This window comes from Cheilinus undulatus, linkage group 9 (genome assembly GCF_018320785.1).
Source record: "Cheilinus undulatus linkage group 9, ASM1832078v1, whole genome shotgun sequence".
Lineage (NCBI taxonomy): Eukaryota > Metazoa > Chordata > Actinopteri > Labriformes > Labridae > Cheilinus > Cheilinus undulatus.
This window is the reverse complement of record NC_054873.1, coordinates 10,395,131-10,675,006: the sequence shown is the minus strand read 5'-3', so window position 1 is coordinate 10,675,006 and position 279,876 is coordinate 10,395,131. Positions and strand designations below refer to the sequence as shown.

Below are 279,876 nucleotides of genomic sequence, written 5' to 3'. Positions count from 1 at the left end.
ACACAGGAGGCTCATGGATGCTAGCAAAAACACAGTCACTTCTGACGTAAACCTTTTTTTTTGGTAGTGTTAATGATGTTGGACAAGCCCATTGAACTCAACAGTTTGACTAATAATGACTTCATAGCTAAGCCATGGCCTGCACAAATCCCAAGAAAACAGAAAAGAAAGTTGAAGCAACAGGACATTTTCTAGGGAATATTTGAGCCCAAATATTTGTCCAAATTTGACATACCTTTCAGTTCCAAAAGGGGAGAATGTCATCCAGGAGGCAAGCACTAAAGCTACTTATCCAGCATACGCTGTGGTGTATTCAAATCCATGTACTTTGATATGAAGTTGACCCCCCTTTTGCAGGTACACAAAGGGGGCAGGGGCAGGTCAATAAAAGAAGCTTAATGTAACAGGGGGATGTTGTTATAGTAAAAGGCAGAAATTTAACTCCTTGTTCTGACTGATTTTATGAACGAAGCTGAGCAGACCTGCACGCTCACTGACCAATCTCCCTGTGTCAGAGGTGCTGTCAAGTGTTTACAAGCATCTGTGTGCTGGGATGGTTTGAATCATTATCATATAAGAGTAGTTATCAACTGAAGCTGGTGTATCTGCTAAAGATATGTTTGAACAGATGACTTGCTTAAGTAATTAAACAAAGCCTGAATTTTGGTGTGAGACTGCAGAAACTGCACACACAAAATCAAATACTAGATAGTCTCGTCATAATGCAGGAAAACGCCTATGAATGTACAGTGCCTCTGTAGGAAGCACAGCAAACATTTTCATGGTCAAATACAGGACAAATTGGATGAAACACCAGGTTTTAAATGAGTGACAGTTTCGATAATGTCTGCACCAACTGTCTCTCTTTTTAAATAGCCTTTAACTTGAATACTATAAGCCGTGATCATTATATTACAGCTTGTTAAGTAATGCTGCTTGTCAAAAATAGAGTGGCTGGTAAAAGTGTGGTAGGTGGTAGATTTTTGGATCCACCAGCAACAGTGACAGAAAGAAGACAAAGTTAAATTTCAACCCTGAACACCATTCTGATATGTACACAAATGACTGGGGAGTGTTAAGTGGTCCAACTTGATTGGTCAAGACATCACACAGTGGTATATTAACGCATTGAGTTGTGTTCAGATTTGAACACAACTCAATGAAAAAACTAATGAAAAATCCAGGTCTATTATAACCTTGGATAGAACAGTGCAATCAGGCAGGTAATGTTCTCCGTACATCCGCCAGACCCAGACTCACCCATCTGACTACCAGACAGAGAATTGTTATTTATCACTCCTCAGAGCATGTTTCCACTGCTCTACAGTCTATGGTAACCCATTCCGTGTAGCTACTGCAGGACAGTTTTTGTGCTTACATTAATGCACATGGACGTTCAGAACTCTCCCGCGATGGAATCAGTTGGCGACTTTTACACACCATGCACCTTAGCAGTGGTTGATCCCAATCCATGATTTTATGTGGTCTTCTGCTTCATGGCTGAGTTGCTGTTGTTCCTAAACACTTCCACTTTCAAGTGAAACCCCTTACAGTTGACTCTGGAATATCCAGCAGGGATGATTTTTCATGAACCATCTTATTGCAAAGGTGGCATCCATCACGGTACAACACAGGAATTCACTGAGCTCTTCAGAACGACCCATTTAGTATCACAAATGTTTAAAAATGGAGACTGCATGGCTAGATGCTTGATTTTATACTCCTGTGGTAACAGATCTGATGGAAACACCTGGACTCAAATATGGCCGAATACTTTTGTTAATAAAGTGGAAGTGGAAATGAGGATTTTTTTCCTACCCATTATAATTTGATTAGGATATTTGTGATGATACGGTGAGACAGTCTGTCCTGAATATAAGCAAAACAAGCTCATCCAGGAGCCACAGTCCAGATTCATATTGACATGTAAACACACTGACTCAGTGATTTTACAGCAAAATAAATAAGACTAGGAAATGTGTGCACGTCAGTCCAGATGTGTGATTTTCAAAGTTTGGGTAGCAGCAGACAATCTGTTAGATCTATTATCTTAATATTTTGACCAGACAAAGTATTCTACTGTGTTTTTCACCATGGTAATGCTGTGGCAGACGTTAGTCTGTGGATCCAGACTGAAATATGTTAACACTTAATGGATGGATTGCTATGAAATTTGGTAAGGACATTTGTGTCTCCCACTAGACACCGAAGGCTGTGATCCTTTTACTTTTACTCCGTCGCCATAATAGAGGTTAACAGTTGTGGTTGGTGAGTAATTCAGAAAATCACCGCACCAACTTTTAATCCATCTCCATGGAGGAGGAATTCTTTGATAACCTTCAGATTTGTATCGTATTACTAAAGCTTCAGAACATTTTTAAAGTTTCTGCTTACCATATGGTGCTTTCACACACTCACAAACAGTAGATAATTTCTCCAGATTTTGTGGGCAAGTCAGATGTATGAATTCCAACATTTTCCCCAAATGTTATTCAGTATTTTTCCAGTTGGCCCCTCAGTAAAATTTCCACTTGAGGTCAGATTGAGTCAGTGGGTATATGCAGAAACTAATTTTGGAAAAGTCAAGCAAATTGGTAGTTTATGAGACGTGCCATAGTCATGCACACGAACAAGCTGCTTTGCACTGTTTCCCTGATATGTTGATTCTGTAAATAGATCAGGTTTCATGAAGATTTCACAGAAAGGCTGGCTAAAATTTGTGATAATTTTCAGAGTGCATGTTTGAAAAACATTACTTTTCATTTTGCCACCATCAAATAGAAATGTGTTAGCTTAATGGCAGCTTAATGTGGTGAAGAACAGTGGTTCTCAACTGGTTGAGTCATGGGACCCACGATCAAAACCTCAAGGAGAATTGCGACCCAAATTTTGGAGATTTTTTAGTCAATCAGATATATTTAATAAAAAATAGTAGCGCTTGGGCCTAAGAAAGTCCAAAAGGTGTACAAAATAATGAAACAGGACAAAACATGCATGCTTTATAAAGTCTCATTTACAATTTGGAGCAGTTTTTTTTCTCCAAGAAGACATCGGTGGCCCACTGAAAAGGGCTTCGCGACCCACTTTTGGGTCCCGACCCACCAGTTGAGAACCACTGGTGTAGCACTTGCGGGACATGACTTTTCTTTTCCAAGCCACATGGCTTCCATAATTTCTGAAACATCAACAGTTGGATATTAGTGACTTTTAGTTGTGCCTTTAAAGGTGCAGTGCTCAGAATTTTACTATTATAATCTAAGATTTGCTGAGATGCTTTTTCACCTTGATTGGAGTCTACCTGTGGAAAATTAAATTGATTGGACATGATTTGGAAGGGAAAATGCTTTCCTTTAGAGGGTCTCACAGTTGACAACACATATCAGAGCAAAAACCAAGCCGTGAGGTCAAAGGTCATGAGGCCAGCAGAGCTCAGAGACAGGATAGTTTCATGGCACTGAAGGTTTCTAAGAGCACAGTGGCCTCCATAATACTCACATAAAAGAAGTTTAGCACAACCAGGACTTCCAAGAGCTGGTCATCTAGCCAAACTGACCAATCACGGGAGCAGGTCCTTATTAAGACAGTTGGTCAATGGTCATCCTAAATAAGCTCCAGAGATCCTGTGTGGAGATGGGACAAAGTTCCAGCAGGACAACCATCACTGCAGCACCTCCCCCCAATCTGGGTTTTATGGCAGAGTGGCCAGATGGAAGCCTCTCTTCAGTGCACCTGGAGTTTGTAAAAATGCACTTGAAGGACTCTTGGACTGTGAGAAACAAGAGTCTCGAGTCTGATGAAACCAAGTCTGAACTATTTGGCCTCAATTCTGAATGTTATGTCTTTAGGATCCCAGGCACCGCTCATCACCAGCCCAATACCATCCCAACAGCGAAGCATAGTGGTGGCAGCATCATGCTGTTGGGGTGTCTTTCAGCAGCAGGGACTATGAGACAGGTCAGGGTTGAGGTATGCCTGAATGGAGCTAAGTACAGAGATAGCCTTAACAAAAACCTGCTCCACAGCGCTCAGGGCCTCAGACTGGGCTGAAGATTCACCTTCCAACATGACAGTGACCCTCAGCACACAGCCAAGACAACACAAGAGCGTCTCTGTGAATGTATAGAGTGGCCAAGCCATAGGCCTGACTTGAACCCTGTTGAACACCTCTGGAGAGACCTGAAATGGCTGTGCAAGATCTGGAAGAAAACTCTGAAACAATCAGTTTGTCTGAGGTGTTTTTACATCATATCTGATTTAACTTTTTGGTCTCAGAAAATTGTATTGACAGTTAGCTGGTATGAGCTTGGCAGGATAAATTCTTTAAGACAGCTCATGAATTCTGAACATGTGCACTGATCTTAATGAAACAAACACCTTGTCTTTAACACGTTCCAGATGTTTCGGAAGCAAACACTTCATTTGCAAAGCTCAAATCAACAGCTTTGTTGTTAAAAGTGAATGAGGTGTTGGAATTGAGATTATGAATACTTCGCTCTCTGTGCTGTTTCCTTCCAGACTACAGGTGTTTTAACAATCAGATTTGGTTCCTTTTAGTTACAATTCCTTTGTGTTGACATGTCTCTATGCTAAAGGATCGCAGCCTTTCCACTGTCTGTCAGGGATAAAATATCAGTCTACGTTACAGATGCACTTGATGACTTGCAACTTTAAAAGAGAAGAGAATCCAGATGTTTCTATTTGAACTCACTGCCTGTTAATACTCGAGACTCACTCAGGTTCTGGTATGCAACCGGAGCGTTTAGGTGATGTCACCGTCATGATATGTGCCAGGAGGAGACATCAAGAAACCCAAGACTGACGGAGAAGTGAAAGTCTAAATTTGAGGCATAAATCACCATGTTAATTTGAGTGTTGAAAGCAAGTTTAAAGAGTTATTTCAGATGAATTAAGTCTCTGTGGCACACTTCTACAAAGCACACCACAGAGTATTAAAGGAGCTCTCAATGGCAGTAAAATGACACCTTGGAAAAAGCTCCAAATCCTTGCCAAAGTAATGCCAACAGTGCACTTTTAGCAGCAAGCTGATTTGTGAGTGAGGAAGTAGAAAAAAATGGTCAACTTTGCCTTCTTTTAGTCTTTTTCCATCCGACACAGCTGAAGCCTGCAGAAGCTCACTACCTCTTTTTAAAGAGAACAGTGGTTGAAAAGGCTCCAGAGTTGTACAAAAAATGCATGCTATACCATAAAAAACCTCCAAATGTCTGCAGGCAGAGCTGTGCTGCAATTATCACACGTAATGTACCTGTTGCTACGAGTTCAGTCATGCTTCGAGAGTCACATTTACATTACTTTGCACATTCTTAACTCCTTTTCATGCTTTCAAGCTTGGCTCGTCTGAGGGGAAGAGCGTGGACTGCTTTCGAGCTGCTGCAGGGGCACATGGTAAAAGCGTTATGGCTTAAAGTGCCAGCAGATGTCTATAAAAGAAGAAGAAGAAAAAAAAACAAGATGCGGAGAGGAGGAAAAGGAGGGGTTTCCATGGTAGAAAACTGCACTTCCAGGCCCTCGACAGGATACCTCAGAGGACACAGCGTACCCAGAGTCCTCATTTGTTTCCCTTAATGAAAAATCAGTCTGATCTCCTGAGGACAGTGGCTAATGTGTTTAGCTCCCTACAACAGCACATCTGTCTGCACAAACAGTAAGAAGTTTTCAATCTCAAATTTCCCCTTCGTTTGTATTAATCATTGGTATCATTTTTTATGAGCAGGCAGACATGGTGTCTCACTCCTCGACCGGCTCGTTTGACATGGACTTGACCTCCACGGTGCGGAGGATTACAGCGTCCTCCACCCCTTGGATCAGAGGAACACAAAGGCAACAGATGGTTGAATCAACACACATGGTAGGTTTGGTATTCCCTCCTCCTCCTCCTCCTCTTCCTCCTCCTCCTCCTCCTCCTCCTGCTGTTTGCTGCTGGGGAAAACGCCACAGCAGGGCCAAAAGCCAACTTCCAAACCAGACCTGTGGCTCCACTGAGTTTATTTGGGTGAAGAAGTCAAGCACTGCTGGGTTTTGAGGGTGATAATTGTCTCTTCACTGACAAAAAACACATACCAATCCCCAAAAAGCTGGGATGTTGTGGAAAATTTGTATAAAAGCAGAATGCACTGATTTGAAAATCCTTCATATTCAAATAAACCCAGCACAATAAGAAAATATTGAAACCGATGAACTCTTGATATTTATTTTCAAATACACATATTCTGAACTTGTTGATTGCAACAAAAAGTTAAGACATGCAAGAAAAGACTGAGAGAGTTGTGGAATGCTCAAAAACACCTGGAAAATTCCTCAGGTAAGCAGGTTAATCAGTAACGTAATAAAGACATGATTGGGAATAAAAGGAGCCGTCCGTCCGTCCTTCCATCCATTTGTCCGTCCGGCCGTCCATTGATCCATCCACTGTGGGGGCAGCAGGCTGAGCAACTCAACCATCACATCCTTCTCCCAAGCAACATTTTTCAACTCCTTCTGGGAGATTCCCAGACCAGACAGGATATATAATCCCTCCAGTGCATTCTAGGTCTTCCTTGAGGTCTCCACCCAACTGGACATGCCCAGAGGACCTCCTAAGGGAGGCACCCTGGAGGAATCCTGATCGGATGCCAGAGCCACTTCAACGGGCTCCTTCAGATGCAAGTTCTCTCTGAATGTCTGAACTCCTCACCCCATCTCTTAGGCTGAGCCTAGCCAACCTCCAGAGATAACTCGTTTTGGCCGCTTGTATCCACATCATCAACCTTTTGGTCATTACTCAGAGTTCATGACTGTAGGTTAGGGTTGGTATATCGACTGGTAATTTGAAAGCTTTGCTTTCCAGCTCAGCTGATCTGCTCAGCTGATCATTTTCAACATTAAATATCTTGTCTTTGTGATGTATGTATTTCATTATAGGTTGAACAGGATTCGTAAATCACTCCTTGTATTCACATTTTGCCATGTCCCAGCTTTTTTGAAATTGGGTTGGTAATTCAAGCTATGCATAACCATTTTCAAATCTTGCTTTCACTCTTTCAGAAAGGTTATCCTAGGTGTTCCCTTTTCTTTAAGTTTCACCCATAAAACTGAGGGACCATCCAGATTCTTGATACATAAGTCCCTAACCTCCTCCACTTCTGACCTCATTAAACAATAATGTTTAACTGTGACCATTAATCACTTTTTCTTTTCTGTCTTTAGAGAATTAAGAGGATAATTTTTCTTCTCCAAGTAAATTGTCAAAAGGATTTTGATGGCATAAAAATGGTACAAACATTTCAAAAGAGTAAAGAACCCTCAATAGAGATAAAAACTTTATTGTCTCTCTATTCAGGGAGAGAATTGGTCCATCAGCTTTCCTAATAAAAGCTTGGATGTTGGTTTGACAAGCAAATTTGAAACTGATCCATATAACAGCCTTATTTTTTCATAAACTGACATTTGAAGCCACCTAAGTATCTCAGTAAATGATTCTTCATGTTCATTGTTGAGCTGAATCAAAGCCATCAGAGAACAAACAGTAGGCCAGACAGATGTACTCACTCAAACTTTGGTTCCTGAAAATCCGGTCAGTGTTTGAGATGTCAGCTAATAGTTTAATTTACAGATGCCAACAACAAGCACACAGAGGCTAAATGAAGATGGAGCTGATGAAAACATGGACACAGTCATGCTAACGTGTCTTTACAACATGTGGTCATCGTTTCTCAAACACTTTGATGTTTTCATGAGTAAACGAGCCCGGTTCCTGTGAAATAACTAAGAAAAAACAATAAAACCACAAGTGTTAGATTGATGCTTAACATCAGCATGCTGGCATAGTCACGATGACTGTACAAACTCGGAGTCCGGTTCTGCTCGAGGTTTCCGTCTAAAAGAGGTGTATCTTTGCCACTGTTTTCCTTGATGCTGCCAAGTGTGTGGCTCATGGTAAAGGTGATAAGGCTTTATGGCAGAGTCTCTGCAATGACATTTTTGAACAGAGAAGAAATCAATTATCTGATATCTGCTTTAGATGTGTGTCACTTTGGACAAAAGCGTCTGCTAAATGACATTGTAGCTTGTAGCTAATTGTTACCCTGTCATTACAGCCTGCTTGTTCATACATAAATGATTGTGGTTTGTCTTTATGTAAGTTGTCTAAACAAACTTCATGAAAACTGTGAGCTTTTTCTTCCACACATGCAATCACTTGCACAAAATACGCCTACATTTAAAGTTTAATGACAACAGTACTTTGCTTCACATTAGCTGCTACCATAACCTAGCAGCTAACAACAGCCAAGTAATATCTTCCACTAACAACACAAACAAATTGTCTCAACAAATAAGTCACCACTGCTCCTTTAACCAAACTGATGAACTCAACTGTAACCTCCGCTAAAATGGTAAAATCTCATTATTGTGGTTTATTTGGAGTAGTCTGGAAAAAAGACAAATGCATAATCTGTGGACAGTTCAGTACAGTCCTCTTCTTATCAATGTCCTGTCCAGGCCTTTCTGCATCCTGTGATTCTGTTTAAATACAGTTCATCAGAGAAGGTAGATTTAGATTTTGGTCATAGGTAGATTTAACCACTCATCAAAGTCCACTATAACTCTCATCCCGTCCACGTCCCAGCTGCTGCATTGATGTTTAAGTCACTCAGCTATCTACAGTTCCCTTTTTTTCAGCTCCCTTATTACCTGCAGCGATCACTAATTCGAAACCCTTCTATACTGCTGATTTCTCTGTATAGTTTTCAGTAGCACTAGACTTCCCTGGCTTTGTTTGACACCATCTACAATAGCCATGTGCTATTTTACGTAAAGTTAGTTTGAGTCAAAATACTCTGAGTTATATTAAAGGATTCTCAAAACATATCTTCTAGGCTTCACAATATGTATTATTCAATTATTCACTATTTACTTATTTGGTGATTGGCATGTTTTTCAGCTGAACATTTTGGGTGCTAATATTCTTATCTTCCAGACATCCGCCCGTAACATTTACAAACACATTGATACAAAAATGAGATTTTCACCTACACAACTTGAACCATTTTGCATGTGTCACCAAAATGATCATGACATAGTCAAGGGAAAAACAATGTTTGTAACCAACATTACCCTTAGCATCTCTGTGTGAAAGTGGAGTGAATGGGTGTGTACAGGTAAGCGCGACCTGAGGTGTAAAAAGCACTCTGAGTAGTCAGGTGACTAGTAAAGCACTCTATCAGCTCAGATCCATTTACTGTTTGTTTAAGTGGCATTCTCCAGTGTTTAAAGCACTGCAGTTCCTTGAGTGTCTGCTTTAGACTGTCTGCAGCATAACATCATGTTACAATGCACACTTTTACAGCAGAAATACTCACATTTACAGCCTGGTTCTATAAATACTGTGGTAGGAATGGTAACGGGTACACACTGTACAGAGACCATCCTGTCCACCCATCTTAGTTTAAAGAAATATATGAGTAATGCATAATTAGGTGCATGTCTCTGGTTTTGTGTCTGCCCCCCTTCACCTCCCGGTCTCACTAGCCTCAGCATGCATGCTGATAAAGGGGGTTGACCCAGACTTCAGACTGACTGGTTCCAGATGCATCTTGTTGCCCAGACGCATCAGAAAAAATGCTTTTCAGGACAGGGACTCTTAAAAAAATGGAATAAATGAATCCTAACTAGACAAGCATCACTACTTAGTATCTGTTGTGTGTAGACAAAAGGTGCAAACAGACTCTGGTTGAATGGTACATCTTCTCTGGTACTTTTTTGACTTATATTTCACTATATTGTCTGAATTCAGATTGAATAATGCCATCCTTTCTGATGGCCTTTCATGACAGAAACCAAAACACTCAAAGCCAGGCCAGTACAGTATATTACAAAGTAACACCGAAACTGTTTTAACCTTGACTTAACAACCTGGATTATAAATCTATAAATAGAAACAACAGCTTAAAAATGAGGTATAATTGATGCTTCAATCCATCTGCTTTGTTTGACAGGTCTGAAGTGAGAATGGGCTGCGACCCAGCCTGAACACCGTAGTCCAAAGAGGAGAGAATGGACTTTCTTTTATCCGTGTTGCATGATAAAAACAGACAGTGGTTCTTTGGGCAGACTTAGCATTCATCTTTATGAACAAATCTTTGGCAGAAAAGAAAAATCAAAGCGCCAAGTCGTCAAACTGATGTACAGCCTGGATAAGAAAAGCAGGCGATAGATAGGAAACTGATTTTAGGGTCTTATCTACCAAAGTCATGAGCCAGGATCACTTTTTCTTCATTCTAATGGTCCTAAACCACGCTTCAGTTTCTATAGAGCATGGGAGTAGGGAGGAATGTTAATGTGGCTTCAGAATTCAGGGTGTGACAAACTCCTCTGACTGGTTTTTGGCCTCAGAAGACATTTGGAAATACCTATTTACTCTGGTTCCACAGTGCTGTCACATTTAAGTGGATTTAAAGTGCTGAGAACATACTATAAACCCTGCATGCTTCAGATTTGCACTTTATAGCTGGAAGGAGAACATGTGAATCCTGCTATTTTAAACAGGCCTAATTATGCCGTGGATATAAGCGTATGCCTGTGTTTAAAATGATTAAATCATTCCTCATGACAGGCCCAGGCAGGTAAAGCATGTGTTTTGTTTAAGCTGTATCTCTGCTAAACGTTTGTCACATGGCCTAAGACTTGTTCCACCGGTGGTTTAGGAGATTGTGAAATCCACAGATCTTAAGACAGCATGAGTCACACATTAAGGTAGCTGTGGAGATTGCAGGGGGAAACTAAAGAAAGAGGACATGCTTAGATCAGACATACACAAAGGCTGTTAACTATTAAACCAGGACACAAAATGCTGTCGTTACATCCGGACTGCAGTCTTTAATTGAGCAAGACAAAAGCCCCGTCTCAGCACTGCTATGTCATCACATGGAAACTGCAGCGCTGGTCATTCTAATTTGAACTCTTCTGGATCTATTTTAAGTGTGGTGATGCAGTCCTATTGTGGAGGTCTGTGTTTTCTAACAGCAAATTTTACATTCAGAACTCAAACAATTTCAGAAATCAAACATAATCATTATGACTGCAGCTGAGTAACACTGAATGCTATTTTATTGCTAATTTGTGGTTCATGTTGCCTTTATGGCACCTGTTTTCTTTTTGCCATAGAGGTTCCTCGCAGTTGACATCGTATAATAGTGAAGAACTCCTGAAGAAGACAGGAAGTGATTTCTACATATAGAAGTGCCAAAGTTCTGTTCTCCTACAGCTGTGCCAACTATTCAAATTGGGGGAAAAACAATCTTGAACTACTTTTGAGTCCCAAAAGTACTGACACGTTCCAGCAAGAAATTTTGGAAAATGTAAGAAGACATGGATTTAAAGAATCCGTCTCAAGTCTGGACAATCACAGTCACACAGCAGTTACGTTAAGTCCGTTTCCACAAAGTACGGTTCGGTTAAGTACAAGTTTGTCACAAATTGTTATGGTAAACTCTGATCTTGCTTTCTGTCCAGCTTTGTCTAGTAATATTAATCTTGAAAAGCAGATGGACTGGCCAGATCTGGTCTGTCATGTTGAAATGCTCCAGTCCACATTGTTTTTGCCAAACCAAAAACAGTTCTGACCAATCAGTGTGGTTTGCGGTAGCCAAGGGTGGGGTTTAGTTGTTTTCTGAGCTAACAGCAAAGACTGGTTTTCATGTGGGAAATAAAGAATTGGTTTGAGCCTTGTTGAAATGTCTCGTCATGAGACTTAGATGAATGGCTGCCACTGAAAGGACAAGCCAGCTAGCAGAAATGACTGGACTTGACAGCTGACCCCCACCCATGAATTTGAATGAAACTTAACTCGTCACAAAAAGTAAGGAAGTTTGTGTTTGTTTTAACAATGCTTCTTGGCAATAAATCTTATTTCTTGCTGCCAGACTGGTGCAAAATCTCATCTCTATCTCGCTGTGTTGAGATTGCTTCCAACGATGACAGGCCTCGTTTTTCCAGTGAGGGAGGTGCATTACTCTGCCTCCACCAAAAGAGGTTATTTTGTTGGTGCAGCGATCAGCATAGTGCTCTCTGTGTCCTCTACACATTGTGACCCAATAATCCAACTGCCATAGGCAGAATCTGGGCTCATTGCAAATAGGCCTGATGGTGAAGGGCAGTCATGGCGGGCCTATGAGACCGGAGACCGGCTGTGTGCAACCTGTTCTGGATTGTCTGGGCAGAAAGCCGTCAGCCATATCATCCTGTAAACCTTGACTACAACTCTGTAGAAGAGCGACTACACTTCCTGAGAGCAGACATGGTGAGGAAATCGTCCCCTTGGACCACCCACTTTGCGGCCTGTTTTTGCCATTCCCCGTCATATGAAACTTGGCCTTCAGATTGGAGGTAGTTCTAGGCTAACTCCAAATAGTGCTGCAACTTGGTTTTGTGGAACACCAGCTTGAAGTTGCCCTATAGCACAAGCCCTATCCAGATCAGCCTGTAACAGTCAGGCACCTGACTGTCAGCACCTGGGGATACCAGGAGCTCAAAACAAGAGTCAATGGCAGAATAAGCTGTTTGGCATTAGCAGAGAAGATTTGGCAAATTTTGGCAAGCACTAAGAAATAATCTACCAAACACAAATTTCAATACTTTATAGGCAAACTTTAGCCAGTGCTAAACCAGGGCTCAATACTCACCACATTGTTGTACAAAAAACAAGAGGTTCAGCTTTTTGGTTCTTTGAAACAAACACTGGTGCACATTGTTGTATAGCTAGTTTGGGTTGGTTTGAATTCTAAAATGATCTCTGATGTTGAACAAAGAACCAAAGTCTGCTCCACCCTAAAACAAGGGCCTCAGTTCTCCTCTTCCTAACTTCAGGGGGCTGAGTACTAATTTTTCTGTTGGATCAAATCTGGTATAAAGCACCATTAATGGTAAGTTGGCCTTGTTTATGTACAAATGTTTGTCAGAAAGAGTCAATGCCAGATGGAAGGAGGCACTAAAAGGTTGTAGTTTTAAGCTTTGTTGTTAGAACTGTGTACAGAAAGAGCTTTGAGCTTAAGGAAACCTCACTCACATCGTCTGAACAGCTGTCAGCAAAACTGCTGAAATGATGAAGTGTTACAAGATCAAACTTACTGCCAGCCTACGTTTACAGTGGTGTCTCATCCAGAAGTTTTACTGTGGTGTGATGATACTCCTGTGACCATAGATGACTGGGCATGAAAAAATGATGGAAAAAACATGGCAAGACAAAGAAGACCAAGAGACAATATTTGAAAAGATTGGAGCGAGCACAGAGGAAAAATATTAAATGAATCTCCCACAGTGTCTTCCTGCAGAAATGTACAGTCAGGAGTTTTGATGTCCGATGAAGGATCATTTCATCATTTTTGAGCCAAGAGATGGTTTGTTATGTTTTATGCTTCTTATGAACATCTTGGAATGAGTTGATGGATTCAAAAGAACATGCTGTAGTTTACAGCATATTAAAACAAGGTCAAGATGGAAAATCTTGAGAGTCGTAGTACTGAAGACCATTTTGGGACTGATAAAATAAAGTTTCAGTGGCCTACCATTCAGACTGACGATTTTCAAACATACTGCTCAAATAGAGTAATAAAAGAGCTTCGTCATAAAGGTTTGGTGTTTGGGGCTGGGCTAGTTCTTTCTCTAAAGACATAAAATTTTAGTTTGGTTGGGGCATCTTTAGAGTCTTTGAGGTCACTTACTGCTCATTAGCAGGAGATTTCTAACCACCTATTATGGTCTTCAGTCCACTAAAGACGTTCATGACCACCCTGGTTTAATCAAATGCTTTAGCCTTTAAAGCAACTGCTCTGGACAGTTCATCAAGTGGAGCTTGAGTGCAAATGTAAAACCACAGAAGATGCTGGAAAACCCAACATGTAAGGGTTCATCTAGCTAAGTGGCGGACTAAGGATATTTAAGGGGCAGGGGCGAATATAATGCAATGAGGCAACAACATGCAAAAGCTGGCATACATTTATTTGGAAATAGTTAAAACCCAGGTTAAAATTAAACATTTTTTTAGTGCTACACTTTTGTAATCATCCATAGACTGTAGAAAGAATTGGACAAAACCTGTGTGAGTCATTCGTCTGCTTACAATAGGCAGACTCAAATGGCTCTTGAAGCCAATCCGCGGAGGCTTCCATATTGAAATAGTGGTTTCAACCGAACTTTGGATGAACCTAACGGCCCGCCCACTAAGCGTGACTTCCTGTCAGCTGGCTTGCTAGCATTCTGGTTGACAGAGCTCGACAGTTGCCTGTCGAACTATCTGTCAATCAAATGAAACACGCCAATCAGCGCGAAGTGAGGTTTTTCCTAAATAAAATCTGAATGATCATGATATGAAAAAATTTACCCCCTGTACAGTGAGAGCACGCGAGGACACTAGCTGATGAGACACATTTGGTATTTGAACCAGGCTGTCAACCAGTTTATTTCTAGTGTAAGAACCGGTTGTTTAAGGTGTCCAGACGGGACTTCTGGTGTTCCTGCAGCCAGCCTCAAGTGGACACTTAAAGTATTGCACTTTTTTGCACTTCCGCATTGGCTTCATTTTTCTGGACCGGAGGTTGCTGCTTGAATCAAACTGATAAGGAATTATGAACTATTTCTTTGTTTTGTCCACTGGAAATTCACCCTTGAGGGCACTTTTACCATGCTTTCTCCACTGAAAGGGCATCAAAACACTTGTAATTCAACCAAAAACTAGGGCTGCAAGCAGTACTGAAGGGCCCTCGCACCCCTGCACATTTAATGAAATCTGGGAATAATTGGGTGTAAGCCACCTGTGCTGTGTGCTGCAGCAGAGCACTAGAAATCATGTCCATCCTCCTGGGACTGTTACATAGGACTGTTCTTATGTGAAATGCCCCTTCATGAGTCCACCAGTGGATTTGCTAATGCAACTCTTGGGTTGAAAAATCTGTTGGATGACATTTTTTGGGCTTCAAGAGTCAAATATGACAGAGTCACGGAGAACTTTAGTAATTTAAAAGGCATTGTGTGTGTGGCCTCTTATGTCACTTATTACTCATTATTGTAGGACTTCTAACCATGCTTTATTGTCTCCAATCCACAAAAGACATTTACAACTGAAGACTCATGCTTACAACCGAACCTACAGCTTTTATTTTCCGAACCATTAACTCATCATCATTCCTCACAACCCTGACAGATGCTGGACAGCTGCCCTAAAGTTTGAGGAGGGGATTTACACACAAGATAACCAGGTCAAATTTGAGTCAAATTTGATTGTTTTACAATTCATGTCAGCAGGTTAAAAATGCAGGTGTACTATTTGATTCAGGGCTGAGATTTGAACCACGTTTGGGTGGATGCACAAAATGTGATCTTTTAAAGAACTCGGCATTGGCTTGAGAGAGACGGTCACACTCAGGCAGAGACATTAATTTATGCTTTAATGAGTTGTATGATTGATTACTGTGATGCTCTTCTTTCCATCTCCCTCAAAAGAATATTTGAGGGCTGCAACTGTTTCAAAACTCAGCTAGTGGTTTTGAAAAATTTTAAATTTTGACCACAGAACAGTTTTCCATTTTGCCTTAATTCATTTTCAATGGGCGTTGGGCCCAGAGAAGACATGGGTGTGTCTGGATTCACTTATGGCTTCTTCTTGGCATGGTACAGCGATAACTTGTGGATGGTATCGGACATGATTTCTGAGCCCGTGCAGTGATTTCCAGAGTCATGCCTGCTTTTGATGCAGTGCCGTCTGAGGGCCTGAAGATCACAAGCATCCATTACTTTCCATTGTCCCTGTAGTGCACAGAGATTTCTTTAGATTCCCTGAATTTATTGATGATATGATGATCTATAGCTGGTGGGATATTCAAAGTCCTCACAATTTTACACTGAGAAACTTCTTCTGAACTGTTCCACAATTTTCAGCTGCAGCTTTCGCAGATTAGCAAACCTTGGCCCATCTTTACTTCTGAGAGACCCTGCCTCTCCATAATGTTCCTTTTATACCCAGCCATGTTACTGACCCACTCCCACTAGTTGCAAAATGCTCCTCTGGTTGTTTTTCATTATTACCACTTTATTTTCCAGCCTTCTGCTGCTGCGTCCCTCCTTTTTTGAGATGTACCACTGCTATCAAATTCAAAATTTTAACTGAAGGGTAAAATGTCTCATTTTGATGTTTATGTTCTATTGTGAATACAAATGTGGGTGTTTGAAATTTGCAAACCATTGCATTCTGTTTTTATCCACATTATACACCGCACCCCAACTTTTTGGACTTGGGGTTGTAGATGAGTGTGCATATATTTTACTGAATAACTCACTGTAATCAAACTGCCACATAGTTTCTTTAAAGTCATGTTTTCCCAGGAAAAATGAAGTGAGATGTCCAGTTTTTGGTTGTTTGTGAATGAATCTGCTTGTGTGTGGTTTGCTGTTTCAGCAATTGAATTTTCCTCCACACACTATTGGAACAAATCTGTTTAATTCATCATTGCTTGTCATCATGTGTGGGGTCTCTCACTCACATTTTAAACATCTGTTAAGAATTGAAACGCTCTTAGTGCAGCCAGGCTGAGCGTCACTTCAAATCAGGTGAACTACTCGTGATCAGTAGTTACTCTCTTCACCTACAAATGCATAAAAACGACTGGTTCACATAAAAGCTGGATCACACCAAGTGTTAGGTAGTCCACCTGAATCAGTCCCTCCATAAATCTGACGTCAGATTTGGGTCATAAAGTTGCAGACTCACGGTTAATCTTTCTTGATGATGTTTGGATGGTTTGCTGGTTTCATAATGAAAGCTGAGCTCATATTGTTGAGGCTCCAGACACGTGAGTTTATTGTATCATCACATTGTCTGTTAAAGTGAAAGGAGAGCTGTTCAACACATAGAGACTGTCCATGTCAAACTCTCCCCTTCCAGTCTGTAGCCAAGTCCCCTCTTGAGACAACAACCATTTCCTTAGAACAGTCTGCATTCCTGAGACGCTGTCCCATCCCTGTAAACAACATTCCTGCTTTGGGAAACAAAAGCCACAAAAATAATCATCTCAGTGCCCCGTCGGGAAAAAGACTCCTCTTATCACTTCGTCTCTTACTCTAACGAGTGACCCTGGGCTTCTCTTTCCTGGTGTTTCCAACATTATATGTCAAACTGTCAGGCCTGTTCCTTCACTCTATCCTTTCAGAGCTTGTAAAAACAATAAAACTGCACTATCACGACAGAGACAAATTTAGCTTGGAGGGCAATTCCAGCATTAGTCAAACTGTTTGAGGAAGTAGTCCTCTGTGTTTCCTTGAAGCTGTTCGGGGATTTTATCACAGCAGGAGTCTTCATTTATCATGTGGTGATTCTTTATGTTAATGACAGCTCAGTCAGACAGCTCACGTTGTAATGGTTAAAACATTTAGAACCAAATTTGTGTTTGGCGTCTAGGCTCTGACCTCATCACTCCATGCAGATTTAACATGCAGGATGTGAGTAGAGATGAGGTACCGTCTAAAGATGGATGCAGACACTAATGCTGAAATATTGAAGGTGGAATTCTTTCCCATTCTGGCTAGACCCCTCACCTCTGAGCTACATTGTACACAGTTCAAAGCTCAAATGATGTAGCTTAAAGGTGAAGGGTTTCAGTAAGGAGAGTCTGTGCTTCATTAAGCTCCTCACATTTTTAACAGGAGACAGGTCTGGACTTTATGCAGCCCAGTCTAGAGCCTGCACTCTTTTATTGTGAAGCCATGATGTTGTAACTTTAGTAGAATGTGGCTTGGCATTGTCTTGAATGAAAAACCTGAAAAAGAGACCGCATGGATGGAGGCAAATGTTGTTGAAGAACGAAACATCTTTTCCATCACAGAAAGCTTTCAGTGTTGTTCTTTGCTCTTTATTTCATAGAGAAGCCATTGGCAGCCATTGCTTTCACCTCAGTAGGGGAAAATGGGGTTGGTTGTCACACATTAACTTGAGTGTGAATTGTTCATTATGAAAATATCCATCAGTAGTCATCCCTACATTATATTGAAGTGTAAGGTGTTATGCATCCCTCTCATTTTCCAACTTATTGAAACAAAGAGGTAATTAACAATAAAAGACACTCTGACACATTGTGACAACCGACCCCATCACAGGGATGGTTGTCACACTAACTATGGGGTTGTCTGTCACAATGTTATCTTAATGGAAAACATCTTAAAAAGAAGGCAAGATGGCAGAACTAAATTTGAAATTTTAATTCCACTGACAAGTTGACAAATACATAACTTAATGCATCTTAACACAAAATGAGCATGAAACAGGAACATCTTCAGGCCAGCCTATGGGCCTATAGCAACATAAAGAACAAAACAAATAGGCTTTACAGTAAGAGCCTACTCAACTAGGCTACACACATTCACTATGCAGAGCTTGTGTGCCCACTGGTTGCACATCCAACACTTCTCACACTGAGCAGCTGTGACAACCAACCCCAAACAGAATGTGACGACCGACCCCAAATGGAAATTGTTGCTAGCATCAAGACTAACAACCGTCTTACAACAAGTTAGCTGACAACAATCTAAACTAAAGCTTTCCCATCACAAATTTTTAAGGGCAAGAATTGTTTCGTTTTAGACCCAATGTGTATGACCTAGAGGAAAATACAAAGGAGCTGAAAATTTACAATTTGACATGAAAACATAATCCAGAGAGGACTATGTTAGTGAGCTTTGGTCCCAATTCTCAAAAGTTACATACCAAATTTTGAGAGACAGTGCCATCTGATGGCAAGATATGATGAGTGTGACAACCAAACCTTGTGACAACCAACCCTGCTGTCCCCTACAACTACACCCTGCCCATAGCTAACACTTTATTCTCCTTAAATAGCGTTGTTTAGCCAGAACTGACTTCAGTCCAGCACAAATGAAATCTGAAGATTGGAACGACAACGATTGGATGACAGAGATGGAGTCTGGCAAAATCCTTCTGCTTTGCAAGGTTAGGTTATAGACAGACAGCAGTGTTTTAAAGAAGACAGCAGTTTTCCAAAGTGTTTCTGAACCCACATAGTAATATCATTACAGAATGATGCTGATTTTTACTGCTGAGGGATCAAAGGTCATGGGCATTCAATGTTGTTTTTGGGCCTTTCCCATATTCTTTGAATCTTTTGAGGATATTGTGGACTGTAGATGATTAAATCTCTTTTTTTGTTACTGCATGTTAAAGTACATTGTTCATAAAATGTTAGACAAAGAAGAGAAGGTTGCACAATCTTTGACTGGGTGTGATTGAGCCTTTTGGGGAATGCTCCTTTTAGTCCCGGTGATGGTACTGTCACCTGCTACCAATTTACATGGAATGTTCCGGGTGTTTATTGAACATTCCAAAAGCATCTTGCATCTTTGTGATATATTCAACTGTATAAATGTTGAAGATGATATGCAAATCACTGTATTCTGTCTTCAGAAGATTTTTGAAATAGGGGATTGTATTTGTTAATATGTTAGAACGACTGAAATCTGTCAGAGTCCTACTTCATTCAAAGTTGAACTATCATATGCATGTTTGCAACTCAATCCAACCCATTTCTTGCCTTGTTTTTCTGCAGCTAAAGGAGCTAAGAATGGGAAGAAACTGCAGAATGGCCACGAATAGTAACTAAATGAAATGGTGAATATTGCCTTCATAACCTAGTTGAGCTTTAACTGCAGATCTACATAACTGTGCATTTTAACACTGAACACCCCTAGTGATGGACTGACTGTATTAAGACTGTGTGCAGAAATGTCTTTCGATAAAAAAAAAAAAGTTGCAGTGTGTTGCTGATGTAACTGGTGACACCCATTAAACTGAGTGAGAGTTTGGTGACCGTGACCCAGGGATGTTTTGGAACTGGCTGATGATTATGACCGGATGGGCAGGGAGTGCAAAACAGGAAAGGACGGCATATGGACTGAAACACAAAGCAATGTATAGTGAAGCTGTCGTTATGACTGCATCAGAACAATGTGCTAAAAATATAAAACATGCTATTTCTGGGATGACATGCCTTTTAAACTGTGAGCTGTAATTTTACATCCAACCAGTGAAAGAAATATCTTGTTTGAACAAAGTAGGCCAAAAAAGTACAAAATCAAAGCCAGCAGAGAATAATCATGCTGATAAACAAACCCTCGAAGATCTATTAAAGACGACAGAGGAATGACCGGGGTGAGTTCGTCAGAATCTACCATCCACCCACAGATTTCAGATTGTTTGGTACCAAACTTCCTCCTCCTCCATCTCCCCTGGGTCGCTCTAATCTGGACAGATCAAACATCAACACTGGAAAACTAACATCAGACTGTAGAAAGTATACAGCCAAGCGTGATTAAAAGGTTTTATTCCAACAACACAGACGTCCATGCACAGTGACTCACTGCTCCCTGATGTACATTTATGTGTTGCTTCATATTTCCAGACACTAATTTCATACAGTTTAACATCACTCATGTTTACAGAGTTTTGCTTTCATTGCTTTCCATGTTTTTCCAGGAAAAACGCCGGAAATCTCATGTTTTAAAAAAAAACATCCATCACTCAACATGAGCAAGTGTTGGGAGAATAAAGCCCAAGATTTGTTCATGTAAGAAGCCATTTGATCAAAACACATTAAACAAAAACTTCTACTTAAAATGTACAGTTCTTTAGAATGCAACAAAAAAAAAAGGAGGATCTGTAGGTGTTACGTTATGAAGTAGTGCTAAAACTGAAAACCTAAAGGGCAGAAGCTTTAAAAAAATTGGAATTGGGGGGGAATTGGACAAATGGTCACATTCATTTGAGCCAATCAGAGCAGCAGCACATATGGCATAAACAGTGCCTATAAAAAGAATTCAACACCTTGGATGTTTTACTCTTTCATTGATTTTATAAATCAATCATGGTCAATATAATTTGGCTATTTAGAAAAAAATAATTTCAATTAAATAAAAAAATATGAAATGTAAAAAGTGACTTCATAGTCATAGAAATAATGTACTGATGCATGGAAAACTCTGTCCTTGTCCGTCCATAATGCCTGTTTCCTTCTCAAAGTTGTCCCATTATTCTGAACCAGGTCTGATCCAAACTGCCGGTGTTTGCGGAGGGTTAAAAAACAGCAGTGAGCTGTGATGTCCAGTCAGGTGTCTCTTTATTTCAACACAATAGTAGAGCAAAGGTGTTTGTGCAAGCATGGACTAAGCTGTGTAGCGGGTCCAGTTAGCACAACTTTGGCTGTGTCCAACATTGCTATGGAAACAAAAGTAACATCAGAAACACGTGACATCAAACTGAGGAGAAACTGACACACAGAGTGATGTTTCAGGCCAAATTCTCAGTTTTCCCCTCCTACATGGAAATGCAGTACACAGATTTCCCAAAAATCTTTACCCTGGAAAGAGTTTCAAAAATGTGCATTTTCTGTGACCTTTCGGTGTAGACAGGACCGAATTCTCGACAAGAGTTTGCCACAAAGCACGTGGGAGACTCCATGGTCAAGTGGAAGAAAGTTTGCTGGCCTGATGAGACCAAAAAGGTGCTTTTAAGCCACCAGGTAAGACACTATGTTTGGCTGACACCAAACACTGCACATCACCACAAACACACCCTCCCCAATGTGAAGCAAGTGGTGGCAGCATCATGCTGTGGGGATGCTCCTCAGCAGTAGGCCCTGGGAGGCTTGTAAAGGTAGAGGGTAAAATGAATGCTGCAAGATGGAGGACAAGAATTACTGCCACTTTTATCAGCCACTTCTCATCACTTTTGCACACTCTTACCCATTTTTTTCTCCGTTAGGCCACTTTTTAACCTATTTTCACCACGTTTTCTGACGTTTTTGCTACTTTTTATCCACTGTGCCTCTCTTAACTCATTTTGGCCACTTTCTACCTTTTATGTGCCTGGTAATCTTTTTCCACTTTAACCAATTTTTGCTAATTAAACCAGTTTTTTGCCTATGCAAACCAGTGCCATTTTTTGCTGATTTCTTTTTTTTTTTTTAACCACAATTCACTATTTCTTGAACTCATTTTACCTCTTGTAACTCCTTTTCACCAACATTTAACTCATTTGTGCCACTTCAAACAGATTTCTGCCACTTTTAACCATTTTTTTCTGTTTTAAGAAAATGGATTTACATTTTGAAGAAGGCTGTATACAAAAAAGAAGTGATAAATCATTTGTTGCTTTGATAAGAGTGGTTGTTATCACAGCTTAACTTTACAATGGACCATGGTTTTGCTGACCTCCATGGGCTCATACTTTGGCTACATGGGCCTCGGACAGCTCTCCCCTTTCCCCTCCCCTATTTGTGGCCTTGCCCACACTTAAGGCCCTCCCCTCACGTAATATCTTTAAAATGGAAATGATACATGAAATCAAAAGATCAGCAAAGCAAATGCTCACTAATTGGATTTACTCTGACACAGATTTTCCAACCACTGCTAGATGAGAGCAAAGTTAAAACAAGTAAACAAACAGATAATAAAGTAGGAAGTTACGCTGGAGCTCATCCCAGAAGTAAACACTTCTCTATCATTTTACTGAAGCAGACGGAAGCCTTTTAGAGACGCTGATACAATGAAGAAATAATCCAGTCAAAGAAATGTCAGCTGTGAGGGCTCAGCCTTAACTGGCTAATCTGTCAACATCATGCCGTGTGCAAATGCCAAAGCTCAAACCCAGAGTGACGGGAACATGATAAGAAGAAGAAAACTTTCCTCCATGGTTATTTTGCTGTGGAGACATGCCAACATTTTTCCCCTCTGTGATTCTTTCTTCCCCACACTCCCTCTGACTGTGGTTTTTAAAACATTCCTGGGTGGTTGGAGACTAAACTGTGAATAAATCCTACCAGCAATTAGACAGATCCCAGTGAGTTCTGCATACAGGCGAAGAAGTCGATCAACATTGTGAATCATTTACACCAGTTATTTCTAGAGAACTCTAAAAAAAAGTGCAACTGCATATTGTCTGCAGACTCATAACTTCTCTGGAAGAAGTCATGCAAAACAGATGTTACAGTTACATCAGGCTAGAAACAAACATGGCTTTTTAACAGCTGTGTCGTCCACCAGGCTGTACAGGCAACAGCTTTCAAACAGGCTAGTAACGTTTCTGTGCCTCAGCGGTGGCAGTAGTCATGGGAAGAAGGCAAAATGTTTTTGAAATGTCAGTGACAATATTTCACAAACCCTTTGAGGGACATTCATCAAATTATGCAAGAATTATGATTATTTTTTGGAGGTCATAGGTCAGGGTCAATGAGCCGCATGTTCATCCCTTGATTATGAACACAATATCTAAAAGGTAATTTAAGAATTTTTTCAGACTTTTCATAAATATCCACTCTGACTCAACAAACTAATCAGATTTTTAGTCAGTGGGCCTCATACTCATCCCTTGCTTGCGATCCTTCTATCTTAAGATCAATTTTAAGGGTGGCAGCATCATGCTGTGGGGATGCTCCTGAGCAGCCAGCCTAGGAAGGCTCTTAAAGCCAGAGTGTAAAATGAATGCAGCAAAATGTGGGAAAATCCTGGAGGACAATCTTATTCAGTCTGCAAGAGAACTACAGCTTGGGAGAAGATATATTTTTTCCCAGCAAGTCAATGACTTGAGCATTTTTAGCCAATTTTACCAACAGAATTTTAAGGGTTTTCTTTAAACTTTGCAAGAATGTCTACTCTGACTCAAGGATAAATTGAGTAGCTTTTGGAGGTACAAAAAAACATCCTGGTACTTCTTCTTGACCCACCAAAGTCCCTCAGTATTCTAAAGCATTTAGTAGCAATCTGCAGCTGTTGTGGCAGCATCATGCTGAGGGGGTGCTTCTTGGCAACTGGCCTGGAAAGCTTGTAAAGGTTAAGAATACTATGAAAGTGGCAACATATTGGAAAATCCTGGAGGACAGTCTAAAGCCTGATTTATTCTTCTGCTTTTGAAGTTCTGTGTTGAGGGAACGCAAAACTCTGCAATTCACTGCCATGCAGCTAGGGGGATGTGGCTGTGTGGGTGGGTGGGTGTGTGTGTGTGTGGGGGTGTGTGTGTGTGTGTGTGTGTTTTCAGAGGGGTCACATCCTAAACCTTGTTTATCTTCTGGTCACAGTAAACAATGGTGACCGAGGTGGAGTGGTATCGATGAACAAATTCTTTTGTTGCAAATGTGTGCAGAGGACAGGGAAGACGTTTGTGGAGGAGGTCTGTACGACCACTAAAAAGGTCAAGGCTGAGAATGGATGAATTTCTCCACAATGCGTAGTTAGGATTTTTTGGAGGTGCGCGTCAGGCTACAGCGTAGGGGTCCGCGTCAGCGCAGAAGGCTGCATGTGGCTACGCCATTGACGCGACGCAGAAGCATAAATCAGGCTTAATTCAGTCTGCAAGAGAACTACAGCTTTTTTTTGCCAATGACCTGAAGCATACGGTGGAAGCTGTACAGAAATGGTTTATGGACAAGAAGGTGAATGTTCTGAAGTGGCTGAGTCAAAGCCCAGACCTCAATCCAATAGAGAATTTGTGGCTGGACTTGAAAAGGGCTGTTCACACTCAATCCCTGTGCAGCCTGACAGCCTGAGCAGTTTAAAACAGTGTGATTGAGATCTATCTACACAGACTCAGTGCTGTGATTGCAGCCAAAGGTGCATCTACTAAATACTGAGTTGAAGGGGGTGAATATTTATGCAGTCACTTATTTTACATCATACATTTTTATTTAGAGGACATTACTTTGGAGAGAGGGTAAATACTTTTTATAGGCACTGTAAACATCTGAAATACCTAATTGTGGTCTAGGCTGATACTATGTCCATGTTTTGTCCAGTTATAATGAACTAACTTTGCAGATTATTATGAATTCAGCTTAAGTCTAGTGATATTTTCAGCATAGCTCTATTTCTTTTCCTCAAGCTAGTAGAACCAAACAGTGGTGACAACCACAAAGTCAGTCATGGCTTCTCTACAGTCAATAATGGTAGATCTTTCAGTCGACTAACGTAATAATGATTATTGCAGTTGATTCCATGCTAATGTCTGATTTCTCTAGTGATCACTTGAGCTGAACTCTGTAATTTGGTAATGAATGATCAAACATATTTTAATGCATTGAAGAACATGACCGACTTGTAACAGGAATCGGCTGTCAGCTGAGATGAAAAGCAAAGATCAACAAGATCTGCTTCAAATCTGACAGATTAAGGAAATATTATTTCTTTCTATATTATTATTTCTTTCTTTACTGTCATGTTTTGAAAATTGGAATCAGTGCATCCCATTTTATTTGGACGGTAACGTGCAGGAACGTCATGATGAAAAGCAGCGGAGTCAGAGTGATTTTCCAGATGGACTTCTCCTTAAAATAACTTCCTCATCATGTCCCACATACCACGTCCCCCTGCCCTGATGTGACCACCACCTCACCCTGCTTGTGCACCATCAGGACCACCTCAGGCACACACTTCCTCTGCTTGTATTACAGCTCGATGCCTTCATTCTCCAAAAGCAACAGGGAGGACTTGCACAACTTTTCACCTTGATCCAAAAAACCCTCCTCTGTGAAAATAAAGCCTGAACTTTCTGTAATACTGTGAAAACAGCAGCCTGTGTGAAGTATTTGTCATATTCTCCAAAGACAAAAAGAATCCAGAGCCTTCAGTTTGTTTCCCTGCTTTAATAAGTGACACAATAAACCCTGGAAAAAGAGCTCCACCCGATCAGCTGGACGAAGCAACAACATAAACCAGATCTGAAGGTCTGACCCCCCCCCCCCCCTTCCAGCTGCTAGGCAGGGGTATATCAGGGTCCACCCATGTGATTTCCTGCTCTGTCCGCAGTCTCTGCCTTTATTTGTGGTTTTGGAGGGCAATAGGTCGGATGAAGCGATGGTGAAGACGAAGGGTGGGTGGTGAAGGAGAGGGGAAAGATGAGGTGCAATGGAGGGAACTATGAAAGGAGGGCGGGCGGCAGCATTAAACCAGCGCCGTGTTGTTCTTGGCTCAATCTGTGGTCTGTCCCACCCCGCTGCACGGTATTACACACACATGCACACAAGGGAAACACAACAGAGATTTCCATGACAATAGTGCTCCAGCCTGTGGGAGTAACAAAGCAGGGTGACCGCAGAGAGTTTCTCACAGGGGAGGAGAGGGTGAAAGTCGCTGTGTCTCTGAGCTGGAATCATCTGCTCCGCTGGTCAGGACACAAAAAACACAAATAAACCACATGAAGACTTCAGGGCTGAGCTGGTGTCAGAGCGTCAGGGGAAACACATCGTTAGAGAAGGGCGAGAAGCTGACGAATGGACTGTGTAAAGCCTGGCGCACACCAGCGGATTCTAAAACCTTAACCACTTTGGAAAATGTGAGAGACGCCATGCTTTACAGCTAATGACAGATTTGACAGTCTTAATGTGTATCATGCCTGCTGATACGAGCAACAAAACACACTATAGAGATTCATCCACCAATACTGTTTCTTGTAGCACATTACTTTAGCAGGCCCTAATTATGAACCCCAACCATAAAAATTACTAAAAAATATTAGGAAGGACCAACTTTGATTCAGTGGGCCAAAATTATAATATTTTCTTTGAATTATCAAGCAACTTAAGAAAATTATCATCTTATTTCTTGGCAATTACTTGCTAAAATACCCCTGTATTACAGAGAATATCCAGGACATTATGAGTGTTCAGGTTACTGTAGGTTAGGGTAAATAGGGCGTGGGATCTCAGAGACTGTGAGTATCAAAAAATACTAAAAACTTCTCCTTGAAAAGACCCAGACGGTGAGTAAAAGCCTCATTAGAAATGTATTATAGTTTGGTTAAAAAAATAGGGATTACTGGTCAACTGAACAGGAGAGACAGCTGGAACTGTATTTTATTATTAAGGAGCTCCAGTCTCTCAAGAAGTTGCCCAAGAACAGTTCCTGTAAGATTAATAAATAAATAAAAAAACATTTAAATCAGTAATTCAAATTATAGATGATGTTTGATAAAAGGGCTCTTATTTTAGATGCTTTGAATTATAGTGTGAATCTGAAAATATAAAAAAAATGTATTCATATAATATATTAATAAAAGGGTGAGTGCTAAAATATCCAAACACACATGAGTAGGGGTTAGGTTAGGAGATCTCGTCTCTCATCAATCTCCCCATGATGCCTGACTACACCGTAGTTGTGGTTAGGTTGAAATACCACCTAATTACCAGAGAGTTGGCACGATGTTATTAGGGTTTAACCTGACACGCCAGATGGATGTGTTTCACACATCCATCTGGAAATCCTTCAATACAAAGCATTTGGGAAAGGGCAGAGGATTTGAAAAAAACTCGGAGTGTGATTGGATGAACACTCTGTCTGTCGCATCTTTACGGGCCAATCAGAGCAACAAAACACGTGACGTAACCGTGACCAAGGTGCACGTGCGCAGCTACCAAGGAATAACGTGAACCATTGTGACTGTAGACATGTCAGTACAAGACTTTTGTCATTTTTGAAAAGAAAGCATCTTGCTGCTGTTCTTTGCTCTTCTTTAAACAAGGAAATGTCATCAAGTTCTGATAAAACTGGCACTTTAGCAGCATCCACGCTGAGCGCTTCCGCCATAATTGCACCGGCCTCTTGTTGCTGCTTGCTTACGTCACGACTTCGACGTGCCTGAAAGCACTGCCCCTTGTCACTGATTGCTCCTGTCACTTTCTAACCTGGCCCAATTGGTTCAGACAGGAGCTTTGCAAGATGGATTCACCAGTGTGAAACACACAAACGGGCGTATACATCTGCTTTGCAAGGTTAATGAGGGTTAGGGTTAGGGTAGAATACCAGCTAATTACCAATGAGTTGGCACAATATTATAAGGGTTAGGGTAAAATCCCATTTAATCCTTGGTTGTTCCTCCAAAAGTGAAAAAGGCTGAAAGATATAAATAAAAGCCTTTTTTGCTCTTACCTGCTTCTGGAAACCTGTTTATTGGAAAGCACTGGGTGCAGCTTGAGTCTTGGCCAGATTTTGCTTCATATATTTTTAGTGAAAGCTTTTGAGTGAATGATCTGTTTCTATCTTGAAAAATATTTGTATATGTTTTCATTCGAATAGGAAAGTGAAGAAGTGAAGATCCAGAAACTGTGGAGAGATTGTTGAATGACATGCATGAATGGAGCTACGGGCCTGATATGAATGATCTGCTCACAGAGTGGACAACACACTGACATTACCATAAGTCCACCAGCATTCAAGATTGTCTATAACAGACTATTGTAGAAAACCATTTTAATTATTATTATTATTTTTAAAGATTTATTTTTGGGCCTTTTCATGCCTTTATTTGATAGAGGAAGGACAGTGGATAGATTTGGAAACAGGGAAGAGAGCGGGGAGAGACATGCGGTAAAGGGCCACAGGCCGGATTTGAACCTGGGCCACCCGCGTATATGGGTAGCGCCTTAAACCACTTGACCATCTGCGCTCCAAACATTTTAATTATTTTAACATACTGTATGAGTTGTATGAATCATGGACATATCATGTTACGTACTTTTATGCTAAATCTATTCATAAAGAAGGGGAAAATAAACTTTATGGTTTAAACATACCCTCTAGTTTAGGCCATCATTGCCTAAATGCCTCTCTGGAATAGTATAGTCAGTCTTTAGGAATTCACAGCACATGGCCCAGAAATAGTTCCCACACTCTGAAACCACAAACTGTCAACTTCACATCACCTTCTGCTCACCTGGGTGCAGTGGAAACAAGCTGTAAACACAAAATTGACATATTATCACCTGGTAAATAGATTAGGTAAACTGTGCTATTAAAACATTTAGCAGACAGCAGTTTGGTCTTGTGACTGAGTCAGCCTGAAAGTACGCCCATATTTACTTTTCTTTTAGGTCTGTTTGTTCAGTACAGTACTGACCCTAAGTCATGGTTTAAAAATCATCATAAAACTGAACTTTTCTGTGAGGACGAGAGATTTGAAGAAACAGACACAAAGAGGAGTTAGCAGGTGCTTCCCTCCAGTAAATTCACCATTTTAGTTGTGAGGTCTGATGTTTAAAATGAAGCATCTTATGCCTTCATTTGAAACATTCAGCAGCTTTGAGTGCTGGGGGAACAGTCATGTTGGAATAGAAAAGGTCTTTTACCAAACTGTTGCCACACAGCTGGAAACATAGCATTGTCTAAAATGTCTAAATGAGGCATTATGAATATCCTTCACTGCAGATAAGGGGCCCTAGTCCAAACCTAAAAAAAAAAGCCCTATACCACTGTGTCTTCTCCACCAAACTCCCTAGTTGGCATGATGCATTCAGGCAGGTAACATTCTTCTGGCATCTGCCAAACCCCGACTTGCCCGTCTGACTGCAAAACTGAGATTTGTGATTTTTTCCCTCCACAGAACATGTTTCCACTGCTCCACAGTCCAGTATCGGTGCACTCTACACCACACCATCAGATGTTTTGAATTGGACTTGGTGATGTAAGGCGTCCATGTAGCTGCGCAGCAATAGAAACCCATTCCATAAAGCTTTCACCACACAGTTTATGTGCCATAATTAATGCTAGTGAAAGTGCAGAACTCTTTGCAGTCATCAACCCTGCTCTGTTATTTTACATGGTCTTCTGCTTAGTGGCTGAGTTGCTGTTGTTCCTAAATGCTTCCAATTTTTAATAATATCACTTACAATTGACTCTGGAATATCCAGCAGGGATTAAATTTCATGATTGCAAAGGTGGCATCCATCACAGTACCACACTTGAAGTCACTGAGCTCTTCAGAATGACCCATTTCTATCACAAATGTTTACAAATAGAGACCGTATGGCTAGGTGTTTGATTTCACTCGTCTGTGGCAACCACTGAGATTGAAACACCTGAATTTATGATTGAAAGGTGTCCAAATACTTTAGTCCATTTAATGCATCTAAAATGATTTATACACTGAACCTCCAAATCTAACCCTTACCCCAGCTGTACCTCTCTACTAATGACCATGACATAATAAGTAGTAAATAATGACAATTCCTTTCTGATGTTTAGTAGTGTGTAGTCATTCTAATTTTTTTTTTCTGTTTTAACCTGATGAATAGTCAGGTTTGTGTGTAGGATCCTCCCTATGAAGAGTTAATGTAATGACATGGTAAAGCAGCCCACTGTGAATGGAATGCAGCCTGGAGACATCATGAATAGATCAGCTGAGGTTTACAGTAGACAGTTCAGTGTGTTTAGCCTATATCAGCAGGTCTAATTAGCTCTAATACAGGGGCTATGTCATCCTTGTTTTCCTTAACTGGATAACTGGGAATTAGTCATTTACTTCACTGTGTGTGTGTGTCTGTGTGTGTGTGTGTGTGTGTGGGGGGGGGGGGGTTGTCCCACTCTTTGCAGAACTGTTTTAATTCAGCAACACTGGAGGGGTTTCAGGCATGGATGGCCTGTTTAAGGTCACGTCACAGGATCTTAATCAGATTTAAGTCTGGACTTTGACTAGGCCACTCCAGAACCTTTTTTTATAATCATTCAGAGGTGAGCTCGCTGGTTTGTTAAGATCATTATCCTGCTGTATAACCCAACTGTGCTTGAGATTAAGGTCACTGGAAGAGAGCAGAATTCATGGTTCCATCAATTACAGCAAGTCATCCAGATTAGTTTACCCCCGATGTACTAGGATGCATACCATCCGACAAGTTCAACTTTTGTCTCGTCAGTCCACGGAACATTTTCCCAAAAGATTTGGGGGTTATCAAGATGTCTTTAGTCAAATGTGAGAGGAATCTTTGTGTTCTTCGGGTCAGCAGTGGTTTTGGCCTTGAAACTCTCATAATGCCATTTTTGCCCAGTCTCTTTTATTGCTAAATAATGAACACTGAGCCTAACTGAGTCAAGTGAGGCCTTCAGGTCTTTGGATGTTGTTCTGGGTTCTTTTGAGCCCTCCCAGATGAGTCATCAGTATGGCCTTGGAGTAATTTTGGTAGGCCAGCCCCTCCTCTGTTTTAAGTTTTCTCCATTTGTGGATAATGGCTCTCAATAAAGTTAACTTGAGTCCCACAGCCTAGAAATGTCTTTGTAACTCTTTCCAGACTGATCGATGCCAATGCTGTCTTCACAAAAATCCTTACTATGAACTCATAGATTGAAGTTAATGCTCACAAAGAAACCCAGGACGTCACTAAAGCATTCTTATGAAAGTCAGTCAAATTATCTACACCTATTTTTTATTATTAGTTTACCAGTTATACCTAGTTAAACTATTAGTTTAGTTACAATGTAACTGTTGTATTTTTGTGTATAGGTATTTTTAAATGTAGACAAAGTGGCCGCTGATAAATCTTCAATAATTGACCCTTTAATGGCTCAAAAGACATTACTCCAAATCATAACTCAAATATTAACAAATGAAGAAAGACGGCTCATCCCGTTGGTTTTGAAGACTTGCCCTACCTCCTACCAGGAAAGTAGACAATTCGGGTTTTAGGGTAGCATTAGTCGTGACCAATCAAATTTAAGTCTATGTAAACCCTAGAAACACCCTTGAATGTGAGACATCATCAAAACTACTATAAGGTGTTTGAAAACAATCTAATATCCAGACTCAGGGATGACTATCAGATTAACTGACTACATAAGTGGTAATCCTGCTTTCAGGTACTGAACAGGCTGAAACTGGATTTTTGATCCAAGATGTGATCACATGTCGCCCTTCCAGTTTCACAACACTTGTTCACTGACACAGAGAGATTTGAACAAGAAAGTTCTAGATTTTGAGTCTCAGATTCTCCCTCCCTGCAGGCTTGGGAGTTTGCTGAGACTCAAAATAAGACCAAGTGTGCAGCTGGAGCCATATGGGATTATGTCAGACCTATATGACATGATAGTGACAAGTTTCCCCAGTGCAACAGAGAGGAAACCTCTCAAATGTCTAAACAGTCCCTCAGTATGATTTATGTCCTGTCACACTGCCAAGGCAAACAATGAGACATAAGGCTGCAATGCTTACATCAATCATATTCAAAACACTGAAACAAAAAGTGTGAAAATACGCTGGATATGGGAGTCAGATAGGTGTGGTGCAGATGAGTGACATGGGAGGAATTTGGATTGCACAAATCATAGTGAAACCAAACACAGCATGAGCGAGGTTGAGAGGTAAAGGATTGGCAGTATTCATAAGCAAGAGGGATGACGACTCTGCCAACTCATTAACTGAAAGATCACTCAACTAATACAGGCACACCCAAGCAGACCAAACACACCACGTTTCTTGTCATTTTTATACTTCTATCTAAAGAAAGCAGCGAAGAGCATATCACATTTGTAAGAGTTGAGAATCATGCAGGAAAGGAGCCACAGGTTGGACTCGAACTAAGGCTGTGTGCTTGAAATGCTAGCTTCTGTATATGGGACGTGACCTAACTGAGAGACCATTGGTGCCCTTCATTGAAACATAAAGGACTTTTTGCTATTAAGAGCCAGCTCAAACAACCACATTGTACCAGTATGGATGAATGGTATAAATTAAGAGCTGATCATAGAAAAGAAGAAAGCAAGTAACCGTGTTAAAGAGTACTGCAGTGTTAGGCTAAAGATATTTCAGTCACTACACCACACCCAGCAGCATTCCAGATGATCGTAGCAGACTGTTGTCAGATGTTTGCTCTGTGCCACCTTCTTTCTAAAACAGCCTGGAGGATTTTTTCATCACTGCAGGAAGGTGAGAAGTTGAACAGATCAGCAACAAGATTTTTGGTCACCGTTTAGGTCCTATAGGCCCAGAGGTATTGTAACAGCGACAAACTTTTTATCAATTTGCCTCTATCCATCACAAAATGGATCTGAAATAAACAATCAAGATCTGATGAAGTTTAGAGAAGTTTCACAAAAATATTGCATTTACTATTTAGGAATTACAGCCGTTATCTCCATTACCCTTTACGAAGCTGGTTGTGTAATTCTTTACATTTTTTCAATATTAGTTTGTGACATATATTTCCTAAACGTACTCTGGTTGCCTCTCTTGACAAGGCCACAGGAGAAGGCTTTGTGACACCCAGCATGTGAAGGATGGCGAAGGTGAGTTATTTGTTTTATTCATTCTGCTGTATCAAGGAGTGCCATTTACACCACTGGAATGATTTGCTTTAAAAAGAGGGTCGAAGTAATCCCAGTCTGAGCTGTCTTTGGAGGTAGGAGCAAGCTATGCGTTTGTGGAGCTCTCGCAGTGCCCTGCTCTCTTGTGCTTCTGCAACACTGTAATGTAATGTGAATGAACAAACATGGACAGCAGTTTTACATTGTTGTTGACAAAGCTGCCCTCAGAAAAGTCTGTCCTTAAAGACCCTGTAAAGTGAAATCCAAAGTTTTTGTCTTAACACACTGGATATGTTGGAATCTGGTTGCTGTAAACGTGAAAACACTGAGACCTACACGTGACTGAATTCTGGATTGAGACCGTTGGAAAGTTTTTCACCTCTTTCCTGGCTTGGTTTAATTTGGTTGGGGCCAATATGTGGACTCATGATGGCATGAGCCCACAGTGGGGCATGACCCCGCCCCTCTAACACAAAATCAACGAGCAGTTCATCTCAGTATAGTCTGTTGTTAGCTGATTTCACTGTCTTTATTGAAAGTTAACAGTTAATTAAATGCTGGGGTTTTGTGTTCATTGTGAGGTAAATTTTCCAAATCTATCAGCCACAGTGGTCTATGGATCATTTAAAGTATCATAACAGAGATTTGAGCCAGAAAATGGACTTTGTCTCTTCTTCTAAGGTCAACAAAAGGTCAACAGGCTGGCGAATGGCATGAGCGCTTTCCTCCATTCAGATTGTAGCATTTTTTAAATTTGAGAGGATTGTGTTTCTCCTGAGTGGGTGTGGCTTCGTCTAATTTAACAGACACGCCCACACCATCCTGGAGCAGACTTTACTGCCTCATTTTTCATGAGTTTGAAGCTTAATTTTTTAAATTTAGAGATGTTTGATTTTACTGAAATTTGACCTGGGGGTTCATAACACAGTGACCTATCATACAACAAACCTAAAAATGGATCTATTTTCACTTTACAGGGTCTTTAAACAGCTCAGTGAATGACCTTCTCATGTCATAATTTATCAGTGTCAGTCTATGTGTTGCATCACCAGGTGCTAGCCTTCTGACATAAACTTTTAGTGCTAAAAAAGTATTCTCAGGCCGGCCACAGACTAGACAACTTTTAAATCTGAAACGATTTTAAAAACGTGGGAGACCACAGGCATGAGGACTGTTTTAAATGATTTGTCATCTGTAATCGTCTGAACGCACACACTAGACAAGTCAGCCAGACTGTCAGATCACTGGAGACCACACACCTGCCGACCAGCCAGCGACTTTGCATGATCACGAGTTCAGAAAAAAAAAAAAAAAAAAGACAGATGTCTGTCCCTCCACAACAGGCTGTCCTGGCATGCATTACAGGTGCAGCAAAAATCATAAAACAAGGGAAAAACTCAGGATGAAAATCCTGGCTGGAATGAAGCTACAGTTTTGTTTATGGTCGTGAGCGGTGAAATTACACATAGTGCTGACGCTGCTCGCTGTCATTGGTTGTTGTGGGTACTCCATCAGAGAGCACTACAACCTAGAATCTGGGTCTGGGAGGATATGATGTGATATGGAGTGGTAAAATAATTGTGCTGACACCAAACACATGCAGATTATTTCGAAAATAATCGTTTGCAACAGGCGCCACTCAGGCTACGCCTCCACAGTCGTCGCAAATCTTGCCTCGAATCAGGCTTAAAATCCTGTCGTATGTGGCTGGCCTAGCTGGGGAGGGTGGCCGGAGTCAAGCTCAACGCATGTGTGTTGCATGGCAATCAAGGTCATGCACGATGGCATCTTATTAGTCTGGGCTTTTTTACCACTGGTAATATAACTGGAGACTGCTGGTGATTTCTGGGCATTGGCTGGGACATCCACAGCATGACCAGGGGTTCATAGCAACCCTACTACCCACTGGACAGTACCCTCGTTCATGTTTCCTCACCACATCCACCTCTTACTCCACCCTGAAGGTGTGGACTTTGTTATTTTTTCAACAGATTTTTTCCTCAAGCCCCTTACCACAAGCATGGGAAATAATCTGGATACAAGGATATCCAGAGCATAACCTGGGTGTGTCAGTCGTCCTTTCTACCCTGGTGCCCTCAGGCAGGCTTACTTGGCCTTCCAAGCCTACTTTATCCTAAACTTTTGGCTCAAACATACCTTAAAGTTCTGCACAGTTTAATGACAGATTCTGGTGTTTAGTTTGTATGATGTGTGGTGTGGAACCAGTTCACTAACTCAGTACACCACACTCAAATAGATTCTGTTTCACTAGCAGAGTCATGGCCTGGTGTAGACTCAAAACTCAAAATCTCATGGAGTCAAATGTGACTTTAAAGTAAATAAGGTAATAACACTAGCTGTTAGCTACCTTGGATCCCCCTGCCCTTCCATGAACCAATGTTTTAAAGCATTAAGCAGGATCAGTGACAACAGAATGATATTGATTCAGTCAGAAGCAGAATGAAGGAGGAGCTGGGGTGGAGGAGTGTTTGCAAGAGCAGCTTGCAGAGAGCGGAAGAGCACAGCCAGGCAAAAGCAATTTAAACAAGCAAGCCTGAGTATGGTTCAGGGCAAATCAGCTGTCTGTCAGCTGATGAGGGCTTGCGTGAGATCAGCTGATCTCAGTTATGGCAGCACTTAACTCTGTGGCCAGCTTGAGCTAACGATATATGCTCGATTTTTCCACAGCTTAACTTCACAATGGACTGTTTTTGCTGACCGCCATAAGTCTGGACCTCAAAGCTCTCCCATTTTTCTACCTTTATGGGTGGCCTTGGTTGTAGTAAATAAAAAAATCACTTTTTTTAGTGAGGATTAAAACTTAAAAGGAAAAGCAGACTCACACTGTACAGAGGTTAACAGGCTGTTCACACAGCAACAAAAACCTCCTCTCGTCTGTCCCTCTTCCAGCTGTCAGTGTGTGTCACTCTGACTGAAAGGCCTTTCTTCTCTCTGCAGTGACACGGCTGTGTTTGACTCTCAGCCTGGCCCCGACCCAACACATTACACTGCACTCCTGACCCCAACATATGGCCCCGGGGACCCACCTCCAACCTTCTCTGACAGCTGTGTGAGACCACATACTGGAACATGTGTTTGATACGAATCTTTAAGTAAATTTGAGAAAACAGATGTTATCATGAGGATAAGATTTACAGTCTGCTATGCAGGGAATTTGACACAGTTTTTGTTTAATTTCTTGTACTTTATATCAATCTTAAGGATGGGAATAAGCAAAACTAACAAAAAGGTTAGGATGACCGGCAACATAAGGAAAAAAAATCTTTTTTAAATGATGTTTTGTGTAAACAAATAGACAATACAAAACTAAAAAATGGCAAACACCTGAATGTCAATCTGCAGGGACAGCAAGTATGGAGTGAAGGAACTGAAATATATCCAATTTAGGCCCAGATACTTTCTATATTTTTTTCCTTTAAAAGGTCACATATTTTACCGCTTTAAAAGAAGTTTATGTTGGTCTCAGGCCCCGTCCACACGGAAACTAATTCAGGTGTATATGCAAAAGTTTTTTGTCCTATCTGTGTTTCATCCACACGGAAACGGTGTTTTGGGTGACTGTAAACGATACTTTTTGAAAACGGGTCCCAGGGTGCATAAACCCGTATACGACTACCGTTTCATCTCTATGTGGATGGCTAACCTCATCTTTCTTGAAACAAATACGTCACACAGTGTAGCTCTCTTAAGGCACGTGTGCGGGTCCGGTCAAAACAATAATGGCGGACTACAGGGTTGTGTTTGTGCTGCAGAAGCTATTGAGCTTGTTATGGCTTTTACAACAAAATCTGATGCTCCTTTACCACCACCACGAAACGCGTACACCATATGTTCTTAAATCCAACGTGGAGAACAACCAGAAGGGCAACTAGAAGAAAGTTTGTCAGTTTTCTGTGATCATCTTCTTCTCCTTTGGTGCATTTCCGTGGCAGCGTTACAGTGCCACATACAGGCTTGGCATACGCACTACAGTGTTTTCAGTGGTTCCATGTTTAAGGGGATATTCCCTGAAACGATTCTGTCTTTACGGAAAACTTTTTCAAAACGAAACGGCAATATATTGTTTTCATCTCCATGTGGACAGGGCCTCAGAGGTCCCCAAAACATGCCTGTGAAGTTTGTTACTGAAAAAACACTCCAGTATTGGATATTTGCATGTCTAAAAGCCCCGCAGAGTGTGCTGTTTCTGTTTCTTTAAATGTTATTGAGCTGTCTGAAACTGCCCTTCACAAGAAATAGATGTGCTTTAATGGACGTGGCTCTCCTGATCCTCCTCTCAGCTGGTTGGAGGATAAGGAGAGGAGGGTGCTGGCTAACTCCCCACATGACGTCATCGGGGGAAAATCTGAGAATGGCTTGTTTCAGCACACATTTTCTGAAAGGTGGTGGAAGAGCGGGGGGAAGGGAATGGATTTTCTGAAGCTTTGAGGGATTGTGGACTAGCCAGGGGCACATATTTTGTTAGGAAAGTCTGGAAAAGTGTATTTTGTACAATATGTGGTCTTTAAACAAATATTTGTGGCTTGAGCTGTTCAAAACCAATACTTTAAACTAATTCCCCAACCCTTTTAGAAAAACAGGGAGCACTGGGAGCCTCCAGTGAAACAATGACCTCAGTAAACCCTTGTTAATTCATACCTGTCACAAATATCATGTGACTATACATGTACATGATATACATGTGACTGAACTCTTGATTTAGACTGTAAAAAAGTTTTTCATCGCTTTCCTGGCTTGGTTTAATATGGACGGGGCCAATATGTGGGCTCATGATACCACAAGGGGAATGACCCCGCCCCTCTAACACTACAATATAAAATCACGGAGCAGTTCATCTCAGTACAGTCTGTTGTTAGCTGATGTCACTGCCTTCATTGAAAGTTAACAGTCAGTTAAATGCTGTTTTATGTTCATTTTGTTTTATGTTCATATCTGCCATAGTGGTCTATGAATCATTAAAAGTATCATAACAGAGAATTGATCTAGAAAATTGACTTTTTCTCTTTTTCTGAGGTCAAGAAAAGGTCAAGAGGCAGGCTGTTGGTGTGAGTGTTTTCCTCAATTCAGATTGTGGCATTGTGAACTTTGAATTTCTCCTGAGTGGGTGTGGCTTCAGCTAATTTCAGCAGATTTTACTGCCTCATTTTTCATGATTTTAAAGCTTAATTTTTAAACTTAGAGATGTTTCATTTGACTGATTTTTGACCTGGGGGACCATTACACAGTGACCTATCATACAACAAACCTAAATATGGATTTATTTTCACTTTACAGGGTCTTTAATGAACCTTAAAGCTCCCATTCCTACTAACACTGAGATCAAGGGAAGCTCTACCAGTGTCACCATGCAGCTAAAACACTGAGAAATCCCTCCTTTAAAGAACACAAAGGCCACCAGACTGGTGTTAGAAGAGAACCAAGTAGAACTAGCTCCAACAAACATTTATCTTTGAACAACTGTAAAACCTGGGAAATCACACAGAATCCTTCAGGACATGCTTGAGCAGACGTTCACATTTAAAACCCACAAAGAAACAACAGGGAGATGCTCCCACTTTCTCTGATGGTGAGGCAATGAGTCAGCAGACTGCAGCAACCCAGGAGTCTATGTAAGCTGAGCACACCTGGTAATAATCAGGGCCAATCAGCTTCATGCACCTGGCACAACACTCCACCAGTGTGATCTACTTTAGATTTTAGGGCCTTTTTTGAGCAGAAGTTCCTGCTGTGTTTTAGTTAATTTTATGCATTTACCCTTTATTCTTGTTTAAGTACAATTTCTTGAATGTACATTATGTAAATCGAACTGTCAGGGCTCTCAATCAAACAATGACTAAAGATAATGACTTGAGAGGTGCTGCTTACTTCCTGTTTAAACTGAGGAGTCTATAAAACAATCCATGCTAACATCTGTCAGTGGAAGGTGGAGTCCCCAATAAGTGCCTGAACATATAAAACAGGAGCTTTAGGAAGGATGTCATAGTGACTTCTCTGCTTTGACCACTAATTAGGCGGAGTGATGTTTTTCAGGTTGTGACTTCTGCACTGACATGAGAGAATGTTGAGTTGAGGTGGGAATCACAAGCACATAACATCTTATGTTTTGAAGCTCCCTCTTTGTGCATGCTCCTCGCTGCACGTCTTCAGCTGATGGAGTGTTTAGATAAAGTATCAAAGAGAAGTCCAAAGCTAACATGCAGGTCTCTTTTCACTCAGGATGCCTCTAAGAGCTAAATCCAATGTCAACACAAGTCAGCTCAGGGTTATATGAAAGGTTAACAAGCAGATTGATGTTCTGAGACTCACACAGGCTGTAGTAATGCTCTCTTGATTGCTGGATGCTTTGCTTTAAAAGTCACTCAGGTTAACATTAACTGCATGTAGGTTTGTAGAAAATGTGACGCTGAAACTGAAATGTCATGTTACATGTGAGCCGTAACTATCAAGTAAGACACTGCATTAAGTCATTCATTTTTACAGTTAAAATCCGTGAACAAGTAAGTACCTATTATTGTCACTGATAAAGATATTAAATAAAAAATAAATAACTAATCACAAAGTCATGGCTGAAGTTTTACTCTCATAATTAATGAAAAAGCAGCTTCAGCAACCATTAGCTAAATCTTTGGAGCCAAGAAGACCACTAAAGACAGCCCAAGTTTGAGTATTGACTTTTTTGGGGGGTCAAATTAAGGTTAAAGAACCAACTAGATTTAGTCCAGAAATGTGTAAAAGTGATATAATGTTTGTTTGGAATAAAGCAAATATGGATCAAGAATTCCCTTATAAAATCACAGAAACTGATCCCATCAGTCCCCAGATGCTTACAGGGTGTTGTTAAAAGAAGTGAGGCCACAGAAAGGCAAACATGATCCTGTCTCAGCTTTTTTGAAAACATGTCGTCGGCAAACTAATTCAATTTGGGAATTTTTTTTTTCCATGAAACTTCTCAGTTTCAGCAGTGGGTACACTGCTTTTCCATGAATTACTAAAATGCCCAAGGCCCAGAAAACATCAGACTCCCCCTCCACAGTGTAAGCACATGAGTGGGAGTGGGCAGTGGGAAATGTCAAATACCTATTAGACAGAAAAGATATCCTCCCTGAACATATGCACAACATTTCTACAACTCCACAAACACTCCTCTAATGTCAGAACAAGAAGGAATAAAATACAACTCCTCTCAATGTTGCATCTGACAGTGTAAACATGGACCATTTTAACATTGGGCCTGTTTTTTCGGACTCTCAGATCCTCTGATCAGTGTCTTCTGACTGTCCCGAGGTCAAGGTTGAAGCTCAGGGGTGACCGAGCTTTTTCACTAGCTGCGCCAAACCTCTGCTCTTCCCTTTCTGTTTCTATTAATCCATCTGTGTCCTCCATTTTTTACTTTGGCCCTGCATCTGTTTTTTTATTGTTTTTTTATTTTTTTATTTTTTTAAACTGTACAGCACTTTGGTCAGCATTTTGTTGTTTTTAAATGTTCTTTATAAATAAATTGGATTGGATGTGCATAAAATAAGAAGGTGAAAATCAAAAAATATTGTAGTATTATAGGTGAGAAAAGTCACACAGTCACAGACTCACTCACTGTTTGTAAGTTTATATGACTTTGTTATTATGATTACTTAAGGTTACAGTTATGAAGCATTATAAATAGTTGTGAGTACCTATAACTACGGTTTTACAGAATAACACATTTTCCATATAACATGTTTAAAAGCCTTGTAGTGGAGGCATAGATGCTATGAATCTATAGAAATATCAAACTTATTAAATAATGAATAACTGAGAGGTAAAATGGCACAAAATGAAGAAAGGATCATGAAGAGCACCACTACTTGTGTATTTCTTATAGTTATGCTGTTGTGTGGCTCCGCTAATGGAAAAGAGATGCTTTATAACATTTTTCTTCACTAGCCATGATTGCTTTAAGCAATCTGAATCCTTCGAATGACTAAAGCAGCATCAACTGTAATTAACTTGTTTTTTAGGTCAGGCATTTAGGTCAGTCAAAAAAAATCTTGCATGAAAATTTCCTTTGAGTATGCTTGACTTCAGGTAAAGAAAAGAAGGTGCATCTGGCTTTAACATATTTATTCTACTTTGCCTTTATAAACCTTTGTATGAACAAATTCTTTCATATGTATCCCTGTTGTGTATGTGCAGGAAAATGCTTCAGCATGCATCATGTTTTGATGGTTTATAGGAAGATAAAGTCCCTTTTTTCCAGCATGTGAACAATTTATAATAATAATAATTAATATGATTTTCTTTTGCTTTTTAAATGATTGAAAAACCTTGAGTTACTCAGTTTTCATCCTCTCATCGTTCAGCTTTAGTAGAGCAGCAGTTTCAATGTTTGTTGAGAAATGACTTTTTTATAACAAACATCAGTGAGTTAAAGTTTCTTTTGCGTTCTTGGAACATTTCCTTTTTGGTTTTATTCGGTACAGTACAGGCAAACATTTCACAGCGCAGTCAAATACAGTCTCCGTGCTGTTTTAACCCTCGCAGCCTAAGCCATGACATCCACAGCACAGTGACTGCTAAGATACCATGACATAAGCAGACACATGTGGAGAAACAGCTGTGCCAAGCAGCTTATGAAACCTGCAGCGTGAGCGTTCAGAGAGGAGAGGAAGCAGAACCACGGCGGGGCAGTGACACCGAGAGGAGGGAAGAGAGCGAGAAAATGTGCACATGTGAGAGAAGCACTGAAGGCAAAGGCCATTCACTGGAAAGAATGACGGATGGAGAGAGCCTTGTTAAGTGCTGACGAATGGCTGCAAGGACTAGTTCTGCTTTCTTCAAGGGTTAGTGTGCACCCTAACGCCACCTGGTGGTCAAACATATGTATAGCATCAACACAAGAGACACCGAAGGTAAGAAAAAAAAAAAAAGAAGATGTTCCTGGAATATGTAGAATTTTCTTCAGGCTTCACTTTAAATCTTTTGACACTGTGTTTTATTCATTCTTTTTGAGAAAATCAAGGTCAATGAAGTAACCATCTCTGGAAATCTATAAAGCATATGCATATTCAAACGTTAATCATGGAAAAATAAACACAGGTAGAGTCTAATGAGTATTTATTTACACACTAAAGAGTACTTGAATACATAAACAAGCATTTAAAGTGTGAAAATAAAAAAATTCTTAATTCATAAGACACTTCTGTGTCCTGAAAATAGTAAAATATTCAGGAAAAAAAATTTAAAGAGGTTCTGCCACAGTTTAACACATTAAACTCTGATGCTGCCCTTGTTTTTGTGATTTAGAGATCATTTGACTCAGCTCAGCAGAGTTTGGCTGTCAAACAGCTCTTCATTTTTTTTTACCTTTAATATGTGGATTACATAAAAACAAAGGATGAAGGGAAGCTAGCTAGCCAGTGGCTCACATAAAAGAGCTCATTTGTGAACAGAATATCATTACACAGTCGCTCCCCTCACAAGATTTTATTCAGTTGATAGTAGCCTTCATCACCATTTAAATTAAAAGCATGTTTGCTGTAAACTTAGGATTTTTTTGTATATGTTCAAAGGGCTCAGCTAGCCGCTTAGCCTAATACTAGACTCCTCGAGACTCTGCCTTCATGTGCCTAGAAAACACTAGATGCTAGGTCTACAGGTTTGACTAATTTGTGATATTAATCGCCTCCGTGCCAGGTAAGTCAGTGAAACTGTGGAAAAAAATCCCTTTTAGTGAAGTTTAGGGATTGTACACAATGTACTTAGAAATACTCTGATGATAACTGACCCTATGCTAAGCCCCTTACTAAAACAGTTAGCAGTTAGCAACCGTAACTAGGCCTGTTAGTGTTGAATTTTCACTTTCGCAAAGCCAAAAAACCAAGATGAGAGATGCCGAATACGAATAAAACAGTGTGGAATACTGAGACTGCATAACCTTGCAAAGCAGAGTATACGTTTCCGCGTTTCTCACTGGCGAATCCATCTTGCAAAGCTCCCGTCTGAACCGTTTGGGCCTGGTTAGAAAGAGACAGGACCAATCAGTGGACGAGGGGCAATTCTCAGGCGCAACGGAGTCGTGATGTATGCAAGCAGCAACAAGAGGCCGGTGCAATTATGATGGAAGACATTAGTGCGGATGCTGCTAGAGCGCCTGTTTTATCAGAACTTGACAGCATTTCTTCGTTAAAAGAAGAACAAAGAACAGCAGTGAGTCGTTTTCTTTTCAAAAACGACAAAAGTGGTGTACTGACATGTTTAGAGTCACCATTGTTTGTGTTTTGCAGTTCTCTATAGAGTTTAGTCCTGCGGTAGGGGGTTGAGGCTACGTTACGTGTTTTTTTGCTCTGATTGGCCCGTAAAGATGTGGCAGAACGTTCATCCAATCACCCTCCCAGTTTTTTTTCAAAGGCTCTGCCCTTTCCCAAACGCTGTCTATGAGTGTTTTAAAATCTGGCGTGCCAGGTTAGAGACTGCATGAACAGCAGCAACTTTTTATTTTAGTTAGCAAATGGCGAATATTAACATGAAGCCTATATGAAAAGCTAACTCTACATATGTGTAAAATTGAATCATGTCTTAAGTTACTCTGATGTAAAGACGAATGCTGTTTTACTAAGTTTATCCTGATGGGTCACATGTTTCTGCCCGAGTTCCGACCCGAGTCACAGATCGTAAAAACCGAGCCTGATAGTAAACCTGAGCTGTTAGAGTCTGCCTGTTTACACAGATTACACATGATCAGACTGCGAACTAGTAAAAGTCATAATTTCATAGCTGTGTTTTTAGTTATTTAAACAAACATAATGAAAACAGGATCAGCGTTTTCTTACATTTATTCAGTCTGGTACAACATACATGCTGCTACGTTTAACGCAACACCAGCAATTAGCTTCACATTAGCCCATTAGCTGCTACCATACAAAAGCCAAAGTGCTGTCCTGATGGATTGGCTGAAGCAGAAGTTCAGCTCATGGCTGCTTCTTCATGCTAATCTGTTTGCTGTCCTTCAAGTTTCTAGCTTTGCTTTATCCTCTATCCGTGGTTCTACTGTGGATGTTTCTGTCTCCTCTAAAATTTTCAAACATATTTTGCTTCAAAATTGATTATTTCCTTCAGAATACCTTCTACTTGCACAGTGGAAAACTACGTATTCAGCACGGCAGATGTGAAAGCTTGCCAGACGTAGCAACAGTAACCAAGGGAGGGCGGGGCTTATTAAAGAGGAAGAGTCAATTGCAGTGCACAGGTCCTGACTGTAAAGTAATCATGAGAGTCAGAAACAGTAGAAAACAAAATCAGTGACATTAAAAAATGAACACAGACTGTGTTGCATGAGCTCTTTTTATTTCCATTAGTGCCGAGAACAGGAGTCTAAACGTTGCTTTGTATAATCATTATTTTTTTTAAAGGCACCTGCAGTGAACATATTTCCTTTTCGATCTCTGACAAGGCAAGAAAAAAAAACATGGCATATGAATTGATGTTTTTGGGGATGACAGAAATAATAAATAATGAATAATGAGGGGTGGTGATGAAATCTATTAAATTTAGCCCTCAGGAAGCAAAAAACGGACAGGAGTGTTGGATATCTGCACAAACACACTCAGACACAATCAAGCATGGTTTCTAATGCAGTTAACATGTTCATGTTTCTTTCATGAAGCACGGTATATATAGATTTCAAGATGTTAATCATGAGCAAAAACCACACTTAAAACAATATTTACACATTTAACCAGTAGATGTGGTAATGCTATCCTGAAAGAGTAACTGTTACTTTTAATTTTTTTAGATATTGTTAGAAATACACAGCATCAGGAAATATACCATCTCCAACTCTCCACATAAAAGAATATAACCTCTATAGAAAATGAGTACTGTGAAGGAATCAATAATCAGTACATGACAAAGAGAGAATAAGGTGTCATCTGCGTACAGAGTGAGTAAAGGAAATGTACAGCAAATGGACGAACATGTATGAACAAAAATAGTTGATGACATCTTTTTTTGAATGTATTGGTATCAAAAATATTAGAAAGAAAAATCTCTATTCCTCATTCAAAAACCAGATAATGAGGAGTTTGATTTACAGCAAGGCTATTCTTCGTTACAACATACAAAACAAATATTGAGTCAAAGAAAAACAAATATAGGTTTTCAATATATGACAGTTCATTCATTCAGCTTACAAATGGAATGATTAAAACAGAAATAGCTTTGTTAATGTCTCCAATTTAACCAGCCAACTAGTGGAGCATTTTATGTTTTTATCCCCCAGCACCGACATGTTTTTATGAATTCTTCATTGCAGACTTGGAAACTGGAACCATCCCAGTTTGAGATGCTGCCTGTCAGCTAATATGGATGCGTTAAGACCTTTAGGACCTCAGTAACGCCCTGCCTGTGGTCTACTGTAAAGTTTTGTGGTCAGTGCTGTGCCAGTCCAGTGAATATTTACAAGTGAATTGGAAGCATGCAGAATAACATATGATGAATGATGACATGACTCTGAGCTAAATTCAATTTCCTGCTGCAAGTATTTCCTAAATAACCATTTTCAGTAATTAATCCTCCTCTTTCTGCAGTAAAGTCAAAGAGTGTAGTGACAATAAAACATTTAGAGAACTCAGCTTATTAGCTCTTTTTAGAAGAGTAAGATTAGATAATTGATATCTCTCTTAAAGGTGTAATATGCAACATAATATCCCAACTAAATACAATCAAACTCCCTCATGGTTTGTTCTTCTCAGCTCTTTGATCACACTGATAGGACACTGTTCCATTCACTTTGTTTCTTTAATACTCAGTGGGTCATTCATATTTTATACATGTTCATGTAGGCTCTTCCCTCTTAGCCCTGCCATCATCTGGGTGAGGAATGACAGCCTTTCTTACTAGAGGAAAGTGTCAGTAGATTGGAAAGTCTCTTGAGTGAAGACTATGTTTTGTGTAAGAATAATTAAAAGAAAACAGGAACTGTTGCCTGCATATTAGAATAGAAATCAACCGGTTAATTGGGACCCTTTCCAACTTTTGATAATGGACACTTCAAAAAACGCATACCATGCCATACCAAACTATAACTGACTAGGGAGCAGTCCAGGGTGTACCCCGTCTCTTGCCAATGACAGCTTGGATGGGCTCCAGCCCCCAGCGACCCTGAATGGGCTAAGCAATGTAGCTTATTTTATAATGACAGATCCACCAATTAACAGGACTGATTTGACTCATCCCACACTGTAACTTCAAACATAATACTGCCAAGATGGCATGAAAATAGTCAATTGTGGTGAAGTGAAAATAATTCTGCAGGTCAATCAGTAAATTAAGACTTTCAGGTCACATTGCTATCTCTCTCCTCTGCTCTCTATCTGTAACGTACACTAACATTTACATGGGCGTTTTAATGAGATGTTAAAAGGACTAACAGAAATGCATTTCCCAACACGTAAGTAAAATACCTTCATACAAACAAAATCCTGCACCCTACTTGACGTATTTCCAAGTACTATAAAGTGCAACCGCTAGTAAACAATCAGAAAACAAAGTTTAATTTCTCTCTATTAGTGCCTCTTAAGCAACTACTGGCTTTTTCTCCTTTTCCTACAACTTTATTGTTCACCACAGCACATTCTTTCTGTCTTGCTAACTCAGTCTCCCTGTGATTGTCAGACCAAACAAGATTTTGGCCAGATGCACAATGTCCGACCAATCAACCAATTGACTGGAGGGTGTCAGCACTTGTAATACTTAGGAAGGGGTTAGGGAAGAGGGGTACAGGTACCCAGAGGTACAGTTTTGGTCGGATAGAATGGTGCTAAAGTGGGACTTCTACTGTTTCAGATGCTGCATATTACACCTTTACACATAAAGTCATTAGCTTAGCATTGAATAGCTGAATACAAGGGAAACAGTCAGCTTGTTTTAGTGGGATAGTTAAAGGAAACAAATGCACACTGAAAAAAAAAAACAGGCTTGTCCATAAGGCCCCCCCCCTAAAACCACAAATATACAAATATAAATAATGTATAAATCAGTGAGCTTCATGGGATATTTTTCATATTAAGACAAACCCAATTAAGGTGTTTCCTCTTGTCAAATATCTAGTTAAGCCAAGCTAAACAAAGCTAACGTCTTCATGTGAGTGGTATCAATCTTCTAAGCAGTATTTGAGGCAACTTAATTAGTTTGTTTTCCAAAAATGTTGTACTAATCATTTTAACTGAATTTAGCCCTGAGGAACACAATACAATGGCACCTTAAAAACAACAGTAAAAAGTAAAGAAGTTTCAGTCTTTTCGATAATACAGCATACACTTAACCCATTCATCTATGTACAAGGCTTAACAACTATCCTGATGAACAAAAAATCAAATTAACTATCACAAAGACTTTAAATTATCTATCCAATGAGCTGAATAATATGGGCCTATGATATAAGGAATACAATGACAGGGCACATCAAAAAATACTTGTTGCAAACACGTGGCATGTTTATGTCTTCATTTGTGCCCGTTGACAAAGAGGAATGATAAAACTAAAATAAATAGACACGGCACAAGACTCCTAAGAAAAGAAACTACCTCTTTCTTTGCCATTAAGTATTCAGTGTTTCATTGCCTGAGAATTTGTCCACAGTTAAGTTGAGATAAGTAAATAACCAATGGTGTCAAAGAAGAATTTTCTTTTTAACTAGCGTGGCAAGAGGTCTTTAATACTGAGAGGAATGATGTGAGGAGGACTGCAAACACTGGAGGATCCACCTCCCTCTGTGTCCACACGTCAAAGTGTCTCAGACCCAGTACTGGTTCTTTTTCAAGGCCGGATTCGTTGTCCGACAGTGCTGCAACAACTCCGGGTCAGCATCTTTGGAGTCCATGTTAGACATGGGGATGTTATTAGCTGGGTCAGTTTTACGGAAAGTCTCTGTGCCGGCCACCTCTCCGTTTTTCGGCTTTGACACTGCTGCCTGGACGTCATGCTTGCCGGTCTTGTTTTTACGGATTAGGTAGTAGGCCAAGACGGCTGCCAGCAGCAGGAGGAGGAGGATTACAAGGATTGGAATTAGAATAGACCAGAAGTTACTGCGCCGGGAAACATGTGGTCTCCCGTGGGAGCCGGAGCCAGAGGATGTTGTCGTGCCCGGAGTGGTTACAGGAGATCTACCGACTGCGAGGTCATTATCCTTTGACGGGCCTGTTGATGGAATCCTGAGCAGGGTGGCAGGGTAGATACCAGAGGCATTGTAGGGGCCTGTTTGGAAGGAAAGGACACATTCTGCTGGAGGAACTCCGTGGGCTTTAAGCAAGAAGCGAGCCTCATCCGGAGAGACACCACCTTGTGATCCTGAAGAGCTGTCTAGGATTTCCATAGCTACCCGCCCATCGTCTAGGTCTTTCTGGCTGAATGTACCAACTGGCTGACCTGCACCAGGACCTCCAGACCTAACAAAACGAGCTCCCCTAGGCTGTTGGATGACGGTGAATGTTGGGGAGGTTTTGGTCTTATTCGCAAGAGGAGATGCATCTAGAAGCTTCCTGTCCAGTTGGACAAGAGCCCCCTGGGGTAGAAGGGGATCCTGGGCAATATTAGCCAGAGGCTGAACTGTGATGTTCAGCACAGAAGAGACGTTAGCAGCACGACTGCGGGCAACAAATGCAACACTGTCTCGAGGTGAAGTGGACTTGACAAATCGGACACTGACTCTGCCTTCTTTGATTTGTTTCTGGGTGAAGGCAGATGTAGGCTGCCGGTCCACCATGACAGCTGCGTACTTGGGAATACTTGTGATCTTGTAAAGGATGTCCTCCTCAACTGGTCCTCCGGTAGTCGCTTTCAACATCTCCTCAGTTACCAGGGTCTCATCATTACCTTGATTCACCTTGATCTCAGGGGCTTTGTCCAAAAACAGGGTGCGAGCAAGAACTCCAATGTGGAGCGTGTGCGGCTTTGTTTGGTGCTCTCCATCTGACACGATGAACTCTAAAAATCCATCTGACAGAGTGCCATCGCTGTAGAAACCCACTTGACCCTGATTGACCATCTCCTGTGTGAACTCAGAGATTGGGTTCATTGTGAAAGAGTCAACTAGTTGACCGTTTTTGGGTACTTTTGTCACCTTGAAGTGCACCTCATCTGGTGGACTGTCCTCATCTTGAGTGTTGAGATGCTTCTTCGTCAGGATCATCATCGAGCCTTGAAGAACCTCCAAAAGCATTTCTGTAGTGACCAGTTCAGGAGGGTCTGAACCCCGACGTTTAACTGAAATGTTAAAGATCTCCTCAAGGACCACGGACTCTGCAGGTGAAGGCACTGTACCACTCTCAGACTTCAGACGAGCCCTGAAGGCAAAGCTGTCAAAGGAAGCGCCTGAGTCATCATGGAGATACTCAATGTTTCCTTGAATAACATCCTCCTGCATGAAGGTGGGGTCATTACGGGGCAGGTCCTGACCACCCAGGGTGATACGACCATGGTCAGGGAAGCGCTTAATCTCGAAAACCACATCCACATCACCACGCTGATCTTCAGGCAGGCTTGCCAAAAGGTTGGAGGCATCAAGAATTGAATCATCGATGACTTTCCTCTGGCCTTGCACCATATCCAGACCTGGGAGGAGACAAAAACAGAGGAAAGGTTTGGATTTTTAATGATGCTTCTCAGTCAATTAAGACTTGAGAGACAGAAAGAGCAAGAGGCTTCTTGTTAGGCTTGTTGCTGAATTAGAAATCTCATCAGTCCTATTCTGACTAAAATGGACATGTTTTAACAGAAGACATTGTGGTAAAACATGTCAGTTTAAGAAATGGCCCTTTTAAGAAATCTTTAAAAGGACAAAAAACATGTGTCCATCTGTTTTTACTGACACCAGTACTGTCGTGTACAAGTCGTGTTTTAGGCAAGGCAACTTGCAACAGTAAAAGATACATCCAACAAAACATGGACCATGGAATGCAGTCAGACTAAGTTGAGCTGATAGATCGATGAACTTTGTCTTATGTCCAAAAAGGTTTCATTCTGTCTCCACAAAAATATTTTCCCCTGTGTTTTCTTGGTGACAGGCAAGGAGAGATTTTTTTTATGACTTTGACATGTTTCAACAGCTAATTTCTGGAAGTTTTCCTCAGAAGTGTCACGCACAGTTAATGATAAGACATGTCACAGCAACATCACAGGACTCTTCTGAGGAAAACTGCCAGAAGAAAACTGTCTAAAGATGTCAACGGTATAAAAAAAAAAAAACAACAACAAAAAAAGACCCTCTTCTTATCAAAGACAACACAGTGAGAGAACTACATCTATTGATGTATCCCAAAAAGGGGGGAGCATTATTGTAAACTTTTTTATAAAAGTTGTCAAGTGCTATCATTTCAAATCTCACAATTATTAAGTTAACCATACCTGATTTCCCTGTTTGTCACATTTAGACATTCTTCTATTTTGCATTTAAAAGTGTTTTTTTTTCTTTTGTCTTAAACTAAAGGTAAATGACTTCCTGTTGATAGAGACCTGCTTTTATTTGAAGGAACTTCAGGTAGATCAAAAATTATGGCATTGAATTCACAGGAAAAAGGAACTTGATATTGGATTGAAAATGAAATAAAGGAAGAGCAAAAATGTTTGACTTAAGTTGTAGAAGACTTTTGCATGTTCACTTAGCATTAAGGAGACATTAAGGAGCAGTAAAAGCCTTATTTCACATCACTGTGTCTGCAGGAAAACTTTGCAAGTGGCTTAACCAAATACGCAAAAAGGAACAATTAAATATACGATCAATGCAATTTCTACAAAATGAATGCACTACTTTTTAATGGCATCCTAATTCATCCATTAATAGTGTTTTTATTTTAATAATCTCAAGTACAGAAGCGTGTCAGCTTTGGGGGTGAAGTTATGGAACAGACTAAATGATGAACTGAAGATGTGTAATTCTATGTTAGTATTCAAAAAGACTTTAAGATCAAAGGTTACAATGTGAATTTAAACTTGATCTAATTTCCAATTTAAACTATCATGTATTTAGTACTGACATACTAGTGCTGATGTTGTATCCTGATTTACTCAATTAATCCTATGATGTTACAGGATAGGTAAAAATAAGCCACTGGGCTTTAGCCTATTCCTTTTCCGGTTGCTGTCTGATAAATTATTATGTATAAAATTATTTTATTTTTGTTTTTAAACCAAAATAAAACATTCATTCATATTTTTTCTTAGTAATCAGTGTCATAATGGGGGGGGGGGGGTCCTTCCTTAGAAATTTACAAATGGTGTAGTCCAATGCTGAAAAATAATGTAAATATATATAATTAGTGCTCATTAACGTGGAAATTATGGTTCCAAAATACATTAAAATGTAACGATAGTTGTAAAAATGATGCAGCCATTGTTGCTTGGCTAGCCAGTTAAGGTTGGCCCAGTGTAATATTCTTTCAGGCGGCCCTAAATCCCTAGCTACGCCCCTGCTGATGGCCCTTATAAAAAAAATCTTTTCTACTTTACCAATATGAATAAATTCACACCTACAGATGGTAAATGCAACATTACCAAACTTTGCGATGATGAAAAGCATATTTTGGTTGGATTTTTCAAGATCTTGACTTATTATTGTGATTGTGTAACGGTGCTTGTTTTGCTGTGATAAAATAATTTCAGTTGTTTCCTTGGTATGGACTCTTATTTCAGGGAAATCACTACTGTTATCCTGACATAACTAAATTCAGTGCGTTCAGAAAGTATTCAGACCAGCTTCACTTTTTAAAATTTTATTTTGCAGCCTGATGCTACAATCATTTATTTTTTTCTCATAAATGTAAACTTAGTTCCCCGGAATGACAAAGTAAAGCAAAATTTTAAAAATCAAATAGGTTGAATCATGAGAAAACAATTATATTTTTAATACTAACTTGTTGTAACAGGAAGGTTTAGTAGTATATAAATGAATTGTTGTCCACTTAGGGCTTCCGTACAAATCTGTTAATTGAATCTTATTTATTCAAAAGAAAATCTACAAGGGTGTTTTTTAAACTTGTAATTCATTCATATGGTTAGTAAGTCAGCCCTCAGGGTGTCATTTACCTTTGTTCTTCCACAGCTGTGAGGAGATGTTGCTGTGAGCAGCGTAATATGAGACGGTGATGGGCAGGATGTGACGAACATCTGGGGCTGGCTGGGATTTCAGAGTGAGCTCTATGGAGTCCCGAACAACCCAGAAAGGCTCCTCAGGTATCTGGTGCTCGTAGTAAACTGCTCCTGACTCCAGCTGTGGATCAGGGAGGACAAGATGAGAGGTTATACATTTTCAGATCTGTCAGATTTTCCCTCTTCATCCTTCAATATCTTTCATTACGACCCATTATCACTCATGTGACATCCTATCTAAAGGAACACGCTACAGCTGGCCTGTGTTTTAGCATTTAACAGACTTGTTAGTTTACAAAATCTTTCTTTCCTTTGCCCTTTTATAATCCACACAGTAAATTAGGAGCTCGAATAGCTGCGGCAGTGGTTTGGCTCAGCTGGACCACGATCAGGGTTTGTGAACTGGAATGAAATGTCTTGTGCTGACTCGCTTAGGTCACTGTGTCCTAAACTCAACTCTTCTCTCTCTTTCCCTCTTTCTTGCAAGACCAAGTGAGACTTAAGCAGGCATGAACAAACATACATACAGCTGAATATATCAAATAATCAAACTCTGTTTAAATGAAAGTTAGGCTTTCTATCACCTTACATGAAGCAGCTTTCAGAGGCTTGTTCTTATCTAAGCACATGCATGTGTCATGTCATGTGTCAGGAAGAAATAAAGGAGAACAGAATGAAGATATAAAACATTGTGAAGCATTGTGGTACTTCATTGCACATTATTAACCCGATGTAAAAATATATAATGATTATTATGCCATCAGTTTAGTTGTGCTAAACATATTTTATTAATATATTTATATTCTAAAGCTATATTTTTTGGATTAAAAGGAGCAGAAAACTTTTGCTGACGTTGATCCTACACTGTACAGCATATTCAATGGTGCCCTCTGCTGGTGAAAAAGAGGAACATACAATGTAGCATAAGAAAACCACCACAACAAACTACAAATTAGACTGCATACACTGTTAACAGGTCTGATGATGTATGATGGAAACTTACATTTGACATTATTATAATGTACATTAAACAGTATTTGACAGTGAGGCACTGAAGAAAATGTTAATTTATTGAGACTGAAAATTTTAAGCACATTGCCATTCACTACATAACAGTATTTAATTCTCTTTCAGAAACAAACTTTAATATTCTGCATGGTCTGAACTGACTTCACAGCAAATCTGGGAGATGGTAGAATCTTTAGTGAAAAATCTCATCTATAGAAATGTAAATATTAACACCTCTGTCCACTCTACACCTACATACAGTGCCTATAAAAAGTATTCACCCCCTTTAGATGTTTCACCCTTTTACTGATTTTATAAGACCAGCCACAAATCCTCTATTGGATTGAGGTCTGGGCTTTGACTCGCAACTCCAGAACAATTCACCTTGTTGTCTTGAAACCATGTCTGTATAGCTTTCGCTGTAAGCTTCAGGTCATTGTCTTTATTAGGGTAAGGCACAAGAGATGCGTTTCAACTCATAGTCTTCTTCAGCGTTGTGAACAATAAGTGGAAGAGCACCTTAAATATAGGAAGTATGTCAAGCGTTACAGGTAAATTTTTCAAAATAAGACTCTTAAGGTTCTCTTGGTAAAGACACAACCGCTCAGTAATACCTTGTACAAAGACATATATTTACACATAATAAAAATAATTATAGAATAAATGAAATATATACATCTACATAAACACATGTCTAAGGACCCTGGGCATGACTCCCCAAAAACACATGTCTAAGGACCCTGGGCATGACTCCCCAAACAAAGATATCATTTAAAATGCAAAACTGCATACCAAAGGTTAAAGCAAATACATTGAAAATACATAGTTACTCCAGGAAAGGATCTAGTTATCCAAGAGAAGAAAAATGATCAAATTTAAGTCTTGAATACATGTTGCTCCATCTAGTGGCCAAAAACAGAAACTGATAATATAGAAACGGTTCTATTAACGGAAAGAAACGGTCCTCAGAATCCATGAGTCATATCAGATATCTTTCTTAACTGGAGGGTCGTATACCAGATAGTCTATTCCTAAAAGCCTTATAAATACATTGTACACTTAACGAAACAGTGTACTTTACCAAAAGAACCTTAAGAGTCTTATTTTGAAAAATGTACCTGTAATGCTTGACATACTTCCTGTATATATGGTGCTCTTCCGCTCATTGTTCACAATGCTGAAGAAAACCACAAGTTGAAATGCATCCATTGTACCTTACCCTAAAAAAACTGCTTAAAGGGGCATTTTTAAGTGCTGACATTCTCAGTTTTAGTTCATCTTTTTGTTGTGCACCAGTAAGAAGTTTATTGTTGGGAGAGTGCTTTTTTTCCCCTCTTCTGTGAAATGTTGGTGTCCGCCAAACTTGTTTTTTCCTGATGGCCAAAAAGGACCATTTTGGTCTCATCAGACCAAAGAACTTTCTTCCACTTGACCGTGGAGTCTCCTACATGCCTCTTGGCGAACTGTAGTTGAGATTTAATCTGAGTTTTCTTCAACAGTGGCTTTCTCTGTGCCACTCTCTCATAAAGCTTTGACTGGTGAAGAACCTGGGCAACAGTTATTGTATGCAGAGTGTCTCCATAATAACATTACCAAGCTGTAGTTCTCTTGCAGACTGAGTAAGATTTTCCTCCAGGATTGTCTACCCTCTACCTTTACAAACCTTCCAGAGTCAGCTGCCGAGAAGCATCCCAACAGCATGATGCTGCCACCGCCATCTCAGCTGTTGAAGCTTGTAACTTCTTCAGAGTAGTCATAGGTGTCTTGGGAGCCTCTCTCACTAGTCTCCTTGCATGGTCACTCAGTTTGTGATGACGGCTTGATCTAGGCAGATTTACTCATGTTCCACATACATTCCATGTCTTGATGATGGATTTAACGGAACTCCGTGGATGTTCAGTGCCTTGAATTTTTTTTTTTGTATGCATCCCCTGACTTCTACTTTTCAATAACCTTTTCCTGGTGTTGCTTGTAGTGTTCTTTTGTCTTCATGGTGTAATGGTAGCCATGAATACAGATTAACCAGTGTTACCAAAGTTTATTATACTTTGTTTTGGTCAAAAAAAGTCAAATTATATTGACTGTGATTTATTTATAAAATCTATTAAAGGGTAAAACATCCAAGGGGGTGAAAACTTTTTATCAGAACTGTATAGGGCCACAGGCCACTGTTCTTCATTGTACTGTGATTGTACTGGACTTCTTTAGACAGCATTTTTTAGTTCTCTTATTTTTCCAATCAAGATACCTAACAGCTACCACATTTTTGGTCATCAATGAACAGAGTCAGAGCTGATTGCATTTAGATTAAGTGAGCTTTACTTAGAGCCTAAACACATTGCCTCCTCATTAGCTGCAGCTGCTACCATGACTTAACTTCCCTGGAAAAACTCACTTCTACACAGTCTGAGTAAAAAAAAAAGATTAGCAGCGTTTTTAGGCATGAAAGGGCATTATGTCGTCTTATGTCTCAGAGTCTATCATCAGATGTCTGGAGCTGCTTTAACACCTCTGGCTGCTAAGTAACACAAACCCGCTATTAATAGGAGTGTGAAACCTGTGAGGAGAGGATTTATTTGAAAAGAGGAAACTTATAATAGATGAACTTACAGCACCCTCTGAATGTGACAGATTATGCAAGAAATTTTCAGTCAAAAGATGCTTTTTTTTTACCTCAGATTTCCTGCTACATGCTTTTTTAAAATATTTGAACATTTTCTGTTTCAAGGTGTTACAAAATATTCAGTTTTATCTCTTTTTATTAAACTGGAACATTAGATGTGAAGTGATTTAAATGTCTCCAAATAGAAACACGCATTTAGCCTCCTTACACACAGAAAAGTAATTACCTGTGTTTGAGTGAAGCTGGTTATTTCCTCATACTGGTTCCTGTCATTGGCCAGGATGAGTCTCCCCAAACGAGGTGGGCGTCTGAGTGAGTAGCTTATCTCATTTCCATCCTCATTGGTTACGGCCCCCAGATTGGCACTGGTGATGGGCTGCCTGGTTCCTGTGAGCATACAAAGGTCCTGTAAGTGCTTTGTGGAGAAATGGCCTCTAGGAAGTGGAGTTAGGTTTGTGACTGAATACAGCTCATCTGTGGTGTCATGCAGTAATGCAAAGTGTATTTTCAGTACAGCTCAGGTTACTGCCAGTGCTGACATGAAATATTTTTACTTCTCAAGAATTTTTCATGGCCCTAACATTCATATACAGACTTTAAAAATAGTCAGCTTTTTGCTGTAATCAGGCATTTTAAATTAATTTTTGATTGTATATACTAAAAACTGGTTTAAAGAAGAATGATGCAACATTTCAGGGAGAAGAAAATTCAATGTTCAATACCTCTGTACTTATTTATAATGTTGAATACAAGATAAATACCTTTGTTTTCAATGCTTTTAAGCTAACATAACTATTCTAGCTAAATAATTAATGTTACAGTATAAGCCAATGTAGATAAGTTAGCTTTAGCCAATGTAGCTAAAGCTAGCGTACCCTATGTAGAGTAACTAGAGAATGTAGATATGTAGCTTACATAGATGCTTTGTGAGCTTAGCTTGAGCTATGTTATCTATGTAACTTAGACAGCTAATGCAGCTACCTAGGCTACGTTTGCTGTGTCAGACTGATTTCATGGAGGATAAGCTTTTTCCTGTTAGCAGCCTCTTTACCGCATTAAAAGTTTTGTAATCAGGTTTTGCAGATATCCTAACCATTACCTTAACCTTTAACCAAACCAGAAGTTTAATCTGATTTTCTTTTGAAAGTTTTAGCATGTATTTCTGTTCTGAAAGAGACGTAACTCACACGAACTGTGAGAGTGGTTGTCAGTGTTGCAGCCAGACCCCTCTTGATTATTTACCTCCCGTGTGGATAAACTTTACTCTTATTTTAAAGAAGAGTATGAACTTCATGTGTGTTACAATATTTCAGTCAGTCGACTTGTGTTTGTAATTGCTAAAGCGTCAGGCTCCGAGATGATTTATTTTGCATGCAAAAGCTGAAGAGTGATGAGATAGCATCTTAGATCTCTTACAGATGGATGCTGGGGTGGAGGTGGGTTAAAAGTGAGAGCATGGTACTGATTCAGGACAGAACTGGCAATTGCAGAGAAGAGGCAAGGAGTAGAAATGCATCTTAAATAGGAAGGATTTGTGTCATGTGATTTAATTATGATGCGTGTCAGGTGTTAAATCAGTGTTCTTCAGTTGCCTGCCTGAACTAGGTTGCAAACATTGCTCCATAAGCTTAACTGGGGGTGGGAGATGTAATATGAATGGAAAATTAAATGAAAATAGCAACAGAGAATGTTACAAAGTGAAAGGTTTGATACATACAAAATACTTTGACTTGTTCAAGTGAAACGAGCCATTCAGAGGAACACCTTTGACCTTATTTTCCATCACTATGAGCTTCATTTATCTATGCAACTTAGATACTGTGACAAAAAGATGGTGAATTATGCTAATTTAGAAAAAGAAGAGTTTAAAGTTATCAACATACATGAAAATATGGAAAATCCAGTGAATTTTAAATGACTTTGGAACAATGCAGTTCCTGAGTAGTAGTGATATTAACAAATACAAAATCAGAAATATCTATATTTATACTACAGTAGGGCCTGGGATGAACATGTGACCCCTTGCCTTTCACTGTTGTGATCCTTTCATCACTGCAGGTTTACGGCTTAAAACCTGAAGGATTTGGCCATCTTACCTGGAAATACCATGAGCTCCTCCTGAGTTACCATGGTGATGGTGAGAGGCCTGGCGGTAACGACAAATCTGTAGAGAGGAGTCGTGTGCTCGCCGTCTGTCACGGTGAAACTGAAACCTCCGGAGTCCTCACCTGGAGGGACAAAGGAAAAGTACCGCTTATTCACACAACTCATTAGATAAGTTCTTGGTTTAACATTTGTTATGTTATCAATCATGTTGAAATACAAATTTAAAAACATTTTTTATTGATAATTGCAGAAAAAGAACACTCTTTGACTGTTTGGTATAATAATAAGGCCAATAAAGATGATTACAAAGTGCTATTTTTACTCTATTTTGACACAAAATAGCCAAAATATTTAACTGTAAGACTTAAAGAAGGCTGTTGATCTGTGGCAGCAACATTTTCAAAATTAAACTCAAGAAAACCTCGAAGGCTATCTCTTTTTGGACAAATGCCTTAAAGGGATACTTAAACATTTTGGCAAATTCGCCCATTGCCATAACTCCTGTAGTCTTAGTAGTAGGTTTGTTTCCTTTAGTTGTCAGTGCAAGCTGTTTCTAGATCTGGGGGGACCGTTAAACCAGCTGCACAGCTAACGCTATGTAAGCAGACGAAATTTTTTGCTTTCCCTCATCAAACTCATCAAATACACAATCCAACAACTCCACAACGCTCTCGTGGACTAGTTGTGACCTGTGCATTCACCACGCTATAAAATAATAACGTATAATTATGTAACATTACGACACATGAAGCAAATACTCTGAACTGTTTCTTGAGTAAACCCCTGGGCGGAGTGACACAGGTTAGCAGCCATGTCTGGTGTGGTTCTGGCTTTGCATTAAACTTTAAAACATCTCTGTCTCGTAATGTTCCATGATTATTTCATAGCGTGGCGAATGTGCAGGTCACAACTTGTCCATGAGAGCGTTTTGGAGTTGTTGGATTGTGTATTTGATGATCCCCCAGATCTAGAAACAGCTTACACTGACAACTAAAGGAATTATGGCAATGGGTGAATTTGCCAAAATGTTGAAGTATCCCTTTAACAAAGTCATTAAAGCATGGCGTACTCATAAGTCTACATGACAATAGAAGTAAAGACTTTTTAATCCTTTACACAGAGAGTGCTTTCTTGTCTTCTATGACTGTATATATCCTAATTCAACACACACCTTACATCTGCATAGGCCTCTAATGTCAAAGTGAAAACAGATTTTAACAAAGAAATGACAATAAAATAAAAATATGCAATGTAAACTAAGCCTGGAAATATTTACCCCCTTCAAATCAGTATTTGGTAGAGACACCTTTGGCTGCAATCACAGCACTGAATCTGTGTGGATAGATCTCAATCAGGCTCGCACATCTGAACACTGCAATTCTACTCCATTCTTTACAAACTGTATGAGCTCTATTGGGTTGCGTTGGGATCGAGCACAAACTTCCCTTTTCAAGTCCATCCACAAATTCTTTATTGGATTGAGGTCTTGGCTTGAACTTGGCCACTCATAAACATTCATCTTGTTGTCTGAAATTTTTCTGTGTAGCTTTTGCTGTATGCTTCAAGTCATTGTCATTCTGGAAAATAGATCTCCCAAGTAGTTCTTCTTTTGCAGACTGAATAGTTTGTCCTCCAGGATTTCCCTCTATTTTGCTGCATTCATTTTACGCTTACAAGCCTCCCAGGGCCGGCTGCTGAGAAAGCATTCCTACAGCATGATGCTGCTGCCACTGTGCTTCACAGTGGGGGTGGTGTGTTTGTGGTGATGTGCAGTGTTTGGTGTTTGCAAAACAGTGTTTTTTTTTCTGATGGCCAAAAGGATAATTTTGGTCTCATCAGACCAAAGAACTTTCTTCCACATGACCATTGAGTCTCCCACATGTCTTTTGGCAAACTCGAGTGGAGATTTAATGAGTTTTCCTCAACAGTGGCTTTCTCTCTGCCACTCTCCCATAAAGCTTTGACTTCCAGCTGCTGAAGCTTGTCTTGGTGGCCTCTCTCACTAGTTTCCTTCTTGCACGGTCGCTCAGTTTGCGAGGATGGCCTGATCTAGACGGATCAACATATATGCCATATTCCTGTCATTTCTTGATGATGGATTCAACCGAACTCTGGGGATTATTGGTGTCTCTGATTTCTTTTTCTATCCCTCCCCTGACTTAAACTCTACATAACCTTTTTCCTAAGTTGTTTGGAGAGTTCTTTCTGGCTTCAAGGTGTAATGGTAGCCAGGAATCCTGGTTAACCAGTGACTGGACCTTCCAGACACAGGTGTCTTTATACTACAATCACTTGAGACACATTCACTGCACTCAGGTGATTCCCATTTCACTAAACTTGAGACTACTAGCACCAATTGGCTGGACCTCTGATGAATTAGGCCAGTCACTTTAAAGGGGATGAATATCTATGCAGTCACTTATATTACCTTTCATGTTTAGCCAAATTGTGTTGACTATGATTAATTTATAACATTTATAAAAGGGTGAATAGCTTAGCCCTTTGAAGGACGCTACCCCTGAATTGGGACACAACCAAAGATATTCTTTGACTAAATAAAGTACTCAATGTGTTTCACTCACCCTCATGAATGAAAATGACTTCTCCTTTGTTGACCTGAGCCTGTGTGAAGTTCATGATATCCTCATCAGGCGCCTCTTTCAACGCCACCCTCCCACTGGTCGGAACCTCGACGTGGTAGACCACCTCTTCTACAGGCGTATCAGCGTCTTCTGTGTTCAGCATGCTGGAGGTGATATCAGCTTCCTCCCCGGCTAGGACCTGTGAAATATGAAAGATGGACAGGCAGACAGAAAGGGATGAAAAGATGGCATGGATTATTCATACAGAGTTATGTTATATCAGCCAAGCCAGTCAAGAGGAAGGAGTGGGTCTTTTTAATCTCAAAAAGTGGAGCTTTTTGCAGATTCTCCCCCCACTTTTTGGAATGTATATTGACGCTTAGCTTCACAATATGTTGTGTTAGATGCACAAGTTTTTAACATAGTCATTAATAAGAGGAGAATCACAAAAATTGTGCTTTTTAACAAGATAAGGGCTCATGCTAAGTTAAGATGTTTTGATTGTTAGATCCATTCTCTCAAACCTTCCAAACGTACCCTGACTATAGGCTTGTATATAGAGTATAACTTAAGCCAAAGATTGCATAATTTAAAGAAAATAATACGGACTAAAAAAATGTTTTAAGAAGGTAATGTGTTGATGCCTGAAGTTCTTTAAAGGATCAGACTAAATCCTGATAAACAGGGACCCAAAAGAGCCAAACTGACCAAGTGGAACAAACGAAATAAACAAATCCTGCAAACATCCACCTCCAAAGTAACAATTTAGAAGGTTAATTATGTCTCTGTGGCAGTCCAGACGCTCCTGTTATCAGAAGATGGAGCGCAGCAGCCTGGGCTGAATGACTCTCCCCGGGTTGAGGGGCTTTAATGGACTTCTAATGGTCGGCTGGCTGAAAGCAGCATTAATTGAAAGAAATGGGCCAGATCTCCAGAAAGGCATTCTTAAATCGCTGGAATCAGTTGGGAGAGTGAGCCGAGAGTGCCCCGCAGTAAGAGGTACGTATTGATCTTCAAAAGCCATTCTGATACCTCGCTCGTTCTCCTCTTTCTTAAGACTCAGGATGGAGGGAGATACTTCCTTTGACAGGAGGAAGAGGAGGGAGGATGACTGGGGGATAAAGCAGCTTTAGACGCCACTCACTGACAATAAGTAGCTTAGAAGTACAGGTTCATGAAAAGTGGAAAATACAAGAATAAAAGACGTATAACACATAGGGTGAGAATTGTTTTCTAGTTAAAGCAACATAAGTAGTGTTTTTGAGAAGTTCAGTGTCTCTTAATTTCTTGAGATCAGAGCTTTCATTTGTCATGCATTTTTGGTATCTCTTACTTAATTGGGATTAGAAGATCCTGATAAGTATAATATCCAAATACAAGTAGTTAAAAAAAAAAACAGTAGCTATATCCTCATATGAGGACAGTGGGTCTATTTTAGTGTATAACACAGAAAAATACACTATTAGTTAAACAATATTAGGATTATTTAGTTTTTAATGATTAAATCCTTATTATTTCTGATAGACAATGCCATGGTAGTGACAGCACTCGTTCATTGTTGACAGAAGCTTGAATGAGACACACTATTGAAACATTTACAGTGTGAGAAATCCAACACCTTCGCTGTCTGTTTTTTAATAAGATATCAACCACTGTACTGAGGCTTAATGAAGCTCTGATGTTTATTATTAAGATGTACATTGCACCTCATTGGTGCTGTTCTCTTCTGCTATACAAACCTTCTGTAGGATGTTACATTATACATACGCACAAGTTTCCATGGGAGTTTAATAATGGCCTGCTATTTACTGCTGCACATATGAAGGAGCTGGTATAACCAGTGTTAGGCGCTTAAGTGAGTTTTGTTTAATTGTATGTAATAGGGCTCCTTAACTCTTAATTTAGTGTGGTAGTTCATGCTGCAGGCTACGTGACCTAAACACAGACATAGACACTTTTAAGTCAATATTAATGTACTATAGCAGCCATCAGCAAAGGCTTTGATTGCAAATATTAACTGTGACACAACAACATGATGCTGTAAGACTGAATTTAGAGACAGCTGTCCTGGAGTTCATTCCTTTTAACAATAGTTCAGACTGAGCAGTCTTGGACAACTGGTGCTGTCCAAGGAATTCTGATAAGGAATTCTAACTTTGCAAAGCAGATGGATACACACGTTTCTGTATTTCTTACAATCTTGCAAAGCTCCCATCTTAGCCATTTGGGCCTGGTTAGAAAGTGACAGGACCAATCAGCGTCGAGGGGCAGTGCTTTAGTCAAGCAGCGAGAAGAGGCCGGTGCAATTATGGCTGAAGAGATCAGTGTGGATGCTCCTATAGTGTCAGTTTTATCAGAACTTGACTACATTTCTTCGTTAAAAGAAGAACAATGAACAGCATTGTGTTGTTTTCTTTTCAAAAACTACAAAAGTCGTGTACTGACATGTCTACAGTCGTCATGGTTCGTGTTTTTCAGTTCTGGATGGAGTTTACTCCTCGGTAGCAGCTACGACGTCACGTTTTGTTGCTCTGATAGGCCTGTAAAGATGTAATCATCCAGTCACCCTCTGAAGTTTTTTTCAATGGCTCTGCCCTTTCCAAAACGCTGTCTATGGGAGGTTTACCAGATAGATGTGTAAAACAAATCCATCTGGCGTGCCGGGTTAGTAAGAATACAGAATCATGAATCATATTCACAAGAGAGCATTATCATGCTGCAGATGTATGCTGAGCTATGGTTAAAAACTGTTGATCCAACTCTTGAGCAAACTGGTGGACTAAATTATAGACCGACACTTTCATCCACCATCAATTAGCTGCTGTGGCAAAAAATCATTTGCTCTTTTCCCCCCCTTAATGTACTATATCACTGTACTTAAGTGGGTAATACTTCTTCATGTTTTGGAGCTGCTGTTGAACTAAGAAAATTGCATCTCTCTTATTTCTGTCATTTCTGGTATTTCAGACCCATCTCGACCAGTTCAATATAACAAATGTGTTGTGAAGTGTATAATTTAGTTGCTTTACAGCTCACTGCTCTCAACAGCCCATTCAGTTTGACACTCTGTCAAACCTCTATCACGAGGACTCACAGCATCAACACTTCAAAGCCCTAATCCATCATCACACACTTTGTGCTCTCCGAGCTGCAAGATAACGTCTTTGTTCCTCTCAAACGATAACTCTCATACCCGCTGATGACGTCGCAGACAAGCAGGCTTTAATTTGAAATGAAATGAAGTGCTTTTCATGGTTATGGCACAATTTCTGCCGCTATACATTTGATTTCTACAGTGATGTATGGTGACAGCAGAGGTCAGTGAAAGGAGGCTCTTTACTGTCTGAATGCACTGCCTCAGTTTTTAACTGCAGAACCCTTAAACTTTTAGATGAATTAGCAAAAGTTCTGTAGTTTTTGTGTCTTGAGTTGACACCTAGGCTGCTTTCACACCTACCCTAAACAAACTTGAGTGTATTTGTCAAGCTGATAGTTTGTTTGTACTGGCATTGGCATCAGAAGCTTTAAAAATACCCTAGAATCTGCAGTGAAAATACCAATGTGCCAGCCTGCAGGCGAACCTCACTCATATAGGAAATGAAAGCTGGCACTTTGGCTTGAGTGGTGTTTCTCCCAGAATGCACCTATGTATAGCAAAGCAGCATAATGAGCAGGGGTGTGCAACCCTAACCCTAAAGTTTCAGTAAACTTTTCTGAAAAAGCCTAGCGTTATATACATGACATTTTCATTAAATTTTCTGTGAAATTTTCTGGCAAATTCCCAAAAACTTTCAAAGCAAATTTCCAGTAAGATTTCTTATCAAATTCCCCCACGTGCATGTTTTTGTAACAGACAATTATAGAAGGCGGTCTGGCTCTACATGCCACAACCTGGGCTGGAGAGAAGACGGCCTGAGTCAAGACTGACACATGTCGTCACACATCTGTTGCTATGCAGCCAAGCTCTAGTTCAACAACATTTCTTCTTCATCCCAGGTGATATGCCTGGAGACCACTAGCATTTTTCAGGCCCCTGGAACATCCGGAGCACAACCAGGGACCATGGGCAACCCTACTACTGGCCTGGACAGTACCCTAGGCCATTGGTTCCCAACCTGGGAACCAATATATTTTGAATCATGATTAGAGACAAAATGAATGATTGCACATAAAGGGCCAACCTAAAGATGAAAAAAAAGGAGAATCCATTCATTTCTGAGCAAAAATGTCAACATTTGTGGGGAAAAAATGAATTTTGATTTTATAAAGCTGTATATTTATAAGACAGCAAACTCTGAATTTCAGAGTCTAAAAATTGTACAATTACAAGAAAACTTGAAATTTACAAGTTTAAAAGTCTTAAATTTTGACGTCTGAAACTTAAATTTATCAAGTTTTTTAAATCATAAATTTAGAGCAGTGTAAATGTCAAAATTTTACAAGAGACCAATTGAAACCAATTACTGGGTTTTTGACTTTATGGCTTTATAATCTCAAAAATTCAAAGTTTTAGTTCACGTAGACGGTTTACTACTTTAAAATGTAAAAAATCTACCTTTTCTTCTCAGAAATGTAACTTTTTAAACCTCACAATAGTTTAAAAAGTGTCTTATTTTCTTGAAAATGATCAGAACCTCTTTATTATTGCTGTTTCTTGAGTGGCTCTAATAGACTCTCGGAATAACAGATAGTTTATAAAAAGATCTTTGCCAAGAACAAGTGTATGTACGTCTATTATGTGTGGATTTGTCAGTGAAAATAATTAAAAATGATGTTTAATTTTTTCAAGTGGGTCCTGGGGGAGGGGCTTAGCTTTTCCTAGATAGTAGTAGGGGGGCCCTGAGGAAAAAGTGTGGGAACCACTGCCCTAGGCCATGAACACTCACCACATTCACACCAAACACCACCCTAAAGGTGTAGACTTAGCATATTATTTTTCCATGCCCCCTGGTAATATGCAAGGACGTCCAGAGCACGGCCAGGGTTATCAGGTGATTTACTCACCACATCTAAGTCTTACAACAGCCTCTCGTTTTGGTCCTCACTTTCCCAAAATTAATGCACAGTACTGTGTATCACTGTACTTTAAATGAGATATATGGTTTAACAGAATTGTTTATAACAATAGAGTTTATGTCAAGGTTGCTATGAAAAGGAGTTTGTAATTTATTTCCAGCAAAAGAGGCTATACTGCAGCATTTTTTTTTTGAAGATGACTTTTTATGAGTTGAGATAAATCAAAAAGTTATTTTGTGGATTTCTATGGTTAAATTTGTTTGCTATGGTGTGATAAAGGCTTGAATTTCAGTATACTGTTGTTCAGCATTCAAAATTATTTTGTTCCCTGGCCTCAAAGAGGGAGTTAAAAATCACAAAAAACAGTTAATGAAAAATACATCAATGTCAGCATTGGCCCTGATTTTCACAATCAGTGCATTGCTTAGTAGAGATTAAAAGATTAATTGGTGCTATCCAGCTATGTGTGTGCACACAAACTTCATGTAACACCGACATACGCCAGTGCAACAGTCCAGCAACTCGGTCAAAAAAAGCCTTGATCTGGCCTGATTTGCTGCAGAAAAATGATGGAAGAGTCTTTTTTTTACTGATGGTTTTGGGTCAAATACATTTAGAAATTTAGTTAAAAACTGGAACTGTTAGGAGTCTTATTAAGCGTTGTTTTCTCTTAATTCAAATGACTGTTTTCAGGATTCCACTTTTAGCTGTTTCCTACTGAATATAGCCGTCTATCAGCTCACATGGAGCGCCATCTTTGGAAGTCATAATATGGTTAATTTTTAGATTATACAATACAATACAATACAATGCAAGAACTTTATTTATCCCTGGAGGAAAATTCAATTGTCTGGGATTCTCATCTGTTTACTGTAGAATTATAAAAAAATATAAAATACGTGGAACGTCAACCTGCAGCACACCTAATACAGCCATATAGCCCCCTTAATCTTCAGAGCTATGCTGGAATTTGTGAAGTAGGAATTTCCAGTTGAAGTCAGTAGCCTACCCTGTGGTCCCACCAGGACTTGTACACACGAGACACCTGCAGAGACTGTTTACCACATAGTGACTGGGTCAGGTGATCATCTAGCCATGAGGGACTCAGACTGGGACTCCTTCTGTCTGAAGGATTATCTTTTCTTTCATATGTCAGATTGCTGAGTGACAGAATGGGGGTAACCTGTCTGGATGAGCTCAGCAGGTGGCATGTCACCTTCACAGGAAGAATGTCACATCATCCCACTGGAAATGATTTTTCTGCATCACCTAAAGCCACCGATAGGTAGAGCAGACAACTGCATCATATCAGGAAACACCATAAGAGAAGCCCTGATATCAGGCCTTGGGGAATCTTCCCCTCGTCTGAGCCGTTTACATCTCAGGCCTGCAGAAAGATAGTTTGTCCAAGAGCACATCCCTTTTTTAGATGTGCCGGCTAAGCCCAAAAATTGGAGCCAAATATGGACTCTGCTAGGAGCGGTGAAAGTGTATTTGCTTGCCTGAAGGCAGAACACCCACTATCCCCCATGCATGCACCGGGGATGAGGCAGATGCTCTCTGCTTTCCCTCCTCTCTGTTTTATCCCTCCTTTTATCACTGAATAAGAGGCTCTTAGCCCTTCTGGACATTATGCAGAGATGACTTAGCTGATAATAGCACCACCCACCTGGCCAGATTCTGAGCATTAGAGGAGGACTGTTGTTTGCAGAATCCAAGAAAACATCTCACTTTAGTTTACACTGCTAACAAAGCTGATGCTGTCAAACATCTGTTTTCAAGGAGGATTTGGGAATCTTGTGACAACAAGTGACAGATTTTGAGGCCAATCCCTAAAAATACTCTATCCATCTGTTTGATTTGGTTTGTCTTAATGTATAAAAGCCAGCTGTATGTTTCATTATAGGCTGCTCAAAACTTCATTTATAGTGCTGTGAGAAAGTACTTGCCCTCTCCTGATTTATTCTGGAGTAAATACAAAACAAAGTTCATAAATAATGAGTTCATTCATAAAGGGGGAAAAATCCACACCTATCTGGACCTATGTTAAAAAGTAGTTGCCCCAAAACCTAAAACTAGTTGTTCCACCCTTGGCGGCAACAACTGCAACGAGCATTTGCCACAACTGGCAATGAGACTTTCACATTACTGTGGAGGAATTTTGGTCAGCTCTTTGCAGAATCGTTTCAATTCAGCCACACTGGAGGGTTTTCCAGCATGAACGACCTGTTTCAGGTCGTGCCACAGCATCTCAACCAGACTTATTCCAGACTTTGACAAGGTCATTCCAAAAAATTTTTAAGCTTTTCAGGGGTGGACTTGCTGGTGTGCTGCGGATCATTGTCTTGCTACATAACCCAAGTGTTCTTGAGCTTGAGGTCATCAACTAATGGTTGGACATTCTCCTTCAGGATTTTCTGGTAGACTGTAGAATACATGGTTCCATCAATTATGACAAGCCGTTCAAGTCCTGAAGTAGCAAAGCTTCAGTCCATCACACTGCCACTGAGTGTTAGTATGATGTTCTTTTGATGAAATGCTGTGTTAGTTTTACACTAGATATAACGGGACACACACCTCAGTCAGTCAGTCCACAGAATAAGTGTTGGGGATCATCAGGATATTTTTAGTCAAATGTGAGATGAGCCTTTGTGTTCTTTTTGCCCAGCAGTGGTTTTGACCTTGGAACTCTCCCTTGGACACCATTTTGCCCAGTCTCTTTCTTATTGTTGAATCACAAACACTGACCTTAACAGAGTCAGGTGAGGTCTGAAGGTCTTCGGATGTAGTTCTGGGTCCTTTTGTGACCTCCTGGATATGTCATTGATTCACTCTAGGAGTAATTTTGGTGGGCTGGCCACTCCTGGGAAGGTTCTCTGTTGTTCCAAGTTTTCTCCATTTGTGGATAATGGCTCTAACCATAGTTTGCTGGTCCCAATCCTTAGAAACGGCTTTGTCACCCTCTCCAGACGAACAGCTGTCACTGACTTTGTTCCTCATCTGTTCTTGAATTTCTTTACATGGTGTCATGACGTGTTGCTTTTTGAGATCTTTCTGCCTGCTTCACTTTCTCAGATAGACTCTATTTAAAGGATTTCTTGATTCAAAGGGTCTGGCAGTAATCAGGCCTGGGTGTGGCTAGTGAAACTGAACACAGCTTCACAAAAAGTGTGGTAAATAACATTTAATCTATGATCTTCATGATGGTGGGTTTGGATGGCTTTTTTCCTTTGATAAATGAAATTATCAATTGAATTCACTCTGGTTATTTTTGTTTAATATTAAAATTTGTTTGATGATGTAAAACAGTTAAGTGTGATGGATATGATGAAGATAAGAAATCAGGAAGGGGGCAAATACTTTTCCACAGCAGCTGCATGCAGCAATCTCATACTCAGCCTGAAACAGTTGCAAGTGTGACCTGTAGCGTAAAAAGCACTTTGAGATGTCAGACAAGAAAAGTGCGATGCAAGCTTGAGTCCATTTCCCAAATCTTTGTACTTAAATCCCTGAAATCATGAGATCCTGGGGTACACCAGTGCTTGGCTACATGAGGATAAATGAGCTAACTGTGGGAGATTATTGAAAAACATTTACAAAATAAATGATTTCATTGGATTAGTTCATATGACATTATTTAAGACCTCTTGTCTTAAACCTTGGACCAATCATATGAATAATGGTTTTGACATTATGTGTCCAAAAATGAATGGAGTAAATGTAAAGTCAAGCTGAAACTGATTAATAAACATTGCACAAAAAGTGCTGATTAAAAGCTATCTCTCCACTAGAATACCTGAGGTTTGATCAGGGGAATACTGTCTGAAATATTAAAGTGAAAGTCTGTGATTTTGACGCTGTAGAGTAGCTTGTATACCAAAAAAGTGTGCCAATAATCCAAATCAGGTCACATCACCCATTCAAAGTAGTGTCACTACATTCACTGTGCTTCGACCCGCTTCAGACACTAGATGGCCACATCAGCCCACTGTACACTCCACCATCACACCAGGCAATCTAGGGCAGGTAATCTGAAAATGGGCTCTCAAATTGATGGTTTATATAACAATCAATGCATTTAGCACCTAAGAGGATGGGCTGCAAATTTAATTTGGAAGGACACAATGGCTGATATTTCATTTGAGGCAGTAATGAAGGAGCTGCCAAAGGCAAATGACTTAGTTTGCTGATGACTCAACAGGATACCACCATCTCCAGAGTGTTTGGGATTCTGAGGGATGCCAGACGTCTGAGGCTGTATCCCAAACTGAAATCTTGGACACAGGAATGTGTTTCTGGCTAAGTGCTGGGGACTGAGGAAGCGAAGGTGCACAAACTATTGGAAAACAACAGCCTGGAGATTATAGATCACTGTGAGCACCTACACCATGGTAAACAGCCACGAATAAAGGAGACAGTGGTGGTCTGTTTTAAATCACAGGTCCCTGTCTGCAGTGTCTTGTCTCTCTATCTATCTATCTATCTATCTATCTATCTATCTATCTATCTATCTATCTATCTATCTATCTATCTATCTATCTATCTATCTATCTATCTATCTATCTATCTATCTATCTATCTATCCATCCATCCATCCATCCATCCATCCATCCATCCATCCATCCATCCATCCATCCATCTAGTTCTACAGTTTACTAAGCTTTGTAGTGTGCCAAGACCTCCTACAGGTGCCAGCGTAACCTGCAGCATAACAGTATGTGTTAAAATGTGTTAATTAATACAAATTTAGTAACAAAAACACTTCCAGGCTAAAAATATTAGGACAATAGAGTGCAAATAGTAGAGGTTCCCAAACTTCACAGCCCACAGCGCCCCAAAATAATAGTGCCAGAGACTGCACAGGCGATGTTTATGTGTGTTTTTTGAGTATGTTTAAAGATCACCAGACTACTACATTGTAGCTAGGTTGCATTGCAACTAATGTCCTTATTTTATATGGCGAAGAAAAATAATTTAATCTCCAGACAGTCTTCATTTTCCAACATTTGTGATACTAAATGGGTTGTTCTGAAGAGCTCAGTGACTTCAAGCATGGTGCTGTGATGTCTTGGTTCCCAACCTGAGGTCTGGGAACCCCTTAGGAGGGTGCCAGAGCTCTCGGGGGGGGCACGAGTCTGCTCTGAGGTTGTTACAATTTGATTTCCACATGTAACAGAAACCATGGAATAACACTTATAAGTAATTCTTAAAATGGTTTTGGGGTAAAGGAATTTATCTTTAGGGTTACTTTGTTTGGATTTACACTAAACTAAATTTATGTTATTTTTGGCCACAAAGTATCACTATTTTTTTGTGTCAGTCTTAGGGGGGCTCAGATTTTCTTAGATAAAAGTAGGGGAGGCTCAAAGGAGAAAAGGTTGGGAACCACTGCTGTGATGGATGCCACCCTTGCAATAAGCAATTTGTGAACCTTAATCCCTGCTGGATATTCTGACATCAACTTTAAGTGACAGGATAAGAAAGTGGAAGCGTTTTGGAACAACAGCAACTCAGCCACGAAGAAGACGACCACGTAAACTTCAGTGACTACACAAAAGTCACCAACGCTCTGTTGATTCTGTAGCTGAAGAGTTCAGACCTTCCACTGGCATTAATGTATGCACAAAAACTGTACAGCAGAAGCTTCAGGGAACGTGTTTCAACACCTGAGCCGCTGCATGCAAGCCTCACATCACCAAATCCAATGCAAAGCGTCGGACGGAGTGGTGTAAAGCACACTGAAACTGGACTGTGGAGCAGTGGAAACATGTTTTGAGGAGTCTGGGTTTGGCGAATACCGGAAGGTTACCTGCCTGACTGCGCTGTGCTAACTGTGAAGATTAATGGAGGAGGGATAATGGTATGGGGCTGTTTTTCGTAGTCTGGGCTAGACCCCTTATCTCCAGTGAAGGCCAATCTTAATGCCTCAGCATACCAAAAAGACATTTTGGACAATGCTATGCTTCCGACTTTGTGGCAACAGTTTGGGGAAGGCCCTTTTCTATTCCAACATGACAGTGCCCCACAAAGAAAGGACTATAAAGACATGGTTTGATGAGCTTGGAGTGGAAAAACTTGACCGGCTCACAAAGCCCTGTCTTCAACCCAATGGAGCACCACTGGGATGAATTGAAACAGAGATTGCAAGCCAGGCCTTCTGGTTCAGCATCAGTGCCTGACCTCATAGAGGCTCTACAGAATGAATTGGCATGTAAACCATGTGGAGAGCCTTCCAAAAAGAGTGGAGACTGTTACAGATGCAAAAGGAGGCCAACTCCATATTACAGTTTTTCTCAGTTGCTTTGGTACATTTCTCAGATCAGAATTGAAATTGTCAAAACTACTTGTTCAATCTTCACATCATTGTGTCACTTGTGCACATCAGAAAAGCAGTTTCTCATTTCTTTGAACAAGTTGCAAATGCTTTGGTACATCCATGCAAATGATTCTGTACAATTCTCTGCTGTTTCCTACATTAACAATTGCTTCTGTCATATTGATCAAAATGTATTATAATGAGTCTCTGTTGAATAGTCTCACCCTCCACAACATTTAGGCATTAGTTCATCGCATAAGTCTTTACATGCAAAATGGCTGAACATCTTGTCATAATATGTCAAGCATATTTCTATACATTTCCATAAGACTTTTTTCCTAAATCTGTCCTGAATTGGTAAATTGCTCCCAGGTGAATCTTGACTTTCTCTAACAAAGGGAAATGAAGCATTAGATCAACCAACAATCAAGGAATTTGATTGAGGAGAATTTGATGATTGAGGAATTTTCTCAGCATGGAGATGGAAAGTAAGTATATGATCGCCAGCCACATACACGGATGACCCTTTTGGCTGCCATGGAGGCACCGTGTGATGACATCACAGCAGATACCAGCAGAGGCTGGATAAGACACTCTAAAAGATTCTTTCCACGCTGCATCGCAAGAGAAGATATTTGTTGTGATGTGGATGAGAATTTGTGGCCCAACAGACAGGAACGTCAGGAGGTGTAGGAAGACTGCACTGTAATTCCTACAGCACTGCATGTACAGAAGATTGTCCTACGTTCACATTTCTACTTTTGTTTTTTTGTTTTTTTTCTTTGTGCTATGCAGTGCTGTCTTTTCCTTTCTGTATCACAATGACATTGTCAACAAATTACAGTACAAACAGTAAAAGCAGAAATGTGAATCTTGTCCAGTCTCTTGCAATCAACCTCCCACATACACTAAGGTGTAACTTACAATTTACAATAACTGTCATCAAAACTTTAGCCATAGTTTACATCAGAACATCCCTCCAGAGTACACTGTTATATTGACAACATGACTAAGCGATCTGACTGTCTTATCTGTACACAATGACACAAGGACTTGTCATTCTGATGGCACTGACATGCTTATTGACACAGATATTTACTGTTGAGAGATGAACTAAGGGTTTTGAGCAAGAGACTGGCTTTTGCATGGTGTTTTGCTATTTGTATGAATCGTTTGAGAAATGCACTTACTGTTTTGCAAATGTTGAGGATGATTTGAGAAATGTACCAAAGCGACTGAGAAAAACTGTAAAGTACATGTATTTAAATACTGCGTCATCACAGTCCTTGTTGGTATAATGGTCAGGCGGCTGAATACTTTTGTCCATAAGGTTTATGTGAATGATCAGAAACAAAACTGATTGTAATGCAACATTATCACCACATATAATTACCCTGCTAGTTTCAACAGGGACTTCAAAACTGGATCAATATCTCCAGGTACCAGGATGCACATCAAAGTTTGGGAAATCTTACCACAAATCTTACTAAACTGTCAAAAAAGTGGTATGACATAGAGAGACAAATATATAGAGGAACAACAAAGAGAAGCAGACAGTCAGACTGAGAGTAAAAACACTAATCGAGACCAGCTGTGTCCTATGGAACAGGGTAAATGGGATCAGCAGTGAGCTTGAGCAGAGCAGAGCAGAGCAGAGCCTCGTCGAGGCCATGTTAGTCATCATGTCTGATCATCTGCTGCAGAGGTCACTACACACATGCACACTTCCTGCCTTAAATCAATCCCAGTGCAGCTGGGTCAGGCCCAGCTCAGTGTGCGTGGAGACATCCACATATCATTATGTTACATTCTGCAGCCGCAGCAGAGGAGGCACAGGGACTGGATGCCGCCCTCACTCTGCCAGAAAGCCGCGGTCTCGTCAACCATCTTGGTTTTCCAAAAATACGGGTTGCCAGGGAGACGCGGAGCCGCAGGCAGAGCAGGGAGGGCTGAATGACACAGTTGGTTTCCAGTTCTGTGAGCTGATTACTGCTGCCTTTTTTTTCCCTGCATGCTACTCTAACAGTAGGATCTACTTTATTGATTGTTTCAAACTTTTCTTTCAAGACTGACGTAAATCAGTTTGAGAAAAAAACATGCTGGAAACCTGCTGTAGATCCAATTATATCAAGTGCTATTGAATCAACACCTTTCTTTTGACAACAAACAATTATGATGATGAAATTATTTTATAACAGGAAAAAGTGAGCTGAATTCACAATGTAGGAAATGTAGCAGGCAGCAGCACACAAAGCTAAAATGAGCACATGTGCACATCATATATAAAGTAGATGAGGTCAGCAGTTTTTTTTGACTATTCTGTTATTTACAAAATAACTGTTCATAAGTATAACACATGCCATACATCACCTGAAAGCTCTGATTCTTACAATTCTGAAAATGTGAACCGCTCCAGGATAAAAACACCACAGCAGCCACAATTAATGCAACTGTCAGACTACAAACAAACAAATCATAATAAAAGTGACTTGACTCACCATGCCTGCTGCATCAGAAAGAGTCTTCACAATCTAAATCCAGTCAAATATGTAGTCTAGAAACAGGATTACATGCATAACATTCATTGACAGGTTTTGTGTAGTTTGTTGTTCTCAATAGCCTGCTGTATTTGCTGTAATAATGTAATTTTTCCAGGCTATTATTAGCATCACTATGTCGCAACATCGCTGCAGACCTCTGACCTTTAGATTGACACCTCCTTTGACCAGTTGGGGTCTTCCTTACTCTTTCCAGAGCCTACGATAGCCAATGAGGGCCTTGGTTGAAGGAAGGTGCCCGCCTCTCTTTTGATGTCACCAACCACAGCCAAATAAAGACTGGCATGCTGCTAGTAACATGAATGTAGTGACATTTGAAAATACTAGCCGTGTCCGAAACCACTCACTCATTCCCTACTCTTTAGCCACAATTTGGTGAGCTGCATATATTGGAATACTGTAAATAGTGGACTATAGTAGACCATGGGGTCATCGCCATTGCAACTAGGCTACATGTAGCAACAAGGCTTATAGATATCCATGACAATCGCCAAGGGTGGAAAGACCTCGAAAAGATTTGCAAAGATGCAAGGAGTAGATTCCAGCCAGGCCAAAAGACTTGTAACCCTCTGAGCCCTCAGCTATTTTTAATCATTGAGTCTTGCCTGGACTTATTGTCTTTAAAAGCTTGTATAACATCAACCCTGTGGTGCACAGTCACGCTCTGAACACCCTTTTTTCAGGACAACCTGAGTTAGGTTACGGGTTAGACTTTAAGACTATGTGCGCTGTCACTTGAATTAAAAAGAAAAAAAAAAGTTATGGGACTATAAAGACAAAAGAGAAACAAAATGTAAATTAAAAGTCAAAAATATTCACGTGTAACACAGTAAACAACAATGACAAGGGTGTTTCTAGCACAAACTTGTTCACCCACCTCTTTGGAACAAAACGTTAAAAAATAATCATTCTGTGGCAAAAAGTCTTCAAAATATTCACATTTTAACAAAAGCAGTCCTCGTGCTTTTGGGAATTTGATTAATTATTCAAAGCAGTTCCTGTCTGCAGTGACTGAGGGATAAATTACAGCCTCTCTGTGTCTCTTTCTCTCCATTATGAGTCATTCAGACTCTCTTCTACAGTTTCTGAGTGTCTGCACATGAGCTGTTTGGCAAAGCATGTCGTGACGACGGATCAGCCTGCCATTGGTTGTCACAGCCCATCACAATGCATTCTGGGATACAAATAGACAATATGGTGACAGCATTAGCTGCTAACTGCAGGACGATAAAAAAATGGATTATAAATGGATAAAAAAGCTGTTCAATATCATAATAACTGGTGGGGATTTTATCTTTGAAGATCCTGGAAAGTCAGCCAAGTTTCACGCTTGCTAGAAAACACACTGTAAGAGCTACGAAAGCGTGGATAGCATCATTAGAACGGGCTTTCAGAGGAAGTGGCTACGATTTATGGTTGATTTATGATGTTTAACAAGATTTTACAGACAAAAATTCCAAGTGAAACACAAAAGTTCACAATGGAGCTCTAAGGGTTAAATACTGTGCTGTGGAGTTGTTCCTCAGGTATTACTAGACCATGAGATTTTTATACCGTTACATCCCTACCATAAAGTAAATATGGATTTTAAGTCATCCCCAGACACCCCTCTGCCACTGCGTTTATTCTTTAAATGAAGTCAATTTTCTAAAAGAATTAAATCATTTAAATGTAATTAAAAGTTAATTAGTGGAGTTGTTTTGAATGAGAAGAAGTCTGACAACAGGAGATTTTGTCCAACCTATTAAAACTAACCAAGGAGGGTGGGGCTTGACAAAGGGTCAGTTACAGTGTCATACATATTGCTTAGAAAATGCAGAATTTTTTGATGTCATCATTACATGTAAATTGACTGTTTCTGCTGAGGTTTTATATGTACAGCAAGATGAAATATGAGGGATAAGTGTAAGCCCTGTGATAATAATCCCATGTCCCCTTATTCCCTCTTCTAGACTAAAGTGAAATATCAGCAAATTTGAGGTCTTATTAAAATGCACAGAGTTACAGTATACCTGAAATTCTGCTTGGCACTGCACTGAGCGAATACAGTAGTGAATCACTGCCCATGCTTATGTAGCGCACATGATTCACATTTTGTGAGCAGTCAGGCTAAGAATATGCTAATTCACTTCTATTTTATGGCTCTTTGTTTTAACAAAAGTGCTGTGGAGGCCACTGCTGTACTGATTCAGCATGCGTCATCGCCTGAGAGGTCAGCATCCCTCTGTGTCCAAGTAAAAATTCTCCGCATTTATTGTACTTACTGCATGAAGTGAATCTAATTCTCAGTTCATACAGGATTCATGAAAGCAGACTGCAGCTCAAACTTTCCAGTATAGATGTGAGAAATCACTGCTGAGTTCATTCAGAGTTCATTAATTCTTCAAGCTAGGATTTTAACTAAAACCTTTAGGATTTCTAACTTCAGGCTCCAATTTGGTTGGTTTCTCCTGCTTTATATAAGCACCCAAAAACAACTTGATTCAGAGACCGTCTTGTCAGAAAATCAAACTGTATCAAAGCAAAGCATTAAAAGTTTAAAGGTTCAATATGTAGAATATTTGCACTGAAATGTCTCCATTGATTCAGAGTGATTCATCTGTTCTAATAGGTTTTTTGTTTTCAACCGTACCTCAAATACTTTTAAAAGATGGACACTTGAGCCTGTGGTTATGCTACTGTAGCTCATACATGTTTAGTGCTGCCTATTTGTGATGATTATTCTCTGCCATTGGCTGCACGTTCTGTTACCTGACACGTAACTCCTTCCCTTAACCCCACTACTAGATATGTCCAAGTTAAGTAGAGACATACAGTTAACGTTACTATGTTAGCCAAAGCTAAAGCTAGCCACCATTTGCATTCCTACTTCTAAAATGGGTCTAGCTTTAGCAAATGCAGTATAAGCTTATGTAGCTAACATAGCTTTGTTAGCTTAAGCTTGGCTTTATTAGCTACATAACTATGTTACCTATTTAGCTTAAGTAGCTAACATAGCTTTGTTAGCTCTAGCCTTAACATTTTAGCAATGTTAGCGTGATTTTATAGTGCCAAGTTTTCTTTCTGCTAGCAGACTGTTAACCTTACTTTTTAAAATGTTTTATTAGTGGGTTTTGCAGGGCATGTTTTATGACTTTTACCTTTTGGTTTCATTTACCCCTACCTTCACCCAGACCTAAACAAAGCCAAAGTTTTATCCGTTTCTATAAGTTTTAGCAATTTCATAAGTTTTAGCATGTATTTCTGATCTGACAGAGGCCGTGTCTCACAGTAGTGGTCTGCAAGGGGAGGGGCAATTGAGATCTACGGTCTGCAGCCAGACTATCTTAAACATTACTGGCCAAAGACCATTGGGTCAGCCCACTAAATTAACTTTAGCAAAAAAGTCCCATCCCAATTTAAAGGCCCACTAGGGTGATTAAAAAAAAAATCAGTATTTTACATTTGTTTTATGACAGGCCTTTGTGTTATGAGCCACCAGGCCAAATTTCAGTCATGAAAAAACATTTCAGAGCGTATAAAAAAGCTTCACAATCATGAAAAATGAGGCAGTAATATTGGCCCTAGGATGTTGTTGGCAAGTCTGTTGAATGTGCTAAAGCCACGCTCAGTCACGAGAAATACGATACTCTCAAATTATAAACAATGCCAGAACCTGACTGGAGGAATCATTTGTCTGCTATGTTGCTATGATGCAACTCTTTTTAAGCCAGCAGAGAAACAATTAAATGTATGTCATGACAGATGTAATTTAGAGCTAGAAAGTCTCTGTTTCATTTTCTCATCCTGCATTGACACCTTGGGTATTCCTAATATGTCATTTTCTGAGTAAGGCTAAATCCATCTCCAGTTTATGAGACATCTTTGTTTTTAAATTGCTGCTAAAAGACTCCATTCCCTGACATTGCTTACTGAAATAAAAGGCTTCAAAGATGATTAGCATTGGATGCTTTTATTGTGACAGACTAAGGCCCCGTCCACATGGAAACGAAAACGATATATTGCCGTTTTGAAAAAGTTTTCTGCAAAGACAGGGTCTTTTCAGGAATTATCCAAGTAAACACAGAACCACTGAAATGACTGAAAACGCTGTAGTGTGTATGCGAAGCCTGTAAGTGGCGCTGTATTGCTGCCATGGAAATGGACCAAAGGAGAGAAGAAGATCTCTACAGTCTATGCAGAAAACTGACACAAACTTTCTTTTAGGTGCCCTTCTGGTCGTTCTTTGTGTTGGATTTAAGAACATATGGTTTATGCGTTTCATGGTGGTGGTAAAGGAGCTTCAGATTTTGCTGTAAAAGCCATAACAAGCTCAGTAGCTTCTGCAGCAACCCTGTATTCAGCCATGTTGTTTTGGTTGGATCTGCACAGGTGTCGTAAGAGAGCTAGGCTATGTGTGACGTAATTGTTTCAAGAAAGATGCAGTTGGCTGTCCACATGGAGACGAAACGGCAGCCGTTTACGGATTAATGCATTCTGGCACCCGTTTTCAAAAAGTATCGTTTACAGCCAACCAAAACGCTGTTTCCTGTGGATGAAACGCAGATACGACAGATACGATTGATTTAAATAACATTTTTACTCAAGCAAGAGTAAATAAAAACAGTTTTGCTGCTCTAACCAATGGTGACCATTTGGGTTAAGAATTACATTTGCTTATTATTGCTTCAAAGTAGGATGTCCCATATTTTTTTGCCCCTCTAAAGGACTGGGCCCCAGCAGAACTTCCCCTTTTTCTTATGGGCAAGCTTGCAGTAATGCCTTCAGCCTGTCAGCAATATGCACAAGTTGAAAAACTTCTTCAAACTGCAGGAGAGAAAGTAAATAATTGCAAAAAGCTGCTTCAAACGGTACTGATAGAAAACTGCAGGGAAGCAAATTATTCTGTCCATAGCTCCATCTTTTTATGATAAAACAACTCATTTCCTTATTTCAATAATAAGTTATTTTCCTGTGACAAAAACAGCTGAGTTTGACTCAACAGAAGAAATAAGACAACAAAAACAAAGTTTTTCACAGGCCTAAAAGAGCGTCTCATAGCTAACTTTTGTTTCTTTCCATTGAGAGCATATGGGAAGAAAGTCAGAGCAAAGGCACACTTAAAGAGAGATACATTACCTCCAGTCCCGTGTTGCGTGTCAGTCTGGGTGGCTCATCGTTGACTGGTATGACAGTCACTGAGATGGTGACGGGGAGGCTCCGCCGCTCGATCTCATAAATGGAGGCAGAGAGTGTAAAGCTGTCCTCGGTGCTCTCGGTGCTGTCATGCATGTAGTAGATGTGCCCAAGTTTCACCTGAAGGAGACAGAAAGGATCTAGTTGTCACTCAGTTCAGAATCAGACATGAGTGGTAGAAAACATGATATGGGCAGAGGCAGGGTGAGACCAAAGGCTGGAACAAAATATACAGTGTGACGACATCTCCCATAACACTATTATCCAAAAACAGAGTCTTTAGTCAAGATTCTAATTTCTTTATTTTATTCACAGATTTTTGCTTTTAGTGTTATTTTGCCAATTACTCTGGGTGCTACTCAGCCTGTGAAAACAGCTGCATAATGTTGACTCTTGCTCTGTTATCCAAGCTTTGTTTTTGAGACTACTAATTAATAACAAACAGTCTGCATTACAAAGTGCAGTTTGAATCCTCTAAAGACTGTTAAAGTGTCTCTAAAAAAGATGCTGTCGGTTTGGACCTTGACCCACACTAAGGACTAAAAAACAAGAATGCCTCTTCCTCTGCTGCCTCCACTGTCCCAACGCGTTTTAAAAGTCTGACTCTTTTTAGTCCACCAACTTTATGAAAGCAGTAAATCTCTAGAGGTCCCATTTAAATCCCCTTTAATCCAATACCATCTTTGTTTGAAGTATATGACATGGATGTGATAAAGGCAAAAAATCAGTTCAGTCAAATTTCTAATTTGTTTGATCTTCACAGGCCAAGGGTTTTCAAAAGTGGGAGGGACTAATACATATTTGATCTTGGAAGGTTCTGTTGACCACAGAATTATCTCATATTATCATGAATAATGTGGATATCAAGCTATAACAATGCTCTACTAAATGCTTGGATTTTATACAATTATCAGAATGTTTTTACACATCATTTTGTTGCATTGATTTAGGAGTGCAGCCCAAAAAGCAGTTTGACACAGTGGAAAATATCTTTTAGTCTTCTTGTAGAGAGTTCGTGAAATGCCTTGATGCAGTGTTAATTTTGGCAGCCCATTTTAGATTCAGTCTTAAGACAAAAACTGTTTTAGTTTCAGTCACATTTTAGTCCTGTTCACCCTTCATACTTGAGTTGATGAAAACTCTGCAAACGTTTTGGCCCATTTTTTATAATTTTTTTTTTCCTGAATTTATTTTTGGGCCTTTTTGTGCCTTTATTAGATAGAGGAAGACAGTGGATAGACTTGGAAACAGGGATGACAGTGGGGAGAGACATGCGGCAATAGGCCACAGGCTGGATTGGAACCTGGCCCACCCACGTTCATGGTGTGTGCCTTAAACCACTCAACCATCAGCACATCCCAGTTTGGTCCAGTTTTAGTTGCCAAAAAGTCCTTACATTTTAGTCTTTACTTTTAGTCACATCATATTTTCTCTCTTAAAAAAATAGCCAAATTGTACAAAGAACAAACGCTCATTTTATACAATCAATAGCCTACATAAAGTAATTAGAAATAAACTGATGAAAATACAAACATTGGATAACATTTTAATTCATAATGGTACTCAAACTAATGCCCCTTAATGATCAAACTCTTTATTGATAATATTAGTAATATTAATAGGAATATTGGTGCATTTGGGGTGGAAAAATGAGACAATATGTTTTCAACAGAACGGATGCTTTATATCTATTTTATATTACTAATTAAAAAAAAAATTCTTCTTTAAAGGACAAAATTTATTCAGATCTCTTGAAACAAAAATTCCAATTCTGCCATGTGACTTTGAACACTTCATAATAAACTATTTTATTCTGCTTGAATTGCCAAAATCTGAGCCTCTTTAAACACATCAAAATGTAACCAACATTGCTGTTTAATTTTCATTAAATTAGCATTTTTCTTGCAGATTTTAAGGCAGCTTTTAATTTTGGATGAATATTTTTAACTAATGGGGCCTAGTACAAGGTTTTGGAGTTTTTTATCACTACAACTCTGACCAAGATTGAGGAGGATTACTGTACAGCAGCAACAGAAGCTAATATTAGGAGTCTATGCCACTAAACAGCTGATGGAGTTTTTCAATGATTCAAAGGTAGGCTGGCTGCATTTTAGTGTAATGTCTTGTAAAGATTACCACTAGAATACAGAGAAGAGCGACATGTTTAACTCTTTATATGCTGTAGTGCTGTTTGTTTGAGTATTTGAATTGGCTGTACATCAATACAACCTTAGAACCCAAATTCTAATGATATGTATGTGACGAGTCCATAGTAACAAATTAAATTGCTCAAAAGTGCAAAAAAACACAAGAAAAATGAAAAGTGTTTTTTACATACTTTCTTAAATACAGAGACGTCATAGCTGTATCCCTCAAAATTGTGATTGTAAAAAAGTTGCACAAGATCATTTCAAACCACAAAAATTTATTTTGAGTATGTTCATAACTTCATTTTTGATGTACACTCATCTTTATAAACTGTGGCAAAAACAAAATAAAATGAAATCTTGTTTAATTTGCAAAAAGACAGCATCTTTTAAAAAGATAAACTATCTACAGTCACTGCAGAAGTGTTGTTTATCATTGCATTTTAAATTACGTTAGATTGTCTTGAATCGTATGGTATGGTATCGTGTGACTCAGATTAATACGTGCTATGAATCTTAAAGTATTGCTATCTATTGATTAACTGCAGAATTGTTGTTTTTTTGTGATATAAATGTCATCACAGGCCATGTATGACATTGCATGGTATGAGATCATAGTATAAAACTGTGTTTTGGATTTTATAGTCTTTAACTGTAACATATTGTATGGTATTGCATTGTATCACATCGTATGATACCATATTGCTCTGTATTGTGAGTTAAGTTTCTAGAAGAGGGCTATAATTCTTCAAGTGTGGGAGTAGCACATGGCGGACTTGAAAGCAAGAATGCCTTTGCTGTTGCCGCCCCTTTTGTCCCACATTGTCCACAAAATTCGTCTACCAACTTAAAAAGCCATAAATCTCTGAAGATGGTATGATATGGTACGACTTATCTTGGGATACCCAACCCTTTCACACACTCTGCCTTCTTTATTTAAACAGATAACAATGTATAAAAAGCTTTAACACAGGGGTTATAATCAGGTCTTAAAGTCTTGGAGCAGCACTTGAACATGGAGAATCCCCTGTGTGGGATTAAACCTTGAGGGAAACCAGATGCACAAAGGAATAAGTCATGTTGTGTGTCAACTAAGCTAGATGGAAAACAGCACCTGCAGCAAACTCTGTTGACTCTCTGCAAACAGAAGAGGAATCTCAGCACCCAGCATCCTCTGCTCTTGTTTCACACCGAGGTACTCATATCTGGATCAAATCATCTGCCTATCTAACTTTTTCCTCTGGTACTTTTTGACAAATTTACAGAGTTTCAGGGTCGTTCTCTGCAGAGAGGACAGTTGGGACTTTGTTTAGTCATAATCCAGTAAGCTGCTGTGATGAGAGGACGTGGCTCAGGGAGCAGGAAGTGCCAAATGGATCCCATATGACTGGCATCCTTCTGGAGTAACAACCCCCATCATCATTACCGATCGGGGAAAGTCAGGGAGATGGATGGTCTGCTGGCCGGGACAATAAACAGTCTGTGGTTTTGAGAGTAAAGACTCATGCTTTAGTCAGTGTTTGATAGTAGCTGAGTGTTTATTTCATTTTCACTTTTGATTGATGTCAAGTTTATAAATGCCTACTGGATTATGGGAAACCAGAAATATAACAAAAGGAGCTTGTGCTTTTTGTTCCTAAAACATTCTGTACTAAAAAAGATGCCTAAAAAAGACAAACCCAAATTCCAAGAATGTTGGGAGGTTGTGTATAAAATGTGGAAAAAAACAACAACAGAATATAGAGATGTGAAAGTCTTTTTCAGCCTACATTTAACCTCCTGAGACCCAGCATGTACATATCCGTTCATTTTGGATTTCCTACGACAAAGGGAATTTTTAAGATTTTGGTAAGGAATGCTCATTAAAGTTTTTCAGTGATTGACTGGAAATGCTGGGAGAATTTGTTGTGAAATTTTAATGAAATTCAAGGATTTCTCGGAAATTTTAGGGAATCTGGAAATTTGGGGGAATTTTATTGGAATTTTTAAAAGTATTTTTATGGATATTTCTGTGACATATTTGCATATTTTGGATTGTTCTATTGGAAGTTCTTTTTAGGGGATTTAATTTGAAATTTATTTGGTACTTTCATGGTAATTTGGAAATTTTTGGGGGATATTTGGGTAAATTTGGAAATTTTCAGGTATTTTCATGGAAATCTGGGAAATGTATTTATAATCATTGGAAATTTAAACTAATTTTTCACAGGAATTTAAATCGACAGGTAATTCTTTAAAATTCATTGAAATGTTTTTTGAAAATTGATAGGGAAATTGGGATGGGGGTTTCCTGTAAAATTTTTAGAAATTTTACAGACATATCAAGGAATTTGTTTGCAAAGGTTCCTGGGAGGTTTTCCCTTAGTTTTATGGAATTTTGGGGAATGCATTTTTTTTTGCATTTTTTAAGGGATTTGATAAGAAATTTCAGGGGGGAATTTCATTGAAAATTTTGGGGTTTACAAGGTTTTCTGGAAAATATTATTGGAATTTTTAGGTTTTATAAAAAAGTTCCAGTGAAGCATTATAGGAATATTCCATAACATTTTGTGGCCTTCTTATGGAGTACTTTAAAATATACTCAAGAATTTTTACAGAAATTCCTTTGAAGTTTAAGGGAATTTGTATGGATTTTGGAAAGGAAAATTCCAAACCTGTAGAGGACATTTTGTTCATGCTTGCCCAAAAAAGAAAAGACTGAGCTTTTAAACTTATCAGATCCCACTGATCCCAAATAAGTGGGAGAAACTAAAAATGCATCCCAAACAAAAGCTTGGGTCTAAGGATGCTAATGTAATTCATCAAATAAATAATGTTTCAACTGAAACTTTATTATTTTATGGAAATGGACAAACTTTCCAAATTTGATGGTTGCAACATATTCCAAAAAAGTTGGGATAGGTTTTAGAAAAGACTGGGAACTGTGGGGGATTATGTAGGCAAGTAGGCTAATTTGTAACAGGCAATAGTACCGTAATTAGATGTAAAAGGAGATTTTCTGAGTCAATAATTACACTAAATTCTCTACTTTGTGAAAGACTGTGTGGGCAAATAGTCCAACTGTTTATGAACAACGTTCCTCAACATGCAGTTACAAGGAATTAAGAAATTTCACCGTGTACAGTCCATATCAATAAAAGATTCTGAGATCTCAGCAATGCATGACCACAGACCTGCCATAAGTTGTCACAGCCCATGTGACATCTGTTTTATTATGTGATATAGTGGCTGATGCTACACTAAGAAAATATAAAAAAAAGCATTATAAAAGGATAAAAAGATGTCCAAAATCTGAGTAACTGGTGTGGACTTAATCTTTAAAGACCATGGAAAGTCACTCAAGTCGCAGGCTCACCAGAAATGCTGCTGTAAGAGCTGCAAAGGCATCGATGAACACTAGAACAGCAAAAATGGAGGTTTTCCATTTTCCAGAGGAAAAAAGTATGTGGCTACAATTCATGGTTAAAAAATTATTCAACTTTTAGTAACCTGTTCTTCTTGTTGTTTATGACAGTGTGTGTCAGAGACGGTTCAAAGAAACGGATTTCCGTCAAGAGTGTGACTGGATGGACATCATTAAAATAATATGTTGTCATTTTAAAAAGAAATTACAAAATGCTGAAATTATGAAAAAAAATATATCATTGCCAGTCCTTTATAGTATGGCCCACTGCCTCCATCTGTAAAATTAATTTTGTATCAAGTTCAAATGATCATATTTCCTGTTTTCCTTGTCCTACTGACATCAAACAAAAACAGAAAGAATTTTTTTAAATTACTCTTTCCACACTAAGTAATTGCGATGCACATGTGGCTTTGTTTTCATGCTATCATATGACAAAAATAGCAGATGAAGAAATCACACTGGCGTGATCGTGGACCCCTAAGGTTTAAGAATGTTTTTATTTTTCACATTTGAACGCCTGGCATAGTCGTAAACAGCTCAAACATGACCTTTCTGGTAACGTTTCGCTATGCAGAAATCACTACTTACCCCCCATCAGGAGTTCTCTGCTGCTGTGACATCATCTGCAAAGAACATATCTGATTGAACAGGTCAAAAAGGAATTAGAGCAATGTGTCCTGTTTTTATTCACATTCTTAACAACCTCTTAACTTTTTTTGTAACTGCAGTTTCCCACGGATGGATGACTTAATTGAGACCTGATGGAGAGCTGACTGTGATTAAAGCAAAGGTGTAGTAAAGTGTTTCTGATTTCCTGTTCTTCCTCCACAGAACACCACACGTTACAGAATGTCTTCATGACTTGATTATTTAAAGTCAGGATAAATCAGAGTCAGCACTGTGGTTGCGAAATGCCTCACATTGTCTGACTCGGGGGTTCAGAGCTTTTGTGACACATCTGGGCCACAGTGAATGTATTTCACTTAAATTCTTGTGGCTGGGGTTCCTATAGATATCATGCATGGGAAACTCTCAGTTTTTCTTTTACTGAACTCCCCCTCATGTTACTGTAGGCTTACATAACCTTAGCGAACCACCTCAAAAGATGGCTTTATCACAAAATTACTGCACACTCCAGTAAGTCCAGCATCCATTCCCTGGGGAAGAGGGGGGACTTGCCCAGTAGAGCCAGAAACAGCACTGAACTGAAGGAAGAAACACTGCAGTATAGCGCAGAAGAGTATAAATATATCCCTCTTTCATTTTGGAACAATTACCATCTGGTTTAAATGATGCGCAGACGGAGGCTTGGACATTTATTTTTCAATGTGGAAGTCATTTGGGAGAGCTGTTTCATTGTGAGTATATGAAAACAGAAAAAAGTATACCCCATACACACATTAAACTCTCCAAGAAGCCGGATAAAAAAAGCTTTCTTTTCTCCTTGACATTTCCATAGTGGCAGATGATGATATTTATGCTCATTTCTGCCTCTCTTCCACGGTCATAATCTATTCAATGCAGCAGAGCCATGTGAGTTCAGCATGGGGATCTTTCAGAGACAGTAGGAGCGAGTCTGGCAGTAGCAAAGCGCGGGAGTTTTGTGTGCACTCACATATTATTATAGGAATATACCGTGCCAGTTTATTTTGGCTTTGGGCTGTCCGAGGGCCTCGTCAGTTTTTCCACAATGGTTCAGCAAAGTCGAGAGGAGCGGAGGCAGACCAGGACTCCATGTAGGAGCTATAAGATACGCCTCTAACTAGATCCACTAAACTATGTGGTCCTCTCAGAATGCATGAGGTTTTTTCCACCGGTATCTACTCATGCATTTTTAATACTTTTCTAAAGCTGAGGCCTCTGAACCTCATGGAGGGAGACCAGATAACTGTGCTGCAGCAGATTCACCCTCCTCTCTTTCTGGTACAACACAACAAATCAAAAACAGCGCTGAGTAGAAACTGGGGAAGGTTCCACGATAAAGCTTTGCTGTGGTAATCATCTGCAGCAACCGCCACGGTGGAGTCTTAAAAAGAAGATGTCACAGTTTTTGGAGTTATTAAGATGGGGGGTCGTTTGGTTCTGGTAGGTGTTTTGGTCCCGTAGTGGCAAAAACAGAATAATCTTCGTCCAAATGAGATCCAGGTGGGTTGTGTTGACTCCTGAAGAAATCGTTCATGTAATTAATGCAATCCACTGCAGTGAATCAAAGAATGATGGTAGCAGGATACAGTGTTTTGGTGAATTTGGCAACATGTGCTACACATGGTTACAATTTTAAAGCAATCATCTGGTACATAGAAAAACTTAAGTTAAATTCTATGAGGCTTAAATGAGAGGAAAAACAAAACCAGAATCTGAGTGGAAGATGGAAACAACAAATAAAAAACAGTACTTTCAAAAGGGTTCCCTGTATTTGACAAATTTATTTCCAAGATCAGAAAGGATTTAAGATTTCAGAACCTGCAGGTATCTTGTTGCTACATTTTTTGTCTCTGCCGGTCTCTTTCTTTTCCTCTATCCTCTCACATCCTCAGCACAGTTTGGGTAGATGGCTGTTCAACATGAGTCTGGCACTGCTTAACCTCTAGTTTCCACATACAACAGCTGCCCTCCAACCAAGGGTGAGCAACCTCACACACTGGAAGTGTGTCTATAGTGCTCCACAATGCAGTGCAGCCCTGATCAGTTTAAGAGAAGAGGGCAGAGATCACCTGTAAGTTCACGCAGGAATAATATGTCAACAGCATTTTGCCTTTTTGGGGTTTATCTGCTGTTCATTTCGACTTACAGTGTTAAAACGCCATTCAGCAGATGCTTTTGTCCAAAGTGACGTACATCTGAGAGTAAGAACAACACAAGCAGAGATCTAGCCGATAGAAAACGTCAGTAAGCGTTTTAAGTCCAATCAGACAAAAGTGCCGCCATGCTCCACTACAGGCAATGCACATGGTGTAAGAAAGCTTTTTTTTCATTTTGAAATGATGAACATCAGCAATGAACAGCTAATCATCAACAGCATCTCTCAACATCACCAACAATTAAACTGCCTTCACCAACAAATAATGTCCAAGGTGCCAAGAGCTAACCTGACACGCCAGTAAACCTCTCATAGACAGCATTTGGAAAAGGGCAGAGCCATTGAAATAAAGGCTGATTGGATGAATGTTCTGTCTGTCACAGCTTTACAGGCCAATCAGAGCAACAAAACGTGGGGTAGACGCTACCGAGATGCGTGTGCGCAACTACTGAGGAACAGAACTGCGTAACAGGAATCATGGCGACTGTAGACGTATCAGTACTCGACTTTTGTCATTTTAGAAAAGAAAACAACTCATTGCTGTTCTTTGTTCTCCTTTTAACGAAGAAATGTCAAGTCCTGATAAAACTGGTTCTTTAGCAGCATCCACGCTAATGTCTTCCGCCATAATAGCACCCGCCTCTTGTTGTTGCTTTCTTATGTCACGACTCCGCTGCGCCTGAAAGTACTGCCCCTCGTCACTGATTGGTCCTGTCACTTTCTAACCGAGCCCAGACAGTTCAGATGGGAGTTTAGTTGGGTGCAAAAACCCCAGAAGTAGAGCAGTATACATACACACCACAGGGAACAACATTGGAGAGTCTAGATAAGTGCATGTTCTCTAAAGCAGTGGTTCTTAAATGGTGTGGCAAGGCACACCAGTGTGTCAAAAGGTATGCCTTGGTGCACCTTGGGAATTTGTAGAACCATTTCTAATTATTACAATAATACACAAAACTAAAGATACTTTTACACGCATATTCACAGCTATTTTTGATAATATAATATAGTTTTAAAACTTGCAATGTCACATTATACAGAAATATAAAAAACATGAACAACCTGTTTGAAAAAATATATCCTGCTCGATGTCTGTTATTTTCTAACTGCTTTTGTTTCATACGTACATATTTTGGATAATTTAATGTTAAAATGACAAAGAATGGGTAGGAAGAGTTTTGAATTTCTTGCAGCAGATTGCTTGAATCAACAACTGTGAATAAGGCTGACACGGCTGAAATGTATGCTGAAAAACATTTCAGTGTGCATTTGTTTAAATCTATAGCAATGCACGTTTTGGTTTGCGTTGTGAATTCGAACAGCCATGCATTATTACTACAACTAATCATCAAGTAAAGATGATACGTTAAAGAGGCAATTTTGCATGGATTTAAGCCTGGTATGTCTTGAGACTTTGGCCTGGTTTTAGGTGTGCCTTGAGCAAAAATGTTTGAAAAGCAGAAAGAGACTCTGCAGATCAATTGAAGTTGGGTAATTAATCAGATCTCTTGGAGATCTATCAGAATTTTGTGTTTTCAGACAAGTGTGGACCATGAATGAAGGACTGGGATGACTAATCCCCCTTTTCTGGGTTAGTAGATACTCTGAAGACACAAAAGTAGATGCAGAAATTTTAAAGTTTGTTTTTCATGATATATTATTTTTTCTTTCACTTTGGCACACAGTTTTGTTACCTTCAGGTTCACTAACCCTAATGAGTGGCAACTGCCTCACAGTGTTTTAAAGACATGGAAAATGTTGTAAAATGAATCTGGCTTGGTTTCGATCTGGAAAATCAAAGCTCTTGGTTGGGTTCTCTAAAAAAAGTTGGCGCTCCAAGGTACGAATTGGTTTCACCATAGAGGCAAACCTCAGATTACTGGTTGAAAGTCTGACTTGACCCACTCTGTCTCCCCTATCTGCTTTGTTCATGGACTTTCAAAATACAGGGTAACCATGTAAACAAGACTGAGAGCTTGTTTCTGATTTATAGGGAACAAAGCAATATTAGGAGGCACAAAGAGTTGATTATGTAGAGAAGCTTAGTGATTCCTTTCTGTTTTCTTGTGTTGTATCTGTATGTACCTCTTCCCATGTAAAGTAAGTTAGTTCGTCTCCATCCAGGTAGCGGATGTCCCCGTGTTGTGGCGGCTCTTCAACCACAAAATCCACGTTTGCTGAGCTGTAGAAAGGGTGCGTGATGTTGATAATGTCTTCGTTAATCATCCTGCTGAGGCCTTCCTTCACTGTAAAGTTGAAGGTCTGGACCGGGATGAGCCGGGGCATGATGTTCACAGAGATTTGGAGGTCTTCCACCGCGGTAAAACCATTGCTGACATCCACAGTAAAGGCGTCATTGCCCTGGAAGAGATGGATGTTCATATGAGTGATAAAAATAAACCTTGTACCTCATCAGAGGCTGAGGTCGTCTTTGGTCAGATTTTACTCTCAGTATGATTATGAGAGAGAACAAGCTGCCACTTCTGATTTACAACAACAGAATAGAGGGAAAGACAATAAACCTGGCTGGATGCAGACACGTAGAAAATGCGCTCCTTATCGATGTCCTCCTGGGTGAAGGAGTGAATGTAGTTCAGGACAGGCGAGGCCGGGCTGTCTGTGCTGTTTGTCAGTTTTACCACATGGCCCAGGTTAGGGGGGGTTTTGATGGTGAACACCATTTCTGTAGGCAGAATATCAGCTTGATCCACCTGAAAGGCAAAAGTGTACACTGTTAACATATGAGAATTCATCATTTGTAGTGCTGTCAGTGCTGGAGGAAACATTTCAGTCAAATGTGTGACTTATGAAAGCAGCCACACATCGCGACAAACATGCAAAAATATCAAGTGTGATAAACATGGATACTGCTGACTCCCAATAAACACGTCATGGCATAACTGCAGGGAGACTAAAGCTGCCAAAAACAGATGAATGTGTGACATTTAGCTATTAATGTAAAGTCAATAAACAAAAAAGGAACAGGGCTCATTTTTACTGGTAAAATAAGCAACATTTTTAACATTTACATATCAAATATGTAAAATACTATGGATCTTCTACATCTAACATCTAAAGGCCTTTGCACATGGAGTCTGTTTTTGTCGTACAAATTTTTCGTACGCCAACAAAGAAAATCAATCTCATGTTATTCTAATCATGTTTGCACACTGACCTAGGACTTTCACTGGGCCTGTTCCTGGTCCAACACAGCTGTGCTGCAGTGTGACTGCAGAACCAGTGGGAGATCTCTCACTGACTAAATGTAAAACTGAAACCTATCTGCTTCATGCCGCAACGCAGCAGAGACAGACTGAACATATAAATGGTGGAATTTAGGGGTGACACCAAAACTTTCGTCTGTCATTTTATTTCTGGAACAGGTTCAATTTTAGGTGAATTTTCACATTAGTCCAAATCATATAATTACATGGGTGATTGATGATTCAAAAAGCACCTGCTGCTTCCTTCTCTCTCGCTTGCTTTCTCCCTCTATCCCACCAAAACCTCGCTTCAAACATCGTGATTTTTGCATGTGTTACGTGGATATATATGGAAGTCCAAAAGGGACATATATTCATATATATTATTTACTTCATTTTCCTGTGATAATGAATAATTTCTCAGATTTTCTTGTGATTTCAACTTAATGTTGTCATTATCTCAAGATAACATTTTTGATTTCTCGTGAAAACGATTTTTGTGCTATCATGGGATAACGTTTGTTTGACTGTGATAATGAGTTGATTTATCCCATTATTGCAGGTAAACAGAGTAAATGATATATGTGAAGACATGGCCCTTTAGGGCTTCCGTAGATATGAATCATGGAAATGTAACAGATAAAGGCACACGTTTATTCTCACAGCTATCTAACAAAAATGAAGTAAAAAGTTGCTCTCCATCTCTCCAACTAGCACAGCCTTGACGTACGAGCTGGTGCCGTATGAAGCTATCTGTCAGGATTAGATGGACCCAGTGTGATTTTTAAAGAGTGACTGGCTTATCCTCACTGCTTATTTTTATCACAGTACAAAACAATTTTACACTTTCTACAAAATTTTGCAGTAAATTCAAATTAAATGCAATGGACTCAGTGTGCAAAGTTTTTAAGTATCTGCCTTACCTCAGTGTGGATAGCAATAGGGACATTTTGCCTACTGGATGCCAGGGCTAAATAAATAGTTTTGTCTTTTTTAACCTTGTGATACCCACTTACAGAGCATTCAGACAATATTCAGACCCCTTTAGTTTTTCAGTTTTGTTATGTTGCAGCCTGATGCTACTGCCAAAAATAAATCCTTTATATTCTCATTAATCTACGTACACTCACTGCCCCATAATGACAAAGTGAAAATAGAGTTTTAGGAATATTTGAAAATGTATGAAAATAAAAAAACCCTGAAATATCACATTGACATAAGAGCCTCTGCAAAAAGATTTGAAATATGGCTATGGTGTCTTCCATTTCTCCCATGCTTTCCTGAGACGTTTCTACACTTTGACTGGAGTCCATCTGTAGTAAATTGAATTGATTGGACATGATTTGGAAAGGCACACATCTCTCTGTTGAAGGCCTCACGTCTGGCAATGCATATCAGAGCAAAAACAACAAAAAGAGCAAAAGACATAAACTCTGAATGAGGCGTGTTATAACTTTAATTTCAGCGGTCTTGCAAAGTTAGCATGATTAACACATCTGCAGTTGGATGTCTTATATTACTTATTCTTATGAAACAACAGTATGAAAAGGTGGTAACAACCTTTTGATAGTTAATTCTTATTGACTTAGGTAAAGCAGACAATAACTGATAAACTGTGCCTGTAACATAAAGTTTAAAAAGACATTTGGAAACATTTAAAGTCATGTTGCAGATTTATACAAGGCCAGATTTATGATGACTTTGAGAAGGCTTAATAAATTCTCTGGAGCATGAAGCCTCGGTCATACTCCAAAGAATTTATCTATTTGACAATATTTCAGAAGTTCACACATACTTGTATTTTATGTTGAGGACACGCATTTGAAGAGCCCCTCAGTATTTTACCTGATATAAAGGCCTCTCTTCTCAGGCTTTATGCAATACATATTTCAGTAGTTTGTGTATTGGGTGATACTGTCATTTTAAATGCACTGAGGTAAAATTAGGACAGAAATGTACCTCATTACTTTCTAAAAAGTTAGGGAATATGTACAGAGAATTTCTCATGAATAGAAGGACAATTTGCACCTTGTTAATTACATTCACGATGAAGTGCAGGCAGGCTGGGCTTATAAATTACAGTGGGCTTCAGGAAGCTCCTCGGGGGGATGCTCAGCACTCTGTTTTCCTCACTTAATGGACGGTAATTTAGTGCGTAAACTAGATTCAAAGCACAAACTGTACAGTCATATTTAGCCCTGCTTTCATGTGGTTACATTGTAGATTAGAGACTGGGATACCAAACAGAGCAGCATGCTTGAATGAGTCATGTGAATCTTCGATTTCACAAAGACGGAAAAGCTTGAATAGACAAACAATGCAGTGTCTCATAATGACTGCCACATTTTTCAAATGTTGAATGCAGTCTTACTGAAGAAAAACTATTTCTGACTTTAGAGATCACATTTCAGCAGAGCAAATTACTCTCAGAAGAGGACTGGAATCTTCCAGGGCTGGGCAACATGGAACAAAGACATAACTGGATATTTTTGAGCAGAATGGTAATACACGGTGTATCAGTATTTATTTCTGTAGAGAATTTAAAAACAGTTATCACAATACCATAATGTTAAAATATGATATGGCTTAAGTTAACATGAAAGCATACTGATACCTGTTTATAGCACAACAACAAATACATTCAATTCATTCAAGTTCTAGACACTTTTTATTGGGCATTTTTTATTTTCAATTACTAACACTATCTAATTTGTACATAAAGAATTCTGTATATTGAGGATGCCATTTCAGTGCTCTTTAACCTTTAGGTACCCTTTTAACCATTTTGGCACATTTTTTAAAATTTAATTTCAGTATTATTTTAAGAGTTTTTAGACCTTTAGCATGATATTTGGCCACTATGGCATTTTGAAAAAATGAGTTCCAATTTGCCTATCAATCAGTGTGTACAAAAATGTTTCTCACTTACCCTTAAAGCCAAAATGGACACTGTTACCTTCCATTATCCCTTGATTGTTAAATTCTGGAGCCATCAGAACATAAAAACATGCACTCTAATATTTTAGTATTTTTCTTTTTAGTATTTTTGTTGAAGTTGTAATTTTTAATGTTTTCCACAGATAGCACTATTTTCCCTGGCAGCTTTGTGTAAAATTAGACAATGCTCAAAAAATAATGTTGCATAAAAATCAATGTTACCAAAAATTATTAACATATACCAGGCTCTGATGACCAGGACGAAAAACAATCTGCTTTGCATGTTTTTTTAAATCGAAAATACCTCTTTTTTCACTTTTTCCAATGTAAAACACGATGACACAACCTGGCATTTAAAGGGTTAAATTTCCTGAAGTTATGATTAATTTTCATGAGTAGACGGGGAGTTGGTTAAAATATCAACAATTTTATTTTATTATTATTTTTTTTAAATATGGATGTATAATCATTTTATGTCCTAACGTATTATGTGAGCCATTTTGGTCCTAAAGACCTCCTAAGGGTGTAAAATTTTAAGACCCTCCAATACCATGTGCATCAAAAAGAGTTTTATTTTCTGAAGTGTTAGTATTATTCAAAAATTGACTGCTCCAATGTTATTTATATTTCAAATTACCTCAAATATTTTGAACCACTTTCAAAGCCAGAGGAGTTATTTATTTCTACAGTTTTAATGAGACATGTCTTGTTACTTTGGCTGTCATGATGGAGCCACTGTGACAGAAACGTCTTGCATATCAGTGCTGTGGAAACGCTGCATATGACATGAAAGACTGCTTCATACTGACGTAGGAACTACTACACTACTACACAGCAGAATCATCAGTGTTGATGAAACTCACAGTGTTAAAACAAACACTTTTTCTGAGTTTATATAAGTCACACTGGTTCTGAGTTAAATTTTCACTTTGGAAAGTGTTGGTTTTTTAACTGTCCTGTAATGTTTATTTTTAACACTCAATGTTGTGTTTTTAACACATTAGTACACTTTTAACACAACATTGTGTTATTTCCTTTCGCTTTAAGTGCAAATTTAAACTACTTATCAATTAAATTTTTGACAGTGCATGGCACTGTTCAGATTCAATCAGGATTTCCACCTTGCATTTAACACTTGTGACAGAGTCGTGTCTTATGGCAAAGATGGAGCAAAGATACAGATGCAGGGCTAAATTAAGCTCCTGAGTTAAAAGTTATAACACCACCCTTCAATGTACACCATTCCCTGCCACAGGCTCGACGTGACCAACTTAGCGGATGACTTCACTCATGGTGCAGAAGTGCAAGCAAAACAACACTGAAGACTGCTGATCACAGAATGGAGTTAAAATAACACGTTGAGAGTTAAAATCAACCCTGAGATTTTAACACACCAGTATTTGCTGTGTACTTGAGGCTGTGCCTCTGTTGTCTATCCATTGTCAGCTGTTGGTCCAGTCGCCCAAGCTCACCCCCATAACACATTCAGGCATGTCCAAGTCCAGTGGAGACCAACCATGCTGCTCAGCTCCATGGTTTAATTGTTTTGAATTGCATTTTCTACACCAGTGATTCCCGAAGGGGGGCCCATGTCCCCTACAGGGGGCATGACGCGATGACGGTAGCTTAGTAGGGCTAAACAAAAATGTCAACTGTTTTGCACAGTCAGCAAGTTTAGAGAGGGGACTAGAGCTAACAATGACATTTTCTGTGGATATCCATATACATTAACTGTTGAGTAAACTGAAGTTTTGGTTTCTTTGATAAATTTCACATAACGCGGGAGAAAAGCTGTTAAAAGTGCCTTTCCTGATTTGTGCTGCAAGAAGCTCACAGAAATAACCAGGAAGATCACTTTTAACAGCTTTTCTCCCTCATTTGTTATATTTATCAATGAAACCAAAACACTGGTTTCCTGTTAAACAGCTTATACAGTGCCATTTTTACTGAACAGAGCTCTACCTGTCATCTTTTGTTATTGTCCTAATTGAGAGTCCTTGTTGACAGAATTGACATTTTTTGCTTTAATGCCAAGATTGAACAAAATTTATGGGAAGATTTCGTAAAGGTGGAAATAGCAAAAAACAAGGGTTTTGCCTAGGTCCTTGCCATTGCATATTTATATAATTACAAGCAGTGATTAACCTAATGTTGGGTATCGGACTTCTGTTTATGTGAGCATGGTATTTAATGGGTATTGATATTATTTGATTTGTACTATTTATATAAATGTTCCCAAATCGAAAACAATTTTAAATGCTAATTTCCTATTTAGATTTAACATACCAGATTGATTGTCCAATGGTCAATAAATATCTTTCCATTACTGGTTCCAAATATAAACATTATTATCCCTGGCATCCATTTTTTCAACATCAGCATAAACATACAATGAAATAGCTTAAAAACTTGAACTAATGCTCAGCCCCAGTTTTAAATGCTTCTTTGCATGGTTTAAAGAAATCTACTAATTAGTAAAAACATTCAGAGTGAGATAACCTTACCTTGAGATAATCCTGGTTGATGATGGTGTGCTCTCCCTCATAGGAAATGATGACCTCATTGGTTATCACCTCAGGCTCAGACAGGTAACCTTGCTTGAATATTTTAATCCTAAACGTGCCCTCTTCGGAGTGTCCTCTAGCTTGGACGGTGAAGCTAAAAGAGTCCTTGGACCTCAGACTCTCATAATTATGCTCATAGGACACGACTCCCTTTTTCAGGTCCTCCTGGGTGAACGCCGACGCCTCGATCCCACTCACAATAATCCTGCCGTCGCTTGGTGGTGATGTGACCTGGAACTTGATCTCGCCGTCATCTCTGATGTCCATGTTGGTGTCAGCGCTCAGAAGTGTGGTGTTAAGGGTCTTGGTGCTTCCATGGTCGATGACAATGATTGTGTTGTTGACTACTCGCAGGTAGGGCTCACCTGCCTGAATCTGAAGCAGCGCGGTGGTCTTGTGGAAGCCATCTGACACCTGCAATGAAAAAGTTTCCCTGTCTGCTCCATGGTGGATAAAGAGGACATTCTTATCTCTTAGGTCGGCTTGTGTGAAACGGAACAAGGGCTGCGCAAGAGGGGATGTTGAGACAATGTTGCCTGAAAGGATTCCCTCTCGAGCGTAGACGATTTGGGTGTCATTGAAATCTGAGTCGTCGTCCTTGAACTGGATGACATCAGTTGTTAGAAGACGCTGGCCGTGACGGACAATATTGAAGACTTTATCCACAACCCTCATTGGTGCATGTTCATTTTTGGACTGGATTGTTATTTTGAAAACTTCTGTCAGAGTTGCCTGATTGTCTGGACTGTCTGCTCCTTGATCTAACACTGAAAAGTAGAACTCATCACTGCTGGTCTTGGAGCCATCATGCTTGTAAATAAGCCTGTTAAGCTCAAGGTCTTCATTGCTGAAAACTCTTATTGCTCCCTCAAATCTCGGCTGTCCAGGTGGGGAATCCCTTATTAGTCGGCCATGCTTTGGTGGTTGTGTGACTGTGTATACAAAATCTGTAGAGCCCGAAGACTGCATCCAAAGATAGTCTTTGCTCAGAGTTGCCTCACCGCCCTGCAAGACGACCAGATTCTCATTGGTCAAAGCTGGAGCATCTTCATCGGTGAGGATGTTAATGGGGAAAGTGTAAAGAGGAGAGTACTGATCATCTGCGAGGACTCTGAACTTGAACTGGTCAGTGCTATCAACAGCTCTTTGTACACGCACCTTGTAGCTTACAGAGTTATCCAAAATATCCCTCTGTGTGAAAGTGTCACCCTCTTTCAACTCCCTGTCATATAATTTTAGACTACCAAGAGTTGGAGGCCTAACTAGGATGTATTTCACAGTTTCTGGAGCTGCGTTTTTGCCTTTTACCTCTGCTTGAAGCTCTGAGAGTCCAATTGTTTGCTCTTCACCAGCCTGCATCTCCAAAGCAACCATGTTGGAAACTTTGACTTGTGCAGGGATGATCTTGACTAAAAAGGTGTTCTTCTTGAGGGAGAACTGCCCCAGATAGATATCAAACTGAATCCGCTCCACTACAACATCTTCCTGATCACTGGCGTCTGTGCTGACATATCTGAGGCGAGCTTGGTCAAGATCAGATTGATGGAAAGTCGTGACTCGCTTGTATGTTCGCTCACTTGTCATTTTTTGCAGTTCTCCAAACATAAGTGGTTGCGTGACGTTGTACATAACATCCCCATTGCGAGGGTGCGCAATGACAGCCAGGTGTTGCAGACCAATGGACATATTGCTTCCCTGAGACAAGAGAAGTCCGGTGTTGGTGACGATAGTCATATGTGGCTGTGTCACGGATAGCTGGAGAGATGTTGAATGACTAACTGACTGTCCATCAGATACCTCGAAGGTAATTTCAGCAGGATCACCGCCCCTGTGTACAAAATAGATATTCCCCTCTTTCAGCTCTCTGCAAGTGAACTCTGAAATGCTTCTTCCTGGATGGTGATGATTTTCCAAATAACCATCTTCTGTGGAAAGCTCCGAGGTTACAGTTATGACTAAATCATCACAGCGGGAGTCGGAATCTGCAATTTTGATAAGGGCGGGAGTTAAACGGGTCCTGCCATATTCTGTGATTGTGATTTCTCCTCCACCACCAAGAGGTGGCAAAATATTGCCTGGAAGTATTTCAACTGGTAGGATATACTCGTGAGGAGTTCTCAAACACTCTGGAAGGTAGCCATTACTGGTTGCGACCACTTCTAGCAGGATTTGATCTCCCTGCCTGTCGTTTCCATCGTGCATATACTTAACTTTCTTGTTGACGATGTCTAGAAGAGTGAACTTCCTTAAGCGTCTGGTGCTTGTATTGATATCTACCAAGCCATACGAGGGATCGCTATTAAGAGTAAAGATGATATCAGATTGGCGCATTCCTGCAGCACTGAGGTCAAATGTGGGTTTCAGGTGGTTTACGTCAAGAACAACTTCCCCGGCTTCAGGCACAAACAACATGGTGACATCAAGAAGTTTTCGTACGTTTTTGAAAATCTGTGGCATGTCATCTGTTGAGTTGCAATGAGGTTCGTCTAAGTTTATGGGAATGTATCGAAAAACAACAGGAGGGGAAGTCGTTGTTCCTTCATCATAGTAACTGGAGTAGTCATAGTCCTCTCCTTCGCATTTGACATGAACGTCTTTGGTCACCAAAGCATCCTGCAGGCTTCTGTCCTTCTGGTTTACTTTGATTTCCCCCAAGCATCCAATGAAGGATTCAGCTGTCATTTCATCCTCTACACGACTTAAGGACCCACTCTCACGAAACACATCCTTCATTTTCCCCTGGATGCCTCCCAAATACAAGTTCCCAACCAAGTCCAACTTTTGTGTTGGGTCTAGAGGTAGTGAAGAAGACTGACTGTCTATGTTAATGACAAAAGAATCCTGGCTGATCTGCACTTTCACTCGATGCCACTGATCATCATCCAGCTGTACTTGGTTGTTCTCCAGGACCTCCATGCCATTGCCGAGGTCCAGCATACCCTTGAGAAAACCTTTTACAACACCAAGAGCAATAAAGTCTGAGTCTCGCCCAGGGTGGAAAGTGAGCAGCGCGTCCTCAATGGTGGTTTTCATCAGGAACTCCAAGGCCCTTGGAGCACCACTAGCCCCGCTCCAAGTAGGGAAGGAAACAAAGGAATCAGGAGTGCTGAAACTGGTCGCCTCCCCATCACCGGCCTCAAACTCACTGCTGCAGGCTTCCTTGGTGTCATGGCACTGTTTAAACGCAGAGCTGAGAATGTCAAACTGATGGGATATGAATTTGACCTGGGTCATGCAGCCGCGAAAAGGGGGAATAGCTGTGCTGAGGTAGGAAGCTTCCAGGTCTCCCGTTCCTCCGAGCCAGATGCCCTGGTCGATATTGAGCTGTTCCCCGTTGTCGTCCACTGGTACGTATGTTGGGTAGAGTTCATCTATCGTCATGATGAGCTTGCCATCTTGGAGTGAGAGGGAGACTTTGTGTTCCACAAGATTGTTTAGTTGTACTGCTTGGGATGAGGTCAGTGTCACCTCGCCAGCACCCATGTTCATCCGTGCCTGTGAGACAAAACAAATAAATAGTTTAATACATATATACACCAACATCAAGAGAGTTGCAATACACCAGACATTAGATATCTATCCTGGCTTTCAGTGAGTCAAAGCAGACGTGATATGGAAGATATGGAAAGGTCCTAATCCTTTGGTCAGTTTAAGCCAGTTTAATACAATCTGTAGTGCCAGTTGTGGGTAAACAAGCTACAAAAAGATAATCAGGTGATATCACTCATTTAGACAGTGTTTAATCAGAACTGACGTGTTGCAGCAAGACGAAAAAGATGATTCCAGATAAAGTGAAAAATCAATCTGAGGGAGAGACACTGGCCAGATTTAAAATTTCTCAAAATGAATATGATTTTTTGGAACATCAGTTAAACACATTAAAACACTCATGTGACAGTAGGTTTCTGTTAAAATCAGCACTCAGTGAAAATATTCTACACATGCTAAGTTTATAATTCTAATTTTAAATTTTAAAGTCAAAATTAAACATTGCAATGTTGCAAAAAGTTGAGTGTTTCCAGTGAAATATTTATGCATATCATCTTGTGACATGTAGGTACTGAACTGCTAAAAAATGCAGTCTAATTCTATTAAAAATGACATGCTATCTCTGTCTTTTCTAGCATATTTAATTGCTGATAAAGGCAAAAATTATAATTTTCCCAGTTATATCAGTAGTCTAACGTGTGCTGAACATTGTTAGATTTTGTTCTAACAATGAAAAATGTTTATATTTGTTCATAAGAAAAATGTTTGCCACAATTTGTTTTAAAGGGAGACATATTATGCAAAAATCACTTTTTCAGGCTTTTGTAACAAAAATATCAAGTACCAGGAAAATCCATTCCCTCCCCCTCTCTCTTTCTCCACTTTTCAGAAAATGTGTGCTGAAACAAGCTGTTCTCAGATTTTCCCTATATGATGTCATGTGGGGAGTTAGCCCCGCCCCCATGTTCGGTTGTCCCTCCCAGCTGGGAAAAAAGTTCCGCCCTCCTCTCCTGATCTTTCTCCCGGGAAAAGGAGAGCCAAATCAATTAAGCCACATCATTTTCCTGAGAGGGGCGGAGTCAGGTAGCTCAGTAACATTTAAAGCCACATACACATAAAAAGCTCGTTCTGAGTGGGGCTGAAACAGAGGGAACATGCAAAAATCCTACTGGAGTGTTTTTTTCAGCAACAAACTTCACAGGCATGTTTTGGAGACCTCTGAAAACAATATCAACTAGTCTTTAAAGGGTAAAACATGTCCCCTTTAAGTAGAGCCTAAGTAGCTCGTATTTAGCTAGTAGTTAGCTAGTGAGTGCAATTATCTTGTAATTTCTAAAAAAATAAGGTGGTAATGATATTTTTTAATATAATAAACGTCTGTTTTATGAATTGAAATAAAGGATGCAACTATGCCAATATAATTTCTCTTCATCCAGTTAAACATTGCTGTTTCAACATGTCTAAGAATGTTAGTAAAATGGTCAATTATTTGATTATTCACCTGTATCCTCCTGTTTTGTAGCTCAAGAAACAGGTAGTCCTCCATCCCTGCAGCCAGTAGCAGCAGCCCACTCCGTCGACTCGTCTTGATCTGTAGTGACAGCTGGAAAGTGGAAACATCCTGGACGGCCTGTAAACTGCAGTAGCTGTCCCCAAAGAAAGATTCTGTAAAGAGAGAAAACAAGACTTTGACTCAGAGCTCAAATGGCACAACAAAGCATTTCTCAGTCTCTATATTTGCATTGGATGTGTTAAACTCAGCCTAACTGCTGATAGCACCAGTGTGAACTCTAATAAGAGGTTCGATGTTCCAATTAGAAGAACATTTTTCTGAGTGTAACATTATAGTACAACTTGTTCAGGGCTGATGTCTTTATTATTAAGTGCCACCCCAGCTGCTCCTGGCTGCAGAGGAGCTCCTCTGGCCTCAAAGGGATCCTCTCACTGAGACATCACTCATTACCCCTGCAGAGGTTTTTCTGGGCATGTAGAGTCTTGGGGTGCAGGATTTCCCAGGCTTGAGCTGTCTCTTTCCCAGTGATATGCTAATTCAGCCACCTGCCTCGGACTGCGCTCGCCGGGGCCCTCGACAAAATGTAAACCACGGAGGAAGTCAATTATTTCCCAGTGCACATGCTCTGAAATTGAACTGGACTGCCTCCAAGACCCCGTTTCCTCACCATGTGTTTTCCACGGCTTTGGCCAAGATGATAGAGAGCTGGGGGCTTTCCATTAGCCACCCACTCGCCCAAACAGAGATAATAGTTCAAGAGACAGGAACTCATGAGTCTTCTCATCACACAATGCAGATGCTTTGAAATATTTGGGATTGAGAAGCAGATAGAGGCGCTGCTGTGTCAAAGTTAGAACATTCCGACAAGATCATGAGGATCAAAATATTCTCTCAAACACAACAGAAGCATCCAGAAGCCCAGCAGGAAGGTGGGCTCTGTGCCACGAGGGAAAAAGCAGAGACTTAGTCAGAGAATAGAAGGAGGGAAAAGACGACAGCAAACATTCACACTCTGAAGCTCGACTGGGACTACAGTCTGAGGTTTCTAACTATCAGTGAAATTCAGTGGAGGGTCAAGAAGACGGCCTGGAGTCATCTATGTTAGTAGTGTTATTGATAAAAATCTTATTTTCTTTAATAACCTTTAATATCTAATCAATACTTTCTTGAGTCAGAGTGAAAAGTTTGAGGAGCATACCCTAAAGCATTCTAAAGTTCATTAGGCTGGGTGGACAGGCAGACAGATGGATGGACAGCCCAAAAATGAAAAAATAAATAAAAAGCCCCCGGCCCTGGCTATTGCCGGTGCAGAGGCGTTAGAGGAAGAAGTACTTTTTCAAAAGTCGTGCAGAAGGTGTCCATGTAAGAGAAAGTGTTTGTGTGCCTTTAAAGGGCAGCATGTGTCTGCGTTGCGTCTTCATTAATACCACGCTGCCAACTTCAGAACACTGAAGGGCACATTTGTCCTTTGCTTTCTCATCCTGTAAATGAACCCCTCCTCCCCATATCTGCAACAAACACTGGAAATGTGAGCAAAGACAATCATTTTGATGTCAGCAAGGACAAAAGACAAGAGTTTTTTTTCCCCCTGCCCATGCTTTAGTGATTTCACTAAGAGGCATTTGCTTTCGGTTCCAAGGCTGCTCTGTCGTGAACAAAGTCGGTGATGAACGGTCTCGGCACGGTGACAAATACACAGAGACTTTCGATTATACACTGCTGCACAGCCCCGGTCCCCTGCAGCCAAAGAAAAAAGTCACCATGTTGGTGTCTCTCAAAGACAAATATCAGAGGAAGCAGTTCCTGACAGGAAACACACATTGGACTTAAAACCCATGTTAAGAACAGTGAGATCACTCCAGGAATTCAAAATAAAAATGAAGCTGGAAATGCAAATATCATTTGTATAAGTGAATGAAATCGAATTATCACAGTTACACATCATTCATTGTGAAAATGTCACTTTTCAGAGGCTATTGTCACTAGCTGTTACTGAGTGCCGGGGGCTATTATGGTACAGTTCAGAGAGTTTCTGCTTAGGCTAAGGTATTGCAAATGAAAGAATGGTGCTAATTGCACAAGAGCCTCCAGGCTGAATCTGAAAAATGGGGGAACAGACTCTTTTCTTACAGGCAATTGCATTAACAAAGAAAATCGCAATGAGCTCCATGGTTCTTAAACCTCGAGCTTTTGTCGGATTGTTCACTGAGCATGGGGATAAAAAGCTGAAGGAGAGACTGATGCCAAGACAATTCTGCCTGGGGATTTTCTGGTTCGAATTCAGCTTGCTGCTGTTGCCTTCAGGAAGAGAAGCACATTTTCTAATGATACAAACAATAGCTCTACTCTCTGCAGTGTACCTGGACCCGGAATTCATTAGCTCTCCTGCTAAGCCTGTAAAGCTTGGGAGAAGAATGGGCTTCACATAGGAAAGCACATTTTCACTATGCTATCTGTTTAAACGCCCTGCTCTGTGACATCGCTTTTGTCTCTGCTGAAGGTATCCCTGTGCTCACATGGGTCAACAAAAATGGACACAGACCTTTAGATGAAAGTCAAACATAATGATGGTGGGATTATGAGAAAGTCTACTGTTTTCTACAACATGAGCTGAGGATTTCTCGCTGACAAGGCATGATAATCTGGAAAGGATCATGCCTTTTTTTTTCAGGAGAGCAACCTGGAGCCAATAAGCTGCGCCAGAGTAGTGTCGGTGTCTTTTTAAGATTTATTGTTTGGCTTTATTAGAGACGACAGAGGAGAAAGAAGGAACATGGGGAAACTGGTAGGCCACCAGCACCCAATCCAACATGGTGTCATTCTGTTGGTTTTAACCCAAACACAAAGCTTAAAAAGACATTTTTGGAGTGAGCTGTGTGAATCTAGCAGGAAATATTTTGGAAAATTCCTCATGTGTGAGCTGGGAGGAGTTGATAAAGTTTACATCAAACAAGACTGATTAGTGACTGTTGTGATTTGTCAGGCAGGAAGTAAAGCTGCTCTCTGCTTCTGTCTGTTCTTTACCACTCACTGGTTGATATTGTAAGGAAGTTAAACTTCATGTAGTGCTTATATGAAGGCAGAAACATCACTGGTCATTGCTTTCACATGATGTCACACCAGAGTTTCCGTTGATCGGTATTTGGCTGGTTTTACAGGTGGAAAAATGTCCAGCTGAAAAACACCAAAAGTAAGTAGTGCTTAATTACATATTATATGTTGTATAACCTAGTAGGTATGCTGCAAAAATCCATTAATATAAACTGAAAGTAATTCTACTGCAACCTACTTCCTGTTTAGTGCTGGGTTATTTGTGTACATGACATAGCACATGGCTAATTTATATGCTATACATTCATGTGATTAACGTGGATGGTGTCAACCAAAGCTTATCTCTGGAGGTCTGAAAAGCTACTGAATACTATCCAGGGAAATCAACTGTGTGGAAATAATTTGAGTTAGTCCTCGCTGCAGGTAATAAAGAAGCCAAAACAAAGGGAACTTCAGATAGCTGAGCCACATAAACATCGATACAGGCTGGCAGGTACAAGGACAGGCCTGGGGGCTGAGCAGCAGGCCTTGGATCCCTAAGTCAGCTGGGTGTTCATGCTCGGGGCGTCCTGGATAATCAGCTGCAGCAGTTTAGGAAGAGCCATTGATGACAGGAGGACTGTACCAAACTAACCAGAGTGGAAGCTTTTGTGTTTTCTTCTGGACTACTCTAAAAAAAAAAAAGAAACTCAATGGTTGGATTTGACTGTTTTAGCGGAGGTTACAGTTGAGATCATCAGTTTATGAGGACTAATATGGGACAATTGATGGTAAGACTCAATTTTCATTGCTAATGTGGAGTTTTTATGTTTGAATAAACAACTTACATACAGACAAATGAAAGAATGTCATTTAACAGTCCTTTCCAAGGTCCGATCGTGTGTAATATAAGTCAATCAGGCTGTAAATACAGGGTAGCAGTTACTCTGATTTACTGTTGGCTCAGTTTCTACTGTCTTGATCTTGTGTGAGACATATCTCACTTTATCTGTGGTTGACAAATAATGTAAACATCCATTGTTCTGAAGATACAGAGAAAATGCCTGTTGTTGCAGCTCAACATAGTGGTCAGTGGTAGCTGACACTGTTCTATGCTCTTTTTGACCTCCGGATATCCGTGCCAGTCCCTTGACAGAAACCTATGCATAGCTTCTGACCCTGTTGCTTCACCTGCTTTTCCAGCATATTCCTCTTTCCATCATATCCGGCCTCCAGAGAAACCCGTCTCCTGCTGTGAGATCCGTATGACCAGGCACTCCAGGGTTTTCCTGCCCTGATAATTTCTCCAAGTTTCTTCTAGTGCATGTGAAAAAAGACTCATGTGTTGACTTTTAACAACCTGAGAGGACAGCCTGTGATCCCCTTCAGCCACCACACCCCTCCTCACACTGCTTTATTGTGCCACAAGCAGAATGCTGGTCTCAGGCCAATGCAGATGGCTATAATTTGATGAGTGAGTGCGCTTGTATCCACAATGCTCCGAGGAAACCGAGTCTTCCTCTCTCTCACAGACGACTCAATGAATTACCCTGTTGTCTTCCCTTCCCTTCGCTTTCCTCCTCCTCCTCCTCCTCCTCTTTACCACCCTCCTTTGGTCTCAATCTAGAAACACATGCCCGGAAGAATATAGGGAAGAGAGACACACTGACCACAAGTGCAGGAAGACTGGAGACACCCAGACGACTGTGAATCCCGTGATTTGTCTGTGTGCATGAGTCAGAGTCATTTCAGTCATATTATAAGAGGATGAAGATGGACAGACATGATTTTATCCTTTAAGATGCTAGACTTTCCCCGTTTACTCAGTGTTGGCTGGTGCAATAATCTCCTGACGGCATGCAATTCCTCCCAGAGCACAGGAATGTGCATCCTCATTTGTAAGCTTGATGCTAAGACACAAAGGAAACTGTTATGACTAAGAAATCAACTGGACATAACATTTTCTCACTTCCTGCTGACCTGCACAGCTGATGGAGGAGGCCAGGAGCATTTATTTGGCATCTGTTTTCTGCATTTCCATCACTGTCTGGTTTTGGATTTGCCACTGAACAGGACAGAAACAGACTGCAATGGATAGTTAGGTCTGCAGACGGGACCAACCCCCCCCCCCCATTCATGACTTATACATGTTAAGGGTCAGGAAGTGTAAACTCCTCCATTTTGGTAGTTGTTATACTCTGAACAGTCACTGAGTTACTATGCGGACTGTGCTGTCCTTCCATATATTACATGATGTTTTCATATATAACATATGTGGGATGATTCGGTTTGGTAGTTACTCTTTTTTGTCCCCAAAAATATTTTTGGTATAAGAAAGAGCAGGCTTACCCCTGCTAGTCTTTTTACCCTAGCTGGCCTTGTATTGATCACCAAAGAGCTTACTTAAGCAAGCACGTGTTTCAGTTTCCCTAAAGTGTTTGAGCTGAATTGGCATAAAAAATCTGATTGGCACACAAAGCTTGTGTTTTAAGAGCAAGATGGCCATTTATTAAAATTAAAAAAAAAAAAAAAGTCTTATATCCTTGTTTAATTTGAAGAAGTGAAGCTGCCCAGTGTGTGTTCCTCTGCATGAGTGCTGTCATGGTAACACTGCCTGGGATCCAAACACACCGCCCACTTGCGTAAGCCATGGTTAAACCACAGTTGACTCAGCTATAAATAGAGTTTCATGTTGGTCATTTCTTTCCTCCGCTGGGTTCGGCCTACTACAACAGGCTCCTGCAAGTAATTATACAGTACTGTGCAGAACATTTAGACTGTTGGGGCCAAAAATTGAGGCAGAAGTAAGGCGTGCAATGGTGAGTAAGCACACATGAGGGCACCATAAGGTGGGAAGGATCATTGGCACAAGCCTGGTCATGCTCTGGATGTCCTTGCATTACCAGGGGCATGGAGGATAATGTGTTGAAAAGATAACAAAGATCACACCTTTAGGGCATAGTAAGGATGGATGTGGCAAGTAAGTATAGGGTATCGTCTGGGTGGGTAGTAGCGGTTGCCATGAGCACCTGGTCTTGCTGTGGACGTCCCAGGAGCCTGAAAACTGCTGGTGGGTTTTTGGGCATATCACCAGGAGTGAAAAGATCTGAGCGATAGAAATGCTGTCGAGCTTGACCTTGACTGCAGAGTGACACGTGTTATGAGCTTGATTTGTCTCTTATAATAAATCTCTACAGTTGATTACATCTTTTCTATTGTATTTGGGATTATCAAATAACTGAATGCAGATGTGAGCTTCAAATCTGATGGCAGCTAAATCATCAAATATGTTTTTAACATCAAATATGGTCTGACTTCTCTCTGGATTTCCAGCATTAATTTTGATTGCTCCTTTTCAACCAGGAAGTGATGAGTTCAAACAGTTGTCAGAATCTTGATGCTTTTTCTTGACCAGATTCCATGTCTGTTATCGGATGGATCATTCTCCATAAGCTTCAAGCTGAAACTCTTGTTCATGGTCAGAAAGTGACCGGACCAACTAGCATCATTTGAGAGGAAAGGGAAGAAGCTACAGGTGTGGTTTAGTTAGAGCAACTGCAAGCTGGTAAACAATGGCAGCCAGTGAAGATATTAGTGCATTTCTGTCAATACAAATCAGACACTGTCAGAGAAACTTACAACCTTAAGTGTGTTATTTAGTGATCAAACAAATTACAAAGGGCAAAGTAATCCCTTTCTTAAACTAAAAAAAATTACATTGTACAACCCCAATTCCAAAAAAGTTAGGGCGCTGTGAAAAATATCAGTTACAAGAATGCAATGATTTGCATACCTCACAATAAGACACGAACAACATATCAGATGCTGAAACAGGCATTTTGCCATTTGATAAAATACATCTTGAAACTGATGGAAACAACATATCTCAAAAAAGTAGGGACGGGGCGACAAAATCACTGCACAGAGTCAGGAGCATTTCCAGAAATCATTGTGTGTCAACAGAGTTCGCCATGTCATCCACAAATGCTAGTCAAAGCTGTATCATGCAAAGAATATGTGAACAGAATTGAGAAGCGCTGCTGTGTTCTCTGGGCCGAATCGCATTTAAAATGTACTGAGGCAAAATGGAAAACTGTTCTGTGGTCACACAAATCAAAAATTGAAGTTCTTTTGGAACCCACCAACACTGTCCTGTGGACTAAAGGAAAGGGAACATCTAGCTTGTTATTAGTGCACCATTCAAAAGCCTTTATCTCTGATGGTATGGGGTTGCATTACTGCCTAAGGCACCTTGGGAATGTAGTCTATTACAAATGAATGCTCAACACAAAATCAAGGACAAGATTTTTTCTGAAAACATATTTAAGAGTTGTTCATATATAAGTCCAACAGTTCATCTATGAATCATCTTGGCTTATTGAGACTAATCTGACTCCATACATAAGTGGTAAATGTTGAACTTAACAGATTTTTTACGTGCACTGCATACTCAGCAGCTATAATTGTTTCTTAGGAAACTTTCTTTTGTAAGCCAGACAGAATCCTTAAAAAGATGACTCTTAGACATCAGAATACAGCACCAAACACAGCAAATCAGTCTTCAGAGAGCCCAAAGCCACATGAAACATAGTTTTGGAAGCTTACATCATTCATTGAAATGTCTCTACTGACTGTATTTGAAAAATATTTACAGGCAATGTGCTTTTTTTAATTTCCAAAGTGATTTATGTAGTGCAAAACTTTGTTGAAATGAGGCTGTGATTTATGTCTTGTGTGGTTATGTTCAACCACTCACAACCTTTGCCTCTCACAAGAAAACATCTTTTTTTGTTAATTAGTTTTCTGGGACAACATTTCCTCCTGAATCCACTTAAAACAAGAGCAGTATTTTGTCCATAAATGATATTCCCAAACTCATCCCAGCTGCTCTTAAAAGGGGATTATCATGCCGGTGCTACATGTTTACAGACCCGAGCTTGAACACAGCAGTCTGTATAGGAAAATACTGCTAACTGCAGCACTGTAAAACAGCAGAGAGCAGAGCCACAACTCTGCATACGTTGACAGCGCTGCTTTATAAGAACCCCCCCCTTCCTCAACGACTTTTCAGAAGTCTCCGGGGACACACTTTTACAAGCTTTATAGAGCCATTTCTCAGACCAGGCTATGTCAGTGTGAAAGCAAACACATCATCATTTGAGTCCCCTTTCAAATCCCCATCTACCTCTGCATCCCTCCGAGACGCTCCAATGTGAGTCAAAGTGAAAAGGTACAATACATTTTAAAAAAAAGCAGCTTGTGGAGCCTCAGCGGGTGGCCTCCTCCCTGGTAATAATTAAAACTTTTCAGGCTCTCTGTTTGTTCAACTCGCACTTACACAACAGACCGAGGGGGGCCTCGGCAACGAAAAAATTATGACCTTTCTCTGTGAAAGGAGAATGGCAGTGTGATGTAATTTCAGGTTAGGAAAATGGACCTGTGAGAAAAGGGAGGGAAAGCGGGAAAAAGGGATGTGAAAGGCTCAGTGTTGTCTGGGTTTGTGCCATTAATGTGAGAGGGATTCTGAAAGGCTTGGACAAAATGAATAGGAAAACAGTCCTTTTTTTCTTTAAGGCTTGTTTTTGCTGAGGACAATGGACTTTGTGTTTGCATTTGCTGCCGTTTTCCACCTCCATCACTGGATTAGGATTAAAAACAGGCCATCAGAGAGGTTATAGAGGAGTAGCTTAAGGCCACAAAATATCCAATCAGAGTGGAAAAGACTGTTTTATACTTCAGAAACTCACTGTTAACTCTTCTTTACTAGCTCTGTATGGCTGCCAGTGAAAACATTTCCATCAAAAGTTGGCTGCTCTTCAGTTTTATGTAAACTCTGCTATATATTTCAAGGCTGCAGCGAACAACGAAACATTGTTAGAAGCACATGGAACATTTTCAAATGTTCAATGAGGTAAAACACCTTCTTAGCCTCCTGAGATGTGAGCTTTCATTTGTTGCATTTTTGATATCTCCTACTGATTTTGGATTAGCAGGACCTGATAAGTATGACTAAACATAATATCTCAGCAACACCTATCTGTCTGTGTGTCTATCTAATTTGTCACTACTCAAGCAAAAAGTTTTATGAGAAGATAAAAAATGATCTAAAAAAGATTTTTAGGAGATGGGGGACATGAGTAACTTTAATCCCAGCAGCATTTTTTGGTCTGTTTCTATTCAAAGTTTTGGAGTTTATAGAGTTTGAAAGATGCACGCCCAGTAACAGAGAGAATGACAGCGAATTGTAGTGAGAATACTCACAATGCTGGGAGGAATAGAGGAATATTCACCCTCTGCCATGACTTTCAGTCGTCTGGTGAGACCATGGGTGAGACTGTCAGTGCATCTGTTGGCACCAGCAGGCAATGCTTCCACCATGACAGTCCACACGTAGCGAAGCCAATGGTTTGCCTCACTGTGTCTCCACCCCAGGGGAGGGAGTAACCGGTGAATTAGATTTTGGGAGTGATCCGGAGCACTGTCTGGATCCAGGAATGTTTTCAAAGGATTCTTCACTATTAGGAATTAGGGCTAATGGCAGAGGTCTGCACTCTCTGAGTGCTTTTCTAGGTGAAAATGCAACAGAAATTTTAACAAAAATTGTGACACTATTATTCTCATGAAATGTTAGTAGAGGTTTAGGTTCGGGACACCTACCTCACAATAAAAAATCCATATAAACTGGTATTTAATATCAATGTAGCTTAATTGATCTGATTTTTATTTTATTTTATTTTTTACAAAACAGCTTTAATTGCTAAATATGCAAGATTAAACCAATTTTATCCTTTTTTTTGTTTTTGGACTACAGATTGCACCATTTTGGTAGAATGGCCCAGCTACAACTTTACTCAAATACCTAAAGCAATGCTGTGCCACAGAATAAATAGCAAATGGTAGATCATTTCTCCTGAACATATTTTTTTTAAACAAAGCTGTGAAAAATAAAATGGCAAAAAACAACATGACATATTTCCTGATTTAGATGCCTTAGGTTTATTCTTTCTATTGCATTTATCATTGGTAGAGAAATCTGCCCTGGAAATATCTCACAGACTAATATCAGAGGAGATTTATTTGTACCACATGCAAAAAGCATTTATTGTCACTTTTATTTGTAAACTTTTGTTTTCGTTCCAAAATCTGCCCGTGCTATACTTCCTCATTTTTACACCACTGAAAAGTCCCACTGTCCTCATGCAAGTACTTCCTGCTACAAATGTTCCCAAACATAAATGAACAAGTTTCAATCATAAAATCTGGACATTTTTGTTTTGAAAGTGACTGTAGAGCATTTTGGTTAGAGTGGCAATTTGCTTTTGTGACCTAACGATGGCAGACAAAGTGGACCCAAATCGAGTGAATAGCGTGAGTTCATGCAGGCCATGGAGTTGAGCGCCACCATATATTTGAGATCAGCTGATCTCATGCAAACCCTCATCAGCTGACAGCCAGCTGATCCACTCTAAACATGTTATTGGCTAATTGCACTCATACTGCTGTATATAAACTGCTCTAGCCTGGCTATGCTTTGCTGCTCCCTCAGCAAGATGCTTTTTGCAACCTTCCTCCACCCCAGCTCCTCCTGTGTGCTATAGTTGAGTTCATCAATATCATTCTGTTGTCACTGATGCCACTTAATAACTGTTAATAAAGAAAAAACGTATAAACCACAATCATGTGCTTTTCTTGACAAAGTGGTCCTGACTGAAATGAGGCTTACAGGTCAGCAAAATAAGAATAATAGTGCAGGGAACCCCAAATGTAATGTCCTCATATGAGGATGCTAGGACGTAGGAAGTTATTCCAAGAGATAGATATTCCAAGACGTGTGATGTATTTGTGAGCTCATCAGGCTAAACCAAAGAGTTGTGGGTCATTTTGACTTTTGGACTGATGATCTCACTCACCTAACAACGTAGTAAAACAAACACAGCAGTGAACAGAAGCATTGTAGAGACTGAGGCTCTGCTGTGGTTTACGACTGGCTAATACAAAGCGTGCCTGTGTCAGCACAGCCAAGCTACGGAAGCCATCAACCGCCGAGGTCCCAGTGGGTGGGTCCTGTTAAAATGATCCCCCTGTGACATCAGAGCTTTCACCCCCCTATCCCCACACCAAGTGACCCCCTCTGCACCATTCAAACACACTTTCTTTTCCTCATGTACGGAAGAAACATTCAAACAAGTGATTGTTTATAGCGGCGAGTGTCTCTGTTTTCCCTCAGCTCGAGTTTGGCTGTTTATAGACTGAACATTTTAACACCCCAGTAATGAATTCCAGTGTAAAATCTCACCATGTGAAGTGAGTAGAACAGGGGAGATGACAGGGAGGACGGCAGAAGTGCCAAATATGGAGGGGTATCACATATAAAATTGTCGCTTCAGTGATTCAATTCACACCGAACAGAAAAGAAAGCTTCCACTGCTTCCACACCTTTACACTCAACGACATCCTTATAAATCTAATTAAAGGTCAATGAAGGAATCTCATTACCATACAGGGCTTTATTAAAAAAGAGAACCTTAAAGGTGAGAGAACAAGTCGAGAGCACTGAATGTAATGCATGGCTGGCTTTGTTCCACCGCACTCACGGTCTAAGGTAATAAGAGGAGGAAATTAAACAGCAGTTAAGTTCTGTACAGCCACTTAAGTTTCCATTATTTACAATGTCAACACAAAAGTGGACGGCAAAGTAGCCCTGTGTCCTGTTACTTCATCTACCGATTAGTACGGATAATTAGACCTGATTATTTTAATGTGGGTTATTTTAGGCCACCAGATTGAAGATCTCATTTCCCCATGATGCAGCTGGGTAGAGAGCTTTTCCAGTCTGTCATGAGCTCTGACTTTCTCACCTCACTTTGACGCCAGTTTCTATGATGTTTGAAAGTGCAGGGTTGTGTAAAGTTTAATCAGTAAGTAGATTAAAGTTCATCTCCACAGCATCTTTTAAACTTAAAGATCACAAGTGCTTTTTTTAAAACATAAAGGACTGTATTAGAGGAGACAGAAGCGACAAATGCACATGAGCCATGAATTTAACCCAAGATTAAGTCAAAATGTGAGTGGTTGGCAGGTGACAGCAATTAAAATATAGAAAATCATAGGCTTTATGCCTGTTTCTATTTGTGCATGTTTGCATTTGCAGATACCGCGACATGCCAGTGACTAGGTTTCAAAAAACAGTTTTGCTACCCAGAGAACTCCCAAAGAAATTGTGATACTGTGCCATGTGTACACAGATCCTGTCTTCTGACAGCTGCAGATTACCTGCACAACCATGACTTCGATCAAACTGTTCAAATAACTCCACTGTTAACTTCACATACTCTGAAATGCACTCACTGGCCACTTTATTAGGTACGCCTTGCTAATACCGGATTTGACCCTCTTTTCCCTTCAGAGCTGCCCTAATTCTTCATGGCATAATTTCAACAAGGTGTTTGAAACATTCCTCGCAGATTTTGGTCCATACTTACTTGATAGCATCACGCAGTAGATTTGTCAGCCGCACATCCATGATGCAAATTTCCCTTTCCACCACATCCCAAAGGCGCTCTGTTGCAGCACCTTTGAACCAGAGAACAACCACTCATGCTATGAGTTACCAAGAGTTCAGCGTTCTTTGAGCTGAAGATGGATAGACGGCACACATGAAGCATCCTGCTAGGTTTGTAAACATGTCCCATCCCTGGAATGTAGAAATGATGACATATAATATCATAAGTGAAGCCTTCACAGGCATACTGTGGACATTTCTGTCTACTTCTCTGATATTTTTGAACACTTTTTCCAAGAAATTTGACAACATTTTCTCCAGGAGATTTGTGAAGGAACGATCTCCATGAGATTTTGCTTTAAGGAGCATTATAGCTGAAAGTCATCAGCATAAAAATGTTACAAAATGTTGCATTACGGACAAAATATTCTCTCCCAGGACGGTTAAGTTATAACAGTATAGGGCCCAAAACTGAGCCCTGAGGTACCCCACTATGACTTTCCTGCCATACCTGATGTCTGATTTATAAAAACACAAAAACTTCTATCAGTTAGGTACAATAAAGCCCACTTTAAATCAGTTGCAGAAATTCCAGCAGTGTCTAGGATCCTGTTTATCAGGGTTTTGTGTACTGCCATGCCAAATGCAGCAGTAAGGTCCAGTAAGACCAAGACAGTAAGGTGACCAGAATCTCCCGCCATCATGGTGTTACTGGGGACTTTCACTAAATCTGCTTCTGTGGAGTACACTTAGTGGAACCCTGATTGAAAAGTATCCAAAAAGCCATTTTCTAAATGACAGTTAATTGCTCGGCTACCACTCTTTCCAGGATTTTGGATATAAAGGGCAGTTTAGAAATAGGCCTGCAAGTTTTTTCAAGTCAGAGAGATCTAAATTTGGTTTCTATGGTTTCAGCTCAACCACTGGCGGTTACAAAACGTGGAGACAATGCCAAATGTAGTGACTTATTTGTGCACATACATTGGAAAAAAACAAAAATAACTTCCTCACTGCTTAAGTAAACCCTGATTTCAGTAACCATTGATCTCTGTTAGCTCTAAAAACTTATTCTAGCTTGTCTCTGTAGTCATAGTAATTCTTATTGTTTATCTGAGTCATGGTTAAACAAAGCATTTCCTTATTATCTTTCATCACCGCCTCATAGCTCTCACAATAAATGTGAAGTTCCACATTTAGCCATTTAATGGCAAAGCAATGCATGCTAAAACCCACTTAAGATAGCATTGACTGCTGAGAAGTGGATTACATGGTTTAAAGGGCGTATGGGAATCTGATGTGTTTTGATGTGCTTATTTCAACACAGTGTGATATTCATCCATTTATTTTCTGTATTTCTAATCCCAGGCCGGACTAAAGGGGGGCTGTAGGCAATCCCAGCTGTCACTGTGCAGAGGTAGGGTGCACCCTGGACTGGTCCCCAGTCAATCACAAATATTCACACACATGTATGGATAACTTTGAGCCAGCAGTCAACGTCAGTGGCACATTTCTGACTGCTGAGAGGAAGAGGAAGACTGAGTACCCATACAGAACCCACATATGCACAGGAGGAACACACAAACCAGGAGCCCTCCTTCTGGGAGGCAATAGTGCTAACCACTGCAACCCATACAAAGTGCACTAAACTGCAAAAAAAGCCAAGCAAACACCAATAACCATTGTTCAGCCTTGGTTAATTCAGCAGACCAAGGAGGATCCCCTCCATCAACAAAGACATGTTAATCACTGCTGGAACCAGGATCTGTAAGCTGAGACTGAGCCGGCTGATACTGTGGATGACATGCTGCTTCTATCTAACCTGACACATCAGACAGACTCTTTCACATATCTATAGCCTGATATTGTCACTTGTCTACTCACTATCCCTATTGCTTACCAGTTTGAAGAACAACTAAACCACATCCATTGCTTTCTCTTCAAATAACACAGACCCCTTGTTTCCACTTAGATATGACTATGGAGGCATTTCTTTAAGAATCTCCATGATATATGAGATCCCTGAAGATCCCTCTTGTGTAAAATTTTCTTCTGGAATGTGCTTTGATTACTTTGAAAGAATTTAACTTTGGTGATTGATTTTATAAGTCTATCATGGTCAACATAATTTGGCTTTTTGACAAAAAAAGAACAAAAAACCTCTTTAGTGTCAAAAAGAAAACAGATTTCTACAAGTAAAGTCAATTTAACAAAAAAATGTAAGGTATAATAAGTGACTGCATAAATATTCTTGTCTTGTATTCTTATGTTTGTCTATTTCTTAAACCATTTGTGTGTAGCTTTTGCTGTATACTTCAACTCATTGTCTTGCAGGAAAATGAAACCTCTTCAAAGTTGTACTTCTCTGGCAGACTGAGTAAGATTGTCCCTCATGATTTTCTTCTTTTTTGCTGCATTAATGTTATACTTCACTTTAACAATCCTTCAAAGGTTGGCTGCTGAGAAGCATCCCCACAGCATGATGCTGCCACCGACGTGCTTATTAGTGGGGATGGCGTGCTTGTGGTGAAATCAGTGTTTGGTGTTTGCCAAATATTTTTTAAATTTACGATATAAGTTAGAAGGCATATGAAGTTATAATGAGTTAACTTACATACAAATGAACATTTCTGCTAGTGAAATGAGTTAGCTTACCTTGTATGGCCGTTGATATGTGTTTTAAAGGAAATATGTTTTAAAATATGCTACGATTTAGACAGGCTAATTTCTTCGTACATAATCTTAGTCAATTTTTGTCTTGGCAATTCTCTTAATATTTATTCTAAACTACTGAATGCCAAAATAACAGACAAGTAAACCAACATCCATGGCTACAGGCAGTTTCTATCAGATTTCTTTTCTTTTCTTTGCATTTGACACTACGAGTATCACATCATCCGCAAATTTATTAATATACGAACATCAGTCACATATGCAAGAGGAAATAAAGGATGGGTAGTCTGCTCTTTATCTGACGGAGAACAAGTGTATCAGATTGAAGCTTTGCAAGATGTATCCACCTGATGACATACATGAAATCTTGCTAATTTATTGACTTTGTAAGGTTAGCTTACATCAGCTATTCGGTCCATCACCTACAGAACTAGTTGGTAAATAAGCTACAGTTTGATGGTGCCCTCAATATTATATGTAATGAAAGTAGTGTCCTACCATAGCAACTATAAACACCATGCACATCAATCTGAGTATTAAAGCAGAAAGAAAGGAAGGCAAAGCTACTCTCCCAAGTAACACATTACTTTTTAATGCAGTTAAGTCCTTTTAACCCTTGAGATTTTCTGAAGGATTTCATGATAGCCTGCGCAGAAAATTTCCTGACTTCACATTGGGAAAATATCTGGGGGTGAGACTCTGGTGGTTGCATTCATACATGCCGCTCACCCAGGTAAATGCAAGAAATTTTCTGCAAGTGTGAACAGTCATGAGCCCAAATTTACTGTATAGGCAGCGTGAGCTTAGATAACTGCTTCTAGGCTCCAGTACAGCCCTGAGGAAGCTTCTCATCTCCTCAGCGAACATCTGACAGGAAAGCAGAAATAAAACTATGTGTCCAACGATATCAAACTCTTTGACTTAGACTATTGAAAAGCACAAACATTTATATTCCTCCAGCTCTGTGTTTGGGGGTTTTCAGCTTTAGGGTAAGCAGTCACATTCTTCGTTTAGCCTGAGTCTCTGTGCTGTGATTCAAACATCTCTCTGATTCCTGCTTCTTCACTTAATGTCAGCATACTGAGTTACTGAGGTTCTTTCCCCCTCAGTTATTTTGTGGGTTTGAGTTTTTCCATCAAACATACAAATGGTATGCTGTTGCTTAGTACTCAGACATTGTTCAGTCACATATTGGAGTAATGGAGAGCGTCTGATAGCAGTTTAGTCATCTTTTTTGTGTTTTTTTTTGGTTACTGAAAAGTTTTCTGCGTGTTGGGTCTTATCCTGATACTGACTCATTCACCGTTAACAGTCATCTCTGACATATCAATAGCTCCATTCAGCCTTTTCTCCGAGTACTCCTTATGACTGCAGTTATAAGAACGAGTGCAGGCATCACTCACTCCACCACTAATTATCAGCGTGACATTGGCTTTTCAGTGGGCTGGAAAACACTTTGCTGAGTAGCAGCTCACTGTCATAAATCATTCCACTTAAACGTCAGCAAAAGGGGATGAGATTTAGGACCGGGACCCTGAGAAATCTCGTTTGGCTGGGGTCCGTTGCAGGGGAACACTTCAGAGACAGTGTTTAAGTTGGACTAGTCTGCTGTATGGGATCCAAATACTTACCAGACATATCTCATAAATTTTCTTGTTCTTTTCTCTTGTTCTTTGTCCATTTTTGGATATACCTCCCATCGGGGTCTCATGTATCAAAAATGTCCCAGCCTCTTATGTAGGTCTCAATATTATCCAAATGTCTCAATGTAAGGCCTGATGTCACGTCAAAGTTTTAATCAAAATCAGAAGCTAAGCTGGTACTTAGACTCAGATAAAAGCTTGTTCTACAAATTCCTTTACTCTTCATTCAGCTATCATGTATGTGTTGTCAAACACATGTGCTTTGCCTTTTCATTTAGCATCTTAACTGAGGAGAAGTGCAAGTTAACCACAAGCTCCTGCATGGAAAATGCATGGCTTGACTCTCCCATAAGAATGAATAGATGCATAAAGAAACTGATCTGGTAAGCACAGTTAAAACACATGGAATGCTAGCATTTGGTGCAGATTGGGTCAAAGGATGGGCCTAACTGCAGGATGTTCAAGTCCTATGTAAACTTAAGACTTTGTGCCAAGTTTCAGATCAACCCACTTACACTATATGGACCTAAGTATTTGGTCACACCTGCTGATTATTGAACTCAGGTGTTTCAATTAGACCTGTTGCCACAGGTGTATAAAAGCAAGCACCTAGACAAGCAGTCTCCATTTACAAACATTTGTGATAAAAAATGGTTCGTTTTGAAAAGCTCAGTGACTGCAAGCGTGGCATTGTGATGGATGCCACCTATTATTAGAAAGTGGAAGCGTTTAGGAACAACTGCAACTCTGCCACGAAGCAGAAGATGATGTCAAATCACAGAGAGGGGTAGAAGACTGCAAAAGCACATGGTGTGTAAAAGTCGCCACTGCTCTGCTGATTCAATCACTGAAGAGTTTTGAACCTCCACTGGCATTAAAGCAAGCACAAAAACTGTGCATGGATGTTTTTCAGGGTTTGGGCTAGGCCCCGTATCTCCAGTGAAGGACAGTCTTAATGCTTCCAAGACATTTTGGACAATGCTACGCTTGTTGGTGACTGTGATGACTGTGCCCTATTGCACAAAGCAAGGACTATAAAGACATAGTTTGATGAGTTAGGTGCAGAAGAGCTTGATGGTCCCGCACAGAGGCCTGACCTCAAACCCGCCAGCACCTTTGGGATGAACTGAAATGGAAATTGCGAGCCAGGCCTTCTTGTTCAACATCAGTGCCTGACCAAATACATGCTCCGCAGAAAGAAAGGGTCCAAATTCCCACAGAAACACTCTGAAATCTTGGCTCGTAACAAGGTTGGCCCCCTCTGACCACTATCCTTGTGGCTGGCTTTGGCTTGGGATGGATCAAAGTTGTCCTTCCAGACTTGGCAGCATAACTATGTTATACCCAAGATTTTTGAGGTTTTTGTACATTTTTTCCCACGTTGTCCTCTTATTTTTCTTCTTGAGAACAACTGCCTTTGGTGCAGTCCCTCTGTACAAATTACAAGACACACTGTCCAGGTCTGCGGGCTACGTTTCTTGGGTTGTAAAGTCTTTTCAAAATTCTAATCAAGCAGTATGTCCACTGAACAATATATCATTGTTTCCTTAAATGTATGTTTATGACATGACGAGGGAGAAAAGCTGTTAAAAAGTGGTGCCAAATGCCGGCTCCACTCAATAAGCGAAGAGCAATATGATGCAGTGGCGTGGACATACTACTAGGTACTAGGTACCAGGAACATAAGGTTATTTAACAATAGTACTATTATTACAAAGTCCACTAGTCTTCTGGTCACCTTAGTTCAAGTTTTCAGCGACTCCCTTTTCCATGACCACATTTGATAGCAAAGCCTTTCTATAAATGAGGCCCCCAGCCTCGCTGTGCTCCAAGGAGGGAAACTGTGTTACAGAAGCTGCAGTGAAGGGGCCTCCCAAAACCCATATCCGGCTTTAACCTGGCTCTGCAAAGTCAGTGTGTGTTTGAGATCAGAGCGTCACATTAGCCCCATAATGAGAACCAGCTGAAGGCACACGCCAGCAGACTGACCCTCTCCAGCTCAGACTAGACTCCCCCGCCGACAACATCTTACCCCTTCCCCCCAAGCCCTTGAGACACCTCACTCTCTCTCTAGCTTAACTCTGCTGAATTTAGGTCCAGATAAATGCTTTATCCAGATGCTTCCATCAACCTCAAAACCATTCCAGTGCACACGCCCAAAGACAGAAGTACACGGTGCAAACATAAACACCCGCACTCACCCATGCACATATTACAGACCATGAGTACACACTTACACACACTCTCTCCATCATGAGTTAGACGTCTCACAACCTAACAGTCATTTCTGCATGGCGGGCTGGCTGAGTCAGCCCACGGTCTCCCGCCATTCACACAACTGTTTTCCACTAGGCTACTGTGGAGGAGGCCCGCCCTGCTCCACCCAGCCCGTCCACATCCAGCCACTTCTCCTTTTTTCTTTCTTCTCTCAGTCTGCAGAAGAAAGGAGTACTCTCCAATTCCCCATGTCTTTTCTCTGTTCCTGTAATGTACACTCACTCTTCGACTTTCCGCTGCTTTCAACCCAAAATAAACAGCCTATAACATGGAAACCCTCAAACTTAAACAGTGCTCCAATGTTCCAGCTCCAACTTACACATCCAGTTTTCCACAATTTGCCCTCTTTTGTTCTGTACTTGTGGTTTTAAGCTGGATGGCATTGATTTCACTGGAAAATGATGGTGGTAGGTACATTGGGGGAACCCCTTCAGGGATTCAAGCAGAGATTCCACTTTTCAAACATGCATGTCTACAGCAAGGACCTCAAGGCAGATTTTAGGCTGGATTCCATTCTTCTAACCAAAGTCAGCAAAGGTTAGATCATCTGATGGTTCTTATGATTATTTTGCCGGATTTTCCTGTGGTATGTGGTGTGATAAGAATGATCTTTCTCTGTCAGAGGAAGAGCTGCTCTGATTTGAAATCATAAATCTTAAACATGTTAAATATTTATGATCTGAAATCCTGTTATGTGGGCTGAAAAGAAAGAACAGCAATGCATGGACTCTGTGGCCAATCAGGAGTAAGATTATTGAAGAATGAAGCACAACAAGCACAGCTACGGCAGCTTTCAAGGTGTGCTGCCACAGCGGTTAGGGCTAGGTGTTTGAAAACGTAATTTAGCAGATGCCAATACTGATACAGATGTTCGTCATTACTTCATTTGGTGCAGCCAGGGCTGCCCCTGACCAACGTGGGGCCCTATGAAGACTTTGATATAAGGCCCCCCAGCACAGTCAGTGCTGTATATACATTACCTGGACCATATTTATCATACAAACATCAGCCCGCTGAGCAGAGAGAGCAGAAGAAAAAAAAATGCTCAAAATGAGGCCCTTCTGGGTGATGAGGCCAGACTCGCTATGTGTAGTCTGCGTATAGGCAGGGGAGGGCCTGGGTGCCCACCATGCCAGCTTTTTCTTTCCTGTTTGACCATGAAAACTGATCAGAGTTCTTCGACTTCTTCCAGTTCAACCATATTTACATCTGCCCAAGTATATTTTCTGACCTTTTTTTTTTTTTTTGCTATTTAAAAAAAACATCCGTATATCATCATTCTTGAACATAAGAAGTGTCCATTTATACAAAAATACACTTTTTTGAAACAGAAAACAAATCACGTGAGAAATTTAATTTCTATTGTTGTTGTTTTCCCCTTTTTTTTGTTCATCTGCTTACAACTGATATGATACGACACAATATATATTACCACACAATATACGATACGATACAATATACGATATGATACAATATACATTAGGATACGATAGGACTGGATATGACATGATAAGATACAACACAATATGCTTTATCTCCCCTTTGAGGAAATTTGCCTTCGACTCCAAGTACTTCCCACATTAATAAACAGCTTTGATTACAATACTACAACTACTACTACTACTACTACTACTACTACTACTACTACTACTACCACTACTACTACTAATAATAATCATAATAAATAAAAAGAATAATCTACCTATAAACACAAACTCCATTGGTAGATGGATTAACATATACCAAAAGAAGCACATACCAGAGAGGACCAACAGCCCATGTAAACTGCACATCCTTTCCTGCTCATTACTTACATTTTAGCACAAATTTTACTTAATAGCTAATTTTATTTTAAATTGAACTCATTTTAAAGTTTTTTTTCAGCAATAATAAACATTTGAAATCATTTGAAATCATTTGAAAATTTTTATTTTTTTTGAACGCATCCCATCCCCCTTTAGTCTCTCAGTTTTTTAAATAGGAGACCCCACACATGACAACATATAATCACAGATTTAACAGTTTTGTTCTTGTAGTGTGTAGTGTGCAACAAGATGATCAGCACAACACACATTAATAGGTTCATTCACAACAACCAGAGACTCCACAATAAACTCAAATTCTTCTGCTGTCAAATATGACTTTAAGGTAAACAAGCTAAATGTGGCTAGCTGTTAGCTACTTCCATTAAGGTAGCAATTTCTGTCCACCTGTCTCCCTTGTCATTTTGATTGTATGTTTTATAAGAAACATTTAAATTCAAGTTATTGCCACAAATCAACAAGTTGCTTCTCCGTTTCTGATGTCCACTTGCTTCATGTTTGCCATCATTATCATGGCTGTGTTTGTTGTGCTTCCTCTTTCAATCAGATTGCTTTCTGATTGGCTTTTTTTCTTTTTCATGTAACAGTCCTGCTCATGCTCGTTTGGTTGTCCTTTGCCGATTGGTTCATCTGATAATCAGGACTTTGCTGGCTTTAGCTGAAAGAGTGAAACCTGCGCCAAAAAGCTGCATTATTATCTTGTAGTGTTTGCTATCTTTGAACATGTGAGATTTCAAGGTTTGAGAGTGGAAACTCTGGCTGTCGCTGAATAAATCAGCTTGTGTGTGGTTGTTTTGTCTTGGTGGCAAACTACTCAAGAATAAGACATCTTGTCCTTTTATAATCTGTCATCTTGTGTGAGTCTCTAACATTTTCAAAATCGAATAAGATTTAAAAACAAATCTTTGTGCAGGCTTAAGCTGGGTACAACAAATTCAATATGTGAAACCAGAGATGTTTAGTGCTTTATTAGAGTTGTGTTTGCCAAATTATTGTTTTTATGGAAGTGGCATTTGAATTTTTACAAAGTTTGACTCACACCAGAATGGTTAAAACAGTCATGATTATTTAAAAAGGTACTGAGTGGCAAAAGCTGGTATTTGGTCCAGTGTGAATGAGTCTTTTGTTTATTTAACCTTTCTTTAAATAGAGTTTATTCACCATGTGTGAATGCCCTTTTCCAGGAACGCCTTGTTCCACACAGTTACACACAACCACACACACCTGGAAGCTAACAATCTAATGTGAAATAAGGTCCTCGCTCCGGAGTTGCTTTACAGTGGTAACACTGAAGAAACAAGCACTGCTCTTTACCTCCATCTCTTCAGCTCTATTTTCACAGTCTGAAAACAAATTTTACCATCTTCCTGGTGAAGTCATTCCCCGCCTGCACATGACATATCAGCTTTCAGCATAGGATACACATGTAAGGCAAACACTGGTTTTGTTGGGCTTAAATGCTCGTGTCACTTTTGTGGTAATGGTTTAAACATGTGGTGACAAAATTGCCGAGGGAGAAACAAACTCTTCGTCCCTGTCAAATCATTCACTGGCCACTCTGTAAACCACAGAGGGCCGGGAGCGATGTCGTGGCAACGTGTGTCCTCTAACACAAACCAGTGTTTAGTGTACATAACTCACACCCTTTGGCATCAGTGCTGTGCAGAGATGTAGCAACAGTAGAAGACCAGACATTCTTTTATGATGGCTGAAACCATACTGATAAAAAATAAACCGTTTCTACAGATGTTCTCCTCAAAACAAAGCTCCAGTAAGTCACTTAACTAAACAGCAGCAGTAGAACTGTTCTGACATTAACAGATATTCACCTCCTTTAAAGTGGCAGATATTTGGTGCTAGAAGTCTCACAATTAGTGAAATGGGGATCACCTGAGTCTGTGTCTGGAAGGCCCAGTCACTGGTTAATCAGTTTTCCTGGCCACCATTACACCATGAAGACAAAAAAACAACCCAAGCAACTCAGAGAAAAGGTTAGTGAAAAGTGTAAGTCAGCAAATGAATACAAAAAATCTTTCTAGGCATTGAACATCCCCCAGAGTTCAGTTGAATCCATCATCATAGGTGGAAGGAATATGGCACATGTGTAAATCTGCCTAGATCGGGCCGTCCTCACAAACTGATTGACTGACTGTGCAATAAGGAGACTAGTGAGAGAGGCCACCAAGACACCCATGACTACTTTGAAGGCGTTCAGCTTCAGCAGCTGAGATGGGAGAGACTCTGCAGACAACATCTTCAGTCGAAGCTTAATGGGAGAGTGGCAAAGAGAAAGCCAACGAAGACAACTCGTTAAATCTAGACCAGAGCTCACCAAAAGGCATATGGGAGACTCCATGGTCAAGTGGAGGAAGGTTCTTTTGTCTGGTGAGACCAAAATGGTGCTTTTTGGCCATCAGACTAGACTGTTTGGCAATGGCGGCAGCACCATGCTGTGGGGATGCTTCTCAGCAGCCGGCCCTGAAAGGCTTGTAAAGGTAGAAAATGGATGGGGCAAAATAGAGTAAAAAATAGAAAAATAGAGGAAAATCCTCAAGGACAATCTTATTTAGTGTGCAGGAAAACTACGGTTTGAGTAAAGGCTTATTTTCCTGTAGGACAATGACCTGAAGCATACAGCGAAAGATATGCAGAAATGGTTTAAAGACAACAAGGTGAATGTTCAGGAATGGCTGAGTCAAAGCTTGCACCTCTACCAATAGAGTATTTGTTGCTAGACTTAAAAAGGGCAGGCTCAAGAGTTCAAGTCTGATCCCCATGCAACCTAGCAGAGCTTGAGCAGTTTTGCACAGAAGAATGGAGTTAAATAAAAGTGTCAGATGTGCAAGTTTGACAGAGACCTATCCACACAGACTCAGCACAAGGTGGATCTACTAAATACTGACTTGAAGGGGCTGAATATTTATGCAGTCACTCATTTTACATTACATATTTTTGTTTAAGTGATATTACTTTGTAGAAACTTGTTTTCACTTTGACATTAAAGAGAGTTTTTTTGGTCATTTTTTTTATCAAAAAAGTCAAAATATATTGGCCATGATTGATAATTATAATCAATAAAAAGGCAAAATCGGTAAAACTATCCAACAATTTTTATAGGCAATGTAAATAAAGTGGTCTTCGGCCTTACATGGTTTTGTTCTGAATAACAGCAGGGTGGGGCGGTCCTCCTGTTGATCGGCTGTATCACAGAGGCTTTTTTGTTACTTACTCCTTACAACATGGCAGCCATCATTTGCAGGACCGCAAGCGTCACATATCAAGGAGAAATAACAAAAATCACCTCAAGCCTTTGAAGGAACAACCAACGTTTTCTTTTTCCAAGAGAAGACATTTGGCTTGGTTTAATGTGTTTATGTCCTGAGAGAAAGGGTGACATGTGACAATGGTCATGAGTCCCATTTGAAGCGACACTGCCTCGTGTTGGTGCTTATCCCAGCTTTTTTGAACCCTGAGGATGCCTCAAAGACAGAAAACACACAAAGACAAACTTCAGAAAAATTTAGAAAGACAAAATGTTCAGAGAGAAAGAGAAATGATGAAAAAGACCTGCAGAAACTTGGAAGCATGCTTCTGGGAGTCTGAAAACACACACAAACAGTGAGTGCAGGAAAATTGGGAGCCACATCAGAGAGCTTGTTTTCCTTTTGCTGTTCCTGTAAGTTGGCAAAGAACTTCAGCATATAGGCAGACAAGGTCCTTATTACATCCCATTTGCATTTAGATGATAACAAGAGCAGGGGAGTTAAAATGGGCTGTTGTTCCAACAACTTGTCTGTGTTTCCAGCAGATGTAATTACGAGTAATGCACCTCATTGCCTCAGACTGATTATGGAGTTATTTCTTCATTTCATCTGAGAGAAGAGGCTCTTAATCCTTCTTTGTGTAACCCCCAAATGGCATGGCTGACTCGAATACTCATTGCTGTGTTTGAAAATAAAAAAAAAAACATATGCAAAACAGAAGGCAGCAGAGAAATCAAACTCCCTCCAAATCTGTATCGCCCACCTGGAGGATGACTGACGATGGAGGCTGATAAAGAGGGGAATGTCCTGAAAGCGAAACTACTGCACCAAGGTCAAGTCCAATAGATGACTGTGGGACGTAGGCTTGCTTGGATGTCCCATACTATGTAGTTTTCCCCTCTGCAGCAGATCACATTTTTTGTTGCTCTGATTGGACTTTGACAGACAGAATGGTCCAATCAGGTTATACATCTCATGTCTCTTATGTCATCAAAGGCAAATGACAATATTATGAAGAGCAAGTAGGGTCATCATTAAAGGGATACTTCAACATTTTGGCAAATTCGTCCATTGCCGTAATTCCTTTAGTCTTAGTAATAGGTTCGTTACCTTCAGTTGTCGGTGCAAGCTGTTTTTAGATCTGCCAAGTCCGGACCTGCAGTGCCAACTCAATGTAAGCAGACGGTATTCTGGCTTTCCCTCATCAAACTCATCAAATACACAATCCAACAACTCCAAAAAGCTCCAGTGGACAAGTTGTGACCTGCACATTCACCACGCTATGAAATAATCATGGAACATTACAAGACGGAGATGTTTTAAAGCTAAAAAGTTTTTTTTTTAAAGCTTTTAACCAATTGTTGCCAATTTCAACCAATTTCCCCTTTTATTTAAACCATTTTTGCCCCCCATTAATCATATTTCAACACCTTTTGTTCTTATTTTGGGGGATTTAAAATATTTGGCCACTTTTCTACCCATTTTGTTGTTTGAAGAAAAGAGGTTGATATTTTGAAGAAGGCTATATATTATGACATGAATAAATAAATTAATAATTTGTTGCATTGATAAGAGTGGCTGTTATTGGGGTAAAAATAGAACATTACAGTTATCATAGCTTGGATCATGACTTGGCTGAGCTCCATGGGCCCCTCATTTTGCTTGGTCCCAGAAAGCTCTCCCCCCTTACCCCCCCCTTATATGGGCTGCCTTGCCCATGAGTAAAGACTTTGGTCTACGATGGGACTTGAACCATTTATCCTGTTTCTTCACCCAAGTCTGTACAGACTGCTGCCTCAAATGGACTCCAATGTAAGAGAAAGCTATCAAGAGTTACTTCAAGGCTTTGGGATTACTAGCCCAGCATTGTCATACAAGAGAAGAAAATCATGTTATTTAAGTTAAATAACTTTTGAACCATAAATTGTAGCCACTTACTTTTTTCGGCCTCTGAAAGCCCTCCAGTTTTCTTTTGAAATGACCCTTTCCATGCCTTTGTAGCTTTTACAGAAGCTTTTCTAGTAAGCCTGGAACTTTTTTGACTTTCCAGCGTTGTTAAGGATTAAATCCACACCATTAACTCCAATGTTGAATGGCTTTTTATCCATTTTGTAACATGTGTGTGACATTATTGATCTATGATTGGAAAGATAGTTTGACTCTTAGACTCATGATTGGAGGGGAAGGAGAAACGGAAGGAAAACCTGTTGGATTTGGCTAAGGTGGATTTAGTGCTAATGAGGAGTACTTCAGGTTTATCACTGTTGATTTTGTGGAAGTTGTACGAAAACCCTGGTTGGGTTTCCTGTAAACATTTATAAAGTTAGGAGAGTGGTAGGGTGGAGTTAGATTTAATGGCTGGGTAGATATGGGTGTCATCAGCATAGAAGTGAAAGTTGATGTTGAATTTGTGGAAAATATGACCAGGAGGAAGTAAATAGACAGTGAGTTGTATGGGGCCCAGCACAGAACCCTGGAAAATGCTGGTAGAGAGTGGAAAATGTTAGGATTTGAATGATTTGAGTTGTATGGTGTCAATCAGTGCAGGGGTGTTTGTGTTTCTAATGGAGACCAGTCTGTCTGTCAGGGCTAACCAAGTTTAAAATCACTACTTCTATGGTTAGCTAAGGTATGCTACTACTATAATGAGCTGCTTTGGTACAGGGTTGGGTTCATAAATGCAATGATAATAAGTGTTTGTGATTTAAACAGCAGCAAATTTAAACAAATAATCTGACAAATCATAATGCCAGTACATCAACATTACCCATAAATCTTCAGATAACTACCGTACCTGGGAGTAAAAGATATATACTCATTCATACCCTCCATTGTTGTGTTCCACAGCATATGCTTACAAAATTTGTTTACATTGTGTTGAAACGTGCCAGCTAATCCAAAGGTGTGCTTCCTTTGAGCCTCTCATCCATCATCAGGTTGACAAACCTTTAATCTTGACATGGCCCAATTACATGAACTGATGAAAGCGCCACACATGGCTGAGTCACCTGATGGTATAAGACATGTCACAGTGCCAGATGGCTTGTGCATAAAACCCACATCGGTACATGTAGTTTTACATACAATGCTGACAGATCCTGGGATATATTTAGATTTATGAACACATTTGTTTGTCTCATCAGGGCCCTGAATGGCTTTGTGTTCTGAATATTGACAGTGCTGTCAGACTTGGATGAATCCAGGGGTTGAAGGAGCATCGTGTTAGAACGCAGCATCATTGAGAACGAGATCATCTGCAGGGGCGAGTAAAGGAGCGGAGATGGCAGAAGGCAAAGTGAGGAATATGTTTTTTTATTCACTGCTGGAGGCGAAGTCTCAGCCGAGACAGAGTCACTGTGTTGACTGAAAGCTAAAACAAAGCCCATGACTAAAATCAATGTTTGCCTTTCAAAACCTTTAAGCTGAAAACAGAACATTGATAGAGATAACCATTGCAAAGTTTGAATTGGTGGAAAAATATAAACACAAAAGCCTCGAGGGGTCTAGAAGTATCCAGACAGCTAATAATTTCAACTATTGATTGTACAAACTAAAAGTGGGTCTGTTATTTAAATCTGTACAAATCTTTCTCTTAACAAAATGTAACTGTATGTTTTACCAGCCTTAGCCAACGTCCTTTTTCATACAAGTGCACTTTACTAAACATGTACAACCTATTCATCCAGACAGTTAATGAAAAACAAACATCAGTTCAAGAAAGCAGCAAAGAAGCAAGTATGTAGACGACTCCAAGCTGTCAGTTGACCTATGATAACCCCTACCCAACTCACATCAACTCTGATGCTGGCAAAACTATTGCTAAAAAATCTCTGTAAACTTTTTAATAACCCATCTCTTATTCAGACCAAACACAAAACAGCAGCCTTCTGATTTTCTTAGCAGATTTATTTTTTCTTTATTTAATATTACTGATCAGTAGTAATGTGCTTGATAACACTATGTATAAAGATCTGACTGGAGACAGTTCATCTGATATGCCGTATATCCAAGAGTTGAAGTACATGCTTAAACTTTTAAATTTAAACTGGATTAAACTTCTGTCTTCTGGCATTAGGGTAAAGTCGAGGTAATGGCTACCAACATTAAAAGATACGATCTGACCTGCAGAACCTCATAGTAACACTTTAGTGTGCTATCAGGAAAAAACCTGTTCTCAATGAATGTATTCTAATTCAACAAATATAGCTTACATAGCTACCTTAGCTCAATAGCTAATGTAGTTATGAAGCCAACATAGCTAAAGCTAAGCCCACATAGCAGCTATGTATCTACATAATAACAGCTAAGTTAGGTTTAGCTCAGTTTACTTAAGTTCATGTTGCTAAAGCTAACTTAGCTATAGATAATGGAGCTACATAGCTACTGTAACTATAAAGCCAACATAGCTAAAGCTAAGCTCACAAAGCAGCTATGTATCTACATAATCTACATAGCTAAGTAAGGTTTAGCTCAGTTTACTTAAGTTCATGTTACTAAAGCTAACTTAGCTGTAGATAATGGAGCTACATAGCTACTGTAACTATAAAGCCAACATAGCTAAAGCTAAGCTCATATAGCAGCTATGTAGCTACATAATCTACATAGCTAAGTAAGGTTTAGCTAAGATTACTTAAGCTCATGTTGCTAAAGCTAACTTAACTATAGATAATGGTGCTACATAGCTATGTAGCCAATATAGCTAAAGCTAATGTCACATAACAACTTTGTATCTATGTAATCTACATAGCTTAATTAGGTTTAGCTACTTTTACTTAGGCTCATGTTACTAAAGCTAACTTAGCTATACATAATGGAGCCACATAGCTGAAGCTAAGCTCACACAGCAGCTACATTGCCTAAAGCTAATATTGATATAGCTAATTTAGCTATAGATAAAATAGCTACATACCTAATGTGGCTACATAGCTAATTTAGTAAAGCTTAGCTCACAAAGCAGCTGTGTGAGCTACATAGATGCGATGCCTACATAGCTATTTTTGCTTTTGCTATGTTTGCTAAAGCGCCAATGCTTAAGCTAACTTAGCTACATTGACTTACGCACTAAAATTAATTAAGTAGCTTGCTAAAGTTAAGAAAGCTAAAGCCAGCCACCGTTCATGTAACTACTTCTGAAATGGGTCAATGCGTAATTTGATCCTGGATTAGACCTCTGACCTTTTTCTCTGTTTTATTTATGAAGTGTTTCGTGAGTCCTCATATGAGGACAACAATTTTTTGTTAAAACATTTAGGCACTTATCAGGTCAAACTAATCTTAAATAATCTGGAGATGCATAACAAATGAAAGCTCTGGTCTCAGGAGGTTAAATCATGAAAATCTGTAGGTGCTGTGGTAGGTAATGTAGGTGCTGTGGGTGCAAAGTCCTCTGCTGAATGCTGGTAAATTCAAAACACATTAAAAAACACATTTTAGTAAGTTGCATGCACATAATGTCATACAGTATAGATTTCTTTAAAACACGCAGCATTTTAAGAACACAGTTTGCAGCGTGTAGAAATATATAAATAACATTTATGAAAGAGTCGCTGCTCCTCATCCCGTAGGATGGATAAAAGTACTCTATGATGGCGCTTTTACAGATAATGGCTCCTTCTGGAGCAAATGATCTGTCCTTCATCCTCTTTCTCCTCCATTTACCCTCTTACATTTTATGAACATGTGCTTAACATGCTATCATTTGGCAGACACTGGCACCATGACCACATGTCGTGTTTAACAGGCCAATTATACAGTAATGTATATACCCTGGATCACCTTTAAGTGGTTTAAAGTAGACTATCACTTTCTGGGACGACATTTGGACTCAAAGAAGTGAAGACATTATGAGCCTGCACTTTAAAATGGTAGCATAGACAGAACTCAGTTAGCAGAAGTGAGGTTGGGTATTTTATTGTTCTTGTATGTTACTGAGAAGAAAAACTGTAAAGTTTCTGACTAACCAAGTGTCTTAAATGCAGAGAAGGAGTAAGGGCTGTTATTCAGGATCTCTGATTCCAAACATGTTATCCACCACAAGTGATTGCCCCAGTTGCTAATTTCATGCCTTTTAGTGTGCATCAAGATGTCAAGTCTGGCAATTTCTGTTTCATTAAGATGATATCAGGATGTGCAGTGAGTATGTTATGACAGTTTGGAGTCATGGGACAAAAACTGAAGCTCTGATGTTTTTTTTTTTTTTTTTTTTTTTTTTCCTAAATTTGAATCTCATGACTGGAAGCGATACACAAAATTATGATGATTGGTAAAAGCTCCAAATTTCAAAAAAAGCCTCTTCACAAATTATAGTTAGTTTGCATCACTGAGACTGGAGTACATCTACATCTCTGAATCACTGCATTTAGAAATTTTTAATTGTGGCATTCTTCTTTGTTCTTTTCCCCCTTATGCCACATTATTAGGTTCAGAAATTGCTGTTTTAATGTGGTAACAACATGCCTAATGTAGCTTTAAACAATGCACTGATTTCTCAGTGATTTCCTCTCATCAACAGTCCATTGGTCGTGATGAGTTTTCATCTTTCCAGGCTCATTCATAATCACAGGGAGTGTTTTAAGGACCTTTACTGAATTAAAGATTGTTGAAATAAACTGGAGTGGCTTCTCCCTGCAGACGAAGAGCAGCACTTCAGCACTCGCTTGATCTCACTCATGGAGCCAAACATCCAAAAAGTCAGGAAATTTGTGCTAATCCCTTTTTAAGGTTAGATTTCTGGAGCTTACGATGCTCCAGGCAGGTTTTCTCTGTTACTCTTGCTCCCCTTTTGACCTCGTGCAGAAATCCCCCTCGCACACCTGTATTTAAGATGTTCATTGTGATTCATTAGCTTGAATGTTGCCTGTGTATAAGAGTGCTTGAACTTTTTCCAGAAGGAGAATTATCATGCATGAAGTTCCATCTGGGGGCTTTTGAGGAGGAGGGAGATTAAATTTTTCCGTTCTCTCCTCGCCTCATTACAGTAAAGATGATATACTTTCACCTGTAAAACATGGGGGGGAAACGGGACAGGAGGCCTCCTGCAGGATAAACCCAAACCATCTGCAGATGTGTTCACTGGCGCTTTACCCGCTAAGTAAGCAAACCTCACAGAATGTCAATATGTGTGAGAAGCAATGCGCCACATGGACTGAACATGCATACATTACATCTAATACCTCACAGGGAGATCAGATTCCATACCGCTCGGATATGATAATCATAAATCCGAGGATCAGCTCTTTGAGTGTTCTACAGATCGGGATGATCCGTCAAGCTGGCAACATGCTTCCTGATAAAAAAGTCTGCTGCTTGTCTCAAACATTAGCAAAACAAACAGTGAAAAACTGAGATTCTTCATCGTATAAAATACATCTGTCACAACATTTTCATGAGACATGGGATGTTTTGTTCTCACATTCTTCTCTGTTATATTCAGTGGGAAAAATTCCAGTATTCAACACACTATCAAAGACACTTTAGTCACACAAAGGCCTTGGAAAACAGAAACATAAAGTCAATCAACTGATCATCAGAGGAGGCATTAGGAAAATCAAACATGTTGTAAACCTACAGCTCTCTGAATCTCTAATAAAGTGCAACAGATACGTTGAAATGTTTCTGTGCGGCTAAAATTTCCCTGATACAACCTGCGATGTTGCTGCCTGCTTGTTTACCCCTCTTTGAGTTTACAGATGAAGCGAGAGCAGCTTACAAAACCATTAATTCACCATCCAAACAACACGAGCTAACCCAGTTGAAAGCTATTTCAGTGTAATTAAAATTCCTGCAGATTTAAATACATTCTCTAGCGTGCACGCTAACGGCTCTTTTGGGAGCTTCTTGGACTAATCGGAGAGACTGAGAAGTGTGTTTCTTTTGCTAATGGGTGAACACATGATTTCACAGCTCCCAACGCGATTATACTCTTATTAGGGTCAGACATTCATAAAGACTCATTAGCAATTTCTTCCCATCATGTGTGTGGGTGATATCATTTCTATCTCTTTTGGGGTGTGCAGTCTTCTCGCTTTGATTCCAGTGACTCAATCCCTTTGAACCAATTTGTAAGCTACTGAGTGCTTACGTACGAACTTAACCCAGACTTTATAAAAAAAAAGGGGAAAGTGGAACGAAAAAGACAAAAAGGCTGATAGCCTCTTATGGCTGGTTTGATGCTGCTAAAGTTCAAGTGGTTCACTTTCAGCAGACTTTGAGGGATCATGAGATGGGTAGTTTTCTGACCAATTAAAAGCCAAGATTTTTCAGACGTAAATCTTGCACACACTGCTTTTTTAAAACAAAAGTATCCCCAGTTATATGTCTGGAAAAGCTAGGTCACCAGCCTCAGTCTGAGAAAAAAAAACTTGCTTCACTTCAAAATTACAGCTATTTCTGACACAACAGCCATTTTCACATCACTGCTGCGTTGTGCTCCCTTTTTAGACAAAACAGCTGAAAATAAAAAGCAACACTTCCCTGAATATTTGGCACCCACCTGCAGAGATAGTTTACATTCGATTTAATTGAATAATGCGTGAGTGCTCAGCAATGGCAGCATAATTAACGGTTAACAAGCATTCGCTACAAATAAGGGGCTGTGCATGCTGCTGTTCTTCCCAGGCATATGAGACGGTTTATTTTAGGCACACATAATGCAATTTCATCAGCTGTTTGGGGAAAAGATGCATGACTTTTTCCTTTAGTTGAGTCATAAGAAGGGTGTGGTGCTGAACCATGCACAAATAGCTTCAATATTTCTTTGTACATCTGCAGGACAAAGTGCTCTAATGATTCTAGGGAGAAAGTAAAGGAATCTCAAATGCATTCAGCTTTTAAAAGCTTTAAAATAATAATATCTAATACACATTTTTCTGTATTGCAGCAACCCCAGAAGGCAGATGAACCAAAGGCTCATGGGACTTTTAAAGTTTATGTAAAATCAGTGATGTTCCTCGGTAAAAACATTTCACATCCAATTGAATGCAAATTATGACACTTTAGTCGACTAGTCTAGAGTTAAGAAAAGCGAAATCAAAATTGAGCACTGTTTCTTTGAGATAGGATCACAGCCACAGCTGGTAAACAGTAAGATGTTTGATTGCACAATATGGCTAAAATTAGCAGTGCTAGCACCTTTGGCATTGGATCCCCCAGGTTAAAGGGATATTTTAGTATTTTTGAAGGTAGATCCTATGAGGTACTTGTAGTGGCCTCCAGTTTTTTCAGTGCCCCTCTGAAGCCCCATCCACACGGAGACAAAAACTATATATTTCCGTTTTGTTTTGAAAAAGTTTTCCGTTAAGACAGAATTGTTTCAGGAAATATCCGCGTAAACACGGACCAACTAAAAATGACTGAAAATGATGTAGTGCATATGCCAAGCCTGAAAGTGGCGCTGTAACACTGCCCCAGAAATGTACAAAAAGAGAGAAGAAGATTGTTTTGGCCGGACCCACGCAGGTGCCTTAAGAGATCTACGTTGTGTGTGACATAATCGTTTCAAGAAAGATGCGGATAGCCATCCACATGGAGACGAAACGGTAATCGTTTACGGATTCATGCACTCTGGGACCCGTTTTCGAAAAGTATCGTTTACAGTCACCCAAAAAGCTGTTTCCGTGTGGATGAAACGCTGATACGACAAAAAACTTTTGCGTATACACCTAAATTCATTTCCGTGTGGACGGGGCCTGAGAAGCTAGGCCTTACAGAATAGCAGACGGTCACACTATCTCTGCATAATTTAGGAAGTTTTAGATAAAATGGGCCAAAAAAAAAAAAAACAAGGAGATGATGACCTGCTGAGGCTGAAGAGCACGTACCCAAAGCTTGCATTCCAAAATATGCCAAACACAGAGGCTTTCTATGTGAAATATAAAGTGCTTAAAAAAATTAAATATAGCATTTTTTTGGGCCCATTATAGGGAAAGTATGCCTGTCTGCTATGCTGTAAGGCCTAGCTTCCCTGTGAGTCTTTTCAAAGGAGCACTGAAATCACTGGAGGCTGCTACTAATGCCACTAAGGTTGCCAAGTAAACATAGGTGTTAAATGGCAAAAATGTGTTTAAATTAGTGGGGAAATGGATGAAAATGGGTTAAAATTGGTGTAAAGTGGCGACAGTGTAATAAAAAAATGTATTCTTAGTTTTTTTTAGGGAATCTGGGGACCCCCCTCTCAGTTTCTCACGAACCCCAAGGTTGAAAACCACTTCTCTAAGGGACCAACTCCATTTTAAACACGTATTTGAATACAATGTCATTGCAGTCTCTGTTAGTCAGGTGCCCAAATACTTTTGTCTGTATAGTGTATGTCTGCAGTTGCTGATATTCTCAGATAAATAAGGATAATAGAATAACAGCATACAGGATTAGTATTTTATGACAGTTTGTGACAGTTTCAGCCTCCCAGGGTAAAGTCCTCACACACAGGCCCTATATAACTCAAGTCCTGCTTTATAATTCTAAATTTTACAGAACCTTTGAACCTTCCTTAAATATATTATTTAATGTTTTTTGGCCAGTGAGGTGTTAAAAACTTTTCACAGAACAACACAGAACCCAAATGTGGTTGAAACGAAACCACGGAAATGAATCTTTTGGCAGTGACAATCGTGGGAAGCTTAAGATCTATGACTCATCCATCTGTCTTCAAGCTTCCCATGGCCACACACATGAAAACTCGCATAAACACACGAGGATCCCCACTTCCTGCTCTCGCAGAACCCTCGCAATGAGCCACAGACACGCTCGATTCAGTCCGCTCTAGCAGAAACAGACACAAACGTGGCAGATAAAGAACATCGTGATTAAGAGAAAGCATATGCATGTGCTGGTGGCATGAAGGTTAAAGAGGAGGGGGGGTTCATGCCTACGGGGTGTCACTTTAAATCCCCACATGAGCTGGAGGTTGAGTTATGTTTTATCCTCCCACTAAAGAGGGGCGCTGAGGTGCCTTTGAGCAGGATGTGTTTCACAGCGGGGGCTCCCCGGTGTGAATGTGTCTAATGACACGCATGTGAAGCCAAGTGTAACTAAATGTCTTTTCAGTCAAGTGCTCATCACACCTGATGCTTCTGTGACATGGAAAACAAACATACAAACAGGGCTGACTGTTCTTAACACGCTTGGATTTAGTTTGCAGGGACAACATGGCACTGTTTTGCACAATGATGACATGGACTGTGTTTGCTTTGTTTTACTGCATTCGTCCTTAAACTGCCAAGCTTTGAGGTGGTTTTGGATCAAGGAGAAGACGGCTCTTTTTTAAAACATTTATAAGCTGCAAGGCGACTCTTTTGCGAAAAGAAAGGAGGGGCCTTTGCTCACAGGCTGTGGAGGAAACCGCCTCTGCAAAAAAAAGCAAAGCAAACAAATGGCATAAAACGTTATTTTTCATAAGGCTACTGTAAAAGAAGTCTTTGTGTCCTCAAAAATCCGCTCCAACCGACACTTGAGTGAGCGCTGCAAAGGAAAGGACAAGTGGAAAGAAAGAGTCAAAGGGACTCAAAGTACGCTATGTACTCAGTGAAAGCAGGGGATTTTCTTGTGAGCAGCCTAACATGTATTTTTTCAGTGGAAAAGAGCTGCTTCTGCAGGCTTCTGATCTGCTATCCCACCAGACGGCCTTGGTGTAGTGTCAGGGCGTTGGTCTTGTTTCCAGCAGCGTCACTTTCAGCATGACGACGGCTTCTTAAGACCTTAATAATGTGTTTATTTTTAACCGTGTCACTTATCTGATGTGGCTGCGCTAACCTCAACAGACACAAGGCCAGAGTGTGTTCATACTGACGCACTGCAAGCTAGAGAAATGTGTCGTTCTGTTCTTGACAGTTGGTGGGCTGCCATTAAATTTGAAACATTCAAAACAAATTTCATTAGCCCTTGTTTTTCAGTGAAGCATTATTAGACTAAATGCTTTTGTCCAAATAAAGCAGAAATGTATGATACTCAGCTGAACAAGCTGTACTTTAGATTAAGTGCTTATATGTAATGCTATCATGCTAACACATGACTCAGCTGGACATCATACTGGTCTAAGTGCAGACAGGTTAAGTAAGCAGTTAGGAGCAGACAGTGTATATGACAAGTATTTAACCCTTTGGGTGCTTTACCCTTTTTCTGATTTTATAAACCAATCATGGTCAATATTTTTTTTTTTAAAGAAAAACATAAATACAAAATCTACTTTAGTGTCAAAGTGAAAACAGACTTCTTTAAAGTAATGTCAAGTAAACAAAATATGTAAAATAAAAATTAAAATGATTAGCTTTATTCAGCAGAGGTCAAACCTCACATTGAGTGAGGGGGTCACCTTAGTGCAGTGAATGTGTCTCAGGTGATTGTAGTAAAAGGACACCTGTGACTGCAATCCCAGTCATGAGTTAATCAGTCTTCCTTGCTGCCATTACACCATGAAGACAAAAGAACACTCCGGGCAACTCAGAGAAAAGATTATTGAAAAGTACAAGTCCGGGGATCCATAATCAGGAAATGGGAGGATTATGGCACATGTGCAAATCAGCCTAGATCAGGCCGTCCTCACAAACTGAGTGACCATGCTAGAAGAGAACTAGAGAGAGAGGCCACCAAGACACCTATGACTACTCTGAAGGAGTTTCAAGCTTCAGCAGCTGAGACGTGAGAGACTCTACATACAACAACTGTTGCCCGGGGTTTTCACCAGTCAAAGCTTTATGGGAGAGTGGCAAAGAAAAAGCCACTGTTGAAGAAAACTCATATCTTGACTAGAGTTCACCAAAAGGCATGTGATAGACTCCTTGGTCAGCTGGAAGAAAGTTCTTTGATCCGAGACCATATTGGTGCTTTTTTAAGACATCAGACAAGATGCTACATTTAATGACACCACTCTGCACATCACCGCATAAACACCATCCCCACTGTGAAGCCCGGTGGTGGCAGCATCATGCTGTGGGGATGCTTCTCAGGCCTTGGGAGTCTTTTGAAAGAAGTAGGTAAAACGAATGAGGTTAAATAGCGGAAATTTTTGGAGGATAATCTTGTCCAGTCTGCAAGAGAACTACACTGTAAGACCAAACAGTTGAAGGTTGTTAAAAAAACATAAATTGTGTTACTTAACACAATTTTAGTTTTAAGTAAACAGTTCACAATCATTCTAAGTGTTTATTTTTCATTGCTCCCAGAATGCCTTTGGGCTTTGGACACTTTTGCACAATGAGTAAAGTAACTGAGTGAGAGAAGTCCCGCCTGTAGGGAGCAACTATAATATACAGTAGTTGGTATACTGAACATGATGAAGGAGGACGTCCTGGTTCAGTGTGCCCTTTTCACTTATTGTCACTTGTGGTCCCTAAAATTGGACAACATGGGGTGGCACTGATGTTCAAGATTAGAGTATGTGGTAATAAGAAATAATGGGAGATTGCAGTGGATGAAGACCTTGTAGTTTTTTGAAAAGTAGTGGGATTTAAACAGAATTTTTAAGTATTGGAAAGTTTTCCCGGTGCAGTTTAAATCAACATAAACGGACAAGTAATCATTACTCAAAAATATCTCTGTCCATGACTTAAAACTTTGATGTAATCAGTTTCAGCGAAAATTTTGAGCAGTTTCAACTTGTTTGGTTTAAGATTGTACAGCAATGGTGTAATGGTAGCTGGTATTCCTGGCTACCATTACACCATGAAGTCAAAAGAACACAACTAGAGAAAAGGTTATTGGAAGAGAAAAGGTTATTGGAAAGTATAGGGGATGGATACAAAAACATTTCCAATGCACTGAACATCCCCTGGAGTTCAGTTAAATCCATACTGAAGAGATGGAGGAATATGCCACATGTGTAAATCTGCCTTAATCAGGCCGTCCTCACAAACTGAGAGACCGTGGAAGAAGGAGGCCTTGTTTCCAGCAGTCACTTTCTGTGCCGTGTGATGTTCATATTGACGCACTGCACCGAGAACTGTGTTGTTCTTTTCATCTAGGGGGAAGAAACCTGCATTCACTGATCACCTCTCTTTGAGGTGACAACTGCTAATGGACATCGGCGCTCTTTGCTGTTGCCATGCAACAACAGAAAACCCGTTGGAAGCCTTCTAGTCATTTACAGCAAAATTATATACGTGTAACGTCAAGCCTTTGATTCCCTCAGCACTTAACACCATGTTCTGCTCTTAGAGCTGTCAGGAACATACACTGAACCATCCCTCTGACTGAAAACACTGCCTGCTGTAAAGAAAGGCTCCTGCTGAGCATATGCTAATTCACACACCCATATGAGAATAACCGTAACACCCTTTCAATTACAGTTCACTCATAGGGCTCACATTTTTTTGCGCATGCTTGGGAAATCAAACTTTCTCTAGGCCATTAACTTTCACTCTTTAATATGCCACTGTTGGGATTCTAGATAATATAATGGGGCATGTATGTAACACAGCATGTGTTGCTTCTGAAAATTCATAACACGGGTCCTGTGAAAGCAATGTAAATGAGTCTGGCCCTCAGTTATGAATACATTCACAGTTGTTTATTAGAATTTAAATGAGGTTGAGGGATTGAAATCCACAGGCCAAATGAAGCTTGTATATTTCTGACTGCTAAATGCCGCTCTGAAACGCACTGATTCTCCATAATCCTGCCAAAGGCATGCAATACCATCCAGCTGGCATTCAGATGCTCTACAGATGCGCTCAGTTCACCAAGAATAAGGCCCATGGAAATGACAGTGCTCTGCAAAGTATGTAATGCAGGAATGTCATAAACATACTTAGCTGTGAGACTTGCAAGCCAACTGTTTGACACTGCAGGGACACAAACGTCCATTTGTGTCGAGGCTCTCGGTTCTGCAGGATGCTGTGCACGCCCCGCTCTCATGAAGTCAAATGAGGTGAACTGTGCTCCCATGCATATCTTCACAGGCTTGTTGTTGTTGTCTAATGTGTTCACTGTAGAAATGGTTTCATTTTTAACATCGATTTGAAAGCTTATTAATGCAGTTAATTAATAGGACACTGTCTGCTGTACTCTGACATAACTGCATGAGAATTCCTGATTCATATTTATGTTATGTAACATTTCTTGGAAGAAATCCCCTTCGTTTAGTTAGTTTAGAGGAATGCCACCGGACGCATAAAGTCTCAGAGTTTGCACCAAGATGCACGGACATGGTAGGGAGAAAGCCAAGACAGGAAATAAGACGAAACTTTCAAATAAATAAAATCATATAACTGACCTCTGTCTACTCTTTGGAATTGAGAATCTGCAGTGCAACTGCAGTAAGCAGACTCAGAGAGGCTAATCTGGAGAACCAGGAAGATTCCTGCTGGGTCCGGCCTGTTGTAACAATAGCTAGATCATGGAGGCATCACTCCTAAGGATGGGTATGAGAAATCATTTTTTCAACGTTTTGCCACAGACAGAAATATTCTCCAACAGCCAATTGGAGCGGTCCATCCTGCCTGTATCAGACTAGAAAAACACGTTATTTATTCCCTTGGTCCCGAAAAGTTGATGGGATAGTAAGAGAGAAAGATGGGTAATGACAGAGCAAAACTGACACAAGGCTTTAGAATCTGATGGCGCTACATGTGCAGAGCTTTATTTTAGTGGGTCCTATTTACCTAATAATTTTATAAGTGCAGCTATCAAGTAAATTCTCAGGAACAATGTAGTAATTACCAAGTAATGCATAGGCATTTTACCAAGTAATAACTCTGTAATATTAAGGAAACATTTACCTAGTAATGATGTATTAATTGTCAAGAAATTCCTCATGATATTGTGGCAATTCTCTGGTAACTAGGTGGGATGTGACCCTAACCTTAATACAGAAAATTATTTCATTTTGAAAAAATTACAGTAGTGTTGTGATTGGAAATAGAGTTGGGGCATTGAATGCTGCAAGGTCTGTGATGTAACTGTTATATTGCTTTCTGTACCAGGGGCTGCATAGACTAGTAGACAAGTCGACCACAAAAGAAGGAATCGTAAATAGGAAAAAAGGGGCAAAAGGTATAAAAAAATCGGTTACAAATGACAAAAAAAAAAAAAAAAAATGGGTTGAAGAGGCAAAAAGTATCAAAAATGGATTAAAAGTGGCAAAAAATTGTTTAAAAGTTGCAAAAATTGTTGAAAAAAAAGTAATAAAAGGGGTTAAAAAGTGGCAAAAATAGAACAACAGTGACAAAAATGGATAAAAGAGTGGCACAAAGGGGATTAACCATGCAGGAAAAGTGGTTTCAAAAGGGGTTAAAATCTTGCAAGAATTGGGTTTAAGAGGCAAAAAGGGGAAAAAAGTATCAAACAGGGTTTAAAAGTGTGTTAAAATAGGTTAATATTTGTGCTAAATTACAATCTGGAAGGGCCCATTCTCTTGGATCTTCAGGGGTCTGGCCAATTCTGCTGTCATCCCTGTCTCCTTGTGGCCTGCTGCATTATAGATAATAGGGGAAGATCTCACTGGTAATGCCTAAATTGATAGAAAAAAAATTACATTACTCAGTAAAATGCCACCTAATTACCTGAAAATGGCACAATATTATGAAGGTCAGGGTTAGAAGTTAGGATTAGAGGATTTAGGGCTAAAGTAAGGGATTGGGGATTGGGGATTAGGGTTAGGGTAGGGTTAATAAAACGTGTAGTGTTATGGATAACATATGAATAAGTTTGTTTGCAAGCAGTACGTTAAATGGTACTCTATGTGCCAAGAAGAAGTAGAAATTCACAACTTGATTTAAAGATGACTGAAAAGATAAATGAATGTAAAAACTGCACGAAACTTCAAAAATAAACCTTTGGCAAATTATCAACAATAAAAAATCCTATGTTAAGTCTTAACTAAAGAGTGCAAATGCTGAATAAGTTGTGTGGTTAATGCTGCTCTTAAGTTGTTCTTAAATGGCTGAATAATTCAAGGATTTGATAAAAGGTGTTGAAAACATTCTGGAAAAGCATGTACTAAAATGCCAACTTCGTGTGTTGCTTTCTATGTCTGAAAATTCTGTCCAGTAGAGTGAATGTAAAGTGCCTTGAAGGGCTGAAAAACTTAATTCACTTTGACAGGTCACTGTGCAAAAAGGATGAATGATATGACATTTATTCTCGATCTGAAAAAGCCTCATGTATTGAAACTATTTTAAAGGTTTAATGCAGTTTCTTTGTGAATGTATGAGTTATATGAGTTATTAGGGCTTGAATGAAGTTGAGAAAGTATGAAAAGTTCCAATTCTTAAGAATTTTCCCTTCATTTCAATGGACTTAATTTGGATGGTATGAACATGATGAGTCATAGCAATGATGCCCTGGATAAATTGAATGTTGTATTCACTTTAGAGCTTCTAGGGTGAATTTTGTTGGAGTTACACTGGAAGAAAACACAGAAAAAATGACCTGTAAAAGTGATCCACCCATTTGCAATTTCTGGGTGAATTCCATCAAAATGAATGGTGGGCAAAGGCAAAGATAAAGGTTTTAGCTATCTAAAAGCTTTAAAACCCCAGTTTGATAGTTGTTGGGAGTCTAGTTGCCGCTGAGTTAAACAAAAATTATGATTTTTTTTTTAAAGAGCATAAGCATTGTAACATTACAAAAATGAACTAAAAGAGTTATATGTGTGTCTGTTGAGACTTTCTCTGTCAAACTGGACAAATGAGCATAACTCTTGTCTGGAGATGTCCTAAACTGAAAACATATAGAATATGTGTGCATTTTAACCATGCAAAATAATGGATCTTAACCTCTCAAGTGTAGTTGATACAGTGCCTATACAAGACGGTGCCTATATGCACCCTCTTGGATATTTTACCCTTATATTGATAATAAATTAAAATGATAATAATTAATCAGTCATAGTCAAAATAATTTGGCTTTTTTGACAATAAAAATCTTAACATCAACGTGAAAATATATATTTTTTTTACAGAGTAATGCCATTTAAAAGAAAACAACCCAGAAATAACTTATTTAAAATAAGTCATCGAATAAATATTTACCCCCTTGAGTCAGTATTCCTGGCTACCATTACACCATGACAACAAAAGAACACTGGTAGAAACTCTGAAAAAAGTTATTGAAAAGTAAAAGTGAGGGAATGGACACAAAAATATTTCCAAGGCGCTTAACATCCCAGAGTTCAATTAAATACATCATTAAAAAAGTGGAAGCAACATGGCTCATGCAAATCAGCCTTGAACAGGCCGTCCTCACAAACGGAGTGACCATGCAAGGAGGATACTAGTGAGAGAGGTCACCAAGACACCTATGGCTGAAGGAGTTCCAAGCTTCAGCAGCTGAGATGTGAGAGACTCCGCATACAACTGTTGGCCGAATTCTTCACCAGTCAAATCTCCACTAGAGTTCACCAAAAGGCATGTGGGAGACATCATGGTCAAGTGGAAGGAAGTTCTTTGGTCTGATGAGACCAAAATGGTGCTTTTTTTTTACCATCAGTGGGGATGCTTCTCAGCAGCCAGTCGTGGAAGGATTGTAAAGGTAGAGGGTAAAATGAATGCAGCAAAATATAGGACAATCCTGGAGGACAATATTATTCAGTCTGCAAGAGAACTACAGCAAAAAACTCAATGTACTTATGGTTTTAAATGTTTTGAAGCACAAAAATTTATGTTATTGTGTTTAACTGCATTTCTTATCTACAGCCAATCCCAGTGGGGCTTTTTTTTCACCCAAATAGGGGCATGCCCACTCTGGAGAGCAGGAGGTGACACTGGACTGCTCTTATCCCTGAGGAAAACCAAGAATTGCACGTCATAGTAAGTAAATATACTAAAATACATCACTGAATAGTTATTTTTTCTCCCATCCTTTCTTGGCTTGAGAGAAGGAGGCAGAGGAAAGCAGACAGATGAGGGCGAGGCTGGGTGGAGTCGGCCTCTTCAGAGTTGGTCCTGTTGAATTTGGCAATAAAATGTACAACTCTGCACCACCACAGCATCCTCCTCTTATAATATGTTTCATGTCTTTACTAGAAAAACACCATGTGCATATGACTTTACTTTCCATGAATGTCAGTGGTTTTACATTTTGTAACTGTCTTTTTTAATATGTTTTTGCAGATTTAGTCAACTTAAAAAAGAAGTGTATTCTATCTGTAACAACACACATACTCACATTTGAAAGCCTCATTCATAAATCCACAACAGCAGCCTGTTACAGTGGATTTTATCCAACTCATCTATTCCTCCTCTCAGACGGAGCGTTTCGGGGCCGCTAACTTTCTTTCCAAATGACCTCACTCTGAAGCGACGTGATTCAGGAGTCAGCAGCGAGTTCACAGCCAGACTACCATCAATAGTTTATGACTCGCGTTTAAAATAAGGCCTGAGGAGGGCTGCTCTGGTCAGGGTAAAACCATTATCGCGTGTGACTGGATACATCTAATGGTAGGACTTCAAATAACCCTCCATGCAGGACTGAAACCACCTGCTTTGGTTAAAAGCTGTCTGATAATCAGGGGGTCACAGTGTGTTAGATCTGTATGTAATGGGCTCGGATGGAATATTCAACACAATGTAGGTGTTATGGTAAAGGCAACGGGTGAGCTTATGGAGGAAAGCATTAAGAATAGATGTCTAAATCTCTGCTTGAAGCCTGTACTTTCTGCAGTGTTGTCAAAACCTTGACCATGAATTATTGGACTTTAAAATGCATGCTCAGACCTCTACTCCCATTAGCAGGTCAGAATTTTCTTTATCCTTTCATTCAAGGCCTGGAGTCATGGCTTATCTGGCCTCCGTTGGGGTCTATGATACTGCATGGACCGCCATTAAATTTGGAAACATTTAAAACGACTTCCATTACCCCTTCTTTTTCAGCCAGATTAAATGTTTTTGCCCAAATAAAGCAAAAATGTATGATATACTCAGCTAAGTAACCTGTACTTCAGATTAGCTGCTTATAAGTAGCGCTAGCATGCTAACACATGGTGTTCAAGGAGACATTATACTGGCCTCGCAGAAAGATTAAGTAAGCTGTTAGGAGCAGATGTACAGCGCCTACAAAAAGTGTTCAACTGCTTGGATGTTTTAACCCTTCGTTGATTTCATAAATCCATATTGGTCAATACAGTTGGGCTTTTTTTTGGACAAAAAAATTATTAAAAAAACTTTTTAGTGTCAAAATGAAAACCTATTTCTACAAAGTAAAGTCAATTAAACAGTGTTTTTTAGACCAAGTTCCAGGCACTGGTTAATCAGGATTCCTGGCTACCATTACACCATGAAGACAAAAGAACACTCCAAGCAACACCAGTCAAAGCTTCATGGAAGAGTGGCACACAGAAGGCAAGTGTTGAAGAACTCATTTAACTTGACTAGAGTTTGCCAAAAGGCACATGTGAGACTCCATGGTCAAGTGGAAGAAAGATCTTTGGTCTAACAACACTAAAATAGTGCTTTTTGGCTGTTTTGTTGGACACTAAATACTTCACATCACCACAAACCTATGACCCCCACTGTGAAGCATGGTGGTGACAGCATCATGCCATGGGGGTGCTTCTTGGCAGCTAACCCTGGAAGTCTTGTAAAGGCAGAAGGTAAAATGAATATGGGAAAATCCCAGAGGACTACTTTAGTCAGTCTGCAGCAGAACTACAGCTTTGAAGATTTATTTTCTAGCAAGACCTGAAGCATACAGCGAAAGCTGCACTCATATTTTTCCCAAGGGGTACTACACATAAAGTTTATGATTAGATAGAAAGTATCAAAAATGACATTTGGACTCCTTTATCTCTCTCGAAAATGGTTACTGTGTTATGCTACTGAAGAAAGTGTAAACTTTTTCATCAATCAACCTAAATATTTTATCCCACTAATGGAGCAGAGACTCCAATATTTGCCAGTTACTCTCTGTTGAAACCCAAGTATAGTTGAAGTAGTTAACACAGATCACAAATGGTGATTATTCATACCAGTAAAGACAGGAAGGAAAGACAGCACCCTCTAAATCTTGAATGTATTTCTGCCTATCTTGTTTCCAAGTCTCCCCTAAAATATGCATGCTTTATAAGTTCTGTATCATAACTTTGGTAGCTCTAGTGTTGTGTACGACAGAAAGTCTTTGGCGAGACTGAAATTCAAACCTTTGAGAATTCTATGCAGCTGTTTAACATTTCATTTCATACTTGAAGGTACTGCTGAGCAAATTCCCTGCATCAGCTCCCAAACTGTATCCACTCAGCCAAACAACAGGCCAAGGAATGCAGGTCTGCACACACAAAGACAGATGTAAGGTGAACAGAACATTCCCGGTCTGTAATGCGCTATTTCAAATTCCTAGGGACCTCCGACCATTTCCAGTATGGACTGAATTTCACCTTTCAGCACAGCACTATAGGTGTCATGCTGAAAACGGCCTTGATATCTGGGGGCGAGGGCTCCCAGTATAATATTGTGAATACTTTTTTTGGCAACGCAGAGCTGGCTGCTCTGCAGAGAATGTTCAAAAAGTCAGTGAGCTATAAGAGGTACTAAAGGATTCCCATTAGAGGAGAAAGGGAAGGTTACAGTGAAGTCAGCGTGTCTTTAACAAGGACAGACTGGGTTTTTTAAAGCCTAGTAGCAGATATGTTAGCCTTAAGTAGGCCTGTTTGTGACAGAATGTGATCCTCTAATCTAAAGGAGCCTGGGTGAGGGCGTGAGCTCCAAGGGCCTCAAGATATAGTCATTATAGGGGTGCATCAGACATGAAGATCTGACTTAGTCAAAATACATGTTTCAGATTACTTTCAATGATGAAGACATGTATTTTGAAAGGAAATAAAGTGCCAAAAGTGAATAAAACAGCATCAAAGTAGAGTATGGTTTTCCAAAAAGGACTAAGGAGGGAACCTGGCCTCAAAGGCAAGATCCAAGCCCTTCACAAAGCCCTGAAATGTCTTCATCCAGCAAAGTACAGTTGAGTAGATCTCTATAGGCATAGTGAAACAATGAATTGGTAGATTACCATGTAGGAAAACAACATGCAACGTATAAAAACACAAAATCAAGTGTGTAAATAAAACCTCAAGCCATACAGTCTCCATTTGCAAACATTTGTGATACAAAACGGTTTATTCTGAAGAGCTCAGTGACTTCAATGGTGGGACTGTGAAGGGTGTTGTGAAATTTCATCCCTGCTGGATATATTTCAAAGTCAATCATTTGTGCTATTACTAGAATGTGGAAGCATTTAGGAACAACAGCAACTCAGACACAAAGCTGAAGACCGCATAAAATCACAGAGCAAGGTCAATGACTGCCAAGGAATACTCTGCTGATGCCAAAACCGCTTGGTGGGAGCTTCATGAATGGGTTTCCATGGCTGAGCAGCTGCATGCAAGCCTCACATCACCAAGTCCAATGCCAAGCATCGGACGGAGTGGTGTAAAGCACACGAACACTTAACTTTTGAGCGTTGGAAACATGTTCTTTGGGGTGTAAAATCATGCTTTACTGTTTGGCAGTCAGATGGGTGAGTTGGATGAGTTTGGCAGATGCTGGGAGAATGTCACCTGCCTGACTGCATTGTGCCAACTGTGAAATTTGGTGAAGGAGGGATAATAGGACATTTTGGACAATGCTATGCTTCCAATTTTGTGGCAACAGTTTTGGGAAGGACCTTTCCTATTCAAACATGACAGTGCCCCACAAAGAAAGGACTATAAAGACATGGTTTGATGAGTTTGGTGTGGAAGAACTTGACTGGCCTGCACAGAGCCCTGATCTCAACCCAACTGAACACCTATGGGATGAACTGGTACAGGAATTGTGATTGATTGAGATCGAATGTGGTACAAGCACCTTCTAAGTTCTGTTCTGTTCTGAAACACATCCAGTAACATATATGTCATAAGGCAGGGCTATTCAATTACAAATTCAACTGGTCCAAATTTCAACATCAAGAAATATAGCCAAGCCGTACATGTTTGACACACAGTAAGCAGCTGGTAATGTCAAATTTCAAACCAATACAGATCCATTTGCTAGCAGCATCACTAGCTACGCTGCAAAACAGTGAAGTGTATTGTAGGCAGACTGTTGCAAGGGTACGTGGAGTGTTGCATTCATGGTCTGAAATACTGTGGAAATTTATGAAAACTTGCAAAACAGGTTCCGCTCGGCATCTCTGGCATGACCACAGGCTTGGCCACTTGGGGCTGGTTCTGGGCCGCATATGGGACCCACTGAATAGGCCTGTCCTAAACAGTCTTTAGGCATGTTACCTCTTCACAGGCTATGGTCCAGAATTAAAGTCAGTTTTTCTGTAATTACAAATGTCTTTTAAAGAGTTAGGGCCAATAATTCTTAACTAATCCATCAAAATTAAAGATCCAAACCAAACAGAAAATGATTCTCCTTCCCTTAATAAGTCTGCAAAGGGCTTTTGTGTGCCCATGTGCGGCCCAGCTCAAATCATAGTAGAGCCCTACATTAGACTTTTCTTAATCTGCTCTTAGGTATGTTTGATTTCCAAAGCAGCCCTCTACAGTGAGACTCAAAAGCACTGTAATTAGGAAGAAGAAGAACCCCTGCTTTCCACCAGGCTGGCTGCAGACCTAGACATTGGAGCAGCGGTAGCACTACTCTGAGTATGTTCAAGAAAACATGTCAGATTCCTCTACTTATGACAACCATGTTCAATTACGTCTAGGAAAGAAATCTGCAATTTGGCAAGGCAGTCAATCCAGTTAATTCCACTCTCACTTGCCAGGAAAATATTTGTGCTCACAAGTAGCTCTGTGTTGGATGACACTACCATTTCTCTGCAGTAACAGCTGCTCAGAGAGTTACTGTTAACACTTTCACCAAAATACACAATATGGCAACATACCCAAGGCCAATCTTCACTGCTGCAGAAATAGGAGAGCATCTCGTCAGCCCGTTAGGAACTTTTCATATTTCTCTCACTATGACAGATTTTTATCAAACCCTATTTCTGTCCAATCAGTTCCCCGAGCCCACCAGCCCCTGAAACAAACTGATGAGGTTTGATAATGTCTGGTTGCAAAGTGGAAAACATTAGCTATCAGATGTTTCTATTTTAAACTGCTGACCTCTCTTTCACTCTCTGCTAAAGTGGAGCAGAAGAGCTGTGAGAGCAGCGCTGCAGACCCACCCTCTTTAAATGCACCTCCCCATCCATGATGTCTCAATTGACTCATAAGTTAAAGCTGATTAAAAGTGTCTCCTCCTCCTCACCTACATGTCCCATTTGAGACTGAACCGGGGCTAATTAGTCGACTCAATAAAGGATCATAGCTTTCAGCTGGAGTCACCTGCTGATGTGAAAAGAGCAGATGGTGCTAATGGCTATAGAGACGTGAAGAAATCAGTGTCTTAAAGATACATTATGCAGCTATTGTACCTTAAAATTACATGTTCACAACCAGAATGGAGATAATGATTTACGTGTCGCTCTTTCAGCCATACATGGAAACCTTTTCTTCCATTTTGGCTGTTTTTTTTTTTTTAACATAGTCATGACTTTTACAGAACCAGAAATCACAAAGTTTGAAAATGGGCTGGAGTGCACCCTTTTAAAAACAGCACCGTCTCCGTCATGTTGTAGATTCCAGTGTAGAGCCATGCACAGTAGGACTGCAACTAAAATGTTCAATTTCTGTTTGTGCTGCTAACTCACAGTCAACATTTTCTCGAAAATTACCCATGTTTTTGGTCTCAACTTTAGGTCGGGCTCACACTATGCAATTTGTACCATACCCAAAAGTGCCTGAGCCCCACAGTCTAGTTGGCTTGACTGGTGTGAGCGCTCTAGATTACTATTTCAAACAATGGAAGAGGGTTACACAGCTGTGTATTTCTCCATTCTGCTGACTCCGTTAGACTGCATGTCTTAAAAATTGTGTGTCATATTACAATGTGATGACATATCCTACTCAGGCCTGGTCGGGGTTGGAAAATGTGAGTGCGGGCCAGTGGGGAAGTGGGGAGATGGGCGCAAGCATTCTTCAGCACAGTGCAGAGCAAAAAGCCTTAGTTTGAGTGCGTCCAACAGTATTCAAATCCTGATTTTTTTATAGTTTGTGCCTTGTCCTGGTGGCCACCATGACAGAGCTGCAATTACATGGAGACACTGGATGCTAGCTTAAAGACTACATAAGGAGGCGCTAGTGGAAGCTGCTGTTCTGTTGCTGTATCTCGGTTATATTTATGGCATTTATGCATACTTGTGATAGACAACAATTACTGTCCACCACTGACTCCATCAGGTGTATTTACTGAGCAGTAAACCACTATTTACATATCACAGATTAATTTCATATAATTAGGGTGAAAAGCTGTTAAAAGTGGCCTTCACCATCAATGTTGCTACTGATCCCAGAATGCCTTATGGGTAACCTTGCAAAGCAGATGGATTAGCCAATCCGTGTCTGTCATCAGGCAAATCCATCTAGCAAAGCTCCAATCTACAAAGTCTGTACCACCGAAAACGGATCAGGCAAGAAGTGTAGTGTGTCAGGACGGCTGATGGTGGAGCATCTGGGTCAGTGAATATTCAAGCAGTATCATTTCCTGTTTAAAACAAGCCTCAGAAATATAGAGAAACTCTTTATGTTTTATAGTTTCGTATTTGAAGAAAAAAAGGAAAAATGACCTGTTTTCTGGTTTTTCATCCCAGTCACCAAAAACAAAACTGAGAAAATGAGTCCAATTTTATTTTTTCAATTTTAACAAAAGACTTGAAGAAAAGGGCATCATTTGCTTAAATGGGAAAATGAATATTTCATAATAAGAGCCTCCATGTCAAAATAATTGTATAATCACAGAAATTTTGACTTGTGCTGTTTACATGGATAAATACCACCAGCAAAAATGTGCTCATTTTCCTATTTTTTCAGTAGAGTATAAAAAAGAAAAATGGCTTTTTTTTCCAAAATAAATAAACATAAAAATAAAAGAAAAATTAAAATCCAAAAATGAAATTAACATTTTTTTAATCATTTTTTTAAGCTCTTTTCAAATAGAAAATTGAACCGTCTGAAAATACACTGACTGATTAGCTCAGATGTAGCCACAGCGGCAGCAAGGGCAAAGAGCCACACTGAAGCTTTTCATTGACCTGCTTTGGCATGGCTTTACAATCACTACCGATGGGGTTGAGTTGGACTGTAAGCCAGTGCACCAACAGCTGCTGTCAGGGTGGCGATTAGCTTGGATGCTGCTGTAGAACGCTGCAGTTTACACAGACCTCAACCGCATTTCTTTATTAAAACAAGAGCAAAGAGCCGTCTCCCAATAGGTGTCGGCATGAACTTTAGCCACTGAAAATCTCTGCGGTTCAAGCACTACAGTGGCGTTAGCCTGTAGCGCTCAGGTTAGCACAGGAGCTGTGAATGTCCGCGACCTCGTTTTGTCTTGTCGCTCTGATTGGCCAATCAAGAATGTGACAGACAGAATGTTTGTCCAAAGCGTTCTCTGTGGAAGAAATAAGAGATCCATCCATGCAATGGGTAGTTGAAACAGTCTATGCAGTGTCAGGTTACCTTTCAAGTAGCTTGTAGCTTCAACCAGAAAGGCAACTTTTAACCAATTTTCTCACGCATTATTTGGATTTTATCAAAGAAATAAAAGTAATGTATGTTGGTTGTATATTAACAACAATTCAGCATTCCATGACCAGTCTTTCAATACGAATGAGAAATGCTCTAGCCTAGCAAAATCCACAGGTTTTCCAACAGTTATAATGATTATTTTCTTTGTCTTTTTAGATGCTTAATGACACATTAAAATTTGATATCACATAGATTTTTCATATTGCATAAACTTTCCAGAGGCTTTAGGTGACTGACAACAGAGTCTATCAAGCAGATACTCAGGGGGTTAAAGAAACTCTACTTAAATAGTTAGGTGTTTACCTCAAGGATGTGAAGTATCCTCAGGTATTCAGGACTTTTTACAGTAAATGCCACACACCAGAGGGTTCCCTCAGCCAACCTTGACTAAATACTCCTCTGGTTACACAACACATTTATTTTATCTTGAATATTTTTCCTTTGCATAACTCTACAAGGCCTGTTTATGCATCTACAAGGACTGTTTATGCATTCAATAGAGGGAGGGCAAATAAACTGGGGAAACTTGCTGGGTTTTCTAATAAATTAATATGCATTAGAAAATCAGGCAACCAGAAAAAGCAAGTTCAGTTTTTCCCCCTCAGGCTGCCCTTAAGCTAATTGCCATCCAATGGTTATTGGTACCCTTATTTGCAGCAAAATGCTCTTTCACTTTGCAAATTAGCTATATAGCCTCTGGAGGTTATTAAACAAGGACTGGGGCACATTGCAGATACCTTAGCAGGTCATGTGTGTCATTGGTTTGCTTTAAAAGAAGGAGCTGAATGCTTTCTTATTGTGCACGGTGTTTAAATCTACTGTACTGTCCTCTACAGAGGGCCATAAAGGCAAAATGAGTCTGAGAGGATTGCAATTAAGGCCGCTAAATCTAAACTGGACTCAACAATGTTTAAAACATCCAGAGTGTCTCCTCTGCGGTCACTCGTACAATAGAGATGTGCCGTGAAGAGAAGCTGGGGAATGCTTTTTTGGCCGTAAAGTGACAGGATGCTCTGGGGTCACACATGGTCAGCTTCCCTGTTCCGCATCTTTACATTCCCTTGTGGTTTATTCCCATGGCCCGGTCTGGCACAGAAAGCTCCATCATATTGCATAGTTGGCCACAAAAATACGGGTTGTTCTCGCTACGCACTCCCCTCTCCTGTAATCTGCGTTACTTCTGGTTTGGCCGATCAGTTGTTGACTTCAGAGCGCTCAAAAGATTCAGATTCCTTTGTCTCATTTCTCACAATCTTTGTTTTTCTTCAACAAGATTTGAAGAAATATGCTTACCTTCTCTGTTTGTTTGTTAAATCAAGCATGTAATCATTTCTGAGCTTGGTTTCCCCAAAACTCATAAAACGTGAATAATGCCCGGAAAAGCAAATATGTGCTCGGAGGCGTACCGTGAAAAGTGAGACAGAAATTTTTTTTTACCCTGCAAAGAAGGATGTTTTCATTCTCCCTCAAAGCTGAAGGTAGAAGTTTCATCATGAAGGGGTGTCTGCTTTACTTCAGAGTGGGAGAAGGAAGGAGCACACCGATCACCTTTAAGAGATGTTTTTTCTATGGATTACAGCACGTCTTGTCTCTTTCAGGGTAAAAGCCAGCAATCGTCTTACTGAAATACAGTCCACACAGTCTGTGTTGTTTACAGAAGCAGTTTTGAATGACTGTTTTTACAGTGCAGTCATCATAAACAGGAGAGTTCAGGAGAGGGCAAGACAGGCAGAGAATGCTCAAAAACAGCGACTGTATCCAACCTCTGAACCATCAAAAGTTAAACTCAGAGAGGGGAAAATCATGCACACTAACTTTTAAATTAAGATAGGAAGTCAACAAAATTAGCAACAAAAAAGCTATTATATTCATCCAGAGCTATATAAAGCATTTCAAACAAGATTATTACCAGCCTTTATAAGTGGGGAAAAAAGTTTTCAGAGCTTGATGTACGAGGTCCCCTGTCTCCAAGGTCACATGTCCATCTTAATTACTCCTAAAATGAGAAATCATGGAGACTTTTTAAACAGTTTATGTTGTCTGAAATATTGCTTCCTTGCTGAAATGCTCATTGATGTTCTCCTAGGTCAGGAATCTCCCATGCCCTCAGATTTACGGCCAAGACATTGTTATTGACTTAAACCATTAATATCTTGACAGTGCATTTAAAAATTTCTAACAATAGAGCTTCATCTGAGATGCATATCTCTCTTCATCCTTCTGCGGTTTGGAAAATACCAAACTAAAACAATGGCAGTGCACATAGGACCTTGTTAACATAGGAGTGACTCCACATCTGCTTGGCTAAAGTAGGCCTTGATCTTTGACATCCAAAATCCATCAAAATTAATCATAAAGTTCTTCAAATACAATATATGGACAACATGATTTAGCCACACCTATTAATTATTCAATAAATATGTTTAAAAAATGTGTTTAAATCAGACCTGCTGCCACAGGTGTATTAAAGCAAGCACCTAGCCATACAGTCTACATTTGCAATCATTTTAAATTAGTTGTTTTGGAGAACTCATTGACTACAAACATGATACTGTAATGGATGCCACTTTTGTAACAAGACAGTTTATGAAATTTCATCCCTGCTGAATACTCTACAATTAACTGTTAGTGATATTACTGCAAAGTGGAAGTGTTGAGAAACAACAGCAACTCACCCACGAAGCTGAAGACAGCATAAAATCACTTAGTGAGGTCAATGACTGCTAAGGCGCATGGTGCATAAATCGCAAACTTTATGCACCAAACCTGGACTGGCCTGCACAGAGCTCTTTCCTCAACCCCATCAAGCACCTTTGGGATGAACATGAACGGAGATTGTAAGCCACTGCTATTGCAATATTTGTCCCGTCCAAGCCTGTATGGCAAAAGGGGCGTGTTACTTAATGGAGGCATGTACTAAATACTGTAAACAGGTTTATTCTGGTCCACAGATACCCCATAGTAATCTGTATATTGCACAATTTGTATGCAGAAAGTTCAGAAATCTTGAAATGCCAGTATTGGATACTTGGATACTCTTTGCAAGTTTCTTTGTTTGTTAGCATCCTCAAGGTGACATATCTCATTTGACAGAGAAACTGAGATTTGTGTTAGGTATGGCTAAATGTTACATACCAAATGAAGCTAAGCGTTAGTTCATGCAGGACATGGTATCTGCCCAGCAATGGTCAGTTAATGCCCAGCTGATCCCAATTATCACCTCCCAGCTCCCACAGCCAATCACAGCTATTTTTCTCAACACAGCAGTATATTCAAATATGTTGTACTTCTAAAAAAAAATCCCTGCTTGCATTAATGTTAATGCATCACACTGCTGCTGGCAAAACTTCACCTCCTCCACCCCAGCTTCCTTCTTTATAGCATAAAGCTTGTTGAAAGTTATGCTATTGTGTATTGATTGCTTTTGAACTAATTCCATTGTATTCAGTATGCATAGTCATTAACGTATCCATCCATATGGGCGTTTCTAGCCATGTGCTCCCTGGAAAGTCAAAGCATGCCGCTTTTCCTTTATTGTTTCCAAATACACCTTGAGGGTAATTGTCGACCAAAAGGCATAGGTTAATACCAATGCTGGTACTTCAGCCGTCCCTTGTAGTGACTGACATTATTGTCATGTGCTTGCAAGTGGTCAGTTGTTCACTTTAGAATTAAAATTGTGTCATCTTGGGCGGAGCCAGAGTGTTCCCTTTATCCCAGTCTTGTTGAGAGTTAAGCTAACTAGCAGCTACATAATCTGTGGATCTGCATTTAGTGGTTTGCAGCATTACTAATAAAGCTGGCAATGAGCTTTTCCCCAAAAATGTCTGCTTTTTTACTGCATGTTGTTTTTTTCTATTTGCGTTTAGCTCATCCTGCATTCAAATCCAAGCCTGTGAAAAAAAACTGTCAACTATTGTACTCCAAGTCTTAGCATTTAGCTCCAATAACCCTATATTTATTTATTTTCTGAGTCCAAATATTTAGATTTCTGTCTCAGTCCCTGTCTTTTCCCCATGAATGAGCATATGAGAAAAGCAGCAGACAGCAGAGTCTTTCCCACAAAGAGATAATTTTATTGTGGTATGACTAACAGAGACAACAATAATTTGACAAACTTTTGTAATGAGAGACTGTGGTTCATAGAACTTTCTAAGCATCAGTTTAGCCACAGTAAGACTCAACACATGATTGCACAAGACGCTCGGTTGTCTGTCTCTGCAGACGAGTGGCGTGTTTGTCAGCTCAGCGGTGCAGCTGTTCTCTGCTTCATTCTACTGCAGGCGGCCTACAGTCAGTCAAACCAAACTTCACGGGACACATCATTTCCTGCGGTTATTTTAGGCCCTTATAACCAGGAGGATGACGACATTTGCTCTGGCCCTTGAACACTGGGATCTGTGTGAACCACAGCGCACACACACCCTCGCACACACTCACAAACCCCACCCTGGACCCTCTTTCGACAACCCCGTGTGAAGCGACATACTCCTTTGTTGGTTCTCCCATCTGACTATATTTATCCAGCGCAAGCTATTCCAGACCGTCATCTGCCTGATCCCAGGCCGGGGTCCGATCCCCAGCCCCCTTGATTCTGTCTGAACCCTGTCTGTAATGAGGCCGTCTGGCGTCAAATTACTCAGAACACTTTGCGCTCCCTCGGTGCGGCTGATGAAGATTTTCAACAGGGTGGGAGCTGCCGCTGATCTGCCTTCATGTCAGCATGCTGTGAAAAGTGGCCCTGCTAACTGCAGTCTCCTGCTGCCATGTTGTGGGGATGATCGAATAGAGACAAGTTTTTGGATGAAAAACAGCATTTTATATATATTATATGTCACTCAAAGTCATCCCCATGGAATAGAAAGACCATTAAGGTGTATTGTTTGGGGATGCAATCATTCAAGTGTCAGGTGCTGTGCTCCAAACTTTGAACGAGTTTTTAAACTGGAAGAGACATACTAAGTAGAAACATCTTGTGTATTATCCATGGCATGCTGCAGCTAAGGCCGAGTTGTTTTGTCTTGGAGCAAAGGCGAGAGGGAGGAAATATTTGATACAAAAAAAAAAGATTGCTTTGAATTTAATGTCACTGAAATAGAGTTAGCATGCAAAAGAAGGCCTTAAGCCTAGAGCACTGTTAGACAGAGCTGTCGACTCTGAAATATACACACTCACAGGCCACTTCATTAGGTATACTTGTCCAACTACTCATTTATGCAAATGTCTAATCAGCCATTGGCTGCAACCAGCACATTTAGACATTTAGATGTGGTCAAGACGAAAGAAAGGTGGAGAGACTTTGGATGTGCCATAGTTGTTGGTTATCTGGCAGGCTTTCATGTTGTTAACACCAAACTCTGACCCTATTGTTCCATTGATGCAGCAGAAATCGAGACTCATCAGACAAGGCAAAGTTTTTGCACTCTCCTGATGTCCCACTGGGTCTGGGTGAAACTTCGCCTCTTTTTCCTGTTCTTTTAGCTGACGGGAGTGGCACCAGTGCTGCTGTAGCCCATCTCCGTCAGTGTTCAGAGGCGCTCTTCTGTATTACTTGCTTTCTTTAACCTTTAAGTAGTCTAGCCATTCTTCTCTAACCTCTACATTCACCCCCTTGATATTTTACCCTGTTATTGATTATATAAATCAATAATGGTCAATATAATTGGCTTTTTGACGAGAAAATTTTACCAAAAAAACAAAAAACAAAAAAACAAAAACACTCTAATGTCAAAGTGGAAACAGATTTCTACAAAGTAATATCAAGTAAACAAAAATATGTGATTGCATAAATATTCACCCCCTTTAAAATGACTGACTGTACTCAGCAGAGGTCCAGCCTCACAGTTAGTGAAATGGGGATCACCTGAGTGTAGTGAATGGGTCTCCAGTGATTGTAGTATAAAGACACCTGTGTCTGGAAGATGCAGTCACTGTTTCATCTGTATTCCTGGCTACCATTACACTATAAAAACAAAGGCATGCTTTGCTAGTCAACACTTTATAGGAGAGTGGCAAAAAGAAAGCCACTTTTGAAGACAACTCAGATTAATGAGGCATCTGGGAGACTCCATGGTCAAGTGGAAGAAAGTTCTTTGGTTTGATGAGACCAAAATGGTGCTTTTTGGCCATCAGACAAGATGCTCAATACACATCAACACAATCCCCGCCGTGAAGCACAATGGTGGCAGCATCATGCTGTGGGGATGCTTCTCGGCAGCCAACCCAGGAAGGCTTGTAAATTTAGAGGGTAAAATGAATGAGACAAAATATAGGAAAAATCCTGGAGGACAATCTTGTGATTGCAGCGGTGCATCTCTGAAATACTGACTTGAAGAGGATTAATATTTGTGCAGTCACTTACTTTACATTACATAACTTTATTTAATTGATATTACTTTGTAGAAATCTGTTTTTATTTTGACATTAAAGAATAATATTGACCATGATTGATTTATAAAATCAATAATAAACCCAACAGAAGAGACTTCTAAAGAGTTGAACCAATGACCTTAAATGTTCAGTGTCTTTTAGTTTTATCTCTAGGGTTTTGAAAAACCAGCAGACCCTGATCAGAGCACTGAAGAGACCTGCTGGGATTTTAAGGCTCAAATGTTCAGTAAGGTAAGCTGGTATACTATATCTTGTATGAGAACTAATAACTTTTTAGAGGCACAAAATACTAAAGTTAAGAACAAGTTAGGAGCTGAAAAACCACTGTTCAGAATCTCAAGTCACTAACAGAGTTAGCATGCAAATGTAGCCTTTAGCTTGGAGTGCTTCTGTGTTCCAGTACAGCATGACGCAGCTGCTAAGATGGCTGGAGACCATGATGTTCACACTCAGTAAAGTCTAGTGATGAAATACAGTGAAAGTGAAAAAGTCCAGATGGCCCCAGTCCTTGAGGAACTAAAGAGCAACAATTACGAAGAGAGAGCCAAATGTGCAAAGCCTGAAGATGGAAAATGTGACTCTTAAATATATGATAATCACACTTTCCATCTTGAAGCCTTTCATTTCCACATCTCAGGACATATTTATTTATATATTTTCTACTGCCTGAAACCGATGTAATGGTGAATAAAACAAACTGAGGACTTCCTTTAAAACTTTATCTGTCATGTGTCATGTTTTGAGTGTACACCAAATGACTTTACGAGAGATTTCAAAGCCACAGACAAAATTCCAAAATAAGAGTCTTGCTAAAGTTGCTGTGCACCGCTGTGCTTTTGTCATAATCATCTGTGTAGTAAATAGCCTTCTAAAAAATGTAAATCCCTTTTGTTAAAAAAATAATTAAAATGTGTTAAAAATTGCTAAAACGGGTTATTAATGGCAAAGAAGGTGGACAAGGTGGTTAAACTGATTTTAAAAGTAGCAGAAATGGGTTTGAAGTGGCAAAAAATAGACAAAAGTGGCAAAAAATAACAGAATAAGGTAAAAATGGGTTAAAGTTGCAAAAATGGGTAAAAATAGTGGTAAAAGGGAGTTAAAAAGTGGCTCAAATGGCTTTAAATTGTCATAAATGGGTGATAATTTGGTAAATGAGATGAAAAATTGATATAAATGGGTTAACTGAGAGAAAAAATAGGCAGATATTGGTTCAACTAGCAAAAATTGGCATATCAGATGGTGAAATGTGGTTTAAATGGGAAACATTGGGTGTAAAAAGTAGTAAAAAAGGGGTTAATAGTGGCAATAATGGGCCAACAGAGGCAACAATAGGCTTAAGTGACAAGAATTGGTTTAGAATTGCCAAAAAAAAGGCAGAAGAATGTGGTGAAAAAGGTTTAAAATTGACAAAAATAGGTGTTAAGTGGCAAAAATGTGGTAAAACAAGTGGGAAAGAATAATGAAAAGGGGTTCAAATTTGGCAAAGTTGGTGTAAATTGACAACAGTGTAATTTGAAAAATATTCTTTGTTTTTTTTTTAGGGCATCTGGAGAGCCCCTTTCAGTTTCTCGCGACCCCCAAGGGGGTCCCGACCCCCAAGACTGAGAACCACTGCTCTAGTAGAAAAGCCAGAGAATGAACCAGATGGTTAGCAGTGTGAAAGAGCAGGCCTTGCCTTAGTCGGCTACAAATGACTAAACACTGTGGAGAGAATGATGGATGCTAAAATGCCAAGTTATGAATAACAAAAGAGAAAACAAGCTATTGGGTGGGAAATCTGTCTCACTATGTAGCACACAAGCATATAGTTCTAATGATATTTAACATGCAAACATGCTCAAAAGGTGGTACAACCCATGCAATGTGCTCTTGTTTTTCCTCTGAGTGTGCAGATGTGCACCTTTGCTCTGCACAGAGCAGTGCTGCCATGCTAACAGAGCGCTGATATGTCTATATGATGATGATCTGATTTGTGAGGGGGGACTTTTCATGATTACTGAGGGGCCACACCTAAAAATGTGACATTTTGATGTTCTGATGTCAGACATTTTGCTCCAAACTTTGTGTCACAACAACTTTACCGGTGAAGCTCATTAAGTCGAACCATCTTGTGTCTATCACTAGCACCTCGCGGCTAAAGCTAAGTCGTCTTATCTTTGAGCAAAGGCTAATAACTCCTCCAAGTTGCGGACTAATTATAAGCACTAGAACCATTAGTCTGGAGTCTGATGTCTCATGATTAAACACGGCGGCCTTGTGCTTATGAGTCATATGCCCTCTGGGCTGGAGGGAGTCCCCTCACTCACAGTGAACGTCTCTATATTTAAGTGAGTGAATCATGTTCATGTGCGAGCTACCGTCCCTGCTGGACTTGTAAAAATAGCTGAGTCTCTATGAGCTCCAGACGTGCATTAAAACACTTAATGCATGGAACAGCAACATATAAAGCAGAAATAAGGGCAATGCATTCAGCATGATTTCTCATCTGATGTATTTGACTTGGAGGCTTTTGTAAATAGAACTTAGACTCCCAGAAATTGTCAGAGAGAGAGTAAGCATTAAACAAATCTGATCGCAAACAGCCCCTGCTTCAAGATCCACTTCAGATTTAACATCCTCCAAATCTCGACTAATTGCGGCACGCTCACATTCTTTTTGGCGCGGTTGTTTTTGTCTATATTAGGCAAAGAGAAGCGGAGGGACAATTTGATTAAAGCCTCCAGTTTTGGCTTGTTCCTGACTGACCAAAGCCAGCTCCAGATGTTGGAGTGGAAAGCTCAGGCTTTTCCTAACACTTTTCAGATGAATCAGCCCCAACACTGCAAACATTTCCCATGATTCACGCTGCTTTTCCAGTGCCTTAGCAGCCTTATGTTACCCCATCGGCCACAACAGTCTGCTTCCTCTGATTGGGCCACGTGAGTTACATGCGACGCTGCGTTCAACAAAACAGGCATTGTTCCTGCATCTGGATTAATCTATCTCATATGATGATGTCTGATTATATCTGATACTATCGCTAGCTGATGGCATTCCTGATTAACATGAAGGGTGTAGGTTAAATGGCTTAATTATTCCATTTTCCCCTCTAAGGTATGAAGACATTTTTTCCTTCTTTCCTATAAATTTGTTTTCAATGGATAAGAGAAACAATAGCAGCCTGAATAGAAGTGATTTCTCTCTTTATTCAAGCAAAAATGATAAAACAGACAATGCTCAGAAATAGGAAAAACCCACAGTGGCCACTCGTATCGGGACATCTGGTCATGCATAATTCCTGCTTATTGAAAACTTGGCAGTTCTGTGATGATGAGAATTTTCTCTGGAGTTTTCATTTTGGGCACTAAACTCCCCAACAGCTTTTATCAAAAATAAACATGCAGAGTTCAGTCGCTGCAGTGGGGGAGGAACAGAAGCCCATCTTTCTCCCGGTCATAACAGACACTTTGATTTTATGTGTTTCACTCAGGTTTCAGCACCATGCTGTTACTGCAGGTATGGGCATTGTGCTATCACTGTGGTGCATCAGGGTCTGCTGTGTTTGTCTTTTTGAGTTTCTGCTGTCCTGTTGGCTTTACAGTGTCTTCGCTTTTTTATATTCAGTAATCAGAAATAATCTTGTTTTCATCCTGTTGCCCGCTGCTGCAGAGACTCAATATCCTCCAAAATATCGGAACCAAATCTAATCTGCTGTTCCACATTTCAGAGCATGTCTAGCTTTTGGCAAAGAAAACAAATTTAATAGGAGCGTGTCCTACAGTCTTTTCCTGTGTCCACTGTTAAATTAGTCTCCCGTTGTCCATCAATTTAGCCTGGACCAAAGTGCTTCAGCTCTTTGAACTCAAGGAAAAGTGATTTACATTTGTTCATTTAAAAATGCATACATTTTACTTTGACCACTGATGGCAATCAAGAAGTTCATCCATTATTTATAGCCGTGCTCTAAAGATAAATCTGAATGACTTCAGAGGTCTAATATGTGACTTTTGAGACTTTAAAAGTTGAACTTAAGCACCAGACGCTCAGACCAAACATCCCCCTCCTCCCTCATCCCACCCTCAGTGTTCTGACCAAGTGCAGCTGTTTCTAGGTCTGATCTCCATTTAGATATGCAGCCCTAAGTTCATTGGGTTCATATTTATTTGAAGTACTTCACACCAAATAGAGTCCTTTCTTTTCACAAAGCTAATTGGCTCTCCAGCAATTTAACTCTTGATTAGACCCCTCCATTGTGACCCTATAAAAGAGGCTCATGGTTCCGGGGCTAATAAGGAGGGGCTCATGTGTGAAATAAACCCCTGTATTAGACATGTTGGAGCCCCTGAGTTAGAAGTCAGAAAGCTGAAGGAAGTAATATCCCATCAGTGTGAACACAGAGCTGAGAACAACAAACCCAGAGGAAGATTATCTTCACTTTCTAGAACTACATATTATATGTAGTTACTTTATTTATTAATATTTAAAATCTTGAATATTACCAATCCGCAGATTGGTGCAGCATCCACAGCACTGCAGCTGTTGCACCATTCTGTTGTGGTGAAGAGAGAGATAAGCTGTAGGGGAAAATGTTCCATTTACTGGTCGATCTACCTACCAACCCTCAGTAATAAATGAAAGAATGGGATCATTGAAGTTGAAATGATTTTATTTCCTGAGGGTGGGTGGGCTCAGCCTTAGAAATAAGGTGATGAGTAGCATCAAAGGAGCCAGTTGTGGTGGTTCAGACTTCTGATCAGCATGCCTACATGGCGCCTCCCTTTGGAGGTCTTCCAGGCACACTGAACTTGGATGAGACCTTGGGGTAGACCTTGAATGCACCCCAAGGATCTTAATCTACCTATCTCGTGCTGGGTTGTGGTGGCAGCAGGCTGAGCAAGTCAACCAAGACATCTCTCCCCACTTTTTAACTCCTTCTGGGGATCCCAAGGTGTTATACAATCCTTCCAGTGCATTCTGGGGTCTCCTTCCAACTCAATGTGCCCTGAAGACCTCCAAAGGAAGGTGCCCAGGAGGCATCCTAATAAATTGAACCACATCAGCTGGTTCCTTTTGTTGCAAGGGACCAGCCACCCGTCAGAGATAACTCATTTCTGCTCAAAGTCCATGACCAGAAGTGATGGCTGAGAGGTAGATCCACTGGTGAACTGAAAGCTTTCACCTTAGCTACTGCTGATGCTGCACCAATCGTGAACAATTCCCCAAGATACTTTAACTCCTTCACCTGAGGCAGAGACTCACTCCCCACCTGCAGAGAGCAAGCCTTTGCATTCTGGCAGAGAACCATGGCCTTGGACTTGGAGGTGCTGACCCTCGTCCCGACCGCTTTGCACTAGCTGAAAGCCACCCCAGTACCTGCAGGACGTCCCTAGCTGAGGAAGCCAACAGAACCACATCATCTGCAAAAAGCAGAGATGGAATTTTGAGGTCCCAAAACCTGAAACCCTCGTCCCCATGGCTGCACCTTGAGATCACGTCCATGAAGATTGAAAACAGAACCAGGGGGCAGCCCTGGCAGAGGCCAGCGTGTCCAAGTTGTGTTGGAAACACCTCCCTTTTGGGTTTTACTTTGGTTTATTTTCTGCCTCTGACAAAGAAATATTAGCATACTTTCACATAAACTCATCTAGTGACCACTATCACAGCTAAACTCATTCATGCAGCTTTGAAACAGTGAGAAAATGTGCATACAAGCTTTGATAAACAGCTTTTAGACTAAATTAGTACTACGTGTGAGTTTAACGTAGTAAAACTTAATGCTCTCAGTCATGTTAATACTTTGGGGTTATCAAACTGAATTTTAAAGCTGTTACATACACATATTTTCTTTCTTTATGATAAAGTTGATGAAAAATGACCACAATGAGAAAGCCTTGTCCCCCCTGCTGCTACCTATGGGTTGATGATTGTGGAGATTATGATGCTAAATGTTTTGTTGCCCTTCAAGCATTCAGCTTTTCCGTTACAGAGCAGTCCTCAGGAGTAAATGTTGACTGCTTTCTACCCCAACCATCCAGCTCTGGACCCATGCTGCTGCAGCTGTAGGTAAAACTTGGTGCTTAGAATTGCCCAAATTGCATGGCAACAGGGTAATCAGAGCTTCACAACAATTTGAAATCCCAAATTGCCACTTACAGACCTGAAACTGGGTGTAGACCATCCGTCGCTAAAGTGCTGCAAAATCCCCTTCCTCCGACTTATCTGATTGACGTGAAAAGGGTTAAAACAACATGGGAGCTCACCATGAGATGCCCTTTGGCCTTCCACCTCGGGACAGAACCTGGGCCTGTGTTTATGTACAGAAACTCTTTTGTGTACACACCCAGGGCTAAATGAGGTCTGTGTGTGGGCCGTCTGCTGGGCTCTAAGCAGATCATGGCCCTAAAATATAATCCAAGCAGCCTGTCGGTGACAGGCAGCAACCTCAAAGAGAGCAATGTGGGAAAGATCATCTGCCAGGAGAGTGTAGAGTCCTGAAGGCGAGAGATGTGTTTTTTTTTTTTTTTTTTTTTTTAGAGTTCTTGCATCACAATGAGAATGAACCGAGCTGTGATATACGCTTTTGAAGTCGCAAGGCCTTCTGACAACGATGTTAGTGATAACATTCAAAGAGGAAAGAGAATCTCTTATTTTGGAGGGCTTGTTCATCTGTCACATCTGCAGCTGAGCGGAGGACAACATGATAGCTTCATTCCATATTTTCCCCGCCATCTTGCTGATTTACTGCAACTTTGGTTTTCTTTTTAGATGTTATTGCTGACATTTCTGACAGTAATTATGAAGTAGAAGTCACCAACTTGACTGCTCATGTGCATTTCATGGTGACATTTGGGAAAAACAATGTCAGACTGATAAATAGTGGGATGATCAGGCTGAATTTAAAGAAACACAAAGACAAGGCTGTAGCAGCTTCTAACTGTTCTTTAGAGAGATATAAGGCCCCTTTGGATCCAATATTTTTCATTTTTTTCTTTTCCCATTGTTCATGTATTAGCTGTATAATATCTATTAAGTCAGGGATTCTCAGTCTTTTCAGCCCAGACCCACAAAATAAAGGTGCCAGTGCCGGGGACCCCCATTGTACCTGAAGGTGGCTGAACACAGCCATGCACATTATAAATAGTCAAGTGCAGACGAGGCCGCCCATTGGGGGGGGGCAGTAAAATCATGGTCCATTGTAAAGTTAAGCTGTAGTATTTTATATTTATCCTGAATAATAACCACTCTTATCAAAGAAACACATTTTAATTCATTTGTGTTGTAAGTAGCCCTCTTAAAAATGTAAATCCTTTTCTTAATAACAGAATCAAAATATGTAAACAATATCTAAAATGGGTTAATAATGGCAAAAAATGGTGGGAAAGGTGGTGAAATTGGATTTTGAAAGTAGCAGAAATCGGTTAGAAATGCCAAAAATTAGATAAAAGTGGAAAAAAGGCAAAAAAGGGCATTTAGTGGTAAAAGGGGATTCAAAAGTGGCTGAAATGGCGTTAAAGAGGCAAAAATAGGTGGAATTTGGTGAAAATTGATATAAACTGGCCAAAAGAGGTTAGCTGAGGCAGAAATAATCAGAAACTGGCAAAAATGGGCATATCAAATTGTGAAATGTGGCATAAAAATGGTAAAAGGAGTTAATAGTGGCAGTAATGTGTCAACAGAGCCAACAATAGGAAAAGATAAAGATTTGTTTTAGAACTGGCAAAAACAAGCAGAAAAAAAAATGGTGGAAAGGATTTAAAATTGTCAAAAAATGGGTTTTAAGTAGCAAAAACGTGTTAAAATTGGCAAAATTAGTGGGAAAAGGGATAAAAATGAATTAAAATTAGGCAAAATTTGTGCAAAGTGGCAACAGTGTAATTCAAAAATGTTCCTAGTTTTTAAGGCATCAAGAGACCCCCTCTCAGTGTCTCAGGACCCCCAGTAGGGTCCCGACCCCAACGTTGAGAACCCCTGTATTGAATACCAACATAGATATTAAACCAATGTCAACCAATGGCAGGCTGTTCTGTCGTTGCATCACACTGTGTCAAACTGACTTAACGCTTACATCAGAAGCAGACGGCCTGAAAAGCTGGTAATGGAGAGAAAGAGAGACATCCATTCCAGGCCAATCAGAGTAAAAAATATATCATAAGAGGTATGTGACACTGCTGAGGAGTAAACTACATAACGCTAGCTTGACAGGCTACTGTTGTCATTGTTCACCATCAGTGGAGCCAGTTGGTAAATCAAACTCTTGCTGAAGCCAGTGAGGGAAGAGTGAAAAGAATCTTTTCTACCAAGAAAGGCTCTATGTTGTCCACCAGAGCCACATCCATACTAATTAACTACATCTGTAGCTGCCACCTCTTTGTCTACAAATGACGCTGGTCAATCCAGAACAAGGGTTTCAGTGTAAGCCTTGCAAGGTGAATCCATGCCAGTCCATTGGCTCTGCAAGGTTAAAGACATCCTGCTAGCATGATGACAGCAATTGCCATCATGTGTTAGCATCGAGCCAACAAACTAACATAGACATGCTGGTCAGTCTGGGAGAAATTGAGAATTATACTGCCAAAAACAAATCTGTTTCATTCAGTCGTAGAGGTGTAGGAAGTAGAAACATATTACCAGGAAGCGTAGAAACAACACAGAGCCTTGGGGACTCTGTAGGGCCTGGGGCCTGCAAGGTAGATGCCTAGTTGGTTATTTAGCCCTGCCCTAGGATTAGCTAAATTTATTTAGAAGAAAAACCAAAGACGGCATGTGACATTAATACCCAAACTGTATGTAAATATCCACCGCAGTTTCCCAACCAACTTAATGATTCAGCTTCCACCTTCAATACCTGCTGTGAAAACAGGTTCATCCAGTTTGAGTTTTCCCTCAAAATAAAAGGATTTAGCTCATCTGCTCCAAACACTGTTGGTTTATTTGCTCTATGTATGACTGTTGGACCTTTCCATAGTGCAATCAGTGCTGGTATGTTATCATAACTCATACAAATGATGGCTAAAGCTATGAAAATAAGACCTCATGTGATAAGTATCCTTTACATAGCTGAGCAAGGAGGAAATATTCTAATAATGTTGTCAAAGTCACATTTTTGCATTTAGCAGTCTGCCTTTTAGCTGGAGCTCTTATCTGACTCCAGCCACTCGCTGTGCTTCAATGTCTTGCTCAAGGACACCTTCACAGGAGTTATTACTGTTACAGGAGTCAAGCTCCTAACATTTCCATTATAAGACCAGAGCTGTAATCACTGGGCAGGCATCCTGCCCATCCTGTGTCTGCAGGTCAGACGTTAAACTCCACCTGTAGTAACAAGTTGAAGTTACAGAGAGGGAAAAGAGCTGGGTGACGCAGGCTGCCCATACAGCTAACTTTAGATTCTTGTGATGATGTTTTGCCTTGGGCCAGAATCCCACCCCCAAAAAAACATTTAATAAACCATGACTCACTGAAACTTTCTCTCTGAAAGTGCCGGATGAAACGCCAGGCAGGCAGAAGTGTGGGAGGTTATATCATATTAGAAACGTTATCAATATTGATCGTCTCCCATGCTCAGAGTTGTTATGAGGGTCTCATTTTTAATGCAGCCCTGAAAGGACAAGCTAGTCGATACGTCTTCCAAAGTATGAGAGTGACACACGGGCGTAAGTAAAGTTTGAGAAGGAATGCACTTTCTGTAAACGTTAAATTCGTTTCTGCTGAAAATACTTTGGTAAATAAGCAAAATATATGCATTTTTGTGCACTGTGTATAGTGCTGATATTGATTCATAAATCAACCATGCTCAATATCATTTGACTTTTTGACAAAAAAAAAAGAAAAACTCTTTAAAGTGAAAACAAATTCCTACAAATGAATGCCAGTTAGATAAAAATATGTAAGGTAAAGGGACTGACCTAATTCAGTGGATCCGGCCAATTGGTGCTAGTAGTCTCACAATTAGTGAAATGGGGATCACCTGAGTGCAGTGAATGGGTCTCAAGTGTTTGTAGTATAAAGACGCCTGTATCTGTAAGGACTAGTCACTGGCTACCATTGCACCATGAAGACAAAAGAACACTCCAAGCAACTCAGACAAAAAGTTATTATAAAGTAAAAGTCAGGAGATGGCTACAAAAATTCCCAAGGCACTAACCATCCCTCAGAGTTCAGTTTAATCCATCATTAAGAAACTGAAGGAATATGACACATGGGTAAATCTGCCTGAATCAGGCCGTCCTCACAAACTGAGTGAGCGTGCAAGAGTGAGAGGCCACCAAGACACAAGTGGCAAAGAGAAAGCCACTGTTGACGAGAACTCATATTAAATCTGGACTAGAGTTCACCAAAAGGCACAAGGGAGACTCCATGGTCGAGTGGAAGATAGTCTTTTGGCCTGATGAGACCAAAAATGTTGCTTTTAAGCAACCTGAGGAGATGGACACCAAACACTGCACCAAAGTTATTATAGTTAACTAAAACTAACTAAATAACTAAAACTAACATTCAAAAATCATTTGAGTTAACTGAAACTAAATAAAAACTAAGCTTTACCAAAGAAACGAGAACTAACTATAACTGTGTAGTGTGCTTACAAAACTAACTAAAATAAAATAAAAATGGAGACAAAATATCCTTCGTTTTAGTCTTTGACACAACCGTACTGACTGGTACCTACACCAGAGTCTGGGGAGAATAAAATGGCCTGATCTGATTGGTTAAGATGTCACACAGTGGTAATTGTATGTCTGGAGTTGTATTCAATCATCATCTTTAAACAAAATAAAATGAAAAGTGATGAGTAGCCTGTTTGTATATGTTTTTAAAAATGTATGATGCTCCCTCAGCCCTGACATCTATCTGTATAAAACTAAAACTAACACTAAAACTAATAAAAACAAAACTAAAAAGAAGAGTTTTTTCAAAATAAAAACTAAACTAAACTAACAAACCAGCAGTCAAAACTAATTAAAACTGAAACTGTAAAAAGACAGTGAAAAGGAAATAAAAATAAAAACTATTATAAAATCCAAAACTATTTTAACCTTGCACTGCACATCACCACAAACACATCATTCCCACTGTGAAGTATGATGGTGGCAGCATCATGCTGTGGGGATGCTTCTAGGCAGCGAACCCTGGAGGGCTTGTAAAGGGAGAGGGTAAGATGAAGAGAAAATATAGGAAAACCCTGGAGGAAAATCTTGTGATTGCAGCCAAAGGTGCATCTACAAAATGCTGAGTTGAAGAGGGTGAATCTTTATGCAGCCATTCATTTTACATATTTTTATCTAATTGGCATTACTTAGTAGAAATGTGTTCTCACCATTTTTGTAAAAATTACATCAACCATGATTGATCTGAACAATCAAAAGAAGGGTAAAGCATCTAAGGGGGTGAATACTTTTTATAGTTACTGTACTAAAAACCTTCACTCTCAACAGTGTTTTCCTACTTACTGCTCCTTCACATGCACATGTCCAGCACTGTATTTGTTTAAGATAACAGTTCATGTTTCTATACAAACAAAGCATTAAATTCCTTTCTGGGACATTTCTCAAAGGTTCAAGTGACCACATATTTCTTGGACATATAATTCCTGAGTCACATATGGAGGCTGTGCATTCTCATCTGCATTTATAAACATTCTGGTTTTCTTGTTTGGTTTCTCTCCAAATGCCCCATTTCTATTCTGTCCTAACATTTGCGTCGTGTTTAAACTGTGAGGTGAGGGCAGGGTCACCGAGTGTGTCTGTGGGACCAGCACAACACTAATCTCATCAATTTTCCAATGCAAATATTGGACTTATTAATCCTCTGTGCAGACACTTGCAGTCGCACCGTTCTCGCTGCCAACTCTCCAGGAACACATGGATGCCTTGTTGCAGACACTTCACAAAGCCCAGGCAAATTGCATGTTTATTTTTTCCTTGTTACCATGGAGACATTATACTCCGGGGGAGATAGCGGGCTCATATGCAGTCTTGGGATGCAAATCCTCTCGTTAAGCTTTGCAATTGAAAATGCAAACACATTCAGCAGGAAGACTTCTCCAAAACACTCAAAAATGTGCATAACTATTAGTTTGCAGTGGATGCTGTTGATCTTACAATATGTCATTTAGACGACTAAAAACGAGCATCTGCAAAAAGGGTGTGGTGATTCAATCAATGCTTTCTTCATTCTGTTAGAAATGTCATCTTGTAGCTTCATGCTTTGCACAAATTATGCAAGCATCATTAGTTCTGGAAACTTAGTTGGACAGAAGTTTTCTGTGATTTATCTGTTTGTCCATCTTTTCAGCTGTCAGGTCAATTTTGTATTCTAAGAAATTCCAGTATTTCACAATTTGATTTTCAGCAAAGTACACAGGACAAAAACCAGAGCACTTTAGAGAAAGATTGGTGATGGAGCAAAGAAAAGAAGTCATTAAGTTTCTTTTCACAGGGGAGTGGCAGCGGAAGTGGCTTCCTCGGAAGCATATTACTTCCACACCGATTAGCATCAAACTTTGTGTTTCTATCAACAAACAACACAAAATCACAACTATTTCCATGCCAACAAAACAGAGCACAATCACTGGAGAGCAATTTATATCTTGCAAATAACCACCCTTACAGTTTTTTTCCAAACCCTGCTAAAAGTGGTGGTTAAACAGCAGCCTCAGAGGCTGCTGAAATGATACAGAGCTGGAGGCTGTTTCAGAGGCAACAGGAACACGTCATGTCCAATTTCAGATAAAGCCATGATAAAGTGAGCATTCTGATCTGGGGAAGAAAGTCTTTATGTGTCTGACGGATACAGAACCCTGCTGCTAGTCTGCTTTCAATGGCAAAAATGATATGTGCTGGAGCATAGTGGTTACGTTTGCACACCCCACATGAAGAGGATGATGTCCTCGAAGTGGGCGGTCAGTGTTCAGGTGTGACCTGTGGCTCCTTTCCTGTGTGTCATCCCACAATGCTGTCCTATCTCAATGAAAGCATAAAAAGCCCCCTTTGAATTTAAAATATTAATGTCTTAGGTCAGAACAACTAATGAAAAGTCATAATTATGAGATTAAACATATAAGATAGGAGGTCATAATTATGTAATTAGTTAATTAAGAGACAAAACAGTTTACTAATCACATAATCAGAGCCTACTCTCTCATTATTTCAACTTGAAATCTCATAACTATGACTATCTCATAATTTTGATTTTTTGTCATACTTTTGAATATTTTGTGATTATGACTAATTATCTGTTTATTTTGACCTGGTGTCTCAGAATGTTGACTTTTAACCTATTAAGCACATCTTCAATTTTTGTGATTTGGATTTGTAATCTCATATTTATGTTTTCTAATCTCTAAAATTTGACTTTTGTTCAATAATTTTCACATTTTACCTCATATTTCAGACTTTCTATCTCAAAATTTGGACTTCTGTCTCATAATTATGACTTTTATGTAATCATTTTGACAAATTCATTTTATTTCTATTGCCTTTTTTATGGCTATTTTCCTCAAAGTCAAAATTTGGATTTTTTTCCCCTTCCCAAAATTGATTTCAATCTCATCTCAATCTCAAGTATGACTTTTATTATATACTTCTGACATATAATCCCATAATTTTGACTTTTTATTTCATCATTATGGCTTCTTTATCACGATGTTGACTTTAAATCTCATAAGTACGGCTTTTATTTTGAATAATTATGACTTTTTTTTTTTTAATAATTACAACTTTTATTTCAAAACTATGGCTTATTGTTTCACAAAAATGACTTTTTCCCTCATATTTTGACTGTAATCTCGTAATAATGACAAACATCTTATAATATTGATGAATTATCCCACAAAAATGCCTTTTTTCTTCATAATAATATGTTATCCCATAATAATGACATACAACAGAAATCATTTTGACTTAGTTTTTCCCAAAAAAGGCTTATGCCTGTAATCTCATAAGCATGACATTCAATCTTATAATTTCAATTATCTCACAAAAACGACTTTTATCTCATAATTATGTCTGTGATTTCATAATAATGACATACAATCTCATAGTTTTGACTTAATATCCAACAAAAATGACTTAAGCTTATATTCTGACTTTTATCTCATAACCAAGACATATAATCTCGTAATTTTAACTTAATTTCTTACAAAAATGATTTCTTTTCTCATAATTTTGATTTTTGTGTCATCATTCTGACATACAATCTGATATCTTTAACTTTCTATGTCATAATTCTGATTTTTCCTAATTTCAATGTTTTTTTTTTGGTGTTTTCACAACAATTTCTGAACTTTCGTGTGTTTTTCCTTTTTAAGTGGCAGAAATGGGGTTCCACATAGTAGACTGACTAAGAAAAGTTCTATCATGCTAATCTAGTGGAGTCAGGGTCATGGGACGTCCTGGCTGCATCATTGATGTCGCAGCACAACAGCATTTATCATTCCCAACACTCAAATTCAGGTGTGACATCTGATAATAGGCGGCAGTAATGTGATCGATTCGAGTACTGCAATTCAAGCAGTCTGATTCACCATGAGAGTTAAATTAAATCTTCCTGATGAGGGGCGGGGCTATGTTGACTGACAGGCTTAAAGGCTTAAGCCTTGCCTCAGCTCCACCGCTTTGTCTGTTTCTAGATTGATCAAAAGTTAGGATGAGACAGAATTTCCCAAATGCTGACTTTTGGGCTTTTTAACAACTCTCCAGAAACAGTAGATGATGTCACTGAGACTATGTCCATGTTTAATACAGCCTTTGAAACAGCAGTGCATTAGCAGCTAAACAGGCAGGGCTTCAAGCGTGAATGCTAATATGTTTCAGTTTTTAAACCCTTGATATCATATCTTCTTACATTTTTTCCACGTATTTCAAGGAGGAGGTTATGGAATTGATTAGGTGAGCTCCTGCTTATGCTCACGCTGCATCATAATTGTTCTTGAGGCTGCTGCGTGGGCGAAGGAATCACGATGGTGAGAGAGAGGAGAGATGTTATTACAGGAGGAGGCTTAAAGAAAAATACTCCTGAATAGAGAGAAACGGAGCAGGAGCGGGTGCAGGTGGAGGAAGACTGCAGGTATGTTGTAAAACACCAACAGATGTGGGTATCTCGTGGCACAAAGCCTCTGACATCTGAGCTTACAAACACGAGGAAGGAATGAAACCCTGTGAGCCTTCTCAGTGTATCTGGTGGTGGAATCCCACGGCAGCTTGTGGCAGGAATTTCATGGAGCACAGGGGGGAAGGGGGGGCACAAATCTAATCAGTGACTTGGTACATCTGGTCAACATTAGCATTTAGCTCTCTAGGGTCAGTGGGTGAATCCTGTTCACACTGACGCTGCCAGCAGATAATTTAATGAGGAGAAACTGTTCCATTATTGAGTTTTCTTGATTTTTCCCCAGCCATCATTTTGATTAGAACAATATTTGTTTGAAAAAAAGAGGGAAATCAAACCTTCTGCATGGTATAACTCAGCTAAAATGCTAACTACGAGGCTAACTACTGAAGTCTGTCCGCTGAGATGCAAAATGCCCCTCAAGATCGACTTGTCTAGCTTATTCTTTCGCGGAGGTGTCATCGTCATGCCAGTCAGCAGGGTTTATCTCCAAACGAGCAAACAGAAGGGCAGATGACTCTTCATGCTTGTGCGGAACAGATCACAAGTGAAGGAAGGACGGGATCCAGCTCTCCAGCTGAGCTTTGATTCAGTGCCACCAAAACAAGGCGATACTCCTCCGTACAGATCAAGAGCCACTCTTTCACTTTAGCTGCCAGTGAGACGCTCACAGAGAGGTTTCGCCCGGACCTAATTGCAGTGGAATTTGCAGCGAGAGATTGAAGATCTGACAGCCGGCAGGAAGACAAAGAGCTCCACAGCTGTTCTAAGTCCAAGGACGACGCTGCCAACTCACCATATGTACAATTTTGTGCTGAGGTGAGGTGGTTAAGCTGCAAGATGGCACTATTTCATACTCAATTTGCCTCACCCAGCCAGTATTTTCAACTCAACCCAACTTTGGCATCTTTCAAACATGCCGTCCTTGACATAGTAACAATGGAAATAAGAACAGATGTGGTCAGAGTGGATAGAAGTATGTAAAATATGTTGAGTGCACTTAGGAACCAAGGGAAAAGAGGGGAGACACAACTATACATGCATAAAATATTCAACAGTGTGGAAGGACACATTTAAAAGAAAAACATCTCATTAAGTGGGCCCTAATAACCAAGTTATATTATAGCAATAAGTTGTAATTTTCAACTAATTTCTCAAGAATAATGTGATAATTACCTTTTAATAAGCTGGCATTTTACCCAGTTAAAATGTAGAAACAAGGAAATATTAAAGAAGTTTTTACAAAGTCATAGTGTAATAAATCAAGTAATTCCTTGTAATATTGTGAATTCTCTGACCCTAGAGAACCGCCAAACCTTACCCTAACCCTAGCCCCTAACTTTACTCCAGCCCCCAAACCATAATCCTACACAAGCTCCCTAACCGCACTCCAGTCACCACCCCTAACCCTACTCCAGCCCCCTTCCCATCATGAAGCCCCTCACCCTACTTAAGCCCCCTAACCCTAAACATTCTCCAGCCCACTACCCATAGTCAAGTCCCTCAGCCCACTGAGGGCCCCCTTACCCTAACCATAATCAAGCCCCCATCCAACCCCTAATCCAGCCCCTTACCCCACTCCAAGCCCCCTAAACCTAACCATACTCCAGCCCTCACCCATCATCAAGCCCCTCAACCCACTTACCCTAACTCTAACCATACTCCAGCCCCCTACCCATCATCAAGCCCCTCACCCCACTTTAGCCCCCTTCCCTAACCGTAATCAAGCCCCCTACCCATAATCAAGCCCCCCAACCCACTTAAACCCACTTACCCTAACCATACTCCAGACTCCTAACTCTACTCCAGACCTTAACCAGACTCCAGCACCCAAACCATAACCCCACCCTTAATTTAGTGGACCAAAATGAAGAAGTTGCTAGGGGTTTATAAGCTACTCATACAAAATTATCATCCTATTTCATGGTTAAAAAAATCTTGGTAAAATACCACCTAATTACCAGACGACTGTCACAGTATTATAAGGAATAGAGTAAAATACCAGCTAATAACCAGAGATTTGCCACAATATATTTGATAATCAATACATTATTAATAGGTGAATACTTCATTAATATTACTGAGTTATTGCTTGGTAAAATGCCAACCTATTACCAGGTAATTACCACCTCATTCTCAATGCTTCATAAAGATCTGATATGAAATTCAACATGTTTTTAGAAAGCCAAAATGCTTCTGAGAACCACTGAGATCCTCACCAGGGCTTACAAGCAAACATTAGTGGTGTGACCACACCTATATATCAACTACAGTTAGTGAGCGGCACTCAAATGAACCAGAGACAGAGGATCCATGATAAGCAAGATGGAAAGCAACCAGCCTTTACATGACCAAAAATAGGCAGGAAAGGGGAAACATAAATGTGAAAAATAAAATAAATACACAAAAACACAGTTGCCTTAATATATGTTTGTGAGAAAAGGGAAGCTATGTACAGAAAACACAATCCTGATTTAGACAGCTATATCTTAAAGCAGGGTTGGGCAGCTGGAAGCCTCTCATTGTGGCCTGCTGTAGATTTCAAATAGCAGCAAATGATGACTGTGAAGCAACCGAGACGAAATCTGACATGAAGAGTGTAAAACAGAGTTGACATTACAAATGCAAATATGCACAAGAACAATAGAGCTCAACAGTGCCAGCCACACTTATGGAGACGCTGGTTTGGAAGTGCCTTTTATCTCCCCCATATACATTTTGTAAAATACTTATTGCAGTGATTTTAATGCAAGAACCAAGTTACCTAGCTACCTGAGTATTCATGATTATAAAACATTAATTCAGCACAAAAAAATGGCGCTAAAAAAAAGACAGGGAAAAGGTGAAGGTGCAAGAACGCATTCATATTTCTGTACAAGGAGGAAGGAACTGCATTTCACACAATCCATTGCAGTTGATTTTATTGTTAGTTTTTCAAGTTTGTAAACCACAAATGTCCCTCTTTTCTGCACCTTTAACAGAAATGAAAGGATGAAATTTTGGGATTGAAAAAAAAAAAAAGAATCAAAGACATTAAAGTCAATGGATTGTCTACAGGAGGCGCCAAAGATGCTGCAAACCAAAAGTTCCCACAGGAGCTTTAACATCCAGAGAGAGCTTGCAAGTTTGACATCCAGAGGCAGTGTGCTCTAAAGAAAAAAACACTTTCCAGTGAGGCAAAGGAGACTTTGACATCATTCCCAACTGTACTCACACTCTGGAGCAACAAGAAGACGAACTGCTGCATCATATCACACCGAGAAAGGTACATCTGTTGCTTACTTGATGCACTATGGGGCCATTGTATGGGCCTTGGCCTTCCAGCATCCCCCTCCCAAACTCACACACTGCCTCTCTCACTTTCTTCCAGCCTCCCCCTCCCCCCTTTACTTTCATCTCTCCTCTTCGCCTGGATAAGAAGCAGCTCTGCCTCCTGCCTCTGTGTACCTCCATCTGAAAGAGCCATTCATCGCTGCCGGCAGAGGGACCTGAGCTCACCTCCCAACCGCAGAGGGCTCAAATACTTCACCACCTTCAGCCTCTTGGCACTGCACTTTCAATGCAAACATTCTCAAGGTAAATGCGCTCACACAGTCAGCCCGGCGCAGGCTGAAAAGCAAAGAAAAATCCTCTGCATTAGAGGACAAATCAACAGATGTTGCCTCAGACATTGGACCAGGGTGAGACCCATGGCACATCTTTTCCCCTCATGTATTGAGTTTCATCCAAGGAAAGGAAGATTTCACTGCTGAGAAATGAATGGCATGAAGGCTGTAAGGGAGGGCAGTGAAAAAGTCCAGAAAATAAACGGGACCTGTTGTAGAGTTTACTCAAAAACTTTTTCTAGGTGCTATTTTTGCGCCAGTGAAAGTTTGTTAGACTAAGTTTAGTGGCTCATCAGCCTGCCTTTGCTGTGATTGATGCATTTAGGAGGCTTCAGACAGGGGCAGTGATCTGATCTCCTCCAGTGCATCCCTGACAGAAGGGAGCAGGACACCAAGAGAGTGATTTGCAGCAGCACTTACCTCCACGACCGGGGCTGGGGAGGGAGAGCAGAAGGGTCAGGAAGGCACCGACTGCGAGCGAATGCAGGGCTCTCATGTTTGCGTGCTGAAAGTTAAGTCCTCCACTCCAGCGTTAAAGACACTCCATTCAGAAGGGACTGAATGAGTTTTCCAGTTTAGGGACCTGCTAAAGGATACTCCTCTATGTGAAGGGGCAGGGCTGGGGAGGGACCAGGGTAGGGACGCCTTCTTTCAAACCCCCCGCCTTCTCCTCTGCACTTATATATACACACGCATGCATCCTCCAAGACTGGAAAATCATATCCTGCCTCTCCCTTCTGCCCCTGCTCTTACACATGCACAAATGCAACCCTTATTCATGCTCCAAAAAATCACACCAGCAAACACAAATATAAACATTCACAAGCATGCTTCCTGTTCTAACCCTCAAATCAAACACCCACATAGCAGCACTACCTCCCTGCCTGCCTGCCTCTCCGTCTGGATTTGCAGAACTCCCTTCTTTTGTCTCACTCAATAATTGGAGTGGCCTTCAGGGACCTGCAGCTGCAATCTGCAAGGATAACCTTTTTGCTTTTAATTAAAGACAAATCAGGTGCCCCCACTCTCTTTTCTCTCTATCTTTCCAAGCCTCTCCCTTGATCAATGTCTCCTTCTTTATGCTTTTGTTCAGCAAACCTGCTCCTGAAGCTAATTAAGTTTGCACTTTTAGTGTGGAGTAGAGGTTGATTGTGTTGGATTTTCATTGGCTATTTCTCTTTCATTGATAGGCAAACAATGAAAAAGTTTTGCTGCTTGGAGTTTTCTTCAAGTTGGACTTTTAAATTCTAGCAGCTGTTGAAATGTGACTTCATACATGAAGACGAAAGATGATGTAGAGAACAGTTTCATTCCCATAATGAGTGGTGAGAAAATATGTGACCAAATAGGCACAATACACACAACAGACATGCTGTTAATCCGACATTAACTACAGTAGCAGTTAATCAGTTAATTCTGTTAATACTGAAATCAACTGAAGTCAATATTATGGTTTTATTGAACAATATCAGTAGATTAAGTTGTAAAATGAGTCCTGAATACTGAGACACATTTGCCTTATTACAATAACATTAATGTCTTCTATATGCAGATGAGATTCTGCAACTAGTGGCAATCCCATATCTCTAATCGGGGACTAAATATCCTCCAAGATGACAACACTCGCCCCCACAGAGCGGCGTTTATCAGAGACTACCTCCAGAATTTAGGAGTGGAGAGGATGGAATGGCCTGCCAGCAGTCCTGACCTCAACCCCACTGAACACTTGTGGGATCAGCTTGGGTGTGCTGTTCGTGCCAGAGTGACCAACACAACCACACTGGCTGATTTGCCACTAATACTGACTGAAGAATGGGAGTGTGTGACCAGGCTGGTGACCAGCATGAAGAGGAGGTGCCAGGCTGTTGTGGCTATACATGGTTCATCCATACTCTACTGAAGCTCCTGTTTGTTAAATGGATAAATTGTTAAATTCACAATATGTCTGTCTTCAGAGTTCAATCATCCAAACCACCAAACACTAATATAAGAATATATGGCAGGATAAGCTATTTGGCATTGGCAGAGAAGAATAGGCAAATTTTTCATGGATGCAACCCACATATTCAGCTCTGCTGCTCATCCCACAAATGCATGTTCCTTAGAAACCATTTAAAAGGGAACTATAAGATCTATTGTCAAGATGCATTGTTACAACAAAGAAATAATCTACCAAACACAAATTTGATTAATTGATTAATAACAGTGCACCCTGGGTAGTGATGGCACTGCAATGGTTGCTTTTGCTAACGCTTCACATATTGCTAGCATCATAGCTGAAGTTATAACCATATCCTACAAAATGGGAGATAAGTCTGTGGCCAAAATGGCCATAAATGTGTTGTGCATTTATTGTTTTGTTGTTTCTCTTGTCCCTCTCCTCTTTCTAGCTTTCTCTCACTCCTACCCCTCCCATTATTCCTTTCCAACCCCAGTGCAGCTTTGGCAAAGAGCTGTTAAAATGCTCAAGGTCTGCTCAAGATTCCTGCCCCTTAAAGCCAGGCATACACTGTGTGACTTCAAACTCTCTAACAGTCGTGGTGCAAGTTTAGCTCCTACTGTGTGACTGAATCGACACACAAGCATTGCACATGATTTATGGGCTAACACTTTACTGACCTGAGCACTCATACTGAATGAGTGACGTAAGGACAAACTGTGACAAAAATCCATGGTGTTTATTTTGAAAAAGTCTGATACACTGAGGTTGAAGTCATATCTAGTCATACCCCAAAGTTGAAGATTCTAGTCTGCCAGTCTGCCAAAACGAGGTAAATCTAGCTTTGTAGTCAGGATTTTCCTCTCTATGATGTGCATGGCTCACTCTTAAAATAGGCGAGCCCTCTATTCTACAGATTCTAGCTCTGAGAGATGCATTGGCATTCTGAAAGTCCTTACTTGATAACATGCATGCTGAAATGGAAATAATGCCAAATGTGGCTGCTATGCAGCAGCCGTGCACCCAGAACCATAAAAATGTGAACTTTGCTTACTTTTGTCTTAAGGTGGGCATCAGACCCAAAATTGTCCTGCTTATCTTGTAGTATGCACCCTCTTCAGATACTCAAACAGGGTGTTAGTGCTATCACTGTCTGTTTTCGTCTATTCCTTCTTTTTGTTTTTGAATTGAACATCCACACTCTTCACAAGCTTTGGTATTTTCCAGTTGGACGTGAGGATTAAACCCTCAAGATCGCTCTCATAGCCTGAATGTTCTATTTCTCCTGTCTCACAGTCAGCTTGTTGGCAATTTATTCTTCGTTCTTTCAGATAGCTGAAATGGGAATACAATTAAAATCTTCCAAACACTTCCTCTCAGGTGTGGAATAACTTAACGGCAGTAATTCACTGCTGAGTGCAGCCTGTGCAGTTTAATGAGAGTTTTTCATTTCAGGCGAACAGTTTCTTAGAAAAGCCTCTTCAAATTAGCTTGTAGATAAAGTGTGATAAAATAGTTCAGTGGAGTAGAAAAACAAAGGTGCAACTACCATCAATGGCTTCTTTTCTTTTTTTTTTTTAAATCCCGATGATAAGAGAGGAGGAAGACACAATTCAAAGATGTGTGAGGAGCTGTCAGTTTCTGTTGATTTCCACGCTCCCTATGGACCAAGAGGGATTTATTATCTCTCTCCTGGACACGTATAGGAAGAGTTTTCAGACAAAATATCTCCTTTAGCGATTTTGTGTATCACTTATTGAGAATCCTCGCTGTGGAGAATGTAAAAAAAGCTGTAATCTGACACCAACCTACTAGCATTGATTATTATTATCAAAAATTAAAAAGTCTGATGTTGAAGGTAAGTCTTGTTGCAGATGGTTGCATTTGCACTCGACTGTAGTGAAAAGGTCAAAGTGTTAATTTCAGTGTGTTTTATAGTCAGTTAAAGGTACCCTATGTAGATTCTTCTGTAGGGCCTCTCATTCAAAACAATAACAAAACATGACAAGCAGCGCCGGCTCTTCTCTCTGTAAAATCAGTCTAATAAAAAGTCTAATAAAAACTGCACTCTGAAAGGTGTATTTAGCTACTAAGCAGTTTAGATTCACATAACAAGCCTAAAAACCTGTTAAGAGTGTCCTTTTGCAAAGCCTTCTGGGAGCACTCATAGCATTATCCAGGAAGGCCACTTTTTGAAAGCTTTTCTCTCTCATTGTGTGACATTCATCCACAAAACCAAAGTGGTGGTTTGCTATTGAGTATGTTCATGTGATGAAGTGCAGGTTTCATTGAACAGTCCGGATTTCAAAATGAGAAGAAAGCGGCTGAGATGTGCAGAGCTCAGCAGCTACTCGACTTGGAAATGTCTAGTGGGGCCACGATGTGGTAGGGGTCAGGGGGTGGAAGGGATGTAGTTGCGTGTTATGAGGAGAGCTTGAGTGACAGGACTAAAAGCCAGTGTCAGAGAATAATCGTGACCCAGTGTAGGTAAGCAGAGCAAAACATGGAGGAAATACAGCAAAAGAAGGGCGGGTTCCAGTATCAGTTCCTGCCTCCCAAGGCTGGCCACAGAGGATTTTCAAATAGTATCAAATTCTACAAACATCGGACACTACTTCTAGAAGGGCAGGTTCAACTTATTTTTAATGTCATATTTTATGAACATATACACTAGACAGTTAACCAGGTCATGAGACAACAAAACTACTGTTTGTAGTGATGAGTTTACAGTAGATTTTCCTCACACATGAGATTTTAAGTTTGTATGCTCACGTTACTCCAGAAGAACAACAAACATGTCATATCATACATCATCTCATTTCATATATCGTATTATATCGTGTAAAATTTATCGTATCATATCATATAAAAATATCATTTCATCATTTATCATATATTACACCATATCCTGTATCATATCCTATCAAATTTTATATCACAGTACATCAATTTTACTTATGCAATAACATGTATCATATCAGGTTAGATCAGGGGAGTCAAACTCAAGGCCTGGGGGCCAAATTTGGCCCGTGGAACAGTTAAATTCGGCCCACAAGATTATTTCATATTTCTGTTATGCAACTAATAAACTTACTTTTCTCAGATTTCCAGCCTTTTAACTTTGTAAATTTCAAAATCAGTGCTAAGGTTTGTTTTTCTTCATATTTTATTACTGGTGAAGTAAGGTTGACAGTTTATGGTTAAAAAGGTGACCCTGTTAGGCCCTCAGGTTAGACCTGAATCCAGAATCTGGACCCTGCTGTGATTGAGTTTGACATCCCTGGATTAGATCTTATGAAATATATCTTATACCATATGAAGTCAAATCATATCATTCATATATCTAATATCAAATAATTTCGTATCACATCATATTGATGTAGATCGGATCATATCAAATATCAAACCATAGATCCATATTACCATATTAAAATCATGAATGATATTTCATATCACATCATATAATGTATCATATTATACCACAAATCATATCACTTCACATCATAAATCTATAATGTATCATATCATATATACTATGATATCATTTGATGTCAAATCATCTTATCACATTATATATCACAATATATATCGTATCCTTTCATATCCTAATATATCACACGCATATCATAAATTGTATCCCAACAAATTATGTCAGATTGCATGATATAATTTTACTGATGCCATATCATGCTTCATATAATGTAAAATATCTGATTAGATCATGTTAAATAAAGCATATTTCATGTCAGGTCACATCATTATATACGTAATATCAAATCATTTCATAACATCATATTGCAGAGGATCAGATCATGCTTTATATCAAACCATGTATCATATATAATAACATAAACATTTTATCATATTAAATATCATATGATATTAATCTTTTATCATGTATCATATTATTTATCATATAATGTCATTTAATAACATATCACTTCATATCATCATATGACATTAAACTTTACTATCACATCCTTTCATATCACACAATATCACATAGTATTATATATCATATATCATTTTTCATGTTGTATATCATTCCATATGTGTAATCACATCATTATATATGTCATGTATTATATAATTATATGATGTCATATCATCTCATAACCATTAAAACAGGTTGTTTGTCCTCCAACAATGATATTCTTTCATCTATTTTCATTTCAAGACTTTTCAAATGAGTTTAGTCTAAAGCTAATGCTAAAAGGACTTCTGCTTGTATACTTTTCTGGTCACATAACTAGACCCATTCACAACTGGAAGCAGTCAGAAGTGTCTTTCTTAAGGACTCCTTGAAGGAGCCAGGAATCGAACTCCAAACCTTCTGGTGGCGAGATTGCCAACTCTTCCTTCTGAGTCCCAGTCGACCCAAGCAGGGCTGTGGCCAGCTGTTTGTGGCTGTCTTTGACATAACATCCAGTATTGTGACCGTCACGCCATGGTGAAACAGGACACCACCTGTTACAGTCTTATTAGTTCGTGTGACTTTGAATGAAAACTGTCAGTAATCATTTTTATGTTTTCAACTTAAAAATATTGTTGCAAATATCAGAGGAGTGTAGAAAATTCTACATATTGTACCTTCAACAACTCCTCACAGGGGGGTTAATATTAACCAAACAAAAAAAGATGTAACTCTAAAAATTCCCAACACAGGAACACAGGTAAACATCCAAAATATGAAGTTTTAATACTTTCTCCAACATTCATGACTAAACCTGGTATACACACTGGACTGGAGCTTTCATCTGATCCTTCTGATCTGCAGAAAAGTACAAGCTCTCCTTCAAACTAAATCCTTTCTTTGAATCAACAGCACCTCCACTGGCAAACAACACAACAGCTCCACACAGAGGAGACATTAATTTGCTGGAAAACAACAACAAAGACGGCGAGGATGAAGCAACCCTCTCATCTCTTCACTCTGCAGAAGAGTGCAGGTAATCAGAGCTGTAAGGAAACCTGTAAAATAACACATGGCACCTGTAACGCGACACTCTTTATTGCAGAGACAACTTCCCCCAACACCCCAGCAGCCTGGCTGATTATTTCAGCATGACACAAGCCGCAATTAAAACAGTGCCTGTGAGCCTCAGCCAAACATTTGCACCCATGACATCCTCTGGCCTCCCTGGGGATGCATAATTCACCCTGCAGGGATGTCACCCACTGATGTGAGTGGGTTCCTGCAGTATGTGAGAGAACAGGCAGGCTGACTCCAGTCGCTCTCTTTAGTATGAGAACTACAGCTGATGCAAGTAGATGTATGTGAACCTGCTTTTATCAAAGTGATGCAATTCATGGGGCTGTTTTTGGCTCAATAATTCATGGATGGCCTTTGTTTAAAGGTGTCCTGTGGAGTCTGCATGGTAAACAAACAGAACTTGTTTACACTGAAATATCCTCATCAAAATACATTATAGATCTATCCTTAAGGCTTAAATAACATGTTGAATGCATTTCAAACACCGCAAAACATCTGCAAAGCCTTTAAAATCTTTTGAAGCCTGGATTGTTTATTCCTGTCCTTCTTTATAGCAGCATTTCTACATTTTATGGGGAAGTTTGAGTCAAGGGAAGGCTCTTTGTGCATTTTGCATGTGCATCTGTATAAAGACAGATTTAATAGTGGTCAGCACCAACACAGACTAACTTCATGATAACTTAAAAATCAGGACAAGCTTTTCCTTTTTGTTAGCTCATGTTGCTTTGGATGTCTCTGGTATTTATATTAGTTTAGATCAGTGGTTCTCAACTGGTGGGTTGGGACCCAAAAGTGGGTTGCAGAGCAGTTTTCAGTGGGTCGCCAATGTCTGTCTAGAACAAAAATGGTGGCAAAAGTCTATGAAGAGCATGCAACTCAGGAGCAGGCACAAGGGGGGAAAAGGGTACTGATTACCCGGGCCCACATTAGGGAGGGGCCCTTGAGCAGCCTGCGATGAAAGGTGTCTTTTTATTTATTTTTTCTAGTAATTAGTGTCATTATTGAATCAAAAGCGCCTGAATGAATCAGCCAAAAGACTGAAATTTGTATGAAATAGAGTAAAAAAAAAATACTGGGAGTCTCTGTTCCTCCCTTAAAAAATGTCCAAATGGTACAGTCCAGCGCTGCAAATAATGCAAGTAAATTCAGTTTAACCGTAGTAAATATATTGCTCATAAATGGGAAAACTATGCTTCAAAATATGTAAAAAAGAATATATATTTGTAAAAAATGATGCAACATTTGTTGCTTGGCTAGTTGGGGGCTGTGCAATCTGGTGTCTGGGGGCCAAAAATCCCTAGCTACACCCCTGATGAAATGATATTGTTTATTTTACTCTTTTTTGTGATAATGGGTAAATTTGAATGTTTTGTTAATTGTTCAACTCATTTATCTCCTTTTCCTGCAGTAAAAGAGCAGCTTCTACCATCTAAATGAAGTAATTTCTCATGATTCCTGGAAAACTGGCTAAAATGTAAATGTTACCATGGAGAAGAGGGGGTGTAAAACGTATCAGTTTTGTCCTGTCTCTTTTTTTCTCTAACACTTGCGTCTCTACTGTCATGAATTCTGTTCCATCCAAGATCTTCAGTGCAACATTTTTGCATTGTCGAAAATACTTGGAATTTTGGGTGGCGATTCGTCAAAGATATTGGTGGGTCCTGAGGCTAGACCAGTTAAGAACCGCTGGTTTAGATGTCAGTTACCTGGCACACCAGATACTGTTTCATAAATCCATATTATTCATATACAGCGCCTATCAAAACATTTTAGCCTTTTATTTATTTTATAAATCAATCATGGTTGATATATTCTTTTTTTTATTTTTATTTTTTTAATTTTTTTTTACCAGCAACACTGTATACTATACTATTCTAGCTAATAGCTGCACTAGTGGCCATTGCTATTGGCTTTCAGTTTACTCTCACTATTGGGGTGAGAAACAAGGTAAAACCAAAGCAAAACAGAAACATCACACCAGGGGCTTCCAGACTTTTCTTTTCATCAAGGGCCACATACAAAAAAATACAAGGATGGGTTGGCCACCGTGATATACAAGGCCGACTATAAGGGGGATAAAGTGGAGAGCTTTCTGGGGCCCACAGAGGTCAACAAACTCATGGTCAAATTTAAAGTTATGCTGTGAAAATGATATTTTATCTTTAACCTGAATGAAACCACTCTTATCGCCGCAACAGTAAAAATGAACTGAATTTATTTATGCAGTAGTACAAAATAGCCTTTTTCAAAATTCAAACCCTTTTTCTTAAAACACAATTACCTTTTTATTAATAATTTCAACAATGTGGATGGGCACACTGAGCAAAATCATTAGGAAAGTAATATCAGACTTCAGAGCTCTGCCATAATGCGGACAAAAAAGTTGAAAATTGAGAAAACTTTTACCCTCTGAGGTTGACATGTGCCAACACGTTTTCATCCTGTTTTGTCGTCACGTTTTTATTATTATCTTTTTCATTTTATGTCGTAGAAATGCGGGCTGTTAGGTTGATCTAAAGTTCGGTTGAGACCGCGATTTCAATGTGGAAGCCTCCACAGACTGGCTTCAAAAGCTGTTTGAGTCTGCCTATTGTAGGCAGACGACTGACGTTACATGGGGTTTGTCCAATTCTTTCTAGAGTCTATGATCAAGAAGAGAATAAGACCTCTCTGATGATGGCGAAGAAAAGTTCAAGTCATTATTCACCCTCATGTATCTAATGTTAGGGTTAGGGTATTATGACATCCAATGTTGGTGAAAATAGAATGACAGACAATATTTATGCTCAAAAATGATGTGACACATTTTCTTGTAGACATGTTTTCTGCACTTAACCTTTATTATATTTATATATTCCACTGCCATTGTGATACTAAGCCTTTGGTAAACCTATTTCAAGCACCAAACTACATTTTCAAAGATCAGATTTCAAAATTCAACAGTTGGGCTAAAATAACTCTTTACACAGTCCTTTGGTACAAAAAAGGGCCTTGTTGCCAATAAAGCTGAGATTGTCCTGAAAATTCTGATATAAAACACTTGGGTATTGTGTTATGTGTATGTACATTATATTGCCAAAAGTATTCACTCACCCATCCAAACAGGTGTTCCAATCACTTCCATGGCCACAGGTGTATAAAATCAAGCACCTAGGCATGCAGACTTTCTACAAACATTTGTAAAAGAATGGGTCACTCTCAGGAGCTCAGTGAATTCCAGTGTGGTACTGTGATAGGACGCCATAAACACACTCCTAAACATTGTGGAAAGCCTTCCCAGAAGAGTTGAAGCTGTTATAGTTGCAAAGGGTGGACGGACGTCATATTAAACCCTATGGATTAAGAATGGCATGCCACTTAAGTTCATATGTGAGACAAGCAGTTGAGCAAATACTTTTGGCAATATAGTGTACCTTAAAAGGTGAATTACAAAACAATGTTAAAATCGAGGAAATATCCTCAGACTTCAGAAGGTTAATAGAAAAGAAGTGAACAATTACGGGAGAGAGTAAAAAACGGATAACGAGTGGCAAAAATTGGTTAAAAGTGGAAAAAAGGGCAAAAGCTGCAAAAATGTATCAAAGAGGTAATATGATGTATAGGTGACAAGTGGCTAATAAAAGTACAAAAATGGACAAAAAGTGGTGAAAATTAGTTAAAAATGGCAAAATATGACAAAAAGCAGCAAGATGGGTTTAAAGGGGCAAAAACTGGCAAAAAAGGCAAAACGTGGGTTAAATGTGACAAAAAGTTAAAAAAGGCTTTGTGAAATTGGTTTAAAGTGGATAAAAGAAGTGGAAATGGGTGGAAAAAAGTGTTGAAAAGCATGGATAAATAATTCTAGAATCCAATAATCGCTTGCGATGCGAGGATGCTAGCAATGCTACTCATCCAGCACACATGCATTGACATCATCAATAAATCTCCACTAGGGAGGGCCTATATTCGTTTTTTCAGGGGCCCAGCCAATTCTGTGGCAGGCCTGATGATATAACAGTTGTTTGTAAGTTGGACCCCAAGACAGAGTAGATAGAAGAGCAAAAGAGCTTTGTTGGGCTGATATCTGCTGCCACATTTGAGACATCATTATTATTTTAGTTGTTGGTGTGCTACCATTTACGTTGTCATCTCAGTTCAGCCATAAAAGTTCACCAATTCTTCTTGTCAAAATGTTTGTTTGCAGAAAAAGGCTCCGCAGAGCTTCATAGCTGTGTATACAAGTCTGTCAGTTTATAACAATGTGGGCCAGCCTGGTCCTGAACCGCTAACTGGCAGCTCTGAAAAAAGGCCAATGGGCCGGGGCATCACCAAAACTTCACACTAAAAGATTCAGACCTCCCAGCTGCAGGAATCCTTTCTGAGCCAATGCTTTAAGTTGTCCTCCGTCACCTGCTCATTTTGATGATTGTTAATATCACAGTATTTATTGTGAAATGTAAAAGTAAAGTCATATTTTTGTATTATTTGCACATTACAAGAGTTAAAAATCACTATAATTCATTCTCTTCTTACTGGCGTGTGAGTTATCCTTACCACAATTCTTTTGTGATTTGGGGATAAAATCAACAAATTTGTAGAAAACAAATGCCAACACAAATAAAGCATTAGTCATAGTCTGACAAATAAATCTGGTACTTTCCAAAAACAATATTTTTTAGCATGAAATTCTCTCTTTGTATTTCTGTGTTCCCTGAGGCTCCCTAAGCAAACCCAGTTAGGATAAACACAATGCAGACATTTTCATTTAAAAGACTGTATCTTATCATCCCCATGTGGTTTAATGCCAACAGATAAAGCTCTAAATTAGCTTCAGATAAGGTCAAGAATGTTTTCTAAACTCAAAAAGGGAAAGGATGTTGCCTTCCATTCCTTAGGAATCCTGTTTTTTAAGTCTGTGTAAAGCAAACTTAGAAAAAGGTATGAAAGCACACCTTAAACATTCGAAAAAGTTGAGACATGGAAAAGAACAGACAGGGAAAGTCATGGAATGCTCAAAAACACCTACAACATTCCTCAGGTAAGTATGTTAATTTGTAACAGACGGTCGTACCGTGATTCGGTATAAAAGAAGCACTCCTGAAAGGATCAGTCAGTCACTGTCATAGATAATATTTTCCCGCTGTGTAGACAGTAGACCAAGCAATTTCAACAGTCCATAATATTAAATATTTAGAAAATGTGGAGAAATATTTTACTGTAAGGGGCAACATCCTTTGCCGGTGACCTTCAATCTCCAGCAGCACGACATTAAAACTGGGAGGGATATTACATCATGGGCTCAGGTTCATGTAGAAAACCAGTGCCATGTAGCACAGTGCATCACTGCATCTACCAACATGCAAAGGCAAAGCCATGTGACAAAATCATCCCTAACAACCACTGACCTCTCTTGGCCTAAACTCATCTGAGATTGATCGTCTGACAGTGGAAAAGTGTGTTGTGGTCTGATGAGTCCATGTTTAAAAAATATGTGAAACTGTGATGGTGTGGGGTGTATTAGTGCCCGATGGGGGTGGGTAACTTACACATCTGAGAAGGCACCACTTTAACCTAGAGGCAAATATATCTGTTTCAGTGCAACATATGCTTCCATCTACATAAGGTCTTTTTCAGGGACTTCCCTGTGTATACAACAAGCCAATACCAAGCCACCATCGATGGGTTGTTTGCAATCACGTGATCCTGAATGCTTGAAGGTGGGCAGGAGGTTGGGGGCAGCCATTTGGAATTAATGGGAATGGAAGAAAGTTAGTACAATACAGCTCTAAATGGACCTCTATGCTGCAATTATCGTCTGTAAATTCACAGTTTAACCAATTTATCTAATGCTTTTAATTGAAACAGTGATGTGCCATTCATGAACAAGCATGTTAGGAGTATGTTAGCCATGGTAGCTAGCTCCCATTTGAGTGCCAGATTCCTTTCGTACATTTTTTGTTGTTATTTAATCCACATTTTAAAACTGTTACCAAATGAAGAGCCGTTTAGGAGCCCTTCTGAGCAGGCAAGATTAGAGCCTTACGAGCTAAACCGTGACTAAACTGTACTGAACCAAACTGGACTGAGCACCGTGGTACACCGTTTGCCAAGGCTTTAGATGTGAGTTTCTATAATTTGTGCCTACTGCCATTATTTTTTATAACCTTTGATTTTTTACCTGAATATTTCACGGCGTTCAAGGCACAAAAGTTCACATTAAAATCGTCACTGTTAATTCAACTCCCATTGTGTTATATTTAACACTTTTTGAGTTTATATAATTCTTACGGGTTTCGAGACGAATATACACTTCAGAAAAAGTTAATATTTAACTTTCATAGTGTTCATGCTTAACCCTCGCATTGCTGTTTTTTTACACATAAAAGTGTAACACAGCATTCTGTTATTCCCTTTCACTTTTCATGTTGATTTGAAGAATGGAGTTGATTTGAAGAATTTACAGTTACATCTGTGGTAACGTACGATGTTCTCTGACAGATATAGGACTGCCCTTTGATAAACACTAACAACTCACACTTTACTTTAATCCATCTATTGCTACAGGCGGGAAGTCACTAACTCAGTGGATAACTTCACTCATGGTGCAACTGTGTCACATCAAAAACATCCTCAATCCACCAGAAACATGAGCAAAAGAATCTCAGCAGTGACAACTGCACAACATGTAAATTTAAACACAACTAAACACATATAAAATACATCTAAAATCATGTAAAACAACCATAACAAGCTGAAACACTCTGCCCAAGGACATGATGGAAAAACTATGTTCACAGATCCCTCCACATTTGAAGTGGCATAGGTGTAGCTTGGATCAATTCAATCACTGCAGAAACAGATGAAATAAAATAGCCAAATAACTCCAACATTGACGACCATTTCACTCAGAATGGAGTTGAAATTACACTTTAGGAGTTAAAATCAGTTCTGAAATGTTTTAAACTGAGATTTCAACACTCTGGTTTTTGCTGTGTAGCTTAAGAAAAGAGAATGTTTCCCTTTTCGCAGTTTTGGTGGCGTTTCTCTATGCAGAAATCACTTCTCACCCCCTGTCATCTGCAAAGAATCTCTGTCTCCAAGTGGATTCTGCTTTTTGTTTTTGTTTCAGTTCTTAAACTAATATGGATCATTGCATATAAATGATTCATTCAAATCAATTTAATCTGATCATTTGAGCTTTTTATTCCGAAAACGTGTTTATTTCTTGTCTACTTGAATGGCATTGCATAGTGGACCTGCCTCTGGCAATATGGCGGCAACATCAACTTCTCGCCAGCCAGCTAATCTGCCATTGCATATTATGTCCATGCCCAGTGATATGTGAGTTTGGATGATTAATCGATTCGTTAAAATTAATTTAAGTGATCATTGTTCTTTTAAGTCTTTTAGTATTTTTCATCAACTTGTATTTCCCTATGTGGTGGACCTGCCTCTATTAATATGCATGGAGAAAACAACGGGGAAGACGCTCAGTTCAAGTGACTTCTGGGATTAGAAAATGAGATAGGGTGGAGGTAGTCCGACTCGCGGTCTCAAGATGAGGTCCTCGGCTACATCCAGGTACTCCTGAAATGCCCCTGCAGACCTGTCTCCCATTGAAAGTGTAAAAAGCCTTATGTGGCACAAAATATGACAACAGAAACCCTGCACTGTCGCACAAGTTAAGATGCAAATCAAGTAAGAGCGGGAAACATTTGCACTTTCAGTACTTCAACATTTTGTGTTCCTGCAGAGTGCCGTTAGAATAAAAGGTGATGTAACACAGTGGTAAACATGGTCCTGCCTCAACTTTTTTGGGATGTGTTCAGAGTATGTGTACATTAAAAAAAAATCTGTGTTTGAATATTAAATATAAATATCATCTTTGTGATGTACTCAGGTTAATACACAGTAGGTTGAAACGGATTTGCAAATCATTGTAGGCGTCCCAGCTTTTTTTTAAAGAAATGACTTTGTACTGAAATGCGTCTACAGTCTTCTGCTGTATAACTGACTTGAAAGACAGCTTTACTGCTTTATTCGGATCAATCTAAATGTGTCCTTTAGATAAAAATGTTTGCTGGGCAGCCTCAGCGTTTGATTCTATCTGACAATATTAGCTAACTTTAATATCTCAGTATCGTTCCTGAGCCGGCACTCAGGTCAGTCTTATCAGACTGAAGCTCTCCGGCTGATGTAGTTTTCACTCGGAGAAGTATCTCAGGAAATTTTGCAGAAATAGCACCTCTGGAGTCATCCTGAGCAGGAGCAGATCAGCGTTCACCACACAGTCTCGGATATCACCTTCGTGTTGCTGCAGCCGTCTGGCCACAGAGCTCCAGACTTGATTAGACCACAGCAAATATGTCAGTGTTATCCTAGACTTTTTTTTTTTCCATGGCTGTCAGGAACTTGAGACAAATGCTGTATAATCGCAGTGGTCTCTTTTGATCACTGTGATTTACTGCTGTTGAAATACAGAGTAATAATCACATAGCCTGTGAACAATGAGCTTCAGAGCCATTGGCTGCAGCAGAGAACCCTGCTGGGGGAGAATAGGCCCGTTTAATAATAGAGATTCTTAATTCTTTCCAGGAAATATCCATTTTCTATGCCTTTTCAGCATTTTTTAGCCCACTTTTTTGTCTCTTTATTGGCCCACTTTCTAAAGCTTATTAGTCCAGAATTCCTCAGTACTTTTTGTTCCTCTTCCATGTCAACCTACAGAGGATAAACTGAAACCACCTGTGCAACGTCAGTGCTCCCCATGCAGTATCAGCCTTGAGCGTACGTTGCAGGACGGGGTTTTATGAGTGGAAAAAGTTGCAGGTTGCAGCCGCTGTCATTTAACAGCAAAGGTTAACACTTTGATGAGAAGCTGTGAGAGAAAGCAGCACACCGAGAGGCAAAGTTCATGGTGACGGTAATTCCATACGTGGAAAAGATGGTTACTTTCAAAGTCATTTCTGCTATACATCAAGGAAAATGTTTATGTTGAGACTAGGAAACTGTGACAAATCCAGTTTGCACCGCTGTCAAGTTTGTTCCATGGTTAATAAGATAAATTGCTTTCACTTGCTCATTACTCCAAGTCCACTTGACTCCTGAGTCTGGTTCAGTTGATAAGTGCAAACACAAGCAGACCGAACCCTACTTGAGGTGGTGGACAGGCTCAAATATGGTGTACTCAAGTTCTAAACCCGATTCTAAAAGTCTCCTGTCCCTTTAAAAGCGTCATACTTGAGCAGCACTCAGCCTCTGAGCTGTATGGTAGCTCTGGATGTTTCAAACATAATAAAAGCATCTGTAGTTGCAGGATGGAATCCATCTCTTGCATGGAACATAAATAAATGCTGTGAGTGGTTACTACTTGTCTTTGGCAGATTTGAAAACCAACTATATGCATACCGCAACCTACAGTATCAGATATACGTATGTAAGTGTGCTCAAGCATTTAATGATTTTATCATGTAGAAGCAGACCAGTGAGCGAGAGTAGAGGGGGAAGAGGTCATGCTTGGGCATGGAACTGAATAGTTATGCTTAACATAAAAGACCCTTAAAAAGCTTTTTAACCTGTGCTTGTACATTTTGTTCCTTTTGTTTTAAAGACTGTTTAGTCCTGTGTTACCATGGTGCTTTTGCAAAACTAAAGCTGGTCATGTCTAAACTTGGGCTGTGGCGCGTTCTGTATGACCCTCAACAACAGGAGGCTTTTAATGGCGAGCTCAGCTTTACCATCATGCCAGATAAGACTTGTGTTATTCGCACTTAGTGTTGACGTGAACAGTTATGCACTGAAAACAATGATTCTAGGCCTTAGTAATAGTTCAGCTTTATTTTGAGGTAAAGTTTAACTAAATTGAATTAAATCGTTATTTAGGCCTCATTTACACGACAATGTTTTGCTTTGTTTTCCATTTTCTTTTCCACAAAGTTCCACGTTCAGACGGCAACATTTTCAAAACAATCTCTCTTCACACAAGACTGTGGGAAACACCAAAAATGATGTAGTATACATGCCAGGCTAGTAGATGGCGGTGTGTTTTTCGTGCCTGTACCAGATTCTGATCGGGTCAGTGCAGGCACGAAATACGTCTCCGCTGATCCAAGTGATAGTGAAGTAATTTAACACTTTGTTGGAGAAGAACATTTAAATTCAAAAGAGTGAGGAGCACGAACAGTACACTGGTGTCGGCCATCTTTGTTTTGTTTTGGGCTTCCCATCCACGCATGCGTTATAAGCCTACTCACGCATGGATATTTACTGCAGCCGCAGTGCGCATGATCGCGTTCAGAAAGTGCTGGTTTCCCTGTTTACACGGAGACGGAGACAAGGGCATTTTGAAAAACTTCCACTCTGGAGCCTGTCTGAAAAGTTCCGTTTTCAGGCACCAAAATGCTGTTGCCGTGTAAATGGACAGCCAAAACGCTACAAAACTTTCGCGTTTTCTCTCAAAAACGTTGTTGTGTAAATGGTGCATAAATCATTACAGCTAAGCAACATGTAAATATGCTTCATATAAACTCAATTTAAAGAACTGAGTCAACTTAAAATAGAGTTTTGAGGAAAGTCTAACTAAATTACATCAAACTAAATATTATTCAATAATAATAACTAAACCTAACGTAAATATGCTTTGCATAAACTCAATTAAAACAGTTCAAGTAAACTCCATGTGATCAGATGGGTTCTAACTTTCACTGAAAGGGGGCGGTGCATATGTGTGATAGCACAGGTAACGTCACGACCTGGCAGATGCAATCTAATGCAGTGAAAACACTTACATGTAAAGGTCTTGCTTGATATCATTAAAAGACAAAAATAAGCAGAAATGCATCTGCTTTTATACTGAGATCCCCGTGCACAGCCCAGGTCATCAGGTGCCAGTTGGTAACAGGTCCATTAAGTCAAATACATTTATTTTACTTTATTCATTTTTTTATTCAAGCTTTATTTAAAAAGGAGAAAAACTCATTGAAATTAGAAATCTCTTTTTCAGGAGTGACTTGGCCAAGATAGATGGCAGCACAGTCAAATAATACAGTTACAGATGACTGATGACATATGGGCCACATAGTGGTGCAGGGGTTAGTACTGTTGCCTCCCAACAAAAGGATTCTGGGTTTGCTTCCTGCTCAGAGAAGAAAAAACACTTTCAAGTGTATTTAAATTATTAAAAAAAGTTCATGTGAAAGATCAACTTACGTTTGCATTTATCCATCCATCCATCCATTTTCTATACCACTTATCCCGTATAGAAAATGGAGTTTGCATTTAGTAACTCGATTAAAACTTAACCTTCATGCGCAATTTGCATAACTCTAATTCAACAAAATATGATCCAAGGTACATAATTATTTCAAGCTCTCTCAACAAGGTTCTAAGCATTACTTTAATGTAGTATTTTACCTTGAACTAATGTAATAAAAATACATGAAAAATTCACATGTAATTTAATCAATTAAAGTCCAGGTTTTTGGAATAACTATTTTTTTTTGACTGTGCAGAGTGTCAGAGTTGCCAGAGTGTCAACTGAGAGGGGGGAATATTTATGTAATCACTTATTTTACCTTAAATATTTTATTTAATTCATATTACTTTGTAGAGATCTGTTTTCACTTTGAAATTAAAGATTTTTTTTTTGTAAAAATAAAAAGCCAAATCATATTGACCATGATTGATTTATAAAATCAATGAAAGTGTTAAAGGGGACATAGCATGCAAAAATCATTTTTCAGGCTTTTCTAACACAAATATGTGCCCCTGGCCTGTCAACAATCCCCACAAATACCAGAAAAATCTGTTCCCTCTCCCCCTCTTTTTGTCTACCTTTCAGAAAATGTGTGCTGAAACAAGCCGTTCTCAGGTTTTACACCTAGTGACCTCAAAAGGGGTGTAAGCACCCGCCTCCAGGTTTGGTTGGCCCTTCGCACTTGGAGGAACATTCTGCCCTCCTCTTCTGATCCCCTTAGCTACCAGCTGAGATGCTGCATCCATTTCCTGAGAGGGGTGTGATCAGGGGCAGAGCCAGACAGCTAACCATTTAAAGCCACAGACACATAAATGGCTCGTTCTGAGAAGGGCTGAAACACAGGGGTTTTTAGACATGCAAAAATCCAATACTGGAATGTTTTTTCAGCAATAAACTTCATAGGCATGTTTTGGGGACCCCTTAGAACAATCTAAACTTGTGTTAAAAGGGTAAAATATGTCCCCTTTAAACATCCAGATGAGGGGAATACTTGTTACAGGTATGATACATTAGCTTTAATGCTAACTCTGGCACAGCTGTGTGTTGTGGAAGGCCCCTGTCAAGTAAAGTAATAAACTAAAACAAAACCATACATAGTCTTTCGCCTTTTAAAAGCGTGTTTGTGGTGTTTATTTTGTATTGAATATTTTACTTTGTGGTACTTCCGGTTTCCGGAGCTGGTTGCTGGCTGTTAACTTGACTCTGTTTCTCCTGAGGCGTTCACCCTGCCCCCCTGGTGCTGTGGAGAGGCACACCTGCAGCGAATCCTCTAATCACACCTGCTATTTAAGACTGGCTGCAGCTCTCTACAGCGCCTGAGTCTTGTCTACATTACCTCACGGTAAACGTCGTCTCCGGGCTCCTTCTCGTGATCCTTCAGAGAAGTTCTTTGTGCTTTTGATGATTCCAGTGATCTCTAGTGTTTGCATTTTGTGTACATTGTCGCTAACGTGCCTCTCCTCCTTTTTTCCAGTGCCTCCTGCTCAATTCACCACAGCCAGCTCCAGCACTCCCTCACTCCCTCCTGGACTCTTGGAATCCCCTTCCCTGGTGCACTTATCCTCACAATAAAACTGTTAAAACTGCTTCCGTCTCCGCACCTGAGTTCAACCCTGACACAAAACATCACAGAAGACTCAGGCCAGAAATGGACTCAGCGGAATCGGACACCCTCAAAACAGCCATCACCCACCAAGGACAACGCCTAGGACATCACGAGTCCATGTTAAAAGGTATCATGCAATCTCTTCAGACTCTCAACACCCAGGTCTCCACCATATCCGAGCAGTTACTCTCAGCCACTCAGCCTCACCACCCCACTCCTGAGCCTCCACCTGTCAGTGTTCAGCCACCCTCAGTAGATCCCTCACCTTCTCCTCCCCTCCCCCACTATAGAGAGCCTCATGTACCTCACCCTGATTTCTTCTCAGGAGAAATAGGTAGCGCTAGTGGGTTTTTGTTAAGATGTTCCCTTGTGTTTGACCAGCAGCCCCTGAGTTACCCCACGGACAGGGCCAAGATAGCTTTGTAATTAATTTGTTACGTGGGAAAGCCTCCCGCTGGGCCACTTCTGTTTGGGAGAGAGAATCCCCAGTGTTAGCTTCTTACTCGTTATTTTCTAGTGAACTATGTCGGATTTTTGATCATCCCCTCCAGGGCCAAGAAGCAGCCAAACGTTTATTTTCCCTCTACCAAGGTAACCAATCAGTAGCTGATTTCTCCATTGATTTTCGTATTGTAGCCTCTGAGAGCGGGTGGGGGGAGACCGAGCTCAAAGGGGTTTTTCTTAAGAGTCTTTCTAGTGAGCTTAAGGATGAACTCGCTTCCCGGGATGAACCTGACTCCCTTGAGGGTTTAATTTCACTAGCCATTCGCATTGACAACCGTTTGAGAGAAAGACGCAGAGACAGGAGTCAGCAAAGGCCCTCCAGCCCCCGTCCCGTAGCTCCCCCCTCTGGTCAGTCTGCTCTTCAGTCTCCTGAACACACTAGGTCTTCCCGTGACTTTTCCCCCACTCCTGTTGATGAACCCATGCAGTTAGGCCGCACCCGACTAACCCCCAGTGAGCGCCAAAGACGCTTTAACCTTAGACTGTGTATCTACTGTGGTCAGACAGGTCACTTTCTCGCTACTTGTCCCCAGACGCCAAAAGACAGGGCTCACCCGTGAACGAGGGCACTCGGGTGAGCCAGACCTCTTCCTCCTCTAGCCCTCCCCTGCGCATAGCCGTTCCGCTAGTGTCCTCTGGGGCGCGATTCCGTGCCCATTAGTGCGCTTGTTGACTCGGAGCTGACGACAACTTTATTCAGGACACGTTAGCTCAACAGCTCCAACTCCCCCTTGAACCCTTACCGACTCCTAAGAACGTCACGGCCTTAGACGGCAGGTTGCTTGCTAAGGTTACTCACCGGACAGCCCCCATAACCCTCATTATCTCGGGTAATCACAGTGAAAAAATTCAGCTGTTTGTTATTCCGTCCCCTCACGCTCCCGTTGTTTTAGGTCTCCCCTGGCTCCAATTACATAATCCTCAGATCAATTGGAAAACCACTACCATAACCAATTGGAGCGTACACTGCCACTCTCACTGCTTGCGTTCAGCCAATCCACCGGTCAGTCGTCCTTCCGTCACTCCCACTCCTCCTGATTTATCCAATGTCCCTCAGGAATACCATGATTTAGCCCCGGTCTTCAGCAAGGACCTAGCCGTCTCTCTCCCTCCTCACCGTCCCTATGACTGTGCGATCGATTTGCTCCCTGGCGCCCCTGCCCAGTAGTCGCCTAGACAACCTCTCCGCCCCGGAGAGGGAGGCCATGGAGACTTACAGCCATGATTCGTTAGCCACAGGTCTCATCCGTCCCTCCTCGTCTCCTCTAGGAGCTGGTTTCTTTTTTGTCAAAAAGAAAGACTCCACACTCCGCCCCTGTATCGATTTCAGAGGACTTAATGACATCACGGTAAAGAACAAATACTCACTTCCCCTCATTGACCCCTCTTTCGAGCCTCTCTGTTCAGCCCAGGTCTTCTCCAAGCTAGATTTAAGAAATGCCTATCACCTCATCAGAGTTAAAGAGGGAGACGAATGGAAAACAGCCTTTAAGACCCCTATTGGCCACTTCGAATACCAGGTCATGCCTTTTGGTCTCACTAACGCCCCTGCAGTTTTTCAGGCTCTCATTAATGATGTGCTCAGGGACATGCTCAATCGCTTCGTGTTCGTATATCTTGATGATATACTTATCTTCTCCAGGTCACTCCAGGAACACCAGCAACATGTTCGTTTAGTCCTCCAGAGGCTACTAGAGAACAGACTTTATGTCAAACCCGAGAAATGTGAGTTTCACACCCCATCAGTCAGTTTTCTAGGTTTTATCATTGCCCAGGGCCAATCAGAGTCTGGAGGCGGCCTTACGTTGTGTTGCTGCCCATCATCCCTCTACCTGGAGCTCTCACCTCCCCTGGATTGAATATGCCCACAACTCTCTCACCTGCGCTGCTACCGGCATGTCTCCGTTCATGTGTTGCCTCGGGTATCAACCCCCCCTGTTTCCCGAACAGGAGATCTCGGTCTCCGTCCCTTCCGTGCAGCACCATCTCCAGCGCGTCAGAGAGGTGTGGCGGACAGCCAAGGCGGCACTCTCGCGCACGGCCGAGCGCAATAAAAGACTGGCTGACGCCCACCGCACTCCTGCCCCGGAATATCTCCCTGGCCAGAAGGTCTGGCTCTCCTCCAGAGATCTACCCCTCGAGACAGAATCCAAGAAATTGACCCCCCGCTACGTTGGACCTTTTGAGATCACCAAAATCATCAACCCCTCGGCAGTACAGCTCAAACTTCCTGAATCCATGAAGATCCATCCCACCTTTCATGTGTCACTACTCGCCGGTCTCCTCCAGTGATCTGAGCCCTCCTACCGTCGCCCCTCCTCCCCGGATCATCGATGACCATCCCGCCTTCACCGCTTTCCAAGATCCTGGACGTTAGACCTCGAGGCCGGGGTTACCAGTTTCTGGTAGATTGGGAGTACGGCCCGGAGGAGCGCTCCTGGATTTCCAGAAAACTAATTTTAGACGACAACCTTCTTCGGGATTTCTACAAGGCGCACCCGGACAAGCCTGGCAGGACGCCAGGAGGCGTCCGTTGAGAGGGGGGTACTGTGGTGTTTATTTTGTATTGAATATTTTACTTTGTGGTACTTCCGGTTTCCGGAGCTGGTTGCTGGCTGTTAACTTGACTCTGTTTCTCCTGAGCGTTCACCCTGCCCCCCTGGTGCTGTGGAGAGGCACACCTGCAGCGAATCCTCTAATCACACCTGCTATTTAAGACTGGCTGCAGCTCTCTACAGCGCCTGAGTCTTGTCTACATTACCTCACGGTAAACGTCGTCTCCGGGCTCCTTCTCGTGATCCTTCAGAGAAGTTCTTTGTGCTTTTGATGATTCCAGTGATCTCTAGTGTTTGCATTTTGTGTACATTGTCGCTAACGTGCCTCTCCTCCTTTTTTCCAGTGCCTCCTGCTCAATTCACCACAGCCAGCTCCAGCACTCCCTCACTCCCTCCTGGACTCTTGGAATCCCCTTCCCTGGTGCACTTATCCTCACAATAAAACTGTTAAAACTGCTTCCGTCTCCGCACCTGAGTTCAACCCTTACACAAAACATCACAGTGTTATCTCTGCTTTTGACTTTATTTTCCTCCACTGTCTCCCTTTGTTCCCTGTGACCTGATGCAACACAGAGATTTGATGAATTTTAAGTGTTTCTGTCCAGGAACGAGCTCTGAACCCAGAGAGGAATTTGTCACATACAGTATTAAGATAAGATTAGCATTCCAGCTTCTGTATATAAATTCTGTACGTGGGTTCACTGCTGAATAGCTAAATAAAAAGCTGCACAGGGGATTTCAGCAGGCTTATGTGGTACCTTTTATTTTGGTGGAATAATATTTTACACAAATCTATTTTAAGCTGCAGAAATTCATATATGCATCACACTCTGGGACGGGGGTGTTACTGTGAGATTAAGAGGTCAGGGAGGTGTTGATTGACTTCAGATTGTGAAGTCGTGCCCTGATGTTAAGCAGGTGTGAGAAGTGTGGAATTAATTAGATAAATGGAGTTTAATGTACATGATCCAGGCTGCACGATCTGCACCCACATGGATTTTCTACCCGGCATTAACGTTAGAAATGTGTCATGCAAGACCACAGGCTTTATCAAGGACTTCCGATGTCCAACAGGCAGCATTTTCTTTTGATAAAGCAGCATGGAGAATATAATTTTACAGGCTTCTATTTCCTGCTGCAGCATGAACACACGCTGGCTGTCTGAGCGACTTTCTCTCCCTGTAAGCTCATTACAGCCACTTCTTTATGACGATCCATCAGTGGTGTCAGCTTCATTTGCCTTTCTCACCTTGTCTAATGCATGACGCTGTAAAACGGTTGACTCATAGCTGTGTGTACACATGTAATGTTTTGTCTGTCACGTTTTTAATGCTGCTAATTCTTGAGTCTTTATTTACATCACCTTCAATTTTCCCCAAGTTTCATAATCGGTTGTTTAGAAATGTTTGCTGAGGGAGAGAAGAGGATTAAGCTTGTCAATCAAGCACTTTCTAGTGATATCACTTGATAATAAGCGTTCAGCCTACTCTGGTTGTTCTAAAATTTGCTGTAAACTTCATTCCACAGTCTTAATCTCCATTAGCATGTAGTTTTTCAAAGGCGCAGGGCTCCCAAGCTAAATCCTCACCACATCCACTTTGTTTATCTTTTCCCGGACAGCTTTGTGACTTTGCATCTGCATCCCTAATACAAAGCTGTGGGGTGCAGAGAGATCAGGGATCCTCAGGTATTAAAGGATGCTTCTGGAGAAGGAAAAATTAAACACAAAGATGCATGGAAAATGAAGGATAAAATGTTAATGAAAAGAGACTTAGAGCTATTAAAAGATGAAGATAGCACACGCCAAAAAAACATGTCTGAAAAGGACACTGAAAGTATTTAATGTTCCCTGGGTTTCAGGAAAATAAAAGCCTGTTAGTTTCACTAACGTGCATCAAATCACCGACAAGGTTTCTGATTTTAACAGACCTGATTGTGAAAGATTCCTAATAGTTTTGACATTATGCCAGAATTTTGAACTTCAGTAGAAATGCCTGTGAAAAAAATAAAGGTTTTAATGCTAAGAAGAAAAGTCACTGCCATTGGAAACTTCTTGTTTTTAAAGCAGCAGTATGTAGGAACTTGGTTTACTTAGATTTGGCGCCCACTAGTGTCATAAACACTCAGTGCTGCAATGTCAATGTTGCCTCATGGACAAAATAAATGTGTTGACATACAAGGAGTGAGGTCAGGAAAGAAGTTACAAGAAGCAACCATGTCCACTGACAAGGCATATTAATAATATTGTGTTGGTATGACTCAGCTAGCGTCTATACACGAGAAAAAAATGCATTCAGCTGCTTCCATGATGTCTGCAGCTAAATGGCTATAATGGAGAGCATAATTTATTACTCGAAACTAGATTTAGAACACACTAAAGCTGACTTAACGACTAACAAGGGAAAACCTTTTTAGCTTAAGAAGGATTTATTTATTTGAATGCAAATCTGAGAAACAACTTGGGAAAGATTTGTGCACAGATTAAAGCTGCTAAAAAAACAATGATTGCACTGATAATGATACAACCCAATATTATGTCCCACTCACTTACACCCCTTTCCCACTGGCTGAAAAACCCGTTTAAACATGCTAACAATCTGCTCCTGTCTGCAGTGGGAAAGGCTCTAATCGGCATTCAGACCCTCGTCGACTGACCCTGCAATGGACATGGGTTTTTATTGGCTCGCCTCCGATTGGCTCCAGTGGAAACATCACACCCAGGTTAACGCAGGATGACTTATCCCATGCTGATATTTAGGTGTGATATTTAGAAATAAAAGAAATTATGTTCACTTTTTTTAATTTTTTCACTCATACAAACTCTCTTATCTTTGGATTTCATGCATTTTTTTAAACTTTTGCTTAATATCAACCATATTTAACCAGCCTTTAAGATAAATTTGTTATTATTTTATATGCAATAGCTAGAATTTGAACAAATAAGCAGAATGAAATGAGCAGAGGATACCGCATTAATTCTAAATTACCAAATCCATCAGTTGAAAATGGGGATAAGTGATGGATTTAACTAGCTTTTAAAACCAAATAATTATCATAATTAACTACCAATAAAGAAAAATAATGGGAATGCATTAGGGCTGAACGATTTAGGAAAATATTCTAATTGCAATTTTTTCACACAAAATTACGATTTGATAAGCGACCATTCCTTAAGGTCCTCATCTCATGTATTGTCCAACAAATACAAGCAATAAATCATTCTATATTATAACCAACACAATATTAGATAAAACTAGGGCTGAGTCCTTTTGAAAAATATCTAATTGTGATGATTTTCACTGGTATTGCAAACTGGCTATGACTTATTGCATTGAAGCAATCATTCTTATGTCATCCTCATATTTAATCAGAAAAATGTACAAAAATGAAGTAGGATTTCTTCTTAAAAAGGCACTTGAATGATTGCAAATGCAATGCATAACATCTCTGCTGCTGCTGCAAAGAAAAAGAAATAAACTGGTATTTTGACACAAATTTTAGGATAAGGAAATATTGCAACTTCTGCAGTTTGAACATTGCAGCAGGCCACATTAATCGAATTTTCGATTAACTGCACAGCCCTAGAATGCATGCAAGGTGAAACCAAGCCTGAGTATGTAGGTTGCACCCATAAAAAATTTGCCGAATCTTCTCTGCAAATGACTCTTGTTTGGATGATTGGAGTCGACAAGACATATTGGCAATTTAACAATTTATCCATTTAACAAACAAGAGCCTCAGTAGCATGTGGAAGAACGATACACTGCCACAACAGCCTGGCACCTCCTCCTCATCACACACTGCTGTGGGATGGCATCCCATTCTTCAACCAGTATTTGCCACAAGTCAGTCCATGAGGTTGTGTTGGTCACTCTGGCATGAACAGCACGCCCAAGCTGATCCCAAAAGTGTTCAATGGGGTTGAGGTCAGGACTGCTGGCAGGCCATTCCATCCTCTCTATTCCCAAATTCTGGAGATATCGTCTCTGATGAACCCCGCTCTGTGGGGGCGAGTGCTGCCATCTTGGAGGACAGAGTTCAGTCCTAGGCTGTGGGGATATGGGATTGCCAGTGATTGCAGAACCTCATCTTCTTATCCCTCTGCATTGAGATTGCCTCAGTGATGACAATCAGGCACCTGAAGTGAAGATGTGGCAAATTTTTATTGGTGCAACCCACTGATTCAGCTCTGCTGCTCATCCCACAAATGCATGTTCCTTACAAATGTGGCACCATTTAACAGGCAAATAAAATGCATGCAATGAACACGTTTAAATGCAGGGCTGCGTTTGAGTAGACGTAGCTGATGGTGAGTGAAGGAGGTTATTTAGTGCTGCTATGGCAGAAGGGATGAAGCTCTTCCTTAGGTAATTTCTTTCCATTTCAGAGTCCTGTATCTGTGACTTATTAGTAGCGGTGTGAAGCGTAGGTTGAGTGGATTATGGGAGTTGCATTGGTTGTCTAAGGTGTGTGACGGCTCTTTAAATGACATGACAAACATGACAAGACTGTGCTGTCACTGACGAGCATGCGCCAAAAGCTGCCTCAGGTTTGTCTAGGGGGAAAATTTCAGAATACAACAGCATGTACAGTCTGCCGATTGTATATCTCAGCATCGTATCAACATCACGTCAAAACAGCAAGCTTTCAGTCATTGTATTCTGAAAGGGTTGGGAGCTTAGGTGATGTTTTCCTCTTAAAGAGTGACTCTGCTGCTTCGTTACAGTGGCCTTTTAATTTCCTCCACTTGTCATTGGTCCAGGTTTTCCTGTCATGAGCAGAAATGAGCTTCACAGCGCTCATAGGGGACTTAAACGGCTTAATTACCTTCTTTTCTATAACCTTGATTGAGGATGCCATGTGGAGAACCGGCATCTCTCTTTCCTGCTGGGAGCGGGAAAAATGTTTGATGGCCTTTTGTGTTTAGTGCAGGACTTGTTCAGACACAAAAGACACACTGGGATACAAAGCTTAGCACAGTGCAACAAGGCGATTATTAAAAAAGGCTCAATTTCAACGCTCTCAGTGATTCTGTGCATCCTCTGTTCTTGTGTTCCTTTTTTCAGGGGTGCTGGCAGGGATCCAGAGCACCTCCCATCTATGCTTTGTGAAAAAGGAATGAGGGGTTTTTATACCGTGCAGAGTTGTGGAAAGAAAAGTTTTATCCCACACTGAAAGTTGGAGCTGCACACTGCCTACTAAATAGCACTGTATGCTGCAGGAATACAGAAAATACTGAGAAACTTTGGAGAAAATTAACATTTGCAGCAGTTTTGGCTCTTTTTTTGTTTGATTTTTCCATAATAAATGATCTGAAATGTGTCCTAAGAGCAAATCAACACCACAGTGAGGCAGAGGAGGAGACAGAGCCGCTGCACCACCGGGGACCCATGCAGAGCTCTGAGGTCAAGAGAGCACTTAGCACTGCCCTCTGGTGGAGGATCAAATGAGCTCTGATGACCACCCATCAGGCCTCAGTGCCTGCACACACTTGAATGTGTAATTACAGTGATTGTAATGAAGAGATCGTTGCAGGGGACACGTAATGGATGCATGACTCACCAGAACAAAAACCAGCATGGACCAAAACGCTCTCACTCGCCTTCAAACAGTCCGAACGTAGAAACTCGGCACCTAACTGGATTCAACAGATGGCAGCACTTCGGCCCAGCCTTTGCTTCTTTCAGGCTCCACTTTAATCGAAGACTTGGTTTTGGATCGTAGGTTTCGCTTTTTAGGTTTGACCCTTTATGGGCAAAAGAAGAACCGGATATGGCCACTTCAGAGGACATCTTTCATTGCCCCCGTTGTCTCTCAGTGAAGCAGCAAAGAATCATTATATTCCAAAGACAATCAGAGTAAGAGCTTTCTCTAGACAGGGTGGGGCAACTGGCGGCGCAGGGCTGCATGTGGCCCTCCAACTTGTTAAATGCAGCTCTGATACCAATTTGAAATACCAATAAATCATAACCCTTATGAAAACAGTTAAAATCTAGCATTTCTCATATGATCTTTTCAGCCTGGTATAGATATTCTGCTAAGTTTTTTTTCCTATTGGATTTGAACAGTTAATTTTTTAATCTCTTGATTTTTTAATCTATATTCTTCTTTTTTATTATGTTTATATTATGTTTTAGTTTTTATTTATTTAGAAAAAAAATATTTTCTTTTAAAATTCATTTTGAATATACTTCACTTTTTGATTTAGTTAAAAATTTGAGTTTTTCTTACCTTTTCATTTCTTGTATTTGTTCAATTACTTCATTTCTTGTTTGTATTTGTTCTCATTTTTTTATTCATTTTATTTCCTTTTTAAAAAATGTTGTTTATTTTGTTTTTAATTTCATTAAATTCCTTTTTTCAACATTTTTAAGATTTTAAAGATTTTATTTCACTTAAGTTTTATGGATTATTTTTCAAACAGGCAGAAAAAGTGTTGATAAGGGGATACAAGTGAAAAAAATTAATAAGACCAAAAGGAGATTCAGATAAAATCTGCAAAAATTGGCAAAAAAGGCGAAGAAAAGGGGAAAAAACTGGTTAATAGAGGCAACAGAAGTCAGAAAGTGGGAAGAAAAAGTGGTGTAAAGGGTTCAAAAAGTGGAAAAATGGCTTAAATGCAGAAAAAGATGAAAACAAAAAGGTGAAACAGGATTAAAAGTTAAGGGAGGCAAAAAAATGGTAGAAAGTTGAAAAAAAATGGCTTAACAGAGGCAAAAATGGGTCAATAATGGCAAATACTGCAGATAAAGCCATGAAAAGTAGCTAAAAAGTGGTAAAACAGGTAAAAAATGGGCACTTTTTGTAAACAGTGCATATATTAGTGGCAATAACAGGCTGATAATTGGTTAATGGAGTTTAAAAAGTCGCACAAAAAAGAACTTTCACACCAGACCCATTAATAGGTTGACACACTTTTCTGCTAACCTTGCAAAGCTGATGGATACACCCGTTTCTGTGTTTCTCACTGACGAATCCATCTTGCAAAGCTCCTATCTGAACCGTTTGGGCCCGGTTAAAAAGTAACAGGACCAATCAGCAACGAGGGGCAGTACTTTCAGGCGCAGCAAAGTCGTGACATAAACAAGCAGCAGCAAGAGCTGGTGCAGTAATGGAGGAAGAGATCAGCGTGGATGCTAAAGCGCTAAAGCGCCAGTTTTATCAGAACTTGACGACATTTCTTCGTTAAAAGAAGAACAAAGAACAGCAGTGAGTTGTTTTCTTTTCAAAAACGATTAAAGTCGAGTACTTACATGTCTGTAGTCGCCATGTTTGGCGTTATTCCTCAGTAGCTGCGCAGCCCAATGGCAGCTACGTCACGTGTTTTGTTGTTCTTATTGGCCCGTAGAGATGTGATAGACAGAACGTTCACCCAATCACACTCTTTCCTGCTCTTTCTGCGTGTCAGGTTACTTTTCAACTCCAAAATGAAGGAACTATTACTCTGGATAGCTGGCACCAATGCTACTGATGTAACACACACAGTGATACCATCAATAAATCACTACTGGGCAGGGCCCATTCTCTGGGATTTTCATGGGCCCAATGAAATCTGTGAGTGAGCCTGATCCTTAGTCCTTGATGTTCCTTATTTTCTTTCATAATAAAAACAAGTCCTTATCCAAACAGGGAGTCAGTTTCTCTTAAGGTCCTTACACACAAGAGGCATTTTAGTATGGGCAATAATTTGCACAGAATTATTTATTTTATAGTGGTTCAATGTAAGCTTTCATGCCGTTAATATAATGTGCTGTGCATAATTGCAGCTATATTTTTCAAACCATAGCCGATTTTTTTCAAATTTTTGCACCTGTTGAGCACAAATCAAATCAAAACACTGGCAGTTGTCCACGATAGAGGGATTTAGACAAACAGAGGAGCAAAAACGTCTGCCTAATGATGTTTGCCCTCTTTTCATATTTGTCTGTGGCCAGTGCTAAGCTGTTTTTGTCTTGAATCTGATATTTTTATGTAGCTCTGAGTGATACAGGCAGCCTGATACTTGTCAGTGTGAACGTAGATGCACACAGCTAGAGCTGCTTCTAAACTAGCTAGACTTTCCTCCAGTGATACTTTTAACAACAAAGTCTCCTCTTACCTTAGACATACGGCTAATTCCTGCTGGATCAGTCATCTCCCTCCATTATTCCTCTGAACGATCCTGTAACAGAAACAGGTGAGCCAACTCCCCCTGGCTGAGTGTGCCATTTATATTTCTGTACAGGGCTACCACATGCCCTCTAAACTGAGAAAGCATGCTGGCATTAATGTCACACAGCCTTTCTTTTACAACGTCAAGCCAGCTGAGAGGCCTGTGTTATGTTAGCTTTGCATAGCTAGCAAACAGCTACTTAGATCAAAAAGCCCTCTGACAAACAAAAAACACTCAAAACTCAATCTAGTACTGCAAGATCCAGTCAAAGAAACACACATGATCATTTTAAACTGATGTAGTCATAGCTTAACATGTAAAAAATGCATGTGTTTGTTTACCTGTTGCTCCTGCTTCCTTCCTGTGTTTCACCTTTTTAACAGGAAATGGCAAACAGGGCTGAACCTTCTACCTGATATAGGGGTGTGCTCAGTGGAAGGTGCCAAGTGTGGTAGGGTTGGAGGGGTGTTTGCTGCAGATGAAAGTAAATGTGAGAATGGTCCTTACCCAAGATGTTGTCAATGATGTTATGAAAGTATTCGGCAGAAGTTTATACCTTTTGCAGCATTTTTGTCTTGTGTTTTTTGGCGTTAGTATAGCTGTGCTGTAGAAGCTTGCAGACCCACACGTCTGATCAAAAGATATCAGTGCGCAGCGGAAGGAGACAAACTGCTGAGGAAGATGGAAGACTCATCAGTCCAGCTGAAGACTGCTAGTAGAGCGACCTGGCCTTCATAACACCCCAGCAGTGCCACAGGCTGATTGGCTCCATGCCATTTCACATAGATGCAGTAATTTGTGCAAAAGGAGCTCTGACCAAGTACTGAGTCCATAAATGAGCAGAACTTTTCAGAGCGTAGATGTTTCTGTATTTCAAATCCTTTGTTGGACTGATACTTTTAATATTTACGTAATATTTTTTGATTGTGGATTTTTGTGAGCTGTGGCTATAATCATCCAACCTGACACGCCAGATTGTTTCACACATCCATCTGGAAAACCTTCCCAAGACAGCGTTTGGGAAAGGGCAGAGCCTTTGAGAAAATAACTCGGAGGGTGATTGGATGAATGTTCTGTCCGTCACAGCAACAAAACACATGACGTTGTAGCCCCAAACTGAGGTGCGCCCCTACAGACGAGTAAACCTAATATAAAACTGCATAAAACGAATCAAGGCAACTGTAGACATGTAAGTACGTGACTTTTGACGTTTTTGAAAAGAAACCAACTCACCGCTGTTCTTTGTTCTTCTTTTAATGAAGAAATGTTGTCAAGTTCTGATGTCTTCCACCATAATTGCACCGGCCTCTTGTTGCTGCTTGCTTACGTCACGACTCCGCTGCTGCCCCTCGAAGCTGATTGGTCCTGTCACTTTCTAACCGGGCCCAAACGGTTCAGATGGGAGCTTTGCAAGATGGATTCACCAGTGAGAAACACGAAAACGGGCGTATCAAAGCCAAACGTGCTTTGCAAGGTTGGTAATCATCAAGATTAAAGAGGAAATTCTCAAATATTTCACTTTACAATGATGAGTCTAGAATATATGGAAGTTTCACTTCTTGAATTAACTCACCGGAAAAAAATATTACGTTCTAATTTTTTTTAACTACACTTGAAGATATGTGATGGTCATTAATCAGATAGTTTGTCCTCTTTTTATCTCTTTATCACCTTCTTAGTTTTCATCCTCATATTCCTTCTTGTCTTTATTTCCTTTTATTGCTTATTATTGTTTTTAAGTCTTATCATTCTTATTTTCTTTCAGAACTTTTTACTACACTTTCTTTTATGTCCTCTTAAGAGTTTCTCTTTTTACTGCTTCCTCTGCTGTGTTTTTACATCTTCTGTATTCTGTGTGTTTCTTCCTATTGACTATTTTCTCATCATTTCACGCTGTGTCTGGCCATGTTTGGATTCTGTTCTGCTCTCTTTCCTGCTTTTGTTTCGTTGGTCAAAGCTCTTACTTAGGTTTTATTTTGAAGTTGCCGTGTAAACAGAAGATATCATAAAATCTCATGTTCTCAAAGTTTAGGTGTTATTGGGGCTTAGGGAGTGAATCAGCAGCATAAACAAACACTGCGGTGAATAAATAGTCATTTCCGGGGATTTCTGCAGCTCAGAGTGTAATGGTCAGAAATGTGAGGTCAATGCGGGGGTCTCTGGGAACAGGAACTGTTAAACGAATCCATGCGTGTGAATGTGATTGCATTAGTTAGCTGCAGTCAAAGGTTGTCATCACTAAATGGCAGCTGAATAATCCAGAGGACGTGATCTTGTCTCACATCATCGCTGTGACTGCTGCGTGTGGAAATTCGTGGCACGGCGCTGAATGTATTATTTTTAGCTCATGTTGATTTCTTACTATTTAGGAAGGACGTTTCGTTCCATCTTTTAAAATCCTGTCCTTTTATTAAAACAAATCTCAGCGCGGCTCATAATTTCTCTGACATTTAACAGAGGATTGTGTTTTCATGCCAGCAATCAATCCACGACAAAACCTCTCCTGTTTTTTTCAGAAAGCCGTCTTTTCTTATTTTTACGAGCTGTGTAAACCGTGTGGCAGTCCATTCACATCTCAACAACATCCCCGAGTGACGAGAGGGTTCTGGGGAGTACCATGGTGAGATTATGCAAAGTGCAGCATGAATGGTCTTTAAATCACCTTTTAAGATGAACCAAAAGGCCTCCTGTGGTTCGCAGTCAGACCTTGATGACTTGAATGACTTTGACGGGAAGTTTAACGTGAAAATTTCAACACGGATACTGATGCACAGGCTTGATCTGGACACATATAAAGCATGTGGAGATGCATGGAGGCATTGTGCAAAATCAGCACCCACTCCTGTGTCCCTCCAGCCGTTATGAATACACAAACACCGTGCCAGTTTTTTATGTTTGTGAGTAATGGTGTTTTTTTTCCCAGCACACCTTGGCTGTCTGTCTCTTTCAATCGTAACATCTATGTCTCTCTCTCTTTCTCCGTGTCTCTTCCTCTCTTGTCCTCTCTTTCTCCCCGGCGCTCCAGGGCCATTGTAAAACACTGGCCTCGGTCCCAGGCCCTCAGGAGGCTCAGGGGCTCAGGGTTGACTGATCGCTGGATTTCACCACAGGCTCCAAGAACGGGGATTGTTCAAGAAGCTTTTCCTTCCCGCTGAGACCCCTGTGGATTAAGGATTCCTGGCTTCTGTTGCAATAATAAGGCCTCACACACTGCCAAAAGAAAATACTGCAGAGAAAGCTGCTTCAGCTGAAGATGCTGTGCAGAGCGACATCTGGGCAGATTTCGCCCCTTCAAATTTTTCCTTTTTTTTGTACCAGAAGTGTTTTTGTACCCAGGATAAAAGACTAACGACAGGGTGGTTCCAGATTCTGCCCTGTAGAGAGCCTGATATTAATATTCAGCCACTTCCACCACCCAAATGCAAATAAAACTAACTATTTAATCAATAAAGCTCCCTCAGTTTCACACAGTCTGCGGGAGAAAAGCTTAACATGTTGTTTACAGTCAGTATTCATACTTATGGGGAGCTTAACATGTTTTACCTGTGGATTAGTTTATTTTACTGATGGCAGATGTGCGAATTTAGCCAGATTTTGACTGAATGTTGGGAACAACAAATGTTCTTATAGTGAGACTTAATCAGGAACGTGCCCAGGACCCCCCAAGACCCTGATTTGACAAGACTGTTATGCCAGTTTTTCATGTGGTGGAGGGCCGGTCACCCCATTAAATGAGGCCCCAAAGACAATTTGAAAAAAACAAATCATAAACCTTAAGAAAACAGTTAAAATATGCCAAGAATGCATGAAAACAAAATCATTTGTCATAATCTTTTGCTACTGGCACATGATTAGATATTTCATCTTTTTTCCCAATTTCTTTTGATTTGAATTTTTTAAAACATATTTTATTTTCTATCATTTTCTATTATTTATTTTTAGATTTTTTTTTTTTTATTTGTTTGAATGTAATTTATGTTTGGTTTTTGATTTCATTAAACTTTATTAGGCAGAAATTATTTTATTTGTTTTTTACTTCATTTTCTTTTTGTATTCTAATTTTAAGTTGTTCATTCTGTTTTGATTCAGCCTTATTTTTTCCAATTTTGTCAGTAAGATTTATGTTTTCATTTTCTGTTACATGAAAATTGAAATGTTTAGTACATTTATTTTATTGTTTCATTTGGACATTTTTTTTAATTTTAGCTTAAGTAAACTGTATCTATATTTTGTATTTCTCTCAAATTATTTTTGAATCTTTTTGACAGTTTAATTTAATTTGGTGTTTTTGATTTCACATAAAAGTTTTATTAACCTCTGAATTACGCTGGTTACTCTGGTTTTACATTACTATTTTCATCTTATTTCTATTTCTTATTCATTTTTATTTTTCATTTTTTTTGCAATTATTTTTATTTTTTTGTTTTTCCTTTTTTATTTTTTATTTAGAATTTAAAAGTTATGTATTAAATTTCTCTCATATTTATTTTATTTTTGTACATTTTTTAAATTTCATTTTATTTAAATTGTATCTATTATTTTTCTTCTTTCTTTTATCAAATTTGTATTTATCTAAACTCCTTTTAAATTTTTTTCTCCAATTGAATTAATTTTTTTTGTTTTTCTTTAAATATTTGAGATTTACTTAATCAGAATGTATTTTTTTCCAATTTTTGATTGAGTTTTATTCTAATTTTTCTAGATTTATTTAATTTTTCATTGTTATTCTATTTTTTCTTTTGTTCTTTCTTTTTTCTTCTTAGTGCATTCAATTGGCTGCAACTGTTTCAGTAAAAATCATTTGCATGTATCACTAAATACACTTGTCAAAACTATGCAAGTAAATTACAAAGTCTTGTCATGTTGTCAAGCAGCTTGAAATTGATTTAATTCTGTGTTTTTCTTGTTAAATAAACTATTTCTATTGCACTTGAGTTTAAAAACCATAAATATTGATTTAGTAAATTATCAGGAAAGCAACACATTCTTCCTATCATTGAATTATCAGTCATCACAGGGGTTAAATTGAGAATACCCAACAATCTGTAACATCTGGCCCTTTGGCACTGACAATAAAATTAATGCGACCCTCTTGGCAACCAGAGTTGCCCATCTCTGATCCAGTTTGACTCAGTAACCTGATGGGGATGTGTATATCCTGACACTGACCATTATGATCTCTCTGTAACAATAACACTGAACATACATGGTATGGCTACTAAGAAAATGACACTAATGCTGTGATTCAATTTTATTGAGCATTCTTTAATGCCTGTTGGTGCTCCTTGGTGACTATGGTGTTTTCCAGTGCATCGACTGCCACTTTGTCTCAGGATCGTATTGGAAAATTCCAAGTTTCATGGTTATTACCTCTCCTAAAAAAATTGGGATGCTCTTTTTTGCCTCAGCAAATGCAGGTGTGAAAAAGTAGTGCTGGTGATGGGAGTCTGAGAACATGATTTCTGTCTGCACACTAAATCTGAAAAAAGCATGCAAAGTTACTTTTCTATGATGGCTGTAATGACTGCTTTATATTAAAACTCAATCAGGACTTTGCATTGTAATAACAGCTTATACTAAGTGAAGGCCTGCAGAGGACAAACTGGTGAGTGTTATCTAGAAATAAGCCCAGGGCAGCAAAACAATCTAGTGCAGTGGATGAGGGAAAATGAGGCTGCTTTGTAAGGAGGTCTTCTTCACACACAGCCAGTTAGATAATACTTAGAAAGTTTGCATAGAGCGGTAACCACTGCTGCTAACGAGGCTCTAGTGTGGAGGTCATGGTCTGTATAATAACAGGCTACATCAGAGTACAGTCTACGCCTGCCCTGGTCTGGTGTTAACTGCAGCTATGGATTGTGCTAAATAAATAAAGATTGATAGAAGTATCTTTAGCTGATGGTGACACTGGACAGCAAATGATCCACAGCTTTGTCAAAGTCCAAATAGAGCCAGTGAAGACAGAAAATAGACCTTTCCCCCCATCAGAATGACCAAACATCTTCTACTTTAACCTCTTGAACCAGAAAGCAAAGAAACATCCTCTAAGGGGAAAATACTGCTTCCTATGAGTTATTAAATATTAACAATAATATATCTGAAATAAATTTTTTGACTATAAAGCAGGAAAAATTAACATCAATCTCGTCAAACTTAACAAAAAAGTGCCTTCTTTCCAACTCTTTGATGATTCCCTTCCCTCTCATTAGAGAAATGATGATCATTTTAATAATTCTGATGGATTTTTCCTCCCTCTGATCCACACTCGTTTCCTCCATCTAAGTATCTTTATTGGCCTCAGGACTGGTCTTTACTGCGTTTGGCTCACTCCTGTTTTCTGATTCATCCCACTGGCACTGAGCGGAGAGTGCTGAGTGAGTAATGGAGTGCTTGTGAAGAGCGACGTGGGGGACATATGCATCTTCTCTGCTGCAGTTTAGCTGCTGCAGTTTAGCTGCTGTTGGCTTCAAGGTTTTCGAAATGTAACAGCAAAGATCTGTTTATTTATACGTGTGCATTTATGTCAACATGCAGAAACAACAGATTTACTGTCTATTTAATAAACTGATTTTTAGGCTGAAGAAGATAAATATACTTGTTGCAAACCTGAAATTCACACAGGGATATAGATTAAACTAGTTATGTGATAATATTTATTCATTTTTGATAGCATTAATAAGATGTAATATGATGTAATGTAAAGTATGATATCTTGGGAATAAATGCTAATGATTTGGGTGAATCTACTGCCATATTCTAACCACATAAATGACTTGAAGAGCAATGAAACTCCAGGACATTTTTTACAGATGCAAACCTATGTATTTATATTGGTATTTAGTAGTTTGTTTGACATTTAGGCTTCAGATCTAAACATTTGCGCACCAAGAATAGGCTAAAACCCAGTATATGGCTGACTGCACTATATGGGGTACCTGTTGAAATGCCAGACTGAATTGTGTGTTCTGGCAGTGATTGGTTTTTCAGAGTGTGTAATGTCTGTGAGTTGAGAATTCAAGGATCCCTAAAGTTTAACATACAGTGCCATGAAAAGTATTTTCCCCTTTCTGACCCCTGATTTCTTTACATATTTATCACACTTAAATGTTTCAGATCATCAAACCAAGTTTTATATTTCACAAAGGCAACCCAAGTAAATAGAAAATGCAGTGTCTAAATGATTATTTTATTTTTTAAGGGGGAAAAAATCCAAACCTATCTGACCCTGTGTGAAAAAAGTAATTTCCCCCCTGAACCTACTAACTTGTTATTCCACCCTTGGCAGCAATAACTGAAATCAAGTGTTTGTGATAACTGGTGATGAGTTTGTCACATTGCTGTGGAGGAATTTTGGCCCACTTTTCTTTGCAGAATTGTTTTAACCCAGCCATATTGGAGGGTTTTTGAGCATGAACTGTGTGTTTAAGGTCACATCACAGCATCTCAATTGGATTTAAGTCTGGACTTTGACTTGGCCACTCCAAAACCTTAACTTTGTTTATTTTGAGCCATTCAGAGGTGGACTTGCTGGTGTATTTCGGGTTGTTGTCCTGCTGCGTAACCCAAGAGCGCTTGAGCTTGAGGGCAAGAACTGATGGCTGGATGTTCGCCTTCAGGATTTTCAGGTAGATGTCAGAATTCATTGTTCCATCATTCGGCCCCAGACCATCACGCTATCACCAACATGTTTGACTGTTGGCATGATGTTCGTTTTACCAAATGCTGTGTCATTTTTACACCACATGTAACAGGTCACACACCTTCCAAAAAGTTCAACTTTTGTCTTATCAGTCCACAGAATATTTCTCCAAAAATCTTGGGGATCATCAAGATGTCAGTGGTTTTGGCCTTGGAACTCTCCCATGGATTCCATTTTTGCCCAGTGTCTTTCTTATGGTTGAGCCATGAACTCTGACCTTAACTGAGGCCCGTGTGGTCTACAGGCACAGATATCGTTCTAGGTTCTCATGTGACCTCCTGGATGAGTTGCTGTTGCACTCTTGGAGTCATTTTGGTTGGCCGACTACTCCTGGAGATTCACCGACATTCCAAAGGCAGGGTAGCAGAATTACTCTTTAAATATCCCCCCAAAAAGACAGAATTGGTCAAACACAAAAAGAGAGACCATAAATAGATTACATAATGATATATTATGATGTACTGAGAGAGAGGTAAGAGAGAGAGCAACAAAAACTACGACCAGGACCGAGTCAGTGGCGGCCTCCTCCACACGGTGGGTTCCTTATGAGATGCTGATTGGCTTTGCTACAGTAGCAGCACTCATTGCTAATGGCATATGCAGGCGGCTGCCATTGGGCTGCAGATCCAGATGGCTCTCTGTGGCGTGTTTGCCGCCACAGCTTTCTCCATGCAAATTAGTGGCAGAAGCTGACCAACATTAGCTCTTTATGGAAGTCGGATTCCATTAACGCCATTGATTACATTATCGTAGAGTCCTCAGATGGAGCCATTGCCCTCACATCACCGTGCCGTCCCTTTAGCTACACAGAAAGATTATCCTCGTCCTGGGCACAGTTACAGATACTCAAATGAAGCTTCCTGGGGCCCCATTTTCAAGCCACTAATACAAAGGAGAGTAATTTAATAAAGAGGAAGAATACAGCAAATGGACAGTAATGACAAAGTTGGACTTGCACATGTAATGACCAAATGCTAAACCCTTCAGACTCAGGGGAGTTGACATCAAGCCTTAATTAAATGTAGATGGCTAAATAACGCCAATGTAGCGAATGAGATTCTCCTCACCAAGGCTCTAAGAATAGATTGATCTTCCTGGCCTCTATCAACATGGGCAGTGAATTCTAATGTAAGCTGGTGTGAATATAACGAGACACCACTTCCAGCACACAATAGCAAGGATTACAGAAGCCTACTTCCCCGATCTCCCTTAGGTCGGAGGAAAAGTAATTGCTGGACTTTTGCACTTGATAAAAACGGAGCTGGAGACAAATGGACGGCCTCGGTGGTTTCGCCTCAAAGTAAAACAAGTCAATAATTCTTCTGTTAATCCTTTCTTCTTGCTTTGAGATCTCTAAAGAAGGACTTGAAAGACAATTAAGAGGAGGTGGAGAGGGAGAGAGGTGGATCTTTATTTATCTCATGAGAACAGACTGAAAAGAAAATGTACTCTGCTGTTGCTCGGTGTTATTTTTTCATTGGGATTGTTATTTAGAAGGATTTCTTCTCTCTGCCGTTGACATATCAAACATCAAACAGCTGTACACAAGTCTGCTTTTCCGATACCTATTTAATGCTATAAGCTACTGTGGAGAACTTGTTTTATTTTCTAATGACTGCAAAGCAGTATTGATTGCTTAGTTTTCTTTAAGTAGCGCCACATTGACTGGGCTTATTTAACCATCTCTCAAAAGCAGATCTTGTTGCAGATGGAGATAAAATAGCTGCAGGTTTGAACATTTGGTATGCATGTGCAATGGTATGTACACAAATATACACCCAGGCAGCTATCCAGAGAGTTTTTCACAGACTTTAAAACCTGACTGCCAGTGGGCAGACTCTGAAGACATAAAAAAAACAATGTTATTTAAGTTTTGCACCGGTTTCTCTTCACCGTGGTTGTTACATAGCTCGTCCATGCACAATAAATTCAAGGTCACATTAGCTGCGAATACTCACAGGATTCTTTTCAGCCGTGAAAGTGATTGCAGCCCCATCCTTGTCAGTTTGCACCCACAATCCATTACTATACAATAAAATGTTGCTGCAGTGGAAACACTTTTTATGTGATGCTGAGAGGGAAAACAAACAGCCAGTCCCTTGGCGTGAAGTAGGTGATAAAAGCAAACTAACTGCAGTTTTTTTGGATCTATTTCATCTTACTTTTGAAGGCTGCTGGATTCGAGACGTTTTCAAGAGATGTTATTACGCCTCATGAATAAAGATAAACTGAAGTAAGAGGCCGTGACACATGAATCTACTTTCAAATATTCAATTAAAAAGTACTCATGTTTCTGTAGAGGAAACTCAAAGTTTACTCTGCCATGATCCCAGAGTCCAAGGCAATCAGTTTAATGGTCTGAAAGAGAATCTTTAAAATGCTCTGGATTGACCAAACAATTACAGGCCTGTACTTATTAAATACAAGGATCACTTTATTTTGAAAGTCTTGGATGCACCTTCATTATAACTGATGATAAACTCTAGACTGCTTTGTTCTTTACCTAAAAACAGTCAGCCTCAACATTATGTACCAGATTCCAAAATTCAAGTTTTAAATTTGTGATAATTTCTCTATTATTCTCTAGCTTTTAAAGATACTGAACTAATTCAACAGAAGTCAGTTGGTGCTGTAGTCTCACAATTAGGGAAATGATGACCACCTGAGTGCAGACAAGAAAAGTAAGACTGTGTCTGGATCAGTATTCCTGGCTACCATTACACCATGATGCCAAAGAAACACTCCAAGCAACTCAGAAAAAGGTAATTGAGCAGAAAATGGATACAAACACATTTTCAAAGCTCTGAACATCCAAGTTCAGTTAAATCCATCACCAAGAAATGGAAAGATGTGGCACATGTGTAAATCTGCCCCCCTCACAAACTGAGTGACCGTGCAAGAAGGAGACTTGTAAAAAGAGGCCACCAAGACACCTATGACCACTCTGAAGGAGTTACAAGCTTCAGCAGCTGAGATGGGAGAGAACACACCATCCCTTCTGTGAAGGATGGTGATGGCGGTATCATGCTGTTGGGATGCTTCTCGACAGCTGACTCTGGAAGGCTTGTAGATGGTGAAAAATCCTGGAGGACAATGTTATTCAGTCTTCAAGAGAACTACAGCTTGGTAAACTTATTTTCCAGTAAGACAATGTCGTGAAGAATACAACGAAAACTACAAAGAAATGGTTTGAAGACAACAAGATGAATGTTCTGGAGTGGCCAAGTCAAAGCTAAGACCTCAATCCAATAGAGAATTTGTGGCTGGACCCTGCAACCTGACAGAGCATGACTGAGGGGGTGGATATTTATGCAGTCACTTATTTTACATTACAGATTTGTATCTAATTGACATTGCTGAAATCTGTTTACACTTTGACATTGAAGAGGTTCTTTTGGAATTTGTGTTGTCAAAAAAAGTCAAATCATACTGACTACAATCAGGGCTGTACTTGTAATTTGGTGTACTGGGAAATTTCCTGGTGGGATGATTTTTTTTTTTTTTTTGGCGGGGGCAGTACAATTAATTGATTTGTTATTAATATTAATATTATTATTACATAATTGGGTGGGTTTGTTAGTTTGTTTGTTAGCAACAAAACTTAAAAAGTTGTGGATGGATTTTAATTAGATTTTCAGGAAATGTCAGAAATAGCATAAGGAAGAACTGAATAGATTTTGGGAGTGATCCGGATCACTGTCTGGATCCAGGAATTTTTTGAAGGATTCTTTACTATTGGGAGACAGGGCTAATGGCGGAGGTCTGCGCTCTCAAAGTGCTTTTCTAGTTATCATTATTTTGTGAAGCACCAGGTTATAATTAATTCTCGCAGAGATTTTTTTCAGGTAATTTCTTGCTTAATATTTACTTCTTGAGTAGGGATGATGTGGCCACCATATTAACCTCTGACCTCAAATCAGTCCAGACAGAGTTGTTGTTTTTTTTTTTTTTTTTTTGAAAAGGTCCAAAAATTGAACGCTACAGATGTCTGCAGGCAGAGTGTTCCAGAAAGTGAGGGCTGAAGTGCTGTTCTGAGTTTGGTTTCGGGTATGGAAAGCAGGCCAGCATCTGAAGACCGAGGGTTGAGATGGTGTATATGGATGGAGGAGATCAGAGAGGTATTGAGGAGCCAGGGTATGGAGAGATTTGTATGCAAGGAGAAGGATTTTGTAGTATATCGGGACCTGATAGGGAGCCAGTGAAAGTAGATGAGGGTCGGAGTGATGTGCTGCCAGGGTCTGGTGCAGGTGAGAACTCTAGCAGTGGAGTTTTGGACATACTGGAGCCTGTCCAGGGTTTTGGTGGGTTCCCCAGGCATGAATGAGGGTTTCTGCCACAGGGTCTGGAAACGATGGTTGGAGTCTGGAGATGTTCCTGAGCAGATTTTGTTACAGCAGACAACACAGCCTATTGCATCACATTAACCATATAATAATCCACCGATTCATAGTTTGATTCATATGGATCAACTGATCTGTGGATCTACCTTGCATCTTTGATTTTGGATTGTGTTTCTTGGGTAGAATAAGAGTGAGTACCACTGGTGTAGACTGTCTTCAAACACAGAGAGAAATATCAGTGGCAAGCAGTAATAAAATAGTTTTACTCTGACCAATGGACAGTCTAAAAGAAGACAGAGAGGAGTTATGAAACTCTATTTTTCTATTTTACTAAATGCATTAATGGTTATGTTTTCCAACATCTTTTCCATGAACTCACCCCAAGATACAGACTTTTAAATACCAACTCACTTAGACGTATTATTGTTATTATTATTATTTTTTTAAAAGGGACAGGTAGGATCTTCCAAAGAAAGCAGGGAATGAAAAGTGACTGAGCCAGATAGGTCCTGACAACAATACATTAATTAATGGATACTTTTTATGACCCCTATACACTTTAAAAGCACTAACCATCACAAGGAAAACACCCCAGTTTTTCCTCTTGATCTGCCACTGTACTTTAACTATCGGGCACTTGTATACATTGTGAGGCAAATAACTGCAAGGCAGTCATTCTAGTGTGTCAGAAGCTTCCATATTTACAGGAAAAGATCAGCAAAGAGACAAGAGGTGTGGGTTTGTCCACAGGGACTGACACAAAATAAAAGCTCCAGACAGTTGCGTTGCATCATGCAAGTTTTAAAAAGGAAACAAACCTTCGTCTCTTGCGTATAAATGCTGTTTGAGCTTTCCCTCCATCTCCCTACATAGACTTTTGTTATTCATTATTTCTTACCTAGCTTCAAGTGTCTATCAAAACCTTAGTCTCTTTGTTTGTTTGCATAAGAAATGATGCTAAAAGGTTACCTACAGTGCAGGGTTTGAATGGTACAGGCCGCAGTATTTGATGCTTCAAAACCGATAACCTCGACCAAATTGTGCAGCTCCTCACTTTCCCCCAACAAAACAAACCTCGCCTCATCAAAAATCAAACACAAGGAAGCACACAGAAGAGAGAAAAAACACACCAGCCGAAAGAATATGGTCTTTGGAAGTCACCTCATCAAATATCTATGAGTGTAACACGGGCGAGAACCTCAGGAGTGAGAAGTGAAAGACTCGTTTGAACTTGCATAAGGCTCTCCTGAATGAGGGCTGTGCACCTGACAACAGGTTCATCATGCCTGCCTGGTTTCACCTCCAGTATAAGCAAGCAGACAGCATACCAACTTAACTTAGAGTGTCAACACATATAGACGCCTTAAATGATTGATATCCAACAGAAAAAGCAACTTACAAGAACTTTATTTTTATACCCTCTTGAAAATCTCATATCCTGGTGTTGCAACCACCCAAACAAGGCCAAAGAAAATACCAGACATAAACAAGAATCCAACACTAACAGGGAATAACTAGCTTCTCTAATCAAAGTACTTTTACTGGCAAATACCAAGCAGAATCCTTCAAATGTAGAGGCGAAAAACTGTAGACCTTGGTCTGTCCACTTGAGCCAAGGAATGGAGACCAAAACCCAGGTCTTTGAAACCAGTTCTGTGTTTTTCAAAATCTTGGAATCATTAACATTTTAGCTTGTCAATACTGTTATTGAGTCTCCTTTGGGTTTGTGATGTAATATTATTTTATCTTATGCAAAAACGTAGGCCTCCATCATAGGGGCATAAACGATCCATAGATGTAAATCAGGGGTGTCCAAATATTTCCCATCAGGGGCCACATACAGAAATATATAAGGATGGTGGGGCCACTTTCGTATACCTCACTATGAGGGTGTTTAAGTTAGTAAAACCAGTCTAATAGGTTAAGATATGCATAGTGACTGAGCATGCTAAAATGGCTTATTCATGACTGACAAGGGAAATAGCCAGTCAGATTTAAGGGGGGCCTGGTTGGCCCTGGCTACCACTTGCTCCATCCCTGGAACATCACCTGTACTGTAATTTCTTCTTGTCAAAATGTTTGTTTACAGAATCAGAATGGTAGCACCTCCTTGCACAGAAACAAAGAATAATAATACAGACTAGCACAAGTTTCATCCTCTAATGTGGACCATATTTCATTTAATTTAAAGAATTTGTTGCAGGCCAATAAAAAGTGGATCATGGGCTGCATTTGGCACCCGGGCCATAGTTTGGACACCCCTGATGTATATCAGTACATCCATTGGTTGATTAATCATCCAAACAGATTGATAGAAAGTCAAAACATCGATCTATACCATCACCTTTAAGCTATGCTTTTATTTTGAAATTCCTCCAGCACGCCTGTTGACATTTTCCACCCACCAGAAGTGTTCTCAACAAGCTAGCGGTAGCAGCAGTTGCTTATATTTAGCGGCTGACATAAACAGGGTGTCCACTCTTCTCTCTGCTTTGTGGACAAATTTCAAACAGAGACGACACCAGGGCGGGCCTCTCACCTTAATTTGCTGACTACATCTACAATTTTTTTTTTTTTTTTTATCATCCCTCCAAACTTTTGGGGTATTGGCTGTCAGATTTGCAGGACCTGTAAGCACACTGCTTAGACAGACTAGCAGAGCTCCTAAGCACAGATACAGTTGAAAACGTAGGATTAGAGAGCGGCTGTTCCAGGGAGCCACTTAGCAAAGGGTCAATTGGTCTGAGCCTCCTTTTGAGCACTCTAGAGTACATTTTTCCTTGGAGGCTGAATAGTTTTATACCCTATTGGAGCACGCCATCCAGTCCCACTTTTTAAAATTGTTCCAGTCCTGAAACCAAAAGGTGAAGTTACCATGGCAACATCTATTAATTTTAAAGGTTAGGACAGATACAGACACATTGAAGGCTTGTCCTGCTTTGACTTACCAAATGTCAGCAGTTATTGAGAAACATACTCAAAAGAAAGAGAAGTTTTTATCCAATACTTCCTCCACCACTGTCTGCCTCTCTGACAACCATTCATGCAGGAGCATGCACACGTGCCCTCAGGGCTCTCCAACCCTACAAAGTTGTGGTAGGACCTTTCTGCAGTGCATCGCCTCCACCTGTGACAGCAGCATCTGAGCTGACCTGCACTTACATCAGCAGCTTATTATTCATGCAAGAGGTAAAACTGAGGGTACATCTTTGGTACTTAGAGAGCAGCTAGCTATGTCAGATAAATCCATTTGCATTACAGTTCGGGCAAAGAGTGGATAAATACCAATCCCCCATAAGGACATTCTGATGCTTTGAATGAGAGATTCTGATACTCAGTGTTGGGGTGTCTACATTTCAGTCCCATACGAAAAAAAAGAACAAACTCTCAGAGATATGTGAGGGAATTATGCTAGAGAGGTGTTCAGAGAGACACAAAATATTCGGGGCTATAAGCCGCAGTGAGACTGAGAGTGAAAGGAAGAGAGACACAAAGAGACAGAGGGAATAAGAGGACGTATGAGGGCAGGCTGAGCTGGCAGACGGAGCATAACAAGTATCTCAGGAGGAGCGGCTCACGTCTCTGAGCTGCTCTGATATTAGGAAGTGAAACGCTGGTTTGATAATTACAGCTGCTGGGATGTAAAAACCATTTGGGTCTGCCTCGGCTCATTAAGGATGAAAACAATGAGAGCGCAGATTAAATGTTAAACATACTGTATTTTTTATACGTGTAGTCTCAAATACTGAAACGTGGTGCACTCGAAAGCTTTGTTAATCTTAAATGAAACATTTAGGGATTATTGTAGTTCAATATTAAAAACAGCTATTTTTGGTTGAGATAATCTTAAATAATTTAACGTGCATGCTTCAGTGTTCAGGTTGATACTAATAGGTATGAGACACAACACATGGAGTTTACATTTCCCAAAGCATGAGAAAATGACATCAGTTATTTCAATGTAACGAAAGAACGCAATCAGGGCTGCTTTGACATCAAACTTGTTTTGTTCTGTTGAAAAAAGTCTGTCATTTGTCTGTGCTGGTGTAAAATATGAAAACTGAACTCTGACGCTGATCGAACAATAGCAAGAATGCTTGAAAAAGTGGGCTTTCATTCAGACTCTAGTTTGCAGTAAAGGCATGAATCTACCTCGATCCAACCTAACAGGAAGCAGTTAGCTTCTTTTGGATTAAATCAGCTGTAGCAATTTGAGCTTGAGCTAAAATCAACACACCCAAAGGATGTTCAAAAACAGGCCACCTATCCCTGCACCCCTCCCTCCAAAGCAACCAGCCAATCACATTTCTTGCAGCTCCACTCAGGCCTTGTCCACACAGAGATGAAAACGACATATTTCAGTTTTATTTTGAAAAAGTTTTCCATAAACACGGATCATTTCAGGAAATATCTGTGTAAGCCAGTGTAAATTTCGTTGACTAAAACTATGACTAAAAATGTTAGTTTGTTTCCATGATAAAAACTAGACTTAGACTAACAAAAATAGATCTGTGATGATTAAACTGACAAAACTCAAGATTACTAAAACTAGACTAAAATGTAATAGTTTTCACCAGACATTCAAAATCCATGATATTTCCCCCTGTGGGTAAATCTGTCAAAAACAATGGAGCTGTAGCTATTCTGCCTCTCAGATGTAGAAAGCTGGGACCCCAGGTTTGGAAGGGTGCATAGAACAAACTACCACGATTTGGTATCAGATTTAGGCAAGAGAATAAATGCTTGGACTAAAAGTAAAGACTACAATGTGAGGACTTTTTAATGGACTAAAACTAGACTAAATCTGAAAATGACAGAAACGACTAAAATGGGACTAAAACCGAAATACATTTCATCTAAAGACTAAGACTGAGACTAACATTAAAAATAGTTACCAAAATTCCCACTGGCGTAAGCATGGAACCACTGACAACTAAAAATGCTGTAGTATATATGCCAAGCCTGTGAGTGGTGCTGTAATGCTGCCACACAAATGCTTCAACAGAAAGAAGAAGATTATGGAAGACTCCCCCAAACTTTCTCCTGGTTGCCCTTCTGGTTGTTCTCTCTGGTGGATTTAACAGCATCTTGTGTATGCTGTTCTCGGTGGTGGTAAAGGAGCATCAGATTTTGCTGTAAAAGATATAATAAGGTCAATAGCTTCTGTAGTACAAACAAAACCCTGTAATCCTCCATATTTGTTTTGGTTTGACACGCGCATGCGACTTTAGTCGGCTACGCTATGTGTGACGTAATCGTTTCAAGAAAGACGCTGTTGGCTGTCCACACGGAGACAAAATGGTCAGCGTTTACAGATTTGTTCACTCTGGGACCAGTTTCAAAAAGTAGTGCTCACGGCCTCCCAAAACGCTGTTTCCGTGTGGATGAAACACTGATACGACAAAAAACGTATGTGTATACTCCTGAATTCGTCTCCGTGTGAACAGGCCCTCAGACATTCGGCACCATAGAAAAGAATTAGAAATGTAGATTTTCCAGTCACTTTGACTGAGCACCAGAGATCCTGTGTGGAGATCTGACAAAGTTCCAGAAGGAGAACCACCACTGCAAGTCTCCATTGATCTGGGCTTTATGGGAAAGCAAAAACCATGAAAGATGGCTTTGAGTTTGTAAAAAAGAACCTGAAGGGCTCTCAGACTGTGAGAAACAAGATCCTCTGATCTAATTAAACCAAGATTAAAGTGTTTGGCCCCAGCTGTAAACGCTAAAATACCATCCCAACATTGAAGCATGGTGGTGGCAGCATCATGCCATGGGGGTGTTTCTCAGCAGCGGGGACTGGTGAGCTGGTTAAGGATGAGGGTTGAAAACCCGTTCCACAGTACTCAGGATCTCAGATTTGGCTAAAGCTTAACCTTGGAACATGTCAATGACCCTAAGCACACAGCAAAGAACACAGGAGAGGCTTTGAGACAACACTGAATTTAACCCTATAGGACATCTCTGGAGAGACCTGAAAATGGCTGGCCAAGACAGTCCCCATCCAACTGAGCTTGAGAAGATACGCAAAGACGGACTGCAGAAAATCACCCAATCCAAGTGCATAGCTTGTTGTGACATATCCAAAAAGACTCGAAGCTGTAAAGCTGCCAAAGGTGGTTCAATAAGTACTGAGTAAAGGGTCGGAATACTTGTGTCAGTGTGATATTTCAGCTTTTTCTTTGAATAATATCGCAAATATTGGCTAATTGTGAAAGTATTTTTTTTAATATGCTTAACTGTGTGTTAAGGCTGCTCAAAAATCAGAGTTGTCTCTACAGGGTATAGAGTTTTTATGAAGAAACATCACAGATGGAACAGCCGTTCATGTATTATTGATTTTTTTGTCTCCATGTGACGTACAAAAGCAAACAAGGCTTCTCGTGACTATTGAAACCCTTTCTTAATTATGATTTTTTAATGCCTCACAGCACAGACTAGGTGTCAGATGCTGAACAAACAATATGAATATTTGAAGAGTAAATACAAAAACAGCTAAGTGATCCATTCGTCTCAGATTTATACAGAACAGGACTGGATTGCCGTCCATACGCTGTAAAAACTCAATGATGTCGTTCTGAGATCTGACATGCTAAGGCCAGTTAAGTCTACATGAATATGGCCAGATTTGGCCTGACTGTACCATTGCAGCCCATCAATAACCAGACTTTTTAAATTGTTATAAATGTGTCCTATGAAATTTTCAAGTCTATGAAAGCCTATTATCATCTCTTGAAAATATATGAAAACTTTCACTTGAGTTTTAACAGAGTTATGAAATAAAAGGTGGAGATTAGGAGGCAGTAAGTCCTTAATATGAGACTGAGTTTCTCTTTTTGTCTCATATTTATGACTCAATATGGGATTTTTTCAAATCAAGGGTAGGTTTTACAAGGCTTTTCAGCCTTACAAGTCTTCCTTTGATACAAACTCTTTTTGAGTTAACTTTAAGTCATTTTCCAGATAATAAAAGGCCTCTCTTTCCAACAAGACTGTCATTGTGGGACAAAGAAAGTTGTGTTTCCAGTTGAACATGGATGGGATGGACCTCGCTGACCAAGCTGGTTTTGTGTTGGAGAACATTACAGCCTATGATAAACCAATGCTTGAACAATGATTACTCATATTAACCCATAGCTAGTGCAACCCCAGTCTGTACAAAATGCTAATAGGTTGAACCTCTGTGACCTATCGAATGCCCCTTTAAGATGGTCCTCACAGACCCAAAACCATCCAGACCCACCAGGAATCCTAGCCACCCTGGGCCTGGTTCTTGAGTACAGTACTCCTCTATTCACACTACTGGGGTCAAGTGCACACAGATACTGGAACTGGTACTGCCAATGTCTATAAAAAGTATTCACCCCCTTGGATGTTTAACCATTTTTTTGATTTTATCGATCAATCATGGCTAATTTGGCTTTTTTGATCAAAAAAAAAAAAAAAAACAACCACCCAAAAACCTCTTTAGAAATAAATAAATGACTGCAAAATATTCAACCCCTCCAAGTCAGTATTTAGTAGATGCACATTTGGCTGCAATCACAGCACTGAGTCTGTGTGGATAGGTTTCAATCAGGCTTGCACATCTGGACACTGAAATTTTACCCCATTCTTCTTTGCACAACTGCTCAAGCTCTGTCAGGTTGAAAAGGGATCAGGCATGAACAGTCCTTTCCAAGTCCAGCCACAAATTCTCTATTGGATTAAAGTCTGGGCTTTGACTCGACCACTCCAGAACATTCACCTTGTTGTCTTTAAACCAATTATGTATAGCTTTTGCTGAATGCTTCAGGTCATTGTCCTACTGAAAAATAAATCTTCTCCCAAGTAGTAGTTCTCTGGCAGACTGATACGATTATCCTCCAGGGTTTTCCTATCTTTTGCAGCATTCATTTTACCCTCTACCTTTATAAGCCTTCCAGGACCAGCTGCCAAGAAGCATCCCAATAGCATGATGCTGCCACCACCGTGCTTCGCAGTGGGGATGGTGTGTTTGTGGGGATGTGCAGTGTTTGGGGTCCGCCATGGTGTCTTGTCTGATGGCAAAAAAGCACCATTCTGGCACCATTTTTATACCACAGAACATTTTTCCACTTGACCATGAAGTCTCTCACATAACTTTTGGTGAACTCTAGTCCAGATTTAATATGAGTGCTCCTCTAACAGTGGCTTTCCTTTGCCACTCTCCCATGGAGCTGTGTTTAGTGATGAAATTGGGCAACAGTTGTTGTATGCAGAGTCTCTCCCATCTCATCTGCTGAAGCCTGTATCTCCTTCAGAGTGGTCATAGATGTCTTGGTGGCCTCTCTCACTAGTCTCCTTGCACGGTCACTCAGTTTATGAGGATGGCCTGATCTAGGCAGATTTACATGTGTGCCACATTCCTTCCATTTCTTGATAATGGATTTAACTGAAATCCTGGGGATGTTCAGTGCCTTGGACCTTTTTTGTATCCATCCCCTGTTATATATTTTTCAGTGACCTCATCTTTGAGTTGTGTGGAGTGTTCTTTTATCTGCATGGTGTAATGGTAGCCAGGAATACTGATTCAACAGTGACTGGACCTTCCAGACACAGGTGTCTTAATACTAAAATCACTTGAGACATCTTCACTGCACTCACGTGATCCCCATTTCACTAGATGTGAGACTACTAGCACCACTTTAAAGCAGTTGAATATCTATGCAGCCACTTTCTTTACTTTACATTTCAGCTTAATTAAGATTGCTTTTAAGATATCTGTTTTCACTTTCACATTAAAAAGTTTTTGCAAAAAACAGACCATTTTTATTGACCATGATTGATTTAAAAAAGAGGATGGATATTTTTCATAGGCACTGTAATGTGAAACCACGCCTAATGAAGCCCTCTGTACGGTCCTGACCCCATCCCTCGAGAGGATAATGATCAGCGATTGAGGTTAATAGCATGGTGCAGCTGCAGAATAGTGCCACATATGCAAAATACTTGCAAATAATATTCATACAGTATTTGGCTGTAGCAGAAGGCAGTTTGTTGGAGAGCAGTACAAGAATAAATGCAGGAAACAGTAAAGCATGATGGAGGTTCCTTGCAAGTCAGGGACTGCATATATGCTAATAGAGTTGTGGATTTGGTCAGAGTTAATGGTTTCTTTGACGCCGAGAAGAGTGGGCAGTTACTGTCCTTATCCATTACCATCAGGGAGGCTTCTGCAGTGTTAATTTTGGCAGCCATTTTAAATTTTTGTCTTAGTTTTGGTCTTTAAATGAAATGCATTTTAGTTTTAGTCACATTTTAGTCATTTCTATCCTTATTAGTCGACGAATACGGACCGAGTCCCCTGACTATCAGGTGTGAACATGACCTAAACTTAGTTTTTGTTAGTTTTGGTCATCACAATCTTTTTTTGTTAGTTTTAGTCTAGTTTTTCTCATGGAAAAAAGGAAGTCGGCGAACATTTTTAGTCATAGGTTTAGTCGACGAAATTAACACTGGGCTTCTGATTGGCCTGTAATTTATTCTCCAGCAGGACAACAACCCCAAACATTTACAGACAATGCCATTAAGAACTATCTTCAGCGTAAAGAAGAACAGAGAGTCCTGGAAGTGATGGTACGGCCCCTACAGAGCCCTGACCTCAACATCAGCAGGTCTGTCTGGGACTACATGTAGAACAGGCCTGGTCCATATGAGGCTACTTGTCAGCTGACCATTTTCCAAAGGGGGAGCTCTTGTTCAAAGCTCCACACATGTTGATCTTACTATCAGCTGATCCCTGGGCGGCGTGGGGGAGTGGTGGTGGTCTGCTGAGAGACAGCTTGTCATGGCACAGCTCGTGGGAGCTCACAGACCTCATTTGCAATCAGACTGTCAGGAGTTTAAGCACTTAACCTGATGGAGATGGTTCAACAGCTCGCCTTTGGCCTCCTCTCCCCCCCTGCTTTGCTAACCCCTCGCTCTCTCTCTGTCTCTGTCTTTGTCACCTCGTCAGAGCTGCAGGCTCGCCAGTTCCATTTGTTCCTGTCTCTCACTATAACAGTAATTGTTTTAATCTCTAGGGTTCACTGTTTCCATTAGTTATCACCATTTGCATGATAATAAAACAGAAAGGCACTCCCCAGAATTATTCCATTTCTATTTGATTTTTTTCATGTAAAAGGTTGTGGAGTGTCATAACAATGGAGTCTATATGCAGCACCATATTCCCATGGCATTTCAGAGTCTACATACATAGCCCTGTCGCTTTCAAGAATGCTAAACTAGTCCTTTGACAACCATGACATTTACTAAACTTTCAGAGAATCGTGTTTCTCATCACATATCACAGAATGCATCAGTAGCTGTAGGGCATGCTTCCAAGAAAAGCATTTTGCCATTATCATCGCAGATGAAACGGCAACTTGTTCCCAAATAACCTTTATTCCATGTGTAATATCTGAAAATAAAGGGCTGTCAAACAAAGAAAAACATCTGAATGTCACTAATTCACTGATATTTAGTTTCATCAGCAGCCTTAATCTGAGAACACAAGGAACTTATTTTTGAAAATGTATATCTGGCAACTAATGAGATGCCTTCATCTACTCGCTGCTCAAACTGAGATTTGTTCCAGCAGAGAGTAAGTTGTTAAGTGGAAATTTACTATTTGAAATAAGCACAAAATACTTGTCATCTTTAACAGATCAAGGCTTCAATATATGAAGGTGGAGACAATGCATACTACCTCCTAGCCCATTGATCATCAATTGGCGGCCTGGGGGCCACATATGCCCCCCAAAGCTTCCTGTCCGTCCCCTGAAAGTTCATTAAATTCAGAAATGGAGGAAAAGGAGATGTTGTGGTTTTAAGAGTATCCTTTGACTTTAAATGTCTGCAGCTGTTAAATCCATCCCACAAACAATTAACATCAAAATAGTTTTAGAATGACTAAACATATGTTTTTACAGAAATTCACGTTCATAATGAGTAGATATTTAAAAGAAGGGTTGAGGTTGGCAGAAGTGCTGCAAAAATGACCAGAAAAAGTGATGAAAAGGGGTTAGAGAGTAGCAAAAATGGGTGATAAGTGGCAAACGGTGTTGTGGAGTGGCCTAAAGGGACAAAAATTGGCTGAAAAAGTTGTGAAAAAAGGGGGTAAAAGGTATCAAAAGTTGGTTACAAATGACAAAATATAGTGCAAAAAAGTAATGAAAAGGGGTTAAAAATGGCAACAATAGAAGAAAAGTGGCACAAATGGGATAATACATGCAGGAGAAGTGGTTTTAAAAGGGGTTAAACAATGGCAAAAAATGGGTTGAAGAGGCAAAAGTATCAAAAATGGGTTAAAAGTGGCAAAAATTGGTTTTAAAATTGCAAAAATTGTTGAAAAAAAATGTACTGAAAAGAGGTTAAAAAGTGGCAAAAACAGAAGAAAAGTGGCAAAAATGGATAAAAGAGTGGCACAAAGGGCATTAAACATGCAGTAAAAGTGGTTTAAAAGGGGTTAAAACTTGCAAAAATTGGGTTAAAGAGGCAATAAGGATCCAAAAGAGGTTAAAAGTATGTTAAAATGGGTTATTGGTGCTAAATTACAACTGGGAAGGGCTCATTCTCTTGGATTTTCAGGGGTCCGGCCAATTCTGTTGTCATCCCTGTCTCCTTGTGGCCTGCTGCATTATAGATAATAGGGATAGATCTCACTGGTAATGCCTAAAATGTCCCGTGTTTTGAAAGAAAATACAAATACTACCACAATATTTCAGTCACACCAAAATAATTATTTTATTTATGTGTTTTTGAAAGTCTGGACCCCAGAGTTTCTGTCGAGACTAAATCTGGCCCTTGTGCAGATAGACTTGATGACCCCTGTCCTAGCCTATGGCCACAAAGATATACCTGTCCCTAAGACCTGAGGACCCTAGGAGCCTTCCTGCTGTCAAAATTTCAGCAACTAAGCAATTGAATGGTGAAGTCCAGACTACTGATCTGGACTTTTCTAATGATGCTATGATCCTTGTGGAGACTTCCAGAGAAATAAGGGGAACCTTATTTCTAGCTGTGTGGTTCTTCCTTGGAATAGGCCCATTAATCAGTCAGTAAGTGTACTTTTAATCAGGATTTTACACTGATAGAGATTAAAAAGTACAAAAAGCTGTACAAGAATTTAGCTTAAGTGAGCTCATGAATGTTATAAATACAAATCTGATTTATGTAAATATTAATGAATGCAGTAAGAGAATGACGAAACTAAATGCGAAATGGATTGCATTAACATAGTGCTAACTCAAAGCACCTTATCACATTTCACCCATTCACACACATTTCCAAACACTGATTGGCAGATGACACTACAGTTGCATCAACATTATTCAACCGTCATTGCAAATCAGGTTTATTGTGAAAATGTACAGACTTTCAGCTGTTTGCAATGAACAAATCAAACAAAAGCAATTGAAACAACTCAACACAATGAATGCTTCAAGTGGTTTCCCCAAATTCAACTGAAAATGCAACTTATTATGTCTTATAATAACCCCTGAACAGAATCCCTCACAACAGCCCAAACTTGCAAAACCAGTGTTGTTTCAAGCACACCACTGCAATGAATCAAGGGCTTCATTAGTTGCACCAGGTTTGCTTGAGCTATAACATGGAATACCTGAACTGCAGGGTTTTTTTTTGAGTGGCGCGTTTGACAGCATGTTAGAAAAATGGCAAAGTCAAAAGGATGGTTAAGGAAAGAGATCATTTCTGAATGTTCCTAGGGCGATGGTTTACAACCTTTTTTGTTGCCCAAGGCACACCTAATCTCTGATTTTCCTCGTCAATGGCGCCATTGTAGCTCTGTGACCCACTGCCCTCTCAGTGACCCTTTGCTCTCGCTGCAGGATGAGACAGAATGTTGATATAGTGATGATTTACGGTTGGGAGTCCGTGCATTGTGTTTTATTTTGAAAGAACCGGATGTTCTACGCTTGTGACTTCCATGGTTGGTGCTTTCTGAACGACAGTGAATTTACAAGGTTTGGCAGCCGCCGGCGCTGAAAATACACCTGCAGCGTATCTGAAACGAAGCGGGGCGAATTGTCGGTCCAGGCACGCTGCCGGTCTGGAGCGCTGGCTATGGAAATGCTCTGATAGGCTAGAGAGGGGGCTAAATGCTCCGCAGTATGATTTGCCAGCGTTCCACGGTGTGCACACTGTATATGGAAATTGGGGATGAGATCAAGCCAAAATTTCAAGGCACACCAAATTCATCTCTATATAAAATTGCCAATTTAAAACATCCTCCAGTAATACGAGCATATAGCATTAGTTCAGGCAGGCCATGTACTCAAGCAATGCTATATAATTGAGATCAGCTGATCTCTCATCAGCTGACAGACAGCTGATTTGCTTTAAAGAATGCTATTGGCTAATTGCACTCATGCTGCCAAATTTAATGCTCTAACCTGGCTATGCTTTTCTGCTCCCTTTCCAAGCCACTTTTTACAACCTTCCTCCACCCTAGCTCCTCCTTCACAGAACAGCCACATGTGAATAACAGCAGTAATTATGTATGGTTGTACAAACTGCTTTGGCACACCAAGACTTGGCTAAAGGCTCCCCAGTGTAAGACAGAATCACTGTCCTGGAGATACAATTGGAAGCACTGTTCGGAAGTTATAAGTTACAGGACCAGTGGTTACACTACCTGGCATAAAAAGGAAGCTTTTAATGGCTGCAACCAGATTTCTGAGGAGGCAGGTTATGAAAAACCCCCAAGTGACTGCAAAAGACCTCCAGAAAAACTTGGTGGCAATAGGGACTGAGGTTTCAGAGAGTACAGTAGAAATAAGACTGGGAGATTTGGGATTCTGTTCTGTGGAGCAATGAAACAAAACTGGAACTTTTAGGCATGATGGATCAGTGGTATGTCTAGAGGAAGAAGAACGCTGAAAAGAACACTGTGCCCACAGTTAAGGTCTTTAAACACTGCGTCTGTTATTTTTGGATGCATTTTTTTTCCCCGTCACTCCTTTAAAATCCCGCTGGATCCATCCTGACAGAGAGCTTCATTCAGCACCCATTCATGCGTCATAGCGCTGAGCCACGTTGAAGAGATGGAGAACAACTTTCTAATTCTGTCTCTGTTATGAGGTGTGGGTATGCTACAAACGTTATCTGTTATATTTCCGTACCTGATATCCACATAATACACTGGCAAACTACAGTGTTTCAAGTGAGGTTTCGGGAGTGGGAGAGAGGGAGGAGTTGGACGGGGTTGACTGAGCAAGAGAAAATAAAGTAACGGGCAGTAATCTGAATCATTAATCACCCATCTATCTGTTATATTTCCATGGTTTATATCCACATAATAAATGAACAAACTTTGGTGTTTAAAGTGAGGTTTCAGGGCGAGAGAGAAGGAGAGAGAGAGGGAGGAGGGGTCCAGTGGGGGTAAGCAAGCGAGGAGGACGCAGTGGGCACTGTTTTAATCATCACTCACCCACTGAAATGACTTGGACTGATGTGAAATTTCGCATAAAATCGAGCCTGTTCAAAAAAAAAAAAAAAAAAAAAAAAAAAATGATGGATGAAAATTACGGCCCCAGTGTGCAACCTTGATTAGAACAACATGAGCTCGATTTTCTTTTTTAAATCATGAAAAATTCAGCCGAAATAATCGGATCCAGTGTGCAAAGGCTTTTAAGCATGAAGGTGGCTTTGTGATGCTCTGTGTATCTTGGGCATCATTGTATCTACCAACTGGGCAATGATCCCAAGCATACCTCCACCAAGGCTTGGTTGCAGAAAAAGTCGTGGAAGGTTCTACAATGGCCATCACAGTTGCCTCTGTAGAATATCTCTGGTGGGATTTGAAGAAGGCGGTTGCAGACCCAAGAATATCACTGACCTGGAGGCCATCACACATGAGGAATGGGCATGTTCCTCAGGAACACTGCCTAAAGCTGGTGTCTGGCTATGCATCTTATTTGCAGCAGGTAATAGAAGCAAAAAGGTGCTCTGCTAAGTACTACAAATGCCATGAAGGGGTTGAATAATTTTGAGACTGGAGAAGACATTATAGGTTGCATTTTCAGTTGAATTTTGGGAAATTACTTGAAGCATTCTTTGTGATGAGCTATCGCAGTTCCTTTTGTTTGATTTGTTCATAGCAAACAGCTGAAAGACTGTACATTTTCACAATAGACCTTATACCCATTCATATGCACTCACAGGCTGCACCATTAGGAGGAGTGTGGGGTTCGCTGTCATGTCCAAAGCCATTTCTATGTGGAGCTGATTAAACTGTTAACCCTCTGTTTGAGAAACAACACCTCTGCAGAGCCACAGCCGACCTTAAATCAGCCTTTGTCAAGCTCTTTTAAATCTTTAATGAAGCTTTGCACTTTCCTTTGCAAATATCTGAATAATGAAGAGATTTCTGAAACATTATTGTTTGTATTGCAACGTCGTTAATACAAGTTTAAATTCTTACTCCTGGGGTGAAGCCTGAGTGACAGCAAGCATCTGCTCTGCTGAAGTGTCCTTGAATTCAAAGTGAATCCCTACCAGCTCCTAGGGCGCTGCTCGGCAGCTCAGTTTGATTTATGACCTCCATGTGAAAGTTAAAACAACATTTCTAAAGGGGGTAAATACTGTAAACCAATGGATGCACAAAAGCACATCGAACCAACAAACCTGGAAAAAAAACAATCCAGTGTGAGTCCTGAAGTGAACCTTTTTCCAGCTGGCAGTGACATTCACATTTAGCAATGTATGCAGAGACAGCAGAGACACTGAAACAGATCCTCTGTGGCATGCAAATGAATATGTAAATGACACAGCCTCACATCTACTCAGCTGAATTAAATATCTGCTCCCAAAGCATGACAAGTGACTTTTGATACATAGAAGTGGGACTTTCTATGAGGAGCGCTATAGATAGAACAGCTGTGGCCCTGTTTCATGAGATCTATTGTTGTCTTAAAGCTCCTGTGAGGAGTCAGTAACAGTTATGAAACAGACTGAGATTAATCCTGATGGCCTGATATGGCTTACAAAAGCAAACAAGACTGTAAGTGACAAGATGCAACATTCACATTGGATGATAAATTTAACAGTTTTAAGAAGCATGAGGGAATATTTGTTAGAAAACTGCACTTACAAATGTAAAGAACAATAGTAGCAAAGAGATGAGGGACTGCTTTGTTTACAGGAGGCACTAAAATCAATAGGAAGTTTCTCACTGGAGCTTTAAGTTGAAAAAAAGGTCAAACTTGGTCATTGTTCAGTGCTTTCCAGAGTGGCTGGAGGAGCAAGCCTGACTCAAAACAATGCAACTGCAATGCACAGTGTTTTGTGCTGCTAGTGATAGCGGTCAATAGTAGGCTGATATTTAATATTTGGAACCAACACATTATAAGTATCTTGCCTCCTGCCACTACACCAACCAGGATTTTGCAGTGTTTCTGTTGGAATGTTTTCTTATACATTCTCTAGAGCAGGGGTGTCAAACTCAATCACAGCAGGGGCCGGATTCTGGATTTAGGTCTAACAGGGTCAACATTTAACCATAACTGTCATCCTCATTTTCAGCAGTGATAAAATATAAAAAATCAGCACTGATGATAAATCATTTGGAAATTCAAAAAAGTAAAAATAATAAGTTTAAAGGCTCAAATCTGAGGTAAAAATTCCAATTTATTAGTTCAAAAGGTCAGAACACAATATTAAAAATAGAAAAATAATGTTTTTAAAGAGAAAATATATGAGGAGAAAGTTGAAATCATAAGTTTGAAAGGTCAAAATATAAGATCAAATTTGAAATCAAGTTTAAATGTCAAAATATGACTCAAATTGTAAATTGTGAGTCTGATAGTTCAAAATATGGGATTAAAAAGTCAAAAATTAGGAGTTGAAAATGTCAAAATATGAGCTAGAAGTCAAAATGATGACTTAAAAAGTTAAAATTCTAACTTAAATTCAAAATCAGGAGTGTAAAGGGTCAAAATATGATATAAAAAATACAAATTATTCATTCAAAATGTCAAACTACAAGAAAAAAAATTGAAATCAATCAGGAGTTGAAAAGGTTGAAATATGACTTAAAATTTAAAATTGGGAATCTAAAAGACAAAAATTTGACATATGAACTAAATTCTGAGTTGCAAAGGTCAAAGTATGAAATGAAAAGTCAAAATCCTAAGTTTTAGTTGATGCAAAATTGAAAATATGAAATAAAACACAAATAAATTTCTTTCCCCACATTCTTGACTTTTCATGAGGTCTTTCTTACTCTTTACTTTTTCATATTTTTATGGCTTAACAAAGATATTTTTAAAAAATCAAGTTAAGTTTACATTTTTATACTGGTGGAAACCTACAGATGTCATACTGGTGGGCCAGTTATAATAAAAATATGATATGATCTTGCAGACTGGATATAATCATTTCACGGGCCGGATTTGGCCCCCAGGCCTTGAGTTTGACACCCGTGCATGTATGAGGTCAGACACTGATGTGTTGAGTCGACACTGTAGCTACACAGTAGTGTAGCTTACGCCACTGTGAGCACTTCTTTGTTAGTGTTTTGTCAATGCCCTGCAATACTATATAACAACCCAAATGCTACTCAGCCATGACTTTTATGCCAGTTCCTGGTTCTTTCACCAGATTTCATGCTTGAAACCACAGCAGCTGAAACCAAGTGTACTTGGTTTGAATTAAAGCTGATAAATATTGAGTAGATGATACTGCAGTTGTTGCAAAGAAGAAAATATAGGAGGCAACGGAAGAGATGGAAAGTATGGCTCCTGAATCAGCTCAGGCATTTATTTGATCATTGAGATAACCTTGCAAAACAGATGGATTGGCCAGACTCCATGTCTGTCATAAGGCAAATCCATCTTGCAAAGCTCCGATCTACAACGTTTGTGCCAGACCCAAAAATGGTTTGGACCAATCAGGGTCATTTGAGGAGAACTAGGTGGTAGCTACAGGTAAGGTTTAGGTGAACTGGAAGCCGATGGCATTGGCTGCAATAAGCTAGGATGTAGCAATAGTTTTTTTCAGAGCTGGACCATCCATCCATCTATCTATTTTCTTCCACCTATTCAGGGTAAGGTCATGATGGCAGCAGGTTTACAAAGTCAACCCAGACATCTCTCACCCCAGCAACATTTTCCAGCTCCTCCTGGGGAGATTCCAAGGCATTCCCAGGCCAGATAAGATATATAATCCCTCCAGTGAGTTCTGGATCTACGGAAGGGGTCTCTTTCCAGTTGGACATGCCTGGAAGAACTCCTCAGGGAGGCAACCAGAAGGCATCCGAATCAGATGGCCAAACCACCTCAACTGGTTCCTTTCGATAGCTCCTCACCCTACCTCTAACGCTGAGCCCAGACAACCTCCCGAGGAATCTCATTTTCATAGCTTGAACCCAAGATCTTATTTTTATTCTTCGCTTGTCGATCTCGCAGTCTCTTCCACCCTCACACATAAACAAGACCCCGAGGTACTTGAACTCCTTCACTTGGGGCAAAGACACTCCTCTCATGGAGGGAGCAACCCACCATTTTCTGACAGTGAACCATGACCTGGACTATAATTCTTTATTAATACAAGAGCAAAGAACAGCACTGGAAGCTTTTCCTAGCGGAAAGGTGATTTTGCTCTTCTGCTAATCTACTTTGGTATGAGTAGGGGATCAGTATATGCAATTGTTGCTGGTGGATCAATTAGATCGACACAGTACACCCTGGATTGGTCGCCAGTGACAGCTGGGATTGACTTCACCCGAAGCTGAGCAGGATAAGAAGTCTAGATCAGTGGTTCTCAACCTTTTCAGCCCAGTACCCCAAAAATAAAGGTGCAAGAGACTGGGGACCCCCACTGTACCTGAAGGTGGTTGAACACAGCCATGCACAATCTAGAATCTTGTGCAGACAAGGCTGCCCATAGGGGGGGATAAAGGGGAGAACTTTACCCTGAAAATAACCACTCTTACCAAAGAAGCAAGTATATTTTTTATTCATTTGTGTGGTAGATAGCCTTCTTAAAAATAGGTTCAAATCCCTTTTGTTAAAAACAGAAATAAAATAGGTTAAAAATGGCTAGAACAGGTTAATAATGGAAAAAAATGGTGGACAAGGTGGTAAATTGGATTTTAAATGTAGCAGATATTGGTTAAAAGTGGCAAAAATGTGATAAAATTGGCAAAAAAAAAAAAAGATAAAGTGGCAAAAACAGGCATAGATAGTAGTAAAAAGAGGATGAAATGACTTTAAATTGGCAAAAATGGGTGGACAATTTGGTGAAATGGAGGGAAAATTGATATAAACTGGCAAAAAGGGTTAACTAAGAGAGAAAAATGGGCAGAAATTGGAGGAAATGGTTTAAACTTGCAAAAATGGGCACATCAAATAGTGAAATGTGGTTGAAGTGGGCACAAAATGTGGCAAAAAGTGGTGAATAGAGGCAATAATGGGTCAACTAAGGCAACAACAAGTGTAAAGACAAGTTTTTAAGTGGCAAAAATGTGTTAAAATTGGCAAAATCAGTGGGAAAAAGTGATAAAAATGGGTTAAAATTTAGCAAAAGTAGTGTAAATTGGCAACAGTCTAGTTTAAGAAATATTCTTAGTTTTTTTAGGGCATCTTGGGACCCCCTCTCAGCATCTCGCGACCGGGTCCTGATCTCAGTTTTGAGAACCACTGGTCTAGATAATAGATGGATGAATGGAGCTAAATAGGCCAGGTTGTTGCAGATGTGGATAAGTGGAAATTGACTTTAAGTATAGATTAATTTTAAAGTGCCATGTGCACACTTGAATATATGAGTCTGTGTAATTCCACCGACATGACAGGTGGTTTAAGAAGCAGAATTGACCCAAAAGGCATCTTGTTCCTGCAGCTTATGTAAACACCATTAAGCTGTTTCATGCTGAGGAGATTAGCCCAGTCTTTTATTGATATTTTTATGTTCTTTAATAGACAAAATGTCACTAAACAGACCAAGGCTGACTCAAAAGTGTTTCTGTTCAAAGATGCCACTAGACGTTTTGTAAAAAATGTTCCAGTAAAATGCAGGTAAGACGCCACCAGCCCTTCAGTGATGTGGGTTTGTTGTGAGTCAGCCGGTAATCACTGAAACAGATTGCACTTTCTTTCACAGCTCAAAGAGACTGAAAGAAGGAGCGAGAAACTGGAGCTGCCGTCTTTTAGTCTCAAGGAGATTGTCCTTCTGAGTCAAAGCTCGATTGTAGTCAGAAAAACAACTGTGTGAACAACAATAACATGCCGCATCTCCATATTCTGCTCTGCAGGAAAACAGAGGCAAACAATTTCAAACGCACCTCTATTATAGCATTTCCATCATAAATGTGCATTTACTTAAAAAATAACAGCCTTGGTGCCTTACTTTGGGAAATTGGGTTTCATAAATAAAAGAGTAAAAGTGCAATGAGAGTTGAAGAAAACATTTATTAAATTGAAACATGAAGGACCAACACTTTACTGTCATTACAAAGACTTCAACAAGTAGGAGATCCTTACACACATTTAAGGGTGAAGATGGATAATCCTCTTTTACTTGCAGAGTTTTGATCTAAAATGTTTAAAGGTAGTTATATTTATGGCTCAGAGCTCTACATGAAACCTGGAGCTGAGAGGTCACAAGATCACTATGAGGTTCACACAGGAATGTGAGATCACATGATAACTCCAACATGAAAGTAGCATGTAAACAACAGATTAGATGGTCTTTCTATCATTGATCTGCTGCTAATTTTGGTATTTTTCCATCTTTTTTGCTTCTACCATTGATGATTACAGTAGGCAGTTAAAAGGTTTATGTCTGCTAGGAAGGACAAGTGTCATTAAAACCTTGTGGTTTTCTACCTAAAATGTGATTTTTCTTCATCCATTGCACCACATTACCTCTGACCAACTGAAGATCTGTCAAATGTGCCATTGGATGTCACATTATGGTAGGTTGTTATAGAGTTGGGGTTTACTATTGGGAGTCCATACACTGTTTAATTTAAAGGTTGGCTGGATGCTCTTTGATCATATTTTGGTTGATCTGCTCTACGTGGATTGATAGTAGTGACCTTCACTGAAAACAGGCTCAGGGTATATCTCAAGGGCAGCAGAAGGGAGTGGTGCTTTGGGCCTGGGTGTTTTCCTTATAACTGCAAAGACGAACTTCAAGTGGAATTTGAGTGTGAGAGTGGGAAGTGATGCTGCGCTCCATTTACCTCGTAGATCGGAAGTCGGAACTGGGAATGACGTCAAATTCGTCTGCTAAAACAGATTTCCCAGTTGTTTGCGTTCCATTTGTCACAACCACGACGAGTTGGGAAGAAATGAGGTCTCCATAGTCGCTTATTTTGGTTAATATAGAGCAACTCTATGTACAAACTGGCTCCAAAGTTTGGTTAAAGGAAAAGGATGTAATTTTTTACCTGACAATGGAAATGGAAACTGTCAAAAGCTTTATAAGCTAAGCTAGCAGTAAATGGACTCAAAAGTTACCAAAGATACAACAATTTAAAATTGAAATAGAATATGAGCTCACTACATGGAATGAAACACAAAAAAGCATTGGAAACTGTTGACATTAGTGAATCCCTAAATATGTTTATTTAATTTCTGGGTATTTCTCATGTATAGTGTATTAATTTGTATATACATGGGTGAGTCATTTATGTAGTGTATGTAAATGATGGATGCCATTCTTGTGTTAGCCTGTCATTGTTTTTAGCATCACTGACCAGTTGTTAGCAATAAACCTTTAAAACAACACATTGTGCAGTACTTCATGTATTAAAAGACTGTTGCTGCACACGACATGTAACTGCAGGGTAGTGCTTTGTCAAATCAAAATTTACTACACTTAATACTTTGTGCCACCATGTTGTGACGTCGAGGTCAGGGTACTGAGTTCATGAGTTGTAAATATGACTTGGAGAGACATTCCATTTGCCACTTCCGGTCGGAAGTCGGAAAAACAAGTTGGAATACGAGTCACGATGACATATGGAACGCAGCATGACATTCAACTTCTCTTACCAACACTGTCCCAGTTCTGTTCCTTGCTACTAACTTGCTCATAGTCCTGAAAAAGTTTCTGTTGTATAACATTCTTTTTTAAAAACACATTTTAAAGAGGCTGTGAGACTCATTGGGAGCTATCATGTGGTATCCCTGTGTATTTCCTGCCTGTGTATTTGCAAAGGAAAATTAGAGACAGACACTGCTGTATGCAAAACCCTGCCTTGTTCATTCAGTTTCTCTCCTTTCTGATAAATAATCACAGATGGTTTACTTATTATGTGGAGGTTGTACTTTACTTAAACTATGCAATTCAATATCTGGAGTGCATAGTTGTCCAAATCATTTTTCTTTGTCTCTTTATGACTAATATGAGACTAATCATCATAGAGGCCGGGGCTTTTCTTATTCAAACCAGCATGTATAACAGACCATGTTTCTCTTTATCTGCAGCCTCTCCTTCTTGTACAGTATGAACAGTAACACAAACAGCTTTCAACAGTGTGAAATAATCCCCTCAGAGCAAACACTAAGCCTAAATTTGGGTTTGTTGCTGTTTGTAGGTGTGTGTTTTCTCTACTGTGTTGAGTTTTTTTTTTTTTTGTACATGAGTGCACACAATATGTTACGCTCTACTTCCTGTCAATCACCTGATACCCACAGGAAGCAGAAGAAGTCTTTGTAAGCACGTGGACTTAAGACACTTTACTAAAACACTGGTGTATTCTTATCTGGGACAATGTTGTAAGCTGGGGCAGATGTAAATTTTTAACTAGGGATTTAAGAAAATAAACTAAATGGTTTAAAATAAACACCAAGGGGAAAATGAACAAAGGAGTAGACTGATAGTGTTTTCTACATATTGCACTGGGCACAATATGATACATTAGAATATGAAGGGGAATAGAGATACCATACCATACCATGCCATGCCATGCCGTACCATGCCATACCATGCCATACCATACCATACTCTGAACCGTACCATACCATGCGATGCCACCATGCCATGCAACAGCATACCATGCCATTCCATACTATGCCAGCCAGGCCATGCCATGCCATGCTCTGAACCATACCATACCATGTTATGCCATGCCATGCCATGCCATGCAACAGCATACCATCAATCAATCAATCAAACTATTTATAGAGCGCTTTCATACATAACATGTAACTCAAAGTGCTTAACATAGACAATTAAAGTCATTCCCTCACACCCACACACCTGCAACCACCCTATCCCACTATCAACCACCCCACAGACAACAGTCAGATGTAAACCCACTCACACGCACGCACGCACTGTTTCACTCATACACAAACATGCACACACGCACACACACATACACACACTAAAATAGTGGACATTAGGCTGAGTACAAGAGTCTGAGTACAGATGAACCAGTTGAGAAAGCGCCATCAGAGGAGCCATCTGCACCAGGAGCAAAGAGTCACCCACAGCTACAGGACACCGACGCAGATGAGGCAGAAACACAAAACCTCCACCAGGAACCCACAAGACAGACCCCTGCAGCCAAAGCTGACCACCGCTCCTGGTGCAGAGGGCTCCCCCAGAGGACCATGCCATGCCTTGCCATGCCTTGCCATGTCATGCCAAGAAAAAAAAAAAGGATGTTCGGAAAAGCTGTGTTCAAATACCTTGCTCTGATTAAACAGTATTCCTGGCAACCATTACACAATGAAGACAAAAGAACACTCCAAGCAACTCAGAGAAAAGGTTATTGAGAAGTCTAAGTCGGATGTTGGATACAAAAAATTCCAAGGTACTGAACATCTCCTTGAGTTCAGGTAAATCCATCATAAAGAAATGGAATAAATATGGCACATGTGCAAATCTGCCTTTAGTGCCAACTTTTACTGTGCTATGATTGTGTTTGGGTAGTCCTGAATAGCTTTGAAGAGTTTTTTGTTAAAGATTGTTAAAGATTTTTTGTCATTTACTTACCTTTTATTGACTTAATGGAAAAATTAATTGTTATAGCTCATTCTTATCAGTTGGAACAAAAAAGAAACACTGACATTATCAGCGTATTTTTTTGTGTTTTAAAACAGATCTTGAGCTGTTGTGTAGAGGTCCACTAAAGAAACCAAGGTAAGAATACATGAGAAGTAATAGCATTGCATTTAGGTTTGGAAAAATATTGCCATGGGTGAAACCCCTCAGGGTGCCACTGGCTATAAAAATACCTAGGTTAATATAAAGAAAGATAGAAGTAATAAGAGAGAAATGTATGTTAACATTTACAGTCCACCTCAGGTTATTATGACTTCGGCTGTGTGCTGTAGTTATTTTTGCTCTGCCTGCAGCTGCTCCAGCCACAATGAAAGGCAGGCAGACTTTTGGGACACACAGACGGTTGATTTGAGGTTTGTTCCACTTGAATGAGCTTTATTTCCTTGTTCCACATCGTGTGTCATGCTGCCTCAGTGGTGTTGTGGTGTCTACTGTCCATTCTGAGTCACATATTGTCCTTTTGAACCATACGTGAAGCCCTGGTTGCTCCTGTCTGCTGTTATGCAGCGATGTTCCCTGCACCATCATGCATATTATAAGTCAGGTATTTTCATATTTATATGTAAAACATTACAATATTTTCATTTCCTCAGGAGAAGGCGTGCATGTTAGAAACCAAATACATGGGTATGTGCTGTATGTGGCCATTGGCATCAAACAGAATCTAAAAGGATGACACAGAGTTAAATCATATAGAGATATCTGGACACTGATTGATGGTTAAGATAAAAACAGGCATAATTTACTTAAATTTTTTAACAAAAGTGGAGAAGATTTGCTTGTAGCATGAATTGAGAAACATTTTTTAAGATGCTATTTGGGCTAAATGATCTAATGAGGTACATGTATATTTTGTATGCCCTCATTGTTAGAACAAAGATACATGCTAATGTAGGGAATTAAGTGACAGTGCATTGTAGATGATGTCATGCACTAATGCAAAAGTTATATATTTGGTAGTGTAACTAATTACTAGCAGTGATAAATCAAGTGAAGACATGAATTATTTTTTTAATTCTAATTTCTGTTATATTTTTAAGGAGAAGTTGTCTGTGATTATTGTGCATATTTACTAGAATAATCTGCTGGATAAGAAGGTCAGTGCTCATTGTCACACCTTCTAGTTATTTAAATGCCGATTTTCATTAATAGTTATAATAATATTATTATCTAGATCTTAATTCTGAGACTGCTTTTTGATCATTTTTAGGTTGTTGTTCCCATTTTCCAGGGTGGTCACTCATTAATTGTTCATCTCCATTTATATTCTATTTATTCATATTAATACCCATAATAATAATAGTTATTATTTTGATACAAATGAAAATTCAGCATTAAAAGCCCAGCAGTATGAAGAAAGTCCTTCATGGTGCTTTTGAGAAATTTGCTTTAAAGCAAGGAATAATCATGAGGCACGATAACCTTGACCTTTGACACAACACCAACCAAATCCAGCGAGTCCAGAGTTCCTTAAGTCAGAGTGGACATTAGTGCAAATTTTGAAGAAAATCCCTTAACCCTAAAAACTGCACACATATTTCCAAAGGGGACATTTTCTGCACCTACTTTAAATGCTAAAATTCAGAATTTATATTATTTTAAAACTTTTTTTTCCTGTTATCACTTCCAGCTCTGATCATGACATAGCAAATCTTTGGTCATTGTCATGATATCATGTGTTTTTAACCCTTTACATGCCTGTTTGTTCAATTTTCAAATCTGCAGAATGAGATATTCTCCATATTTAAAAATGCTAGGTGGATTTTTAAAAAAGTTATCATCAAAGATAGCCATAAGTTACCACCAACATTGAGTTTGAAATACCCGATACTCTAAACTTTTGACTTCCTGTTTGGAGATTTCTGATCAATGGGTATTGATGTGGTTTGGGAGCGCTGGCAACATAGACCTGCAGCATATCCCAAACAAAGCACATTTGAGTGGCACTTCAGAAATGCAATTTCTCAAATCTAACATGCAAAACCCAAGTTTATATTCATATCAACAACCACAAACATTTTTATTTAATTTCTTTATGGCTTTATTTCACAGAGCTATATATATATATATATATATATATATATATATATATATATAACAACTGTAAGTGTGTCCTTTAAGTGCCCTAAGGATACACGCTTGGCCCCAAAAGGGTACTGGTGCTATCTAGTGGTCAGTAGTAAAAAATTGCAGGTCTAAGGTTCCCCTTTAAAATTGCATCACAGATAATTGTGTACATGGTGTTGCAAATTTGCAATCAAAATAAGCAGTTATAATGGGTTTAAATGAGCAAGTTTTGTTCCCAAGGGATATATACATGAGTATTTTTCCTACTGTATACAATACCAAACAGGTCAATGGAATGATTTGGCTTGAAAAATTAAAAGTGAGCAAAAATGCACATTTTTGTGCAGTTTCATGCCAATCGCATCTACAGAACATAAATTAGGTCATGAATTCCAAAACAGAATGCAAAGAATGTGCCCAGGTATACCTAAGGGTTAAAGCATCTTTTGTACATTGCATTCACAAGCGAGCAATGGCTATGCAGCTTAATGACCCTGACGTCTGACTTACAACCTCCAAAATATAATCAGTTCATTCTTCAGTCAGAGTGGACTTTTGTGCATTCTAATCCCGAGAAATCAAGAATGACCTGGATGTACAAATGGAGTGATGTAAATGCTTTGGTATAATGCATGACGATTTTTTCAGCTACTGCCACAACAATCAATACAGGACTTCATCATGGTGTCAGCTGGAGTGATTAACCTAGCTGTGGAAAAACAACACGTCCCTGAAACAGTTGGTTAATGCTGATCTGTGGTCAAATATGTGCAAAGCGAGAGCTGGAGTCAATGTAAGGTGCCTGGCTCCACTTTAATCAGAGTCATGGTGGACATGAGGCGGGGTTAGAAAGATATAGGAGCCGGCAGGGCAGTACTGTAAGGGAGACCTGAGCAGAAGTGATGTACCTGATGCCTCCGGGAGACAGACAGATAAAGAGAGATGGTCAGAACGTTACTGGGAGATTGAGAAAGCAGAGCAGACCGGGAGCCAGAGGAAACCAATTAGAACCGTGATGGGCACTTAAATCAGCCTGTTATTCAATACTGCACTGTCTGTGTGGGAGTATTACAATTCCCTGTAGCTTGATGGAGTATTCCTTGTCCCCAGCTGACAACGGCTTTAAAGGGGATAATAGTGATTTTTTAGCTTTGTGTGTTCTGTGAGAAAACTGTCGTATTAGTGAGTATTTTCTGCTTCCTTCTCAGAGCCACAAACAAGAGCAAAGATAGTCCGGCCTCTTCAGCCATGATGTGACAACTTTTCCATATCTCTGAGCTGTAAGACACATTTTAGAAGATAAAATAGTGTTTTTGAGTTGTAAACTGCTTCTGTTTAATCCTAAAAACAACTATGATGCTCATGTTACCAGGATTTAAGCGCTTTATTCATTCAAACAAATAATTTATAGCAGAGCAGCTCAAGATGTTTTTTTGCCAGTTTTAGGAAAGCGGACTAAGCTGGAAAGCCAAAACGATATTACCGAATAATATTCCAACAACAAAATGCTGATTGATACTTCTGGAAGACAGAAAACAAGTGAAATGAAAACTCATATTCCCGTTCATGATCATCTGGAGGTTTGCAGTCATGCATGCAACATTTCACACAGGAAATAAAGCCCTGAGGCCGCTGAACCTCCTTTTGTTTCTGCTCTTGCTGCCAGTTGAAAGACGGGTTCAGAGCCAGTGCTTCATCCAACAGCAATTCAACGCCAGCCCTAAAACTAGCTGACTGCATAATCAAAATATCAAACATGTTAGAGATTCATCTGACTCATGTGTGATTTGCCCCCCTGCACGATCGTGATCAGGCTAAAATTTAGCCTGACTTCAAACCAGTCACATGACTCAAGTTTTGGGCCAGAATTGGCTTGAAATCTCACAGCTTACTCCAAGGGTGGAAAGTAACTAATATTTAAATTACTCAAATTACTGAAATCTTGTAGTTTTTTTGTGTACTTGAATTTTTTAACTATATTTTGAAATTAGTACTTTTACTTCCATTGAAGTAAGGTATAACCAGAGTAACTGTACTTTTATTAAGGTATAATACACAGATGCACATAGTGAGAGACTTCTTCCACATCAAATCTTTGTTGTGCACAGCAAAAACTGGAGTGTTGATGTCAGACGATTTAACATGTAAGTTAATTTTCACTCCCAAAGTGTAATTTCAACTTCATCCTGAGTAAAATACTCTTCAGTGTTTGAGTTATTGGACAGTGTTGATCCACCAGTGTTAGTTCTACTCTGTAAAAAGTCAGTTGTTCTCAATTTTAAATCTGGAAGATGTATTGACAGTTTCCCATCATGCCCTTGGGCAAAGTTGAGATGTGTTTAGTTGTGTTTGGATGTGGCTGGTTATACTGTGTTCTCTGCTGGGTTTTTTTTCTCTTTTTTTAATGTTTATGGTGGATTGTGTGTGTTTTTGACGTGTGACATATTTGCACCATGAGTGGAGTTTCCACTGAGTTAGAGTTCCCACATGTGACTTTAGATGCTCCTAAAGGATGCATAGAGCATTTTCTTCATCAGTATGCATTGCCTTGGATGAGGTTGACTGTCTGCTTTGTTTCTGCCAGAGGAGACCAATTTTTCACAGATTTCCATGAGTTACTACAGATCTGTCATACTGTAAAATATGTAATACTTTCAAAAGTTTAGTTTAACAATATGAATTGTAGACCATTCTAGACATATCTAAAGTGTTGAATTCAATTCTATATGGGTTCGACTAACACAGTTTTAATGTGTATTTTACTGTATTATAGCGGTCTGACTTAACCTGAACACCGTGATTGGAGATCTAGTCTCTTGCTGTTCTTTTCAATAAGGAAAGATCCTACTTTACAGTACAAATCTTCAGTAGCTACTCAGTGCGTAAAGTAAACTTTAAATTAAATACGTTTTACTTTTACTTGAGTAGATTTATAGACAAGTACTTTTACTAAAGTAACATTTAACCAGAGTAACTTTTACTTGAGAACACTGCTCCTGCACTCTAAATTCAGGGCACCTGGAACCGTGTAAAACTCCGTTTTTAAGCCAGTGCTTATGACACAGCCACACTTACATCTGAAACACAGAGAGCTTAATGAGCCAAAAGGCACCTCACAGAGTCATAACATTAAGGATTTTTTTCCTAAAGTCTAAGAACTAACAAAACACAGCCAGAGGATTTGACTTGCATCTCAATTTTGTCATTTATTTTGTCTGATGTGCAGAACTGGTGTCATGGTTTAACTGGTGTTGGATTAACTGGTGACATTCTGTTAAACAAACAGCTCCTATCATATTCTGATTGTTAGAAATGATCAGTGCCTTCAGAAACTTTAAAATTACAAGAAAATATTTTGTCACTGTTAAATGCTTTATATCATGAAACAAAGTTAACTATTGGACAAAAACGGAGGTTTTTAATGAGGATTCGATTTTAAGGGAAAAAAGCCGTCCAAACAAACATGGCCCTGTGTGAACAAGTAATTGCCCCATAAAGCTAATAACTGGTTGTGCCACCACTGGGGGCAACAACTAGAAGGAAGCATTTGTAGTAACTAGCAATGAGTCTTTCACATCTCTGTCGCTTGCCCCACTCTTCTTTGCAGAATTGTTTTAATTCAGCCACATTAGAGGGCTTGTTTAAGGTCACACTACTGCATCTCAATTAGATTTAAGCCTGGACTTTGACTAGGCCACTCTGAAACCTTCATTTTATCATTTTGCTAAGCCATTCAGAGGTGGTTTGCTGGTGTGTTTTGGATCATTGTTCTGCTGCTTAACTCGAGTGTGCTTTAGCATGAGGTCATGAACTGGTGGTTGAACATCCTCCTTCAGGATTTTCTGGAAGAGAGCAGAATTATGGTTCCACAAGTTACAGCAAGTGGTCTATCTCACTACCATCACCATGTTTGACTGTTGGTATGATGTTGTTTTTATGAAATGCTGCGGTAGTTTAACGCCAGATGAAACTGGCAGCACACCTTCCAAAAAGTTCAACTTTTTTGTCCACAGAACATTTCTCCAAAAGCCTTGGGGATCATCAAGATGTGTTTTGTCAAATGTGAGACGAGCCTTGTGTTATTTTTGGTCAGCGGTGGTGTTGGTTTCAGAACACTCCAATGGATGCCATTTTTGCCCAGTGTCTCTCTTATTGTTGAATCACGAGCGCTGACCTTAACTGTGTCAGGTGAGGCCTTCAGGTCTTTAGATGTTCTGGGGTTTTTTGTGACTTCCTGGATGTGTCGTCCATATGCCCTCAGGAGTCAATTTGGTACTCCTGAGGAGGTTCACCATGATTCCAAGTTTTCTCCCTTTGTGGACAATGGCTCACACTGTGGTTCACTGGAGTAAAAAAACTTTAGAAATGGCTTTGATAGGCTGATAGGTGACTTTGTTTCTCCTCTGTTCTTGAATTTCTTTGGATGGCTTCAAACTGAGCTTTGGCATACTTAGTTTTGGGGAAGGCTGTTACAAAACATAAAAATTGTAACATAATGCTCTAAAACACGTAGGAGTCTTAGAGTGCAGTATTTTGCAATTGGATTCCAACTCCACCGTTTGTTAAATTTCCCATAATGTGGTTTTAATTCACTCATATCGGATAATGAAATGAGATAACATTTATTTTATTGTTCCCTGCAGGCAGATCTCCATGTAAGACAAACTAAAAGCACCCACACATACCCAGAGCTGAACACAACACCAAAATATGATCCACTAAAGAGCAAACAAACGAACTGCCTGCACTTGTTATCCATTCATTAGACAGAGAGTATCAGCCAAGGAGTTTGAAACTGATGCAGTGTCGAGTCTTTTTATTTTAAAGGCAGGCATTTATTTAAGACCACAGAAACAGATTAGACTATCCAATCCAAACGGCAGCTCAGATTAATTTCAAACTAAAGGTATTTCCTCCTTTTAATGGGCAAACATAGAATAAGAAGTGAACAATATGGTAACTGAGATAATGAAAGGCTATAAACAGGCTGCAAGCTCTGCACTTCTCCCCGCTAACAGAGTCAACTCTGTGATATGTAGCAGTTGTAATTACCTCCAACACTGATTTTCCCATTGATTACAGCGCTGCGCCCTCTCATGATAATACGTCTAATCCAAATCCAAACTGATATCAGCTTTAATATTTACCACCGTTAAAGCTGATGCACCTAATTAAATGTGTGCTGCGTTCAGGCTTTGTTTGTTTAGTGGCTCTTAAATCCCTTTACGCAAACCCTCACACTCACAAACCCTCATTCCCCTTTCCCTGCGCCTCTGGAGATCCTGTAGAGCCACTGAGTGTAAATAACAAGGTATAAAGAGGGAAAGCTTTATGTTCAATCACTGAAGATCTGCAGGGGAAGATGATATGAAACGGACAAATCTCCAGGATGGGACACCGCCAGCGTCAGTTTTTATGTTTAAGTGACTCGTGTTTGTGTTCGTGGAGCTGCCGTGCACACGACCCCAGCAAAATGATCCGTTAGGGGAGCCAAAAGTGGATGAAGCAGGGGCCCATTGCCCTATTTCAAACAGACATCTTCATTTGTATTGATTTGACTGGAGAGTCTGCCAGGAGCGCTCTGCATCCTCTGTCATGCATTTTCACTCCTGTCCTCAGCAGACCTGTATTCAGGCACCAGCCGCCTTATTGCACGCTTAAGCATCCACTTCTCAGTCATCAGCAGTTGTGTAACCACAGAGACGGATGCAGGAATTTCATCTGTCTTGCTACTCAGATGCACAGCGGTTGTTTTGTCTGCAGATGGCTCCTCAGACACCTGCATAGACACAAATCATCAGCAGTAGTTTCCTTAAACCAAAGCAAAAACAGCCCAGTGGAGGCAGAATAAAGAGTACGGACCCCAAAGACTCCACAGAGACATTAAACATAATGCAGGGTTAGCTAAACACAAACAAGTAAGAGTGTTCACATGATTCCAAGAGCAATTTTCATTAATCAACTACAGGGGCAGTTTTAGCTATTTTGGTGCTCCCAGAGAAAAAAATGAGAGACTTTCCCATTCTTCTTAAAGCAATCTGTGCCTGTGAACCTCACACTTCAAGCCTTTCTAATTACCAAAGTCACTGGACTACGGGACACACTCAAACCTGGCATTTAAATCCATCCATCCGTCTACCCATCCATCCACCTATCCATCCATCCATCCATCCATCCATCCATCCATCCATCCATCATTCCATCTATTCATCATCCATCCATCCATCCATCCATCCATCCATCTATTCATCCATCTATTCATCCATCCATCCATCCATCCATCCATCTATTCATCCATCCATCCATCCATCCATCCATCCATCCATCCATCTATCCATCCATCCATCCATCCATCCATCCATCCATCCATACATACGTACATACATACATACATGCATCCATTCATCCATCCATGCATCCATCTATCCATCCATACATATGTATATACATACATACGTACATACGTACGTACAAACATCATACATACATACATACATACATATATACATACATATATACATATATACATACATAAATACATACATATATACATACGTACATACATACATACATACATACATACATATACATAAATTCATACATACATACATACATACATATATACATACATAAATACATAATACATATATACATATGTACATACATACATACATACATACATATGTACATACATACATACATACGTACATACGTACATACATACATATGTACATACATACATCATACATCATACATACATACATACATATGTACATAAATACATACATACATACATAAATACATCATACATACATACATACATATGTACATAAATACATACATACATACATAAATACATACGTGCATACATACACACACACATACATACATACATATATACATACGTACATACATACATACATAAATACATACATACATACGTGCATACATACACACACACATACATACATACATATATACATACATACATACATACATACATTAAGCCATCCATCAATCCATCCATCCATCCATCCATCCATCCATCCATCCATGCATTCAATCATCTGTCCATCCATCAATGCATCCAATCATCCATCCATCCATCCATCCATCCATCCATCCATCCATCCATCCATCCATCCATCCATCAATGCATCCAATCATCCATCCATCCATCCATCCATCCATCCATCCATCCTCTACACCAGTGGTTCTGGACTGATCCAGTCCTAGGACCCACCACCTACTTTAATGCCAGGTAGAGACCCAAATTTCAGATTTTTATTGAATTAATTCAACAAAAAAATGCATAAATTCAGACTTCAGAAGGAACACAACAAAAGATTGAACAAAGAGACTGGCTAACATTTCGGGAGGACATGCATTCAAACATTTCATTCCACTGTGATTTGCCGTTATAACACATTTTGGTTGTTTTTTTGAAAGCTGACAAGACATTTACAAATTGTCATATAAAAACAAATTTTCTTTAAAATGTTTCCATTCAAGATAACAGGATACATAAGTGAAAATCTTAAGAGAACAATTAGAATTTACTAGTTTTCCTAAACGAGAAGTTGTGGAGCATTTTACCTTCTTGAGAGCATAATCCATTTACTTGGCCTTACACATGAGCTAATGGGCTCTGTGTGCAAGACAATGTGGCGTTCACGTTATCTGAGCTTGTGGATGAAAGTTAGAGTCTTTCAGGTCCTCAGTCATCCTGGTTTTCCTAAACTCTTGTGAAGCCTGGACTTTGCCTGATGGCCAGAGCAGCTGCCTAGACTCCATTGTGACAACTCTCTGATGCTTTTTCTGTTATCATTGGCAGATTGTGTGTCTTATACCAATGTGCTCAGAAAGCATGGAGTCTCACACACGGGGTCCGGGGAGAATACCTGCATAGATGGTGCTGTATGAGGCCATCAGGAAGCCAGGGCAGTGCAGGACCTGTGCAGAACTGGCATTGGCTCCCATACCTAACCTGACCTGTGGTAAAAACTTTGCTCAGAATTTAAGAATATAAATCCGATTAATGGGCTGACTGCAGCCAAACTGAAGAAAACTGCTGCTTTAACCTGACAGTGAAGGTTAACTGACTGCAAACAAAGTGAAAAATTTAAAATAGGAGATTTATTTTGCAGGTATTCCTCTGCCAAGTTCCACTACATTTTTCAGGCTGTCAGTGACAGAGGCAACATCTGTTTAAATGTGTCACAATAGCAATGATAAAGCTCATAGGAAATAAATATCACTTCTAAATTTGAACAATAGCAGCATGTCAGAACCTTCTCTGTACACTGCTCTAATGTAGTATCTTTGTTTTAGCATGGTTAGCCTTTGTTGAAACTAAATATCACACTCTGTAAACTATGTTTATGAGGTAATCAATCTCAGGCTGCGCTGGCGTTATGATCATGCCATAATCGGGTTTATGATTCCAGCCAGTGATGACTCCAACAGTGTTGCACACACAGATCAGACATGGTAATCCTGCAGGGTGAAGCCATCATTATTTCCATTTTAATAGCCATTATTGTCATTGCCAAGGTTACAGCTGCAGCTATGCTTGCTGACATTTTGTGTTTGTGAGGTGTAGATGAGGCATATTCTCTCTTCACTGCACATGGTTATTGGATTCCCCGACCATATTTATGTTTTTAATCCCCCGCGACAAAAGTCACCAGAGGGAACGCGCACATATAACCAGCAATATCTGCTGCAAACAAGCCCGTCCAGTGAGAATCTGCATCATTTTACCCTCAGATATATGACGCGGTACGACCGGAGGCCATGAGATAAACAGCTATATCACTTTGTTTTGACTTTCTAAAAAGTAGATCAACTCTCAGTTAATTCTAAAAGGCCTGGAGTCTGGCTGTTTCTCATCTCAGGAAATATAACTGTCACTGTTTTTAACTGCATTGCTCTTGAACTGGTGAACAGTTTCAAGTGTGAAGTTTTAAATAATCTTTATCTGGAAATTGAAAGCCTAATTTTCCTCCTGTGGGCATCACTTGTTTCTTACCTGCGGAGATTCGTCTATTAAGGTGACAGCAAACATAGAAGTATTGAAGATATGGGCAATGAAGTTGTTCATAATGTTTACCCAGTTACTAATGAATTAAAAGTCTGACAAGGCAGTTTCTTCACTGCTTTAACATCCAATTTTGCAAAGTACATTTCAAGGCAAAGGCAGGGGTCCAACTTTTCCCTTTGGAGTAAAATCTAGCTTCTTTGATGGAGTCACTCTTTCGCGCAGCTTTCAAGTTTCTTTAATTTATTTGTACAGAAAAGATTTCCTGCCAGCATCCATGGAATTTATCATATTATCAGGGAAATACAGAGCCAATCTAATCTGATTAAAAAGGATAAGACAAGTTGCAATATTAATTATTTTCCACTAATAAGGAGGTGTTATTTCCCATGCAAATGTCATCCTAACAAAGCTGTAATTTTACAGTAAAGCACCTTGGAGTTACAAGCTTCAGCAGCTGAGATGGGAGAGACTCTGACTAAAACAACTGTTGCCTGGGTTCTTCAGCAGTCAAAGCTTTATTGGAGAGTGGCAAAGAGAAAGCAAACAAGGACAACTGATTAAATCTAGACCAGAGTTCGCCAAAATTGTATAGAAGACTCTGTGGTCAATTGGGAGAAAGTTCTTTGGTCTGATGAGACCTAACTGGTGCTTTTGTGCCACCAGACAAGACTTTATGTTTGGTGGACACCAAACACTGCACATCACCACAAACACCCCATTCATTTCAAATGTGAAGCACGGTGGTGGCAGCATCATGCTGCGGGGATGCTTCTCAGCAGCTGGTCCTGGAAGGCTTGTAAAGGTAGAGGGTGAAGTGAATGTGGTACAGTAAAGGAAGATCCTGGAGGACAATCTTATTCAGTCTGCAAAAGAACTAAACTACACAGAAATGGGTTAAAGATGACAAGGTGAAGGTTCTGGAGTGGATAAGTAAAAACCCAGACCTTGATCCAATGGAGGAATTGTGGCTGGACTTGAAAGGGCTGTTCATGTCAGATCCCTGTGGAAGCTGACAGAGCTTGAGCAGTTCTGCAATGAAAAATGAAGTTTCCAGATTTGAAAGCCTGAATGAGAGATATCCACACAGACTCAGTGCTGTGATTGCAGCCAAATGCGATCTACTAATAACTGAGTTGAAGGGGTTGAATATTTATGCAGAAGTGGAGGGGCACTTAGCCAAACAGTGCTGAACCCAAAGGCTTTCCATCTGAAAATAAAATGCTTAAAAAAAAAAAAAAAAAAAAAAAAAAAAAGATAGAGTGTACATTTTAGCCAACTTTGTGTGTTGGTAACCTTGCAAGGCAGATGGATACACCCGTTTCCGTGTTTCCAACTGGGGAATCCATCTCGCAAAGCTCCCATCTGAACATTTTGGGCCCGGTTAGAAAATGGCAGGACCAATCAGCGATGAGGGGCAGTACTTTAGGGCGCGATAGAGTGGTAACGTAAGCAAGCAGCAACAAGAGGCCGTTGCAGATATGGCGTAAGACATTAGAGTGGATGCTGCTAAAGCGTCAATTTTATCAGAACTTGATGACATTTCTTCATTAAAATAAGAACAAAGAACAGCAGTGAGTTGTTTTCTTTTACAAAAGTCGTGTACTGACATGTCTACAGTCGCCATGGTTCGCGGTATTCTGTATGGAGTTTACTCCTCGGTAGCGGCTAAATCACATGTTTTGTTGCTCTGATTGGCCCGTAAAGATGTGACAGACAGAACGTTCATCCAATCACCCTCCGAGTTTTTTTTCAAAGCCTCTGCCCTTTCCCAAACACCGTGTTTGAGTGGTTTACCAGATTGATGTGTGAAACAAATTCATCTGGCATGCCAGGTTGGCCTATTCTCACCTAAAACTTGCTAAGTTATGTGGTTGAGGTGTTCCAGTTTTGCTAAGCTGTATAATCCAGCTTGACCAGTGAGTCCTCTTAAAGGGGCAAGTGAGGCTAATGCCACTTTTATACAACCCAACTTAAAAGGTACAGAGATATGTCTTTAAAGGAAGGCAGAAGGTAATTTTTTTGTCCAACCCTAACTCTAACCCTACAAAAAAGCAGCCTCGACCACAGGCCCTTAAACCTCAGCTTCACCATTGATCTTTGTGGTGTAACTTGTTAACCAACAGCAGCAGAAAGAGCCCGGCCCTTCTGTATTTGTCTCACTGTGCTACACTCTGAGTTTGAGGAATAAACAAGCCTTACAGATCTTCATCATGTTGGGTTTGCTTTACGCCATGTGAACATATAAAAGTCTGTAGAACAGAATGAGTCTGAATACAGCCAGAAGGTTGTGAGTTATTGACAGACTGGTAGATTAATCATTATGCCGTCTGGCTCTATAACAGTCTGATGGGGTATACTTTATGGACAATCATCAATCATCAATTTCATGAATCATCAAGTTCATCGAAGCATCACAGTTACGAGCAACAGCACTTCAGAGTGACACTGCCATGGTGGCTTCATTGCTCTTATTCTGTCATATTCTGCTCTGTTAAATGTTCCCTGTAACAACAATCCATATGCCTGTTGTCTTCAGGTGTACATCTACAGCGGTACAGTATCTCGCATGTTGTCCTGAAGCTAACTTGTCATGCTATCAGCGTGTATCTGTGGCTCTCAGCCAGTGGGCATCTGGCATCCAAAAGAGGCGTGTGGCTGATGAGGTCGAAACAGATGGCGAACCAAGCGCCATGACTCAAACCAGCAAAATTTTAAAGGTGTGTGATAAAGATTGTTATTAGAAACAACATATGTCATTTCCTACTGGGGATGCAACGGCGGAGGAAATGAAGAATTTTCTATAAAACTAAGTAAAATACAAAATAAGCAACGACCTCCTGAGGCATATAAATGAACAAAAATCCAGCCTCATTTTACACCCAAACAGATGTTTTTCTTTTTTTATGTTTACCATGCAGGTCAGGATTGATTTCACTAGCCTCTGGTGCCTGATTAAGAATGCACGGGGATGCATCTGCAGTCTATACGACAACGCTGTGCCTTGATTTACAGCCAAAATCGCTGATTGCCATGTCTATGTAGAGTTCACTGTTGGACGTGCCGGCTCAAATGTTGCAGTGGGCACCTGTTTAAGACTTTCTTTACGAAGAAAAGTCTTCCACTCCTCTGCACCCTGCTCCCTAAAGCTGAGAGCAAAATGAAAGTGCTTTGTGCTGTCTTTGATGTGGATGTAGATGTAAAGGCCTGTGATCTTACTCAGACTAATTAATTAATGACATTCAAAGCCTCTCTGTCTTCATCCAGGCAGGTTTACTTTCAAAAGAGTCTTGTTTAGTAAGTAATGATCAGCACAGAAAGAGTTTTCATTCTCTTTTCTTTTCAGTCTCTTCCTCGAGAGCTAAAGTCAAACAATTCACTCAGTCAGTTGTTTCCTTTTTCCCAAGAGCAGCCACTCTAGACGTTTAGAATACTGCAGCCCACATTGAAAACCAACAGAGTATGTGAGTGTCAGATATCACTACAAACATATTTTATTCTTAGTTCATCCCTAGAAGTCTTGGGCATTTATTTTGAATGCAGAGAAATGTAAGTGCGGTGTTTGCACTGAAGAGTCTTTGGCAGCAGGGAGCCAAAATTGTATTATTCATGCACCACTGCCTTGACTTTGAAAATAAGGGGAGAAAACCCAGCAATCATCCTGTAGGACACTCTCATGGCCACGCTCACATGGAACCGCAGTCTTGTTTTGATTTTTATTCCAGCCTGTAATGTTAATTAGTCAGGATTTTTTTAGACTTCCTGCATGGGTGCTGCCTCTCACGTGTCTGGTGTGTCTCAAGAATACAAGAATCTTGGGAAGAGAAGGGTTCGCCCGTTTTTACCACAAGCCATGCATGTCTCGTGGCACAGATAGGCTCATGATAATAAAGAGCCACATTTATCTTGTATTTGTCCAGCTGACAATGACGCCAACAGGGACTGTAATGCTATTGTATTCAAATATATGCACTTTTAATAGAGATTTGGCTCCCCTTTTGCAGCTGTAAGGCTTTCCACAAGAATTTGGAGTGTTTTTGTAGGTGCTCATTCATATTGTAGAGCAGGGATCACCAGCTACATTTGCACAAAGGCCAGATGTTTTTTGGGCATACGTTGTAGGGACCAGATGGTTAGATAAGCATTTAACAAGATGTATTTTTTTTATTTCCTTTGGAATGTACCTGATTTTTAGCCAATAGCAGTGCATTCAGTCCCTCTTGCCTATACCGCAGTCAGCCACAAGGGGGCAATTGAGATATTTTAGCCAAATATTTTGGGCTGTCATGTTGTTCATCACTGAGATTGAGTCAAATATGTCAAATCCTGATTGGTGAAAAACACATGCATGAAAGTGGTCTTTTGTTTTGATATCCATCTGAACTGGTAGGTTTATACTGTAACCAGCAGCCTCATCAAGAATGCACTGATTAGTATGTATTTGTAATGCATCTTATTTACTTATAATGGCTGATAGGGGATTTTTGTAAAACTGTGCAAGCATCAAGCCAATCTAGAAAAAAGTCATCTCCCTTAATTTTGGGGTTCCTACAAAAGCTGTAGGAATTTTTGAAAATGAGAAGACACGAATATCATTAAACATTTTACACACATTTTCTGAATTTAACCCTTAGAGCTCACAGCTATTTTTTCACCATCATGTCTTGTCTGGACTTCATGTCTTAAAAAGCTTATAAAGCATCAACCCTGTGGTGCACAGTCAAGATCTATATATTTTTTCAGGACACCCTGGGCTTTAAGAAAATTTCTACTACATTAATGTCACTTGAATTTTTAAAAAGTTACAGGACTCTAAAGACAAAAGAAAAAAATAAATCAGAATTTGAATCTCAGCAATTTTTATTTGTAACACACAGAAAACATTAGTGACTAAGCCTTTCTTTGCACAGACTTGTTCTCCCATCTCTTGGGGACAAAACAGTGAAAAGATGAACATTTTGTGATTAACGGTTATCAAAATATCTACATATATACAAAGAAAAGTCCATGCACTTTTTTGAAGTTCGATTCATTTGTGCTATTCCCAAAGCAGTAGAGATGCAACTGGTCAACTACAACTCCCAAAGTGCATTGGGGTAAACATCATGGCGATGCTCTGGGCTAAAGGCGAGGTAAGTTATCGAAAATGGATTAAAAATGGATAAAAAGACACTTATTATTGGACCTAACAATCTATAAAGACCCCAAAAAGTCACCAAAGTTCTGGGCTCACTAGAACAGCGTCCTTTAGAGCTACGGAGACATCAAGGGTAGCAAACAAACTGCAAGCTTTCAGAGAAAAACAATAAGTGTATATGACTTATGGTTCAAAAGATATCCATGTTTTTATAAACTTGTCACTTCTTGTTATTTACGACAACACCGTCCTCAGATACCCTGGAAGTAAGCCCAGTTCCAGGCTCGCTAGAAAATGTTCTGTAAGAGCTACAATTGCATAATGTACATAATCAGAAAGGCACAACGGAGAGCTTTTAGATAAAAAAAATAATTGTCTATGACCTATGGTTCAAACTTTACCAAGTGATCTATAAAGGGATGTGCCTGTGGCACGGATCTGTGCCGTGTGAGCTCTAAGGGTTAATAATCTTCTGGGGGCCATATGGTAAGCTGGGCCTCCTCCTGATGATTAGTGCTGTAGAGCATTTATGAGGTCAGGGAGTGATGCTGGATGAGAAGGCCTGGCTCGCAACTTCCGTTCCAGTTCATCCCAAAGGTGCTCGATGGGGTTGAGGTCAGGGCTCTGTGCAGGCCAGTCAGCTTCTTCCACACCAAACTCATCAAGCCATGTCTACAAACTCCTTGCTTTGTGCACTGGAGCACAGCCATGTTGGAATGAGAAAAGGGCCTTCCCCAAACTGTTGCCACAAAATTGGAAGCATAGCATTGTCCAAAATGTATTGGTATGCTGAAGCATGAAGATTGCCCTTCACTGGAGATAAAGGGCCAAACCCTGAAAAACAGCCCAATACCATTATCTACCCTGCACCAAATTTTACATTTGGCACATTGCAGTAATGCAGGTGACATTCTCCAGGCATTTGCCAAACCCCGACCCGCCCAAACAAAAGTGTGATTCGTCACTCCACAGAACATGTTTCCACTGCTCCTGCTCTACAATCAAGTGTTGGTGTGCTTTACATTACTCCAGCCAACACTTGGCATTGGACTTGATTATGCAAGGTTTGCATGCCACTGCTCAGCCATGGAAACCAGTTCCATGAAGCTCCTGTTGCACAGTTTTTGTGCTATGGAATCAACAGAGTGTTGGCGACTTTGACGCACCATGCACCTTAGCAGTCGTTGACTTTGCTCTGTGATTTTAAATGGTCCACCAACTCGTGGCTGAGATGCTGTTGTTCCTAAACTCTTCAACTTTCTAATGACTTCACTAACAGTTAAATGTGGAATATCCATTAGGAATGACATTTCACAAACGGTCTAATTGCAAAGGTAGCATTAATCCCAGTACTAGCTTGAAGTCACTGAGCTCTTCAGAATGACACATTTAGCATCACAAATGTTTGCAAATGGAGACTGCATGGCTAAATGCTTGATAACAGGTGTCGCCAAATACTTAGGCCTATGTTGCTGAAGCATTCTCACTATGGAGGCTGCTGTTGTTGCATTTCAAACGCCCCTTCAACAACCCATGCCTGGTGTAACACAGGCTACATCAGTGTTTTGAGGCTGATTTTAAATTGGTGTTTTTTTAAATAACCACTTCCAGCCCACTGTACCATCAAGTCCTGCCCTTTAAGAATCAGTGACCTTAAGCGTAAGGTCCGTTAAGGTACATCTGACCGTCCAAATGTCATTCTCTCTCTATAAAACGAATAGCACCTCTCTGAGAACATATTATCCTTGTTACCCACTTGTTAGATTTCTAACACAGGGGTTTGAAGGTAAAGACAGGGCAGCTGCTGCCGTTTACTGGTTGGATAAGACCTAGATTCAAAGTGGCTTCACTCCGTCAGACCTGCCAGGCGAGGGAGATGGACTCTAACCGTGGCAGAAGTTGCAGCCGGCGGGGGTGACGAGGTGGAGCGGATAGCAGAGTGACAGCTGTCATCAATCACTTGCCCCAGCAGCCAGATGCAGGTTGACGGGAGGGGGCACGGCGGCTGGAATGGGGATCCGTACACAGTTTACCGGAGATGTCTCTTTGCCAGCCGGTCTCTTGTGGGATGCTGTCTGTCATTAATCCAGCCGACCATCTATCAATCAGTTCCTCTTCCAGGGTCAAGCTTGGATGTGACGTGCTTCATTTCACATCGATGTTACGGAGCGGCGGCGCTGCTTCATTGAAATTTTCAGAGCCAACATGCTGTTTTCACCCAAAGGAGGAAATACTGCAAATGTCCAGCAGAAAGAAAAAAGGTGTAATCGCAGCTTACCTTTCTTTAAAGATGTAGAAAACTTCTGCAAGCTTTGAAAACTTTCCTATCCTGAAGCTCTTACCTTGTGAATTTGAAGACAAAGCAGCAGAAATGTGAAAGCGAGGATTACAAAGGAAGGTGAAGAGTTGAGTGAGGATAGACTGAGACGACCAGGAGCTAAATAATGCCCGTCTGGGGCAGCTGGATGGACAGGAGAGAGATTCTGCTTTGTCTCTGAGGAGTTTCCATTGGTTGAAGCTCACTGATGCTGAACACTCCAGACAGCTTCAACTAACTCTGAGCAAATCTTGTTTTCACTGCTTGAGCTATATAGGTAATTCTCCACATTTCCCCAGACGACATGCATTCATGTTTACAGTCTGGCAAACAGAGCAATGGAATAAATGCATCCAGGGCATAAGAATATTACATATGAGGGCCTAGAATGTGCACTATGATGCAAAGCTGCACTGAAAACATCCATAATTGAGCATTTTAATATCACAGAACATCCAGAAAACATGCTTTAATTATTAATCATATAGTTTAGACCTACTTCTCTGCATAGCACATCAAAGCTTCATTCCCTTGAGTGTTCTGTCTGCACACTTGTTATTTTAACCCACACAATAAACAAGTTATTCTCTCTTGATGGTCAGACTATAGCCAAGATGATTATGAGGGAATGCTGGGTGTTGAAATACTATAGGAAGACCTGCTATTTACAGTGCCGATATTCAAACTCTTGGATGTTTTATCCTTTAATTGATTTCATGCATCAATCATGGTCAATATCATTTGGCTTTTTGACCAAAAACCCTCCTGAATGTAAAAGTGAAAACAGCCCCTTTAGAGTGGCTGACCTAATTCAACAGAGGGCCTGCTAATTGATGCACGTAGTCTCACAATTAGTGAAACAGGGATATCTGAGTGCAGTGAATGTGTCTCAAGTGATTTTAGTATAAAGACACCTGTGTCTGGAAGGTCCAGTCACTGGTTAATCAGTATTCCTGGCTACCATTACACCATGTAGACAAAAGAACACTCCAAGCAACTCAGAGAAAATGTTATTGAAAAGTACAAGTCAAGTGATGGATGGATACAAAAAAAACTGAGGCACTGAACATCCCAAGGAGTTCAGTTGACTCCATCAGCAAGAAATGACAGGAATATGGCACATGTGTAAGTCTGCTTGGATCAGGCCGTCCTCACAAACTGAGTGACCGTGCAAGATGGAGACCAGTGAGAGAGGCCACCAAGACACCTATGACTACTCTGAAGGAGTTTCAAGCTTCAGCAGCTGAGATGAGACACTCTGCATAATGGAAAAATAAGTCAGCACACCAGAAGCTGCTCCAGAGGCTTATTTAATGAAGATTATCATATGTGACGTTTCGGGCCCTAGCCCTTTATTAGACATGAGCAGACACAGGGGGTACACCTCCATATATGTATGGCCTTAATCACCTGAGAAGTCATGTGACATTATTGTGCCAATGTGAAGATAATATATACCAAGAATTATATACACCAAATGAACATTTACAACACAAGTCACATTTTTAGGGACAACATACATTAATAAATACACAATCTTCGAAAAAAACCCCGAATTGATTCAAAGATACATCAATAAAATGGGCAAAACCCATCATAGGGACATGCAAGGACCAGCAAAAAACATGAATCAAGATGCAATAATATACAGATACAAAGAGGTTACCCCTGTCAGTTTAAAGAAGTAACAATCTATAATCACAATTACTGTATAGAAATATTCATACTACAGGTTGTGAATATCTATACCACAGCAAATGGAAAACACAATGCACACATTTTAAACCACTGGCTGGGAGAGTGACATTCACACAAAGTAATAATCATACCATAGACTCAGTGAGCACATCAACAAAATCTATCAGTTCAGCACACAATGTCATTAGAGAAAGGACTAAGATCAAAGTCCTCATTAAGACCCCTTGGAGACAGCATGTTCAAAGTATAAATCCAAAAAGCCTCCCTCTTCAACAACAAGAGACTCTGCATACAATAACTATTACCTGAGTTCTTCACCAGTCAAAGTTTTATGGGAAAGTGGGAAAGATAAAGACACTACTGAAGAAAGCTCAGGTCAAATCTCAGCTAGAGTCATGTGGGAGACTCCATGGTCAAGTGGAAGAAAAGCTGTTTGTGCTTTATGGCCATCAGACAAGACGCTATGGTCGGCGAACCCCAAAGACAACATTCACCACAAACACGCCATCCCCACTTTGAAGCATTATGGTGGCAGCATCATGCTATGGGGATGCTTCTCAGCAGCCGGCCCTGGAAGGCTTGTAAAGGTAGAGGGTAAAATGAATGCAGCAAACTGTTGGAAAACCCTGGAGGACAATCTTATTAAGTCTGTATGAGAGCTAGGGCTTAAGAGAAGACACTGACCTGACACATACAGCAAACCTACACAGAAATGGCTTAAAGACAATAAGGTGGGTGGCTGAGTCAAAGCCCAGACCATAGTTCAATAGAAAATGTGTGGCTGGACTTAAAAGGGCTGTTGGTACTGATCCCCGTGCAACCTGACAGAGCTTGTGCGGTTTAGCAAAGAAGAATAGTCTGTGTTTAATATAGAGCATGCTAATCTGCTCAAGGAATCTGTTTTCACTTTGACTTTAAAGTCCCTGTGATGAGAAATCCAAAATGTGTGTCTTAACACTCTAGATATGTTGGAATATGGTTGCTGTAAACATGTGAAAACACTGAGATCTACATGTGACTGAATTTTGGATTGAGACCTTTAGAAAGTTTTTCACCTCTTTCCTGGTTGGGTTTAATTTGGGCGGGGTTAATATGTGTGTTCATGATGTTACCAGCCCACAGTGGGGAATGACCTTGCCCCTCTAACACTGATATATAATCACAGAGCAGCTCAGTTTGTTGTTAGCTGATGTCACTGTCTTTATTGAAAGTTAACAGTCAGTTAAATGCTGTTTTTTTTTTTTTTTTTTTCACTGTGAGGCAAATTTGCCAAGTCTATCAGCCACAGTGGCCTATGGATCATTTAAAGTATCATAACAGAAACTTGAGCCAGAAACCAGCTTTTGTCTCTTCTTCTAAGGTCAACATAAGGTCAAGGGATAGGCTAATGGTGGGAGCACTTTCCTCAATTCAAATTGTAGCATTTCTTTAAATTTGAGAGGATCATATTTCTCCGGAGTGGGCGTGGCTTCAGCTCATTCAACAGACCCGCCAACACCATCCTGGAGCAGATTTTCCTGCCTCATTTTTCATGATTTTGAAGCTTTATTTTATAAACTTAGAGATGTTTTATTGGACTGAAATTTGACCTGGGGGTTCATAACACAGTGGCATCATACAACAAATCTAAATGCATATTTATTTTCACTTTGTAGGGTCTTTAAGAAGTTTATTTGTTGTCAAATTATATTGATCATGATTGATTTATGTAATCAATTAAAGGGTAATAGATCCAAGGGAGTGAATACTTTTTATAGTGACTGTACAACTTTTTTGTAGATCCAGCATGCTTTCTGCTGTAGAACAAGAGCCTTACCATCTGTGTTTACACTATAAGGTAAAGAATCTCTGCTCTAAACAAGGCTCTGCTTATTTACAGGCCTTTCTCCGTCAATGACACCACAATGCAAACATCCCTGCATTCACTCCCCGCCTAGCACGGTCGTGTTTGCTCAACACAGCTGCAAATATGCTGTTGATTACTTGCTTTGCTTGTGCTTTAAAATGGCGTAAAACACCATGTGCAGTCAGTAAAAACAGCCAGATGATCACCCTGGGGGCTGCTTATCCACAAGCCTTTATTTAACTTAAATTTACCACACCTGGCAAGGTTTGTTCCACGCTGTCTTTTAGTGGCTTAGTGGAATAATGCAAAGCAGTTACAAGTGCGCTAAAACAACATCTCATTCAGAGCGCACTGGAGCCTGCAGTTTACTGAGGAGAAGAAGGTCAACTTCCATTTTACAAGTCAGGGGTGTATATATCGGGGTTTAAGTGTCACAAAACACCGAGGTGACAAGCTCTTTGGGATGTGATCAAGCGCAAATATGATTGGAGTGCAGTGGAGCAGTGACGGTGCAGCCTCTGGGATGGGCTTTGATTATGCCGGGAGCTGGCTGCTAAATCAATAGAGCCTGACGCTATCGCTGTCTGCACAACAAACAGCCCAGCTTCCATGTACCTGTCTCGTCTGAAGGCTGCAGACAATCTGCTCCAACTGACTCATACTCCTCTAAATGAAAAAAAGTCTTTATTTACACCATCATTCTCTCTAATTTTCAGTAGTTGGGGCTCAGTATGGGCGTTTTGGCACAAGCAGCTGGTAACCAGGTCGTTTCCATCTTGAATTTCACTCCTACTCATGGATGCACAAATGTCGGAAACAGACTTTTAATGTGATGTGATTCTGCACAGGCGCTCAGCCATGGCCGGGTTCATTAGCTGCCCCGGTGTGTTTGAGAACAAAATTTAATATCGCTGTCTGTTCACTGTTGGATGACGACTTTTGGGACCCTTGGGCAAAACGGTGAGGAAGACACAATTACAGAATGACACACATCTTTATTGCTTCGTCCTCAAGGCAATTAGAAGTATTCACTTTCTGTTTATTCCTGGGTAGAAATTGTGCTTTAAAAAAAAAAAAAAAAACGATGGCAAGCTAATCTGCTAAAGCTTCTCAAGAGCATTGTGTGCTCTGAAAGGCCTTTTCTTGTCATTGTGTATTCATTTTCAGCAACAGTACAACATATTGTTTTAAATTGGGTGGAACCTATAAAAGGGAACAGAACCTAATAGTTGGGAGAAACACATGCAGTCATTCCAAACCCACTGAGACCAACATTATTTTATACGACAGGTAATAGCCAGGCCCTTTAATGACACTATCCATGGCTGATGGTTGCTTTTGCAAGCTTTGAACTTCTGCGACTTTCCGGGGCATTTAAAGACTAAATCTACCCCAGTAATTCCAACACTGAACACCTTTTTTATCTATTTTAAAGCCATTTTTCTATTGTTTCTGCTAGCCACCATATTGTTTGGTCACATGGGCTGTGACGACCAGTGGCTGTTCCATCGTTGCATCATGCTTTGTCATGCAGCCCATGTCAATACATTCAGAACCTGAAGATGGCCTGAACAGCCTATAATGGAGAGAAAGAGAGACAGAGAGCCTGTGACGTGTACCTCTGTGTCACTGCAGACAGGAACTGCTTGGACAATCTCAGCTCATAATCAGCCAATATAACAAAGTGTAAAGACTTTTTGTAAACGTGATTATTTTGAAGATTTTTTGTCACAGAATGATTTTTTTTGTTCACTAATTGATCCCTAAGGCTGGCCACACACTAGACGATTTTTAAAAATCTAAAAGGATTTTAAAACCGTGAGAGACCACAGACTTCAGGACAATTTCCAAAGATTTTTCACCTTTAATCCTCTGAACGCACACACTAGATGACTCAGCCAGACTGTCAGATCAATGGAGACCACACACCTGCCGACCTGCCTCCGACCTCGCGTGATCAGTTGACTTCAGAAAAACACAAAACACGGATGTCTGTCGATACTGTCTTGCCGTCTCTCCACAACAGGCTGTCCCGGCATGCATTACAGGTGATGCAAAGATCATGATACGAGGGAAAGACTCAGAACGAAATCATAGCTGAAATTAAGTTAAAGTTGTGTCCATGGTTGTGAACGATGAAAGTACGTATGATCTGGCTGTGACGCTACCTGGTGTGCTGGCTCTCATTGGTTGTTGTGGGTACTTCGTCAGCGGCACTATGACCTAGAATTGTAAATATTAAACATGTTTGATATTTACAATTCTGGATTTTGGAGGCTACGACGTGATTTGGAGCAGTAAATGAATCATGTTGACACCACACACATGCAGACTGCTCAGACAAATAACCATTTGCGACAAGGCTCCTCTCGGGATATGCCCCCAGGATCATCGGGGGCCCCAAATCAGGCTTAAAATCCTGTGGTGTGTGGCTGGCTTAAGAGATGGTAGCGCAGGTGTGCACATGTATATAAATCTATGAGTTTTAATTTCCCCTGCATTTTTATCTTTTGCCTTTGTAGTCCCAAAACTCTTTAGAAATTCAAGTGACATTGATGCAGCACACATATTCTTAAAGCCCAGGTTGTCCTGAAAGAAAAAAAAAATGTTCAGGGCTTGACTTTGCACCTCAGGGTCGATGTTTTTGGAGTGTTTTAAGACAAAAAGTCCAGGTGAGACACAAAAGTAGCAAAGTGCTCAGAGGGTTAAGTAAGGGTTAAGTCTTTTTACTATTTTTCAAAGTGAGAATTGTTGAAAATACCAGAAGGGGAGTTGAAAAAATGGGGCATCTTGCAATTGGCCTTCATCTATAGCCAGGCTTGCACTTTCAGGCCTATTTTGACCTGATTTTTGAGTCCTGCAACTGGTTCACTGTGTTTTGTTGTTTGGCCATGACAGCCGACCTCGGCTTAATTAGCTACTCCTGACATGAAAACATTTCTGATGTGTCTGAAATTTGGTCTTCTGACTCTACCCTCCTGACATCGAGAGCAGAGACACAAGCTGATTTCTAAATGTCAGGACATTTCTCCTGCGTTAACTTTTGTACAGCGCCTGAAATCACCATGCACATTGCACGAACACCTCACTGATGTTCCATCCACATATGAAGTAAAAGATCAAGCACAACATTTCTGCATCCACCCAGCCTCCGGTAATGATGTGCTGTTTCCAGATGAATTTAGTTTTGTATGAAAGTTTGGTTTCATCAGGCCCACCCCTCCCTATATGCAGACTACGAGTAGGAATTCAGTTATGAATAAGATACAAATAAGATGTAATTTTTGGGCTTTTTTATGACTTAATTGACAGAAGAGAACAGTAGACAGAATTGGGAACAGGGATGAGAGAGCAAGGGAAATGAGGGAAAGTGCCACTGGCTCGATTTGAATCCAGGCCAACCACATACATGGGGCGTGCCTTAAACCATAGGCCACCTGCCCCCCAGAGAAGGCCAATCCTAATGCTTCAGCACACCAAGACATTCTGGATAATGCTTTGCTTCCAACTTTGTGGCTGTAGTTTAGGGAAGGCCCTTTTCTATTCCAACATGACTGTGGTCCAGTGGACAAAGCAAGGACTATAAGGACATATTTGATGTGGAAGAACTCAACTGGCCCACACAGAGCCCTGACCTCAACCCCATGGAGCACCTTTGGGAGGAACTGGAACAAAGATTGCGAGCAAGGCCCTCTAATCCAGCATCAGTGCCTGACCTCAGAAATGCTCTACAGAATGCATGGGCAAAGGTTCCCACAGAAATACCCTGAAGAGCTGAGGCTGTTTATGCTGCACAGTGGGACCAACTCATTACAGTCCAAGCTGATGTAATTGCCAGGTGGACGATTACTTTTGTCCATATAGCTCATCTTGCCCAGGTCCTGGAATATTTTAGCCTGCGTTACAGAGGTCACTGTCTTAAACCTGCTGCTGCTGTAAGGTGCCACAGTCCTGCTCCATGTTCTGTTTCAGAGTTGGACTTTTTTCTATCTGCAGATTCTGAATCCAATTCAAAAGTCATATCTGTTTAACTGTTCATTAAATATCTATCTGACACACTGAATAGCAGCTGCAGCCTTTTAAATCTGACACATCTTTCTTTTCATGAGCAGCTTGATCTGAATCCTGAAGGTCCTGGCACAAAACTATTAAGATGATGAGCCTGAATTATTGAGATGGTAATAATAAAACTTTAACTGGGAGAATGTGACTCCTGGAAGTGACGTGATATGTTAGAGAGAGGATGTAGCACTCTGGTGAAGTTGTTGGAGCTGTTTTGATGGGTCTTGTCTCACCAAAGGTTTAAATGCAGACACCAGGCAGCTTCATGGGACATTTTAACCAAGGAGAAGACAAATTAATGTGTATCCTGACTCAAAGTAATTCTTTGTATTTTATTAAACATAGCCTGATTGCCTTGGGACAGTTGCAAATCAATTTATTCTTGCAAAATAACATAAACTGATAATCAGTGCAGACAGTTAAAGTTCACACCATAGTTTTCACTGTAACAGACATTTAAAGGAGATAAAGTTTTCAAAACAGTGCCATAGCATAAGTGACTGTTATGGAGCAGTGGGTGGAATAAAAGGAAGAAGAAGAAACGATTATAACAAAACAAGGAGAAGAAGAACTCCGGTGTCTCTCAGACTGTTGCCGCTCCTCTCTTCCACCTCCACCTACTCTCAACACTTTCAAATAAGGTTTAGTAATTCAATTTTTCACTTCAAGCTCTCCTGTTTGAGTTGTGCTTCCTCTGTAGTGTTGGTACTGTGCATCTTTGGATCATGTTTTTGTGTGCGAGACATTTCTGAATTATATACCCGCTGCCATCTGAGATCCTTTTACACAAAGTCCGCAGAGCAAAAAGATTAACAGCGCTACTTGATACTCTTCTATTTCCCACGTGCCTTTCCACTTGCGAGATGATTTTTGAAGAAGCTAATTCACTTTTTTAAACAGCTGAAGCTTTTAAAGCTCCATGTGGTGTTGCAAGTGGAGCACAAAGTTGCATAAACCTAAATTATATAGCAATATCATCGATGAATTCAGATTGTATTTAGAACAGTTGTAAAACACATATAGTGCAGTCAGTCCAATCACAGACAAGATGAATTTGTTGACATGCAGACGCTAATATGACTCTGATAGTCTGCAGCCCATTATTACTGTCTTTTTAAATACAAAAAGTCCAGGCTAGACAAAATGGTTAAAAACAGCTTAGGGCTGAGAGGTTTATTCACCATGAAAACAGCAGGAGTGCCATTGTGATGCATCTTCATCAACCCTTATTAAGGACAAAATTAGCAGGAACTGAGCCCACCTGCCATCCCCCACCTCGATGCTGTTTATGCATGTGAAAGATGGTGAGAAAGGTTTTGTCAGTGCTGTACACCGCACTCCAAATTATTATGCAGATGATATTCTTCTCAATAGTTGATGCAAATGACAGTCAGTATAATTTTCAAGTCATCAAATGTTAGAGAGTAATTCAGATTTTACAGAACAAACCTCCCAATGATAGCCATTTTATTTTCAAAAACAAAACAAAAAACAAATAAAAAAAATGCACTCTTCCAAATTATTCTGCACAACAGAGTTTTAAAACATTTTATATGGGGTCATATTTACTGAAATCAGAAGCTTTTTCCAATCAACAACATCTTAACAGACCAAATCCCATGTTAACATAGGAGCCCTTCTTTGATATCACCTTCACTATTCTTGCATCCATTGAACTTGTGAGTTTTTGGAGAGTTTCTGCTTGAATTTCTTAACAGGATGTCAGAGTATCTTCCCATAGCTGCTGTTTTGATGTGAACTGCCTCCCACCCTCATAGATCTTTAGCTTGAGGATGCGCCAAAGGTTGTCAGTAGGGTTGAGGTCAGGAGAGGATGGGGGTCACATCATGAGTTTCTTTCTTTTTATGCCCATAGCAGCCAATGACACAGAGGTATTCTTTGCAGCATGAGATGGAGCATTGTCATGCATGAGGATAATTTTGCTATGGAAGGCATGGTTCTTTGTTTTGTACCAGTTTTGTACCTCTCTCTATATGTTTCGCAATGGTCAATTTCACACCGTCAGGGACCCTGAAGGGGCCAACCAGCTAACTTCCCATGATTCCAGCCCAAAACATGGCTCCATCACCTCCTTGCTGATGTCTCAGCCTTGTTAAAAAATCCAACCATCTACTACTCCATTCATCTGGACCATCCAGGCACTCATTAGTCTTCATGTGTTTCTGGGCCCATTGCAACTGTTTCTGCTTGTTAGCAGTGGTTAGGGAGGGCTGAACAGTAGGTTTATGCATGGCTGCAAGCCTCTGGAGGATCCTACACCTTGAGGTTGGTGGGACTTCAGAGGCACCAGCAGCTTCAGATACTTGTTTGCTGTGTTGTAATGGTATTTTAGCAGCTGCTCTCTTAATCCGATGCATTTGTCTGGCAGAAACCTTCCTCATTATGCCTTTATCTGCAGGAACCTGTCTGTGCTCTGAATCAGCCACAAATTTCTTCACAGTATGATGGTCACACTTAATTTTTCATAAAATATCTAATGTTTTCATGCCTTGTCTGAGGCATTGCAGTATTTGACACTTTCAAAACCTGTGGTCTGCTTAATAATGTGGAACGTCCTTCTTAAGTAGTTTTCCTTTAATTGGTCTCACCTGGGAAACTAATTATCACAGGTGTCTTAGATTGATTTCAGTGATCCAAAGAGCCCTTAGACACGATACCATCCATGAGTATAAATAAGAAAATAAAACATTGAATGTTTATGGCGCTGAAAACCAATTTTCATAACAATTTGGAACGTGGTGTAGACAATTTTTGAGGTGAAGATGACTGTGATTGAGAAGCTAATTCTGTCAGCCTGTAAAGCAGCATTTCCATTATGTGATAACTAAGATGACTCTGGTTCATCAGTTTGAAACTTTATACCCATGTAAGAGTAATGCACCAGCCTACTCTGCATTATTTTACCCATTTTATCCTGATAATGCATTTTTTTACCTGCCGCTTAGCTTGATTTTAGCCCACACATGCTCTGTGAAGAGTTCTGTGTTCAGATTCATCATTGTGTCAAACTGTGGCACTCAGAGTCATAAAACAACAGGCACAGTGTCTGAGAACTGTGAATAACAAGTTGTCATATCTGCCTCTTTTTTTTTACAGGCAATATCTCCTCTCCTTCATGGCACTGTTTTATAGAATGAGTGGCTCCACCGTGTTTAACGCATCATTTCCCTCCTCATTGTGAGCGGGGAGGGAGAGCAGGATGATGGGGATGGTGGGGAGGGGGCACAGTGTCCTTGCGTTTTATTGCCCAGCTCTCGTCCTTCCAGCATGGCTGCTCGGAGCGGTGCCCTGGGTATTACAAATAAGCAAATGCCCTTTTCCTGCTAACACTTAAGTGGCGTGAGTCTTTCATTTCCTGTATGACCAAAAAGCCAGACTGGGGTCTGCTTAGTGTGCATGTTTTAATATTTCTCCATGAAGACTGAAGGAGAGGCAGTTAGCCACAAGAGGAAGAATTAGAGTGCAGGATTTAAAGGACAGCTTCGCGCCTTTTTGGAGAAGAATTGTGGAGACGCTCTCCCAGGTCTTCGTCAAGATCACACTCATCATCTGATCCTTTAGAACAGGACCACGCCCTCCGTGGTGCCTACATTTAGAGCTCCCATCCTATCTAAGCTGAACTTCTCAACCCTCCTTCAACTAAAGTTTAGAGTGGGTTTCTGGCCTTTAATGAGCCATGACTAACTGGTTTTACATTCCACTTTAATTACAGATCGCTAATACGCAACTGCCTCAAATTGTTCATAGCTGGGTAATTTTAATTTTGCCTTCCTAAATTGATTTATTTAGGCTTAATGAAAGTGTTATCTTTGAAATGCACCATCATCACTATAGCATCTCCTTATGGCCACACATCAGAGCGAAGCAGCAGCCTTTACTGGGAGCAAATTAAATCAAGTAGAAAAGCTTTAAGTGCTTATTAGTATAACTATGTCACTCTGTATTTATTATCTCTGTGTGAGTGCGCGGGACTTAATTTAAAGAAAACAGTCATGGTATGCTGAAAATGATGAAAAATACTGCAGCTCATAAAGTGTTGCTCTCTGATCACCAGTCAGTTTCTAACTACATCATTAATTACAGAGCTTAACAACCACATGATTAAGAGGGCTTTAAGAAAGGTGGATGTTAATTCCTCAGATTGATTACAGACACTTCTGTTAATAAATCCATGACATCCACTGACTGCAGTTCATCACCTGCAATAAAGTAAAATTATACTTCAATTTAATTTATTTGTTGAGTCAGCTTTATTTATAATGACCAGTGATGTGAATTACACTATTTAACCAATCTCTACAGATGTTTGAGACCTTGGACTTTGTTATGGAGCAGCCGTGCAAGAAGCAAAACTCTAAGATGCAAAACATTACAACAAACCTGGTATTTGTAATTAAGGCCACCCATAAAGGAGGAGGGGGGTAAAGGGAAGAGCTTTCTAGGGCCCAGTCAAACTGGGGGCCCAAGGCGGTCAGCAGAAGCATGGCCTATTATAAAGTTTAGCTTTTGCAACAATATTTAATTTTTAGAATAAAAAATAACCACTCTTATCAAAGCAGTGATAAATGAATTTCAATTATTTATGATGTATGAAATTTAAACCCCTTTTCTTAAAACAGAATTACATTTTTTTAGTGATGTTAACAATGTGGATAGACACATTGAACTAAATGATTAGTAAAGTAATGATATACTTAAAGGCTAGGCTATAATGTGCACAAATGTCAGGATGCATGAAGTAGAAGAAACTGAGAACCTTTTTTGGAAAAGAATATAATAATTGTGAAAAGAGATAAAAAAAAATCTAGTGGCAAAAAGTGGTTAAAATAATAAAATATGGCATAAATGGATCAAAAGTGGCAAAAAAAGGTATAAAGTAGTCAAAAGGACTGCAAAAGTGGCATAAATGGGCAAAAATGGCAAAAAGAAGTTGTGTTAGTGGTTAAATGGCAAAAAATGTGGCCAAAAAAACTGCTTAAAAGCCCAAAAAGTTGCAAAAATGGCCATAAAGCAACAAAAAAAGTTGCAAATATGGGCAAAAATGTGCAAAGACATGCATAAAGCAGCATAAATAAGAGGTGAAAAGGTGCAAAAATGGGCAAAAAATGTCAACCTCGTCTTTGCCTTCAAACTCATCTTCACGTAAAAGGCCCCTAAAACTCTGTGGTTCACAGGTAGGGGGAATATTAATATTAATCAAGTTTCCAATAGGTGATGTCTGCAGTTCACTGCTAGACTGCTGATGGATCTATGGGAGGATTCTGTGGAGGAAACCTATGAAAGGAAGAAGCTGAAATGCAGATTTAGAGAGTTGGGAGTGCAGAGACAGAATTTACGAAAGACAGTTAAGGAGATGTCAGATGACGCAGCTCAGGCCAGTCAGTGGATTTTGGATGAGGAGGAGTAATGCTAGCTGGGGCAAAAATGAAGGTTGACCAAACCCCTTAGCTTCTCTATCTGTTAATTTCTTTTAATCTGCTCTCTTCTCTCATGAAAATGGGGGGGGGGGGGGTAGAGCGCATAGCCACGCCAGGTGGGTGTGTGTTTTAGCCCACGTCAAGGTACCACACCCTTAGCTCTGCCTCCCCACCCCATTGCTAAGCTTGCTCTCTCTCTTTCCCTCTCTCTCTCTCTATTCTAGTCTTTCTTGTTTTCTCTTTTTTATTCTTAGTTATGTGTGGTGTTTGTACTTTAACTGTTGCTCTGTAATCATGAGAGGTGTTAAGGAAGGTAGTATCAGCATTGTCGCTGCCTGGAGTTTGCATGTGAGCCTGGGTCTGTTGAAGGTGGTATGCTGTTTAGGCTGTGTGGGCCATGTGGTAAGATAGGTAAGATGATGTCTCCGTGTTGGCATGGTGGGTGATGAGAACTGGCATTGGAGGGGGTGGCTCTGGGACGCTGGAGATCACTGTTCAGCCCTCTGGAGGTGTCCTTGGACTAACTGGACGAAACACTGACGAAGAAGGGTTCCCACTTGACAACCCTGGTGAAGTGTGGTTTCTTACTACCCATCGGTCTGCACGGTTGACTTGTGAAGGCAAATAGTGATGGATTAGGGATTTTTTGATGAGTGCTGATCCTCTTTATAGGGCACAATATCTTCTGTTTTATTTGGAATCTGACTGGAGTTCATGTGTTTTGGCCTCTTTATCAATTTTGATCAAATTTGATCAAAATATGCAGATTTAACAATAGCAAATTTTGCATTAAAATTTGAACACGACAAAAGTGTGTACCAAAGTTGTCTGAAACTTCTGACCTAAATGAAACATGCCAGCAAATTTGTTAAGACATTTTGTAAAACTAAAGGAAACCCGTGTTTTTTCAAAGGAGTGATGAAACTGGACCTTCCAATATGATCCTGAGACAAAATGGCAGTCAATTAATCAGAAAACACCGTCACCGAGGATGAAGAAAGCACGACTAAGCAAGTAGAACTTCACAGCCATGTTGATTATTTCTTTGACATTAAAGGTAGGGCTGCATGGCAGTGCAGGGGTTAGCACTGCTTCCTCACAGCAAGAAGGGTCCTGGTTTGCTTCCCGGTCAGGGCCTTTCTGTGCGGAGTTTGCATGTTCTCCCCGTGCATGCATGGGTTCTCCTGGGTACTCCGGCTTCCTCCCACCACCAAAAACATGCTCACTAGGTTAATTGGTGACTCTAAATTGGCCATAGGTGTGAATGTGAGCGTGCCTGGTTGTCTGTCTTTTGTGTCAGCCCTTTAGTGACTTCCACCTTTGGTGAAAAGAAATCGTGAAGATATTACTCTCAATGTAAATCAGAGTGAATGTAGTCATAAAGGCAAAAAGACGTCACTCTTGATAAAAGGGTAAAACATTCAAGGAGGTGAAAACTTTTTTAGACATACTTTATACACAACAGTCCGTAATTTCAAAGACTTTATCCTGGTGGCTGTGAAAAGAGAAGAACTCTACGCTACTATAGATGTACCAGCACATAAGTCTTAGCTCTGACTCAGACTTTTCTGGCTTTAGTGATTTAAATGGTGTCCCCCATGCTGTACACAGTGATTAAAAACTTGCAGTTTAGATTAATATATCCCTTTTCCATGGCTGTCAGGTGATATAAACATGCACTGTTCTAGAGAGATGAAGAATAAAATGCTGCCATTCTCCTCAGCGGGGTCACATGGCTAAAAGCTTGTAATGTCATGGCAGGAATCATGCTTTAAAACACTTAGAGCAAATCCAATAGCACTCATGTGCCATTGTATTTCATGGACGCTGTCACCAAGTGCACAGTGTGGCTGAAAGCACAATATATATGTCTCACAGTTATGTCGTCTGCCCTTAACAGAATGATGGTGGTGAAGTGAAGGCCGGGCGTCTACGTCTTAATCTAACTTAATCAATGTCGCTTCATCATGGCGAGGACAGGCTAAGTCATGCTGAACACTTTCTATTTCCCTGCTTCCTCTCTCTCTGCCTCTAGCATGACGGACCGCTGTGACCTAGCACATAAGGCAGTTTAATGGTCTTCAATGAGATTAGACTGAACAACACAGGACATATATCCTGTCAGTTTGCTTATGAAAAGGCAGGAGCTGTTCAGTGGGAAATGGACTGAAGGACACTGTGCAGAATTCATAAATTCTAGGTTGGTTTTTCTGGGACACATTCACAGATATTTATACAGTTTTATAGTTTATGAATAGTCGCCATAAGGAGGGTTGGATTTATCAAGGCCAAAAGAATGGCTCATCCTTTCATTTTTTCTTCATCAAAACAAGACAAACAAATGTTTTATACTGAGGGGACAGGCTCTTTTTTAAGCGCTGCTTCCTTGACAGGCAGTATTTTAAAAAAATGCAGTGTCCTTACAAGGCCTGAGGGTGAATATAGCCTTATATTTTTCCAGGTTTTCTTGTAGAGTTCTCATAAAAGTATGCAGAAAAAGCAAATTTAGGAGAGCAGAGTCTGCCAACTTGAAATGATGGTCCAGTTGGGCCAAGCAAAAACAGACTCCATCAAGTAAGTAAGTCATCGAGAAAATAACCCCATCACAAATCCAACAGCTTGTGTCAAGCACTCAGCTGACACCTCTGATGCGGTACAGCTTGGCCTTGTTGGCGTCATGCTGGAGTTGCTTTTAGTGAAGCAGTGATTTTGAGGGCTACTTTGTATTGAGATGTTCTCCCTCCCGCTGTTTCCCACCCCTCCTCTTCTGACAGCAGACGCATTGATGAAGACAGACAGATGGAGAGAAAGAGGGTACAGACAGGGGGAGAGGGGGGAGACCGGTGACGAGGAGGTAATAACTCTGCACACCTCGTTTGCAGGAGGAGATATCAAAAAACCCTCAGCTTAAATGAATTCTGACAGGCTCGTGGTGCAGCGCATCAATATTCCAAGCTCCTATTAAATCAACACACAAAAACCAAGCTGGACACCTTCTCATAAAGCCACAAGTCTGCGACAAAAGATTTGAGCCCTGACAAAAAGAAGACGACAGAGGCACAAATCATGAGATGTGGGTCTAAGTCATGAGCAGGATCACTACTGAAACAGTGGTGTAAATTTTGCCTATAGCTAATGAAAGTGAGGCAAAAACTCAAGAATGCATGGAAAAACTTTAACAGTGAAACTGATGATCATATACATTAGTTTTTACAGCACAAGCTGAGTGGATTTAAGGAAGAGTATGCTTACACCACAAGGAATTCAACTCTGGTTAGCGTTTGCTTTCAGTGTACGGGAATTAAACAGTAAATACAAAAAGGTACAAGAAATACAATTTAATGTTTACAAGCTATTGTAGGTATAGTTTTTAACATCTGCAATCAGTGTGCATTGATAGTATGGTTGCAAGATTTGCAAAGGGTGCAGGAATGCTGACTAGACATTATCAGACTGTAAAACATGCAAGGATGTGGGCACATTTACATCAGGTTGTTTAATTAAAGATAGTTGATTAGCGATATGTGCCTTTGAGATGAGGCATTTTACCACAGAGAGCCTTCTTACAAAATTTATGTTACAGTAAATGGATGAATAACTTACAGCATTATAGCATTTGAGTACAAAAAATGCAATGAATTATTAATCAGAAAGGTCAGGAGATAAATTGATGCAAATATGCATATTTGGTAAAGCATTTACC

At 40.0% G+C, this 279,876-nt stretch overlaps 1 protein-coding gene across 1 annotated transcript; it reads right to left on the bottom strand.

The window, feature by feature from the left end:
- Window positions 1-44,432: 44,432 nt before the first annotated feature.
- On the bottom strand, window positions 44,433-178,050 carry cspg4 (chondroitin sulfate proteoglycan 4). Its single transcript, XM_041796001.1, has 11 exons — window positions 177,929-178,050; window positions 101,671-101,834; window positions 96,621-100,175; window positions 90,499-90,687; window positions 90,062-90,337; window positions 79,567-79,743; window positions 60,559-60,757; window positions 57,967-58,098; window positions 56,097-56,257; window positions 52,177-52,360; window positions 44,433-49,707 (listed from the first exon to the last, which is right to left on the bottom strand). Exons 1-11 carry the CDS (start codon window positions 178,002-178,004, stop codon window positions 47,891-47,893), a joined length of 6,930 nt encoding a protein of 2,309 aa, XP_041651935.1. The 5' UTR covers window positions 178,005-178,050; the 3' UTR covers window positions 44,433-47,890.
- Between the last annotated feature and the right edge of the window lie 101,826 nt (window positions 178,051-279,876).

What these genes read in the sequence shown, in the direction of transcription:
- cspg4 (XM_041796001.1), bottom strand. Translation starts at nt 178,004, where the DNA reads ATGAGAGCCCTGCATTCGCTCGCAGTCGGTGCCTTCCTGACCCTTCTG. An exon ending in CTTACTTTACATGGGAAGAG is followed by an intron (nt 79,744 to 90,061) that starts GTACATACAGAT and finishes TGTCTCCTTCAG; the next exon opens with GTGAAACTTGGGCACATCTA. An exon ending in GGAGCTCATGGTATTTCCAG is followed by an intron (nt 56,258 to 57,966) that starts GTAAGATGGCCA and finishes GTATGCTCACAG; the next exon opens with GAACCAGGCAGCCCATCACC.